This window comes from Enhydra lutris, unplaced genomic scaffold, assembly GCF_002288905.1.
Source record: "Enhydra lutris kenyoni isolate GAN:26980312 unplaced genomic scaffold, ASM228890v2 scaffoldscaffold2, whole genome shotgun sequence".
Taxonomy (NCBI): domain Eukaryota; kingdom Metazoa; phylum Chordata; class Mammalia; order Carnivora; family Mustelidae; genus Enhydra; species Enhydra lutris.
The window spans coordinates 87,322,556-87,574,469 of record NW_019154086.1 but is presented as its reverse complement, the minus strand read 5'-3'; the positions used below and the strand labels follow the sequence as shown (position 1 = coordinate 87,574,469).

Sequence of the window (251,914 nt, the reverse complement as noted above, 5' to 3'; positions counted from 1 at the left end):
ACTGTGGCCATTGCTGCTATGAACATTGAGGTACAGATGGCTCTTCTTTTCACTACATCTGTATCTTTGGGGTAAATACCCAGTGGTACAATTGCAGAGTCATAGGGTAGCTCTATTTTTAATTTCTTAAGGAATCTCCACACTGTTTTCCAAAGTGGCTGCACCAACTTGCATTCCCACCAACAGTGTAAGAGTGTTCCCTTTTCTACACATCCTCTCCAACACTTGCTTATTGTCTTGTTATTTTGGCCATTCTAACTGGTGTAAGATGGTATCTCAATGTGGTTGCTTTGGTTTGAATCTCCCTGATGGCTAATGATGAAGAATATTTTTTCATGTGTCTGTTAGCCATTTGTATGTCTTCTTTGGAGAAGTGTCTGTTCATGTCTTCTGCCCAGTTTTTGATGTGATTATCTGTTTTGTTTGTGTTGAGTTTGAGGAGTTCTTTATAGATCTTGGATATCAGCCCTTTTTCTGTAGTGTCATTTGCGAATATCTTCTCCCATTCCGCGGGTTGCCTCTTTGTTTTGCTGACAGTTTCCTTTGCTGTGCAGAAACTTTTGATCTTGATGAAGTCCCAAAAGTTCATTTTCCCTTTTGTTTCCTTTGCCTTTGGAGACATATCTTGAAAGAAGTTGCTGTGGCCGATTTCAAAGAGGTTACTGCCTATGTTCTCCTATAGGATTTTGATAGATTCCTGCCTCACATTTCGAGTTTATCTTTGTGTATGGTGTAAGAGAATGGTCGAGTTTCCTTCTTCTACACATAGCTGTCTAATTTTCCCGGCAACATTATTGAAGAGACTGTCTTTTTTCCACTGTATATTTTTTCCTACTTTGTTGAAGATTGTTTGACCATAGAGTTGAGGGTCCATATCTGGGATCTCTACTCTGTTCCACAGGTCTATATGTTTTTGTGCCAGCACGATGCTGTCCTGGTGATAACCATTTTGTAGTAAAGCTTGAAATCAAGCAATGTGATGTCCCCAGTTTTGTTTTTCTTTTTCAACATTTCCTTAGCAATTCGGGGTCTCTTCAGGTTCCATACAAATTTTATGATTGTTTGTTCCAGCTCTTTGAAAAATGCCAATGGAATTTTAATCAGGATGGCATTGAAATTATAGATTGCTCTAGGCAGTATAAACATTTTAACAATGTTTATTCTTCCAATCCATGAGCATGGAATGCTCTTCCATCCTTTCGTGTCTTCTTCAATACTCCTTCTCTTCTAACAGTCACATATGCACACCTGCACACATGTGCTCATATGTAATGGACAAAAAAATGTTAAAAATAATAGACACTACATAAATTAGTCCCAAGTTTACTCAACCTTTTTTTATTTAGGCATAGAGAATTATTCAAAGAAGACAAATATGCTTCCTTGTACCAAGGGGATCATAGTTTTGCGAAGAAGACATGAAGGTGAGAAATAATAGCAGGGATGCCTGGGTGACTCAGTCTGTTAAACATCTGCCTTCTGCTCAGGTCATGATCCCACGGTCCTGGGATAGAGCCCCACATTGGACTTCCTGCTCAGCAGGAAGCCTGCTTTTCCCCTCCACTTGTGTTCTCTCTCTCGCTCTCTGTCAAATAAATAAATAAAATCTTTAAAAAAAAAGAAATAGCAAGGTAATATGGTAAATAGAAACCAAATAAACCAGACTGATTCTAGATTCCTTGCTTATTAGCAATCCTCTCAGAGTGTCGATTTTCTTACTCTTAATATGCGAACAATAAAACACTTTGAAAGAGTATAGGAGAGTTTGAAGATTCATTAATAAAATAATTAAAAATCACAGTGACAGAAACAAAACTAGTTGCTATTCTCATTTCATCAACACCACCGTTCCCAAGAAAATAGGTGGAAACTATTAACAGACATGAAAGAATGGTTGCAATTTTGAAAAGAAGGTGATATATGGTATGAACTGACAAGACTGGATGAGTAGCAATAACTTGAGTGGAAAGGAAGCCTGAGGGGAGAGTGGGAGGGAGTAATGAAAGCATCCCAGGCAGTAGCAACAGGACACATAAGTCCCCAGAAGTACAAATAAGTATCAGTAGTATTTACAGGATACATGCTCTCCAGTAGACACCATGTTCTCATTGATGTAGTACCTCATCCTCAGCCTCCAACAATCCTGAGTTAGGTACTTCAGTACTGCCATCGTATAGATGAGAAAACAGGAGCACAGAAAGATACGGTACATTACCCCAAATCACAAAGCTATCTTGTAGCAGGCCTAGGAATTAAATCTGAGTAGAATGCTTACACTCTAATCCATCATAGGATAACACGATAAAGAATGTACTTTAAGGTATATGACTACTTTACATACATTTCAGAACTATCTATGTCAGTTAAGTTTCTCAGAGGCCAATGAGAGCATTTAGAAAGCTAGCATATTCAAAACTTTAACAAATCCTTAATTTTTGCAGTATGATTAAATATTTAATTGTGTGTGGTAGGTACAAAACACAGTACAGAAATTCAAGTGTGCAGAAAATAAAATTTTGTTTTTCTATTACCTAGTTTATTTTCTATAGCAAACTTCCAAGTAGCCAGATCATGAAAATTTAATATTCATTAAGTATCCATATCACTGGGGTACAGGTGGGTGGGTGTTTCTGGGCATCTGGCCCTTGTGTTACTTTGTATACATGCTGCTATCCCCTGGGATTGGCAGAAAAATCCATAATTCATTTTCCATCGATTTCTGTCCAGATAGGTCACTTCTAAGCCATTGGTCCCTCCCATTCGAGGGGTCTGTTCATTCATCCTCTCTGGAGGAGACCTCCAATGTCTTTCCAGGTATATAGGACCATTCTGCTGCTCCTCATCTCACAAGTCTGAGAGACTTAGAGGATGAGAGGCTATCTATGATTTCTCATAATTTCCTTGCTCCTCTTAGTTTCTAGGGATGTTTCTATTTCTGAGGTACTAACCTAGGGTGTGAACAAAGTGTGTATTGTCATCAGTTGAACAGAGATGTTTATCCAATTAAATTCATTTTATCTTTTTCCTGGACCAATATTCCATCCTCCCTTGCTGAGAGATATGACCATGTAACTTGAGTTTTAACCAATGGGATACAAGAGCAGAGATAATATGGGGCCACTTCCAGCCTACCCCCCAAACCTTCCACACAGGATTTTCTATGTTCTTCCTGCTTTCATTGTCATGACACAGACAGACAAGGCCATAGAAGCTGCAGAGATACAAGCTGTATAACCTGGAAAAGGCCTTGCTTCCTAAATGAGAGTCGGAATCTGGAACACCCATTAGGACAGCTTTTGATCAAGAAACAAACTTCTGTTGGAGATGCCTCGGTAGCTCAGTCTGTTAAAGGCAGACTCTTGATCTCAGCTCAAGTCATGATCTCAAGGACATGAGATCCCGCATTGTGTCAGCCTCTATGCTCAGCAGAGAGTCTGCTTGTCTCCCTCTCCCTCTGCCCAAGCTCTCTCTCAAATATATAAATAAATCTTAAAAAAAAGAAATATTATGTTTTTGTCTACCCATTATTATATTAATTCTAGATTACTAGATTAAGTCTGTCCTTTACCACAGGCTAGTGTATCCTAACTGATACACAGACCCATCTGATTAACAGTGGTTTTTATTCCGTAATGCTGATGTCTCCATGAGGTGTTGAGAAACAGAATAAACGTATCAGTTGTACTCCAATCCCTCAAACTCATCTGGAATGTCTAAATGAACCCCTGAGTTTATCCAGGAATCCTTTTTATTTCAATGGGCAGTAGAAAGTTTTGTGTTACTCGTCAAATACCCTTTAAAAAGATCATGTTGAAGAGATTAAAAGATCATTAATTGATTAAATACTTTGGAAACCAGTAAGGAAATAAGTAATGCTCTAGCTGATGGAGAGAAGAATATAAAAACAGCAAAGGTGAGAGAAACCCTATTCATACGTAGAAATATTAATCCATGACATTTTCAGTCTTCTGTCAAATAAATCACAAACCTAAGAACTGCATTATCTCTTAGAGTCTTGATGATAAGCTTGAGTTCTACCCAGAATTTGGGAAGCTGTGTTACTTGAAAATTATTATTTTTTGATAGTGAGAAATTTGGTCAATGAACACATGTTTACTGAATACCTAGTATATACACTTCTAGGTACTGAAATCCTCAGAGGTACAAATACTTGTAGTGAACAACCAACAATATTTTATTTCAAAATACAAGTAGCCCATGAAGATACCCTCCCTCCTTTAAGCACAACCCACTCTGAAATGGTGGAGCAAGACAGAGACCATGGCAAGTTTTTGGAATTCTGCACTGATGTTTTCCTAAATTCACTTAATGTGTACCTAGAAATGTCTAGGTATGCTGATATGTGACAATATGAGTATATTATTTTTACTTGCATTGCTTCTAGAAAACAGAACCCCTCAAGTCCAGTTCTTGACTTGTGACACATTTTCTTTTTTCCCCATCCTCTTCAAAAGTACTCACAAGGTTTTGTGGTATGGGACTCAGATATCTAAGAAAATTGCCAACTGCCTCACTTTCTCTTAAGGCCTGCCTCACTCCTTAAACTGGAATAAAGGAGCACACATTCAAACTGTATACTTGACACATGCTTGGACAAACCCTAGTTTGCTGGTTAAATATGCAGAGCAAATTTCAACACTGGTCCCAGGTGATATGTTGGGTGTTAAGTTTCCTAAAATAACTGTTTTACTGGTTTATCAGTCATGAATCTATCTTGGTATTCAACATCAATCCATACTGTGAAAATTCTCATCCCAGCTGGCTCAGCTAAAAGAGTGAGATATGATTCTCATGTAATAAATATGAAAATTTTGACTTCAATGACGGAACACTGGAGAACTGAAGGACAGGGGATTTTTAGGTTTCTGGGGAACGTCCTTCTTCCAAAAACAACTTGATTTGCATAGTTTGGGATATTTTGAGGTTATGAGCTGTAGGTTAAAATAAAAGCTCAGGGCTCACAAGTCTGGTAAAACCATGAGGTCTTCTTTTAAATGGAATTTCTGGCAACACCAAGATTTGTATTGCTTTTACCTAGAATGGTAATGAAAGAAGTCAAGATTGCAAATGGGTAGGAAAAAAACAAACAAACAAATAACACTTGTTTATCATATAACTAAGCAGGCAGGCAATGACCGTGGTTCCAGGTCTGCCCAGCACTTAAGCAAGAATCCTGGAGAAAGTTTCGGTGAGCCATTACTATTGCGTTAGCCAGTTTCTACCCAAAGATTTGGGCATTTCCATCTCATTGTCCCCAGGGAGGCCTAAGGGTAACTGCATATTTGTGGACAATATGGTCACAGTTGAGAAATACTGTATGAGAACACACTGGTTACAAAGTCCAATGAGCAGTTTCACCATATTCAGCCAATTAATCCTTGCCTCCAGTCTCACTTTTTTTTTGGGGGGGGGGGGCTTTTTAAATGATTTCCTTTCCATCCTACTCCCATGTGGCTCAAATTTCCTTTCTTTTTCTTTAATACTGTTACAACTAATCACTGAAAAATTCATTCTCAATTTGGAAAGATGGGTTAGAGGCATTTTCCCCAATTTCTCCCACTGGGTACAGCTAGATATCCTAGACACTATATATAACAAACAAAAGAAGCCTCTGAAAGGTGGGGGGTGGGGAAGACAAACTGGCTAAGGACTGTAGACCAAAGGATACCCAAGGATATAGATGGTGACCCATACTATCACGGTGAGATCCTTGGGTTTTCTTTCTGCTTCATATGTCCCAGATTTGTAACTGAAAAAGCCAACAAGCAGGAAATGCTAATGGGCACAGACAACTAAGCATCAGAAAGTCTACTTTCCTCTGCCCAAAGGACCAGGAAAGGGGCATCTTGGATAATCACAGCTCAACACCAAACAAATGCCACAGAAAAAAACTGTCACCCCCATGCTAACCCTGCCCCTCTGGGTCAACACAGGCTGAGTGAAAGATTTAGATTTCCACCCTGACCCTGACCTGTTCGTGTGGTATTAGGGAAGACTGAGTGAGGAGGTATGAAATCCATCCCCTTCAAGCATTAATGAGTTCCATCCTGCTCTGCAAGTGTCGGTAAACTCTGTCTACCCACACTGTGGTAATAAAGTACCCCTCCCCCTCCATGCTTCAGTGGTGTCAGATGAGGACTAGTGGAGAGTCAGAACCCTAAGCCCTGCTCAGGGGTAATGAAGCCACCTCTATTCTTGCTCAGCATGTCCGTGGAGTCCACATAGGAAACAATAAGCAGGCATTCCGTATCAGCAAAGGTTTAGTGGAAAATCTGAATTTTCACCCTAACCCAGAAGTACTGAAGTAACCTTCAACAACCTACCGCCTGCATACAACTAGGGTGTCAATAGAGGCCCTGTGGGAGACCTGTATTTCTACCTTCTCCCAGCATTAATAAAGAAAGGCTCATATCCCTCGCCAGTGTTAGAGAAGGCTAAACCCTAAAGATACAAATGTAGTGATCCAAAGGGGCACGTGCACCCGAATAGTAGCAATGTCCACAATAGCCAAACTATGGAAAGAATCCAGATGTCCATCAACAGATGAATGGATTAAGAAGCTGTAGTATATATATATAATGGAATACTATGCAGCCATCAAAAGAAATGAAATCTTGCCATTTGCAATGATCTCCCTAATATGAGGAATTTGAGAGGCAATGTGGGGTGTTTGAAAGGTAGAGAAGAACAAAATGAAACAAGATGGGATTGGGAGGGAGACAAACCATAAGAGACTCTTAATATCACAAAAAAACTAAGTGTTGCTGGGGGGAAGGGCGGTATGGAGAGGGTGGTTGGGTTATGGACATTGGGGAGTATATGTGGTATGGTGAGTGCTGTGAAATGTGTAAGCCTGGCGATTCACAAACCTGTACCCCTGGGGCAAATAATATATTATATGTTAATAAAAATAATTAATTTTAAAAAGAAAAAAAATGAATCAGGGTAATAAAGTAACCGTGCTTTCCTTCATCTATACAAATTATTATCAAATCATGGTCAACTGAGTTATATGTCAGTTATATGTCAACTCAGTTATAACTGAGTTATATTCATTGTCCATAAGCACTTACTTCCATAATCTCCTTCATCATCCCTCCCAATGCTGCTTTTAAATCCCATAATCACTTCCAAGTGACTAATTGCTTTTAAATTAGAATTCTTCAAATATAGTCAAACACAATCATGAATAGTATTTTTTTGAGAATGGAACCTAGTGAAGATGTATTAGTCAGGACTCTTCAGAGAAATAGAATCAATAGGATCTATCTAGTGATCATCTATCTATCAATCATCTATCTATGGATCATTTATCTATCGATTATCTAGCTATCTAATCTATCATATATCCATCTATCTTTATCTTTACAGCTACATATCCATAACTATTTCTATATGTTGAGAGATATGAAAGAAGGAGATTGATTTATTATGAAGAAATAACTCACACAGTTATGAAGACTGAGAAGTCCCACTATCTACTGTCTGCAGGCTGGAGACCCCGGAAAGCTGATGATGTAGTCCAGTCAGAACACAAAGGCTTGAGAACCAGGGCAATCTGTGGTGTAAATCTTAAGTCAGAGGGCAGGAGAAAACTGATGTCTCAGTCAGCAGTCAGGTGAAAGGGCAAATTCTCCCTTCTTCCACCTATTTTGTCCTATTAATGGATCTGATGATGCACATCCATGTGGGGGAAGACAATCCATTCTACTGAGTCTATCAACTCAAATGCTAATGTTATCTGGAACCACTTTCACAGACACATCCAGAAATAACCTTTAGCCAAATACCCAGGCACGTTCCTATCAAAATGATACACAACACAAAAGACAAGTAGGCCATCAAACTTTAAGTTAAATGGCTAACTTTGTATTGCACCGAAGTACTTTCCTTCCTTAAAGAGTTTTCTGTACCTAGTTCTTTGAAAAAAAAAATCCCAAATTATTTAACTGAATTTGATAGTCTTTAAGATACCATTTCACTATAAATAGTATTCCTTCTCTCTCTCCTTTTATAGTCAAATTTTATTGAGTCTTTATTTATGAGATAATGTCATGATTCAGAAGCAATACAAGGCTTTTTATAGATTGTTTTTCCCTCCAAGATAAGACTATAAAAGTTCTCATAAACCTCTCCACTCTTAAAAGCAAGAGTTGGCAGACGCTGCTAGGGTTTCAAAACCATTGGATAGCTTCAATTGCATGGTCATTTGTCTTAACATGATATCTTTCACCTGGTTTTTAATCGCAAGAGAAAAAAATTGTGGATGACTTTTCACTTAAACAAATATAAAAAGATAAAATTATCATTCTCTGTTTTTATCAGTTTTATTTGGAGTTTTATAAATCTCAGGGAGGGTCCTGTAAGTGAAAAAGAAGGAGAATATTCAACCTGAATAGAAAACAAAAGGAAGGAAGGAAGGAAGGAAGGGAGGGAGGGAGGGAGGAAGGGAAGGAGAAACAGAGGGAGGGAGGAAATTAGTTCTTTTCTTATGTAGCGGCTCTAACATATTACCATATGTGTAAGGAATTGTCTCTTGTCTTATAAAACAAATAAGACCATCTAACTGAACCAACTAACTGTGAATAAAGTTCTTGAAAGCTGCCCAAAACACAGAAAATGGAACTTTTCTACCCTGGACTCTGTCGTTATTACAGAGTTTTTTCTGGTAGAATACACTGATTATAATTCTTTCCAAATTAGCAAACCACAAAAATGTAGGAAGCAGAAAATTACTTGCAAGCAAAATGAAACCAGTTCTTACAGTCATTAAAAGATGAGGAGTTTGGGGGGGATTCATTTAAAGAGGGAGAAGCTATAGTACTTAATTAGATAACAACACTGTTATAGAAACTTTACAGAAACCAGCATGTGCTAAGCAGCCCATGCTCAACTTTCTGGTATCTAAAACATCCCCCCTTCTAGCGATACAGTTTAGATGGAAATATGAGATACAAACACTTTAGCTTTCCCCATGCTGTATTTCCCTTCTGCTTAAATTATAAACGATCATGCAAAATTGGGAAACATGGTAGTGATGGTTAAATCTTTATGAATTAACTTTGAGATAAGGGTAGTCCTTATGTTGTTGGGTAAACCCTGGAAAACTTAGCACAAAAGTGAAGAACTTATAAAACATTCTTTCTGATTTTTAGGATGCAGTCATATTTCTGTGTAAATCTTGGGAAGTAGCAAACCACTGCCCATCAAGTTCTCTGATTCTGCAGTCCCCTCAAAAAAATCCCGGATAATGAGGATTCGGAACATTACAAGGGTAGGATGAAATGCCAGGATTTCCAGAGAAAGGATATGGCAGTCGTCTGACATTGTAGCAATGTTCAGAACCCTCGGGCAGGAGCTAGTTTTCCTACAGATGATACCTAGAATCCAATACTTTGTAGTAAATTCCAAGAGTCTCAGAGAGTCATGAAGAGTAAATTGTTAATTGACCCACCTGTTGAGCACTGCTCTGTCACTTCAACAGCTTATAAGAATCATTTCTGAAAGGAGAACTGGAACAATTTTATGGGAGTTAAGTGACATAGAGAAAGCAAAGTCGAAACAGAAATTCTTATGGAACAGCTTTTACATATCGCTTTTACAGTTTACAACGTTTTGTACAAGCAACTTCAGCCGATGGCCCATTTCTTCCCATCCAGTCATGTTGGATGGGATACAATTCCATGTCCGGATGGATCAGCAGTACATAAAAAATCAGCTTGGCCTTTACCACACAAATACAATCTGAACTCAATTTTTAAGAAACCACAGATTTTCCCCTTAGGGAATGGACTGTTTGTGGGCAGGCTGTCTCTTTTATAAGAAAATTATTCTCCAACGGAGCATTTTCACAGACTAAAACTAAGAATTCCAGTATTTTCGTTGCATAAATGTACCTAAATATTTCAAGGGAATATTCTAAAACCTAAACAGGAATTATATTTTGCACTTTAAATACCTATATGAAGCTCTATATAAAATTCTACTCAAATACTGATTTCCCTGATCAGATAAACCAATGGATTCCAAGTTTTTAAAAAATCCTTTGCTTTCACTTAGGAAAAAGAAAGCAATCTCGCTTATCCTGTGCCAGTTATCAACGGATCACCTCTCATTTCCAAATCCACCCTCTGTTGCCCTAATTGTGATATGGGAGATGGACCCTGTAAACATTTCCCTTTTCTCAGGTGACACAATGTTAAATGTTATCAGCAGACGGCCAGAAAGAACACTGCAGGAAAAACAAGGCTTCCTTCCAGTGTATTTTTTCTCTGTTTGCTCCTGTGGTACACAATATCCAGCAGAGCACAAGACACCAAGGGGTGTCCCCTCCCCACCAGTGAGTTCTGCTGAATGACACTTCCCCATGGATAACTTACTTGGCCCTTTCAGAGGACCACTCCCCAGCAAATTCCATGAAGTAATACTTCCCTATTGATAGTTTTCCAAGCACCTGGAAGGCAGATTTCTGGCAATTTCTGCTGGCATTATACCTCAGAGAACCTCACCATCAAATGTGTCACAGCCATAGCCATAACCACTCCATTGGAGCGGGGGAGGGGGGGAGTGTCTCTTTCAGATTTGTTCCTTTGTGCTTTGCCTCTCAGGCTTAGAGGTAGTGGTTTTTCTCTGTATCTATTCTTCTGTTATTCTTTAGTTTTTTCTGTAGCAAGTAATCTGGATTGGTTATAGTTATTAATTCTTCATATTAAACTTTCTCTGTTAAATTTATGTGATTCCTCTCTCCTTACTGGACTCTGAATGGTGACCCAGTTTTTAATTCAATAGTACCTGCCAATATAAGCATGAAATTGTTTCCAAAAAAGCCATGGTATAATAACATAGAAAATCTAAAACGCTATCTTAAATAAATATGATCCCACAGTTATTCTTTAAATAGACATTATTTTTAAGGCATCCACTTACTGCCAACATAAATATACCATTTAATAGAATAAATATCATCAAACTAATTTGTTGATCTCTGCTGTTTCAAAGAAAATTTCATTTAGAGGAAATGCTGCTGAAATATCTACACAGGTATTGATCAGTAAAAAGGCCAAAAGAAATAAGATCTACTCTATACTTCTTAAAAAGAAGTAGATTTGCTTCCATGTTAGATTACGTAACTTAAAATACTTCTGAACCTGCCAGAATAGAAGGCTGCCAATGCTATCAGTAATGGACACATTTTAAAGTACCCAGAACAAAGGAATTGGAATAATATTTAGAGATATTAAGGACAACTTTTTGGGGCACCTGGGTGGCTCAGTTGTTTAAGCGTCTGCCTTCAGCTCAGGTCATGATCCCAGGGTCCTGGGATCGACCCGCACATCAGCTCTCTGCTCAGAGGGAAGCCTGCTTCTCCCTTCCCCGCTCCCCGTGCTTGTGTTCCTTTTCTCTCTCTCTCTTTCTATCTCAAATAAGTAAAATCTTTAAAGAAAAGGACAACTTTTGCCAAACAAATATGTAGGTTAACCTTTATTTTCATAATTTTCCCATTAAAACGTACACTCTCTCCCTCTCCTCCAGGTGCAGGATACCGTCAAGAGGTCAGAATTTAGTTTTGTAACTTCTAGTAGATTTCAGGTTATTTAGTTACAAGCAACAGAAACTTACGCTGTCCAACTTAAGCAAGTATGAAATTGACTTTAATGTTATTGGGCATCTTACAGTATTAGCAGGAAGTTGGGCTCTGGAAAGGCTTGGAGCAAGAGCTTCTCTGGATCTCCAGGCAGCGCACATACTTGATCATTCTGTCAAGGATGAGCTCCAAACCGAACCCTCTTCTGTCCTTAACTCTCTATCCATTCCTTGCCTCTTCCAGCATTTGGCCGTTGCTGTTATTCCTTTGCTGAGGTCCCATCACTCCATTCTCTGCATCCATCTTTACGTGGTCTTCTCCTTGTCTGTCTTCTCTTCTCCTGTCTCAATTTCCTTCCCCCTCTCTCATGAGGACACTTGTGATTGTATCTAAGATTTATTCACATAATCCAGAATAATCTCCAATGTTAAGATCCTTAATTTAAGCCCATATGCAAAGATTCTTTTCCTTTATAAGATAACACTGGTATGTTCTAGGGATTACGACCTGGTATCTGTGGGTGGCCATTATTTAGCCTACAACACTGAGCGTCACTTAAAGAGCTTTGACTTTTGTCTAATAATGTATGAGCTGAATGACTTTTGGCTATTTTCCTTGGAGAGAAGATAAATGTGTTCTATACCCAGAAAGAAAAAGATGGATTATGAAGCAGCTGACCTATTAGCATCTAGAGGTCATCTTATGACTAGTGTTTGTTCAATGAAAAATGAGTGGAAATGATTGACATATGTCATTCTGGGCCAAAGATACTAAAAAGCTAGTGTGCCTCCACAACTGTCTCTTTTCCTTTCTGCTGGATGGATTAAGATGATGAAGAGTGAATCCTTGAGACACAAAAAGAAAGAACTGAGTGTCTCAATGATTATGTGAAAGAAAAATATCTGCTGGTATCTCCAAAACAGGGAAAATACAAAGAAATATACACCTGGAAATATTGTAGTGAAAATGCAAACACCAAACAAATAAAGAAGATCTTTTTTTTTTTTTTTTTATTTGTCACAGAGAGAGAGAGAGAGAGAGAGAGCGCCAGCGGGAGAACACAAGCAGGCAGAGCTGCAGGCCGAGGCAGAGGCAGAGAGAGAAGCAGGCTCCCTACTGAGCAAGGAGCCCGATGCGGGACTCGATCCCAGGATCCTGGGATCATGACCTGAGCTGAAGGCAGCGGCTTAACCAACTGAGCCACCCAGGTGTCCCATAAAGAAGATCTTAAAAACATCAGAGAGAAAAGGCAGACCACCTACCAAGGCATGATAGATTGGTTGATGATAGACAGATTAATGATGGAATTTTCAACATTAACAAGGGAAGCCGGAAGACAGTAGAAAGAACAAATGTGAGGGGAAAATGTGTATCAACCAAGAATTGTGTATCTAGCCAAACTCTATCACTAGAACAAAGGTGAAGTAAAGACATTTTAGAAATCAGAATCTTTGAATGTTTATCACCTTAATGAGAGGAACTTCAGATGTACTTCAATAAGAAGAAAATTGATTAAAGGATGACATTGGAACATAAGAAACATTGAACAAATACAATGATTAATGTGTCTATAAATATAAAACAACTTGCTTATATAAATTATTAATGATAATATCTAATTTTGAAAGTTAAAAGAAAGGAATACAGCTAAACTATGAGGTAGCTACAGCACAGGAGTGGCAAGGCTGTTGTATTTAAGCCACCTGCTAATTTAATTTGTACACTCAAATTTAGGTTGTACCACAGGTTACAGAGATCTGGCTGAGGATGCCAGTTAAAAGAAATAACCAAGGAAACTACCTACTGTTATAAAATGCATTTATTTTCATTCAACAAACTAATTAAGCAGTCAATCTATTAAACAACAAGCCATGACAGCTGATAGGCTGGGAAGATATGTACTACTTTATGTTTACTATTTGACCAGGCATTTTATTTCCTTTGGCTATTGTTTATTTCCAGTTGATCCTTTGTTCACAAGTATTCTCTACCCAAACAGAAGTAGGTGGTCATAATAACCTCCCATAACTGTCTTCAGCAAGATCAGTGCATTCTGGAGACAGGCAGGGAGTCCAACATTGTTCTTGTCTATTGGGTGTCAGGCTAAGCACTTTATGCTAACTAGGGACTTAGGCATATTTGATATGCCCTTACATGTACTTGTTCAAATTAACATTATTCTTATCAGTGCTTTTATATTCAGAGTAAATTAGATGTACACACAGATGTTACTTTTTTTTTTAGGTTTCCATTTTTAAAATAATTTATTTTATTTTATTTTCAGGGTTCCAAAATTCATTGTTTATACAACACACCCAGTGCTCCATGCAACTTTTTACAAATTTTCTATCAGGTATTTGTCAGTATCAATTTTTTCAGAATTCCAGAGATTAATCAATCAGAAGGTTTCCATTAATGGTGGAGTAATGTTCTATCAGAGGACATCCTCACAAGAAGCACCTATAAAACTTGACTAATACAGAAAGGCAACGGAGAGTGAACTGAAGCAGACAGAACTGGATGTGTAGTATACCCTCAAGGGAAGGAATAGAGCAATTAGAAGGAGGTACCTTTAGCCTAAAGTTAATTGCAGTCTTTGAGGCTATCCAGTGCTAGCAGGAGGCACTTGTAAAAAAATCACACTGAATTTCTGGCTGAGAAGAGCCAGAAAACTGATACCAGGAATATATCACTGAAGTAAGAAAAGACTATGGGAAGGAAAGAGACAGCAAAAGAACATAAAATCCGTGTCTCTAACTTCTGAACAAACTCAAAATGGCCCTCTTCTTTTAATGTATTCTGCTGCACAAATTCTAGCCATCTCAGCCTCTGTGCTTCTAATTTCTGCCTTCTCAATATACCAAAACCATCATACTCTGCTTGATTTTCTTTTGTGAGAGATTAAAGTCTTCTTAGATCTTTCCTGGCCTGGACACACCATAGTCTTGCCGAAGTGCCTGACCTTCTACATCCCCAGGACTATGTCAGAGCTTTTTAAAACCCCATATAAACATCTTATTCTCCAAATTTTCCTTTTATGTTTCTGGGCCAGCCTCTTGTTTGTCCCAGCTGGTATCACCACCACAATCAGCTACCTGGGTGGTAAATAATTGCCGCTGATTGTTTTTCACAAATGCTCTAGGCATAGGACCTTTCCCACTGAGCAAATTCTGAGTCAGTCCAACTAAAGGTAAGTCCTTTGAAGTGGACTTTGCGGGTAGCTGCCAGAGAGATGAAGTAGTAACAATTATTGGGAGATGAAGGTTTTAGAGAATACCAAACCCATTCTGTCCCCTTCAGTGCTCCTTAGCCCCTGGCTTTCAAGGCTAGTATGGAGCGAGAGGAGGGGAATGAGAATAGGGCAGGTTAAAACGCCACAGAACTCATTCTTCTTAGCTAAACTGTCATTTTTTAAGAATATACATTCCTCAGATTGTTACAATCCTCTGATTAGCTTCCCAAGTGCTAAAAAAGTTGGTTTTGATTATTTTCTGTAATGTTCTCATAGTTTTTTCTGGAGGAATATATTTTCAGAGGTTTTTATTCTGCCATTCCAGAAGTGTTTTTTATCCCACATATTTACTTTTTATTTTGCTCTTCATTCTTTCTTACATTTCAAATTGGCATCTGAAATTTTCTATTTTGCCAATGAATTCCTTTCTTGAACTTATTTATAACACTTATTTTAAAAAACCTTGCATGATCTTTGCATGATCTGGTTCTCCCACAGGTCTTTTTCTAATGACTTTTTGTCATCATTTAAACCGAAGATCATGTCTTCTTTCCTGCTACTTTTTGTTGTACTTATTTGCTATGTCTGATTCAGCTTGCTTGATATTATATGCAAAGTTTGAAGAGATCGTATCAGGCTCTGAATGATGTATTATTTTAAAAGAATTTATTTTTATTTTTATTTTTTTTTGACGGAGAGAGAGAGAGACAGCCAGAGGGGGAACATAAGCAGGGGGAGTGGGAGAGGGAGAAGCAGGCTTCCCACCTAGCAGGGCACCAGATATGGGGCTCCATCTCAGGGCCCCAAGATCATGACCTGACATGAAGGCAGATGCTTAATGACCGAGCTACCTAGGCACTCCTGAATGATGTATCTTTTATTTGTAGCAGGCAACCCAGCTAGAGGTGCTAACAATTCACAGTAATCTCATCAGTCATTGAAAAGACTCAAACATGAGCTTTAGTCCCTCCGAGAGCCTATTTCTATTTACTCTTGTTCTTGGAGTATAGCCTTTCAAAGTGCCAGCACAGGGTGTTTTCCAAGGTCTCTCCCTCTATATGGGTCCTGAACTTCAATCCTTCCCATCCTCTCAAGCTCCCTAAGTCAGCCAAAAGCACTGCTCAGCTACACCTCGAAGGACCTGCCTCTTAGGAATTGGTAAATGCACTGAAGAGAAAAGCAGTGCCTGAGGCTGGACTTACCCAACTTGATTCTTTCCTGGATTCAAGCCTGTACAAATCCTCAGTCTTCATTACTTAGGTGGTTCTCCAATGCTTTCACATGGCTATATATACTTTATTTTGTGCAGTTTTTTTTTTTTTTTCTCTTCCAAGCTGGAATGACTGCTTTGAATCAACGGATTATATCATTCCCAGATATAAAAACTCCACTCAAAATTTTAGTTCTTGCCCTTGGGTTTCTGAATTTGGGAGAGTTATTTTTGTTTGTTTTGGTGTTATTTTGTTTTACCTCAAGGAAGAGTCACTTTTCCCAAGGTTTATAGAATCCAATGACAAGAATATTGGCCTACTCATGCCACTAGAGACCACCTTGTTTAGAATTAAATCTGCTGCCCCAAACTTGGTGTGTGGTGCCCAGATTTGCATTATACAAAGTTCCTCTTTCATTTTTGATTTGCATTCTACAAAGTTCCTCTTTCATTTTTAAGCAAAGCAAAGATTTGGGAACATTTGCACTAAAGGAAGAAACCAAAAAGATCATCCAAACATTGGCCGGTGTATTCGTTTGCTAGGTTGCTATAACAGAGTATGACAATTTGAGTGGGTTAAAAATGGAAATTTATTCTCTCCCATTTCTGGAGACTACAAGTCCAAGAACAAGGTGTTGGTAAGATTGGTTTCCTCTGAGGCTTCTCTCCTGGGGCCTATAAATGGCCATCTTCTCCCTGCGTCTTCCCATGATCTTCCAGCTCTACATGTCTGTGTATATATTTCTTCTTCTTCTAAGTCCACAGCCATACTGAGTTAGGGCCCACTTTAATCACTGCATTTTCTCATAATTACTCTTAATAACCCTATCTACAAATACAGCCCTATTCTGAGGTAATGGGAAGTTGCAACTTCAACATATGGATTTTAAGGAAACACCATTCAACTATAACACCTGGGGTAATGGATCTTGGCTTTCAAGGAGAAATACCATTATTTCTGTACACTGGTAGCCATTATAATGTACATTCAAATCCTTCAGGAAATAGTTCTTTAAGCCACTAAACTCAGTGATAATGTCTAGAGACAACTTCACTGGGGAATGTTAATGGTCCTTATGGTTAAGTCCCTGAGACTGCCTTACTTTCTGCCCTTTCGAGGGCCTAAGTGTTTAACATTTTCTTCAAAGTAGTGAGATATCTCAGTATTTTTTGAGAACTATTTTTTTAACTTAAAATTATCTCATCTTAGTTTTTCTAATTTCAGGAAAGTTAAAAATGCTCTAACTTCTTTAGCAGACTTTTAAAAAAATAAGTGAAATACTTAGAACTTTTTCAAAATAATTCACATTTCATTAAAGACCAAACCCTATGGGGACCATACATCTTCAGATTCCTGACTACTGAAGTATCACAAGCATTAAATTACCAAAATAATAGATCTCATGCTGTAGATACCTAATCTCTGGGGTGTAGGAATATTTCAAGGAGAAGTTAATCATTTAAATTTAAATAGTAGCACATTTATTTAACAAACATTTTCCAAACAACTGTGTATTTTTGCATAGTTTAAAATAGGGTTTGTGGGAGTACCAAACAAACGAACAAATCCCACTAATCCATGGGCTCTGTCTTCAAAGGGTATATAATCTAGCTGGGGAGACACTGAGAACATGAAATGTTACAGAGCATGTTGAGAGTCATTCTCACACAAGTCAGACTATCCTCTGTGTTATAACTATGATACATTAGCATGTGCTATACTGCTAAAGCAAATGTAAGCATTACAAAAATGTAAGGAAAATTAAGACTACATTCAATTCAGCTAGAAATAGCTGGATTTCCAGCAAGGTCAATCACTTATGATATAGATAGTTCAAAAGAGTAGCTAAAAGTAGAAAACATTTTGAGTGCAAAAATAAAGGTTATAATGGTTATAATGACAGGTCCTGCATTCCTGTTTGAATTCCAGAACAAGAACAGTTTCTTTTTCCATAGTCCAAGATATGAGAGCAAAAAGAGAGATTCTGGGGGAAAGTTTCTGGAAACATTTTGGCCATCCTACTCTTCTGATTGATTGTGTAGTCTTGTATAACTCCAGAGAATAAAAGAATAAAATGCTGTCACTCAGCACATGCTTTTTATAAAAATATCAATTGAAACATTTCAGAAGAATTATGGTGTTTTTAATAGTGCCACTTAAGAAGAAAAAGTAAAGAAGCTTTTAAAATGAGAGTACATATATTTGAGCAAGTATATTAGCATTTTTTCCCACTTTATTAAAAAAAAAAATTCCCTAAATACAGTATTATGACACCACCTACTGGGAATTTAGAAGACAACAATCAAGTCATTGCAGTGTAACTATCCCTTCCTTCAACTAGAAGCACTTCTAAATTATCAATAAAGTGATCAAAAGAATGTCCAATACACATGCACTAGTGAAGGCATAGAAAAATTTAACAAAATTGTTGGTAAATTTTCATGTAGGAGACCCTCTAGTTCAATCATTCTTCCTTGCTTTTTTGAGTACTATTAACCGGGAGGATCATACCTAGATGAACTAGTTTGGGTGAATGAAGCTGATTATAGACATTTATTAACCAGAACACACATTTATTAGCCTGTAATGAGAGGTAATTGCTTATAAAATGAAGTTGGTTCTATTTTTGCATCAATATACTTGAGAAACGTAATCACATCTAATTGGGTAGACATGTACCATTGACTGCATTTTTCTAGAAGCTCACACTGAGGCAGAGTTTGTGCGCTGAAAATAGAAGACAATCTGTGGAAGTGATGGGGGAAGCCAGGACTGGATAACGAGAGAAGGACAAGACTTAGGATCAGAGACTTTGCCAATCCAGCGGGGAACTCTGAAGCATAAATGGTCCTGGTCTGGGCCAAAATGGCATGACCTTATTTACTCCACGCTTCTGTGGGACCCCAGGATGGGCATGCCTTTGGATGAAACAACCCTTTTCCCTGAGGCAGACCCTGAGGCAGGAATGCCCCCTACCAAGGGGATCTAGGCAGTGCCCATCTGTACCCACCTCAATGTGGGATAAGGGAGAGTTTCTAAAGATATTTCAAGGCCACGTTATTGGAAGCTTTAACAATCTGATAAATGTGATCCTATCTGTCATGCTATTTCAAACCTTCTACTTTCTAAGATTCTTCCTTTCCTAAGGCTTAACTGCCGTCAAAACGGGGGCAAATTCTTTTCCAGCATCGACATCTGAAAGGGCTCTTTATGCCAATTTCTGCAAATGTTTATATTTACCTCTCGGTCATGGCTGATATAAAATCAATTTAAAAACCATGCTGCTGAGAGCCAACACTTTTCATTTTCTATTTTCAGTCCTTCTGGGGATAAGTTGCTTGCCGCACAAAGGATTTGAGTTTGCTCCTGCTGCCGGAGTCCTGCTGCCGCTATCAGTCTGGCACCACTTCAAAGGAAAAAGTTCCCATCTTGAGATTTTTCAGACCACGAATGCAATGTCACTTCTAGCCTCCAACCGTATCCCCAGATAAGCAGCTCGTGGCTGTGAATGTCTCCCTCCATCCAGAGCAAAGGATGAAAAAGACAGGTTTCTTTACTGCCTTCCTTGGGAAAAAGGTTTTTCCCCTTCTTCCTAAGGCTTTTTCTATTTCCTGGGCTTTGTGATCTTTCCCCAGCTTACTGGCCTGAATGAAATTTTAGGGGTCCAGAGATCCAATTTTTGTGGGAAGAGGAGCTTTGAAATGAAAAATGTAAAATTATGTAGGAAAGTTAATACTTACTGGTATAAGAAAAGAAATAGCTAAAATTATAAAAATATGACAAATACTAACAAAGATAATTAAATCCAGTCATCTCAATAACTTTTTTTCTGACATTTTTGGCCACATCTCTTCACATGTTAATGATTTTGTAATATTTTCTACGGGGAGACTAGAAAAGTAATTTAGTCTTCCTTTTGGCATAGTTGATCAGAATGGATCCAGGCTTACGTGATTCTTGGCCATTGAAAGTATTCCTCACTTTCTTCCCAGCCTGAGGGATGCATTAAAACCGCTCTAGTATTTTATCCACTATTGTAAGTATCTTGTAAATGACAGTGCTTTCTAGCTGCTCAGTCCCTGATGAATTCTTGAAGACATTCTATCATGCCTTCTGTCTCTGCCACTCCACTGAGATAACCCTTGTCGAGATAATGTGCTCTTCTACCCCCATTTTACTCAGAAACACTTCTATAAGTGACGAGTTCCTGCTTGTAAAAAAAACCTCTTCTGTCTTAGACTAACAGACACAAGACTTTCCTACTTCATTTGATATTCTGTTTCTTGCCCTGGTTTTCCCTTGAGTGCAGAGCCTATTATGCTCCTCAAAACTCAGCCCTGGGCCCTCCTCTCTTTTCTCTACATCATCTTATTACATATCATGAAAGTTCCCTTCACTTTAACTGCGTTTCAGAGCTGATTCTCAAATTTATATCTCTAGGGAACAATTCTGCTCCAAGCCCCAACTGCAAACTGACATACATACAGAAAATGAAAACATCAGATCATAATAGGAATCAAGTCCTTTTCTAATCACACATCTTTCCTCCCTCCTCAAAGTAGGCATTATCCTGACTTGTAATCCTTTTCTTGATTTTTTATTTTAATTTTATCATTCATGAATAAATTCCTATATATTTTGAATTTATCCAGGGTTTTTTGGTACATTAAATAAATAGAATGATTGCGTATATGATTTTGTCCTGCTTCTTTCAGTGTTCTCATATAAGATTCACCTATGTTGACATATCGTTTACTCCTTTTTATTGCTGTATAGTATTCCATTATGAGAATATACTACAATTCATCCATTTACTGTTGATGGCTATTTGAGTTGTTTCGTTTTTGTTACTATGAACAATACTTATAAGAACACTTTTGTATGTGTAAGCTGATACACATATACCCAAATATCTTTAGGAAAAAATACTTAGGAATTGCTGTATAATGTACTTGTAACTTCAGATGTTCTAAAATAATGTTAAATGTTAAAATAATGTTTTCCGAAGTGGTTACACTAATTTGCATACCCACTCATAATTTGACTACTATTGCTACATATAGGGTGCTACATATACATCTCACTATTTGGTAGTGCCAAAAGTTCCTTTTTTTTTTTTTTTTTTTTGCTGATCTTGTGGGTGTTTTGTGGTATCTCATGGCTTTAATTTGCATTTTCCTGATTATTAATGAATTTGAGCACTTTTCCATATTTGCCAGTCATTTGGATTTTTTTGTAAAGCCTCTATTCAAGATCACTTTTTTATTGGATTCTCAGGCATTTTTGTATAAGATATATGTATGTACACACACACACACATACACACTACATATTGTTTTGTGGCTGTTTTTCTTCCTTGCCTTCATCATGGCCTGAAGTGTGTCACCTGTTAGAGCTGTGAGTCCATTTCCTAGAATGTCCTTTTCTATATGGTTGCTAGTTAGGATTGGTCAAAAGAATCACAAGACTGGAAAAGTAGAATTAGTCTTTTTTCTCTGAAGTCCATTGGTTAGATGTGGTGACTAACCCATGCAAAGATACCAGTATGTTCTAGTTTGTATTTGCTCTCCTATACTCCACACCCAGCTGTTTGCTAACTCTGTTGACTGTCAGCTGCCCCAGGACCATCATCACAGTGGAGGCAGTAGTTAAACAGGCACACCTCCTCATACATCTCCCTGGGAGCTTTCTCTCCAGAATGCCACTTAGCAACTGGGCATACTTGGCTTCCCAGGTTGCCTGGTCAGCGACACTTTCTCTAATTTCCCAACTTCCCTCCCAGAATTTCACTTGCAGATCCTCCCAAAATTGTGTAGTTTTAGTTATCGTAAGTATTTTTATCTCACAACTCATGGTTCTGTTTCCCTCATTCAGCCCCATAAACATAGTTACTGGTATCAGAAGTGGTTCAGGGTAACAGAATCTTCAGTATGATAATCTATCATTTTTATCTCCAATTGGATTAAATTGAATTAATGTTGCTTCTCATAAAGGCACTGGTATGAAGGGGACACTGGTAATCCATTGATTGCAATGGCAAAATTGTGACTTAAATTATTACTTGAAATCACCTATGATTAAATGCCTCTAGAAGTCAAGACTCTGACTTGTAATAAGTAGCTGCTGACATACTCTAGGGAAATTAGAGTATAAAGGAATTGATTGGTTACTCGGTTTTTTTTTTTTTTTTCATTTAAATATAGTCAGCCAACATATGTCATTAACTTTTCACATAATGTTCAATGATTCATTAGTTGCGTTATAACAACCAGTGCTCTGAAGAATTTGAAGAAGGAAAATGATGAGATCAGACCCTTCAATTGCCATCTCTGAACTTTAGGTAAAGGACAAGAAAGTTGCAACCATCTTAAATGAAACCCTTGTCTCCTGTATCTCAGGCCATTTCTAAAGCCATATCCCAAGTTTAATTCTGTGGGTGGCTGAATTAAAAAGCAAATTGAATTCACAGAACTACAGGATCTCTTATGTTAAATTTAGGTCATTGATTGTCAAAGAGTGGGACGACCCTGAAAATTGGAATGGGGACACATGGGCAGGTTCCAAAGAGGGTGAGGACCTTGAAGCCCTAAGTTCTACTAGACAAGAGCAACCTCCCTCTCTTGAGGCTAGATATCCCTTGCTTGGAGAACCTGTATTGGCCTCACCTGAAGGCAACTGTCTTGTAGGCAATTGCTGATCTTTTTCAACATTTTCACACTTACCACCTCTTACTGCTTGTAGGTGTACGTTCAGACTCAAGTCCCAGTAGGCCCCAGGGCTTAACTATGAAATGTGACCTAAGAGGAGACATCACACACATAAAAGTAATGTAAAATTTTGTCAATGTATATTGAGAGAAACCTAAGGATTATGTGTGAAAATGTTTGATCAAGTGTTTGATCAAGGTGAGGGAATATACTGTTGGATTTGGCTGAATCTACTGATATGAAGCACTAAGCAGAGACTTTGGATTCAGTTGCTGGCTATGAAGGCTAGGAGCAGCTATTAGAGTTCCCTCGGTTGTCTGAAACTTGGACTCACATGTGGCCAACACTGAACAAAATTGAGAGGCCAGAACTTGCTTGGTATACCATATGTGGAGTTGCCAAAAGTTTAGGGAGATTGCAATGCTGGATAGATTTACCATGTAAGACCTGCTCATTCACCTACTACATCTACTGGAGAGTCCAGAAAATATTCAAATACTCCCTTTATCAAATCCTTAGGAAACATATTAGTGAAGTCATCACTGACATTCTTGACGGATTCCTGTGGCTATTCTCTGTGCATCAGAAATGACGATGGTAAATGTTGCCCCTGAAATAGGTTCCCAGAATTCAATGGGAATAATAGGATCACAGAGAGGTAAGGGTCATGTAGCATCACTGAAGTAGCAGAGACAAGGTGGGCATGATTACTTCAATGGCACCACAGCCAAAGTTAAAGTAACTGGAAGATGTGATCTTTGACAATATCTAATTGTTATGGTGTCCCAGGACTGAAATCATTAAGCAGTCAATTAAAGAAGAAAAGACTGAAAATCTGTTGAATGAAGTTCAACTTGAATGACTAAAATGAAGAGTCCTGGGCACTCAGCCAATTTCAAAATGTGAGTTTGTAGCCCCAGAGTGACCTGAAAAGAAGGGGAGACTTAGTCCCCTGAAGAAAGTTCCCAATAGCATGGCAGAAGTATAGATACTCTAAGTCATAACCTTCCCCTAAAGGGACCAGTGTCCATTTACCAAGGTGACTGTGCATTGGGGTAAAGGATATAATTGAACATCTCAGGTATAATAGACACTATATCTTCACTAATTCCTAGGGGTGCAGGAATGCCATTATGGTACATGAGGAAGAGTAGGGATTTAAGTAAGTTAGATGATTAATAGTTTTGGGTTAGTTTCATCTTAACTGGATTCTATTCCCAGCAGATTTTCCCTTAGGATGATTTCTGTCCTTCGGAAATAGTTTTTTTGTTTTTTTTTTTTTGTTTTTTTTTGTCCATTTTTGTTTGTTTTGTTTTAATTTCCTTGAGGGTTAGACTTCCTCAGCCCCCTCTGATTTCTTGCAACACCTTAGTGCTCATGTCTTTTTGTACTCACCCACATATTGAAACCAATGGAGGCTTCTGTTTTGCCAGTGGTTCTCTGATCTATTTGGAGAGGACTGCAGATTGGAGATCTTCTCACTTTATGGATATTTATTGGTAATTTGTTTTCTTGAGGTCTTAGGACACATATAACTTCCCCTTTTCCTTACTCTGCTAACTCCTCACATCTGCAAAACCTGCCAAGTCTTGCCAAAATATTGTGATTCCCCATAGTTTGACTCCATCTATTTGCATTTTGTGCTTTATACCTTGTCAATTAGTTTTGTTGAAAAATGATGTCTATTGGTTTTTCTTAGTGATCTTAGTTGATTTTTTAATGATAAACATCTGGGAACATTTCAGAAAGTATGTCATATTTATCTTACCCAAGCCGTAAGTCCATTCTTTACATCATCTTATTACTGCATTGTCATCTTCTACATTGCAAATATCTTCCCCCACTACATTTCCTTGTCTTTTTATTCTCTTTAGGGAATCTTCTGATGGACAGAATCCCTTAATTTAATATGATGAACTTTATCAAAAATTTCCTTCGTGTTTAATTCTTTAACATGTTAAAGAATTAAATGTTAAGAAACCCATTGTTATTCCAAGATCTTAAATATATTCCTCTCTATGCTATATTCTCAAAGATTTATATAATTCTGTGATTTAGACATCATGGAACAGCTGATAACAGAATAACTTTCCTATCATCAATAACCATAACTGGGTAGAAATAGATGAAGCAACTCTTTTCAGTGATTGGACAACGGATAGTACAGGGTTGCAGTAATTGAGGGCAGTGGGCAATTTTTTTTAATCTACATTTTCAAAATATGAGGTAAAGGGAATGCAACCGAAGCAAAGAGCAGTTGTCTTATTGTGAGATTTCCAGGACTACTGGAGGCATACTAAAGTTCCAAACTGTTAAGCTTGGACAATTTTTATTTTTCAAAGAAATGAAATGACATTTTGGAAAAATGATTCCTACTTATTTTAAAAATCAATTTCAGTGTTCTCTAGTCCAAGTCTTTTTAAATCTGACACAATAAATTTTTAAATTTCAATTCAATTAACATACAGTGTATTATTAGTTCCAGAGGTAGAGTTCAGTGATTCATCATTTGCATATAACACCCAGTGCTCATTAGATCACATGCTCTCCTTAATACCCATCACCCTGTTACCCTCCCACTCCCTCTCCTCCACCAACCCTCACTTTGTTTCCTATGGTTAAGAGTCTCCTAGGTTTGTCTCCCACTCAGATTATATCTTATTTTCCCCTACCTTCCTCCAAATTTTAATTCTATGTGTTGTATGGAAGTGTGAGCATATCATGATTTCTGTAATTATAAGGGGCAGGGGCTGTTATAATTAGTATTTTATTTCAAGATTCATCTTACGATTTAAGCACACCAGCCTCCAAAAGGAGGATGAGGCAAAAACCTAGCTATTTTTCACTTAAAATGTATTTTTTAAAATTATGTTTAAAATCAAATAACATATGGTATTAGTTTCAGAGGTAGAGTTTAGTGATTCGTCAGTTGCATGTAATACCCAGGGCTCATTACATCACATGCCCTCCTTAATGCCCATCACCCAATTACCCAATACCCCCACCCACCTCCCCTCCAACAACCCTCAGTTTGTTTCTTACAGTTAAGAGTCTCTTATGGTTTATCTCCCTGATTTCATCTTATTTTTTTCATTCCCTTCTCCTCTGTTCACCTGTTTTGTTTCTTAAATTCCACATGAGAGAAATAATATAATTGTCTTTCCCTGAATTATTTCACTTAGCATAATACCCTCTACTTCCATCCATGTCGTTGCAGTTAAGATTTCATTTTTTTTTTTTATGGCTGAGTAATATTTTATGTATATATACATACACACCACATCTTCTTTATTCATTCATCTGTTGATGGGACATGTGGGCTTTTCTGGATTTTGCTATTGTGGACATTGCTGCTATGAACATTAGGGTGCAGGTACCCCTTCAAATCACTATGTTTGTATCCTTTGGATAAATACCCAGCAGTGCAATTGCTGGTTCTTAGGGTAGTTCTAGAAAATAAATTATTTTTGTTAACTCTAATTTTAAGTTATCATTTTATTATTGTAAAATTGATATTATCAATTTTTACCATTTAAATTTCTAATATGGTAAATATCAATAGATATAACTTGCCCAAACAACAGCTCTTTTAGGTCTTCACTTTCAAGTGTGAAGGGGTCCTGATACCAAAAAGATTGAGAGCTGCAATTCTATTCCAATAGTATTTAATTAGAAAACTTTTTTTTAAGTTAGAAAAAGCAGCTCATTCATAGGCACCATAAAAACATTAAAACACTTTTAGATACCTAGAATTAAAGCCAAATGAAATTTAATTTTAGAACTCCAATTCAAGAACCTATGAACCTAATAAAAGGACAGATGATATTTTTTTTGGATAGTGAGATTCAATATTGTGAAGGAACTATATTTTCTCTATGTGCCAATCTAGGTAGGCCAAAGTAATTATAATCAAAATGCCAATAAGATTTCTATTTGAAGAAAGATTAAGTAATTCTAAAGTTTATCTGTAAGAGTATAGAAAACTCTGGAAAAAACTTAGTATTGAGTATATATGCCGGGCAGTAACAATTGATCTATTAGATAGGAAAATGCTTACTAGTTATAAAACAAATGTTTTAAATCAATGTTAAAACAGTGATTACATTAGTGATTACAGCTGAATAGACAAAACATAAATGGAACTGAGTAGAGTGTTTGTAAATATCAATATAAAAATTTATTATCTAGTGGAGATTACATTTTAGATCAGTAAGATAAAAGAGGAATTATTTTATAAATGGTATCAGACAACTAGGTAATCTTGGCAGAAATTTATGAATCTTTACCTCACTCCTTAAATTAATGTGATTTCCAACTGCATTAGGAACTGACATAAAAAATGAAATCATAAAAGTATCAGAAGAAAACATGGATGAGTATTTCTCGGACAGGGAGAATTCTTTGCAGACAGAATACCAAAGGCAGAAACTGTAAAGCCGGTCAACAGACTTGGTTACACAAAAATAAAAAGTCATAAAACAATGATATGATAAACTTAAAATAAATGCCAGAAGGAAAATTTCTGCAATGCGCATAATAAAGATTCCTAAGATAAGCAACTGTGAATTAAGACAGGAACGACCCCCATAAAAGTGCGAAGTATAAGCAGTTAACTACACACAATAAATACAAACATCTATTAACATATTATGTTCACTCCCACTAAAATGAAAAAAAAAATAGTACAATAAACTTTTGTTTGTTATTGAAAACTATTAAAAACTGGTAACATACTATGTCGAACAGGTGGAAACAGATTCTTGTGCTCTAGTGGGGGCAGTATAATCAGATAGGTCCGTTTGACAATTTGCTCTAAATTTTAAGCAGGGATAACTCAGAAATTATACCAAAAATTTATGGAAAGACCAGAGGCGTGAAAACAATATTAGCCTACACACAGACAAAAGTAGCAGCCTACATTGCATGTCACTGGATAAGTTGGAGTTCATTTCCCTTATAATCAAATTCTGTAGAGCAGTACTTTCCAGCACTTCCTTGAAAATATGTCCATATTTATTGTATTTTTCAAGTTTTTAAATGAAAACCATCGAATTATAGTGTGTGTATGTGTGTACATGTGCACATACATAGATGTACAGAAGGGTTAACATAAAAATGTGAACAGCATGTAATTTCAGGTAGGTGGATTATTTCTTTTGTCTTACTAAGTTTGTCTTATGTACACCTGGTAGATTGTTTGGTATGTGGCACACATGCAAAAAAAAGCAGCAGCAGAAGTAGAAGTAGAAGAAGGAGGAGGAGGAGGAGGAGGAGGAGGAGAAGTGTATCCAACTGTGTATAGAGTCCCTTCAAGTCATAACTCATTTACTTTTATTACTAGTGTCATTGTTTTTATTATTTGATTACTGTCCCTTCTATCAAAGCTCATTAGAAAAAGAAGGAACTGAAGGCCAGAAAATATAGAAGAAAGGATGCATAAAATGGATGACCCCTTCCTTTTCTGCCCCCCCCAAAACCCAACACTTTTGTGTATACACTGCATAACGTTATACAAACATGGAAAAATATGTGGCCACAATGGTTAACAACAGTTACCTCTGGGCTCAGGGTAAAAGGGAGATGGAAAGGAGAAGTGGAGTAGGCAAAAATAAAAACACTAGCAAAATAGAAACAGATCCATGGTACAAAGTGGAACCGATGGAAGGAAAAAAAGAGAGAACCCACATAAACAAGGGCAGATCAACACAGACTATTTCATTTACTTAGTGAAGAACCGTTCAGTGAAAACACACTGCACTGATACTGGTGAGATGAATGCATTGTAAGCAATTCCTATTTTGGTTTTCTGTAACTTTAAAATAGTTTTTAGGATACAGTAAAAGTAAAAGAAGACAACAGAGCAGACCCAAGAGCAGAACTATAGATACTTGCATTGTAATCATGAGTCTGAAGGGAAGAAGCTACCACACTGTTCTGTCTGGAAAGGAGGTACATAAACTAGGCTGTCACACACTATGGACTGAACTGTGTCACCCACCCCTAAAATCTTATGTTGAAGCCGCTCCCCGCAATGTAACCGTATTTGGAGAAAGGACTTTTTAAAAAGACTGAATGAATAAATAAAATCTTAAAAAAAAAAAAAAAAAGAAAAAAGAAAGGGGCGCCTGGGTGGCTCAGTGGGTTAAAAAGACTGATTGAGGTTTTAAGTGTTGGGGTCCTCACCCAGTATGACTGGGTTCATGTGAGGCCACAGCAGAAGGCTACTATAAGCCAAGGGAGAGAGGCCTTGGAAGAAACAACACTTGCCCACACATTACACTTCTAGCCTCCAGAACTGTGAGAAAATAAATTTGTCCTATAAGCCACCCACCTGGTTTGTAGTACTGTTATGGAAGCTCTAGAGTAATATACGTACTTTGGATGAAGTTATCATGGATATAAGTGATATTTAATCAGCTTAATGATGTACGATAAATTAAAAAAAAATGATTACACAAGGCTAACCCTACTCACTACTGGCAAGCATCTGAGTGACTGTACCTTTTGGGGATGGGAGTAGGATGCAGAGGTACAAGTCAACAACTCTGAATCATAAACAAAGACACTGAACTCTGGAGAATTAGGTATAGGAGGGGAAAATCCACCTTAGACTCGATAAATATAAAACTAAGAAAACAAATTTTTAGTTACTTCCTTCAAATTGCAACTGAGAGAAATACTGAGAAGCTTCCAACAAACAAGGGATCAAAAGTAAATGGAAGTTAAACAGCATCAATTTAAGGTGCATATAATGCTACTGACCGTTTTATTTAGTGTCATGGTTCTAATTTAGAACACATTGAAAATTACTGATATAAAAACAATTTGTTTCCCCAGGTCTTCAAAAAAGGTCATTTTTTTTTAAATAAGTACTTCAGGTTCATTAGTAGGAATGAATAAACTGGCTTTTAAGTAGAAAGTCAATACAATAATAATACTTACCTTCAGCATGGGCCACATACGATTTCCTGGATGTGCCTTGTGAAGGGAGTAATTTCCATATGGTGCCTGAGCACTTTGTGTCTCAGTGGTCAATTATACACAGAACCACAACCAACCTTACTATTCTCAGAGATCGTAAAATACTGACGATACTTTACAAATGCTTTGATGATACATTTGGAGTTTTAAAAACTTTGGACAGGACCTGAAAACCAATGTAGAATACTACTACTGCTCAGGAGAAAATTTAAAATCTAAACCAAAACACATTTTGATAGCAACAATGTGCAAAATCTAACCTTACAACACAAACAGTACTAATTCCTTGTCATTAATACCTCAGTAGTACATTGGTACCTTGATAAGGAATATTATATAATGGCTTAATATTTTCTTCTTCCTCCTCTGTCTAGGATCTCTATGAGAGGCATTTACAGAGAGTTCTAGTTTTGACGACGCTATAACAAACATACACATAGTATAATGATATATTTTACTATGCTAACAAAGTATCATTTATAAAGAAATTTTTATAAATTCAAAAATAGGTTATTGGTAACATGATTACCTTTAAAGCATTGATTTTCATTCACAATATGACTTCATTAATCTTAAACAGTTCCATCTACAAAATGTTCTACAGCTTTTTCTTTTTGAAAAGGAGGAAAATAAAAGCAGATAAAGATATTCATAATTTCTAGTTCAACAATATCAACTTCATTTCACAGCATTGATTAGTAGAGAACATTTTCAATTAAAGTGGTATATAATTTACAAAAATAGAATGATTATATAATGCAAAACATTATCCTCCATTATGAAGAATGTGTGTGTGTGTGTGTTTGTGTGTATACACATAAACAGATTTTTTATAAGTTTCACTATTAAATAGCCCTTATTCAAGTACTTTTTTCTGGTATCTCTTGAAATCATCACCTTGCTATATTATTTGTAAATACATAAAAAAATAAAAGGTTAATCTAAGAAAAAGTTAAAAGTTTCAGTGTGGTTGACTTAAATATCAGCCATTCACTTCAGTGAAAACCTGATTTGAATTCAAAACAGGTTTAGGTGCCATACTAAGTTTAACAACTTAGTCAAAAATATAGATATATTTGTGTCAAATACTTAGTAAATTTCCAACGTGTTAACAGAGAAAAATTAAAAGTTCGTATTAACCTATTCATCTATTCATCCAATCTTACACAATCCCCAGACAAAATTCACTTATATATAACTAAAATGATCCACTAATATACAATATACCTGCTTACAAACACATAGGTAGCCATAAATAAAACTTTATTCTTTAATTTCATTTACAAGCTACCAAGTATTATGTATTGTACACAGTGCTGAACACTTAAATGGCTGTAGTCGTGGAAGGATCCAGACTGAATGGAAAGCTGTAAATAAAGAAAAGATAAAAGCAAAGTAATACTGTAACAGAAAGGTGGCAAAAGCATGGTTTTGCCATAATGAAATCAATCAGATTTGTAATTATACATCAGTTCTGGTTTAAAACAAAGTCTGAGCGCCATGCGATTCTCAGCTTTATTGTTTGCAGTCTGGCTAAAGACTGTATAGTCATTTTGTCTTTTGCAGTTATTAAAATAAAAAAGTTAAAAACTATAGCAGCAACAAGCAAACCCTGTGACAGGAAGGCAAGGGTTAAGAACTAAAAAAAGTTTATACAGTGTGTTTAGGGAAAGTGTGTGCAGTTTATCTTCCATCAGCAGGAGTTCGACTGAGGGACAACATGATTCGGGCAAACCGTTCACAGAGTTCATGTGTGGAATATGAAGGTAACTTCGGTGGCTCATGGAAACCTTTAATCTCAGTAGAACAATCAAGCAGTTTTGGTAGAAAATCTGTCAGCTTCTCTTGGAGGTTTGCTGTAAATACAAACAATTAGATGTAGATAAAGATAGAGAGGGAAAGAAGTTATCATCTTTAACGTGATTTATTAATTTAGAGTGGTCAACTGATGTTTCATTTCAAAATATGCAAAATAATTACCATTTGGTGGAGAGAGGTAAAATATAAATGGCAAGGCAATGTATACAACTTGGTTTGTAAATAAGAAAAAAAAAGTAACGATGTCAATGTAAAAATATTACAGAATATAAAAAGTGATAAAAATAAATAACATCTAATTCTAACTGTGCTTAATCCAACAACTGAAGTGTCCACCAATAGTGGTGGTTAAACTTACACTCCATTTCTTGTCCAAGATAGGAACACCAACGATTTCTCATGTCTTCCACAGCAAGTATATCTTTCTCTTCCATTTCATCCACCAATAACAAGGGCAAAAATGGGACAATAAACTCATTCATGATAATCAGACCATTGTTTACTTCTCGATCCTCTCCAGATTCAAATAGTTCTGCTGCTTGCTCATTTAATTTCTTAATGCAGTAAGGAAAAGAAAAAGAGTTTTGTTTCTTTTCTTTAATTAAATAAAAATACTTGTGTTAACACCAAAAATAACATAGTAAGTATGTTTACAAACAGTATTAGAACAAACAGCAATAGGGAAAAACAATCTCAATCTACTCTAGAAAGAAGTCTCCTAGAAAAAGCTGTGCACACAATAATAACAAAAACAAAAACCTTTTGAAACTGGCCAATTAAAGAACTATCCTCCACAGATACAAACCACTAACATTTCAAGTTTTAAAAAACTCAAATGCAGTAAAAGCAGCTGAGAGAAAAATAGTTAAGATCACAACCTCCTAATATTCTCATTCAAAAATTTTAAAGACATACTGCAGACTACAATTAGTAGTTTACAATAAATAAAACAATTCAGCACACCTACTTAAAGATGTTTAAAGTACACTTAAAATATGTAACTTATAGGGGCGCCTGGGTGGCTCAGTGGGTTAAAGCCTCTGCCTTCGGCTCAGGTCATGATCCCAAGTTCCTGGGATCGAGCCCCGAGTCGGGCTCTCTGCTCTGCGGGGAGCCTGCTTCCCCCTCTCTCTCTGCCTGCCTCTCTGCCTACTTGTGATCTGTCAAATAAATAAAATCTAAAAAAAAAAAAAATATGTAACTTATATAGGTTCAAAAATCATACATTCTTGAATACTTTTGTGCATGTCTGTGTATTCTGTATAGGAAAAAATCATAACTTAGGTGCTCAAAATATATAACAGAGTGACATTAATAGTTAAGAATGAAATTCAATCAGAAAAAATGTATAAAGATGGAATTTTTGATTTTATACATATTAGCTAATTAGAGAAATAATAACAAAGTACTCCAGACATCTAGAAAGTAATCTAGTAAAAAAAACAACGAAACAAAACAAAAAACACACCCGTTAAAAACTTTTTTTTAAAGTTTATAAAACAATAGCAGTATTTCTACATATGGATAATAAAAATATTTGAGAAAAAAAAACTACCAATGACTAGGTGAAAAAAAAGGATACTGTATTACAATGATCTTTTGACATACATACCAAACATACGATTTAGAAAAACTCAAAAAAATCTATTATTTTTCTGGAATAATAATGATTCCTCATGCTCTGTGAAGCACCTCTTCTCTCCCCAAAAAAAGGAATGAAGAAATTTAAATATAAAAATGCAATTATTTTGATCCCATTTTAAGAACATTTCTGGTTGATCACCTGCAATATTTAGGATCAAGAAAGTAGAAGGGACAATAAGGAATTGGGTGCATTCTCATAATCTCATAATCTTAAAGGATTATACCCAGATTATAGGTATGATGCTCATCATGATGCTTTCCCCATCAGAATTTATAGTCAATCACTTAGACATGAGTCCGGAAAATGTGTTCAATGTAAGATAAAATGAGCAAGCAAACACGACCTACATATATTCAACTTACTAGTAAACATTCTCTTCTATAATGTGATATCAATTCTTCATCATGTCCTCTGTTTGGGCCTTTGGACAAGAGTTCCTTGTTATTCTGATAAGCACAGATAAGGAACAGCAGGGAATCTATATAACTTAAAAATTAAAAGAAACACATAGCATTAATATTTCATCTTTATTAAAAAAAGTCAGCTACAGTTGTAAAATATTTTAAGTATACATTTGTTTTGATTATACAGAACATTAAAATAAAAATATCATCTGATGTCCTGTAAGCCTGAGAGCACCCTTTTAGCAACAGCCACATATGAAACCAGTTATACAGTTATGTCATAAACTAAAAAAAAAAAAACAAAAACAAAAACAAAAAATGGAACTAGGAATTAAGAAAAGACTGGGAAGGGAAAGCCCATAATTGTTGAATTTAGACAGTTCCAGTCTTCTATGGAAACTGTTTACCTCAAATCTTCCATTTACAGTCAAAATTAAGACCGAATGAAAGCCTAGAATCTAATTTTTTAACAACATAATGTCATTTTTGTTTGAAGGACGGATCAGGTTACTTGAGGTTTTTTGTTGTTCTGTTGTTTTTTTGTTTCTTATCACAAACATCATATATTTCATTCAGTGACCAGTCAGGTTTTTTCTATGTCTGGGCACAGTTCTCATCATAAAAAAATGTAATTGGTAGAGGGGAGAATATCCAAAAGAGACCTGGTGGAAGTAGAAAGGGGAAAGAATACTTCTAAATCTGAAAACTCTAGTGGAACACAAACAATAAAAAAGCTACTAACATAAAAGCTGACAGGTCTTTTACATTCAATATAAGTAATATTAGTATGTTACATTAATGTAAGCCTAGAAGTTATGAAGTTCAAACTAAGTTTTAAAAAAGAGGAGGGTAAAAATGTTTGAGTATTGTATTTGCCTCTAAAATAATTATCCTCTCTTAATATGCTGTAAAAAATAAATACAGCTATATATTTGTATAACTGAATATGAACAACATAAGCTATCTCCTTTGTGTGAGTTTTTCTAATCATAACATACCTTCTTATGGATTAATTCAGAAAAATATAACATTCTAAAAGGTGAAATAGTATAAAGAAATACTTTTAAAACTCTAGGTTACAGGGGCGCTTGGGTGGCTCAGTGGGTTAAGCCTCTGCCTTCAGCTCAGGTCATGATCTCAGTGTCCTGGGATCGAGCCCCACATCGGGCTCTCTGCACAGCAGGGAGCCTGCTTCCCCCTCTCTCTCTGCCTGCTTCTCTGCCTACTTGTGATCTCTCTCTCTCTCTCTGTTGAATAAATCAATAAAATCTTAAAAAAAAAACAACAAAAAAACTCTAGGTTACACTAAGTTTTACTCATGTGCTCAAATATAAATCAATTCTATACTTCAAATGTTAAATGCAGAAATGAAATTAATGACAACTCAAGTTACATACCTGAAACTATTTCATAAAAAATAAGTTATTTCACATAGTTTTTTGAAAAGGCTTCTCTCAGGAATTCGTTTTTGAGAAAACTTACAAATATGGCATTTTATTTTGAAATACTATAAACATAACCTCAGCGAAAGACTTTTTGTTTTACTTATGAAAGGAAAAAAAAGAAGGGAGTGATATAATATTGGATGTTTTGCACCACTAAATTAAGGTGGTCTGCAGGCACATCTACCTTTCTTTTATAGCCATTAAGTTCCTATTCCAAATGTCATGAATGTCATTCAGGGAGACATTTGTATTTGGCCTTCAAGACCGGAGTCACCTAAGAACAGCTCTAAAACAATGACCTTGTTCCAATTTTTCACTGAGATACACAATTCCCATATTTTATCAACAACCTCTAAAGTGCCTACAAATATATTTTCAAACAAGTCAGAGTAAGACTCAGCAGTCCAGGTACAACATCCTCATTTTTTAAAGGAAAAACAAGACCATGTAGCCCATAGATTCTCTTTATCCTCATTTATACTATTATAAAATAATGGTTCCTAAAAACATGATTTCATTTCACTACTCTCAGACTTGACAATGGACTGTCAATCAGTATTCCATTCAAGGCTTTCAAGTGCTATGTTTTTGTATTTAAAACAAAGACAGAAACTTTCTAACCTGCTAGCAGTGTATTTAAAATGTAAAATTAACATTTCTTTTTATGATATTCCATAAATACTATTTGTCACCATTACTAATTTTCTAGTTGAACTTTCCAATTCAGTAACATTTGCCATCCCAGAATATTTACTTTCTGAATAAGTATATATTTGAGAATAAGCAAATTATGAAATTAAAACACACTTTCAAGTTATATCTCAAAATCCTTTAACAAATGTTAACTAAGAAAAGCTAATACAGAAGTTAATGCAGAGAGCAAGAAAGTGACAGTTTCACCTTTTTAATTCTTATTGAGTGAGAAAAATAAATACTTCTTGTACTTACCTGACTTCATTAAATTTTACAAGAATAGAGATCTCTATTTCAATTTTTCTCTCCCTAGTTAATTGTGTGACCTTGAAAAAGTTATTGCATCTCTATGGAGACATATGTAAATAAACACAGTTTCTTTATCTATAAAATGGAAATGCCTTATTGATCTTAGATACTCTGTTCAATTATAAGATCACACTACTATTTTTCTCAGAAATATTAATCTTAGATATTCTAAAGTAAATCTGAATACTTCTTTTAAAGAAATAAAACTCTGACCAAAATAAAATAACTCATAAAATGGAGCTACTGATTAATCAAAATACTTTTCTATTTCAGTAACCAAAGTGAATTATCTTATAAATTACACAGTATTTGTGATGAGCACTGGGTGTCGTATATAAGCGATGAATCGCTGAATTCTATTCCAGAAGCCAATATTGCACTGTGTGTTAATGCAATTTAAATTAAAATAAATAAATTACACAAGGACTAGGACTTTAATAATTTGTGTTCAAGTATTAACACTATTTTTAAATTCTGGGTAACTTCTAAAATTTGGTAGGTGTACAAGGGATGGCACTGTGCACTGTCCCACAAACACAGCAGCACGGTCTGACAGAATTTTCTACAGAAGTGTCCACACTGGCCAATACCGGAGCCAAACATTCAAAATGTGGATGCTGTGACTGAGAAACTGAACTTTTAGTTTTAAAGTTCTTCATTAAATTTAACTGTCACATGTGGCTGGTGGCGATGAGGATGGCCAGCACAGCTCTAGAATAGCCTGCGCTGTTATTTAAAAGCAAAATTGCATTAACCTCTCAGCGGAGGTTTCCTATACTTCCTACAAAACAAGAAAAGGAATTCAACAACCCTTTTACTTGAATGCACTATTAGAGAATATTTAAAATATAGCACTTCTAAAAAATAAATCACTAGTCAAGTACATTCATATTAAAGAATGAATTAAGAAATATGTGAACAACATGTAAACGCAAACTAGTGAATAATGTGTAGGTAAATAAGTCAATATGCATCTTTTCTTAATAACATTTAAAAGTAAATAATAATATAGTTTAATAGGTAGAAATTCTTTTTTTTTTTTTAAGATTTTTTATTTGTTTATTTGACAGAGATAGATCACAAGTAGGCAGAGAGGCAGGCAGAGAGAGAGAGAGAGGGAAGCAGGCTCCCTGCTGAGCTGAGAGCCTGATGCGGGACTCCATCCCAGGACCCTGAGAGCATGACCTGAGCCGAAGGCAGAGGCTTAACCCACTGAGCCACCCAGGCACCCGGTAGAAATTCTTTTAAAACCATTTGTAATTTAAATGAAAAATTATCTAAAATGTGTTTACAGTCACAATACTCAGAAGACCAGTGATCAATTCTCTACAGCGATATTTTTACAGTAACTACAAGTTTGGACAAAGAGATTAGAAACACTATTTCTGCTCTGAAGTCAAGATTAGACTCAGAAAGAATATGAAAAAGCTGGAGACTGAAGGTAAATGTCAGGGAATACAAAGAATTCCTAGTGTTGGGCTACAAGCTTCTTTGGTCCCCAGAAAAGTTCTAGGCTTCAATCTAATCCTATTGCATCCTAAATTTCAACTATAGTATTTAAGGGCTGATAGAAAGACTAATGCCAACCTTATAGATTTAATTGAAAATGGAAAATATATAGGGTATAGAGGAACTCTCTGTACTAACTACACAACTTCTCTGTAAATTTAAAACATAATATTAAAAGTTTATCAAAAATATGTATTGTAAATAAAATATTATCTATAGATGAGGTTATATCCAAATAGAATTAAGTACAAAAATAGTATCTGACCACTATGCCTTACCTTTCTTTTTGAAAATTCTCTAGCCCAGTTATGAGATACATGGTTGTTTCCCTGAATTTCCTATAATCTTGATGCCACTCCTGTAGGTGAAAAAAAATTTTTAAAGAATGCAGACTAGGATATTAAAACCACAATGAAAACTGTTCTTAAAGTAATGCATTGTTCCCACAACTATACAAATTAACAGTATCAAAGAATTCAAAATTAAGGTAAACTAGACCTAAATCAAGACTTTCTTTTTTTCTTTTTTTTTTAAAGATTTTATTTATTTATTTGACAGACAGAGATCACAAGTAGGTAGAGAGGTAGGCAGAGAGAGAGGAGGAAGCAGGCTCCCTGCCAAGCAGAGAGCCCGATGTGGGGCTCAATCCCAGGACCCTGAGATCATGACCTGAGCTGAAGGCAGAGGCTTAACCCACTGAGCCACTCAGGCGCCCCTAAATCAAGACTTTCAATTTTGATAAGTAAGATTATTTCATTAGTATAACAATAAATATAAAAATTATTAGAAATTAATGAGGAATTAAATAATGATTCACTACAGCAGAAATACAAACACAAGATAATCTATCATGTTTTCTATCTCTCAAAAATTCTTTTGTATAATGGTATATTATTATTATTATAGATGTACATCACACTAGATGTGGGAGGTAAATGAAGTTACTAGTCTAACAGAATGAATACTGAAGACTATTATATGATGAAAAATGTTAGGGAACTAAAAGAAAAATGTTATAATAAATTTATTTAACCTTTTTAATTTTAACAAGTTTATGTTAAATTTTATTTTAAATATGGTAGCTGAATAGTTTATTCATCTGAGATATGGCGAAAAGAATAGAAGCATGTCACATTTCAACTGCCCTCCCTCCAAAAACCCAATCATCACGCATGTAATAAGACTCAACAATTCAGAACTGACCAAAATCAGGACTTCTCTTTAACTTACTAAGAGAAAAACAAACACTATTTCAAGGAAAACCATAACTAAATTCAATACAGGATTTAAATGAATAATTAAAGTTAGCTTTTCTGGAAAAGTTTCAAACTGCCACTCTATTGTCATTAGACTTGCCTGAGAAGTTGGAGTAAGCTTTTTCTGTGAAGACGTAGCCAAGAAGTGTTTTAGGCTTTGCAGGCCATGCAGTCTCTGTTGTCACTATTCAACTCTGAGATGTAGTGACAAAACACTCATACCCAGTATGTAAACAAATAGCTGTGTTCCAATAAAACTGTTTTATAAAAACTGGTGGTGGGCTAAATTTGGTCTATGGGCCAAGGTTTGGTGAGTCATGACTCAGCGCAAGACAAAGATATGTAGGACACACAGAATTCAAAAACGTGTCATGTAAATACGTGTAAGATTTAATGGTTCTACAGTTAGAATATGAGGAGTGCTCAGAACAAAAATACGTTGAATCCAATTGGATGAAGCGACCCTGGGGAGAGACTGCAGAGTCAAATCGTAATTAAAAATCAAGACCATATTTGATTTGAATCTTGGGGACAAACAGAGTGAGGAACCCACTTGCTTGTCATCTCTGGCATATATCATGTGTACATTTATTTGTGCATATATATTCTCAGATTTTTCATTCTGCTATATTGTTCTAAATTACCTACCCTTAAAGCATAATGGTAAAGAATGGTACCTCCTCCTGATTTCTAAAATAAGCTTTCCTACCTTGTTCTTCAAGAATGTCTGAGTTAGACTCAGATGTTTACATTTCATAATTTTTTTTAAGTTTTACTTAAGTAATTTTTATACCCAGTGTGGGGTTCAAACTCATGACCCCGAGATTAAGAGCTGCACATCCACTGACTGAGCCAACCAGGAACCCCCCCATAAAGTTTTTAAAATCAGCTTATCAACCTCCATCAGACAACTTGCTAGAAGTTTGATAGCAACTACACAGAACCAATAAACTACTCTGGGGTAAAATGGCATCCTTACAATACCAACTTATCCAAACATAGTATGTATATCCATTTATTCAGGTCTTCTGTTAACAGCTCCTAAAGTCATGCCATCTTTTGCTAGATTTATTTCTAGTTACTGCATACTTCTTGATGCTATTATAAATGATGTCATTTTTTAAAATTTCACTTTCTGATTATCTGCTGCTGGGTTAATGGAACAAAACTGGTGTTTGGCAGGTTTTACATGTTGCAAAACTCTCTTATTAATTCCAATTAATTTATCTGTAGATTTTGTTTGTATTTTCCAGGTGTAAAATCTCCAAACAATAACTTTATTTCTTTTTCTCCAATGTTTACTTTTTGCTTATTTTTGTTGACTTGCTGCCCGCTTGGAATTTCCAGGACAATTCTGAATAAAGTGGTTGCAGACATCCCCATCTTTCCTGATTACAATGCTCACAATTCTATATATTTGCTAGTTTTGCTGTTTTTTGAGACACTCTTTAGGATATTAAAGTTGTTGCACCTTGTATTCCAGGTTAGCTAAGGATTTTCATCAAAAATGAGTATTTTTTGTATATGTTAATGTGGTGAATTCAATAACTGTTTAAGGGAATCTAGAATAATTAAGTTTGTAAATAGGACCAAACATTAATCAAAAACACTATGAAATAAACTTAAAATTTACTAGATTTATAAATTTAAAAAGACAATGTGTTGGGACACCTGTGCTTAGATGGCTAAGCGTCTGCCTTCAGCTTGGGTCATGATCCCAGGGTGTTGGGATCCAGTCCCTTACTTCTCCCCCTACTTGAGCTCTTGCTTGCTCTAACAAATAAACAAATAAAAAAGTTTTTTAAAAAGCAAAAAAAAGACAATGTATAAAGTTAAATTTAAAAGTCTGAAAGAAACCTAGGTATTTGAATTGATAAATTAAAAAAAAATACTAATTTTAAAGCCAAAGTTCACAAAAAGAATTTTGTGTACAAAATTACCATAAGCATGATATGAGCATTCATGCGTGCTCTCTCTCTCACATGTACAACAGTGTCCAATAATGACAGATGTATTGGCATATAACGATTAAGGCAAGTTTGCAACCTCCTCCCCAAAATATCTGATGAGGCCAAGAAAGGAAAAAGTACAGTACAGCTTCATTTGAGAATGCAGGTTCTGTTAAATTTTTTTTAAAAAGGATGCAGGCTGTGTTAACCATGCTATAATTTGCTAGCTGTGAAAATTCTGGGCCGGTTACTTTACCCTCTCTATACCTTATTGTCTCCTATGCTCAGCTGTGCTGAAATGAAAGGGAGATCAGTGAACTACAGAATTCCTCAATCTACAGTTAAATCTCTCAAAGAGCACATTACCTCATATTCTTCCAAATTTACTTCTTCAGGTTTTATCATTTCAAGTTTGGCTTGAGCAACTTTCATTATGTTGTGACACCTTCAAATAAAAGAAATGCATTCCTAAATCAAAAGCAAAATTCATAAAAACTGAAAAATATGTGACATAAAACAGCTACCCAACACATATGAAAATAAAATCCATTGTCACTAAGCAACACTTTTTTGAGGAAGCAACTCCCAAATAACCTTAATTGAAAATAGTTTTTAGATCAATGTTGGATAGTTACAAAGCACATAAAGAAGACAGCATCAATAATTCTAACTCAAATTTACGATGTTATATTTACATATGGCGTTTAAATTACATTCTATCAATATATATTGCATAAGTTAAAAATGAAATGTATTTTTTATGATGTATATCTAAGCAAGCCTAAGAAACATTAAATCTCATTTTCCCCTTTCAAATGGCATTATTCATAAATAGCAAAAAAAGAATCCAAAATGTGGCTATCATTTCAGGTAACAGAGACATTCTTATGCATAGAATCATTGTTAAAGAAATCTCTGCAGAATATATTTAGTTATCACATGGATCTCACTTTGTCTTTCAAGTATAAGAGAAATTAAACTATCAAACAATTTGACCAATTTCCAGTCCCCAGGACAAAAACTGCAAAAGAGTGAAAAGTCAGTGTGATTACCCCACCAATATTTTCTCCATATTCATTGGAACATGGTGTACTAACAACCCAAATAGTAAAAATCATAATCAGTCATATTTCTGAGCAATTTGTGGTGGGGTTATATGTAAAATAAGTGATGCTCCCACTACTACTAGTAAAATAGTAATAGCTAACAGTCACTGAGCACTGTGTTGTCTATCAAATACTGTTGAAGCCATTTACTTGTATTATTTCACTTAATCTGAAATTTCACAGCGGACACATGGTAAAGCAGGAATTTAATCCTGAATGCTTTGTTTTCCATATATTCTCCTCTGCTATACATATTTTTAATTTTGAGATATTCATGAAGAGATAATCATTTATTTCAGGATTAAAATGGACTACAATGAACTCCAAGATAACATAAATGCTTCTGTATTCTAAAAATAACATCTAATACTTGGATCTTTACCCAAGGCCTAAATTGCTTTAATGGAATTCATTCTAACTAGATTATATTTTAATTTTCTAATATTACTAAAAAAAAAATTCTAGGGATTTTATACAAATTTCTATGGGAAAACATTTTTGGGTAAACCAAAATACAGTAGATCCTTTAACAACATGGGTTTTGAGGGTACACTTACACACAGATTACAAATAACCTATATGATTTTTACAGTATTATGTTTTTCCTTATGATTTTAGTAACATTTTCCTTTCTTCAGTTTACTTTATTGTAAGAATACAGTATATAATATATATAACATACAAAATATGTATTTATTGACTTTACGTTATCAGAGGCTTCCAGTCAACAGGAGTTTATTAGCGGTTAGGTTCTGGGGGAGTCAAAAATTATACACTTTATGTGCAGATTTTTGATTGCACGGAGAGTCAATGCCCCTAATCTCCACACTGTTCAAGGATGAACTGTAATTCAATGATTTTAAGACTTCTCTTGATATCAGAGGGTATTAAACTATTTTATTTGTGTCTACAATTAAATACTTTTCTCTAGAGATTTCCAAACAAGGTAATTTTGCTCCTCAAGGGATTATTTGGCAATACCTGGAGACACTTTCGGTTGTCACCGCTTGTGGGAGGTGCTACCATCATTTAGAAGGTAGAGGTCAGGAACACTGCCAAATACCCTATACGTTATAGGATACCCCCACAATAAAGAACTATCTGACTCAAATATACAGTAGTGCAGAGATTGAGAAATTTTTTATTTCTCTAAAATACTGAGTTCCCAAAGGGCAGTGATTATATTATATTCTCCTGTGCATCTTTATATGGCTTAGCTCAGTACCTTGGTCAATAATTACACACACTAAAGCAATAAATAATTGCTCAAACTTTTAAAGGTCATGACTATAAACTCCAAGAAAATCACAGAGCAACTGTACAAATTAAGTGAAGTCAAGTTTTGTGCTCTATTTACTGTCTTCGTCTAGGTTAAAATAAACATTAAAAAAAACTGCAAAGAAAGATATTTTAAAAAAGACAATTTGAGCATATGAGTTCATTATCTCACATTTTTAAATTACCTTTCATCAAAACTCAAATTCCTATCTCCAAATTGTTCTAGCAATGTTTTCTCAATGATTTTCTTTGGTGCTTGGTTCTGGATAAAATAGACCACTACATGATGTAAACGATAATCTGTTTCTGGTGGGCTATCTTCTTGGGCCAACTTAACCAATCTTGAATACTCCAACTTAATTGCCTAGAAAATGTAACAAAATGTCAATTTTGATTAATTATAATAATTAAAATCCTTCGATATTACAGCTTTAATTATTCTTGTGTTCATATACATTTTTTTTCTTTTAAAGTATTACAAACAAGGTAGTACATCTAAAAATACTGCCCCATATTCCACAGTTTAAAAGGATTTTCTAAAACTGACCATATGTGTACTTCCTCATCCCTTTACTGTAGTGTTGTTTTCATGTAGAGAAGTAGTAAACTAAACAACAGACCTAAGCGTACTATGTGAATAATTTTGTAAAACTTATCAGTCTGGTCAGTCTACTCAGAAGTATTCTAAGACTGAGAAACCTCTTATCCTATGCTTTCCAGTATCAGTTTCATGTATATTTTGAATATTCCAAATTTTAGAGTTGAAATTCAGCTTCCTAAAATACCCATATCTGAAAGAAAAGCTGGCTCTTATATGCATAATAATACCACTGTAATTACCTTTTAAAAGAGTCTAAATAAGTCCTGAGACTGTAGGGATCACAGAATGAATCCCTTGTTGCTTTAAAAATATTTGAATTTTGTATGTGTAAGAATTAATTAATATTATCATTATTATCACCTTATGCTTGAACTTCCTTTTTCTTTATGAACAGGACACCTCAGAATTTATAACTAATTATAACAGGAAACAATACTGATACATGTTTCTATATATGAGCAAACCATTTGGAAAATATTGGCTCATAAAGAGATAAATGTAGGGTTATCTATCAAATACTGCTGTATACAAATAACCTATATGATTAAAAATACTTTTCATAATAATCATTTATACTGGACTTATATCTAAATCCTAGCTCTATTAACCATAAAAATTTTGGGGCCACAAGCAAAATAAGTTACAAAAAATCAATTCTATTAGAAAGTTTGTTTTTGTTTTTATTTTTTTAAGAAGTATCCCTTTCTTTCTTAAGCAATTCCTGGCCAAACAGATACTATGATATATTTTATAGAAGGGAGAAAATGTAACTGACAAACACTAAATGAAACATTCCAGTTATATATTCTTAAATTTCATTAAAGGGAAGACTAATAAGTCCTTTCTATATAACTTAGCACTATAAACAGAATTATTACCTTATAGCTAAAATAAATTGAGTTCTCCTTTTTTGGTCATACATGCTGAGGTTAAAAATAGCCATGAAAACTATATTTTGACATGTAGGATCATATTAAGGCTCACTTCAATGTATACCTAATTAGCATACATAAGCTTTGCTTAGAACTCTAAAATCCTCCCATTTTCCCAATTTGAAAAAAAAAAAAGGCGCACATATTCATTTAATAACTAAATTGTACTAAATTTGAGAATATAAAACAAAAAAAATCAGTAACTGTTCTCCCTTATTATGGTCTTCAGGCAATGACTGTCATAAACTCTTCCAAGTTCTTTTGAATATTTAAATATTTCAAGGTATCATGCCCTTGGCCAAAATTAGTATGACCAAAATAAAATAAATTCGTATTGAGCCTCTTAAAAGTAATACTGTAGGTTTAGAGATAAGAAATTATAACACTAAATGGTTACATATTTTTTTTGCCTACATTCAAAAGAGAGATTGTATATTTTTCTTAAAGAGCAAAGAGGTTTCTATTAGCAAGCTGGAATACATATCCCTCTTTTATTCTAAAATTATGTTTATCCCTTAATTTTGTTCTATTTAAGATTCTCCCAATTTGCACAAGTAAATGCCAAAGTTAAAATCTATATTTAAACAAGTAGAGGTAAAAATGCACATTTAAATTTCTACAAGCGATTTTTCAAACACATAAAAAGTACGTTTTCACCAGCACAAATTGTTTTTTTATAATTGATTATTTTTATTTATGAACGTCCTTCTAAAAAAGTTCTCTGATGTTTAAAATATACTGCAATCATATCTATTCCTTCAAAATTTCAACAGATGTTCCATGCCACTATATCTAGCCGAGTTCTTCACTATCATTACAAGCAAAGTTAACACTGCTGATCTGTCAGTTAATTCATACAACTTCCTCAGAATCTTGCCCCAGAATTGTGTTTGTCCTTTCCATACTCTGGCTGCCTATGAAGGTAATTATTTAAGTTAACTACCACAGATAGTGCAACAAAACCACCAAACATTTACAGAATGAAATATAATACTAGCCATCAGGTAGGTGATGGAACTGCTTTGCAATTCATTTTTAAAAGTCTCTTTCACCAGACCTTTAACATGGTCCTACTATTCAGGTCCAAAATTACCTATTCTGTCTTCCTTCCTATGACTCTTCAACAAAGACTTCCTTCCACTTAGGTCAGGCTTGTCTCCCCACAGATGCACTCGTGCCCTTGCTCCTTAAGTTCACCTAATACATGATGTCCTTTCTTGTCTGTTCCCCATCTATCTGTAATGACCCATTCAATAAGACTAGTTTCTTTCTCTTTTGAAATCTTCAGTTGCAAAGATCCAAATGATTGTACCTAGACTTTACCTTTCCAAATCATAATACAAAATCATATTCTAAATGTATAATTTTAAGACTTTATTTTGCTATAACTATATACATACGACAGAAGATACCAAATATATAAACATACAATATATTCTGGAGACAGAAAGGTCTAAGGGAAAATCAGACTAAGAATCAGAGAGCGAGGTATACTATTTGTTAATTGTGATATAAATTAAGTCGCAAACTTCTCCAAGTCTTAATGCTTTTATTTCTGAAATAAGATTTGTTGACTTCACAGAGAGTGTGTATGTATGTGTGAGTGTGCATATAAATTAAATGTTTATAAGCTATTAAAAAAAAAAAAATCTGGCAGTGTACCAAGACAGAAGAAAACCTACTTCAAATCCCAGGGGATTGTCATCATATAAGCAATATGATTTGAAAACAGTGCAATACATACAGGAATTAAAAATAAAGACAACTCCCAAACTAAACTCTTAGGAATTAAAATAATACTGTCTTAAATTATTCTTGGGCCAAAAGAATCAAAATCATATTAAAATTGGGATCATAGGCTATCAAAACCTAAAGACATAGGAAACTTCCAATTTAACCAGTAGAGAAAAAGTGCATTTCAAGAAGCTAGGGGGAAGAAGAGGAGAGGAAAGAAAATAAACTGAAGGTAGAAAAATAAAATAATGTGGCAATTAGATAAAAAAGGCCCAAAGTTTTTCTTTCCAAAAAAGCTGATGGAAAACCAACATATGGGAGAAAACTCACCACCACATATCAGAAAGGTGACAAAAATTTAAAAAAAAAACAAAAAACAAAACTTTATAATTTGTTTAAAAAATAATACATATAACTTTATGCCAATAAACTACAAGTTTTTAATTAAACAGATGATCATCAAGGAAAATACAAATTACCAGAATTGCTTTAAAAGGTACAAAAATTACCAAGTCTTTGAAGAGATCCAGTAAAGTTACAGAAGAACTGAAAAGGTTGCTCAAGATCTGTACCCAATAATGGAATCAGGCCCACTTTGTTTTAGAGCTGTATGGTTATGTTAAGTCTTCAAGGACCAAATAATTTCTCTACCTACACTACTCCGAAGTCTGAGAAAAGGGAAAAGCCTCCTTAATGATTATACATGGCCAGCATAATCTGAATATAAAATATTGACAAATATAAAAAAGGAAATTGGAAATCAAATTATCTATGAACACAGATGCCAACACTCATCCATTTTTGATAAACTACATTGTGTACAAAAAGAATACATAGAAACAGACAGTGTTTACAATGTTTAGAAAAGGGGGGGTCAATGTTAAACTCTTTACATTCTAAGGGTTAAAGACTACAATCTTTCAGAAGAAACTCTTTTTAAACTATGAATTTGAGAAAGCGTTTTTAAAATTGTAAAGGGAAATCTATAAAAAAATACTATACATCATACTTGAAAATAGAACACTAGAGACACAGCCATTAAAATTATTTTCATATTTAACTATATTCTGAAGTCTGGTTAACATAATGAAAGCAGAAATGAAATAACAAGTATGATGGAAATTATTCCAATTATGAGATAATTATTCAGAGCCAGTGTACTGAAATAATGACATGAATCAACTAAAAAAATAGGAGCCCAATAAGGTAACTGGATTCAATATAAATAAATAAAAATTTAAAAAATAAAAAAATAAAAAATAAATTAATTAGCTCTCCCACTATCTACCCTACCTGTAACTTGGTAGAATAAGTAGGAGTAAGTGCCTCAATTCATAAAGACAAACTTTTTTTTATACGTATAGGAATAAATTAAACAAGAAAGGTATAAGACCATTAATAAAGTAAAATTGTAAAACATACATTCGATTGAGGATAGTGCCCAGATATCAGCAGTAATAAACATGTCTTGATATGCCCATCAAGGGAATGGGAAGAAAATTACAGGATCGTCACAATGGAATACCTTGAGAATGAACTACGACTATATCCAATAACACAGCTAAAGCTCCAAACATGTTGAGTAAAAGCAGCCAGACAAAACAAGGACCTGCAGTGAAAGATTCCAAGTGTATAAAATATAAGAACACTTCCTCATGTTGTTAGAGGTCCAGTGAACGTCTTCTTTTGGGTGGTGGAAGAGTGAAGTAAGTGACAGGAAGGAGAAACAAGCTTAGCTTCTGAAGTACCGTATGTTCCAGGCCCAACTGGGAGTTACATGGACATGTTCACTGGTCATTGATGGAGCTGCTCACTCATGGGCTGTACTGTTTGGCATGTTTTATGCTGTCATAAATATGCTTTTACAACTTTTGAATAAACAAAAGCATAATAAAAATAGGCATTTTAGGGGCACCTGGGTGGCTCAGTGGGTTAAGCCTCTGCCTTCGGCTCAGGTCATGATCCCAGGGTCCTGGGATGGAGCACCACATTTGGCTCTCTGCTCAGCGGGGAGCCTGCTTCCCCCTCTCTCTGCCTGCCGCTCTGCCTACTTGTGATCTCTCTCTCTCTCTGTCTTTTTTTTTTTTTAAGGCATTTTAAAAGTCCAAAAAAAGTGATAAAGTTATGTCAACTAGGAACAACTGCTGGACCACCAAGAAGTAGTCTCATGAATACAGAAGTGTTCATACTTCATTAAAATCCTAAGGACAGGGACGCTTGGGTGGCTCAGTTGGTTAAGCAGCTGCCTTCGGCTCAGGTCATGATCCCAGCGTCCTGGGATGGAGTCCCACATCGGGCTCCTTGCTCATCAGGGAGCCTGCTTCTCCCTCTGCCTCTGCCTGCCATTCTGTCTGCCTGTGCTCGCTCTCTCTCCCTCTCTCTCTCTGACAAATAAATAAATAAAATCTTTAAAAAAAAAAAAATCCTAAGGACACTTTAATAGGTATAGGCCCCTCCCCCCCAAACAAAAACAAAAGCAAACAAACAAACAAAAAACACACAAAAACATTTTAATGTCTTTCAAAGTAAATAAAGTATACAAATCCCATGATTATAATTATGGTATGACCCTCCCACTGCCACCACTGTATATAAACATACAAGTAACAAGTGCTTTGTGAATACTTTCCTTCTAGCTTTTATATTTGCTCATCATAGCAGTCTTACGCTGCCTTTCTCCAAACTGCATCTTTACATGACAAAAGCTTCTCTCTTTAAACCACTAGAATTTGGGAATTTTCTGTTAACAGTGGAAACTGACCGTAACATCATCAACTGGGAAAAGAACGCAGGTAAGCATCTTTCCTCGCTTATTCTTCCAGCTCTGCCTGCCTATTAACACTCATACTGCGTGTTTGCGGGGAGCAGACCCCCATGTGCGAGGGCCTGTGGTTAATACTGTATCTGAGAGTGAGCTGATGATTCTCCCTATTAAACAGGTTAAACCTTAGCAAGTCCACTTAGCCAGATATAAGTTTCATTCTCCAATTTATCTTTTTATAGTAAAAACCAACATTCATCACATGGTTTACCACCAGCAAACATATATAACATTTTAAAAACTGATCTAACCATAATACATATGGAAGTCCATATTTAGAAACAGGCAGAGAGTTGAAAAACTTCTCATAACCAAAAAGCTAATACAAAATAAACCACTAAAGATATTTTTTGGTAATGGGACAGAAGAGATATAGATGTATCTATATTATATTATACTATAATTACATTTAATTATGTATAATAACAAATATTAAAAATAAAAATTATAAATATACTATATCTAATTTAAGGAAACAGTAAGAGAAACGGCTATCATATGTTAGTTACTGTGTTTTATATATATTTTGTATATAATAAAATAAATACTAAAAATAAAAATTATCAGTATACTATGTCTAATTTAGGGAAACAGTAAGACAGAAGGAGCTATCATGTTAGTTACTGTTTTGTATATACATTCTGAATGTTGACAATGATTAAAATCAATTGCCAAAAAAAACCCCAAAAAATGTTTAAATAGGCCAATCACTGTAGAAAGAACAACAACCAAAAAAACAAACTACCAAAAAAAATCTATAACCAAAAAAGGGGCGTAGGCTCAGATGGTTTTTACAAGTTCTAACTTACTTTTATGGAATAGACAATTCCTATGTAAACTACAACACTGTATTTAAAAAAAAAAAAAAAAAGCTTTCAAATTCACTTACTAAAGCTAACAAAAGCATAAGATCAAACCTGATGAAGATAGCAGAAAAAAGAAAAATACAATAATTTTTTATTAATAGAGAATGTAGAAAACCCAAATAAAATGCTACTGAATAAAGAGTGTGTACATTTGGGACGCCTGGGTGGCTCAGTTGGTTGGACGACTGCCTTCGGCTCAGGTCATGATCCTGGAGTCCTGGGATCGAGTCCCGCATCGGGCTCCCAGCTCCATGGGGAGTCTGCTTCTCCCTCTGACCTTCTCCTTGCTCATGATCTCTCTCACTGTCTCTCTCTCAAATAAATAAATAAAATCTTAAAAAAAAAAAAAAAAAGAGTGTGTACATTTGAATTCATAAAAATAAAAATTTACTAAGAAAAGTGCTTTAAGAAACTACTACAGAAAACTTATAATACCTTGGGTCAAAGAAGACTTTTTGTATAGCAATGAAACTCCAGAATCCAGAAAGGAGAGAAAGATTTGAAAGCAGTGTTTTTAAAACTTCTTTATGAAATAAAGGTACAATAAACTAACTCAAACAGAAATGACAGACGGAAAAAACAGTGCATATGTCCATAAAAAGTATAATATAGGGGCATCTGGGTGGCTCAGTCGTTAAGCCTCTCTCTGCCTTTGGCTCTGGTTGTGGTCCTGGATCAAGGCCCACATCAGGCTCTTGCTCAGTGGGAAGCCTGCTTCTCCTCTCCCACTCCCCTTGCTTCTGTTCCCTCTCTCACTGCCTCTCTCTCTCTGTGTCAAATAAATAAATAAAATCTTTTTTAAAAAAGAGGGTAATATATAATAAATAAAAATACACATCTATACTATGGAATACTAAATGCAGGTAGAAAAGATAATGTAGATATACTGCCTTTATTTTAAGAAAGCCCTCAATATATTCTGAGTGATATGTTACAAAATAATATAAATAGTAAAATGTAAAAATGAAAAAAAATTCCCTATATATGCATGATTGCACAAACAAAAGGAAGAAATCAGAAAGGTTACACAGTGATCACAGTGGTTACACAGCAGTGGCAGAGACTGCCATTATTAGTTTGAATTTAGACACCTATATATTACTGAATGATTGCATTGTGTACCTATTACTACCGTTTTTAAATTTTTAAAAATTTTTTAAATGACAAATTTTTTAAAATTATGTATTATCAGCTAGAATCTTCCAAATGGTAATCATTTACCTATACCAGAAAACACATTAATGATAAAGAACTGATATTTACATAAGATTTTATATGTGTGTGTGTATGTGTGCATATATATACATATATACACATATATATATATACACATATATATACATATACATATACAAATACACACACACACACACACACACACACACACCTCTCAATTACAGATAGGTAAAAATAAATATACATGGATATAAGCTTCAGAGATCTGCTGCTGCCTCAAAATCAGAGGGTAAACTGAAAAAGAAAAAAGATATGAAATATGGAAAATATATAAAAGACAAGTCACAAAGGACATCCTAGGTAATGATGAATAAAGATCCCAAGGTATTAGTTATACACTGGGGGTAAAAGAAAATCAGTGCAGAATGAAACAGGTTACAAAGCTCTGGAATAAAAGACTTACAGAAGATGTGTATTCCAGAAGAGATCTATTCCAAAATAAATTTCCCCAAGAAGGTAAAACTGACACCAGAATGTGGGAGATTTAAAACTGACACCAGAATGTGGGAGATTTAAACAAAGATTTTGTTTTTAGATTTAAAAAGATTTTGTTTAAAAATCTTTTAAACAAAGATTTTGTTTAAATCTCCCATTCTGTTGTTTAAATCTTTTAAACTCTCTAAACTGAGTTTAGAAGCACATCAGTAATACATATAGAAAACGAAGAAAACCAAAAAATAAAACAACTCCAAGGAAAACGAAAGCTGAGGGGGGGAAAAGGTCAAAGTAATGTTTATGACTCAGCTCAATCCTGAGTAGCATACATAGAAATAATAATACAAACTGAGAATTCTGTTTTAATCCAAATGACAAATTTTACACGTGTGTGTGTGTGTGTGCAGACAGATGGAAAGATGGAAGGGTGGGAACTACGGGGTAGGGGGAGCAGGCACAGGAGAAGGAGAGCTCATTGTTCATATCCCTGAGTTGGGAATTCAACAGGAAATGTGTAAACCAAGAATCACAAAAACTTAAGCATTCTGTGTTTACTTAAAGATATGGAATTCATGCCAAGAGGATTAGATAAAATAACCGGAAACTGTTACTCCAGCGGAGGTGGGGGTAGGGTGTACTGTTGTTTGTAATGTATCTAATTAGCTGGCTCTTTACAATATAGGCAGGCATCAATCTAAAAAATGTGAAATTCCCAATTCAACATAAAGATATCCAACTTGGAAAAAAGACATGACAGTGTTACTCTAAATGACAGATACTTTTCCCACAAGAAATGCATGAAAACTTCAGAAGATACATTCAGTATATTTTAAGAAAAGAAAATGTAGGCCACCTGGAAATAAACTGAATTTTTAAACAAAGTTTTGTGGGGTTTTTTTTCAATAACAGCAGTTTTTAAACCTTTCTTACTTAATAGGGTGATAACTCATCCTGGGATCTGTTTAACACTTAAAATCCTATATTCCAGAAAACTCCTCAGTCTTGGGCACACCAAGATGGCCAGTCACTCTAACAAGTTCAAAAGTGTTTACTATTATAAGGCTACTATGCACAAGCCCTTTTTTGGTACTAAAGAATGAAAGAAATAGTGAAAATAAGCAGCTTTTTGAAGACTGAGTTGGATGAAGGCAGGGTATAGAAAATTAAGGGAAAGTTTGAGATTTTTAAGGTCAAGAAAGGAAGCATACAGTTTACTGTAGTGAACTGTATCTCAGTAAAGCCTGTTTTTTTTTAGGGAAAAAAACACTAAAAGGGGTGAGAAGCCAAAACAACTTGAAGTTTTTGGTAAGTCAAAATAAAAAGACAAACCATACAGTGCTTTCATCTTTCAAAAATGTAAGATCAATATATTGTAATTAAAATATTGTAAAGATCTCGTATAAGATGATGTGGAGAATAAAAGCAAAAGAAAAAAAAATTAAATTTCCCTACAACTTAAAGCCCACTCATTGACAAGCCCTTGAGATAAGGAGCTTGTGACCTTCCTCTAGAACTCAACCGCCTTGATGTTAACACCGTGCTAAGGATGAAGGCAACCTTATCTTCACATTAGCCTGATCTCCAGGATCCTGTAAGTCTCCTTTAATATATAAAAATCCCTTTGGAAATTTCATCTCTAACCCCTGCCCCCTACCAAGATATATGTTAGCAATCATCCACTAAGCCTATAGCCCACTGATACTCATCTGAAGGGTCTCATGACTAAGGTCTTACTAGATGGAGATAAATCACCTTTTCCTAACAACAGCTAGCCCCTCAAGGTCCTGGAAACCTTGCTTCTAAATTCCTTAGAGATTTATGTTATCCCTAACTCCTTCCCAATTTGAAAGTATATAATCAGCCACCCCTCATAACCCCAGTGCAGCTCTTCCTGTCCCCAGGTCCTGTCCCTGTGCTTTAATAAAACCACCTTTCTGCACGAAGACGTCTCAAGAATTCTTTCTTGACAGTTTGCTTCCAAACCCCAATATTTTCACATCATTAGAGGGGAAGAGATTTGGTCATGGAACAATGCAATTGCTTGATGGTCTCACATTTCTTGAAATGACTAGGATATTAAAAATTCAGGAGAAAACATTAAATGAATAAGAAACATAAAAATAAATGAACAAATCATTTTTGAAACAACCAAGTGAAGAAAGCAGTTTAAAATCAAATGATGATGAAATTTAAAAAAAAAAAAAAAAATATATATATATATATATATGGTAATACTGGGTGCCTGGTGGCTCAGTAGGTTAAGTGGCTGCCTTCAGCTCAGGTCATGATCCCAGGGTCCTGGGATCAAGCTCCTCATCGGGCTCCCTGCTCAGCAGAAAGCCTGCTTCTCCCTCTCCCTTCGCCTGCCACTCTGCCTACTTGTGCTATCTGTCAAACAAATAAATAAATTCCAAAAAAAAATAAAAAAAAATATTGTAATACTGACAAATAGTATTACCAATGAGAAGAAAACAAACTATACCAGAAGCAATTACTCAGTTTCTATTTTCACTCATCAATACCTTTTATTCCCTTCAAATAAAAACACAATTCAAATTTTTGCTAACAACCCAAAGGTGAACTATTAGGGTAACTCAGGTAAAATGCTTTGTTTTTTGTTGAATTATCTGGGTTACCAAAACAAAATAAAATAAAACAGCAAAAAAATCACTCTTAGATTCATGCATAAAAGAAACCCTTAGAACATCAGGTGGCCATGGTTAAGATAGGAAAAGAGAAATTATATAGGAAACAAAATTTAATTCAAGGAAATAAAATATTTTAAGAAGTTCATTTAAAAACATTAAAAAAATTAAATGAAAATGTTAATTGTACCTTAAAGAACCCTGCTTCAGGGCCACACCTGTCATATACATTCCTGGATTTACCTATCGCCATGATAATACCTTGCATGTTCGGTGTCATCATGATCTGCCACAAGGAATTCAAAGTAAGAGTTTTGCATGGTTAACATACAAAAGTATCAAAAACCAAAACAATATCTTGACATGCAAGTTAAAAGTCCTTTGTTTTTCACTACTTGTAAATTAACCATTGCCTATTTTATGGCAGATACGGTTCAATATGCATACAAGTATCTTTCAAAATCATCCATACAGGGCCACAGCTAGCTCTAGATGGTACCTTTGTGCAAACTGCAAAAAGGCAACCACCCTCTTCTGAACTGAAGACTTCCAAAAAGGCACCTCCTTCTTGACAAACAATCAAAAAGTGTTGCTCTCTGAGAACCACCTAGAACAAGCAACACTCTTTTTATTTAAAAAAAGTGCCTCTTGAAGGTTTGAGGAGCTCAGCAGGAGCTCAATTTCACCTCCACTTTGCCCTGCTGGCTGGGCACCCTTACACAACAGTACGACCTGAACATCTGGGAGCTGCAGCCCTGAATCCACACGACTTAAAGTTCCCAGGTACATGCACGGTTAAACTGTCACTCCAATCAGTTACAAAAACAAAACAAAATGCATCTCTGCCAACAGCATAAGCACTTACACAAAAGACAGCATTAAATGATTAATCATAATTCTAAATTTTAAAATGCCACAAGGCTTACCCCAAAACAAGCACTCAGGTACTTGGTCAATAAATTAACATTTTTACTAAAAACATGGCAGTTTCCGTAATTTTCAAGCAGCAACATGGTAATGAAATAGTTAACTGGAACAATGTACTGCTATTAAGTATTACATACTTAAGCATTTCTTTGTTTCTCAAGTAGCTTATCACTCTTAGCTGTTTACATTCTAAAATACCTATAAAATGAAACAACTCAGAGTACTATGAAGCTTGGTATTAGAGCAATCAAGAGATTGCATCCAACACATCTGATTCACTGAACCTATCACCCAAATTTAATTACACACTAAGAGTCACAATATACCTAATACCTGCTTCAGAAAATTCATCTGACCAGTTTCTATCTACTAAACCAGCTTCTTATTCTTCTTATGGCCAATGCTTTCTTACACTGGCACAGTAATCTTCATGTCTTTGTGACACTGCTGGTTTCAGTGATTAACTCTTACATAATCGCTTAATTGTAACTTCAAAGTAAGTCTGAAACAAAGTTGCTTGGAAAAACTATTTGATATATATTAAATTCTCATCCATGCCAGTAAAAACTAACAAATGATAGAATTCAAGGTCTTCCATACTATTCAGAAACAGCTTTACTGGCCCTGGCCTCAAATACAAGAAAGATCAAATGTAAGAGTCTTAAGAAAAAAGTGAGAAAAAGGGGGGGATCTGATGGGACAAGGACAATAGGACATTTTCATCTGGATTCTCAAGAACAGTGTATAAAGCACTGGAAGGCATTTGATAATAATGAATCACTCAATTCACATTCACATGGAGGTTGCAGAAGCAAAAATATCCACCATCTAACTGCAATCAGGCTGTAGGATTTTGGGCAGGAAATAGTAGGCAAATTATGATAATACAGAATTCAAGTAAAACAGGAAAAAATTATTTTTGAAAGTTCAAAGTCTTTGCTATTTAACTAAACAAACCTTATTGTAATCTATCAACCTAGAAAAAACTGATCATATGTCTACATAAAAGAATTAACTCTAGAAACATTAAATTATTCTTTTGACAAATTCCATAAGCTTTCTACTTAAATTTTCATTTGAAATTCAAAGTTCTGTAAAAGCAGTTGGTAAGGTAATTTCAGACCATGGGTGGCCAAGCTATATGTTAATGCAGCAATACACATAAATGTGAAGGTGCATGCAGACCCAAAGTGTGTGTATTAAACAGGCACAGGTAAGCAGGAACAGTGCAGAGGTCTACAATAAAGGTACCTCGTCATCATAACCCCCCTCCTTTGACTCAATCATGAATTTCCCTACATGAGGAATCGCCACCTCTACAACTTGCTGGTTAGAAGGTGGTTGGCTTGTGGTATTTTCAGGTTTCTGCAGAAAAAAAATTATTAGTAGGAACATTAGAAAAGAGAACAATGGAATATCAAGTAAAAAGGGCTGAGATTCCTGAGTTTTTAAAAAATATCTATACTTGCTTAGTATGAGATGAAACCACCCAAAACCAACATTAGATGTGAATGCCTTAATTAAGTAGTAACGTAAGATATGTAACTTTCCTTTTACAACTCAACCACTAAAATTTTTTTTTTCTACAAAGCATTTTGGATACCAAATCCTTAAAAATAATAAATACTGGTAGTTATATTTCCTACTGCTGTCTGTAAATTACAGCTAAGGTTTTTATTTTTTTTTAATTCTAGTAATTCTATAAATCCTTTCTTGACAACTCCATCAAAATAAGACATGACCGGGGCGCCTGGGTGGCTCAGTGGTTTAATCCGCTGCCTTCGGCTCAGGTCATGATCTCAGGGTCCTGGGATCGAGTCCCACATCGGGCTCTCTGCTCAGCAGGGAGCCTGCTTCCCTCCCTCTCTCTGCCTGCCTCTCTGTCTACTTGTGATCTCTCTCTGTCAAATAGATAAATAAAATCTTTAAAAAAAAAAAAAAAAAGACATGACCTCCTCTGAACCCATGAGTTTGTAGGTTTTCTTTTTATGGTTTTACTTTTCTATCCTTCCTAAGAATTAATACTATATCCCACTTATATCCACAGTCTATTGTGTTTAGCTCACTCTGTATAGCCTATAAGAGTCTTGTATGATGCACTGTACGATGTATTTATATGTGTGTCTGATGAATTCTTGCTTCTGAAAAAGATGCTGGGAAGTGACATCTCTTTTTAACAATTCAATCAGATTTTTTTCTTTTCATCCTTTTCTTTGGTAACAAATTCCACACTAATAGAGTAGAAGATAGTATAAAATCCAGAAAAGTCCACTCAAAGATACTAATATGGTTCATCCAAAAATACTGTCCAGATTTCAAAAAGATCTTATGTTACTAAATAAATTTATAATTAGAATATTCACTATATATCTATAAACAAATTTCCCAAGTACTTAAGGTGCTTGAAAGCAACTTGCTTAAGTAATTTCAGTTTGCACATTTCGTTTTCTGAAGCAAAAGATGAACTTTAGTTTTGACATAAACAAAATTTTAATAAAAGCAATTAAAGGGGCTTTATTTCATTTGAAATGTAAGTAAATTCTAGAGATGAAAACATTTTATGACCTTTCCAGAAGTTTATATGCAAAAAGAGTTTAAACAATAAAGCAAAACTAATGGCCAAGACTGACACTGCCCCTTCTAAAAGAAATGCTATTCTAAGCATAACATATTTAGAAAAGGTTTCCTTATTTTGAGCCCTCAACTTTTCAAGAGGAAATAACAACCTGCAAGGTTGTTGTGGTCATGAGAGATAAGCTAATCCTATTCTTCATATATAATAGTTGTTCTATAATGACAAGTATTACCAGTATTATAGTAATATTATACCACTTTAAAGTGTTTTTATTTGAATAGAATAACTCAATATGACTAGCATACATACCTAGAGAGATATGCTTACGAAAGAAGAATAATTATGCTGGCTCTCTAATCACAACAGTGAAATTTGATCAGGTAAATTAGGAGATCTGTCTAGACTTTGTGGTCAATCACTTCTCATAATCAAATCAATCTAAAGCAATATTATCTTAAGAGAGAATATAAATTTAAGTCAAGTAGCAACTGTGAAACTGATCAGTATTAGTATATTGATCCTTATAAAACAATACATGGGTTTTGGAAAAAAAAGTTGCACTTAGGAAAAAATAATGTTTAATAAACATTTTCAGTTACCACAGAAGAGTTTCTACAGCATAATACTGGTAAGTTATATACATGCAAACTGAGAAACCAAAGAAACTTTGGTGAATACAATAATCCTGTTGTATTATTCAAGTCTAATTAGATATCCTAAGGTACCACAAAAATTTTCCATATAGGAGGGACGCCTGGGTGGCTCAGTTGGTTAAGCAGCTGCCTTCAGCTCGGGTCATGATCCCGGTATCCTGGGATCGAGTCCCGCATTGGGCTCCTTGCTTGGCAGGGAGCCTGCTTCTCCCTCTGCCTCTGCCTGCCACTCTGTCTGCCTGTGCTCACTCTTGCTCCTCTCTCTCTGACAAATAAATAAATTAAAAAAAAAAATTTTTTTTTTCCATATAGGGAATTTGAGGGCTCAATAAAGGAAAGTACAGGTGTATTTATCTTTTTCTAATATTGTCAGGCCCTTTTACATAAACACCTCAACAAAAGCTAAACTTGAAAGGAGTTAGTAAGTGTTTCAGTTAATAAACATTCCCAAAAGAATTAAAATACAAATATTCTTATTAATGGCCTGAAATCCATTAAGTGGATTGCTTTAAAAAGTAGTTTTTCATGAAAGGGTGACTAGAAAGCTATATAACTACAACCATGTTGTAGTAACGGCCCCCTACCTTTCAACCCAGTAATTCAACTATGGGGAATCTATTCTAAAGAAATGAACTGGAATATGGAGAATATTTCATTTCTAATGGCCTATTTATAATAATGTAAAGGTAGAAACAAATACACAGTGAGGGAGGTAAATAACAATTTAATCACTCAATGGAATTAACACTCAACCATTAAAGTTTTTCAGAGAATTTTCAACATGAGGAAATGGTTATGTCACATGTTAAATGATTAGAGAAGGCAATATATAAACAAAACCGTATATGCAGTAGTATTTCAGCTACATAAAGAAATCCCAAACCTGTACATAAAAATAAAATGAAAAAAAAAAATACTAATATATTATATGATTAGAGCTTTGAGTAGTGGGAGTACATGTGATTCTTTCTTCAAGTATGCTTTTTGTATTTTTCAAATTTTAAAATATTTCATTTAAAATTAAACAGATCCTTCTAAACAGTAAGCTGTGTATATGTTTAGAGACTATTTCTCTATGGTTTCTGTGACTGCACTTTCTGGGAAATTCTTAAGCTAAGGTTGGAACTTAATATATTGTATATTTGTAAAATGATTTGTATTTAAGTAACAAAAAGAAACTAACAACTGCTTAGTACCTATACTGCATGCTAGGTACCTTCAAAAAAAATAATTTAATCCCACAATGATCTCTATTTTATGTAAAAGCAAACTGGTGTTCAGAAAAATTAAGCACCTTATTCAAGTTTGCATAGCTAGTGAGAAGTAAAACCCATATTCAAAAACCCAGGACTATCTAATCCCAAAGTCTGAACACTCCTTTCATATACACAATTTAGTTTCTAAGGTATATTTTTAAGTGAGGAAAACCAGCATGTCATTATTATGATCCGAAGCAACTAATCATGAGACCAAGAACAGGCTGCTTCAGACAGCCACAATTAACATATTCTTAGACATGTTACAGCATTTATACAAACAACTCGGGCCTATTGTTGGTGCTACTCCAGAAGATGCACCAAATGGAAAAACATTTATGCTAGCTGTCTATCATATTCTCTCAATGTTATCCTTCTTTCTCAAGTAAAGGTGAAGTAGATTATAGGCTTATGATATTTGTATTATATATTATATATATATTAGTTATGTATATTATATGTATATTATACATATAAATATTATATATAAAATATATTTAAGTGCTGGTTTCTGTAAATTTATGTTATACATGATTAGACAAACTAAACAAATCATGTTTCTATATTAAGCTAAATAATACCTTTGGCTTTCTGGTTACAGTTAAAAGGATGATGCTTATTAACCATAACATAGGCTTTAAAAATAAAATTCCTAATTAGCAAAGAGCCAAGCAAATTACATTTTTAGACCAGTAGTTGCATCTACTTCTCTACCCTTTCTACCTCCCTAAGTTTTCTTCTTCTACCACACCCCAAGAAGTTAGACATCTCAGATATATTACAAGAAGCATTTTCCAGGAATGCTTTAGAATAGAGTTAGCAAGGGTTCATCTCAAGCTCATTTATAATCTCCAGGACATTTGCAAAATTTGGAATAATAAAAAAAAAACTATATTAAAATATTTTTATAGTAAAATGATATAATCAAAATTTTTCATATAGGAAGTGAAATAAAAAAGTAATTCTGGGGCACCTGGGTGGGTCAGTGGGTTAAAGTCTCTGCCTTCGGCTCGGGTCATGATCCCAGGGTCCTGGGATCAAGCCCCGCATTGGACTCTCTGCTCAGTAGGGAGCCTGCTTCCCCCTCTCTCTGCCTGCCCCTCTGCCTACTTGTGATCTCTGCCTGTCAAATAAATAAAATCTTAAGAAAAAAAAGTAATTCTGATTATTTCACTCATCAAAACATAACAGAATACCTCATTAATTGAACATTTTGGTTAATCAAGGTCCTATCACATTAAAGGCCTCATTGCAATTAACAGGTTATTGTTGAGATTAAGTTCACGAAGTAGAAAACTGTGCTGGAAAACTGCATGTATGTCCTGGGCACCCAGGTGGTTCAGTAGTTAAGCACCTTTAGCGCAGGTCATGATCCCAGGGTCCTGGCATCAAGTCCTATATCAGGCTCCCAGACCGCAAGGAGTCTGCTTCTCCTTCTGCCCCTCCTCCCACTTGTTCTCTCAATCTTTCTCTCAAATAAATAAATAAAATCTTAAGAAAAGAAGAAACAGAAAAACTGTATGTCCTGTTCCCTTTAGTTCTCTAGGTAGGTAATCTTCAAGTACTAAAATTAGCTATCAAGTAACCTGCATTATAGCTGCTTGTGCTTACTAATAAAAAAATGACTACAGCAAGTGAATGTTTTTGTAATATGAAATTCTTGAAATAGCATCTCTCAGAAGGTCATATGCACTGAAAACACAGTACAATACCAATGTACTCAATTTATTGCTATAAAAACATACAATTCAAGAGCTACAACACAGGAAGGTTATAAGGACAATTCTGTTTGTACACTACTGAAATACACATAAACCACTTTGCAAGATCACGTTAATCCTGCTAATAATACTCGAACCCAGAACTTCTAGTATTTACTATTAAACATATTCCATGGGACAATGAAAATTATTACCTTATATTCCCAACTACTCCAATGTAGTAAGACTAAAGATAGAGGGAAGGGGTGAGGAAAAAAGAGAAATAATGCTAAATTTTATACTTCTCTTAAGTTCCAAATCAAATGATCAATTTAGACTATGATTATGATTTTTCATCATTCCCTAAGAGGAATAGAGAAATTTTTTTGAAAAAAGAAGCATTTTCGGGCACCTCAGTCAGTTAAGCGGCCAGCTCTTGATTTTGGCTCAGGTCATGATCCCAGGACTCTGGGATTGAGCCCTAAATGGGGCTCTGTGCCCAGCAGGGAGTCTGCTTGAGGATTCTCTCTCTTTCCCTCTGCCCCCCGTGCTGCTTGGGCACTGCAGCACTCTCTCTCAAAATAAATAAATATATCCTTCAGTGGGGGAAAAAAGGCAGCATTAAAAACTTAAGCTGAGGAAGCTACAGCCTGAGGGTTAGGTAATAGCACGGTCCTTGATCATGTTAACGTTAGTTTCTGCCCTTAGCCCTGTTTCCCCTGACTCCCATGCAGGCTGCTCTCCGAGACACTGCTGGAAATGTCATGAAGATGGCTATGCTCCCAAAGCTCAAAGAAAAGTTCTTACCGACTGCAAAACTGTTTCAGGACTTTTATCTTCATGCTCATGTGATGCCTTGGTAATTATTCGAATAGTTTCTTCTTTCAAGTGCTTTGAGAAATCACTTCTTGACGGCTGCTCTAGATATTCTGGTTCTCCTGCTTGTGCTTTATAAGAAAAGAATCAGTTGTACGTCTAATACAAATCACAGAGAGCTAAGATGAGTCTGTTATTTAATGCTAATTCAAAGTTAGAGAGTAACTAATTTTACTTTTATTTAATTTATCACTTAACATATAGCACCAACCCCAGAATTTAACCCCCCCCCTCAAAATCAGGTTCAAGAGTAGTCAATTACTGAAGAAAATACTCATTTTCTCATAGTCTCTGGTTAGAAATTCATAGCAAATTTTTCTGTCATGATAAATACCAAAAATCTCATTTTGGAGTATCATCAGCATTTTAACAAAAAACAAAACAAAACAAAACAAAACAAAAAAAACAAAAAAACATTTAGTTTGTATAACAATCCTGGTCTGAGTTTCCACAGAGTACACAGCAGCTATTTCTCTGGCCACGAAATCCTTTTTCACACCTCCCTGACGAAACCTAACCCTGAATGAACCTGACCGACCTATCTTTTCCAAACCTGCCCTGGTAATTGAGTGTTGTAAGAGGAAAAACAATTACAACCTGGCAAACCAATACTAATATAAATTCAAAACTTCAAATACCATCCTTGCAAAGAACTCTCAAAGTTTCATCTATCATCTAGGCTCTGAGCTCAGACACACCAAGGCAACAATGTACTCTGAATGTCCCACTAGATGTTTTATCCACAACCCCAAATGCTTTATATAAGTGGGCCTCTGCCTCTCTCTCCAACATAACTTTGTATCCTTCGCTCTCTGCTCTCCTTTTTCAGGTTATCTAATACACAAAAAAAGAGGTTTTTCCCTTTCAACCTTTAGATCTTTCCACGTTTTCTTCCCTCTGCCTATATATTCAACCCACTCTCAGTCTCCCATCTAAGAACTTCTATATGTCTTTTTGTTTAAATACCAATTCCTTACGAGAGTATTCCTAATTACACCAATTTTAGAACGGAGTTTCTCAGGTTCTTGGCACTACTGACATTTTAGATCATTCTGATTCCTTGGTGTGTAGTGGTCCCGTGCACCCGGCATCTTCCCTCTGGATGCAAGTGGTACTGCCCCTCCAGATGTGACAACTGGAAATGTCTTCCAGTTTGTCAAATGTCCCCTGGGGGCAAAATCGCTCTGAAATGAGAACCACCGCTCTAAAGTAACTTAGTTTTTCTTTTTAATAGCACTTTACCACAATTATGACTTAACTAGTACTGTATTTGTTTCAAGCCCATGTCCCCTGCTAGACTAAGAATCTCAAGAGTAGGGATGCTATCTCCTTCTTGTGTTGCTATTTCTTCACCAACTAGCATACAAGAAGCACATGATAACTTAATGGGACAAATGAATAAATAAGTAATGGATAGAAAGAATAATAAAGTACACTAAAATGTTCTACAGTGTTCCTGGGATTGGTTAGGTGAGCCCTTCCAAACCAACTGGCTTGACAAAACAGGGCTAATGCTACCCTTTCCAATATCTGATTAAAAACAAAACAAAACAAAACTTTCAAAGTAAAATATTATTCGAAAAGAAATACTGTAATTTCAACACAGATGCATGATAGTACATCCAACCAATAAGTTTTATTTAAGTATTTAACTATGTGCCAGGCACTAGGCTAGACAATGGGACTCCCCAGTGTGAACAAAGCCAATCTCTCACCCCATGAAGTTTAGAGTCAAGTATGGAGAATGTAATTAACCAAAGAATCACACATATCAACTGTGACAATATTATAATAATACATGCTAGGAATAAAATGGGGGAGGGGCAACTCAGATTATGGAATATGAGATAAATTGACCTTTTAGCAGAAGGATGATAGGTCGATCATCCCATTCCTTGATGGAACGACGATCTGAAAAAAGGCCAGTGTGGCTGGAATATCGTGTAAGAGGAGAGATACAGCAAGAGATATAGGGGCAAAAATCAAAGGACCTTTGAATCTAATAAAAAGTTTTAAGGGTAAAAGGAAGTAAATAAATGTTTTAAATACAATAGCAATGTGGCAAGGTTTTTTCTGGGGGGGGGGGTGAAGATTGTGTTCATTTATGTGAGACAGAAAGAGAGAGAGCACTAGGAGGGAGGAGGGTGAAAATGAGAGGGAGAAGCCGACTCTCTGCTGGGCATGGAGCCTAATGCGGGGCTCGATCTCAGAACTCTGAGATCGTGACCTGAGCAGAAGGCAGATGGTCAGCTGACTAGAGCCATCCAGGTGCCCCGCAATGTGGCAAGTTTAAAACAACAACAACAACAACAACAACAACAATGTGAAGAATGGATTAGAGAGGAAAGTAAAACTAGAGGTCAGTGAAAGTACTAGGTGGTACCAGAGCAAGAGATGGTGGTGCTTTTGGACAACAGAGGCAGCAAGAGAGGTAAGGGAGATTTAGTAATACTGAAGATGTATTTTGGACACAAAGGTTTGGAGGCTGATGTGAAGATGACTAAGTTTTTGGCATGCATAACTAGGATAATGGAGGTAAAATACACTATGACAAGGAAAATGCTTACAATGTATATGATAAGAGGGAAGTTTAAAGAAGTCACATGCCCTTATTTCTGTATTTCTTGACTTTACACTGCAATGTTCTTTCAGTGCCCTGTATGATGGATAAGGTGAAGAAAATTTTAGACTATTCCTCTAGCTGACTGTAGGATGTGAACTTAATGCAACGAGGGCCAAGATATCCATCTAGTCTGGCAGTGGTCTAACACACTGAAACATCAACAGTCCATGCAAAATAAGTCCTTAGGAACAAAAGTAATTTTATCTGATCAACACAGTCAAATATACCTTAGGTCCCCAGGGTTAAGATTCCCTTCCACATACGGATTTGAGCCTAAAAACCTTATGGGTAATGTTGAATGATCTTGCTAAATGTCATACAACAGAACTATTTCTTCTAGAGTTTTCTTTGTGTATGTAACATTCCAGGGAACTTAAATTTGAGTGGTGCTATATAGTGCCTAGGTGAACCTACAAGGATTTAACATCTGGGAGTTCAGAAACAAAAACCCAAACCTTATCCAGCATGTTTATTGAGCCTGGGCTGTTTATATTAGCAATGAAGAAAACTGACATAAAATTCACTCACTTCAAGAACTCCCAATGAAATCAGATAAATATATACTCCATTACAATACAAAGTATTGAATGCAGCAACAGAGTCACACACGAGGTTCTACAGAAGCACTGTGGGCCCAATACACACACTTGGGATGCTGTTGTGTGTTAGGACAGGTTTCCTAGAATAAATGCCAACTGAGCTAAATCTTGAAGAATGTGTAGAGAGGACTATCTTGGGGATGAGAAAGGAAATTCCAGGCAGAAGGACTAGCACATGCAAAAGGCCACCAAAAACAGAAGATTATAAAATTCTTCTTATTAATGAGCCTTTATACTGGTAAATAAACCAAAATGTAAGTACAACATAAATGTGGTAGTGAGAATAGTTGGGATTAAAAGGAAATAAGATAACAGCTGCCACAGGGGTAATATTAGGGGGACTCATAAAGACTCTGGGATATGAGGAAGGTCTTAAAGAACAGGCAAAATTTCAAGAATACTCATCAGAGGATATTTTTTAAATGACGGATGCTTTATGAGATGCTATAAAGATAGGAAAGTTCCTCACAAGCAAGAGTCATGGGGGATAATATGGTTTATATAAAACAAAGTATTCACAGGAAAGTAGATGTGGAAGAAATACAAGGGAGTCAAATTATAATACATGATCCTTATGAAAAAGAAAAGAGGTTTTGCCTTCATTTTGTCTAACCAGAAGGGTAAAAAATACGTTTACTGGAACAAATAACCAAAATGAGGAAAATAAAAAGTTCTTTCACTATCCAGAGAAAAGCACTACTAATATTTTTAGTATTATATATTTCCAGACTTTACCCACATTTTATAAAGAAAAAAAATTATTCTGAATATACTGTTTTTAACATAACAAACTTTTTTGTGTCAATATAATTTTTACTGGTTAGAGTTTGTTCTTCTGTACAGAGGGCTCATGTAACTCATACTCTACATATTGTACATGTAGGGAATTTCCATTTCTTTGTTAAAAACAAGAGCACAAAGAGTTTGGCTTTGTGTGTCTGTAAATACATACAAGGTTTTTTGTTCATCCTGTAACCCTACAGAAGCCTCATCACTGCTGGCCTGCTATAAAGAGTAGGAATTCAATTAATAGAGACCACACTATTTTCTTTATCTGTGTTCTAACTGACCCTTTTGTACACTAATTGGTCCCTCAGCTTAATATATTCTTCAGGTTTCCATGTGGAATACAGCTGGTGATTACCAATTCTCTATGGAGGTATGTAATATCCCTGTATCTAAAGTATCTTTCACATCATCTATTTGTCCTATGGGTACGTCACTGAGATTTTTAAATGGTTATCCTCCACATAAGAGATTTTCTAGCCGTGCTCTATGTTCATGACATTAAGTATTTCATTCACCTATTTGGCCATTAAAGAAGACCCAACATGCTACAGGTACTCTGAACCTGCTTCTTTAGTCCACCTTCACATTGAGTAAGGGGTTGGGAGGGCTTGGGAGTGTTCTACCTATGTGTATTTCCTGGTTATGCTCTTCAACATTTTAAGAGGAGATTACCTCGATAACCAATTTGCTTTCTGTTACAGCATAAGGATCTGTTTTTTTCCTTTAAAAAAAAAAAAAAACTTAAATTCAATTAGCCGAGATAGAGTACATCATTAGTTTCAGATGTTCAATAATTCATCAGTTGCTCATCACATCAATGCCCTTTATATATATACATATATATATATATGTATATATATAATGTATTTATTTATTTGACAGAGAAAGAGAGCACAAGCAGGGGGAGCAGCTGAGGGAGAGGGAGAAGCAGGCTCTCCACTGAACAGGGAGCCCAATGCAGGGCTCAATCCCAAGACCCTGGGACCATGACCTGAGCTGAAGGCAGACACTTAACCACCCAGGCACCCCTCACATGCCTTCCTTAATGCCCTCACCGAGTTAACCCAGCCCCACACTCGGGATCTTAAATCTATGATCTTAAATCTACTATTAAAAAAAAGAAAAAAAAAAAAAGGAGCGACATCTCCTCTTTCAAAATATTTAATACCTTGCCTTACTGATGAGTCTTATTACATTCACACTTAGAAGAATATTTAAAGAAAATTATTTCAAAGATATGCAGAACATTCATTTCTAGAAATGTATTTAAAATCAACAAGTCCCCAGAAGCAGCCTATAAAGAGCCATGGTAGGCTGGCTACATAGAATCACGAGAGAAACACCACAAACAGAATTGTGGGAATGTGGGGGGCAGAAGCTTAAGAACCAGAGTTAAGCCTAAAATTTACCTAGGACAGAGTTACATCTGTACCACACATTTTTAGCCTGCTTCTCTAACGTATCATTATTTTGGCTAGACTTTTAAAAATGTTTGTATTCCCATACAATGAGGATTATTTCTAGGAAACTCATTATTGGAATCTCCATAGGAAATGAATTCAATTCAGAAAACATTCAAGGGTCATCTACTATATGTCATTTATTATGTAGATTCTGAAAATACAAATAAGAACATCACTCAGTCCCTGCTTTAAAGGAACTTGAGAATACTGAGAATATTATTCATTCTACCAGGTCTTATTCTCGGGAACCAGCTGTATTTTCCTGGAAAATCGGCTTGTTTATAACTTGTAGACAGCATCTCTAGAGAAGTCTTAGAGCCAATTCTACAAACACCCTCTAGATAAATTTATGAAATCTTACGGAATGCACTCCATACCCATATTAACCTATTTACCTTGTTTTTTTTTTACCTTTAAAAAAAAAATCGGGGGGGGGGGACCTGGGTGGCTCAGTGGGTTAAAGCCTCTGCCTTCGGCTCAGGTCATGATCCCAGGGTGCTGGGATCGAGCCCCGTATCGGGCTCTCCGCTCGGCAAGGAACCTGCTTCCTCCTCTCTCTGTCTCTGCCTACCGCTCTGCCTACTTGTGATCTCTGTCTGTCCAATAAATAAAATCTTTAAAAAAAAAAAAAAAATCGGGTATGCTACACGGGTTATGAGGACTTCAACAATTTTCCCAGAAACAATACTGTACTGCATGTTAACTACTAAAATTTAAACCTAAAAAAATAGTTTTTAGGGGAGCCTGGGTGATGCAGTTAGTAAGCAAGTCAGCTTGCGGTTCTCTCTCCTTCGCCCTCCCCCTCCCACTTGCGCTCTCAAACAAACAAACAAATCTTTTTAAGAAGTGTTTGAATAAGATAGGTGAAACACAAGTAAAAGTGCAAAGCTCTTCTCTCCTTCTGAATAATCTGTTTTATAAATATAGCCTGGAGCCATACTGTTTACCCAGAGGTACATCTCAGAATTATCTGAAGATCTTTTTAAAGATATATATTCTGGACTCTTCCTTCAGAGGTTCTGATCCCAGCTAAGTTTTAGGTGATCTGACTTAGGTGGGGTGTGCTGCTTATACTCACAAAAAAACTCCTAGGCATAGACCATATACACCGTAGTAAAGAACTGCTGAACAGATTTCTAAACATAAGTGTTCAGGTAAGTTTTTCTTTGCCGTAAGCAGGTTTAAGGAGATAGCATGAAAAGGATCAAATAACTTTTGGTCCCATCATTTATTACTTAGTTTCGGTTAGACAAGGAATGGTACTAGAGAAGAGAGGTCTATGGATTTCTTGGTCACATGTAAGCAGAAGTGGTGCAAAGACTCATTTAACTACTACTATGTAAATCAAAATTCTTATTTGGATTATCACTCAGAAGAAACTGATTTTAATAGTTCTCATATTAAAGCTTTATTGAGAAGATCTGCAAAGAAAGAAAAATCACTCTGATGAATTTTATGAGCAAGACTTCCTTGTATTACTTCCACTAGTCACTCATAATGCTAGAGCACACCTGTGAGATTTAAATATAGGTTCTCTTTAATATGGTGAAAATATTATACCAAATTCAGCAAATTACTATGGAAACTGTGAAGAGAAATAAGAAAATGACATGGGCATTAAAGTAAAATTTCTCCAGTAATCCATGGGGAGATAAATGGTTCCAATAAACATTAATGAATTCCCTTATATAACTGTGTTAAATTGCCCTGCAACAGAGGATGGACTTCTTAATAGGATATATAAAATAATACAGTAATAGAAACCAATCTTGCAAACAATAATCTCACTCCCCAAACATATAGACTTAGCACATTCTATTCCTACAAACTCAAAGTGTGTGCTTCTAGCAGTTCCACAGGGGACACAGCATTTCCAATTGAGGCAAGTTACTGCCACTGCTTTCTAAAAACCCAGGCTGGAAGATAATTATCATAATAGTTATATGTGAGTTGACCATTTCTGTCTCCTTATTTTTTAGTTATTTTGATTCCTCTCAGAAATACATCTCCATCCTCAAGTATTTTTTTTTTAAACTAAAAAGAAAGACATGAAAATAAATGCCTAATACCTACTTCTGTTTTTTTAAAATCACAAAACAGCATTTAAAGTATATGGTAGGAAGTATTAATCAGGATAAAGGGTATGGGGCATATAGATGTGGCCTTTTATACATATGTAAATGGCAGGGCAAAGTTGGCTAGTCCTGTCAGACAGGAATATTAATGGGGACTATGTATTAGTTTGAACAAAAAAAATGTATTAAGTCTGCAAATTTAGTCTTGTGAGAGACAAGATGAAGAGAAGGACACCATATAGCACTTAATATTTTGGTGCCACAAAATCTAAGTGAGCCAAGAATACAGTTGCAGCTTATCCAAAAATGTAGGATTCACCTTCATCTGAGTGCTTAGGTACCACTATCACTTACGACAATCAGGCAGCCACATCCTGCCACTAGTAAGATAAGAACAGCCACATGCAAATGGTGTACATAAAAGTCAGTGGAAGTATAACAAAGTAGCTCCACTGGGGTTAAGTTTTGGAATTGGTTTGAGAAGGATATGTACAGAAGACAAAGGATGAAATCACAAAGGGATGGAACTGGCTCGAAAATGAAAAGAACTATAATGTATATACTGTGATGTGAGCACAAAAATCTCTTGTCTCTTGATATCTATCGAGTCATTTCCTATGGAAGTAGACAAAGTCACTCTAAAGAAATTACATTACTGTAAAATCACAGACCTTCATGTGGTCTACACGGTGGTTCTTAATGTAGGGAAAAAAATATAGTCCTGCCTCATAGTAGAGCTTACCACACTACGATGGTGGTATTCAGATACATTATATTGCATTTAAGTATCATAATATTGGTATCTTTGTTGGTATAATACCATTATTTTGGTCTTTTAAAAATTCTGAATGAATGCTTCTTAACATCAAGATCAAGGACTCACCTAATCAATTTCCATGAAAACAAGTTACCAAGTCTGGACAGATCTGTGTGTCCTATTTTATTCCAATACCATATTGTGGTATTGTACATCTTCCAATGAGAGAATAATTTCTTATAAAGTTAAAGTGATAACACTAAAATTCACCTAAGTAATGCTGTTTGAGAAATGGTCTGTAAAAGATGAAATAAGGCAAACATCTACAAGGCTTTCTTAAAAAATAAAAACAAAACAAGCAAATGTTGCATAAAAAGGCGATTCAAAAAGATCCACTGAGAGTTTTAAAGCGGAAGGATGAATTTGACAAAAATATCTGTTTATCTCTTCTCATTCCTCCAACTACAATAGAGAAACAGCACTTTTTTACAGTAGAAAATATGTTGCCCTAAAATATTAACTACTCTGTGATTATGGAAGTAATCTTTTAAAAAAATCAAAAGACATTTATTTTCACTTTCACTAGGACATATTTATTTTTGTATTGTGTTTAAACATTTCACTGATTTCATCAGCTAATAACTTTAGAATATTTTAAAATATTAAATATGTAATTTCAGCTAATTTTTTTAAACTTAAAGATTCTGAAAAAATCAAATAACTGCTCTATAATACTAGCATAATTACACAAAATATTACATAAAGTATTATACAATATATATACAGATAGACCAATAGTGCTATTTTGTTCAAATGGGAAGTTACTGAAGTTCACTCTCTTGATAACTTCAGAGAAAAGGTTTGGATTACTTGCTGGTTTTCATGGCTTTTCTAAGTTTTTGGCCAAGAAGAGTCAGGCCCAATCAAAATGTGCAGGACAGGTAGAGAAAGAGTTAGGAGAATTATCTCATTTAACTTGAAAAGGCATTTACATAAGCAGCAGTGCCTGGCAAAGTGGTCAACTAAACTGTTAACTGTGGCAACTCAAGAGTGATGGAATTTCAGATGATTTTTACTGTCTTCTTCATACTTTAAAATAATTAAAGTTCTTTTTAAAATAAGCATACTTATTTTTATAATAAATATCAATAATAAATATATTGGTAATAAAATACAGTTTAATCAAAATGTACTAACCTGTTGTTACAGAAGACTCTGACTCCCTCAGTTTCTGAGATGCTAAAAGTTTTTCCTGCAAAGCTTTCTGGGCAAGTTGTGCATCCCATTCTTCTAGCTCTTTCTCAAATCGCTGGTTGTCTTCTTCAACAAAATCTCTTAAATCCGGTGGTAATGTTTCTATTCCAACAAGAGCCTGCCCAGTTTCTTTATTTAACTCCTCTGCAAATCATATTTCAAAAACTAATATAAAATTAAGAATTAAAGGAAAAATGCAAAGCTCAAAATAGGATGCATTTCAAATGGGATTTAAAGTATGAATTATTACCATTTAACAAATCAATATTAAAAATTAAAAGAAAACTCAAACTGCATGGATAAGCAATGATGCAAATATTTCACTATATATTATAGGAAATGTTCTCGGGTTTTTTCTTAATCTCTAGATTAAGAGAGTAAAAAAACAGAACAGGATATAAAGCCAAAATCATCTGCTACTCAAATATTGACATACCACTACATTTTCTACTTTAAGAAAATACTAGATGTTTGATTACTCATGAAATAAAAATTACAAAATGAGAGTAACTCATAACCTTATTAAACTCAAAACAAAACTAAAATTCTTTTTCATCCAAAGCAGTTAAGCATAGCAATATACTTATAGGTAATTTGAAAACTAATCAATATAGCAAGATTTTCAAGAACATTACAGTAGTATTTAAGAGAGTTACTAAAACCCTACTGTACACATATAAAATAGACTGCAGCTTTCAGTCATAAGTGGACCATCTAGCTAGTGTTGCTGAATGGTTTAACACAAAAGGAAAGTTGATTTTTACCCAGTTTCAACACAGCTTTATTAAGTATTTTTTATATGCAAAGCCTATATTAGAATATAAGACATAAAATGATTAAGACATAGTATGACATGGTCCCTGGTTTTGAGGAGATATGAATGAAGTAGAAAAGACAAGTTGACACACAATTCAAACACATATAAGTGCCCCATAGAGGTATGCTATGAGAACACAAGGAGAGAGATTTTCTTATAGAGGTAAAAAAAAAAACTTGGCAGAGCAGATGACTGAACTGAATCTTGACAGAAGGGCAGAAATAAGACAAAAGAAAGAAATAAGAACATTTCCTCCAAGAAATAAAAAACATAAAAACTAAAGATATAAATGTATGAAAACATTTGATGTGAAGATAATACAACAAGCAGTTCAAGTACCAGTAAAGTATATATTGTTTGAAATGGACAGTAGTTATAAATGAAGCTTGAGAGAAAGAGGCCAGAAAACGAAGGCCTTATACAGTAGGTTAAGGAGCTTAAATATGAGTCAGTGCAACATACAGTCCTTAAAAGGGATTTTAGTGAGGACAAATAGGTCAGACTTGCATTTTATAACAGTTACTAAATAGTTAACTTTGAATACAAAATATAATCCAATTGTCAGTTCTGATTACATTACTCCTAATTCCAGTTTCTTAGAATAAGCCAGCACACTTCCTAATCCATAACCATCACCCTCTGAGTCAATTACACTTAACTAATCACACCAGAGACCGGAGTCACATAAAAGAGTTACTTATTTAAAAATAGTTTAAAAACTACCCTATATATTTCATGTTCTTACCTTTTATTAAGAATTGTGCCTTATCATTTATGTACATTAAACAGTATGCACTGGCATTTCTATAACCACCAAAAGAGTCCCTCACTAGCTCTTCCCATGATGATTTTGTCACAGCAATATCATTGTACTTCATCCACCGGTTTTCACGATGATCAAAAATATATGCCCAGTAGTGCCCGGCATTAGCTTGGCCTTCATGAACTAAAACAGCATGTAAGCGATAAGGAACCTAAATATGAAAACAGAAGAGTTAAGCCACAGTTAAGTAGTCTATTAATACCACATTCCATGAAACCCATAAATTCTCTGATTGAAGAATAACATAGAAAACTGGCTGTGACTAAAATTTTGAATAAATTATACTATGAAATAAAAAAGGGGGAGATAAATAAGCTGATGACATGTAAAGCAGGTGTATAAGTAGGATGATTTTTGAGACTTTAAAAATGTGTTTCTTTCAAATGAAGACTTATGATGAATATTTTAAATATAGCACATGATTTGTCTAAACCTTCCCAATTATAACTTGATGACTGAATTAGCAATATGGCCTACATAATGTACACCAAAAGTTAAAATGTAACTGAGCCCTATACTTCCCCCCATCTTAATATCCTCAAACAACCATAAAATTTCTCCCATAGGACTTTCTGAAAACTTTTGTGAAGTTTTACTGTAAAATAATTTTAAAAAGTAAAAAATAATTATGAGAATACAACTCAATGTGGGAAATATTAATATGGAATCTTTAAAATCAGCAATTTTATAACAAAACATTAAGAAAAATTAGCTTAAGAATTAGGTTAATCATACAAACAAAAATACATAAATAATTTTGACAGTACTTGCCAACCTAAAACTTAACTTACCTGGATCATAGATTTGTCAGAGTACATTAGTTCAATTGTTCTATGGATTCTGGATATGCTTTCCTGCAAATCTAAGGATAGAAGATGTCATTTAAAATGATTATCATTGGGGCGCCTGGGTGGCTCAGTGGGTTAAGCCGCTGCCTTCAGCTCAGGTCATGATCCCAGGGTCCTGGGATCGAGGCCCGCATCGGGCTCTCTGCTCAGCAGGGAGCCTGCTTCCCTTCCTCTCTCTCTGCCTGCCTCTCTGCCTACTTGTGATCTCTGTCTGTCAGATAAATAAATAAAATCTTTAAAAAAAAAAAAAAAAGAGCTAAATTTAAAAAATAAATAAATAAAATAAAATGATTATCATCAAGTATGTTTCTACTAGACATAAGATAGGAGCTAATGGTTTTCCTATCAATAAGTTAGAGGAATAAGGAAAAATTCCTAAAACTGTTCTTGGAAACATTACTATATGGAGTCCGTATAAGACAAAATATAGTTCTCCTTAATAAAAGATATGCACCAGTGCATAACTAAAAACCAAAACAAATATGATTCACTTAGAAAATGCACTGTCTGTAAAAGTGAACTTTGTTCAAATCTATAAAGGAAAGTTTCAACAAAAATGTAACATAAAGCCCCTTACATATTTATATAAAATAGGAAAACTATGAAATAACTTTGCCACAACCTTTCTATAAACATATATGTCACTGAATAAAAATATACCACAATCACCAACAGAAATAATGTTGAAACTCCCATTACTTATTACTTCTACTTTCAGCAGAAATCCATTCTACAAAATTATTCAGTTATATTGCCTGTAATAATTTAAAAATTAGAGACAACCTAAATACCTATTAAATGGTTAAATGGTTATGGTTATGGAAATGGTTAAATTACAGTATAACCTATACTGTGAAGCTACTGAAAAGAATCAGGAAGAAACCATGGAAGACTATGAAAAAATATTAGTAACTTCAGAGTGGGAAGACCTTTTTCTAAGCCTGACAGAAGAGCCAGTAACCATAAAAGACTCTCTCCCCAAACTTAAGAAAATCTGTATTATAAAAACAAAACAAAACCAACACCAAAAAAAGTCAAAAAACAAAGACGAGTAAGAAACTATCTACAGCCGACACTACAGGCAACAGGTTAATACCCATAATGTTGAAGTTTCTATTGAGCAGTAAGAGAATAATAAATGGTTCGATATAAAAAAAAAATGGGTGAATGTCACAAGAAATTTATAGAAAAATAGAATATTTCACTCATAATTAAGGAAATGCCACTTAAGACATTGACACTAACATACCATTCTTTTCAATGTTCAGGCTACCACAATTTAAAAAGTACCCAAGGCTAATAAGGAGGATATTGGGAGACAGGCTTGTCTATACTGTTAGTGGGAATAAAAACTGGTTCAATGTTTTGGAGGGAAAATTTTAAAACAGTTAAAATTTAAAATATATACACTTTGGACCAGAAATGACACTTCTAAGACTATATCCTACTCAAACAAGTGTGTCAATATGTATATAGGCCAGCACTATTTGGAGTGACTATCTGCGGTGTAAAAAATTACATGCTACTCAGATGCAGGGATATTATACAATAGTTTAAAAAATAATGCTAACAGCTGTTAACAGGGATAAAAGAGAGGAAATAAATATTCCAAGGAAAATCTTACCCAGTTCATTGCATTACTATGGTCCAAAGTATGAGGTATTAAGGTTCAAACCCTTATCGGATGAATGTCTCTCAAATCCCTCAAACTTAAAATGGCCAAAAGTGGATTCATCTTATTCCTACTTCCTCCCCTGAGGTGGGGACCTGCTCACCCACCAGTCTGCCCTTTTCCAAAGTACACTCTGTCTATTCATACCAGCATGAGGAACTGCTGGGGAATCGTCCCTAATTCCTCTCTTGCTCTCTCACCTCCTGTCAGCTTTCTCTAAAGAGTAGATCATATCCGTTCATTTCTTTCCTCCCTCAATGCCACTACCTTGGTGTCAAAAGCTTCCTAGTTTCCACCCTTCAGAATGTCATCTTAAAGCAACAAACACAACCTGCTGAGTCCAGTAGAAAATTATTTAATACCTAGTACAGTGTTCAGGAAACACAGTGTATTCAATAAATGTTCACTAATGAATTCAAATGTAAAAATGTTCCCTTACATATGAAAAATAACTAAGGGAAACATTTACAGCTACTGGTGCTAATTGTTAGTTGCCATCATGCCCTATTTATGTTATTATATTACATTATATTACATTAGGACTGCTCTTTATTTACATATTGCCTATAATGAGTCAAGTTGAGCATCTAAAATCCAACCATTCATATCGCTTAAAATAATTCCAGTCTTTTGGTATAAAAGAACAGCTCCTAGATTTTTCTTTTTTCATAGAAAAAAATTAGGATGAAATTGGGTGACAATAATAGGATATTATATTTTGCCATGTAAAGAAAAATTATAATAAAATCTACCATAAAATATTAACATCACTTCATTTAAAAAAAGAAAAAGGACATTTTCACAATAGTAAGGTAGCAAAGATATAATTTCAGAATAAAGGAGAGTTCCTTCCAACAAAAGCCAGATGGCAACTTAACACCAACACATATACACACACGTGTACTCTCACTCCCAGCAGGACATTGTCCTTATTTTTCTTATTTTGCTACATGCCAGTTAATACACATTACAGACTGACACTGAGCTCTCAGATTATATTTGGAAATCTCTGTTAGAGCAGATTTAAAATTAAAATTCACATTTCTGGGGTGCCTAGCTGGCTCAGTTGGTTAAGCTTTGGCTCAGGTCATGATCTCAGGGTCCTGGGATCCAGCCCAGCATTGGGCTCTCTGCTTGGCAGGGAGTCTGCTTCTCCCTTTCCCTCTGCCCCTCCTGCTACTCAAGCTCTCTCTCTCTCAAATAAGTAAATAAAGTATTTAAAATAAATAAATAAAATTTACATTTCTAATTCTTAAATCTGAAAAAAATTTTATCACTTTAACTCATGACACAAACATTAGAAGGAGGACATAATTGATAAATACACAATTTAATTGTATGAGCTTTCACCAATAGGGTAGCTGTGAATACCAGTTTGATATAAATTTAGAGCACTAAATGAGAAAATCAGACCATCTGCTATGTCATTAATCAACTAAGGAGTCCAGAGGAAATCTGTTGGTCTCTCTGAATCTGATAATAAGATCATAAAAACAGGTAGTCAGGCTAGTTTCTCTTGTAAAAAATAAAAAATACGTTATAATATTTACATCTGAAGTCCAAAGGTAATTTCCCATCTCGATTTTCATATTATACCTATCTATCTGAGGGGATGGTAGCTATGCTGTGAGAACCTTCTTACCTCTGGTGTCATTTTCTATTTCTGTCCTCCAGCGATGTAAACAGCTTTCTAGCACAGAAAGTTCTTCTTCTGTTATGTGCCTTGGTGCTGGATGCATGGGCAAGTCTGGGGGTATCCGAGACTGCGTGAATGGTTTATGTATCACTGATCTCACTGAAATGGCTGCTATTGATGCAGGTGACGTGCTTGGCAGTTCTGAAGAAGGGGCTCCCTGTTGTTCTGTTGTGCTGTATTTTTAAAGCATAAGGTATTTATTATTAAACTTTCTAAGTGGACGCTCTAGACAAAAATTGTGCCAAACACATAGCATTAAATTGGCTTATAATTTCAAAAAAGGCCTTTAAAAAAAGAGAGAGAAATATGTGGATTAATTTAATATATAATGAGATTTCTATTTTATTAACGTATAATGTATTATTTGTTTCAGGGGTACAGGTTTGTGAATCATCAGTCTTACACAATTCACAGCACTCACCGCAGCACATACTCTCCCCAATGTCTATCACCCAGCTACCCCATCCTTCCCATCCCCCTCCTTAGATTCTTAACATATGAGGAATACATTATTATCAGGATGAAATTGTGGCTTTATAGAAGAAATGGCTTAATCATTTCAATAAATCTTATGTATACCAGAATTACATAATACTTATCAGCTTACATTATAGGAAAAACCAACTTCATAATATTTTCATGGATAAAAAGTGGAAATCTAAACCAAAATAACAGTAATTTGGAACAGAAAAAAATATGATGAAAATTCCAATCCACAACCATAAAATCTACTGAAACAGTGAAATAAGAAAGCACCCAGAAGATATATAATCTTGTAAGTGAATTTAGTATTTTCAGAGTTCACTAAAATAAATCACAATGTACATTTTATAAAACCCTCTTTAAATGTATCAATTACATCACTGTGTAATACAAGTAACATAGCGGGCTCTCGAATCAGGAAAACTTTTTACCTTGGTAATGTCTGTGCTGTGGAACCACTAGGTGGGGAACTAGCATCAATATCATCAATGGGAGACGTACAAACAGGTTTACTTGAAGCAAATTCCAGTGCATACTGTAGAACATCTACCAAGGGGAATCGTTTGGGCCCCGAACCATAGCTTAAATATCTGTTAACCATAAAATGTATAAATGCTTCTTTCAGTTGTATATAAAGTACATTTGTTTGTTTTTAGTAACTGTTATAAAACATGATAGAAACACTTTAATAAATCTTCCTGAACAATGCAATTAATTTTGTTTTCAAATGAAGGTGTTTAAACTGAAGATACATTCAAGAAATAACTTAAATGTTCTCCAAATTACGGAAAACAAAGTTGATTACAACTGAATGTGTCAGTACACTGTTATAAATTTTAAATGCTGCTCTAAGGTGTAATCCAATAGGAAAATGAAAACTGACAGCTCCATTTCCTGAGACTGTTTTTATTTTTAGATCTGTCATCTGGTCTCATGATTAGGATGGTAACTAATATTGTCCTCCCCACCTTTTACTGATCAGTTTTTTTTTGTTTTTGTTTTTTTTAAGATTTTACTTATTTGACGGATCACAAGTAGGCAGAGAGGCAGGCAGAGAGAGAGGGGGAAGCAGGCTCTCTGCTCAGCAGAGAGCCCGATGCAGGGCTTGATCCCAGGACCCTGAGATCATGCCCCAAGCCAAAGGCAGAGGCTGAACCCACTGAGCCACCCAGGCGCCCCTGGTGACTAGTTTTTAATATGATTACTGATATCTTTTAGAAATGAAAATTATTGGGAAGCCTGGGTGGCTCAGTCAGTTGAGCAGCTGCCTTCGGCTCAGGTCATGATCCCAGAATCCTGGGATCAAGTCCCGCTTCGGGCTCCTTGCTCAGTTGGGAGCCTGCTTCTCTCTCTGCCTCTGCCTGCCACTGCCTGCTTGTGCTCTCTCTCTGACAGGTAAATAAATAAAATCTTTTAAAAAATGTTTAGAAATAAAAATTATTGAAATGCAATACATTATTTTTGTTTAAAAAGTTTGGGGCTTTTTCAATTTTCAAATTTACACTAAAACAAATACTAAAATACAAATTAATCAGAGGTTGCAAATTGGGATCTCTCAGGCCACATTTCAGCCTGTGGACCTGTCTGAATTACAGAACATTTGACTGTCTAGATTCCAGCGTCTTTTGGGAAGCTCTCAAAATCAGTGAGAGAGATTCACATGTGGTGTCACACATGGTATCACCGGCTTGTGCAGATGGCAGGCACTCCCTCTCCACAGGGATATGCTCTCTAGGCTCCCCTTGCCCACCAGCTTACACCTGACTTGCTTCCCTTCTTAGAAAGTCTCTATGAGGTCCTAGTAGGCATGTGAGTTTGTATTTTCTGTATCAAGGAGAAAAACTCAGTCACCATTCATTTTAACGGAAACCTCAAGAGTGATGTTTAATTTCATACAAGAAGAAACCTTAAAATTTAGGTTAGTTTAACTTTATTTTGTTTTGTTTTTTAAAGTAATTTCTTCACCCAACGTGGAGCTTCAACTCACAACACGACCCAGAGATCAAGAGTTGGATGTTCTACTGACTGAGCCAGCCAGATGGCCCTTTTTGGGATTTTTTTTTTTTTTTTTTAAGATTAGTTTAACTTTCTATCTCTTTTCAGCACCATGAGCATTACCAGTGGACAATGAAAATATATAATTTTAAACACTAAAATAATCACTAATGCCAACTATGAATTATTTTAGTTTTTAACAAAACTCAGAACTAAAATTTTCAAGCAAAATATGAATCCAGAGTGATTACTACTAGAATTATAAATCACCCAAAGCAAATTTAAAATATAAGATTCCAGATGGTCACAAAAATATGACTTCCTAGAGTTAGTTCATAATTTCATAAAAGTTATAATACCTTTCTAGTCTTTGTTGTAATACTGTAAGGTAATCTTTAAGTCTCTTGATTTCTTCCCTCTTTATTCTTGTTATTTCTCTGTTTCTGTGCATGTATCTATCAGGAAAAAAAAATAACAACATTACACTTTAAGTATCATGGAAATAGATACAATATTAAGTCTAGCCAATACAACAAAAGATCAATTACACAACAAAAGATCGATTAATCTAAAATTTTACAGTGAGATATCAGACAACACAGGAGAGTATTCCTTAAAATTCTTACAGTTGCAATACTGATACAAAAATAAACTTTTTAACATCCTTGATACATTATTCCCAGTAACTATACTTTTCTAAGTAGAAAAAGAACTCCATTTTCCTTGACAAATAGTATTAGACATATTAAAAAACTAAAAATTTATTCTAAAGAATTAAAGATTAATTCTAAAGAAATTAAGCAAATTTTTTCTCTAACAATAATAATTCTTTACTAAGTTACTTAGTCTCAAAACTAAGTCATGCTGTATACCAAACCATACCTGTCCAGATACAACACCTGAGGAAATTCTAATTTGTTGTGAATTTTTTCTGGTCTTCCCAATGCCTGATTGAATTCAAATCTTGACAATTCAAATGTTAACACAGGTGGCAGTTTGGTGAACCAATGCTGAAAGAAAACAACAACAAAAAAACCTTAATGTCACCTGTTGTCTTCTCCATTGCAGTGTTAGGCGCAGGGTGTGGCACTGGCATTTTTACATATATCATCACAGCGCTGACACCACGAACACATGACCAGGTATGCAATTCAACTAAAGCCCGACTTCCTCCCCCAAAGTTTTCCACACCTCTTGGAAATTCCAGGGATGGGACTAATACCCAACCAGGAAAGAAAAAAATTTTCTAACAACTCTCCTTCTTCCACAATAATGATTTCCATTAAAATTTCTAATGTAAAGTGACAGACATTAATTAAAATTATGGCTTAGTAGCTCAAATTTTCTGGCTTCTTCAATATGATGTCACTATTACTACCAGGAATGGTACGTATACTTATTAACCAACCACACTTCAAAAGCCTTGACAAAGAAACTTGTAGATATAGTACACACACACACACACACACACACACACACACACACATATTTTTATAGCATAAATGATCACAATCCTTACTAAAAACTAGAAACAGATATTCCCTTGTTTTAATTTTAATTTTCCTACTGGAATTCTGACTAATTTAAGAAAAAGATCTCTTACTAATACAGAGTTTATACTAATGATAATTATATTTAAAATCTTTTTAAGTGACCAGTCTTTAAAGAATTGAATGCCTCATCACTGTGAGCCAATTCCTCCACAAACTTTGGCAATTGTTCAGTTAAGCATGAAGTGTAACAAAACTACAAAAGAGAATTATTTTCTCATAAAAAAAATTCTGGTTTTACATAGACATATTTTAAAGAGAAATGAACAAAAACTCATGAATCATCAAATGCAGAAGTAAAAATAATGTAATAAATTTTTTAAATGCTTATTAAAAACCACTGTAAAAAGTAATTGCCATACATTAAACTATGTGTGATATTTGCAAGTGCCACAAAAGGCCACCACACAAATATCAACTAATTTAAATTCAAACATCCCAAAAAAGCAGTAATAGAACACACTTGGCAAACTGGATTTGACTAAGATCTTGAAAGTTGTTACTTTTCTCTAAATAAATAAAAATGGTTATTCAAAACTATTTCTCCCTCCCAAAATGCTAAAGCTTACATGAATTGAAATATCCTGAGTTAGACTTGGTTTATGTTTAACCAAACACTGAAGTTTAAGAAATGTGTTTTATACGACAATAAAACTGAAGTTGACTAGAGACAGTTACAAAAGATTTAGTACCAGAAGAATCTCTTAAGTTTTGAAATTTCTTGAGCTAAGTCTGCTTATTTATTTTATTCTCACCTGGCACTGTCAAGAATTTGCTTAATTCTAATACACATATATAATTACTACTAAGAATTAGAACATACCCCATACATATCACAAAGAAAATTTTTCTTAGGATAATATTCTCTACTCCACTTTATGATACTAAAGTAAGTAGGTTTCAAGAACTATCACTTTCATATTTCATTGTGGTATTTTGAATATCACCATTAAAATAAAATAGTTACATATTTTTAATTCATGGAAACCTACCATGGTCAATAGAAATAAAATCACCCAAATTGGGGGTATGCTTCTCAGTAGACCATGAAAAGTCCAGGAAATAACTTCCATACCTTAAGAAAGAATGTTCATAAAAGTTATATAATATGTCTTTGTTGGGAATGTATTTCCTTTAACAGCAGTGACAGTTTTTTCCTACAGGAGTGGAAGGATTTCACTTTCTTATTCTAAATCTGATGGGGATAGGAAGAGATAGCTGGATATTCCTTTAATTCATCTTAGAAAATATTATGGGTTTGTCTACCCCTGTGATTTTAGGATTATAAGTACAGCAGTATATAACTAGAATTTTCAATATAAAACAATGAGATTTTTCTTTCAAAATATTATTTTCCATTCAATAAAAAACTGTATTTGCTTAATTGCCATACATTAAACCATACTCACAGCATGGTATGTCATGCTATGAGCCACAGGACATTAAAAGTAAAAATAATGCTTATACTTTCCATGTCTCTAAACATTTTATTATTACTTATTATCCTATTATATTATATAATGAATCTACAGGAGTAATAGATTAGGGCAGTTAGTGAATAAAAACATAACATGGGCAACAAAAGTGCTGTTGAACTTATTATGACTACAAATCTAATTTAGCAAAAATATTTTCGAGAGAGAATGCAGTCATCTTTATGAACTGCAATAGCTGATTTTTTATTAATATGTTTTAAATACCTTGCTTTTGTGAGATTACATGAATTTAGGAAGCAGGGGACAGAAAGATCAGACCTACCATTTCAAATTACCACAGAACACCAAACAAAACCAGGATATCAATCAAGCACGAGAAGCAAACAGTTCCTATCCCAACTTGAAAATTAGTTTCAGTCATTTAATTGGGTTTACTCATTTGCCCTTTCACTCTAAAAGATATTATTTCCCACATAACATCTACATATATCTAATATGGTACATGTAGGTACTATTTCTCTAATTTAGTTTTTAAAGTCCTACAAAGTTTCTTTTAGCACTTTGACTATAACTCAGTTCAACTCTGTGAAGAGAAAATCGGCAGTACTTATATTTTTAAGTAAGTATTCCTGGTGACCAAAAAATTCCACTTCAGTAGTCTTCATTCCTTCCCTTCATTCCTAAGTTGTCAAGAGTACTTATAGAAAGACATTCCTTGAAATAATTCTTTGTCCAACTACAGTCTCACAGAAGAATTAAATATATTTTATTTTAGAAATACAGGTTATGTGATCCTACACAGGTTTTAAAAAAAAATGGTGTAAAGTCATATATATTGATGTGGAAGGATACTCATGACGTACAGGTGAGTGAAAACTGCAAGTCACAGGACAGTGTGAACAAATACAAATACTTACATGTGCAGAGCAGTAGTCTAAAGATCACATTATTATAGTGAATATCCACACCGGAAGTGAAGTGTTTACAACCTGAATTTTTTTTTGCTCCAATAGGCAACCAAAAAACAAACAAACAAACAAACAAACAACTCTAGGTTTCCTAGATAGTTTGATCCATCTATAAATTGCATACCATTTAGTTAAAATTTGTGATTTAGAAAAATATTTTATAAGTAGTTATCTTACATATAATTATTTTTTATTTATTCACTTTTCTCTTGGTATGGCATTCCAGACATTTAAACTCTTATAAGCCATTGGATATCTTTTTTTTTTTTAAGGTTTTATTTATTTATTTGATGGGGGGGGGAGGCTCCCTGCTGAGCAGAAAGCCCAATGTGGGGCTCGATCCCAGGACCCTGGGATCATGACCTGAGCCGAAGGCAGAGGCTTTAACCCACTGAGCCACTGAAGCGCCCCAACCACTGGATATCTTAACATGAGTGATTCAGGAGACTAAAGGTCTTCCTAAATTACTTAACCAGAGCTATTTCAACAAAAGAGATGTTTCCTGTATCAAAGTAAATTCAATAATGTTTACTAAATAATAGTGTAAGAGATAAAAGGTGTTATCATCAGGGACAATGTTCATTTACAAACAAGGCTTAAATGTTACTTATTGGTGTTCATAGATACTTAAGAAGAAACAGGAAAGTTATTCTGAAGGACATAATGAGAGATGATAATTTAAGGACACTATTAAAAACTATCAAGATAGTCTACTTTAGCCAGCGATACTCTCTTAAACCAGGATGAATTATGATTGAAACTACTGTGTCCTACAGATCTAGGCAACTGGTAATAACATGTAACTGAGTCTGCTCTTATTAAGACTGCTTACAAACTGTTGAATTCAGAGGAGGAAACAAATCACTATATCTGTTAGGTTGGTTGTAAAAAGCTAGGCAGAAAATATATACACAGTATGGGGCATTTAGAGGATGAAGCCAGAGATGGAGGACAAACCAGGTTTTGTTTTTTTTTCTTTAAAATAAATAATGAAATTCAGATTCAATGTAAGAAAAACATTTTTAAAAGCTGGGAATACGTAAGAAAGATTATTTAGCAATTAATTACTAAATTATTTACCAATAAAGCAATGTATATTTCATTTACAAGCTACTTTGATAGTATAAGGGGAATGCCATCCATCCTTTTCCTGTCCAAACCCATCATCCTATATGTTTACTAGAAAACAGAACACACTTTAGGCAGGGAGTCTGCTTTCCTGTTCCATTATGGAATCCTGAGAGAGTCCCAATCTTTAGAGACCAATCAATAAAATAAATAATCTTAATTTAAATATTCTTAATTGGAGGTCTAGCTGGAAATCACTGGTGGAGCTCCTGGGCGCACCACATTCCTACCCTGGATTCACATTTGACAACTCTGAAGTAGAGCCTAGGCATCTGCTGAGAATCACTGATATAGATGATCTATCAAGGAGAGAGAAAAACTATCTCAAATATCTTCTCTCTCTTTCCTCCCTCTCCTAATCTTAAAAAAAAGAGAGAGAGAGAGAAAAAAAAAAGCCAGAAAATAGTAAATGTTGTTTCTTTTTTTTGTTTGGGTGTATAAGAGAAGGAAATGAGGATGAAGTTAAAGAGGAAATAATTAATTACACCTTTTTTAAAAAGCCCATATTCAGATAAAGGCAATTTATTTTCAAAGACACAAGAACTCAATCCCTGTTCAGAAAAACACAGAGATATGATAACTTAATATTTATTAAGCACCCATTTGGGGATGAAGTCCTCAGAAACTTTTCTGATAACACTGAGACATTTCCTTCATTCAGTCAATAAGTACATATTATAAAATTTTATTTGCAGTCACTGTACTATCCACTAGAGATATAACAGAAGGACAAAGATGAAGATCCCTGCCCCCACGCATGGAGTTTACAAGTAGACAACTAGCAGCAATTGCTTAGTGAGAACTGATTTTGGAGCAAATGATCTATCCTTTGCCTTCCATTATAATAAAACATAAGGATGAGTATTGGTATGGGAGCATGGATATACGGACGGAGCTGATGACATGAATAAAGAGAGAGATGGGTGGCAAGACAGAGACTAGTGGAAACAATTAAACAGGTTTATGTTCTTTAAATTTTATCTTTCTTAAGAAAGCAAGTTCTTCCATCTGCCCTTCATACACTTACACAGCAATTTTCCCCAAAAAAGGAATCTAGACAAATTTCAACACTATTTGATATAACATGTATCTGTATAAAATTCTACCCTAATCTCAGTGTTCTCCTTCTTTACTCTCAGGATTGGCAGGCTACAGTGACTGGTACCTTCCCTAAAAAGTCTAAACAGACACAACAATGTCCTAAAAGATGATTTTAACAGAACATTTTAATCTAATTGTTAAGTGAGAATTTAACATAGATTACAGACTTTTTTGTGCCCTTTCCCAAATGTCCAAACTACCATAATTAAATCCAAACACATAATCTGAGTATTCTCTCAGGTGTGAGGCAGCTATATAATTAGGGCCCTAAATTGTGCTTTATCTCACTGTAAGAAAGACCTGGGGAGAGAGGAATCATGAAGATGCTAAACTCACCTCTTGGCCTGATTTTCCTGAATTCTCTGAATGTAAGGACTCAATTTCTCCTTCAATCATAGCAGCTTCTAGGCACTCATGTAGATCTTTGAATCCATTGACCTGAAGCGGGTACTGACCAAACATTTCAGTATTTTCAAATTTTTTACCTATAGGAGAAGGGAAAGTTAGTCATTACTTAACATGGCCTTTTAACCACTAAAAGGAAACGTGTACATGAATTACTCCTGAACCTGAAAACCATCACTCTACGTTCCATAGGGTAGTCACTGTCATTTCCTTCTTGGTTTATACAAGCACATCCAGCCGGAGATATTGATTATACACCATATGTATGTAAGTAATCACATGTATATGTCTGCGTGTATGTATATGTGTGTATACACACACACACACACACACACATTCTTTCAAAAAATACCTCCTAAGGACAAGACACTATGCTAAACACTGAAAATATATACAGCAGTGAACAAAAGAGATACATATGGCCCCTGAGCAGAGGAAACTCTCAGCCTCTTTTGGAAGAAAGGCATTACATTATTTGTACATTAACTGTATATATAATTATGAACAGAAAATCATTTATCCTTGTAAGTGTCATAAAATGTGTGGTGAGACAGTGTTGTGAGAGGGTACGAAAAGAACTAACCTAGTCTTTAGGGCCAGAGAGTAGAGCAGGGAAGACTTTCACGGCAAACGGACATTAACACTGAGACTTGAACAAGTGGGTGGGAGTTAGCCAGGCCAGACTGTCAGGGTGCTGTGGAGAATTCGTGGCCAAGGAACAATGCACACAAAGACTTTAAGGATGCAAAGAACTTGGTCTGTCTGAAGAATTAAGGGGACGTTAAAACTTAGGGAAGCAATGGGGAGATGACAATGAAGAATTAGGTATGGGGTCAAAATCTACAAAGTCTTATAAGCTTTTGTTAAGAATTTTTTTTTCTCAGTATATTCTGAGTATAACAGAAAGTTAGTGAATAGTTAAACCTGGGAATAAGAGGATCAGATTTACGTCTTTGAAACATCCTTATGGCTTCTGTTATAAGTTGGTGATAGGATACTATTATAGAATCCATCCAGAAATAAAGGCAGTGTGGAATACAGAGTTAAGAGTAGAAGTGCACAAAAGCAGATGAAATGACACAGACATTTATACAAAGATTCAGGAAGGAGTAAATATGATTGGCTGGTGGCTGGCTCACTGGCAGGGTGGGAGGCAGAAGAGTAAGGAAGGTACCAAGAAGGACACTGGGTTTCTGTCATAAACAACTGACTTGAAAGGGACGCGACTAAAAAAAGAGCAGAGAATTTTTTTTTCCCTTTCGTGTTAAGGCAGTAGTGGCAATCATTATTGTAGAATAGCCCAAGGGATTTCAAGTTAAGAAGAGAGTTGGATACGAGTCTATAACTAAAATTAATCTTCTGGTCTGAAGCTACAAATGAGAGACTCTCTGGCTATTGACAGCAGTTCATCAAGGGAGTGAAGGAGACCGCCAAGGGGACTTGCAGGCAGGAAAAGGCAGGGGGCGTGAGCGGAGTCCCAAGGATCTCCTACCTTCAGGTAAAAGAAGAGGCTTTAACTACAACTTCTAAGAAGTACCCACAGAAGCAGGAAAAAACCAAGAGAATACAGTGCCACAGAAGCCAGAGAAATGTTTTCAAGGACAGAATACAGGAAAGAGGAAAAGGAAGAGAGAGTAAATAGCATGAACAGTTGATAGAAGTTCAGAATGAGACTGAGTGGGAGCTGGCAGATCTGAACACATGGTGGGAACTGATAACCTTAGGAAGATCCCTTTTGGAAGAAGTCTGGAGCCACGAGCAAAAGTGAATGGGTTGAATAAATCGAGATTTAGCAGATAAAAACAAATGCCTCTCTTGAAAGGGGCTTAACTGAGTAAGATTAACTGAAAAATAATATGTGAAGGGAGTTCTTTCTTGTTTAAGATGTGAATTTCCAGACCATGCCTAAATACCGATGAGGAAGACAGTACAGGGGAAGCTGAAGATACAAGAAAAAAGCAAGCTAATGGAAGGGAGTCAGGTCTGAGTGAAAGCATACGGGGATGAGATTCTGAGCACATATAAACAACAACCTGATAGAAGACTGAATAATTCTTTGTTATCTGGAGGGACAAAATAAAAAGAATGTGATAGAGATAGGAATGGATTGAGGCTGTGGAGGCTGAAGCTCACATATCTGAGAAAGCTATGTTTAAGTACTATGATACAAAATTACAAACAGAAAGTTAGACTCAGGACCTCAGACAGGACCTATGACTAGATTTCATTAGCTTTGCTGTAAACCCATAAAATCTGAGGCAAGGTCTTTCTCAGAGAATGAGGAGCCAGAGAAGTTAGATTAGAAGTAGAAGAGATAAAAATCATTATTGCAGAAAATGAGATAGAAGACAGTGATTTAACAAAACAAGTATGAGTGCCAGTAGTGTTACAGGATTCAGACCAGTGAAGCTTAGTTGTCTACTACAAATTCATCATCCATTTACACGCAGCCCATTTAAGTGATTTTTCCCAGTAATATTCAGGTACTCAGTGCACACAGAGAGATGATGAGTAGCTCAGTGATGGCCAGAGAATAGCCACAGAGGGAATGGGGGAAGGACAGTGTTAGATGTTTATAAGAAAGACCATAATGGGCAAAGAAGGAAGAAATAAAAAAAGGCCAAGAGGAACAAAATGAATGGGTCAATGGACTAAGTGCTCTGGAGAAGTTAAGGAACTTTTGCAAGGAGAGCACTTTAGTAAACAAACTCCAACTTAGAGCTGCTGGTCTAAAAGAAAGCATTAGGAAGCTATATGTAAGGGTGATTAAGAAAGGGCTCGAAAGCAAATCATTTTTACTGAAGCAAATAGGTAGTTCACCTGGAAATGTATTAAAACCACTTATGTAGCACAGTAGTTTGAAACAACTAATAACCAGTACAAGGACTTCAACACTGATTGACAATTATTTCAATAAATTACTTTTAAGAATCAAGGTAACACAAGTAGAAAGGATATAAATAGTTCACAGTCAGCACCTGATCATAGCTACTCTATTGCTTCAAACATATTCAAGTAAAAATCAGTATGACAGTATGCACATCCCAAATTGGAAAGTAATGTCCTATGTAAAATATTCCACTATTTATATAATGAGTATCATCTGAGGCAAAACAAAAACAGAAACAGAAACAAAAACGTACAAACACTTCAGTGTAATGTTCTTCAATGCCTGACTAAATCCAAAGTTATTATCTGCCTTTTTCTGAATCCCAAACTGTAAAGTTGTATTCAAACAAAACTTCGTAAAAACCCGTTACTTAAAATTCTGAAGGAAAACCAATTTTGCAAATTTTATACTTCAGGTGATCTGGGTTAACTTTCTAACAGTTGATGCATTGGGCCATTTGGAAAATTTAGAAACTTTTTCAAATGTTTCAAATTTTTTCAAAACTTCATGCTTTGGGATTTAGTAATCATTATTATTTGAAGTATACTTAATGAGTCAGTTCCCTTCCCTTATCAGGAAAACAAAAGAATAACTAACTGGTCAGACCCAGATTTTAAGTAATAGGCATTTAGGAAAGGTAGAGGAATATCACCATTAAATGATTTTTTAAAAGATAAGAGTATGGGATGCCTGGGTGGCTCAGTTGGTTAAGCGGCTGCCTTCGGCTCAGGTCATGATCCCAGGGTCCTGGGATCGAGTCCTACATCAGGCTCCTTGTTCAGTGGGGAGCCTGCTTCTCTCTCTGCCTCTGCCTGCCTCTCTGCCTGCTTGTGTTCTCCCTCCCTCTCTCTCTCTCTCTGACAAATAAATAAATAAAATCTTTAAAAAATAAATAAATAAATAAATAAAAGATACGAGTATGATTCTTTCTTGAAAACTAGAGCCTAAAGAATTTCATAATCACTTAAAAAGTGTAATACCTTGACTGTACTAAATTGCTAAATTGTTAAATGCAACTTTCAACATTCACAGAGTAGAAACCCTCAAAAACAGTAACCATCATACCAAAACCAGTATTCAACTCCAATATTACTTTCAAAAGCCCCCTTAATCCCTATACCCCAACAATACACAGAATCACAGAAGCTTTCCCAGGGAAAGAATATCAGGATAAAATTATCAATTAGCATGTGATAATGCACCCTGTACCTTCCTTTTCATTCACTCAATTCAATCTTTTCTTATAAATGATTAGTAGCAGCAATGCAACAGAAACTACTAGACACAGCAAATCAAATTAAAATTAAAAACCATTCAACAAGTCACTATCAAGACAAGTTAATACATAGTATCCCTTCAAATGTAATAAAGAGTAAACATGTGTGACCGTACCTTCAAGTACTCCCACAGCAAGGAATCTTCCATAGAACAACTCTACCATGGGATTCTTTGGCTTTTCCTCATCCCTAAAGCATGGTTTAAAAAAAAAAAAAAAAAAAAGTGGTTATAATTTTTGGACCTGTAAGTAATAGAGAAAAGACTCAAGGAACAATAATACATGCCAAGATGGTAACATTTGTGTGGCTGTCACTCACTGAGCGCTGCTACCTGCTGACATTACCTTGGTCAAGGCACTTATTACATGGATTCCTCCATTTCTTCACCTATCAACTGAGGATAACAATAGCAACTGAATTCAAAGAGCTGTTGTAAGGGTTAAAATGAGTTGCTGTATGGGACATTACAAGAGGACCTGACACAGTCTGTGTTCATGGAGTGCCTAACCTATCTATTATCATTGTTCATTTCAACCTCATACTTTTAGTCTTGTACAATACATGCTTACTTGGACTTGTTGGGAAGAAAGAAAAGCCACTCTTAGAGTTAATTTCTGTAAATCTTTAACGTATCATTTCCCACATTTAAATAGAAGAGTGGAAGCACCTGGGTGGCTCAGTGGTTTAAGCCTCTGCCTTCAGCTCAAGTCATGATCTCAGGGTCCTGGGATTAAGCCCCACATCGGGCTCTCTGCTCAGCGGGGAGCCTGCTTCCCCCTCTCTCTCTGCCTGCCTCTCTGCCTGTTTGTGATCTCTGTCAAATAAATAAATAAAGTATCTATAAATAAATTAATTAATTAGTTAATTAATTAAATAAAAGAATGAAGACCATTCAAAAATAACAGCTTTCACCAATGAAGGAGCAAAACACCAGCTTTGACCCAAAGCAGCTCAGGAGCTACTCCATCCTTCATGCTACAGGAACAATTAGCCATTAGTGAATTTTCCAAATTCTTTAACATACACATTTTTTTTTTCTTTCTCACTTGAAGCAAGCAGAAGTTAATTTTTTAACCTTTCTTTTATGTTTTGCTCTCTGTGGTCTGAAAACAGTTTATGTTGGTACTACTACATAGAAGTGTGTGGTATCCACAACTGTGTACTCGTGAATTTTGTGTTTGAGCCAATAAAACTGATTTGCTAACAAAAAAAAGGGGAAGGACATGGTCTCTTTTTAAATGTATTACATGCATATCATTTACTCCTTTAAACAACTGGTGGGAAGTATTTCACTCAAACAATGCTCTGAGGTAGGATGGTAGTTGTTAGTGATTCTCAAAAAGATTTCTGGCCCTCTACTTCTAGATATGCGTTCAAGACATACTTTCCCACTCAAGTTTTACTTAAATTTTAAAAATCTGAATTGTGCTAAGATACATATGACACAAAATTTACCATCTACCCATTTTTAAGTGTTTGGTGGGTAGTGTTAAGTATATTCATACTGCTGTGCAACCAATCTCCAGAAGTCTTCTCATCTTGCAAAAGTGAAGCCCTACACTCACTGAACAACTCCATATTTTTCCCTCCCGCGGGGGCCCTGGCGAGCACCATTCTTACTCACTGTTTCTTTGAGTTTTACAACTCCTGACACATCATGTAAGTGCCATACAGTGTTTGTGTTTTTGTGACTGACTTATTTCACTTGGCATCCATGTTGTAGCATGTGTCAGAATCTCCCTTTTTAAGGATGCTGTACTGTACATATGCCACATTTTGTTTATCTGTTCATCCATGGACGTTGGGTGGTTTCCACGTTTTGGCTATTGTGAGTAATGCTGCTAGGAAGACGGGTGTACGAATACCTCTTCAAGACCCTGCTATCAATTCTTAATATATACCCAGGAGTAGAATTGCTGGGTCATATGGTTAATCTTTTTCTCAGCTTTAGTTTAAAATAACAATGTGATGATTTGATACACATTGTGAACGGATTCCCTCCCTTAAAGAGCAATTCTATTTTTAATCCTTTGAGAAGCCACCATGATGTTTCCCATAACAGCTGCACCATTTCACATTCCCATCGACAGTGCACAAGGGTTCCAATTTCTTCACATTCCTGCCAACACCTGCAATTTCCTGAGGCTTTTTGGATAGCAGCCATCTTAATGGGTGTACGGTATTCTCACTCACTTTGAAGTTAGGCAGACCACACGACTTGCTGTGCCCAACAAAATAGGAGCAGAAGTACTATGTGGTAGGAACTGAGAGCCAGTGTACTTTTGTTGCCATGGAAACCCCAGAAGGGGTGACAAGGGGTAGCATCTGCGAGCTGAGGGCCCTGACTGAAAGAATGAGGAGAGCCCCTTGTTCACATGCACTGGACACAACCTCTAACAGTAGGATATAAGCCTGCAAAACATTGGGGTCGTTGCCACTTAACTATCTAGACCACTCTGACAGCTAACAGTCCCATTACTTCTATTTTACTGATAGTAAAGTTGTCGAGCAGGTTAAGTCACTTGCCCAAATCCACAAAATTGGTAAGAAATCAAGGGATAAAATGAACTCAAGTCTGACTCCAAAATCAATGCATCCTCTCCCACTATATATACTTCGTCTTTGGGCATTTTAACTCTCTGGGAAAAATTTATTTCATACCTCATGTATCTTATACTGTGAGAATAAAAAGGACTTGAGACTGATATGTGTGAGAGTAATGATCCAAAGATTGTCTCCCTGGATATAAAAATCTATGAATCTTTAGATATAAATATTAGTGGGAATCTCCTTTCCATAGCCTCCTATTTTTATGTAGAAAAAGAAAAAGAGGGGTGCCTTGGTGGCTCAGTAATTAAGCATTTGCCTTCAGCTCAGGTCATCATTCCAGGGTCCCAGGATTGAGCCCGGCATCAGAACCTGCTTCTCCCTCTCCCCCTCCCACTGCTTGTATTCCCTCTCTTGCTGTCTCTCTCTTTCTGTCAAATAAATAAATAAAATATTTCAAAAAATTAAAAAAAAAAAAATCCTGCATCAGGTTCCTTGCTCAGTGGGGAGCCTGCTTCTATCTCTGCCTCTGCTTGCCACTCTGCCTGCTTGTGCTCTCTCGCACGCGCTCTCTCTCTCTCTGACAAATAAGTAAATAAAATCTTTAAAAAAAAAAAAAAGGAAAGAAATGAGAGACCCACCACTTACATGAAAGCAGTAGTAAAGATAAATTGACACAAATATCAAAGGCCGAAAGAAATCACTACAGAAAATTTTTATCAGGGACATCTTTAGCCCTTGGGAATTAGGTTGGCACCGAAGGAGTACAAAGGTCTAAGGCAGTTGATAGAGCAAACTAGAGTGCTCTGGGACAGAGCTTCCCAGTATTTTTAATACCATTGGTATATATATAATATGCAGAGAACTTTGAGATAAAAAGATATACTTTCTCATGATCACAGAAACAGGATCAATATTGCCACGATCCATAATCTGGCTATCCATGGCATACAAATTGGAAAGCTCTGTTCTAAATGGGGAGAGCACAGAGATTCAAAGACAGTTTAGCTCCAGAAACAGTAAAGATCAGACAGAAAATGATGGGGAAATGAACAAGGAGAGCATATTTCAAATAACTTAAGATTTCAGATGAACTGGAATGGAAAAGTTCTAGCTTCTTTTAAAACAGTGTGAGAAAAAAAGGGAGATAATCTGTTATTTACTATATCAGAAGAGGTGACCAGAACCCAAAGAAAATTAACAAGTATATAAATAATAATATATTGTGTATAATATATTATTATTATTATTATATTATTTATATAAATAATAAGTAAGATCTCCAAAATCAGAATAAAATGGCCCCCTCAGAAAGAAGGATTTAGGCACTCTACTGAGGCTACAGATAAAAAGCAATTGGGGGTCATGTATTGAAGACAGGATAAACTAAATGAAGTACTTCTAGAAAATCCGGATAGATCTGAGAGGATGAATTAGGGATTTCAGTAAAACATTCACAGAATTACTGAGAGAACCTCAAAGACTCCATTACCACAGATGAGGACACAGATATTATTCGTACTCTGAGGAAACTCAGGCAATGGATTTTTGGTATGAGAACTCTAAGGAAAGACACGAGGGACATGAGCTGTACTAGAGAGGAACCAGTGTGGACAACTCTCATTAGTGAATCACTAGTTCTCATCATAAGCAACCTATCAAGACAGTATCAGAGGAGGCGGCAGTTAGAGAAAAACAAGTGGAAAGGCCAGAAAACAAACCCCAAGGACAGGAAGAAAAGACATGCATCCATCAAACTGGGCTGGCTCTGCATGAGATAGAGGCTAAGAAGCAGGTTAAACTTAAAAATTCAGCCAAACCTTCCAAAAAGAATAAAAAAATACAGATGTGTGTGAACTTTAGAGGCATATCCCACCCAGGAAAAAGTGCAGCAGGAGGAAATACACTCTAGGCCTAGAACACGCAAAAGCTGGATGCTGGGGACTCAGCTTTCATAAGCAGCAACAGCAGATTCATGCCAGAATCTGATGGGGAAGATTTTCCAGATGAAAGTAACATGAAGAAAGAAGCTCACGTGGAGAGAAGCAAGAAACTAACCTAAGAGGTGAGTCTTCAGGCCTAAGCAATTCCACAGCAAAAAGCAACGGGCACAACCACTGGGGCACAAAAGTAAGTCACTCAGTGCAGCACTCAGAGCCACAAACTGAAGAAGCTATTAAGGAAAATGCAACTGAAACTTTCGGTGGACAAGATAGAAGCTGAGGACCAGAGCCGTCAGCATCACAAACTTCTAAACATGCCAAGAAGGAAACAGCTTTCAAATGGCCTCCTCTTAAGGCAAAATTTACCAAAATAGAACTTTTTCCCTCAAACACTGTAGATTTAGCACCATAATTAACCTCTTCAGAGATTTCTCCCAACTTCGTTTAAGTTCACGTATAATGGTTGGCAAGCAACTGGCCCTCAGTGACAGGCATCCAGGCAGAATGAAAACCAGTGATTTGCTGTGTACAACATATCCTAAAATTTCTGCTACAGACTTTGGCAACAACTTGAGTCTGGACTGCACAATGTTCCAGGAGCATTATATAGCTGGACTGAGAGCTAAAGGATTGAAGTTTTGCTTTAGTTCTAAAGTTTCAAAGGTAAGAAACCATTCAATGTTGCCCACATGGGTCCTAATAACCCTCTGAAATCTAGAATTCAAGCACATGAAACCGAGCATCCAAAGGACTGAAGGCGCTATACACAGCCATGTGAGGGAACCGGCTGCAGGACCCCAGCTCTATGCAGGCACAGAAATCACATGCCTGTAACTGAGACTGAACAAACTCAGAAACTCAGAAGTGACTTTTATTTTTTATTAGCCTGCACCCACAGAGGTAAAAAAAAAAAAAAAAAACCTGATTTTCAAATATAAAATTTCTTTGGGCTTTACCTTAAAAGATCAAGGGAAGGGGCCCTGAGAAGCTCAGTCGGTTAAGTGTCTGATTTTTTTTTTTTTTTTTAATTTATTTGAGAGATAGAGTGTGCACTGGCAAGTGCAAAGGAAAGAGCCTGACAAGGGGCTGGATCTCAGAAACCTGAGATCATGACCTGAGCTGAAATCCAGAGTCAGACACTTAACCGACTAAGCCACCCAGTGCCCCAAAGAATGAGACCCTTGGCATTGAGCGTGGAACCTGCTTAAGATTCTCTCCCTCCCTCTGTCCCTCTCTCTCCGGAAAACAAACAAACAAAAACAAACAAACAAACAAAAAAACAACAACAAGGGAATATAATATGGGAACTTACTTCCCCCCTGAGAATGGAAAATGAAAGGAAGAAATCTATATCTATATTAGTATTTGAGGGTATCTTTTACTGATTAACACTGTATAAGTAGATTATTTTTTACTTTAGTCTCATTGCAGGCCTTTTATAATGTTTTTCCTGAACAGTAAAGCTAGCCATAATTTAAAAATAAAAAAGGGGGGCGCCTGGGTGGCTCAGTGGGTTAAAGCCTCTGCCTTCGGCTCAGGTCATGATCTCAGGGTCCTGGGATCGAGCCCCGCATCGGGATCTCTGCTCAGCAGGGAGCCTGCTTCCTCCTCTCTCTCTGCCTGCCTCTCTGCCTCCTTGTGATCTCTCTCTCTCTGTCAAATAAATAAAAATAAAATCTTAAAAAAAAAAATAAATAAATAAAAATAAAAATAAAAAAGGGAAGGGAGAGAATTTTTAGCCTTGGATTTCCACCTGTCTTCTAGGTAGAAGGAAGACCTTCTAGGCAGGTCTTTTACCTGCATCTTGTTGGACCAAAGCGTCTATAGTGGCAAATCCTAAATGATCTACCAACGTTTCATAAAGATACACAAAGGAACCAGTGGTTGGTCTTAGGAGAGTGGCCTCATAGGAATGGGAGTAGGACCATCCTGAAAGTGTACAATTTCTTTTGAATAACCAAAGTCTTGTTGGTTCAACCTGATGGACAGAAAATAAAAAGCTAGGAAATGTTAAGGAGAAACTTCATTATCCTTGTCATTGTGATTTCACCTGAAAGGACTTCATCAGAAGGAACATTCCTGGTATCCTGCCCTACTGCTAACCCATTTTTCTTCATGAAAAAGAGACTACTGAGTCCAAGGAAAAGAACTGGGCATATGGAATTAGCCCTTTTAGGGGTTGCTCTTTAGATCTTTCTGGCAAGATTTTAATCTTACAATAGAACTCTAAAGCTACGCAGCATTTAGTCCACAAACTTCAAACAACTTGTCAATACAGGTAACATCTGGGTTCCCAAACATCTCTCGGTTTTCTGTTTATCCGTAGACACTGATAGACATAAACACAGATAAAAGGGGAAAAAAAAAATGAGTGTTATTTATCAATCTCCTAAAACCCCATCACTAAATTTCATGGTAACTTACGTCTCTTCTTCAGCTTTCATTTGGAAGGCATCTTCTAACCAATCTAATAATTTGTGTGTAAACTCACTCACATCTTGCTGTGGAAAGAAAAATAAGTCTTATTGATATTTCAGCCTACTAATAAAAATTCTAAATACTGCAACATAAAACTTACAGCCAGTCACCTCAAACATAAATTAGTGACTCCTCACAAAAATATCATGCGAAATGTTTCACATCAAATACAAGAAATATTCTTAACCTAACCAGAGAATAAAATCAGTATCTGACAAAAATAAGCATCATATCGATAATCACAGTGATTAAGTTTCACTATGGGAAAATAAACATAAATTTATTATGTTATATACAATATACACAATATTTTATATACATAAATATATAAATTCTAATTTACAAATGAGATTTTTAAAAATAATTATTACTCCCAAAAGAGTTCTCTAACAAATCTTATAAAATAAAGGACCCACATTACCAAAGAGTTCTTCATTATTTAAAGATTATTACTGGTTTCTTAGAAGGAAGACATGTTTTTCAGCAATTCATTTTCTTTTTTTTTTTTTTAAGATTTTATTTATTTATTTGACAGACAGAGATCACAAGTAGGCAGAGAGGCAGTCAGAGAGAGAGGAGGAAGCAGGCTCCCTGCTGAGCAGAGAGCCCAATGTGGAGCTCGATCCCAGGACCCCGGGATCATGACCTGAGCCGAAGGCAGAGGCTTTAACCCACTGAGCCACCCAGGCGCCCCAGCAATTCATTTTCTTAATTCAACTTTTACACACAACTTTTTCAGCCACATCCACTTTTACTAAGGTATGTTAAACTGGAAGGTTTCGTTTAATTAATCACTGACTCCCTGACTATTGAGTCTACCATATCATGACCTTCAAATGAATTCTCCATTCAGAACTAGCACTTACATCACCCTTTGCCATCCCTTCCTTCAGTGCTAGTTCCCCTAACATGGAAAAACAGGAATAGGCAGTGGCAGCTGTATTCATCAACTACTATAATTCTTTCAGTAATGTGAGGTAGAACACAGAAAACAGTTTCACCCGAAACCTAAGGAGAAAAAAATAAACCAATCCTACTAAGACTGGTTCATCAAAGACAGATGAATCAGTGTAAACAATCGCCTTTATTTATCAAAAACCCCCAAGTATTAAACAAATCTACTATCATATATTTTTCTAGCTAGAAGTTTTCTAAAGAGCAGCTGGGTCAATCCATTGACCTTTAAAATGCAAAATGTTGAAACTTGGGGCGCCTGGGTGGCTCAGATGGTTAATCATCTGCCTTCCACTCAGGTCATCATCCCAGGGTCCTGGGATCAAGCCCAGAATCAGGCTCCCTGCTCAGCAGGGAGACTGCTTCTTCCTATCCCTCTAATGCTCCCCATTTGTGCTCTCTCACTCTGTCAAATAAATAAATAAAAGCTTAAAAAAATTTTTTTTTAAATGCTGATACTTGGATCTAAGAAACTTAAGGAAATTATTCCAAAGCCATATAGTTAAAGACAACTAAGCTCAGCACAAAAATCCAGTTATAAATATCCATACCAACTGTACTGGGTTAAATAGCGGCCCGCCAAAATATATGTCCACCTGGGACCTCACAATGTAATCTTATTTAGAATATGAGTCTTTGAAGATGTAATAAGGTAAGGATCTCAACATGAGATCTATACAAAGATTGGAAAATAAAAGCAACAATAACAAAGTTAATGCAGTTCAGAGTTCTCTGTAATTAAGGAAACTACTTGATGCCAACAAAAATAGGCATACCAAAAGCATGTATACTACACTGGCCTTGGGTTTATCACACATTCGTGAAGATTTACAACTAACATTGGTGAACATTCCTAATTTTATCCAATGTTTTCACTAATTAATTTCTATCACAATATAAATTACAGTTTCATTTATCTTAACACATTTCAAGAACACTGTTACTTTTTTCTTAACTTTAAAGTAAATCTTCCAAATAAACAATGTTTTAAAGGGCTACAACTTATTTTTAATAAAGAGGAATAACAACATCTTCAATTCTCATGTGTCTCTGAAAAAACTGCTTAAGGAATGATCAGATTAAATAAAACACAAATGTTAATAAGTAAGTACAAAAGAGCTACCTGCTGGGAGTCATTTGATTTGAAAGCGTCCTTAAGAATTTCAACTGCTCTTGATGGATCAACATATTTCCTTTTAGTACCAACAAGAAGTGCAAATAGATACCGCAGCTCACGCATAAAAGGCAAATTCCGATGCTCCTATTGGGGGGGAAAAAAACTTAAGTGAAGATTAATAAAATCTTTACTGGTTAACAGATATTCATTCTAACAGACCAAAAATGTAACTAATATCAATTAGGGAGGAGTCCAGTACCCCTACATCAAAATTAAAGAAGAATGCTGTGACCCAGGACACTCAAAGGGCTCCAGGGTGAAAACAGCAGAGGATTAGGCTTAGCTCACAATTTCAGCACAAACGCCACTTTTTCATAGATAATCACGTTATTACCCAGCCAAGAATATCCTTTCCTCATTCAAGTCTATTTATTATAATCCTTTCCATTCAGCAAAGCCCAGCTGCTGTGGACAGTAATAACAAGAGCCAACATTCAATGAGTGCTAATTTGGTGCCAGGCACTGTTTTAAGGACTTCTCCTCAATAAGGCCATTTAAACAAAGAGCCCTCCTCCTCCATGAAGCTTTCCCAGACCCTGCCAAGTCAATGATTCCTTCACACTCCACATCTACTAAAACGAATGTCTTCCACTCAGCAATGAATCACCACCTAGTACTTTTGTGGGATGACCTGAATTATCAGACAATATTAGTCTAATAAGTAATTAGAGTAGATACTAATATTAAACTAATGTATCATCCTTCAAGCTTTCCTTTGAAATCTCAACTTTTGTTTCTCAATAAGACTGTAAACTTCTCAAACACAAGAACTTCTGTATTTCTTCCGCAACTTTCTGCTACACAAAGCAGGCATTCAATTCTTACGAACATCTGATCTCACCAAACCCTCTAGAAAAACCAACAACCCAATATTATCAATCATGAACAATTTATTTTAAAACAAGAGGGAAATTTTTTTAAAGAATATAATTCACATACCTCAGTGAAATAATTTATGGTAAAAAAACAAGCAGTTCTTACTATAGTTAGCTCTTGCAATAACAATTTTAACAGATAAAGCTTATATGTCTATTTAAATATTAGAAAAACATTTCCAGAGTATATATGGTTGGTGTTCTCAACATCATAAAACTGTACGGGTATATATGTATATGTGTATATTTGCTGTCCAAAATAATATAATCAATGTAGAAACAGTTGTCCCTAGAATATGCGTTAGAAAAAGGAGTCCTAAAAAACAGGTGTAAAGGAATAAAACAATTGACTCCAAATACTTGTCACTTGATCCAAAAACGATATACCATTACAGCAACCACAAAGTGCATTGTCTGAATGAAAATACTAATTTATGGAAAAGATGGGTATTATTTAAGTATAACAAATTCTATCATCAGGGTGCCTGGGTGGCTCAGTCAGTTAAATGACTGACTCTTGGTTTTGGCTCAAGTCATGATTCCAGGGTCCTGAGATCAAGCCCTGAGAAGGGTTCCATGTTCAGTGGGCTTGAGATTCTCTCTCTCACTCTGCCCCCATGCCCTCCCATCCCCTCACTCACCTTCTCTCTGAAATAAATAAATCTTTTTTAAAAAATGCCATCATCAATGATGAAGTTTAAAAGTTCTAAATGAAAGAAAACTAACCTATGATTTTTCTGTTGTACTTTCTACTCCCCCACAATTGCCTTATACAAATATTGGGTTTTAAAGGTGTAAACACAAAGAATTTTTTTTTTAAAGATTTTATTTATTTATTTGACAGAGAGGGAGATCACAAGCAGGCAGAGAGGCAGGCAGAGAGGGGGAGACAGGCTCCCTGTTGAGCAGAGAGCCCCATGCGGGGCTCGATCCCAAGACCCTGGGTCCATGACCTGAGCCTAAGGCAGAGGCTTTAACCCACTGAGCCACCCAGGTGCCCCAAACACAAAGAACTTTAATCCAAAAAACAATTCTCAGAAATATCCCAAATTTCCTGAGAAAAATTTCTCTTTTATCACCACAGCTACATCAGTGCAGTTTCTTGAGGCATTCCTTTTTAAGGAACAAGGATGAAATATATGGCTTTTGAAAAATAAATGAATTTCTGCTGAGAAGCATATTGGAAAAGTGATATTAATATAATATATAAGACAATAAGACATTTTGGCTCTCAGCCAATTTCCATGGCTAGAAAATATTTTTGAATTTCAAAAGGCAAAACTGTAATTGATGTTAAATGCAGCTCCTGAATTTGGCCAAATTACAAAAATAGAACCACATGATCAGTCTTTTTTTAAAAAGACTTATCAAGGTATAACTGATGTGCAATATACTATACATTATAAAGTACACAATTTTATGAGCTTCAGACATGTAGACATTTGTAAAAGCATCAACACAGTCAAAATAATGTAACTGCCCATCACCCCACAAGTTTCTTCAACCCTTATTCCCCTCCTTGATCATCCCAAAGCAACCATGGTCACTTTATATTTTCTAGAAAGTTATATAAATCAAACCATATCCTACACACTCATTTTAATCTGGTTTCTTAAAATAGAAGTAATTATTCTGAGGTTCCTCCACATGACTGTGTACATGAACGATTCATTCTGTTTTTTTGCTCAGTGGTGTTCCCCTGTATGGATATCCTACACTTATTTATCAAGTGACCTATTCCAGATGCTGTGGATATTACTTTAAGTATCTTTGTGTGGATATGTTTTCATTTCTCTTAAATAAAAACTTGGAGAGGGCCTAGGTTGTATGCAGATGTCTTTAAGACACAACCAAACTATTTTTACAGAAGCGTTATACAATTTATGTTCCCACTGACAGCATAATGGGAATTCTAGGTCCACATTGTATAATATTTGGATATGAATTTTATATATATATATACGTATATACGTATATATATATGATTTTATTTATTTATTTGACAGACAGAGACAAAGCCAGAGAGGGAACACAAGCAGGAGGAGTGGTAGAGGGAGAAGCAAGCTTCCCATCAAGCAGGGCGCCTGATGTGGGACTCGATACCAGGACCCTGGGATCAGGACCTGAGCTGAAGGCAGATGCTTAACGACTGAGCCACCCAGGTGCCCTGAATTTTATTTATTTATATATATTTATTTATTTATTTATTTAAGACTTTATTTATTTATTTGAGAGAGAGAGCATGAGAGAGAAGGTCAGAGAAAGAAGCAGACTCCCCATGGACCAGGAGCCTGATGCGGGCCTCGATCCCAGGACTCCGAGATCAAGACCTGAGTCAACGGCAGTGGCTTAACCAACTGAGCCGCCCAGGTGCCCCCTGAATTATATTTTTAACCAGTTCTCCCAGTGGGTCCAATGTGGCACCTCTAGTTTTAATTTGCATATTCCTGTGACTAATAATGTCTAGCACCTTTTCCTATAGTGATTTACAGTCTTCACACTTTCTTTGGTGAAATATCTGTTCAAATATTTTTTCTAATAGAGTAGTAAATTATCTAATTATTGAGTTATGCAAGTTCTATATATAGTCTAGACACAATTCCTTTATCTCACATATGTTTTGCTAATATTTTCACCTAGTTGTGGTTTCACTTTTCATTTTGTGTAAGTTTTTCCAAAATTACAATTTTTTAATTTTGATGAAATCCAATTATTCAGTATTTTCTTCTATGATTTGTGCCCTTGTTTAGTCTTACTTAAGAAACCTTTTCTCAGGCACCTGGGTGGCTCAGTTGGTAAAGTGACTGACTGTCTTCAGCTCAGGTCATGATGCTGGAGTCCTGGGATCGAGGCCCGCATCAGGGTCCCTGCTGCTCGGTAGCAAGACTGCTTCTCCCACTGACCTCTCTCCTCTCATGCTTTCTCTCTCTCATTCTCTCTCCCAAATAAATAAATAAAATCTTAAAAAAAGAAAAAAAAAGAAAAAAGAAATCTTTTCTTAACCCAAGACACTAAAATTTTCTGTTTTCTTCAAAACATTTTATAGTTTTAGTTTTCATTGAGATCTATCATCCATTATTCATTTTTCCATATATTTGAAAAATAAATGTGTTCTGTAAGGGTTGAAGATTATCTTTCTATGATACCATTAGTTTAAAGGATTTTCCTTTCAAATTGTTTTGTCAATTTTAATTGAAATTAACTCACCCTATATATATAGGTCTATTTCTGGACTCTATTCTGTTCCATTTATCTACAGAACTATCTTTTCACCAATCAGAATGCCTGAGAGTTGATTCCTTCAATATTGTCTTTCTTTTTAAAATTACTATGGCTATTCTACATTCTTTGCTTTTCCACATAAATTTTATATCAATTTGTAAATTCCTATGAAAAAGCCTGCTGGGATTATGGTTGAGATTGCACTGAAAGCTATAGATTAAATTGGGGATAATTGATATCATAACAATACTGAATCCTCTGATCCTTGAACATCTCTCCTTTAATTTCTCTCAGCAATACTTTGTCATTTGCCATAAAACTTTACCCCTAACAGTCTATACTTTATGCTATTGTACATAAAGTATTTTTTAATTTGAATTTCCCATTGTGTGTTGTTAGTATTTAGAAATACAATCTATTTTTGCATGTTCCCCTCCTATCATGCAACCTTGCTGAAGTCATTTTTTGGTTCTAGCATATTTTATTTGTTTGTTTATTAGAATTTTCCACACAGACAATCAAGTCATATACACAAAGGGAAAGCTTTTTCCTTCCCTTTCCAATCTTCACGTCTATTTATTTTTCTCACTTTACAGCACTGATTAAGGACTCCAGGTTACTGTAATTCCAAACAGTGGTTTGGAATTATATCCTTGCTTGTTCCTGATCTTTGGATCAAAGCATTCAATTTTTCACCATTAGGTATTATACTAGTTGTAGACTTTTCATAAACAATATTTATCAGGATAAGAAAACTCTTCAATTTCTAGTTTCTTTGAGATTTTAAGATACATTAGTTTTTGTCAAATTTTTGTTCTTTACCTACTTGGATAATCATCTGGTTTTTCTTCTCTGTTAACACAGTGAATGACACTGATTTTTGAACAGTAAATCAATCTTGCAGTTCTAAATAAACCCCAGTTGCCAATGAAGTAGCATCCTTTATTGGTATTTCAGGATTCAATTTGCTAAAAATCTGCTACAACTTTTTGCTTCTGTATTATGAGAAATATTGGTCTTAGTTTTCTTTCCTTGAAACATCTTCTATTTTGGTTTCAGGGTAATGCTGGGCTCCCAAAAAGAACTGGGAAGTTTTATCTTTTCTTCAAGTTTTTTGAAAAACATATAGAGAATTGGTAGTATTTCTTCCTTAGATATCTGGTATAATTCACCAGTAAACTACTTCACTGTTGAATTTTTTGCTGAGTAGGTTCTTAACTAAAAATTCAGTTTTTTTAATGTAATATAAGGATATTATGTTTATAATATTCCACTATTCTCTTTAATTTTCTAGAGAATATGTAGTAATGTCCTTCTCTTTCTTTTTTTTTATTTTGCTAATTCGTTTCTTCCCTCTTTTTTCTTGCTCAGTCTACCTAGAAATTCATTAATTTTACTGACCTTTAGAAGCAGCTTTTGGTTCCATTAATTTTCTCTACTTTCTCATTTCTATTTCAATGACTTAGCTCTTTATTATTTTCTTTCTCCTACTTTCAAATATTAGTGTGTTTTTTTCTAATTTCTTGATGTGCAAAAATGTCACAAATTTGAAACCATTCTTATTATCTAGTGTGTTTAGTTTGCGTATTTTCCACTAACCACTGCCTTAGCTGCATCCCTCTAATTTTGGTATATCATATTTTAATTTTTATTGTTTAAAACATTCTAAAATTTCCCTTCTGACTTGTTCTTTGCCTACTGGGTTATTTAAAGGTGTATTACTTAATTTCCCTACTATCAGGGGGATTTTCTAAATACCTTTCTGTTGTCAAATTCCATCTTAATTACACCGTGGTCAGAAAACATACTTCGTATGCTTTGAATCCTTTAAGATTTACTGAAACTTATAAATCCAATCTTGTTACTTTATTCATAGCTAAAAAAAAAAAAAAATTCCAAAATGCCCTTGTTATGTGTGAAATTCAAAACTCCTTCAACTATTTGCTCACTGGTATTCAACATTCTCCCTGTTCATATGCTTCTCATCTCTGAGTAGTGGAAAGTGTGGAAATATTGTTTATTTGAAAATATCTGCCCTTAAATCGAGACTTTAATTAATATAAATTTATGAGTAATAAGGCTTTAGCTATTTATAAGGACATTACCTCTATTATGAACTTAGGCATCTTTGTTTACTCAACATTTAACATATTTTGTCATCAGTTTGTGACTTTTTAAGAGAAAAGACACTATGTGTGGGAGTTTAGGGAGGGATGAGGTATTTACAGTGAGAACCCATCTTTAAATTTCTAGTAACCTCACAATTCTCCTAGATATTAAAATTACAAACAGCACGATAAGTATTTATGTATAAAATTAGTTTCAACCTCTAGAATAACCAAGCCTACCTAAAATACCAACTGACTTCAAAAACTACATCTCTTTTCTCACTCAGTATGTATATAACATTCATGACTGATTCACCTACTGATAAAAAATATCTTTAAGGGACGCCTGGGTGGCTCAGTTAGTTAAGCGGTTGCCTTCGGCTCAGGTCATGATCCTAGCATCCTGGGATCAAGTCCCACATCGGGCTCCTTGCTCAGCGGGGAGCCTGCTTGTCCTTCTGCCTCTGCTGCCTCTGTCTGCCTGTGCTTGTGCTCTCTCTAATAAATAAATAAATAAAATCTTAAAAAAAAAAAAATCTTTAAAAAAAATCCTAATTAGCAATGCATGCAAATGACATCCCTGTGATCTGACCAAAGTGATCCCCACAGTATTCTATATCTTAGCACATTATTTTTCAAACTCAGTGTAGCAGTAAACACTACATTAGTTGCACATAAATTTATTATTAAATGATAAGTGGCAAGAAGTCACATTAATACCTTTTCAAAAACCTGTGTCTTTTATCACCTCAGTTGAATGTAGCACCAATCAGTGGCTGATAGCTACTCTAGGTCACACCTGTTTGTTTAGAAATGTCAAGTTATAGCATGTATTGATGTCACCATGCCAGATTAAAGAATAACCTCATCTACGGAACCATCTTTTATAAAACTGCACAGAATTCTTCTAAATAAGTATCCTTTTCAGAATGGAAGTAGAGATCCTTTTGACTCCTTAACTTGAAGGGACCCCTGGACATGCTGCCCCTTCCACTGCAAGAAAACAAATTTCTCCAGAAAGGTGTTGAAGATTGGATTTATATATTTTCCTAGTAATCAGCTGAACAATCTTAAAACTAGCTCTGTTATGTAAGAATGGACATCACAATTATTTTTTAAATAGAAATAAAAAATTGACTTGGTCTTACTCAACATTTTAAAGAATAAAATAAATTAACTCTGTAAAGCACTAAAATCCAGAAACAAAAAAGAAAAGGTCAAGATACATATGAATATATAATTAGAAGCACTATTTCCAAATAATGTCATGTAAATTATAAATCTACTTCAACTGAGATATCAAAAGAGAGAACAGTGATTATTAACAAGCTGCAATAAAGAGAAGCAATAGTCCAAAAAGTTTCATGGAAAAATGTAATGAGTGAAGGGGCTTTGCTTAATTTCTCTGAAGGTCTGTCATGGGGCTGTCAAGTGATGTTGACTCCCTTTTCGAAAATGGCTTGTTTACCAGCCTGATGCTTTCTAGCTCAGAGATTATAGCAAAAGCAAGCTATAAATTGTTACATTCCCACTAGCTTGTATTACTAATGTTCCATGTTTGTAGAACAAGTGGTTTTCAAATTACACATTAAAAGAAAAACATGAGGGGCGCCTGGGTGGCTCAGTGGGTTGGGTCTCTGCCTTTGGCTCAGGTCATGATCTCAGGGTCCTGGGATCGAGCCCCGCATGGGGCTCTCTGCTCAGCAGGGAGCCTGCTTCCCCCACCTCTCTCTCTGCCTGCCTCTCTGCCTACTTGTGATCTCTCTCTCTCTGTCAAATAAATAAATAAAATATTTAAAAAAAAAACACATGATTTAATTATGTATCATTCATACAGTTTAGTCACACAAAGTTCACCAATTTACTGAAACCTAAAATTTTAACATCTTTGTGAAACCAGTCCCCTTTAGGGCTACAATTTCTTTATGACAAGGTACCTAAAGCCCTAAACATTTATATACATCATCTCCATAATTAACTTTTTTCACTAAGTATAAATTTCTGCATCAGCCCTATCTTTGAAAAGCTAATATGAACACAGTAAGTAACATCATCTGAGGCACTTACGGCGTACTAGGCACTTCTAAACCCTTTGTATGTTTTACGTCATTTAATCCTCATGACTCTATAAAATAAAAACTATTATTATTTACAGCTTTCAGATAAGGAAACTAAATAGACAGGTCAAACCCTAGGTCCACAGCCAGAACACCCAGGCAATCTAGCCCAGATTATCTGTGCACTCTGTCACATTATATTGCCTAACAGCATTAACTTACAAAATAGAAGTTATAGATTTGCACTACAAAGACAACCAGCACAAAACTAATCTTTTAAAAGGCTCATCTATACAAATAGTTGAAAAAAATTTTTATTCCCATTAAATTTTTCAGGAGGCAACTGAAGAAAGACCTTGATTTATAAATTGAAACCTATAAAGTTTACTGAAATTTGACAGCCCAAAAAAAAGAAAAAAGCAATTACTAAAGTGACACAAAAAACTGACATATTACTGACACACATGTGAAGAAAAAAATTCATGTTTATAATATACTGATGAAGAATAGAAAGTTACTGTAGTAACTGAGATTAATGGGTTGATATCCAAATTTAACAGTTCCAGATTTGAAGAGACAAAGTGCCCCCAAGTCAAGCACAAACAAAAGAACAGGATGAGATATATATATATATGTATATGTGTGTATATATATATATATATATGTATATATATATATATATAAAAATGTGTATATATATATATTTTTTTTTTCATATTCTGCTTAAAAATCTTTCATAATTTTACCTTTTGGTTTCGGGGTAAATCTTGAGCATTTGACGGAGGCTTATAATTCAGAACTAATCTTCTAAATTCCAAAAGATTGAATAATGACTGAAAAAGAACAACAATTTTTAAAAAACTAAGAGAAAATTCTACTAACAAAACCATAAAAATATGACTGGTCTCAGAGATTTATTTTTGACTATACTACTTAGACGATTGTTGCCACTAGCACAAGACCTATTAGCTCCCAAAGAAAACGTCAAATTTCTTATATACTAACACACTATTCTTGATCACTAACAATACTTATTGTATTGGAAAGCAGGAAATGTTATGTGGACAATTCAAAATATCTACTGTATATCATATTATTAAAGGCTGTCTTTTTTTAGGTGCTTAATAACCAGTTTCCTCAAAAAAAAAAAAAAAGGTGGACAAATGCAAAGTCTAGAACTTTTTAGACATGTTTATTGAGTTATCTTGAGGTATCAATTCTACAAAAATATAGTACAAATATATTTATGGGCTAGTTGCTAAGTGACAAAGACATGAAGAAATTACGTATTATCTCTATACTCATGGAGACACAACAGTCTAGAAAGGACACACATATTATAATAATAGAAATTTGACTCCAACATACAATAATATTGATCTCACAGAGTATGACAGCATACGAAAGATGCCCATGGAAAGGCTTTCTAGAACTGTTTTTTAATCTATAGCTTGTAATTCATTGTCATCATGGTGAATATCTGTTTAAAAAAAAATGAAATAAAATACAATTGAAAATATTAAAACATGTCATGCATAGTAAATGCACCACAGAATACTGCTTGCAAAATTTTCACTGTATATATTTTACACATACATATATGTGTCAAGTGCTTTACAATGTAATACGTATTCCTTTCTGGGAGTCACAATTTATAAACCTTGAAAATCACTGTATAGGAGGCAATAATGTACAAGGTCTTAGCAAAGCTGTGTGAGCCAATATGATAGAAGATAAAGGTAATGCCACAAATCAATGTAAAACAAGGTTTTGTTTAGGAGCTGGGTGTTGGGAAAACTGGCCCACTATATATAAAGAAACAGAATCAGATACAGATCTATATAGATATGGATGTGCTTTAAAGACCTAAATATGAAAGGAATATCATAAAGCTGGTAACAGAAACTATAGAAAAATATTTTGGTTATCTTGTAACCTGTAAGTATTTAATTAAACAATATGAATACATGAGATAATCCATTTATTCACTTAATAAAAATTTATGAAGCATCCACTACGTGCAGACACAAGGAAGACAGGCCACAGAAAAATAAAACATATTGAATCTCTGACAAAATAAGAATAGTATGGAAAGTGGAGAATATGCAGTCAAAATGAAAAAAGAGCCGAGAAGCATGTGCTTTCAAACATAGCTGTGTATCGGAGTAATGGCGGAATTTTAAAAAGTACCTAAGAAGTCTCTCAACAAAGATAAAAGGTACCACAGACAACTCTGAAGTACATCAAAGAATCAATGGCAAATTTCAAGAAGAACAAGACTAGCAATTCAGATCTTGATTTACAATGGGGTTACATCTAGATAAACCCACCCCAAGTTTAAAATATCATTAAGCTGAAAATGCATTTTATACACCTAACCTACCAAACATCATAGCTTAGCTTAGCTTAGCCTAGCTCAAAAGTGCTCTGAACACTTGTACTAGAGTACAGGTGGGCCAGATCATCTAATAGAAGCCTATTTTAACAAAAGTGTTGATCTTCTTGTGTAATTTATTAACTTACTGCTTTTAGGAGAAATTTAAATAGGAAAGAGAAAAATGACAAAATAGGATAATCCCAATCCTACTTCTTTGCTCTAAACTCCCATTGGGAAACATTTTCTTCCTTCCTGAATACCTTCCTGAAAAATCAGAATTTCTTCAGGTGTAGGTCTGCTGGTGATGAAGTATTTAGCTTCTGTTACAGTAAAAATTGTTTTTCTTCATTTTTGTACAATGTTTGCTGGTTGGAGAATTCTAGACAGCCAGTTATTTTTTTCTAGCACTTTAATGACAGAATTTCTATTGATTGACAAGTCAGCTAGCTGTTAGTCGAGTTCTGTTTCTTTCTAGAGGTAATACAGGCATATCTTGTTTTACTGTGCTTCACTTTGACATGTCTTACAGATATGGTGTTTTCTACAAATTTTTATGGCAACCCTGTATCAAGAAAGTCAACCAGCACCATTTTTCCAATAGCACTTATTCATTTTGTGTCTCTATGTCACATTTTGGTAATTTTTCACTATTACTATATTTGTTATGGTGATCAATGATCAGGGATTTTTGATGTTACTAATGTAATTGTTGTGGGGCTCCACAAATCATGCCCAAAAAGACAGCAAACTTAAGCAGTAATGTTGTCAAGTGTTTGATTGTTCCACCAACTGTCCATTCCTTTATCTCTCTCCTCCTCAGGCCTCGCTATTTCTTGGGACACAGTAATACTGAAATTAGACCAGTTAATAACCCTACAATGGCCCCTAAGTGTTCAAGTGAAAGGAAGATTCAACTGATGTGGCAAACTTCACTACCATTTTATTTTAAGAAATTGCCACAACTACCCTAACCTTCTGCACACATCATCCTAGTCAGTTAGAAGCCATCAACATTGAAACAAGACCCAATAAATTATCTTTTAATTAAGGCATATACATTGTTTTTTTTAATGTAATGCTACTGTACACCCAATAGTATAAACATAACTTTTATATGCACTGAGAAACCAAAAAATGCATTTGCCACATTTTGCTAAGAGATTCACTTTATTGTGATGGTATGGAACAAAACCCAGGTAATCTTCAAGGTATGCCTGTACATCTTTTCCACCTTACTACTTTTAGGATTTTCTCTTTGTCTATAGTTTTCTCCATTTTATTATGATGTGCCTTGGCATAGTATTCCTTTTATTTATGCTACTTGATTCCTACTGCTTCCAGAATCTGTGGCTTGATCTCATTTATTAGATTTGGAATATTCTCAGGCATCTCTTCAGTCATCCTTTTTTTTTTTATTTCTTTTGTCCTGTTTCCTTTTTACTCTCCCTCTGGAACCATAAATACACCATGTTAGAACTATTCACCAAGCCCAAAGTATCTCTTATATGCTCTTATCTGTATTTCATGCCTTTGGTCTGAAAATGTTCTTCAGACCAATTGTTCAGTTGACTAATTCTCTCTTCAATTGTGTCAAATGTACTGCTAAAGTCACCCATTGATTTCTCACCTTTATTTTTCAGTTCTAAAATTTCTATTTTGCTTTTTCTTAGTAGTTTACTTTTCTACTGAAATTCTCAATCTTGCTTTTAATTCCTTGAGCATATTAATAGTTGTTACAACAATCTAAATTTCAGGTTTCATATTACTGGTTATTTTATCTTAATCTCTGGATACGCCTGGATACAGCTTATTTCCTGGTATGACTGACTATAACTGATTTGAGTACTAAGCATTTATTTTTATGTGAAAAGTGGAGAAAATTCTAAGTTCTAGGTAATAGTACCTTCTAACAGAATTTGCATTTCTTTCTGGCAGGCAGCAAGACTGAGGCCATCTGCAATCCCAGATCAACTTAATCCCAACAATTCTGAGATAACGCTGGGATTCAAAAACTATGAAGCCTGGCCTATTTTCAGTTCTCATTAATCCAATGTTCTAGCCCTCTAGAATTGAATGAAAGTATTAACTACTACTCCAAGTCTGTACAAAACTTTGCTTACCTTTGCAGCCACTCAGCGGCCACTTCTGAAATTGCTTCAAGGATAAAATCAACCCAACATATGAAGTTTATTCTAAAAATCCTGTTCTCTCAGACCTTAGCCTCAAAATCCCAAACTGCTTTAGTGTTATGTGACATAGTCTTCAAAAGTTGATTTGTTCCTGTTGTTTTGGTTTGACAGGTTCAGGTTCCAGGAAAATATGACCAGGTATACAGTCTAAAACTACTTAATAAGCTATTACACAAAGTAGAACTTGTAACCATTAAAATAAATCATGGAAATTAATGTTTTTAAGTCACTAACACTCTATATCCTCAATCACAGTTGTAATAGTATTGTTCAACATATTTCTTAAAGAAAGATGGGAAAGGGTAATTGTCACTACTGCCTAAATTGTGTTTGTGACTGATGCACCCTGAAAACAAGTACCCTTTCATTCAGTTCAAAGCTAAAAGGTATTTGTAAAAATTCTGAAGAGCATTTGGTAAAATGGAATTTGGCTGAACTCTTGCTAATAACAGAAAGCTATAAGAGATGAGATTTCAAATAACTTGTGGAAAACAAAGAGTGATAACAAGAGAGCAAAGGGATATAAACTGTTTATAATGAAGATACTGTGGAGAAGCAAGATCAATTCTCCTTAGTGGATTAAAAAAAAAAAAAGGAATAGTATCACAAAAGTTCAAGGTAAGGTAGGAACTGAAAACACATGGCATGATTAAAAGATAAAAGTCTGTATATAGAGCAGTTAAATCTCCATGTCCTTCCCAATACAGAAAGGTCAGACAAATACCACCTCCTTCTGTGGGATATAGGATATTTAGTCTTTGGATATAATTGAACTGAACTGACTTAGGGTCAGAAAAATCAGTCATAGTGTGTGTGAGAGGGAATAAAGATTCAGGGCTACAAATAGAAGGATTAAGTAAAACTCTGCAAAGTGATCCTCAATCAACCTTCCCACAATCTCCTTTCTCTCAGGCCTGCTTTGGCAAGCCAGCAATCAGTGCTTAAAACACAAAGAACAGGAATCCAGCTTGGACTTGAGACGGAGAAAACTTCCGTGGTAAGAAGACAGAGAGAGAGAGAGAAATACAGCTAATATGTTTACACATATAGAACATATTAATAAGACCATAACAGAGATGTATTTAGAAAATTTTAAGTATATAGAAAATATAAAGAAAACAAAGGTATTTTCCTGACAACACCAGGAAAACAAAGGATTACCAAGGGGTACTCCCAGTAAATCACTGTAATATTTACAAAGTCATAGAAAATGTAAACACTGACTTCCAACTATCTTAAACGTATGATATAACTATGTTGGGAATGAAAGGAAAGGCAATTCTGGGTAAGTGAAATGACAAAACTAAATCCACATTTATCTCATTAGGAATGCATGTCATTTAGGAAAATGAAGATAAAAGGAAAAACAGCTACAACTGGTTGTAGTTGCAATTAAGAAGCAGAACTATGAAGCAGGGAGGTTTGGGGCAGATTACTACTGTTTTTCATTATAAGCCTTTTATTGCTGTGGAATTTTTTATTTTATTTTTGAACTAGGTACTTACATTCTTTTACGAAAATATAAGATTTAAGAGCAAATAATGTGAATAAATATGTTAAATGGTATCTTAACATCTTTTGAAAACCTGCAGCATCTTCTCAATTCCATTCATCATTAGGGTGATAAAAGCATCTATAGTCCAACACTGTATTATATATTGGTATAAAACAAGAACCTAGAAGATGTGTTCTCTGCCTTCAGGATGCTCGTATTTTAGTGAACCTGGAGTTATATGACTTTTGAGTAAGGGACCCATATCCTTTATCTTGCAACTCACAACCCTTCTGAGTATGAAAGAGAGCTTGAAGACTTAATAATAGGCACAGTAGGTCTATAATAGAAGTAAACTGGAGCTATACAAGGCAAACCGAGAAGGATGAACACCTTACTTCTGAGCATCTCAGAGGCATCCAAATGAGAAAGGTACCAAAGGTCACCATGAGAATCTATGAATTATACCCCAAACTAGCAAGAGAGGAGTATACTTCTAAGTAGCTACTTCATTCACTGATATCCTAGTGGAGAAAAATCAACCCCCAATAATCCTTTCTAGGCGTAAATTCCTGGATAAAAATACTCCTGACTAGATAAGGGGTTAACGCCCAATCTAGGATAGTCAGGCTAATATTGCTAGCATCCAAAAAATTATTTAAGCCAACCTCTGTCCCATCTTCTCTTTGCTTATACTCCCTTTCTGATATTTTTCTCCCAAAATATTGGTCTCAGTTCCTAAATAAAACAAGTATAAAGCTATACCCTCTGTAGCCTGTGCCTACTACCTATTTTGCTGTTAGAAGTTTATTATCCACATAAATTTCTATAATTGGCTGATGTACATACAAGGAAAAGAAGTCCCAATTGTTTCACACTAGTCCTGCCAACTAAGTAAATTCCATGCCTGAGAAAATTTTGTAATTGAAACTTTACAGTACATTTACATCATAGTTTGAACAAGTTCCAATTCACTTGGAAAATACAATAAGAAACTTCCAACACTAACAGAGATTTCCTGCCCAACTTTTCTTTCATAGGTGAAAAATTCCATTTATGATGATAAACTTTTATATCTCAGATGATATCTGTGGAATTAAACAATAATTTCACAAAATGAGAAAAATAAAAAATTTTAATTGCTAGAGATGAAAATGAAATGCTACTTAAATAGCATACAATAAAATTACATTAAGAAAAAAAAAAAACCTGAAGTGATCTTTTGACAAATTTTTCTGCCCACCCACAATTTTCCAAAACTTGAAGTATAACGTATTTCCACACACCAAAGCCAATGATCTTCATTATAACCCAAACTTTTCAAGGCTAGAGGTCACTTCTAGGTTTCCAGATTTCTCAAAGAAGTGATTTAAAAATATATATTAGTAACAATAATCCCAAGAACCCTATACTAGCCTACGTTAGAACACTACCAGTTAAACAGCCACTACATTAAGGTAAAATTTAGAAATCAGTAAAATTACCTCAATTTCAAATAGAACAAGCAATTTTTTCCAGTCCATTCTCCTCCCCACCCAAAAAAACACCAAAACTTTGAAAAGTAGAACAAAAGCTAGGATCAGCAAAACACCACTTAAAATATTTTCCTAACGGTTAATAATAAAGAGTATGTTATTATTCATAGATTGTTTTAAGGAGATCATTTAATTCAATATTTTATAATCTGATGGATAACATTATCAATGTCTAACTGAAAATGGTAAAGAATTCATGACAATACTCCTATCTCATAAAAGAACTAAAAAAACAAGAAAACTAGTGCATATTAAGATACATAACTATACATATAAAAAATTTTCATTTTAGAATAAGGATCTCAAGAAACATTTCATAAAGGCCTTCTAAGTTTAAAAGTGTTACTTTTAATTATCAGTATTTATTCTTACATCATTCTCACATATGCATTGAGAATTATGTCAGTCTATACCTTCCTCAAACAAAATGCCTCCTTATATTAAGAAGAGTATTTAAATGACTATAATTCTATTAATAACATTTTCCATTATATAAAAAAACATGATTTGATTAACAACAACAATAAATTCAGATCCTATTTCATATCTTGGTTATCTCCTCAAAATCTGCAGACAATTACATACAAAAACATTTTTCACTCTTTCCACTCTGACAACAATTCCTACTAGCAGGGAGGGAGGAGAGATTAATTCCAAATAAGTGAAAGGCATAGGCAGTGCTCTCCTGTCAAAACTCCAAACTGGGGATAAGGACAAGGGAGAAGTGAGGAGTCCTATAATCTACAAATTAGTTCCTTAGACAGAAGGGCATATTCAAACCTTGCCTGCATTTATGTTTAAAGTACACAATCTGAAAGAAACACAACCCAACCCACTTTCCATTGCTAACCCCCAAGTAAGATCTTCATAAAAATCCTTACCTGAATAACAGCACTAAACCAGCAAGTATTGCCAACATTCTTTAGTCCAACAGGAGCTTTGTCTTGCCTTTTTCTATCATAAGGGTTTCGAGAATCCCTCCAAACTTCTGTAGGTGTTCTCTTTAAACATGCTTTATTTTCCGCTATGCTGGCTTCAAGAACTCTTTAAGCAATGGGGAGAAAATTATGAAAAAAAGAAAAATACAGTATTAATTTCATGCCACACAGTAGGAAATAACATACCACAAATAGGATTTTAATTAGTTAAGCTCTGGACAGTGAATGTGGGAAAGCACTATCAAACACTAACTTTATTCAAGTAGACATTAGTTTTCTTTAAGAATATAGCAATGGCAAACACACCAAGTGAAATGCACTCTTTTTTCCCAGGAAAAAAGGAAATCTCAAATGCACAAAGACAGTGCTATAAAACAGAAAATGTGTTATGTTTCAACAAATTCAAGGTTTAGTACAGGAATACAGCACCAAGGTTAAGTTTTCTAAGAAATCACTACAGTAAATATTTACAAAATAGCATAATGACTAGTCTTCTGTAACAATTACTTTGAATCATCAGGAAAAATTAAAAACTAAACAAATTGCACTTTTACTCCTGACCATTAAATCCCTTTGCTATTAAAAAAAAAAAAGGAAAAAAAAAGGTAAGGTAAATTCTAGGATTCCTCTCAGTTATAGAGATCTATCACTCTATGACAGCTAACTAAAGAGACTACGTGTTTACTTCTTCACCCAAAAGTTGACCTATATTCATATCAGAATAATAAAAGGTTTAACTCTCCAAAATAAGCTTACCTACAGAATACTTTAAATACATCTAAACATGGCAAGAATAATGCTACTTTGCTTACAGTAGCATTCACATGCTGTTCTTGCTCTTACTCATGTTGCAACATGCTGTAAAATCCTGATTCCCACATCTGAACTAGCAAAGCATTTTGCCTGCTCAAGACATATGTTATTAACTACTCTAAATAAGCATAAGTAATACTCAGGTGTCTTAATCAATTTTATGTTAATTTAAAAAAACCTCAACAACAATGAGTTTTTCCAACATTTGGCTTAAGAAGATCTCATTCATGCTATATCATCTTTATTTTAAAGGTTTTGCCCTATCAGATTAATATCAAATTAATATAGCTATATCCCTTAATTATGGGGACAAAGCAAATTATACTCTTTTCGCTAACAGCATTATTCTCAACATGATATTAGATATAAGGCAGTAGGATTCAAACTTATAATTATTTAAAGTAACTTATGTGAATACAGGATACAGCCTTTCTTTGGGAATCAATGAAACCACATCCCAAAAAATAGCTGGTTAACAACAAAATGTTATGTTACAATGCAAAGATTGAAGTACAGTCACACATTTAAAAATGAACAGTTTACACCTCCATAAACTATTACAACTGATCTAATATTAGCGGCAGTACTCTGCCCAAAAATCAGCTTTCACATGCAATCACAGCCCCTAGGAGACTTTTTCTTATAAACTATTTGCCACTAAAAGGTACCACAACTCCTTGGAAGATATTTAGTTAGATGAATCGGGACAGAAGAAAATCAGAATTTATCTAGAACATTCCACTGACACTGAGTTTCCAAGAACATTAAGGGGAAGATAAAAAGTAAAAAAGCCAACCTGAAAGACTTTTTATGGTCAAGCTGTACTGATCAGCATAATATAATAAGAATAAACAGGAACAAACTGATTTTGTACAAGGCAACTAGTTTATGCTCAAAAGAGAAAAGTTAATACATAGTACACAAAAGGCTAATGTAATACATATTACATATACATATACTGCTGTATATAAGAAGGTATATTTAATTTTTTATTGACTTTTATAATGAGTGTTTTCACAACAATTTTGTTCTTTTTGTAATGTATGTGTGTATTTAGAAGTATAAATAAAGGAAACCTATTTCCAACTTGGTAATTAGAGATGAATGAACTGAAACAAGCCGTAAGTTCCAGAAAAAGTAGCAACAATACCACAAACAGGACAGAAGAATTAGCACCACTGGTCATATATAAAAGGTATCTTCAATTCAGTCAAATGGTAGATCTCATCATTCATTATAACAAAAAGATGGGGTTTAAAGAGATAGGTTAATTTTAATATTCCTTAACCATACCATATGGCAGAACTATCATCTAAAAGATGTGGATGAATGAATGCCATGACTTTGTGATCTTCTTGATTTAGAGCTTATAACAGAGTTTTGTATCACCAGGGACTTACAACATACTTAAGTTTCCCAACACCTCTTCCTGGCTCCTAAAATCCTATAAGTACATTTATCACATTGCATCAAAATTATTTATTACTCAGCATCTGGAGGTCGAAACACAGAGCTGTTTCATTTCTAAAGCGTACATGATAAATACTAGAGGCTAAACAAAGTCTGAAGTAAATGGATAATGAAGATATTAGATGTTGCTGCCTTTTCGCTCTTACTTTTTCTTTCTTAGCAAAAGCCCAACTTCTAGCACAAATACTACTCTATTCCCAAGCCCCCATTCCCATTCTGTAGTCCAATACTGCCAAGATGAATATAAACTTTCTATAAAGCCAAGTGCTACATAAAGATTTCTTCCCTCGTCTCACCAAAGTAAAGCCACTAATACTACCAAGGCTATGAAATAGAAAGTATGCAATAGCTACAAATCCAGGTATTAAGTCTGTCAGTAGAGAAAAAAACTAGCACTGCAAATCTCAGAGCTCAAAAATAGCTTATAACAAAATATAGCATGCCAAAAGAGGCAACCCCAAAAGCCACAAATCAAAAACTAATTCCCACTACCCATCACCTGCTTTTCTTATCTTTCCAACACTGGTCATGACCATGCAGCAAAATAAAAGGATGACAAAACGTTTTGCTCTTTTGATCCCACACACTATATGGAATATTTAAAGCACTTACTTATGACAGATGTTCACCTTCCTATTAAGTTTTTATTGTACTGATTTTGATTTTTGGGTTATTATGCTAGTTTTATTATGCTGGTGGTGTTGTTTAAAATTTAAATTACTTAAATTGCATTATCGCAGTAATGTTGAAAACATCCCACTTTAAATCATCTAAGTATGTTTAGGGAAACATCATATACACTGAAAAACATACATATCATTTAAGCTGTATAGACCAACAAAAAAGAAAGGAGGAAGGGAAGGAAGACAAAAAGGGAGGGTGTGAAGGAAACATTTTGTTGATTTCCTTTTTTAAGAAAATATAGTATTATTAGAATCACACTAAACCCATGAGTTAGTTTAAGGAGAACTGACCATTTTTACAATGTTCAGCCCTCCAAGGCACCTAGGTGGCTCAGTCACTTAAGAGTCTGACTCTTGATCTGGACTCAGGTCATGATATCAGGGTCATGAGATTGAGCCCCATTTGGGGCTCTGCACTGGAATGTAGAGCCTGCTTAAGATTCTCTTCCTCCCCTTCTGTTCCTCCCCCCTCTACCCACCCTCGCCCCCAAAAATTACAAAGGTCAGTGCTCCAATTTGTAAAATATAATACATTTCCAATTATTTATATACTCATTAATGTGTCTCAATAATATCCTCTAATTTTTTCCTCAGAAGTTCTTGCCCATTCATTAAATTTATTCTTAGTCTGTCACAGTTTTATGTTTAAATGGTAGCTTTTTAATATTTCTCACTATCATTCTTTTTTATACATAGAAATATACTTTTTGCATATTGATTATCAAACTGTTCAAAACATGCTTTTTTGGGAAAGAGTATTTTGGGGGGATAATCTGCATATGATAACACACATCTTAAATGTACAGCTCAGTGAAACTTTTTACATATGTATAAACCCATATGATCGCCACTCAGATCAAGATACAGAAAATTTCCATTATTCTAGAAAATTCTCTCATACCCTTTTCTCAGCCAACAGTGTCCTCTCCACCTGCCAGAAAATTAACATTCTTTTATTGCCATAAATTTGTTTTGCGTATTTTTAAACATCACATAAATGGAATCACTCAGCAGTCACTCTTTTGTTTTAATTGTTCATAGTTTTTAGTTATTATGAATAAAGCTACCATGTACGCTTTTCTCAAGGGTCGCTACCAAGGGGTGGAAACACTAAGTACTAGCATAGTATATGTTGAAATTCATTAGAAATTCCCAGTTTTCCAAAGTGGCAATTCCATTATACATTTTTACCAACAAAATGTGACCATTCCAGTTATTCCACATGCTCACAAACACTTGGTATTTTCTATTTTTTCATTTTAGCCATTGTGATAGATATATAGTAGTGCCTGATCTCTCATGGGATGGCTCAGGAAGTACACACTACGGAGATGACCATCACTGATGCAATCTATAATCATACCCAGCAAGGCAACATAAACACAATCATGTGCTGAGGGAAAATTAAAGAGATTCTATGTTCCCAACAGAGGCTACCACTGCCTGTCAGACCCGTGACTCCTGCCAAAAGTTGACTTGTCTCATTTGAGGAAGGATACACTGTATGGGGTATGACTCGCGCCCAATTCTGGAAGACTGACTACAAAGAACCTTTGACCACCCACCTCTCTCCTTAGTCACCCCAACCCTTCTTGGGACTATCAGTGGTGCCTCATTATTGACACTTTTTCATTTCAAGTTACAGCATTGCTATTCCAGTCTTATCAGTCAGTCAACTCTGGCCACAGTCAGCCCTTGAAATGAATCTGGTTTTATATTTTCGATTCTTCAGACCAATTGTAATCTGACAGTGGTATATCTTTTTATAATAAGAGCTACTCAAAAAAATGGAATAATAAGCATTCTATGGATCTTTAATGATACATAGGCATGTGATATTGTTGAGTCCTAGAATTATTTTCACAAAACAACTAAAAAGATTTATAACTGCCTCCCGCACTACTCCTATTCAACACATCTTCTTACAGCCATTTCCTCTCACAACAGCTTCCTCAATAATGATCAGGATGAAAAGGGTGGGAGTTATAGAAACCTATTTTAAAAATTCAGAATCCCACTCTAACCATTCCTGGACATGATGCTTTTTTCTTTCCCCTAATGAAAATTTTAGGACATCCTGGTTGGGAAACCCCAGGTTGCTCCCAATCCTCTACCCAATGAATTCAAAGTCATTTTATGAGACCAGTCATTTTCACAACAAACACATCACAGACACAAATCAATTACAATGTCATTTATTAGCAAATTTCAACTATCCATATTCCACTTGTTCCCTATCTAAGCATTAGTAACCAAGAGATAATTAATACATCCAATGCTGACATTAATTAAGGAGTAATTACATTAAGAACCACACTTTAAAAATGTTCAATTTCTTAAGAAATTTCACCATGGAATTTATGAGTACTTAAACAAAGGATTTTAAGATATAAAAAGATAGGCTGTAACTCATTTACTCATAATGCAGTATTCCAAATGTATGAATTGATATTATTATCTGCTAAAATATAACCATCATCATATGATACTAGGAATTTGGAATACTAGGAATACTAGGAATTTTGTTATGCAAACTTTAGTAATGAATAAATTTACTTTTAAGCATGACATATAAACTTTTTCTTAAAAATACATAATTTCCCCTTTTGAATTTAGAATCCTAAGCCTATTAATAAACCCATAGGAACAAATATCTCTTTGCCAAATGTTTATAGCTAGAATTCTTACATTTCCTTTTTTCTGACACAATGATTTGCATATGTGCTTATTAACTGCACATTTTACATTTAACACTTTGTTAACTGTAAATTATAAAATCTACAAATACCACAAAAAACTTGTATTTTGCAACAGTAAATTAATATGACTTACTTCTACAGAACATAATTTTTTATGTAACATTTTATGGCATATTACACTACATCAAATCTCTGTAATGTTATGTACAATAAAAATATTTATGAAGTATTCATTATTTTAAGAGTATATTAAAGCTTAGAAGACCAAGAATAAAAAAGAACACTATCTTAAGAGATATTTGTTTCCACCTGGACAAAAACAATTATCTAGAACAATATATAACATATACATTAAATTTTATAACAGATAAGGAATGATTTTAATCCTTTAAAGTTATTTTTACTTATTAACTAATTAACACATGCTATTTTAATCTGAAAACACATAACACTAAACTACTGACACTATTCGCATGTAAGCTTCCAGACTTTATTCTATTTGTACACTAATATAAACTCATTTAAACAAAAATATACATACACTTTAAAAAACAAGATTTGGTATATATTATGGTATATATTTATGTACAAATATATATAATATAGTATGTGTTCTATTTTATAATCTTTTATACATAATAGGTCATTTCCTTTAGATATGATATGCAAGTCATGTATTTCACATTTAAAATATTTCTCACCAAAGTTGTCAAGTTTTATTATTATTCAAGACAATTATTTCATTCCAATCCATTTTTGAAACAAACATAATTTTACAATTTTTCTAAATCCTTCACAAAATAAGCCTAATTACAATGTCTAAAGATAATGTATGAATTTTGGTTTTTCACTTAAAATTACTGGCATTAATTGGTATCACCCCCAATTGTAAAGGACAATGAATTTTAATTTAAGTCTTTCTATCTTTCTATAACATCTTATGAAGTAATATTTCCAAAGTAACATTTAAGACATTAAAAAGTATTACTAAAAAAAATTATGTGCCTGCTAAACATATCATTTGGAGACATCTCTTACCACACAGTAATCTCAGATTACTTAGAAAGAAATATACTAATGATACCATGCCAAGGGAAATTATCTGAGAAAGCTGGTACATTCCAAACAACTTGTGTTATAGGGAAAAGAACACTGGAGTCCTAAGATTTACTTTAGCTGTGTACTTTTGCAAAATCATTTAACCTCTTAAAAGATCAATTTCTTCTTCAATGAAATAGTTACCACTGCCTCCACAGAGTTGTTTAGAAGATATTATATTTTAAGGATTTTTTTTGAATCAACATTGTTTCATGATAAAGTCAAATTTATTTTTATTTGATCCATAAATGTCAAAATGTTCCAAACTGAAAAGTTTTCATTATTAAATCAAAAGGTACATTCTATCACACATCTTGGAATCTTGCCTATTTCTTAAAAACAAAACAAAACAAAAAAAAACTTATAAATATACTATTACATTATAGGTCAGAAGATGGAGAGAACTAAGCCCTGGGCTAAATCCAGCTGGCAGCCTATTTCTTAAAACAAGATTTACTGGACCATAGCCACACTCATTAAATTATGTATTATCTATGGCTGTTTTGGCACTACTATACTAGAGCTGAGTAACTGACAGAAACCAAATGATCAACAAAGCCTAAAATATTTACTATTGGCCCTTTACATAAAAAGTTTGTTGACCCCTGCTATAAATGACTACAAACTGAATTGGACAATGTATCTAAAAGAGATGAGGGAAGAAAAAACAAATCAAAAAATTATTAAAATATACACCTAAATTAAATGCCTCATAATGACACTCCAAAATCCTAAAAATCTAAGCTCCAAATGCAATCAGAGCTAGAATATGGAAATTTTGGTTACAGAAAATATAAAAACAATACTAAAGTTTATTAATGGATTTATTTAGAATAACAAAGTATACCTTTGTGCCTCTTGAAATTAAAGCCAATTATTATTTCTATTATAAAAAGTACTTATATCTACTTTATACAAATTATGTTTTTACCTGCTAATGGCTTGCTCCTCATCAGTTATTCCAGTCTCCCTGAATGCCCTGTTTGATTCCGCCAAACTCAAGGCAATTGCTCTCTGAAGATCATCTTTATCATCTCCAGTGAGATCAATCACATCTGAAAAGCAAAACTATCTTTCTCAAAATTAAAAGTCAAACAAAATGAAGGTAATTCATATCATGGGGATTTTATACCCAATATATTCTTTCAAACCAAAGTCAGCACCAATTTAATTCTCCGTAAGAGCTCTCTGAAGAGACTGCAAACACATTTTAAATTGTTTATATTTTAAAACTTAGTGTTTTTCCCTAGAAAACATGCCTAAAGCATTAAAAGTATAAATATTTCTCACTGTACAGGAATCTCAAAATTTCTATGAAGCTTTTGATTAAAAGCTAATAAGCAGAAAGACCGCTAAAAACAGGTTTTTACCAACAAAAATTGAAATCAACATAATTAAACATTTACATTTGCTTTCTGAAGTTTATCCAAATATACATACGCTACAGGTCATGCATACTACCACCTAGACATTATCTAACAAAATATAATAATAACTGAGATCTCAAAAATTATGCTTCAAAATTAAATGACCATAAATACACAAACATAAATGTTTATGTATACATTTTTTAAAGACTGGAAGAACATATTAAACTGTTAACAGTGGTTAATTCTGGGGAGAAGGGTTATGGGAAGAGGAACAAAGTATCAGGACCTTTCACTTTCTATTTTAAACACTACTCTACCATCCAAATTACTGAATGAACATGCAGTCCTCTCCATTTAAAAAAACTTTTCATTTCACAGAAAGAAATATACAAATAAATGATACCATTTTCTTTTGTTCTTTTTCTTTCTGTTAGAAAGAAAATAGTCTTGATGCTGTAGTTTTTCCAAAGAATAGAGGCTACAGCTATTACTACCTTCAGAAAGAGCTTTTTAATCTAATTTCCCAATATATACTAGTCAATTTCCTTCACTTAAAAGATGGCAATAATACTCCCATTGTCATAAGAACCATAATATATTGCTAAGGATTACAAAACAGTATGATAAGACAGAAAGCTACAGCTTTGTGTGGTTAGGCTTATGCTTACATGTATTTTGGATATGTTTTACATTGATTTTGTTTATTTGTATTTGAGACATGTTAAAAATCAAATTTTTCTTTGTAATCTCAAAAAAAATTTTTTTGCAAGAGAAACATGAAAAGGGGTAGGTGATGGGAAATAAAATGCCTGCATTTTACCATCTGACTCTAGGATTATGTGTAGTTACTAAAAAAGAATGTGCCACACTTACTGAGAAAGAAAAAATGCATATGGACAGTTTTAAAAGTCTACTTCTATTGTTATCCACACTTTTTCTCTGAACAGTCGCTTACAAAAGGATATTTAAAAATATTAGAAATAATAGTTGGCTATGGAAGGTGTTTTTTAAATGTCTTTAGGAAGTATAATAAAACCTCATGAAAATATAGTAAGTAGGGTCCAAAAAAATTCGGTCAAGTAAAATGTAGAACGGAACACAGCAAGGTAACTGAAATGATGGAGCATGCCTACATACACCAGCAGGCCAAAGGTTTCCTAAGTCTTGTTTACAAGACCCAAGTCCGCCTAGATCACATCTGTAGACGGATGTCTCCCAGGTGGAGCCATCCAGGCCAGCTTCCAAACTGATGAAGCGGCTAGGACTAGAGAGGCATGAATGCGCCTCAAAAAATGAGAACTATCTTGGTTATTAAATAATGACCAGAACTCAAGTGAGTAAAGAGAGAACAATATAAGTAAAATAATAATAATAATAATAATAATAATAATAATTTGAAAATCAGAAAGAAGCAGAAAAACCAGTTTGGGGGATATGATTAATTAGCCCTCAGACTCCATTCCCTCATCCTCTTAGTGTGATTTCTTCAACCACAGAATGTAGAAAGATGAAAACAAAACAAAACAAAAAACACATCTAGTTTCCCAATTCACTTACAGTTACAGTTCTGAATAAAATTTAGGTTCCACCAGCTAGATGCACTAACAGGGGACACAGAAGGTGGAAGCGAGGGGGAAGCCTTTATCCTGCTGCTTTGGGCTATTTTCTCCAGCATGACTGAACGGATACAGGTTGTTCCACACAGCATTCCAGTGTCCAATTTCCAGATTCGGGGATATCAAGAGATAGAGAGAAGTGGCAACTAGACTCTGCATACCAATGTTCAGGCACAGCTCAATGGCAGTTACCTAATCCTGCATGCTTGTTCTCTGGGCTGCAGCTCCAGAAGTATGTTCTTGAGCTCAGCGGTCCCAGAGGCAGCCTCCTGATTCACTACCTTCCTGACAGTGGCAGAGCGAGCAGCTTCCCTGGCTGACCAGTCCTGCAAGAATCTGGGAATCAATTCCCAAGGCTGAGCCAGAGATCCCTCTTCCAGTCTATCCAGTGATTTTTTTCTTTTTTTAAGAACCTAATCCCCTGTATTAAATTTCTTCTTTGAAACTATCCGGAGTGTTTACTGTTTCATGTCTGACAAGTAAAGGAACTGCTAGAGTAGAAATGCATTTAGAAGTAGCAATTTATAATTAGAGCTTTTCATAATTTAATTCTAACTTAAGCAACATAAAAGCAAAAAACAAGGCAAGGTGTTTTTAACCCTATTTCATAAATAACTGAAGTTGTGAGAAATGAAGTACACCATCATTAAGAACAAAGAATGGTATGGTAGACGGACTTTAAATTTAAGTTTTCTATTACATCTTTCCTCTACACTAGCGATCTCCAAGAGTGGTCAGTGGAGCCTTGGGTATTCCCACATGACCCTAAGACAGAAGGGGGTTCCATAAGTAAAAGATATTCTCATAAAAACACAAGATGTTATTCGCCTTTTCTCCCACAACATATCTGCACTGATGATGCAAAACAACAGCATCTTTGCCCAAATCAAGGCAGTAGCACCAACTTCTCTGGGCAATTCACTGTACTACAACCACACATACTCACTACTAAAAAAGGGGGGGGGATTTTATCTTATTAAATCTCAAACACTGAATTACGTATTCTTCATTCTATATGACAAAACAGGAAGTATGCATAGTACATCTGCTGCATCCAAAGTAAGCTTTCACTCAAGAGAAAACACTAGTGCAATGCTTGAGTTGCAAGTCAGTTAAACTGGCTGATTTTTTTTTTCTCGGAACTAACGAATCACAAGCTAGGATTTCTCAAACTTCAGAATTTGGCAGATATTTTTCGAGAATAAACAAAGTAAGCCTGTCATCTAAAGGAGAACAAATGAAAGTATGTGTTGCCAATGAATAATGTGGACTTTTCAAGCAAAAATGGTAACTTTGGAAAACTTTTTTCTATTACTATGCACACATCTTCCCAACACCTAAAAGCTTTTCTGGGGAAAGCAAGTGATAATAACAATTTTGAATTGTTTTATAGTGCAGACATTCTTCCAACATTTAGAATGAAATCTTTTCCCATAGTATGATAAAATCATGCATAAGTAAATCCATTCAAAGAGTAAGGCAAGTTTCTAATATTTGGTTTTTGACCCATTTCCTGACACAGAGTTCCAAAATCATTTAGAATTTCCTGGGTGATAGGAGCACCTTTTGCTCTAATGAGAGGACTCCTGGTAGACTCCCGTATAGCTTCAGGATGAATGCTGGTCACCAGAGAAACCACACCCAGATGAGAAGCTTGGAACTTTAAGAGGAACTTTTTTCTCCCGGGAGGAAAGAAGGGCTAGAGATTAAGTTAATAATGCATCATGCCTACCTGATGAACCTTCCATAAGTCCCTAAAGTACGGGGTTCGGAGAGTTTCCGAGCTGGTGAACATAGCCACATGCTGGGAGGATGGCACACCCCAACTCCATGAGACAGAAGTTCCAGTGCTTGGGACCCTTCCCGACCTTGCCCTATGTACCTCTTCATGTGGCTGTTCATCTGCATCCTTTATCATATTCTTTTGATACAATAAACCAGTTCATGTATTAAGTGTTCCCCTGAATTCTATCAGCTATTATCACAAATTATCAAACTCGAGGAGGAGGTAGTGGGAACCCCCAATTTGTAGCCAAGTCAGACAGAAGTGTGGGTAACCTGGGGACCCACTACTTGTGACAGGCATCTAAAGTGGGGGGCAGTCTTGTGGGACGGAGAGCCCTTAACTTACAGAATCTGAAGCTAATGTCTGGTAGAGAATGTCACAACTGAATTGACTTGCAGGATACCCAGCCAGTGTTGGAGAATCAGTCAGGTGTAGAAAAAAATTCACGCATCTGGTGTCAGAAGTATTTTGAGTGTAAGCAAAGGAAGAAGCAAGCAATAGTATTCTTTAATGCTAGAATGATAGGCTGATCAGAGACTATTTGGTCCTTAACTGAAAAGGTGGACTTTTTACTTAAAGCCATGGAGAAGGTTTATTTATTATTTGTAATTTCATTTTAATTACAATAATTTTCTCCACGATGTTCCCATTACTCCATAAAACTTCTTTCCATAGGATATTTAAAACAATACAGCAATCCTCAAAGATTATTATAACCTACTCATATACCAAAAATGTATGAATTTAAGACCAAATATTAACAAATGAAATGTTATTTCAATAGAATGGTTAAACATGAGTTTCTTCTTTTTCTAGAGTTAGAACGATTTCTCCTATAATATGAAGCATGTAATGAACTATTTGTTTCACAGTGAGAACTAGCCCTTTATGACTTTCTTATATACTTATACTCAAAAAGGAACAGAGAACACACTTGGCTATAAATAATTTCTAACAACTGAAACAACTTCTAATTTCAATTATAAAAATTTATACTTTTTAAAATTCCATCCAAATACTTGAGTATTATGAATATTTTTATATTCATATAATATATGAATTTCATAATATATGAATTTCACTGAGAGAAGACCTCAGTGAAACACCAAACTTTGTTTCAATCAACCCTCCCCCTAGTACTAACATGAACGCAACTCAAGGGCACAAATGTATTAGTGTTAGCTGAATAACACTATAGAAAATCTCAAGTTACAAAAGCCTCCATCATTTTTAAGTCTGCCCAAATTAAGACATTTTTTTTCTGTAACATACACCAAAACGTAACACTCGCCCTAATAAATCTTCCACTCTCCAAAGGACTACCATTTGAGTAAAACTTAAATACCAACTATGAAACATTTCTCTGCTTACTCTAAAATATAGGCAGCCATGAACTTAACCAGGAATTAGACTTTATATGTATGCATTATTTATAACTCCTAATTCATTTTCCCATAAAAACCGTATATTAAAATGACAGGAGACTTCAAAGTTAGTTTACAAAAGTCAATTTAGCCCACAATACAGTTGAAACAACAGATGTAAAGATTCTGATTTTAGGAGACAAAGAAAAAGTTCTTCCATTGTTTTCCTTACCTACATAGGGTTAAACCTAAGGGAAATCTCTCCCCCCCGGCCCCAATAAGTCAAGTTTATATTTACCACAGCAAAGACTTCTAGGCAGGGGAATAATATGAGTAGAAAGAACTGCTTGGGGTTTTAGGAGTTAAGAGTGCTGATAAGAGTTTGACAAGAGCTGTAATAAAAAATACCAAGCAAGAGCAACTGAAGGGAAAAGTATGCAAAAACTGACAGAACTGCAAACTAAATGATTATTTTGGGAGATCAGGAAGAGCTTGTTTAAAAAAAAAAAAAAACAAGAAGAAGAAGAAGAAAAACCACTAGGCCACCAGAAGAATGAGGATGCCCTTGAGACAGGCAAATATGAACAAAGGGATGGTCAACAGATGAGGAATAAGAAACCGACCACTCGGGACGCCTGGGTGGCTCAGTTGGTTGAGCAGCTGCCTTCGGCTCAGGTCATGATCCCAGTGTCCTGGGATCGAGTCCCGCATCGGGCTCCTTGCTCGTCAGGGAGCCTGCTTCTCCCTCTGCCTCTGCCTGCCATTCTGTCTGCCTGTGCTCGCTCTCTCTCTGACAAATAAATAAATAAAATCTTTAAAAAAAAAAAAAAAAAAAAAAAAAAAAGAAACCGACCACTCTCACCCTCACTAACTTTCTTCACCACGGCTGTATCCACACCATTCATCTCTTGAGCCAAATATCCTCCTGCATAGCCTGGGATGCACCTGCCTCGGACACCTACAAGGATTACTCCCTAATGTCACTCAGATGTCTGTATAAATATGAACTCATCCAAGAGGTCATTCCCCAACAGACTCTTCTGTCTTGGCGTATCTCCTGCCTGACATACAACCACATCCCTGTCACCCTCTGCCCCTTTACCCTCCTCTGTTTTTCATGAACCTACTACTACGTGACATTATTTATTTATTGTTAACTGTCTTTCCCCTAAATAAACTGAGACTCTGTTTCCTAATGGCCTAGAAAACTACCTGATACAGATGAGGCAATCAGTAAATATTTGTTAAACAAATAAAGGCTAAATCTAGACTATGGAATAGAGATAAAAATGAGTGGGTCATCTTCAGAGTGGCATTAATTAAAAGACTTAAGGATATATGCTTTATCCACCTATAATTTTTTCTAGTAGTGAAAGGACAAATAGCATCATAAAGTATCATGTTAGAAGAACAGTACTTAAAAGCAAGAAGATATACAAAATGTAAATTTTTTTCCCACCCCACTCCCCCATTCTCCTCTGCTCCCAGTCAGCTCTTAAGATGTTCCAACTTTTCCAATCTTCTCACTGCTGAACTCAGATTCTCTCCAACAGTGAGGTCCGAAAAAACCTTCTGTGATGATGGAAATATACTATTAATCTACACTATCCAACACTGGTGGCCACTAGTCACATGAGACTCCTACTGAACACTGAGAATGTGTCTAGTGCAACAGAGGAACTAAGTTTTAGCATTAGTTTTAAGTTATATTTAAATCTAAGTTGCCGCATGTGACTATAGGCAACTATACAGAACAGCTCAGCTCTAAAAGATCTTGTTCTGTTTTTAATAATAGCTGCTGAAATTATAATGGCAGCATTGGAAAGGGAAGTGAATAGTAAAGGAGCTGTTCCAGAGTTTTGTCATAGACTTGACGGTTTTCCAACTTGGACTGTGAAAAAAAATTAAACATTCAGTATTAGTCAACAAAAGTTATAGCCCATGGCTATCATTCCTGCAATAAAATTTAAGAAAATTCATAAAGTTACACAAATCATTTTGCAGTACATGTCTAACAGAATTCTAAGTACACACTTAGAATAGAGTGGAAGCCTAACATATCTGCATACTACTGGTTACAATAACTTCCACGCCACTGTAGTATCTCATTTTTAAGGTTAACCTTGACTTTTGGGGAATCATCAAAATAGTTTTATGCATTAGAAATCTCTATGGAAAAATAAATTTAACTTCCTTTGCATTAATTGCTTTTCTATCCACATTTGAACAACGGGAAAAATACTGGCTTTCAATTAATAAAATCCTAAACTGCTCAGCATAAGCAATTTACCCTTAGCAGAGATGAATGTAACAGATTTGGCTCTATTTATCACGTGAGCTTTAAATCACTGTGAGGCTGGCCAAGCAATCTAAGAGCAGAGTTCTAAGACAGAACCTCTCACTTTCTATGCAATCCTTACCTACTAATTCAATTCCTTTTGGGGGGGAAAAAATACTCTGATTCTAAATTTGTAAAGGGTCAAACACCTAACAGTCATTCTGATGTGTTATACCAATTTCTCTAAAACTTATGCCAGTAATATGTGGCATTACTTTCTGTGTTAAAATTACCTACCCAAATCCCTCTCATCTTTTGATCCATACTTTGATTGCTCAATTGTAGTACATCTTGTTCTGGTGGGCATATACTGTTTTTTTCCTGTTTTAAAAAAGTTCAAAAGAATTTAATGGTCATGAAAGAAAGAATGTAACTATTTGATTTCAAGTTGAGCAAAAGCCTCGCATGGTCATGTCTATGACAGATTTTGCCATGACACAAAAACTTAGCAGAATCTATTAAGTATATACCTATGATATCGCAACATCTTGGATTGTTTCCTAGTCCGTTCTGTATTAGTATTTTTACAGCATAACTCCAACACAATTTTACTCCCAACTTAAGCTGGAGGTGTGAAGCATTCATTTGACAATTCACAATATCCAAACTAGACAAGAGATCCAAGTAGTGAAAAAGGATGCCTAAAATTTTAGCCAATATTACAACAAATCATTTAGGCAAACAAATGATTTCCTCAGAATTCAGCAGAGTATGGAAAATTACAAATGCAATAAAAAGACACCAAGTACATTACTACTTAATTTGTTATTATGCAGAGTATAAGCTTTCCTTGAAATGTTTTCTTTTTCTCTCAAGAATGAAAGGTAAAAAGGACAATCATAGTCCCACTAAGTACTAAAAATGTAATTACTTCTTCAATATTAAGTGAAGGTTCACAAATATGTGTAAAATCTTTAAACAAAGTGATATAGTTATATCTTCTGACCTATCCAGCTATGCATAACAGAAAATTTCCCCAGAACCCCCAAATGTGACTTCTATATTTCTTCAAAAGCTAACCTCTTCTAGTCATTAAAAAAAGATGTATTTTATCCCTTCTAAAGGAGCTTATATCAACAAGGAATCTTATGTATTTAGCATTAGAGACTCTTATTTCAAAATATAGATTTTTTTTTTTTCTCAGCACCATAACCAATAGATGGCACACTTAAAGTCAGCAAGGTTTTATGTTTTAGCCCTGGTTGTCAGAGACTCGATACTTAGAAGGAATAAAAAAAATATTTTCTTAATTAAAATACATGCCACATTTGAAAAATTAAGTTAACTACGGTCAACTTTCAAATAACAATGTATTTCATATAAAATGGAGAAAATGCTCAAAAACAATCTTTATATCTAGAAAAATCCCTTGAGAACATGCTCATACTCTGATCATTCCAATACACCAGACTCCAGTAGCACTTACATACTTTTATCAATAGAGGCCTGTGTTTGAATATATATTTGTAATTATTTCCTATCTTTCTTCCTCACATGTTTTACCACTCCTTCCAATTAAAAATACACAAAAGACTCCATTTCTTCCTAAGACCAATAACATAGTAACTTAAAAAAAATCTGTTGCCTGTAAGACATCTCCTTACTTTCTCACTTTTACACCATGTAACACTACTGTGACACTGCCAAATTTCAATGCTGAATCTATTTCCTAACGGCAACTGTACTTCTTAGAACATTATGAAATATGGTACAAATTTGTTAAATGGAAAAGAATGTTACCTCATCAGGTATTTTTGTCACAGTTTGGTACTATTATAATACAATCACCACATTACATTTTTACAAGGGTTTTTCTCAATAATCTGCAAACAACTTTATGGACACACCATCCAACTTATTGAATTACTAAGTATAAATTAGCACTTTGGTGAGAAGGATAGCACATTTTATTGACAAAGAAACCACAATAGCACACAATTAGCTCAATATGATAATCAGGTTGTAATGAAATCAGAAACTCCGTATCTCTACCATTTTTTTAAAGTGAAATATAAAATTACTTAATAAAGGGCAAGTGGGTGGCTCAGCTAGTTGAGCGACCAACTCTTGGTTTCAGCTCAGGTCATGATCTTGTGATCTCATGAGATCAAGCTCCATATCAGGCTTGGCGCTCAATGCAGAGTCCATTTGGGACTGTCTCTCCCTCTCCCTCTACCCCCTCCCCCTGCCCCGCATAGGCATGGGCATGCGATCTCTCTCTCAAATAAATAAACCTTATAAAAATTACTTGATGAGTATTTTTCAAGAGCTACACACATAAACACACACACAATTTTTAATTATCATTCATATGGGACACACACCTTCTGAAATCAGGTTTGCCTTCTCCCTAAGAGCTTCTAGTCATACCTCTTTTGTCCATAACATTTTCAGTATTCCTTGTCAAAAGTCTTGAACAGGTGTCAACATCTGGCTTAAACAATACTTGCTGACTTTACAGAGCAAATAAGACATGTTCTTTTATTTAGAAAAGTCTTACAAATCCTAATTCCCCTACCTACCTATATATATACTTCATGTCACAAAGTCAACCATCTATGTTAAAAATTCACAGCTATCAGTCTAAAATCTTGTCATCCTTTCCACTAGAACAGTGAACCATGTTTAGTCAACTTCCTGTTTCCTTCACTTTAACCAGCTGACTTCAGTTGAAAACTTTTTTCCTTTTTCTATCTAATTTCATTTTCCCCCAAGTCTCAGAAACTTAAAAGATAGATGTTATTTTCACACTCTATTTCCTCCACTATTTATACCACTTCTCTTTTTTTCTTACTTCTTACAAGCTTCTCAACCTCATTCCTTTTCATTGGTTCTGAAACAGCTTTTTTTGTGTATTATTTAAAGTAATTCAATGAACACTTTTTGAGAAACTATGCAAACTATTCTAGTGTGATGATAGGTACATCAATGGTCTTTTGTCCTGTTAAGCTTCCCATTTAGTAAGCAAGAAAGGCATAAGCAAATAATTTCAAAATAACACAGTACTCATTAAGACCCAAGTAAGCCCTGGTGCTAGAGAAGCACTTACTCCAACCTAGAAGCAAGGAGAATTATTCTAAAGCCAGAAGCTCCTGACCTAAGTCTTACAACACCAGAGGTAATTAAGCTGGGGGTAAAGGCTAGAGAGGATTCCACACAGAAGGAACAGCAAGTGTAAAGAACAAAGAAATTAAATAGCACTGGGTCAATAAGAACCCCAAGCCACCCTGAATTATCACAATTTTATGAAGTAAGAAGAGAAAAACAGTAGAAAATGAAGTCAGAGATACAGCTAGGGTCCAAACCAGTTTGTCTTGGATGTAGACATAAACAATTACGTCTGTCTCACATATATAAAACTTTTCATCACCAATATATTACCTATGTGAGGTAGGAATATTTCAGCTTTTGGCACATAAGATCAAATTTGTAAACAAAAATATTTAAATTATCCTGAAAATTTGAAGTATTTTATCAACAAACATTAAAATAATATTTACTGATAACAGTTACAAACAACCATATGAATGTGTTCTTCCTAGTTGTTTCTTAACTCTGAGAAAGTCTATAAACAAAATCAGAAGAGTGCCTGACTGAATCAGTCAGTAGAGCAGGCAACTCCTGATCTGGAGGCTGTTGAGTTCAAACCCCAGCCCGGGTGCAGAGATTACTTAAAAAATAAAATCTTTAAAAAAAAAAAAAAATTCAGATACTCTTCAAATACAAGTTAGTAACCAAACTTTTCAAACACAGAACGCATAAAAATAAATATCATTTTATAAAATAAATATATTTTATATAGTGCAGTTATTACATCATAATGATATATAGAGGTAACTAAACATATTTTGAAAAATTCAGTGCTACATACAAGCATGAACTATTCACATTATAAAGAAAAAGTAGAATCCCACATAAAACTTTCCTTATGTATGTATATATGTGTATATGTCTGTGTGATTGTGTTTACTTTATTACATGGTAATAAAACTTTATTCTAAAATCTTCATTTTGGGGAGGGGTGAGGGTTTAGGGAAGGGAAATTCTGTTAAGTGGTAAACCTATCAGTAATTAGAAACAATAGCTTACCTTCAAAAATAATACTAAGGCCTCTACCAACATTTAAAATCATAAAACAAATGTCTGTGCCCATTTAAAATCCTGGAAATGTTTGTTTCTTTCATGAGAAATCCCTATAGCTGTTCTGTATCTCAAAACAATGAATAATAAATGAAATGCTCTATGAAAGGATATATAACTCAAGTACAATCTTTCACATTTGAAATGGAGAAAACAATAATGCAGCTAATAAAAACATACACTCTTTTCAACTACACTAAAAAGAACCAAGGTTAAAGTGGTTCTTTATCCTTCACCTCTGCTTAAACAAAATATATTCCCAAGGAAAGTTTTTAATTACATTATTAAAATATTAAGAAAGAGAAGTAAACTTACTTGTGTCTGCTTGGCTTCCCACACTGATGTATCTATCATTGCCAGGAAGTGCTGTTTGGTAGTAAGTTGTTTCCTCCTGCTGAGAGGTCTTGGCATTCTTTGCAGTAAGGAAAGCCACTGCTAATTCCAAGTTTCCATTACTATCCTTCAAATATCAAGAATGGAACATCAAACATTTTGGAATAACTCCATGCATTCTTACACGATTTATTTAAATTTCTCCATAACAACTAATACTTAAATAGCAAAAATCACTTTTAGATTTGAAATCATTCTATGTGATCCTAATTTTACAAACTGATCATAAACAAAGTACATTCTATCAATAGTAATTCCTTTTTCTAATAGGACTACTAATGTAAGAATCTATTCTATAATTTCTTAGTTTCTCATTACTTTCGCTTCTCCTTAACCAAAGTCAATCACAAAACTTATATTTCTAAACAAATAAATAAACCAAAAAATGTTTTTTGGAACTTGCTATACAAAAGGATGAGAATGAATATTTGAAACAGTACTTCTGCAAAGAACAACTATAAACTTTAATATGGATGCTGAACACATACCTAGAGGCAAACATATGCAAATATCAGACTTGCAGGGAGGAAACAGCCAAAACATTCTGAAGCTTGGTAGTCCGGACAGACGCACAGAACTAGACAGAAATACTGTCAAGATGACAATCCTACCCAAACTAAGCATAAAAATTTAACATAATTCTCATCAAAAGCATATCTGGACAAAATTATTCTGAAGTTAATTTAAAAGAAAACAGATGCTAGAAAACCAAGGATTTTTATATCAGCAAAATAAGAAGAGACATGACGAGTTCTATGTCTTTATTCTCTGGAGAGTTAATAATAAATAAAACAGTAGCTCTGGGATAGCTAATTGAAATAACATTAGGAAACCCAGATATTAATAGTGAAGTGATCTTTGTAACAGAAGGCCAGAACACCTAGACTATGCAGGCCTCATGAACTTTAGCAAACACAGAGACTATAATAGGAAGCCAGTGGAGGGTTTTGGACAGAAATGACATGGTATGACTTACATTTTAAAAGGCTCATTCTGGCTGTGTGTTGAGAATAGACTATAGGAGAGAAAGGGCTAAAGCAGAGAGTCCAACATGATTTGCTATCACATTTAACGTGAGAGGTGACAGAAGGAGAAAGATTAGGATGATTCTAAGATTTGAAACCTGAGCAACTAGAAGAATGAGGTCCCCAACCCACCCCAACTCCAATTCTCGTTAGTCAGGGAAGAGAGAAAAAAAGTAAAAGTGCAGTTAGAAAAGCACCACTGCTTTAAACTTTATACTGTAAACATTATAAGACTCAGCAGCAACATAATATAATCTATAGCTAGATAAGTAAAAGAGCTGTAATGTGCAATAACAATGGCTACATTTATCGAACACTTAATATGTGCCAAGAAATGTGCTAAGAGCTTTTATATACTACCTCATATAATAATAATAAACTGAATATAACAGGGATTTCCACAACTTGAAGATCACTTACTTTGGAGGGCTAAAAATAGATTCTTAAAATAGAAGTACTGAAATCAATCAATGATGTGTTTCCCAAAAGTAGATTCCTTGTCAGTATATTACTGAGAAAGTCAACTCATTACTAAACATCTTACAGAGTTATACTGGGTAATAGTTAAGATTTAAGTGTACTGATCTCCCACTACCAGTAGTTGGTGGTAATGGAAACCAAAGTTAAAAAAACAAACAAAACAAAAAAACTATAGCACACAACCTACCTCAAAGAAAACGTGGACAACAGGTCATTTGATTAACTCTTTATGTTCATTTAATTAAACATATTCTACATGTTTCCCAAGTTAAAAAAAAGAAAAGTGTGAATTCCGCAAACTTGCCCTGACAAGGTAATGGGTATAGCCTCACACTCAGAGATACAGAATGGTAAAGGCACTTTCTGAAAACAGACTTGGAGTGACTGGGTCATAAATTGAGGTCTGACATTTTTGTTTCCTCTCCAAATACTTAACAGTTGCTTCATAAACCCTGCATTAATGCTCTGAACAGTACTGTTTCATCATTTTCCTGATAGAAAAAAAAGATGAAGCTTGGAGTAAAATCGGAAAAGTAGTGTGGCCCCCCAGGATCAGGTTGCTTGGTTCGTACTCCAGCTCTTCACACACCAGCTCCTCTGTCAACAGGGTTCCCCGGAGGACATGAGCCACATAAAATACTTTGAATAGCACCTAGTATTATAGGAGTTTAATAACCACTAGTTATTATTATCATGAGTATAATCATCTGAAAGATAAGATTATTTCTAGAAACAAATGAAGAACTTTTGGCTCAGAACCAAAAGTTACAAAATTAAACTCATCTCACGGAGCAAGTTCCAAAGGACTCAAGTTTTATGTATGCCTTGCAAGAGCAAGAATACTAGATTGCTGTTAGCCTTTAGCAGCAATACAGAAATAACCTTAAAATGCAGTTCTAGTTTTTTTTTTAAGATTTATTTATCTGAGGGGGGGGCAGGGCTGCGCCCTTGAGGGAGAGGAAAAGAGAGAAAAGCTCAAGCAGACTCCCTGCTGAGCAATGAGCCCAAGGCAGGGCTGGATCTCACTGCGCTAAGATCATGACCTGAACTGAAATCAAGAATTGGAGGTTTAACTGACTGAGCCACCCAGGTGCCCCTGCAGTTCTAGTTCTTAAACATCTCTTATTCCCTTGATCTTTTCCAGTGGACATATCCCTGTGATTTGACTCATCTGGGTTTCTCCGCGTGGAAATGTGGGAACATCAGAAAATGCAACCAAAATGATGCATTTTACTTACTGCATATACTAACCAGCTTGCTATTGAATGTTCTTAAGGTGCAATTAGTTAAATGTTAGCCAAGTTTTATTTCTCCTTGGAAAGAAAAAATGTAAGTTTCTTACCCTCTATCAATTTTCTCTCTCCTCTTCTTCCTCCCTGTATTTCTCTACTGCACCCCTCTCTACCCCCATTTAAACTCTAACATCATAGCTCTTGAGGACAATCAGCCATCGCATTTGGATTCATATCCTTTCATTTTGCGTGAGAAGTGTTCCATACAGAGAAAGATTATCTGTCACTTCAAGGTATCTTGGAACATTAGGCTGCTGAAAACTAACATGCTTAGAATCACAGCCTAAGTAAGGCTTTTACATTATGAAAGTTCTTTCCTATATCTCTATTACTATACCACAAAATGTAACTAAAAACCTTTCATATATGGTAGGCAGTAGAGGTGAGGGTGTAACTTAAACTGTATGCCGTAGAACAGAGGCCATACCTTCAAGGCTTGCTGCAGTATCTGGGCATCATTAATCCCAGTGATTTCTCTCAGCTGATTCAAAAACGTCTGCTGGTGCTAGAGAAGAAAAACCGAAATACACTTTAAAATCTGAAAATATACAAGAATAAGAAAATAAATGATCTATGGGTTTAAAAAAACAGAAAACACAAAATAAACTAGAATAGAAAACAAAAAAATATAGAACTTGACAAAGACTCAACAAATTTCACTATTTTAGGGAGATTAACCATTCTCCTGTTTCCAAAAGGGAACTTCTATTATTACTTCCCAAGAAATCTTACTGAATTAAGAGTTTCTGGCCCATTCTTCACCGCCTAATCTATTCCTCCCAACAAGAAAAGGAGTGATATGCACAATGATTAAGCCTAAGAAGAATTAAGGAAAACAGTTGTATCCACTGGGCTACTTTTACTAGGGGCTGAGGCCACTGAATGAGAAATTCTGGCAGTTCTAGCATCTCCCCCTGCTCCTAGGGTCAGCCAGCATCCATTTCCCTAGGATGTCTAAAAAAGACATGCCAAAGGACAAACCACATACTAGGTGTGTATATTACAAGATGGTGATCCTAAGATCTATTTGAGGAAAAAGAAGATCATCTCATTCTCTAATCTGTCCTAAAAGATCCCAAACAGAATTAATCATTTGCCCCCATTTGCTTCAGATCTGCTGGTCTTCATGATCTATTATACTCTGCTGGAGAGAAAAGAGAAAAAGGGATGGGATTCCACTATCAAATGCTGCTCTGAACCTCCCTAATTAAGAACCATGTTCCTTCCGACATCTCCCTATTTCTTTAAACAAGTTCCCTAAAACTGTAAGACAGCACCACGAAATAAAGAAAGCTCAATGGAAATGAAGTGTAAAAGAAGTCATCACTAGAATAAAAGAACCTGCTAAAATCTTTCTTGAAAACGTTTTACATTCATCTCAGTAATAAACCAGTCAAGAATCCTCAACAGATGATAAAACTAGGGGGTAAAAATCTGATGGAAAATAAAATAGTTACATAGTTTCAAACTCTATTCCTACAAATTATAAAGGGAGAAAGAGTATAACTTTATAATGAAGAAACATGACAAATACCACCTCGATCAAATAATCAGATTTAATATTACCAATACTGGGATAAAATGACAGCATATGCTGCCTGATATTGTAGGATACACCAAGATGACAATACCACCTATGGTGCCCCTGCCCGAAATGCATAACTGGAATCTAATCTTGTGGAAGCATCAGACAAATCCAAACTGAGGGACATTTTACCAAGTAATTACTCTGTTATCTTTAAAATGCTTATGTCATAAAAGACAAAGAGTGAGTTTCTAGATTAAAGGAGACCAAAAAAAGGCCTGGTAATCAAATGTGGGAAAACAAACTGCATCTAACACTATGCTATACAGGACATTCCTGGGATAACTGGAGAAATATGAATATGAACTATTTAGTAATAATATTGAATTAATATTAAATTCCTGAATTTGATAACTGCCCTATAGTTATGTAAGAAAATATCTATTTTTCTTAGGAAATACAACCTGAAATATTTTAAATTTCAAAGGGGCACTATATCTGCAATTTACTCCCATATAGTTAAAAAAAAAAAGTTGTAGAAGTTCTTTGTACTATCTTGCAACTTTAAATTTAAAATTACTTTATTATAAGGTTTTAAGATATTCTGTATACAGATGTTAATGTTCTAACCGTAAAATGTGCATTTTAAAACATACTCGACAATTTTTTTTTTAAGATTTTATTTATTTATTTGACAGAGATCACAAGTAGGCAAAGAGGCAGGCAGAAAAAAGGCGGGGAGGCGGGAGCAGGCTTCCCGCCCAGCAGAGAGCCTGATGCGGGGCTCAATCTCAGGACCCTGAGACCATGACCTGAGCCGAAGGCAGAGAGGCTTAATCCACTGAGCCACCCAGGCGCCCCACATACTTGGACAATTTAAATATGCATAACAAATACACCTTCAGAGTTGAAGGGTCCTAAACAAATTACAAAATGTAATAAAAAAAATAAAAAGCAAACTGAAAATCAGGTTTGAGGTAACCGTCATCCAAATATCTTTTATAGAAACCACATGTATAAGCTAGAAATTACATTCAACTACATGTAACAGAGTCCCATCTAAATAGTAGCTTCAACATACTGCAGTGTCTGTTTTTCCTAACATAATTAGACTGGAGGTGGGCAATCCAGATTTGATAAGACCTCCTACATGTTAAAAAAGACCTAAGCTCCTTCTGTCTTCCCACTGAACACTCTTATATGTGACATTCATCAAACGTCTGTCTCTCGATGTCTCCTCCTCAAGCACCCGGTACAAGTTCCAGGGAGGATAAAGGGAAGGGCACAAGACAAAGGGCATAAGCCAAAACAGTCTGACTGCTTTAAGAAGACCCATTCAGTGACTTCCACTTAAAGCTTCCTTGAGCGGAACAAAATGGCATGGCCACTCATAGTTGCAAAGAAGGTTGGGAAACATATTTTTCAGCTAGGCAAAAAGGCACTTTGAAAATGAAATCAAGGTTCTGTTTGTGAAGAAAAGCAAATAATGTATATTAGATAAACATGGGCAGTATCCATCATGCCATCAATGAATTTTCATTTCCAACAACCTTATTAAAGAGCTGAAATAACCAAGACTATCTAAAAATAAAATAAAAATAATAGCATATAAACAAGGTCATATAAAATGCCAGAAATAAAATAGTTGATTAAAAAAAATCAAACGATCAAGCTTAGGGATGAAAAAGAACTCTCCTCAAACTTGTCAACTTCCCTATGTTCATTTAAAATAGTACCAATAACTAGCAAATGGAACCATGACTAAGTTACTCAATACCAAACATCACAATGTTAAAGATGTAGAAAAATTTTACAGAAATTCTTATCTAAGGTTTCATTTTATTGAACATAAAAAACTTGGAAGATTTTATATGCTTCTCTGTAATCTCACCACTCCATTCTTTACAAGGAACATTATTTCCCTCAACTGCAAATTACCTGGTCATGGATCAGGGAAAGACTACTGAACACTTCCCCCAAATCAGTCACTTATACAAACATTACCAGCTATTATTTACAATGCTGGAAAAGTGGAAACAATACAAACATCCTCACACTAAGGAAGTGGTTCTAAACTTTAATGTGCAGAAGAATGACCCGATGAGTTTGATAACAAACAAGATTCTCGGTCCCAGCCCCAGAGACAGTGATTCCAGAGGGGTTAGGGCTGATGGCTAAGGGATCTGCATTTTTAATAAGTATCTCAGATGATTTTTTATATAGATGGACTTAGAGGCATAGTTTGAGTCAAGCAAACAAGTGCATATTTTTAAATAGCAAATATATAACCTATATAGATTATCTTCACAAAATCATATTAAGCTAAAATGATGGAACACAAAATAGTATACCCACTAACAACTACAAGTAAAATGTAAACAGGAAAATAAAGCTCAGAAAAGATTACAAGGGCCCATGTTAGACTCCCAATTCTCTTATCTCTGTATCTACACCCTTTGCCACTTTTAATTTCCTCCCACTAGACAGATAATTTCCTTGCTGCATTGATGATGGGCTTAGCCATGTGACATGCTTTGACCAATGACATATTAAAGACAGTCATGCAGACATTAAATGTATTTGCATGACTGGGCTTCCCTCCTGAACTTCTGTAGCTTCCTTAAGAAGAACATGACCCTGGGTAGCCCACTTGCCCCAGAAGAATGAGGCACCTGTGGAGAAGAGCCACCCTAACCGAGCTGAAAATTGGTGAACATGATGAACGTATTTTGGTATACCACTAACTTTTGGAGTAGCCTATTATGGTAAGAGTTGACTGACAGTGTGTTTTTTAAATTTAAAATTATTTAAATTTTAATAAAATAGCATTTTATTAAAGAGAAGCAACATCTTTGAAATTTTATAGCTTGTAGCTGTAATTTGATGTTTTGTTTATCTTTCACAGTACAGTCAACTGAATATCTTAGAAAAAAAAATAATCCAGGTGTATCTCTAGCATAGTTCATGATCTCATGAATTTTGATGGAAAATGAAATAAGGAAGAGAAAATGACTGGGATGGAGTAGAAGGCTGAGTGTGAAGGAGAAAAGGTGGAAAAAACTTTCTTAGTTGGGTTAGCAAAAAATGGGAGAGAGATCAGAAGAGGTAAGCTATGAGAAAAATTCTAAGTTTATGGCACAGAAGGCATCGCATTTGTGGTTTTCTCCTTTGTCACAGGCATCTTCCAGCTGTGCTTTTCCTGTCTTTGAAAACCTGCACCTTCATTTCCTACAATTATATGTTTTTCTTGTTGCTATTTCTGTTGTAATTAAGACCCTGGTCTTTCGTTCAAGGTTTGCACCTTTCTAATTATCACACTTCTGGTCTGCAGACACCCTGCTCCTCAACTAAAAATGTCCTGCACATGGGTTCTCTCCTCCTGGACTAGCAACTTTCGATCCAAGATGGATCCAACCCACTCCCTCTCCAGAGCTCATTTTCTGAGCTCTGAGGTCTTTTTTGTATGAATTTATATACTAAAGTATAAGGAGGAGGATGCAATCTGTTCACACTGCTGGACCAAGAAAGGCAAGACACAATGTTCAAAGAAATTCAGCAACTGCAAACACCACAGAAATCAATAAGCTAACAAGCCAAGACTTCATGCAGACCTTCCAATTCCTTCCTCAATGTTATTTTTATCACATGATTACATCTTTAAGTGCCCACTATGCGCAAAATACAGTACTATACACACTTCTGGGTAAAGGAAGCATCAGTAATTCCAATATAAATTAAGACTCAGAGAGTTCTACAGAAATTCTCTCCCTCCCCAATTGAACCTAGCTAATGCTGGGTCTGTTTTAAATCTGTTTCAGTAAATATACAGCATATGTAACACTGAGAATGCAAAAAAAAAAAAAAAAAAGGAATCACTTACTGGCTTAGACCAAAAAAAGAAGATAAGCATTTATTATGTTCTTGCTGTATGCCAAGTGTTTTGAGTGCTTCCAGTTTATAACCTCACTTAATATGAGCACACATGCACACATGTGTGCGCACACACACCCTCCAAAAAGTTACTCTCGTTTCATAGCTAACAAAGGCTTCAAGAGATTATTAAGTACAGAGACAGGAATGAAAACAGGTTTTTCAAATTCCACAGTCTGTGCCCTTTCCATATTTTCTCTATATTTCATTTTGGAGATTAAAGATTCAGTGAAAAATGAAAACTCAGTGCAAAAATGCAATACCATCGTCTATGTAAAATACTTAAATAATGGCACAAAAAAAGTGGAGCACCACTAACTACACGGCAGTAAAACTTTCTACATTAAGGGGCAAATGATTCACAAGTCAGTCAATGGCTCCTGAATTTCCAAATACATATAAAACCTAGTTTAGTGAAAAAGAAAGAAAGCCAAAGGTTTCCATCTTCAGGGGGAAAAAAATGGCAAACTCCTAGAATAACCTCTAAAAACACTTTCGAGTTTTTTTTAAGAAAAAGAGGGGAAAATCGTAATCTGATAGAAAATCCCAAGGCATTCTTAAATTTCAGGATCACATTCTCTAAAGCACTGCTAGGCACCATGTGGTATTTTAGTCACCTATCAATGAAAGGATTAATCATACTACTGCCTTTAAGGCACACGACCATACACACAGCTACTTTTGCAAATATCTTCTGGATCTACCTGGTAAGACTAAACTGTCCTAGTTCATGTTATCTCTTCCCATAACAAGAAATCCCCATACTTCCTAGACAGATAATTCCAAACACATAAATCTGTCCTTCATGTGGCTTCTTTGTGAGCCGCAAACCTGCCTCTGCCTCTACCAACGATATAACCCAAAACAAAACAAAACACAAACATATTTCACCAGATTGAGGACACTGGGAACAACCTTCAAAGCACACTAGGCTCTTCCAATAATGTATGGGAGCAATTCTATGCTAGAATCACATGGATTTTAAAAGATACCATCTATTTCACATTCTATCCTTATCTATCAACCCAAATTTACGTACCAGTTTCCTTCTGTTAAAGTTGGAGGGTCTCCTGGCACTTACCACAGATTACAATAATACACCATGGTTAACCACTAGACTCTAAGTCTCAAGAGAGCACAGACTATTTTGCTCATCAATGTGCTCCTGGTAACTAATGCAGCATCTGGCATGTGGTAGGCACTTGATAAATATTGACTGAATAAATAACTATAGCAAAGTTTGCAGAAATGAATTGGAGTAAGTCAGGTCATAGGCCTTGAACTCATCCACAGGAAAAAACATACTAACTGATTACTGAAGACAGAACAAGAAGTATACATAAATCAGGTCCACTTACTAAACAAATATTCCACACCCTCTTACAGTCTATCTAGAATCCCACAGAAAGCTTCATTTTCTAGTTCTGGTCTTATCAACCCTACTTGAATGTGAGTGTACAGTAAAATTTGTTGAAATTTTCAATTGCAAATAATCTAGACAGTAACTCTATAATGGCTGGGGTAATCCTGTATCTTCTAGCATCATAGAGTCAAGGCTTATCTCAATCTTTTTGGAAATAGCAGTACAAAAAATTAATTATATACCTCTATGGGTGTATAATTCTGAAGGCATGCATTTTTATTTTTCACTATTTACTATTTCGCTATTTACTATTTTTCACTATTCATTATTTACTATTTCACACTTAGGCTTAAATATTCCAGAACTTCTGATTTTAGAAAAATTTTCCCTATCATTTTATAGAATCCCAGAGCCACAAATGATCTTAAGCATTCGTGTAATAAAATTTAAAAAAAAAAAAAAAAAGAGGAAGAAGAAAAGTAAAGAGACAGGTAGCTAAGAGCAATCGATATAGTTGGTTTTTCCCACCTTTCCTCACCTCAGTCCATTTTCTTACCTGCCACCCCAACTCTTCAATCAATCTAATAGCTGCATGATATCCAGGTCCCTAATAGCAGCCCCCATCCTTATTAGCTAGCAGATAACAGAAATACATCATAAACAGATATTCTAAATGCACTTTCCCCAAAAAAACTGTTACACAGCACTGTAAGTTCATATAGAGTTAAATACATTTCCAGGCCAAATAAGAACCCAACACCATGAAACATAGTTTCTGTGAGGATATGCATTCCAAAACCCCAACTATCCCATTCTTTTGGGATAGACAATGTTTTTAAATTAGAGTGCCTTATTCTGTAAAACATCTGGGTAAACAAAAGTTTTGTGAATCAAATCGTATCTTTGAACTATATGATCTGAAGTTTAAATAAAATATATCGTCATATTATCTCTAGTTTCTACACTTAAATTTTCCTAATGAACTTGGGAGTCCAAAAATAAAATCCCTTATACTAATAAAATAAATACACTCTACATAGAACTCTCAAACTAGAATACTATATAATTCCTCACAACTATACGTGTCACAGTTAACTCCTTTGTTTTTTTTTTTTTTAAAGATTTTATTTATTTATTTGTCAGAGACGGAGAGAGAGTGAGCGAGCACAGGCAGACAGAGAGGCAGGCAGAGGCAGAGGGAGAAGCAGGCTCCCTGCCGAGCAAGGAGCCCGATGTGGGACTCGATCCCAGGACGCTGGGATCATGACCTGAGCCGAAGGCAGCTGCTTAACCAACTGAGCCACCCAGGTGTCCTGAGTTAACTCCTTTGTTAAAGCAAATACAATTTGTGGTCATACTCATTACAGACATAATGCACCCTACTGACTATTAGGAAGTCCAATCATCGAGACATAGTGCTAAGTTTAATAAAGCATATACTCTAAACAACTTTCTTTTTCAGTCCTATAAAGCTATTTGCATCAATGTCCCAGTCTTCAGCACCTCAGCAAACATGTCCATCACCCAATGGACTTCTATCACATCTACAGCAAGAACTGAAACTCAGTCTGAGGGCAAACCTCTCCCAAATTTACTCCTTCCATTATTCTTTAGTTTTCTTTACATTTTTGTAGCCAATCATATGTTACTGGTGAATACTTCCCTATACTAAACTTTACCTATTCCAATTACTGTGTGGTTTCTATATCCAAATTGGACCCTTATTAATAGAGCTTCCTTAAAAGCAATTTTTATATTCTAACAATACATTAGTGATGTAATTCTGTATTTTTAAGGAAATAAGGCTCAAAAATAATTAGGAAGGGAAAAACTAACCATATATGCTAAGTTCTTGCCTAGAACTGCCATTAACAGAGCACTTGTTTTTTTAACTGAGCACTTATTAAAAGTATGGAAGGCACTAGAGATTTCAATACATAGGTATGATTGACTAAATCTTTGGCCATCGGTGACTGAACTCAATCTACAGCCCCTCTCCTGGCCACTGGCCTAGGGAGTGGGCTGAAAATTCCAACCCTCTAATCACAGTGGTTGGTTTTCTGAGGTTGGTTTTAGAAGGAGTTAACTCATCAGCATACAAAAGACAGTAAATTCCAAGGATTCTACAGGCTCTGTGACAGGAACCTGGGAAAAAGACTAAATATTTATTTTTTATTATATCATATCTAGCCACATGAAGCTACTGGTAGATAACAGATGGCACCAAATTCTTCTGTTTGTTTTCCCGTGTTCATGGACTTCCCTACCTAGAACGATACTGTCAATCTACCTAGTAGTCTTTCCTTTCATTTCAACCACGCCCTCCTCGACAAAGCCTTTCCTATTCTTAGATCCTCTTCTTCAACCTACCGGTACATCTTATAAATACTTCATTTAACTTGGAATATCATATATGCATTTCTGACGTGTCCCACCACCACCAAACTATAAGCTTTCTGGGTACTACTTACTTCTCAATCTGCTTCAAAGAAATAATAATTAAATGCACAGACATGATAACGAGATGAATGAGTAGTAAGCATAAATGTACGACAGGCAACTGAAAACCTGAAACAAGAGTTTATCTAATGGTATAACATTTAATTAATTTTGAATATACAAACTTAGTACTAATGAACATATAGAGTGAGAAAATACATGATCTCTCAAAGACAGCTTACAAAGGAAGGCAGAAAATCAAAGACTAAACCTTAGAAAATCCCCCCAGTTAGGAAGTACAAACACACAGTATCGTATTAGCAGCCAAATTTTACTGTACAACACAGCCCAAATGTGAAGAATTTAAATACATGTACTGACAGTTCACAGAGCAAAAACGGACAAACTCACAGAAATCTTGCCCAATAGCTGGGCCTATATGCTATCTTTCTACCCAATAATTCTCAACATTTTTGTGTTTGTAATATGCATTCAAATACTAAATATTTTTGGCAACACACTTGAGAAGGTTTAAAACCTTCACCATAAGAAACTACAACTCCTAAGGCAGCTAGCAATAATTACAACACATTATTACTCCAATACATAATACTATCTCAAAGTGTCTGCAAAAGCAGTTATCACAACACATAGTAGTATCTCACCCTCTTGATTGTCCAGGCCCCAAGATATGTTCACAAGGCAAAGTACTCACGGGTTTTAATAAATAATATTTATCGGGCACTAACTTAAAAGTAAGCTGTAATTGTTACCTCTTATTTGCAGGAAGTATATTCCACTTTGCACTAAACCATACAACCTGTTTTTAAGTTCAACATTCTGCTTCAAAGACTCTGTAATAATTACATTTACAGAGCTTTAGCAAAAAATAAAAAGACAAAAATAAAGTGTGACCAAACATGGAGGTACATCTGTGAAGATTTTACAACAAAAAGACTGAGAACACCACTCTAAGACAATGGCTATCAACTGACTACCAGGGTCACAAAAGTAATGTAGATGACAGCAGCAGTAAAATCTACTTCCAAAGCTTAATAATAATATCTTACAAGAATGTCCTGATACACATATATTAATGTCCTTGGTTGAAGCTGCAAGTGCTTAAGTTAGCTTCTGTAAAAAACTCCCATCTGTCAAGTTAACTTTGTTAATCTAAATTTAACTAATTTTCTAGCTTTGCTTACATCTAAGTTATTAGTTGATTTTTGGTTTTAGTGCATAAGAGCCATACAATAGAACATAATAAATTTATGCCTAGTTATATTTATGCAAACTTCAGTAAAGTGATATAAAAAAAAAAAAATACTTCGAGAGTCCCAGAGACCTGTTTTCCTTTAAAAAGGCCCAAAATCAAGAAAAAAAATTTTGTCATCAGGTGAAGTATTAATGGGGAGAAAGAAGAACTTTTCAATAAAGTCGGTTTTCCGGAAGGAAAAAGTTAATTTGGCCACCTACTCAAGGTGTAAAATCAAATCCTAGTGGAATAAGACTTAAATACTAGGGTAAAACAAGAAAAACAGTAGAGGGCAATAAAAGAGATTATCTTTATAAAGTAGTAAATTGGGGGTCCGGGGGCACGCCTGGGTGGCTTAGTCCCTTAAGGGTCTTCCTTTGGCTCAGGTCATCTCAGGGTCTGGTTATCAAGTCCTGCACTGGACTCCTGCTCCTTGCTCAGCAACAAGTCTGCTTCTCCCTCTTCCTCTTCCTCTGTGATCTCTCACTCTCTCTCACTCTCAATGAATAAAATCGTAAAAAAAAAAAAAAAAAAAAAAACCAGGGTATGGAAGTTCAAGGCAACTAATTACAAATGAGACTAAATTAAAATAAACTTCTGTTCATGAAAGGGATCCATAAAGAGAGTAAAAAGACCTCCTGAAATGGGAAAAGATACAAAACACATTAAAAAAAGTATTTAGACTATAACAGACTCCTTCAAATTAAAAAAAAAAAAAGTAAAACCAACCCAAAGAAACAAATGTGAATTTCACAGAAAAAAAAAAAATCTCAATGGTCCATTAAGATGTAAATGAATAACTTACCAGCAATAGAACACTTCTGGTGTATCCAGAAGTATAAGCGAACTACAAGACAAAGGTTCATTTATTTCATATGAATCTTGACTCTTACATCTCAGAACACACAAAAAAGTAAACTCTACATAGATCAGACACCTCAATGTAAATGCTAATAAAACATTTTAAAAGAAAACACAGGAAAAAATTTTATAAAGTTTAAGAAAATTAGGTCAAAGCACTACCTATGGAAGAAAAAAAATAGGACAATGAACATCAATGTTAAAATATTTAGACTTCAAAAAACTGGTAAGAAAATAAAAAGACAAGCTACATACACATTAAGAAAAAATATATACATATAATGAAAGAAACTTTCAGAATATATAAATTCCTACAATTCAACAGCAACATACAAATTATTTGTACATGATATAAACATGATCAGTAAGGAAAACATGGAGGCAGTGGGTTCCCAGTACTTCCCCACCACACCCCCAGGCCTGACTCCCTACCCTCCCACAGCCCCACTCCCTCTTCTCTATGGAGAGCCCCTTGAAATCCTAATGCAGCAGTAAGAGGAAGAGCAAAGGTTCTGTAGGTCAGCCCCCTCCCTTTGTACATTAAACCCAGAGAGCTTTGAGCTCTACAGCAATTCTGGCAGTTCCCAGGGTACAAGGTCCCTGATCACCGCAAGCACAGTCTAGAATGCACAGAAGGCATTCACTTCCATCAGAAAACTATAAACCCTGAGGCTAGAGTTTGCCTGAGCCAACCTCCAACTTCAAGATGGCCAAGAGTAAGCCAATGGCAACACCAAATAAAATCAATATTCACAGAGACCTAGGACCATACCTCCTCACACAGGACCCATGCCCTGAGGGGGTTACCCTGGTTCCCACAGCCCCAGAAATCTAGGCTTCCTACCAAGAGTTGAACCCAGCCATCTCCTACGCTGCCTTCATCTATCCAGCCAGAGCTGCAACAGGCTCCAGTGCAAGGGTGCCCTTCTCCTAAAAAGTCACCAGCAAGAATAGAAACACATACCATCCATCTTCTGTTAGTTCTGCAGTCTTATCACTGAACTGAGGACCTGGTCCCACTGGGGAAGAAACCCAGAAGTTAGTTCTGAGAATCCATATGGTGTGACCAAAATAGGCAAAAAGAGTATCCACTGACCCCAGGAGGCCTGTGCAGAGAGCTGCTGCTTCTAAAAATTGAGCATTTTAAACCTGAGACACTGGACTGCTGCTAGTTTCCTTTAAATCTTTCTTAGCCCTGCTCTGCCCCACAGTCTAAGGCCTCATGCGAAGACTTTAAGGGCATTCTTGATGAGAAACCCAGACCAGCTCAGAGGCCTCAGTGGAGGATACAGCAAACCCCGCACCCCAGCTCAAAGTTGTTTCTGTAGCTCTACCCCACAGAAAGCAGATATTTGATTTTGCATGTATTTTGGCATGAACCGTAACATACACACCTGTGTATATGGGAGTGTACCACTGGTTCTCACATTAGTGTTACCACAGTAATGGACTTTTGCAGCTAATGCTTCTTCATTCCGGTCCCTCTCTCCACACTGCTCCCCCACACCCAGCTTCACTGAGAACCTAGCTCTCAGCCAATCCTGCCCTCAGGCCAAGTACCGTCACCTCTACCTCACCCACTTCCAGGCTGAACAGCACCAACAAAAACCCAGCAAGCAGGAGCTGTTTCCTTTTCCAGCTCAAAACAGGCTCTTCTTTCTTGTTCTCTCATGGACCAAAAACAGTAAGAAAAGTCTTTCTGACCCAAGTGTTTACCTCTCCACAGTTCAGCCCACCCATCACTGGTCCTCCAAGTTCTTTCTAAATTCCCAAACCAACTACAATGTTAAAATATTTTATACCCTGTAGAACAAAAAATACATCATAAAGATTTCTCTTGTGTTATCAATTATCAAAGACATTAATTCAATGTTAGCTTGAGGCATGAAGAAAAGGATTTTCTATTTTTCTTAAAAAGAGTTATTTGAAAGAGAGCGAGAGAGCACAGAGTGGGTAGAGGAGGGAGAGAGAGAGAGGGGAAGAAGACTCCCCACTGAATGGTAGCCTGACAGGGTGGTTGATCCTGAGATCATGACCTGAAGCAAAACCAAAAGTCACACACTTAGCCAACTGAGCCACCCAGGCACCCCTGAAAAGGGTTATCATTCTTCAGCAGTGAGCCTTTTTAACAGCTGTTTTTAAAAATAATAAAATGAAGGACAGATTGTGGAGTTTCATTTTGTTTTATGAGCCTATCAGTACTTGCTCCTAAAATGTTGTACCTCTAGCAACATCTTTAGCTTTTTTAGCTATTTTCAGGTGTGGAATAATTAACTAGCTACTATTATTGCTGATCCTGTAAGAATGTAAAACTGGATAAAACAGTTGACCTTCTAACAGTACAGGTTTGAACTGTGCAAGTCCATTTACAGGTGACTTTTTTTTATTAAATATACTACAGCACTGCAAATGTATTTCCTCTTCCTTTTGATTTTAATAACATTTTTTCTTTTTTTTTTTTTTCAATATTTTACTTATTAATTTGAGGGAGAGAGACACAGACATAGCTACAGAGAGCATGAGTTGGGAGGAAAGGGAGAAGCAGACTTACCACTGAGCAGGAAGCCCAAGGCAAGGCTTGATCCCACGACCCTGGAGCATAACCTGAGCCAAAGGCAGACACTTAACTGACTGAGCCACCCAGACATCCTGACATTTCCTTTTCTCTAGCTTACTTTATTGTAAGAACCCAGTATATAGTGGTGCCTGGGTGTGTCAGAGGTTAAGCATCTGCCTTTGGCTCAGGTCATGATTTTAGGGTCTTGGGACTGAGTCCTGCATCAGTCTCCCTCTCACTCCCCCTCTGTTCTCTCTTAATAAAATCTTCAAAAAAAAAAAAAAAAAGAATACAGTATGTAATACATATAAAATACAAAACACATATTAATTGACTATATCAGTAAGGCTTCCAGTCACTGTAGACCATTAGTAGCTAAAGAGTGGGAGAGTCAAAAGATATACACAGATTTCTGACTACATGGCGGAGGGTGGGGGGAGTTAGTGCCCCACCCCTCATATTGTTCAAGGATCAATTGTATATGAGAAGCAATATTTAAAAATCCTCCAAAAATGGCCAATCAGCACATGAAAAAATGTTTAAAACCACAAGTCATTAAAGAAATATAAATTAATACCACAATGAGGTACCACTACATACATACTAAAATGGCTAAAACATAAAAGTTAATTATACCAAGTGCTGACAAAGAAGTAGACCAACTTTAACTCTCATACATTGCTGATGATAATGTACAACAGTACAACCACTTAGAATAACCATGTAGCAATCTTTTATAACAATTTTACTCCTCTGTATTTGAACAAGAGAAATGCAAATATGTCTCCTCAAAGAGGTACTTAAAAATGTACACGTAACAAATCACTTATAAGGGCCAAGAACTGGAAACAATTTAAAAGCCCACCAATAGAAACATGTTTACATGGTTTGTAATATTCATATAATGAATTATCATTCAGCACTAAAAAGGAACTACTAACATATGAATAATGTGGCTCAATCTCAAAAGCATTTTGCTGAGAAAAAAAATGCCAAATGCAAAAAAAAAAAAAAAAAAGGAATTTTAAGATTCCATTTATGGGAAGACCTAAGAAAACCAACACTGGCCTGTAGTAATAGAAATCAGATCAATGCTCATCTGGAATAGGAGTGTGGAGATACTAAATAGAAAGGGTGACACAAGTATATCTTTTGGAGTTGCCAAAATTTGTCTAATTATATACTTTAAATGGGTGTCTGGGGCACCTGGGTGGCTCAGTCATTAAACTTCTGCCCTTGGCTTAGGTCAAGATCTCAAGAGTTCTGGATTCAAGCCCCATGCCAGTCTCCCTGCTAAGCGAGGAGCCTGTCTCTTCCTCTCCTCCCCAAACATGCTCTCTGTCACCACTTTTGTCTCTCTCTCTCTCAAATAAATAAATAAAATCTTGAAAAAAAAGGGGGGATGGTTTTATTTTGGTTTTTGTAAACCATATTAACTTGGAAAGGTCTAGATAGCAACTAGCGGGATGTGGAAGGAAGGGACAGGTTGAGTGAGGCACAAAGGAAATGGATAGAATAAAAAGATGTTCTGTTTTATGTCTAGGGTGATACAAAGGGTAATAAGTTATTATATTTATTTTAGGTATACATAACCTTGCATATGCTTTGGTGCGCGCACACACACACAAACACACACACACACAAACCTTTCAGAAACAATACACACATACACACACACACACTCCAAAAAGAAGGGAAAGAGGAAGACTACAACCCTAGTATGTACAATTGTTTCCCAACTCCTTAATGTATCAGTCAATTAACAGAAAGACTAAATCTGCCCTACTGAGTTTGGGGGTGGGGGGCAAGTGTCCCACCTATGCACCTGAAGCTTTGGATTTCCATCCAGATGTTGCCCTGAAAGCCAAGGCAGAAGGCATTTTCCCTTACAAAAGGAAAGCATCAGTGAACCGACAGGGAGAAACACCTGAAATAGAAGAAAGTCTGTATGTTCGGAGTCTGCTCCACCGTTAAATTGGGCATACTGTAATAATTCAACCCCTGGAGGTGCCCCACAGCCAATTTACACAAGTGCTGAAGCATTCTCATCACTAAGAATATTAATTAATTTCAACTAGTGGTCCTCAAACTTTAGGTACAGAAGAACCATTTGGGATTCCCATTAAGAATGCCCTAGTCCAACCTTGGGCTTGAAATAGTAAGTCCGGGGTGAGGCACAGAATTCTATAGTTTTAGCAAGCTCCACAGGAAATGAATAGTCTACAAACCACACTGTAAGAAACTCTGATCTAAACCTATACCAAAAGGCTAAAAAGACAAGGAAAATATTGCTGGACACTTTTAAATATTAAGACCAGGTAATTTTTAAAAAGCACAGATTGTGTTAAACAGTTAACTGAAGGAAGAAAAGGAGAAAACTTTCAAAAATTACCCGTCATGTGTATAAAATAAGATATCCCGACAAGGAGAATATTCTTGAAAATTAGGACAAGTTTGCCAAAATAAACCCAAGTGGTCATTTTATAAGTTCAACTTTCACTTCATCTACTTAGCCACATTGCATAGTGACATTCCAAAATGGCTTTTACAAGCCAAATTTGGTCTTTCATATATTATATACATTAATGATTATTGTAAGCTGTGATACCATACTCACCATGTCTGATTTTATAAGAGGTAGGATGACAGAAAAGTAACTGACAAACCATCTCCCCACCCACTCCGGGTGCCTGGAGTGTAACTTTCATGAGTCATGAGGAAAACGTACATGCACGTCAAAACTTAAAATTTTACAATATTCTTCAGTTCTTTAGAAACAGAACCCTTTTTATAACATGTAAGCTCATACAACTAACACATGTAAATACTTTAAAAATCCATTAGGTACCAAAGTAGGGAACTGTCCTTTAAAATCAGTAATAAGATAATATCCATTACCATCACTTCTAATCAACTTTTATTAGGGATCTTACCTAGTACAATAAGAAAAAAATAAAGTTACATACATAAAAATTAGAAATAAATAAAACTGTCATAATTTATTCATGATATAATCTTTTACAAAGAAAATCCAAAATCACCTCTGGAAAAGTATTAAAATAGAAAAGTTCAGCAAGATGGCTAGATACAGGATCAATATGCAAAAGCCAGTTGCATGTGTACACACCAGTAACAAATAACAAATATTTTAAAGCACCATATAATTATTATCAAAAATTACCATCTAGAATAAATGATGCACAAAAATCCTACAGTTAACATTATAAAATGAAGAAATATTAAAGAAGACATAAATAAAAGAAGTACACTCTGTTCATGGATAGAAAGACCCAACACCATAAATATGTTAATGATCCCAAACTGGTCTATGCAATCACTTGAATTAATAAAAACTCAAACAAGCATTTTTCAGAGGACTTGGTAAGATTATTCTAAGATTGGTAAGATTATTCTATTCATTTCTAAGGAAAATAAAGTGTAATGACACTTTAAAGAAAAGCAAACCTACTTTTCCAGTACTACAGATTATGATATGAAGCTATAGCAATAAAGACAGGATGGTATTCACAAATGAAGGATGAAACAAAAGACAACTCAAGGAAAAAAAAAAAAAGCACCATGTAGAGCTTTTGTATATGATAAAAATGGCCTGTCAGTTCAGTAGGGGAGAGCATTAACTTTTCAATGAGGTAAAATTAATAACAACAAAACAAAAAATCATATATAATGAAAATTAAATTGGATCCTCACCTCATACCTGTTATAAAAAGCAAATGAAGATGGAATAAGGTTTAAATGTTCTAAACATAACTTTAAAACTCTCAGTAGAAGAGACACATAAATATCTTTTAGCTATCAAGGTAGAAAAAAGTTTCGAAAGTCAAAACAATGAAAATTAAAAATATGTATCTTCAAGAATTCATAGAGCTGCAATAAAAAGGAAATTAAAGGGAAGATAAACATAGGATTCAAGATGATTAAAATCGCAAATCAAAATAGAGGGATGGAAATGAAAATGAGACTATTTGGTTAGATATAGGTTACTTTCAAAGTTACAGCTTTTGTTTTAAGTAGGATTCATGTGTTTGTTATTAAAAAGTAAAATTCATGAGTATTACTAAAAGTTAGTAAGTGGGTGCCTGGGTGGCTCAGTGGGTTAAGTCTCTGCCTTCGGCTCAGGTCATGATCTCAGGGTCCTGGGATCGAGCCCCACGTAGGGCTCTCTGCTTAGTGGAGAGCCTGCTTCCCCCTCTCTCTCTGCCTGCCTCTCTGCCTACTTGTGACCTCTCTCTCTCTCGCTCTCTGTCAAATAAATAAATAAAATCTTTTTTTAAAAAAAGTTAACAAGTAATTTCATAAATAAATGAAACATTTGCATAGACAACTAATCATAAGTCAATATTTATAATTAATTCAACTCTGCTTATTTCACAACTAAAATGCAGATTATTAAAACAAGCCCTCAAAAAAGTATATGACCGGGCACCTGGGAGGCTCAGTGGGTTAAGCCTCTGCCTTAGGCTCAGGTCATGGTCTCAGGGTCCTGGGATCTAGCCCCGCATCAGGCTCTCTGCTCAGCAGGAAGCCTGCTTCTCTCCCTCTCTCTGCCTGCCTCTTTGCCTACTTGTGATCTCTCTCTGTCAAATAAATAAGTAAAATCTTAAAAAAAAAAAAAAAAAAAAAAAAAAAGCAAATGACCACCTATGGAAGTAGTACATTCACAACTGGCAGTACAAAAATAATAATTTGTACAATCAAACTAAAAATTTACCTCAACATACAGGACAAAAAAAGGAGAAAAAGAAATGACAAAATAAAATTTGTAGGAAGTAAGAGAGATGAATGGTATCTAATATTCAAATAATGTCATTACGGAAGGAGGGCATGGGATAAGGAATAGAGTAGAAACAATAATTTTAAAATATACAGCTTTTTCCTGAGAAGAACATGAAAGTTTTCAGACCGAAAATCCTAGGAAGAACTGTTAAGAACACACACACACACACACACACACACACACACACACACAGTTTCTGGATTCTAAAACCAAAGAGGAAATCTTACAAGCTTACACAAAGAGTTAACTTATCTACAAAAAAGAAGTAGAATAACATCAAACAGCATTAAGTCTGCCAGAAAAACATAGTTAAAATTAAATACCTAATTAAAAAAAATAATTGGCTACTAATGTGTTTATAACACAAGTAATATTTTTGACGTAAGGTGCATCTTAAGAAATTTAAAATGCCATCATTTAGAATATAATTCCATATTAACCCAATAAAATCAGGAATGTTGTAAATTAAAAATATGCTAAAAAAGTCTTTCTTATTGGGGACAGATAGAAAGAGAGAAAACTGTTCGTTCTGACACAATCAGAAAAATGTTTAGATATATATTTGTTTATAAGTAAGAGTAGAAAGGAGGAAGATTTGTTAATCATAGAAGATACAAAGACGCAAGGGTGGGGGAGGTGATACATGAAACTTCATCAATCCATCAAAACTGAGTGGGCAAAAACAAAACTAATAAATGGAAACTCAGATGACAAAAGAGTATTTTTATCAGTCACCACCATATACAAAAATGATGAAATTCTACTAAAAGACTAACAAAAGCACGCAAGTTTAGATTAGATCCATTAGAAATAAGAATTTGATGAGACTACGTTAAAATTTCATCAACATCTCTCAGAATTTGACACAAGAAAAAAAACATGAAATATTCAAATCACAGTTTATTTAATATATAAATCAGAACTCTAACTTTCAAATACACATCCTTTTCATATGCTCATTAAAACTTCACATAGTCATAAGAAAATCCTAATTTCTAAAACTGTCAGAAATCATGTTTTCTAAACAGTACACTGAAACTATAAGTCAAGAATTTAAAAAAAGGAACATCTTAGGAAGTATACCAGAAAAGAAAAAATCTTTTAAATGTTTAAAGAAAAATGAAGTCAAATCCCAAACAAAATCAGATGAAAACCCACAGCCCAAAATACTTATTATTAATGTACGACTAGAAACTCAATGTTGAATTCACATATAAAAAGAGCAACAATAACTACCCCCCAAAAAAGCAGAAAGGTAGAAATACTAAATACAAAAGTAAAAATCAATAAATTCAAAGATACACAGAAATTATAAAGGAAACAAAGAATTGGATTAGGGAAATACCAGTAAAATAGATCAACAACCTGGCAAACATTACTGAGAACAAAACAAAACAATCAGGAATAATAACAGAATCTATCTACATAGATTTAAGAGAAAACATCAGATAGGAAGATAGATATAGATATATAGATATATACACACATACATATACATCTAAATGAAATCAAATCTAAATCTATAAGCATTTTTAAAATTGACTCTGGAAGAGGTAGACAACCTAAAAGGTTAATTGTCAAAATGTGGAAAGCTTGTCTAAAACTTTATCTAGATACATGGTCAGCCTACTATAGTCATATTCACCAAATCTTCACAGTAGTTAAGTACTGAGGTTAGATGAAAAACATGTCTAAATACCACCAATTTTGAATGATTTAACCTAATCCTAAACTAAACAATTCCAAAAACAAAGGAAAACCTAAAAAGTTTTCTATTGATTTTATGAGCTAACATTACCCTGATAGCCCATATGTACAAAAGCAAACTCCATAACCAATCTCATTTAAGAATACAGATACTAGGGGCGCCTGGGTGGCTCAGTGGGTTAGGCCGCTGCCTTCGGCTTGGGTCATGATCTCAGGGTCCTGGGATCGAGTCCCGCATCGGGCTCTCTGCTCAGCAGGGAGCCTGCTTCCCTCTCTCTCGCTCTCTCTCTGCCTGCCTCTCTGTCTACTAAAAAAAAAAAAAAGAATACAGATACTAAATTCCAGATTAAAATTTAGTATACTGATTTTGGAGGCATCATGACTACATGAGATTTTACCAAAAAGCAATATAGCATAGCGTAATGGTTAAGAGCCTGTGAGTCTCATAACCCTGAGTTTAAATTCCACCCCCAACACATACCATCAATGAAATGTTCCTTTAGTTCTTCTCTAATACCGTTTCCTCAACCACAACGTGTAGGGGGAAGGGGGAAAAAAAACAGTGTTCACCTAATAATAATGTGTTTGGGAAGATTAAATGAATAAAAAGTTTCAAAGAATCTAAGCACAATTCCTTAACATAGGTATATATAACATATTCCATATATGTTATCTATAACAATTTTTGTGTCTATTTTTGACACACAAATTATCACACTGGTCACTAAAAAAAGGAAAAAGAAAAAGGCATTTGATCATGATAATGAATTAACATCTAAATCTGACTTCAAAACATTAACATTATAAGGAAATCTCCAAATCAAAATGAAAGAATACATAACAGAAACTAACACTAATCCTAGCAGTATTCTGTAATCTTAGCGAAAGCAATAAAAAAATGAAAAAAGAAGTATGACTATTAACAAGGAATAAGTCAGAGTGATAAGTACTCGTAAATGACATGAACTATAGATATAGAATATTAAAGAAAGTTAACAGAATATTTATTAAAACTGATGAGACTTCATTAAGGCAGCTGGATACAATGTTAGTATACAAACCAAAATTAGGTGAGCAAGAGAAGGAACCAGGGAATGAGCAGCTGGATCCCTGTCTCTTGCCCATACCAAGTCTTATGCTAATAACAACATAATCACTATTTAGTACCAAAGAATATCCCTTTTAAGTAATGTTTACAGTGATTTACATAACTTTCACTGTCCTTTGAAATGCTATGCTGTATTTTTACAACTTTAAATGATACCTAAATTAGAAAATACTATATAATTTAACTAAAAAATTTACCTTGTATCCAGCTTGCATTGTTTTCCAAGTTTTGCTTTAACTCTTAAATTGGCTGATCTGTGACATCCTTGCCACTATACCCCGCCCCACCATAATTAAGTGAAAGTTGACCACTGATTGATAAAATTCCTTCTGCCTCATCCTCTAGTATTTCTTTTTTGTCCTCCCTGTCCAGAAATGAATGCATGGTTAGCTCCACTAAACACTCAGATCTAAAAGAATTGCTCATGCCTAATCATACTAACTTTAAGGCTTTAGGGAAGATTCAGAGGCAATTAATGATTTGTCCAAGGTCATAGAAAGGTGATTTAGACCCAACCCACACCCTACAGTCTTTTCACTACACAGCCTATATTCCAACAGTAGTCCAAAGTTTCTCAATAATTTAATCTTGAGATTCAGTTTGGAAACTAAAACAATTACTGCACTTACATTCCTTTTAGAAAACATTCACTCATTATTTCACTCACCAAGTATTTACCAAAACCTACTATGTGCAAGAAACCATTCTTGAAAAAGAAAGAAAGAAACCATTCCAAGCTCGAGGGTGAAACAAAATAGGCAAAATAGGTGGCTTTATGAATCTTATATTTTATTCAAATCAAAAGGATGCATTTAATGCACACAGCACCCAACTCACTTCCCTCTATAAATCAGTTTGGTCCCTGGGAGGAAGCCTCCACCACAGCCCTAAGGAATCCTCATTTGGGACCTGAAGCTATGTATGTATCAAAGTTTTGAGATCTAAGGATGGTACACTTAGGTAAAATATCAAGCACTTAGGTAAAATATCAAGTTGAAGATACCTGTTCAAGACCAAAATTATGAATAGGATTTAACCAACTCTACCTAATCTATAACACTTAAACCTCAGAAGAGCAGCTTTCTGCAGTTTTACTACATCTTTTCACTTCCTACCATGGCCAAACTCCAGCAATCAAGCGAAGAACACATCAGAGGAAAAGACAGCCAGCCTCTTGCCTTGTACTGTGACAAGCTCCTTTGCAGGTGAACAAAAGACTTATGAAAGCTTTGTGTTGTGCTACTTTAAAAAAAAAAAAATATATATATATATATATATACATATATATGTATATATGTATATATATGAATGAAACTAATCATCCTTCTGAAAGAAAAAAAATCTTGAAAATATTAAAAACTGTTCCAACCACCGGAATAGAACTACATACATAAAACGAATATGCATGTGCATTCACATACGTAATTTAAGGAGAGCAGAAAATAGGCTAAAATTTTGGTTATGCAATATGCACCAGACACTTTTTGTTTCCTGATAATTCGGAAAGTTTCTAAGGGAAAACAAAGAGTTTCACTTTTGTTTCTTCTAAAGTATGAAGGTCACTTCCTAGTTACTAGCTTGTAGTCCCCTACTTAGTTACTAATTTGGTGAATTTAAATCTATCAATTTATTTGTAGTGGCTGGTTTAAAGTACATATACCCATTAAGTATTTTTAAATAGTTCAAGTATGAGTAACAAAGTAATAGTATATTAATGCAAAAAGCAAACACACACATTGTTTCTTTTCAAAAAAACCCATAAATACCATTATGGAAGTATAAAAATAAATGCATAATATTGCTCTAAAAAAATTTCCCAATATCTCTAAAATGATCTGACACACACACTAACAACAGAATCATAATGGTATTACTCTGGATTAACAACTATTCCCTTTGTGTAAGGAGGGGGCTCATAAAACGAGGAAACTGGATTTGATGGCCAAGATCATTTTCAGTAATTTGATTCTAGACCCTACAATTTTATGCACAAACCTCTGAACCAGGCAGATCCTCATTATCTGATTCAATGCTAAAGAAGTTACTTGGGTCAAAATCAACTTAAAAAAAAAAAAAATAACAACGTACAAACTTCTTGCCATTGTTCAAACTTAAAAGATGTGAAAAACAGGAGCAGCATTTCTCACTTTCAATCAGGCTTTAATATTCAACACTCAAAAGAACTATAAACAAAAACGATACCAAACCTATTAAGTACTGCTTAGCATACATATGAACACAAGATCCTGCTCCAGGTATTATTAACATTTTATCACATACTTAACATCAAAAACTAAAGTTTAAGGTATTCAAAACAGAATAGGAGGATTAGGAGATAAACTGTTCTAAACGCCCACTATTAAATCGAGAATTATTGCACCGTAAATAAATTGCAGTCTGCACCAATCTAATGAATTTACCAGTAACAGTTAACTTACACAAGAGTTCCAAAGACAACTTTCCCAAAGTGCCTAAAATAACAATACACTATCCTTGCGTTCCAAAATTCTTGAGCATCTTCAATTACCTCAAGCACTATCAGAATTCTAAAAATAATCTCAAAGCAAAAACTTAGCGGACAGTGAGTGTATATAGATAGTCCACTTTAGGACAGGAGGCCTTATACTGAAATCAAGCACAGGTAGGAGGATACAAACTACGCCAAAACTACAACAGGGTGGGGCATTCATTACTCAGCCAGATAAGCCAAACACAGCTTTGATAGCCGCTTACAGTGAACCCTAGTTACCCCCCAAATTCCGACGCGACTAAAACAATGTTTTCCTTTTGCCCAAAATGCTTTTCACAAAATGACCAAAAAAAAAAAAAAAAAAAAAAGTCAGAGCCAACAACTCTTCAGGATCTGGTGCAAGCCATGATAGTGCACTTGAGATTCTGAAAACAAAATCTCAAATAAAAAAAACATCTCTCACGATTCAATATAAAAGACCTGAAGCTTCACATAGATTTTACTTATTATTATGATTATTATTTTTTTCTTTTACTTAACTGAGTGACCATTTGAATACGTGACTGAGGCAAGAGTAAAGGGTGAAGAATGTGAATAAGGTCAAACTTAGGGGACAAAAGATTCCTGGAATAAACATGGCCAGAAAGGTTTTCTTTCTTAGGATCAGTTTCTATACTCAGAGAGAAGGAAAAGGAAACCGAAAAAGGGAAAAGAACAAACCAAATTCTCTACTTCTACACAGAGTCCACCTGGTAAATGAACCTGCCCCACCAGGCAGGATTCTCATGGAGACCCCCTCTTGCAAAATAGCAGGCCTGCCATGCTCCCATCTTCGAAACACAAATTGTGAGCAGAAAGGATGACAACTGGCTACTCTTTAAAAAAGGGGGGTTTGGGGTGGGGGAGGAAGTGAATAAAGTTTAATTCCGAAGCCCCATAGAGGAGTGTAGGAATGCGAGGGTCGCTCCCAATACAGAGCCCGCACCTTCTGCTACAGGTAAACAATCGGAAGTGGACAAGAAGGAAGTGGACTGAAACCCACTAACTAGACCCCACTCCCCACACGCAGCCTCGCAGTGGGCGCGACGCCCCCAAAGGCGGCGCGCAGGGGCGGCGGACGGCGGGGGAGCAAGCCCGGGGCAGCCGAGGCCCGAGTGTCGGTGGGGGAAAGGCCCGGGAGCACCCGGCCGAGGAGGGTCAGAACAGCACGTCGGAAGGAGGAGCGGGGCCCGGCCGCGCCGGTTCCCGGGCTCGCCTCACCTTCTGCGCCGCGCTCTGCTGCAGCACGTTCTGCTCCACGGTCATGGCCCCCGCGGCGCCGGCGGCGACACAGGCGGCGGTGTGCGGCTCCTCGCGCCTCCGCCGGCCCTGGCAGCCGCGCTCCGCCAAGCTCCAGGGAGCGGCGCGGACCGCCTGGGAGTACAGCGCCCCCGCCAGCCAGGCGCGAAGGCGATGGCGGCCGGCGTGCGCGGGCACCGCTGGCTGGCGGCGAGGCGCGGACAGCGAGGGCCACGGCGGCGGCCCCACGACTTCACGCGGCCCGCCTCAGAGCGGCTTGTCAGCCGCGGCCGGGGCCATGAGCGGGCGGCGGACGCTGGGGCGCGGGAGGGCGCGAGCAAGCCGGGCCGCGTCACGCGCGCGCGCTCCTTCGCTGGCTGCTCGAGGGCCACTGCGGGGAAGGGAAAGGGAACGGAGGGAGCGGCGGGCCGGAATGGCGCTCTTCTCCTCCCTCCCGGACTCCTCCTCCCCTCCCCTCCCCCAACCGCCGTCACCTCCCCCGCCCCGCAGCTCCTCCCCCGCTGAGCCCCGCCCGCCGGCTGCCCTAACCCTACATTGTGACCCGCGGGGCGGCGGGGCGGGGCGGGGCCGGGCCGCTTTGGAGCCCCTCCCCCAATCCCCGGCCCCGCCCCGCCCTGCGCGGGCCCGGCGTTCCCGGGGTGGGGCGAGGGCGCGCCCCGCGAGCCTTGCCTAGGAGCCGCCCCTGCGGCAGGTTGCGCGTAGCCTGCCCTTGGTTCTACGAAGCTCCAAGCTGAGGCCGAAGGGCAGCGTTCTCTCTGTGCCCAGGACTTGCCGATCGCCAGCTTTCCGAACTCCTCCAAGACATAACCTTTCCCCTTGAGTCTGGTGACGTCCCAAAACCGTCCTGGGTCCCGAACCCCGGCTCCTTTCTATGTCTCCGGTCCTCTCCCCTCGCCTTTCTAGGAATTTCACAAGGAGTTAACTTGTTCGAAGGGAAAAGTCAAGTAGGATTTAAGCAAAGGGCTGTCAGAAGTCCTTATGCTGGAATGTACTTTTCTCCTTAACTAATCATTACATAAATGAATATTGACATTCTCCGTCTACTTCATTCATGCAAACATGTGCCTGTCGCTGCGAGGCTCTGGAGAAATAAGGTTTATTTCCCGAAGATTTGATAAAAATGAAATATGGTGAATACAACAGACAACAAAAGTATCACTGCCCAGATGGTACGTAATTCTAATGTACCAGTTGCCAAATAATTAGCCATTAACCTTCCGGCATGGAATACTTGACCGTATATGGAATTATAAGAAAAACTTAACATCGAGAAAGCGATCCCTACCCTCAAAAAAATCTTGAGCTTCACCAGCTAATCTGGGCATAGGAGGTGAAGGTGTGGCAGTGGGAGGCAGAATAATTAATGCATATTGTCACAAATGCAGTACACACGTTTGCAAATCAGGTATAATTTTGAATCTGATGGCAAGAAAAGCAACCTTAGTAAGTGATCATTGAAATATTATCTGGTTTTATATAATAATCATGGATCATGGTGATTCTTAAGGCTTTGTAACAAATCTGTGCACTTTACAAGTCTTTGCACCTCAGATATATTCAACCACCTTTTGAGATCTTTTCCCTTGAGTCTTAGTATGTATTTGCTCATTTGATTTTGACTTATTACAAATTTTATTTTATTGATATCCTACATTCTACCAGAGGAATTTGAAAAGTTGTGAAGTGACTGGCACTACAGAATTTTAGGAATAATGCTACAGTCCTGATAAAAGGCACAGTTTTGTTATGAGAACACTGACACCCAAAGAAGGCTACTTGCCAAAGAAAGCAAACTAGAGCCGGTTTTACCTCATTTATAGACCAAATTTCTTTCCATCATAACATCTTCTGTTTCTCTGTATTGTGGATTAAAAAAAAAAAAAAAAAGAACTCTATCCAGTTCATGACATTTGAATATAAGAAAGTTAAATGTAACCTAAGAATCCAATACTATGATTTAAAAAAAGATATTTCCGTACAGTAAGGTTTAGTTTCAAGAATTTGGCAATCAGTGTTCCTCTGATTTAAATTGTTAGTTCCTCAAAAATATTATTTTACCGATGGTTACTAGATAATCATTAAATAAATCTCTTTATAGGGTAGTCACACTTGCCAGCTTTGATCATTTATTTCCAGTTTACTTCTGATGGTTTCCCAGAAAATTTTAAAGTCTTAATTATTTTCCATGTGAAGAAAATGTCAAGTGTCCTAATAGGTATTCTTTTTTAGAAAATGTACAATTAGAATGAATAGAGGATGGAAATTTGAAAATTTGAGATAAATTTGCACATATGACACATAGTCAGATATCCTAATTCATTTTAACAGTATGTCCCAATGTCAGTTTTTCTGTTCATGACTCAGCCTTAATATGTATGGCTGTTAGAAGTATATAACCATAGGATATTATTTAATAATTCCTAAGTTGTATTACTCTGGATTTTTGACATGCAGGTAAGCACTTAAAGTGACAGATTTCATTAAAATAAAAAATTTAGGGGCCCCTGCGTGACTCAGTTGGTTAAGCATCTGCCTTCGGGTTTGGTCATGATCCCAGGGTACTTAAATCGAGGCCCAAATTGGGCTCCCTGAACATAGGGGAGTCTGCTTCTCACTCTGCCCCTCCTGCTGCTTGTGTTCTCTCTCTCTCTCTCTCTCTCTCTCTCTCTCTGAAATAAATAAATAAAATTGTTATAAAAATAAAATTATATTAAAAATTTAGTTTTTAACACCAAATCCGTTTTTCTATGTGGCATCAAAATGATGTTTCTAACAATATTCCGTATGATACCTTGTGTAAACCAAGGAAACTCTTATTCTATCTTGACTATTTCTCTCCATTTAGAAGGAGTTTGAATATCTATTTCTGAACACCAAAAGTCTAATATGTTGCCAAAACACATTTGTAAGCCATGAGCAAGAAAGAAACATTCAATCATAGTGTAGATTTGAGCAATTTCCATAACAAAAGAATAGCTTCCAACTCTCCTCTTGAGGAGCTTCGGAATTATTTTCCTTCTTTGGGTGTATTGGCATTCTAGGATAATTTTATTTCCACCAATAAGGGAACCATAAACAATCGTAGAAAGAGGAGGTTTCGATGATGTCACAATGGTACCATTCACTGGTAAGAACTCTTACAGGTTCTTATTAGAACCTGTAAGAGTACCATCTGCCTAATACATGTACAATAAAATACTATTGAATTAAATGGACAATCATGAAGGAGAGAAAACTAGTTTGTTTATGCTTTTGTAATGGTTAACTCTAACTTCTCATTCCAACTGGACAGTTCTGTGCTTCTGGCAGCCATATTGTTTATCTGACAAAGCATATCAATATTGGCACCTCCAGCTGCCCAGTGGTACCTCATACACTGAGAGTCTCCAGATGTTGCTTCTTTGGTCAGTGTATTCATTTTCTAGGGCAGCCATAACAAAATACCACAGACCAGGTGGCTTAAATAAGAGAAACGTATTCTCTCACAGTTGAGGAGGCTGGAAGCCAGAGATGGAGGTGCCAGAAGGGCTCATTTCCCCTGCACCCTGTCTCCTGGGCTTGCAGATGCCACCCTCTTGCTGCCTCTATATAGTATTGATCCTCTGTGCACACTTACCTGGTGTATGTTCTTCTTCTTTTAAGATCATATTGAATTAGGGCCCCCTTCTAACAGCCTCACCTTAACCACCTCTTAAAGAACTTATCTCCAAATACAGTTATATTCTAAGGTACTAGGGATTGGGACTTCAACATATGAATTTTGAAGAACACAATTAGGCCCATAACAGTCATACTCAATCTACTTCACTTAATCCTACACTTCATACCTATGTACTATCAAATACCCTTTTCCTGCCCCTCTTCTGACCCCTTAGGTTAGTAAGAGATGCATTAAAACATTAAAGAATAGTACCTCCACATTTTCAGTCAATATTCACTCTCCTAGTTGGAGTAGTTCTGTGGCGAAAGTTCTGTGAATTGAAAAAGGAATCCAATCTAATGTGAACTATTTCTTTGCAAGATGTAATTTGAAAGTAAGGTCTGTATGGAGAAAAAAAAATACTTTATCAACTGAGAGTCAGCCCTCTGTCCATGTATATGGACAGAGAAAAGTATGTAGTCAGAGTGATTAACATCACTTCCTAAGACCTCTCTATCCCACAGGGAATAGAGTACATGACTCAGAGCACATGACTGCTACATATATACAAATCCCAAAGAACAACCCAGAGACAGATAGCTCTGTAATCCTGGGCAAATTGTTTAAACCTTCTGCGCAATCCTTGCCTATTTGTTTTCAGTACATTTCTTATACTTCATTGCTTTGCTCTGAATCACTGAAAGGACTATCCTTGCATGGCCCAGGCTCTCAGGTCAACTGGCTTCAGAATGGAGTTAGCATAGGTAGGTGCTGGAAGGTGAGAGAAAAAGAGAAGCCAGGCTATTTCACCTTCTCCTTCTCCCCTTGGGTGGCTTCTCCTTGATCTTGGGTGGCTTCTCCTTGATCTTGGGTGGATCCGGCTCTCACCAAACTGGCCTACCCTGGTTCAAGGTCCTCCTGGTGAGGCAGGTCTCTGAGCTCTGGAACTCTTGTCTTCTTTCATCCCTCTTCTAAATTAAGAGTCATAATGATTTCTTGCTCTTGCCAAACTGGTTTAACTCCCTGTCTATTTGGCTTCTTAGTTCTTTCATTCCCTATATAACCAATTCTTTAGATTAAATAGACCTTGATTTAAATATTGAAGGAGTTTTCTGTTTTTCTGACATGACCTTTACTGACATATGTTCTCTGGGTCAGTTCTGCCAACTACAAAATGAGAAAAAATATAGGGCTATTTTGATGATTAAATGATTAAGTACATATAACCATAAGACACAAAGTGAGTACATAGTAAAAGTAAGCAAGATCTTGCTTTTATTATTATTAAATTACTATTATTATTATTATTGTTATTGTTATTGTTATTAGGTTTTCCTTGTGATCTGTACATTGAGAAGTTAAACCATTTGGTGAGCACCAAAAAGAATTAGTTAACCAGGGTTGAATATTCTTAGTCTAGAAAAACAAGACATGAAGCAGAGTTAAGTGAGGTCGATTTACAAAATCTTACAGTGTAAGAGACTGTGTCACTGACATTCCTGTAATAACTTCATATCAAATCATGTACAAAAGAACTTGCTTAATTATTCCTAGGCAGCTACTTTACCGTGAGTTTCAGACCATTGGTGATTATTTGTGTACTTTCTTGGATAGTAGAAAAGACACAAAAGTCAGATGTAAATGCCTTTAGTTTTTAAAAAATACATACTAGAGATATGGCAAATCAAAATTTATTTTTGGATGAGCAATGTTATTGGCAAGTAGAAACAGAACAAAGGGAAAACCTTAAATATTAAGCAGAAATGGGTCCTGCATAATGACATCCTGAATGGGTTCTCAATGAGTATAATTGAAAAGAATTTATAAACAAAAATGAAAACAAAATTTTAAAATCTCCTTTTACCCTTTTAAGGCTTTCAGGAAATGTTTTTAGTATATTTAGTATATCTGATATCATTTTATAAAATGAGATTTGTAAACAATAATCTGTTGTCTCAACATACTAGTTTGGTGTGTGTTTCATCAAGAACAACATGTGGTTTTTTTTTAATGTTACAGTTAGTTAAATGGTACTGTTCAAATATACCATAGCTTTCAATTTGGATTATCATATTATAAATATCCATAATTATATAAGAATACTGACTGGGAATAAATGCTGTATAGATAAAAACAAGGTAGCATATTTTAAAATTAGATTCTATTGGTTTCAAATTCAGAATCTTTGTTCCAAGACTGACCATATTGTTGGGGGAGGTGAAATGGCTGTTCTAGGTCTTCTCTTCTGAGGGGAATACAGGAAACAGTCTGTGATACACTAGAGTCAACTACTACTCTTTGCATACTTACTATGTGCCAAGACCCATGCTAAGCACTTGACACTTCAAACAACCTATTCTTTATAACAACCCCCATGAAACTGGAATTATTACACTCTTTTCACAGAGGAAGAAGCTGTGGCTTATTAAGTAAATTGCCCAAGGACACACAACCAAAAATATTAAACTGGTGTGAACCCAGGTAGGAGGTCTGCCTGACTTCAAAGCTTCTTCTGCATTTAAACCCCTTACACCGTGGACCAGCACTTTCTAAGTGTAGTTGATAGATTCCTGGAGGTACTCAAAACTCTTCCAGGGTCCGGCAAGATTCTCCCTTTTCCAACTATATATTTGTGTGTGTGTGTGTGTGTGTATACAGATTTTCCTTTTATACTTCAAACCAAACAATATATGGTGACAGAATAAAGCAGATTAGAGAATTACATTGTCCTCTGTTAAACCAGACATTAGAGATTTGAAGAAAAGGAAAGCAGTCTCATTCTTCTCACAATCTTTTTTATTTTGAAAAATTTGGTATTGTCATAAAAGTAATATTTACATTAGAATGTAATGGGCTTCTTGGTTTTACATGAAATAATAAATAATATATTTGAAAATTATCAGTTTTAGCTTCTCATACCATAAAGAGTGATAGATATAACTTACAGACATAAAATGTCATTGAGGTCCTCAATAATTTTTAAGTGTGTTAAACAGTCCTAGGTTCAAAAATGTTGAGACTCGGTGCTTTAGATTTCCATCATCATCGGTCATTTTGCAAGAACTAGCAATAAAACTCATCTGACAGCTCTTTATGCCTCTCAGGTATCATGCATCACTTTTGTGGCCCTTCAAGAAATTGAGATAGAAGTAAATTGGATCCAAATTTCTTCCTTACCAAGTACCATTCAAAAACTAGTTTATTTCTTGGTTTAGAAATTACCATGGAGGAAAGTAGAGCCTTAGAAATGTGTGGATGAAAAAATGAAGGATCTGTTGTTGAAAGGATCAGAAATGAATTATTTGAAAGTGGCCTGAAGATGGTAAAAGACAATTCAAATGCATATTGTTATAAGTTATTATAATATTTTGGTAGTAAAGAAATGATGGTACTTGGGAATTGGTTTTAGGAGATAACCATAGTGCTATTTATTTATTTATTTAAGATTTTATTTGTTTATTTGACAGACAGAGATCACAAGTAGGCAGAGAAGCAGGCAGAGAGAGAGGAGGAAGCAGACTCCCTGCTGAGCAGAGTCCAATGTGGGGCTCAATCCCAGACCCTGGGATCATGACCTGAGCCGAAGGCAGAGGCTTTAACCCACTGAGCCACCCAGGAGCCCCACCATAGTACTATTTAATAAATATGATTTCATTGCATTAATATAATATGTTACTATACTATTTATGTGTTATAACAAATACAACAAATATAAGTTTGCATTTAAATATTCTATCACATATAAGGCACTTGAATATACAGTATGTCTCTCACTAATTATGCAATGAGACACTGCAGGACCCACACTATATTCATTTTATGAACGTGAAAACTTAGTCTCAGCGTGGTTAGGTGACTTACCAACAGTACACAGCAAGTATACGGTTGTGTTAAAACTCCTACCTAGCATAATATGTCAGCAAATATTTATTGAATTAAAAAATTAAGTCATCAGGCCTTTTAATTCCTGTCCCAGGGTCTTAGCTCAGGGTAATATATTTTGCAACATTGCCTCATTTGCCAACACTATTCAAAATGAATTTAAAAAGGCACATTGTGGGTACTCATTTAGCACTCACTTATGCAGATCTTTGTCAGGAGAGCAATAACAGGTGAAGATGATATGCTCTCTTTTACTAAGGGCTTGTTCTCAATCCTCAAATTTATTTTTTTTTCCATCTTCAAAGAGTAGGTGATGTAATGCTGTCTTTCACATGACATGTTAGGATTAACTTTTAAAAAACAGAAACACACATACATACACACAAAAGTTTCACTGGACTTTCAAAAGTATGATAATTTTGCCAAATAAATAGGAGTTTAGTATACACATATTGTTTATGACAAGTACCCTTAAGACAAATGAATGATCCCACCCTATTGGCTCTTTAGAATTTCAGTACCATGGACAAAGACAAAAAGAAAACAATCTCTACCCCCAAAAAGCGTGTAGCCTGATGGGGAGTCAGCTAAGCTACAAACACAGAGTCACAGTATATAAAGTAATGTGGAAACTAGGAATAGGATTAAACTAACTCTTGCTAAATTGTCTTTACTCTAACACAGTTCACAATCTGATGAGAAAATCAGGAATATAGATAACAATACTAGATGTTAATAAGCAAATTTATTTACAAATTACTGGAAGTCAGACGAAGGAGAAATGGTTTTACCTGGGTGACATTTGATATAGATGTTGTGAAAAAGAATGAAGTAGAAGTAATTGACAGCAGGATCCTAAGGGCCTAGCTACTAAAAATCTAACCTTTCCCTCACAGAAACTTGAAGTAAAAGATCATTGAAAATCTGTTGTATTTTGTTTTTTGATCCAATTACTTGCATGTGATGAGCAGAAAATCTTGTTGACAGAGACTCTACAACAGGCTGCTGAGTAAGGGACATGGACAGAGGGTGGGGATACCCTCAAGAATGGCAATCATACTTATCGAACATTACAGAACCATTGTTTCAATTAAATGGAATCATCCACAACTGTGTATATGAATTACAACTTCTGGGAAGACAGGAAGTCTCCCAAACCATTTTGGTTATCCCTTTCTTTATGTAACTACTGCAAAAAGTGGCCATAGAGTTGAGTATATATTGAGTAAATAATCTTACTGTTATGTTTTAAAATTCTCTGAGTTTAGGGGCACGGGGTTGGGGGGGCACTCAGTTGGTTAAGCATGCAACTCTTGATCTCGGGTCACATCTTGATCTCAGAGTCGTGAGTTCAAGTCCCACGTTGGTCTCCATGTTGGGTGTGAAGCCTACTTAAGTAAATAAAGTAAAGTAAAATAAAATTCTCTGGCTTTATTTCAAGCCTTTCTTGCAACTCATATCTGCTTCACATTTTTATCAACAATACAATCAAACTAAGCCTACTTCTTGAAAATGCCAACACTTTGTATTGCATATATCAGGTTATGTTTTGGGATAAAGGCAGCCCACTCTCTGAACCCCATGTTTGGCAAATGACTATTGTGTCTTGATGAGAGGTAGGGTTCTCCATACTGCCACAGAAACCAAAAATGCCAGACACTTGCTCTCTCAAAGCCACAGAATGAACTCTGCCAATCAGATGGTCCCCCAAGCTCACTGAATCTCTAGGTAGTGAGACAAAAAAAGAGATAATTTAGAACCCTTTCTAGGGCGCCTGGGTGGCTCAGTTGGTTAAGCGACTGCCTTCAGCTCAGGTCATGATCCTGGAGTCCCGGGATCGAGTCCCGTATCAGGCTCCCAGCTCCACAGGGAGTCTGCTTCTCCCTCTGACCTTCTCCTCGCTCATGCTCTCTCTCACTGTCTCTCTCTTCTCTCAAATAAATAAATAAAATGTTTAGAACCCTTTCTAATGGGAGTGGGGTAAAGCCCCATTCATGAGGTGTTCATGAGTGGTGTCTCATATCAATCTAAGGACATAGCAACACACTGCACTTGCTTGAATGTCATCTCTTTAACCGGAGTTCTAACCTTCCTCACACCTTTGTTCTCATGTATTTTCCAAGCTGAATTCTCTCTGCTACATTTTATTCCGTCAGCTGCCAAGTAGGTTTCCAACACACTTTTTTCTTAACGGCAGAATTGATTTCTGTCACTTATAACAAGGAGCCCTGACTGGCCCAGTTTTTCCTAAGTAACAATGTATAATGTAATTGCATTTTATAGTACTTCTAATTGGAAAATTTCTATGAGAAACACATTTTAAGAATTTCCTAACAATTGATAAATGACAGGTGATGGCATCCCAAAGGAAGGATGTCTTTATGGTTGAATATGCAGAAAGATACATTAATTTGAGTAGCTCAAATGGAGCCCTAAACCCAAGGGGGTACACTTTCACTAGACTTTGCAATTCCGATGCTTGCTAATTATAACCAAAACATAGCTGGTTAATGGATACAACTCATTCCGCTGTTGGAACAGTCAGAGGAAGGAATAAAAGTAGAAGTAAAGAGCAGTTTCCTAGCAGGGTTGGACATAAAAAGAACCAGGATACTACATGAAGGAATTCATCCACTAATTATTTCATTCAAAGAATATTCAAGGAATGCTTGTGTCTAAGTGAACTAAAACACAAAGAGAACCAAAAAGGAGTGCAGCTCTCAAGAAGTGTATGAAAATATAGACATATAAAAATATAATGATACAAAGCTTTCATAGTTCCTATGCTATTCCAGAGGCTTGCACATTAATTTCCTACCCTGCATCATAAATTACCACAAACTCAGAGGCTTAAAATAACTCATTGTATTATCTCACATTTCCTGTGAGTGAGGAGTCTAGGCCAGCTTCCTTGGACCCTCTGCTCAGGGTCTCACACAGCTGCAAGCAAGGAATGACCAGGGCTGGGGTCTCCACTGGGTTTGACGTCCTCAACCAAGCTCCCACGGCTGTTAGCAGAATCTGTTTCCATGAAACTTTAGCTGTGCTGAGGGTTTTCTTCTTCAAGACCGGAAGGAAAGAGAGAGGCTCTAACCCTCTAGAACAGGGCCCATGTGATTAGGTCTGGTGGTTGCCAGAGGGGATGTGGGTGGGGGATGGGTGAAATAGATAATGAGAAAAAAAAAAAAAAACCAACACACATACTTTCAAAGCATTTCAATAGACCAAAGATGCTGGCAAAAATCTTCAGTGGGCACTAGGCTCTTCCAACATTCAATGGGGGCATTTCTATACTAGAATCACACTGATTTCATTAAAACCCATCTAATCCACATTCTTTTTATTGTTACCTACCAATCTAAGTTTGTAATTTGTTTTATGAGTCGTTTAAAATAAGGAATTCTTACAGGACTGGCTGGTACACTGGGACTTTGGTCCTAAAGACCTAGATAATAACTATCCTTCATAAAATTTTAGCCTTCTTATTACTTTTGATATTTATCTGAGCAGTTTACAGAATTGCAAAGGATTTTGTTTGCAAATTTTTATTCTCTAAAGACTCTAAGTTATATGCTTGATGGTGAAATATTAATTTATTAAAAATAAGCAAAAGAAAAATACAAGCAGACTAAATAAGAATGACTACAAATTTGGACATGAAAAGGATTTTACTTTCCTTTTGAAATTTGTGTTCTGTTCAAGAACATAGAGCTAAACAAAAGTTTTAAGAAAAGTCACTTTAATTTTCCAGCTAGTTATATTGTTTGCTCAACTTGGACCAAAGTTAATATGGAAAATATTTTACATTGAATAGAACTGCAAAAATCACACAAACACACACACACACACACACACACACACACACACACACATACTCAAAAGTTGAGAATCCCCAATTTATGGTTAGTAACATTGGAACAGTAAAATAGCTTCCATCTTACTTTAGTTAGAATTTACCCAGCACAAGTACTTTGCTGTTTAAATATTTATTGATGTGTTTAAATATTAAAAAGAAAACCTCTCTGATACTAGACGTGCACTAAAACAAATTGAAATTGGTTTCTGAGTTTCAATATTGATATTCTCTTTGGGGACAACTGATAAAAAGAAAACAATGACAAGAAGTTGCACTTGGGGATGTTCTCAAAGCCAAAAATAAAATATATAAACTAAATGTAGAGTGATAACTAAAAATTCAGGGAATTTTACATATTCTTAGTCCTGAACTCAGCTAAATAAAAACTTAGTATACTTTCTCCTTCTTAAGCTAGGTGGTTGGGGAATGCAAGTAAAATGTACATGGTTGGGAATTGTTGTCTTCTCCCTGGAGGTATAAAGATTTTTCAGATATCTTATTTTTATTTTTTGATATTTTGGTTCTTCCTGAACATAAAGTTGACATTTGAGCAAGTATATTCTGCCTATATTGTGTGACACAAGCAACATTTTTGGATTTATAAAGTTAAATCGCTTCCTTTCATGTTCTGGAAAAAAATAGCATATTGGTAGTTGCTCATTTTCCACATCATAATCTAATTTTGTTTTTTTTTTTACTAATTTTATTCTTAAGGTGATCAACAGATTTTTTTTTCCTTCTTTTTGTACCTTGATGATTAACCAGCCAGTTCCTCAAATTTAATCATAAATGTGAGTCATACAACGAATATGAATAAATCACAGGCCTAGAAATAGATTTTTCCCATTTCACCACAATTGAAAAAGAATTCTAACAATCTCAAAGTTTTAATTCAGGTCTATGCTAATTCCAGGGTATAAGTCACTGTTCTGCATTAATTTATCACCTTAATTTAGGCTATTCTCACTTTTAAAAGTGAGATAAAAGATAGTGATAATTTTTCACAATATTCTTGTGCTAGGAGGCATTTCTTTTTAGTGATATGTGTTCAAACACAAATGTATGTCCAATTCTTTAGGATGGGAATTACTTTAGAAGTTTTTCTTGTTGCTTATCAGTTTTTCCTGGCATCTTAACCATATTTTTAAAGTTCTAATTGATTTTTGTAATACAGGGGAAATATTGCCCTTTTTGATACTATATTAGAATATGAATGACACTTCTAGAAGACAGCTACCAGCTAATTATGGTTATACATATATAGGCCAATTTTATAAGCACTCTGATAGTGGGGAAGTTAAGTTTTTTTTTTTAATAAGTCGATACTATAGCTGGAGATAGATGGAATTATTCCTAATTAAGAACGAGTCTATCTGTCAACAGAGTGGAGACTTTCAGGAAAATTTTTTCAGATTGGGATTCATTTGTTTGTTTGTTTTCCAAGACTTTAGAGAGCTATCTCAATCTTTATGAAGTAGTTGAAAATCATACATTTATCCTGTAATACACTATTGGTGCTAGTTCTGACTAAACTATTAAGGTTCTATACTTACCGAGGACACTTTAAAGATAGAATACAGGAGTGGGGAAAAAAGAGCCCATGACATACCAACTTTTCTCAAGCAGAATTATGCCTTCCTTAATGCAGACTATACACCTAGGCTACTTTTCTTTCATCAAAGCCTGCTGTTATTTAAGTTTGGAAATAAACATTCAAATGAATATTCATCCAAAGAGTCAAAGGATATTTACATCAGCCAGGCAGTGGTTGAAATTCAAGAACAAATAATGACAACAGTCCTTGCCCTCAAAAAGCTTATTTTCTACTAGAGACAAAACACAGGTAAACACAAAGTGAGGATAGGTGCAATGAAATGAGTACGTTCTGGGCAATAAAGCAGGTGTGATCCCTTCAAATGGGGAAAACCAATGTAGTGGACTGGTGTCCCTCAACAAAATTCTTATGTTAATATCCTAATCCTCCTCCTCTTAGGAAGTAGGGACCTTTGGGAAGTGATTAGGTTGTGAGGGCAGAACCCTCATGAAGGAATTACACCTCATGCATGGATTAGTGCTTTTTTTTTTTTTTTTTTAGATTTTACTTATTTGACAGAGAGAATGATCGCAAGTAGGCAGAGAGGCAGGCAAAGAGAGAGAGGGAAGAAGGCTCCCCACTGAGCAAAGAGCCCTATGCAGGGCTCGATTCCAGGACCCTGAGATCATGACCTGAGCCAGAGGCAGAGGCTTAATCCACTGAGCCACCCAGGCGCCCAGGATTAGTGCTCTTATACACTCTTGTATAAGAGAGCTCAGAGAGCTCTGTCACCCTCTTTCAATCATAGGATACACTGAGAAGTCAGCAGTTTGAACCCAGAAGAAGGCTCTCCTCAGAACTTGATCGAGCTGTCACTCTGATCTTGAGCTTCCAGCCTTGAGAAGAATATTAAATAAACCTCTGTTGTTTAGGCCACCCAGTCCATGACTTTGTTACAGAAGCCAAAACAGAAGAAGATAATAAGGTCTTCATAACAGCACTGACACAAATTGTACTCCAAATGGAGGTAAGCACTCCTGGGTGAATGGACAGAACAGCAAAAGCAAAGGCATAGAAACTTGATGCATCTGGTACTTCTTGGAACCCCAAGAGTGCTGATTGACAGCATGAAGCATGGTGGGAGAAGGCTGGGAAGGCTGGTAGAGGCCAGGTAATGCAGAGTCCTTCACCATGCAAAGAAGGTTGAGCTTCTAAGACACTACGTTGTCTATTACTTGTTTTCAATACTTTAAGAATTACTTCTAGAATTGGAGCTCCTTTTCCTAGGAAATATCATGTGGAAAGCCAATGTATAAAGTTATACGTAAGTGAGGCCTCTCTGATTGAGTGTGAGATGCCCAGAGTCGCTGTAGGGAAACAAAGGTCTGTTTCAAATGCTTGCCACATAAATACATACATTCAAAGAGCAGACACCTTGTCTTTTGAACATTGAAGATGGCATGTCCACCCAGCCCTTTGCCAACAGGATAAAGGCTTTTATTCTTAGTTCTATAAAAAACATGAAGAAGTGCTGTGAGAGAAGAGAGTGTAGCCATATGGAGAAGGTGTCTATTGTTATTTTAGACACCTCTACCCCCACCTGGGAGGAAACTTGCTTTTGTTTGAAAGGGTCCCGAGAACAAGGGTGGATGCAGTGGCTAGTGAGGTCAGGTAGGAAATGCATTACTTTATTGAATGCTCCAGTTTATGTTTTGCTTGAGTTATTTAAACTTGGGATTGCAGTTGATGTGAGCAAAAAAACAGAAGCTTACTAGATACTGTGTGAAAGAAGAAGGAGGAATGAAAGAAAAGGGGGGAAAACCTAATTAGATTGGGAAGGAAGCCTTTGAGAAAGAAAAACATAAAGAGCCTTATGTCTAATGAAGATTTTGCTTAAGTTTCTGCACGGTGGGGGCACCAGTGTGGCTCTTGTGTTAAGCATGGGCCTTCAGCTGGGCTCATGATCCCAGGGTCCTGGGATGGAGTGCTGCATTGGGCCTTCTGCTCCGCGCGGAGCCTGCTTCTCCCTCTCTCACTCCCCCTGCTTGTGTTCCCTCTCTCACTGTGTCTCTCTCTGTCAGATAAATAAAATCTTTAAAAAAAAAAGTTTCTGCAGGATGTTGTGTAACATGACACATTCTCCCTCTCTCTGCACAACCTTAGCAAACCATCCATTTATTATTACGGCTCGATGGGGTTTTGAGTGTTTTGTGAGAGATCCAACAACATGCTGAAAACAGTTTCCAGGTAGATAAGGAGCCAAGGGTGAGACTGGCCAAGAAGCCTCCATTAGTGAGTTTTGGAAGACTGAGTGATACACAGTTTATTCTGAAGCTTACCCTTCCTGCCACATTAACTTAGAAGATCTGTGTCACTTTGATGAACTGTTAAGGTTGTGTTGTCAATTAAGGTTATAAGACCATCTAATCCTAAGCTTTCCTTGCTACTTGGATTCCAAGTTGTAGCTGCTTTTACCTCTTCATCCTGCTTGGTTAAGCACATGGTACTGAATTCATACCAACTGCGGACAACCATGAAGTGACCAGAGGTTATTTTGAACATCAGTTATTCAGATCCTCTTCAGGAGCTACAAAATTCACCTACACCAAGAACTGATTGGAATAATAACTAATAATAGTATGGGCTCATATTTCCCCTGGCCAGAAAAGTTCCAGCTTCTTAATTTCCCATCTTAACTTTGTTGAGAGTATCTGATGTCAGATTGAGGACACATGAAGAAGAGGACATTAAAGGAGGAGGCTTGGCTCAGCTCCAGGGGGCTCATCTTCGGAGCCTACATACATAACATTCATCTTGCTCTCAACCCTTCAGTGAAAAAGGCAAGGTTTTGGGATTGTTATTTTTGTTTTTGTGAGGCCCCTGAAAAGAACTAACTGATGTATTTGAAGAAGAAGGCAGGAGTGAACTTTTGATACATAGGGGCAATGTAAGGGTTAAAAACCCAGCCTCAAAAACAGTGCTTTTCAATCACAAATGAACCTGCACATCACCTGGGAACCTTATAAGAAGTCAAATTCCTATGAGTAAGACTAGAATGGGGGTACAGGATCTGCATTTCTAAGAATAATACCAGTGATACGATTCTGGTGGTCCAAGAATCTCACTTTGGATGACAAAATTCTAGAGTCAAGTTTCCTATGTTCAAGTCCTCATTCTGGGTTGCACCAAACTATATCTTGGGTAATTTGATACTCACTGTTTTCTTATCTGCAAAATGGGGATAATACTATTACCTGCATCCATCAGTTGTTGCAAAAGTTAAAAGAGTTAATACAAATAGCACAGAAAAGAATATCTGGCACATGGTAGGTGTCAATAAATATTTGGTGAATGGTAACCAAGCTATGGAAACAACTCAGATGGCCATTAACAGAAGAATGGATAAAAGAAGATGTGATATACATACACAGTAGAAGAATAAAATATTGGTTACCAGGAAGAGAGTTGTGTGTGGGGGGGTAAAATTGATGGTATTTAAGGGTACAGTGTTGTAGTGAGTAGTAAATAAGCCATAGAAATCTAATAGACAGTATAGTGAATTAGTCAATAATTCTGTACATAATGATATAATGGATAAATACTGCTTAAATGACAATCAAATTACAATATATAAGTATGTCAAAGTAGTACAGTGTACACCTTAAACTTGCAAAATTTTACAAGTGAAATTGATCAAATATAAATATTTGGTGAATGAATTACTTAGCAGCAGAATAGGGGGATAGGAGGAGTAAAAGGACATTTGCTTTTGAACCCCACTCTTCTATGTCTCCCCCAAAAGATTCATCTGCCCTAACTTGGTACTACTGGTTGTCTTTGAGTCAACTTTGTAGAACCTTAATTAGGGCTCAAAAGAACAAAATGGGAAGCCTCTGTAGAAGCTAGAGGAGTTGTTCTTTTGTTTTGTTTTGGTTTTGTTTTTCTCACCTGGAGTGGAATGTAAGCAGATTTGTGTTTAAGAAAATCACGCTGAGAGCAAATGAGAGATAGATAGTAGGACTTGGACAAAATGAGGGCTGGGGAGATAAGTTTACAGACCCATACATAACAGAGTAGAAAAGTGACAAAAGACCCTGAGATTAGGGCAGTGGAGAGAATTGGGGAGGGAGACAATACAAGCATGATTAAGAAGTTTCACCTAGCAAGATGTGGCATTAATTAGTAGGCACAACTGATGTTTAGGGAGTAGTGTGGGAAAGGCTCCCAGTTTTCTAGCTTGAGTAAGAAGACAAATCTTGTGGATCATTTGCAGGGATGAAAGTAAAGGGAAAGGAAATGCATTAAAAAGGGGATGAATAAAGCAAGAGGAGAGTAAGATGTCACTAAGATTGATTTTGGACATGATGGAAACGGCTGTGGAGCTCGATAACCACAGGCAATTAGCAATCCAGGCCTGGAGCTGAGGAGGCATACATGTTGACCAAACAAACTTGGAAGTCATCAGAATTTTGGTACTATGGACCTGAAAGTCTACCCAACAAAGTAAGAGCTAAAGGAAGTAGACAAAAAATGGAGGCCATGGAAGAGACCGAAAAAGAAGGGAGAGGTAGAAAAAAAGTCAAAAAGGAGGTATAGGAGAAGGCTAGGGAGGAGAGTGCTCTCGCAATGAGGGAATGGTCCACAGGGACCGAATCACTAATTCCATGAAACAATAGCTACACTCCCAGAAACCAGTCCTCCCTTCATGATTCCTCTATATTGCTACTGGGCCCAATATCCTGAAACACCTTTTTCATTATGCCATATTTATTGTCTTCCATACTTTATAATGTATTTTTTAACTGGAAAATATATTTTGTTTAGGAACATAAGCATTTGTGTTCTAAAGTGTTAAGAAAGGCATGACAATCATAAACACCAAATTCAGGATGATAATTACCTCTGTGAAGGGTTATTATCAGGGAAGGAAGCACCCAGATTTTAAATGCATTGATAATGTTTAATTCTTGAGCTAGGTAACAGGATCATGGATTTATGTTTCTGCACAGTTAAATAATACCAAAAAAAAAATCCATTTAAGAAATAACTTATAATGATAGCAATCTGAAATTCACCCTGAAATTTTTAATGCCTCCTCAGTTTGAGATCTCTGTCTCAACAATTCATTGTAGTATTCTCTTCTGAAACCACCTTTTTTCTACATCATCCAAAAAGGTCATTGTCAAGTACATTTCTTTGCCTTCTTTCAGTCATAGTGCCCTCCTGCCAGACATGAATCTCTACTTAAGTAGTACTCTCCAAAATCTTTACAGTCCTTTATGCTCAGAAACACTTATTGCTGATTTCTCCATTAGAAATGAACTCCTTGTCCTCTGAAATCTCACAAGTGTGTGAATGTGTGTGCATGCAACTTTCTTATCTATCACTTTCAAATCTATCTGCATGATATTTCTCTTACTATATTGTTCAATAATTTTAAACTTGATTACACACTAAAATATTTGGGGGAACTCTTGAAAATATTGGTACTTAAACCCCAATGCAAAGAGGCCCCACATCAAACAGGCCTAAATGACAGAATTTTTTAAAAGCTTCCAAAGTAATTCTAATATACAGTTATAGCCTAATCATGCCTTGAAGACAGGCAGTCTCTTCTTAGCCACCTCAACACCAGCACAGAATTTTACACATATGAGAAATGAAATACGAGCATGTGAAATATGTAAATATGAGCTCAAATTCCAATTTCAGTCAATGAAAGTAGGTAAAGCTAATAATCTCAAACTGTTACACTATTCTTCTTGTGACATTACAATATATATTAAAAAATCCATTTAGCAGCAACTTGACCTTCAATGTTTCAACATAATGAATCTCTGGAAACAAGTTATGAAAATGTGCAAACAGCAACAGCCGAACTGAAATTGAACACTGACCAAAGGGATGTTAAATACTAAAATCCAAAGAGACAAGGCCATTAATAAGAGCTTTTAATTTCAGTGTTTGACAACCGATACTTAATCCTAGAAAAGATCAAAGTAGCAGTAGACAAGTGTAAAAGCTATAGCATAAAGAATGTAGGGCATTTAGTCAAAGAATGACAACGCAAATATGTTAAAGAAATGTGGTCAGGATGCTGTACAATAGTGGAAAAAATGTAGGATCCTGTTTTAATTCTCTTAATTAAACCATAACTGCCTATAATTTGTATATTGCACTGCGTTTTAGAGGCAAGTGGTATTTAAATGCCTAAAGTTGTTTCACCTAAGCTAGTTCTGTTAAATTATATGCTTCTATTTGCAAAAGTCTTGGTGGCAAGAGTTAAATGATTGTTGACATCATTGACATCCCATCAGAAAAGAGAATGTATTTTTAATCCAATTTTTCAGAAAGAAAAGTGAGTAAATACACTAGACAGTTTTTTTTTTAATTTTATTTTTTATAAACATATAATATATTTTTATCCCCAGGGGTACAGGTCTGTGAATCGCCAGGTTTACACACTTCACAGCACTCATCATAGCACATACCCTCCCCAATGTCCATAGTCCCACCCTCCCAACCCCCCTCCCCCCATTAACCCTCAGTTTGTTTTGTGAGATTAAGAGTCACTTATGGTTTGTCTCCCTCCCAATCCCATCTTGTTTCATTTACTCTTCTCCTACCCCCTTAACCCACCATGTTGCATCTCCTCTCCCTCATATCAGGGAGATCATATGATAGTTGTCTTTCTCCGATTGACTTATTTCGCTAAGCATGATACCCTCTAGTTCCATCCACGACACTAGACAGTTTTTAATGTCTCTTTTAACCCTTAGATTCTTTCAGTTATTTCTATTGATCTATCTTCAAGCTCACTCATTCTTTCCTTGGTCATGTCACGTCTACCGATGAGCCCATAGCAGACATTCTTCAATTATTTTATGGTGTTTTTGATATCTTGCATTTCTTTTTTTTATTCATTCTTAGATTTGCCCTCTCTCTGCTTATATGACCTCTACCTTCTTGCATATGGTCCACTTTTTCCATTAGGCCTGCTACAATATTAATTAGTTATTTTATTTTATTAAAGAATTTTTTAAAGAAACTTTATTTTCTGTCAACCTTATTTCCATTTTCCACTTGAGAGTCTGTGGATGAACAACTTAAGACCCCTCAGTGGTTGTTCTTACCCATTGAGTGGCCAGAGCAGTGGGATCTGCAGACTAGTTCAGTGGCAGTCTGAGAGCTTCAGTCTTCAGTGGATAACTGCTGTGTAGGCACAGAGGACACCTGCAGGCTGTCGGACGAGCCTGTGACCTTGGGTTGAGGAGCAGTGAACTTAAGAGCTGGAGCAGTCCATTCACCCTGAAATTCCTTCTTAGTCACATAGCCTTCTCAGCAGTGATCTGCTCTTCCTTTTTTTTTTTTTTTTTAAATAAGATTTATTGATTTATTTATTTATTTGAGAGAGAGAGAGAAAGTGAGCACATGAGTGGGGGGAGGGGCAGAGGGAGAAATCTTCAAGTTGACTCCCTGCTGAGCAGAGGCCCTCACAGGGGCTCAATCTCACGACCCATGAGATCATGACCTGAGCCAAAACCAAGAGTCTGACATTTGACCCACAGCCACCCAGGTGCCCTTTTGCTTTTCCTTTACAATCTCTTTTCAGGATTGTAAAAGGAGAAATTAGACCTGACCCTCTATGGAGGGTCACAGATGGTGCTGCGCATGTGCAGAACTTCTTTGGCCAGTTGCCACCGCGTCAGACCCACTGAGTGAGCTCCCTTGTTGCACAGGAAGGCAGTGTCACTGCGCAGAGGAGAGTCTGTGATACACTGAGCGGTGGTCGGCAGGTTAACATAAGACCTTTCTGTGAGAGGCTGGTCATCAGCCCTGGGGTCAGTTATTACCAGAAGTTTTAGTTCCCAGAAGACTGCCTGATCTGGTTCCAGGTTCCAGAAGGAAGTGACCAGTGATAGGATTGGCTCCAATGGCAGTACAGCCTTCTGGCCCATACTCTCAGGCAATAGGACACTGCCGTCAGCTGGGTTTTCAATGGCAACAGTGGCATGAACCGTCAGCAGAAGTTTCTCTCAGGTTCTCTTCAGATGATACAGATGCCATCAGCTTTCCTTTTGTGGATGTACTGTTTCATTTGGAACTCAAAATCAGTGCCACCTGAATGGGTTCCTGCTGTAAGGAATTTGAGGACATCCTCCCCCCTTCATTTGCAGGACATCAAGGCTCCAGACACTATGAAAGTTTCCCTTTAAGTTACAATGGGAACCAGACAATGCTCTGTGGACCTCTCTGGACAGCAGAAAAGCTAATTCTCTGAATGATAATCCCTATGGCTGTGTCATATCTGAAGCTGGTTCTAACATTTGCTTTGTCATTTTGAAGATGAATTGATTGATTGGAGGGTGTGACTGGGGAGGAAGGGCAGAGGATGAAGGAGAAGGAGAGAATCAGACTCCTCGCTGAGTGCAAAGCCCAACTCAGGATTCAAGGTCCAACTCAGGACCCTGAGATCACGACCTGAGCCAAAATCAAGAGTCAGATGCTTACCTGATGGAGCCACCCAGGTACCCCTGTCATTTTAGACTGTGTTTTTTCTTGCCTATGGTAGGCCTTGTAATTTTTTGTTGAAAGGTGAAAATGATATGCATGAATAATTAAAACTGAGGTAAATAAGACATTAGTGTGAGGCTTTATGTTAATTTTTGCTGTCGCTATAGATGCCAAAAGCTTCAAATTCCTCTAGGGTCTGTGTTTTATTTTCCCACTTGGCACTGGGCTTCCCTAAGTATGCCACCTCAGAAAAAGCCTGTTCCTTGCAGAACTTACAGCTGTCTTGCACTGTTAGAATGGAACCCTGCTGGTGTGGTGGGTGTGATGGGGATGAGGGGAATTCAGATTTAAATTTCAGCATTTTAGTTGGCCTTTGTCCTTGGACTGTGACCTCCACAAGTTTTTCTCTAGTGGTAGATCTTCTCCTACCTACCACCCTGGACTCCCTTCCATGGCTAAAGATATATGTATCTATTTCCTTGAAGTCCTGACTCCTGTTAACTATGTTTGGCGGGGGAGTTCTGGTTTTGTTTTTGCCTTTTGAGGTGAAACAGGAAGGCTGGAGGTGGGTGGAGGGGAGGGAATTCCCTTCTGCCAGCTGGGATAAGGCTCTGAAGAAGTCTTTTCCCTCTCTCTCTCTCCATTTCCCTCTCCTTCTCCTTTTCCTTCTTCTTCCTTTTCTTCTCCCTCTTCTTCTTCTTTAAGGTTTATTTATTTATTTTGAGAGAGAGAGAAAGAGAGAGACAGAGAATGCAGAGTGGGGAGGGTCAGAAGGAGAGGGAGAGAGAGAATCTCAAGCAGGCTCCCTGCTGAGCGCAGAGCCTGACATGGGATTCAATCCCACCACCCTGAGATCATGACCTGACTTGAAATCAAGAGTCTGACACTTAACCAAATGAACCACCCAAGTGCCCCAGATCTTCACATTCTTTTGAAGGCTCCTGTGTCATATAAAACTTATAGTAAACAAATTTATATGATTTTCTCTTGTTAACCTGACTTTTGTTATGAGATTCAGCCAAGAACCTAGAAAGATAGAAGGAAAAAGGTATTTTTTCTTCCTGACATTACAAACAAAGTTTTATTTTTGTCTTTTTTTTTTCATGTTAGGTGGTCACTGAGAGATATTTTAGCAAATCAGCAATATTCTCCAAGTTTAAATAATCATTATTTTGGCATATTATAGGATACATTTCCTCATTGGAATGGTCCTCTGATAAGATGATATCTTGTGTCATATGCCAGGACAGTTGTAGATCAGAGATGGGATACTTTGATTAAGACTGTGGTTTTAATCAGTTAGTCCTAGGAAACTGTGTCCTTCTATGACTCACCTTCAAGGTTTCTGGTTTTTTGAGTTGCTCTATAAGGACAGATTTAAAGAGAAATAAATTTAAATGGTGTTGTATTCTTAGTTGAAGTAAACAACAACCCCGAAATTCTGTAGGACAATGAAGAAAGAAAATTTTGGAGCTTAGAACTTTTGGATAGAGCTCATGAAGAATGAAAATGAATTGGGACTTCTCACTTTTTTCCAATGAAAGTAAATTCTACAAAAAGTCCCCAAATTATTTTCTCTGTCTGAGAATCCTCTAGACAGGTATGTGACTTGCCTAAGAGGAGAGTTTGTGGGATATCTGTGAGTCAGTTCAGTCTCTCTCTCTCCCAGAGCTATTATGCATAGTCTCTTCTCTATAAAAGCCTTCAACACCTCATCCCTCTTTCTCCTTCTTAACTGATGGTCTTGTTTCTTATCCATCTGCTAGCCTGCATCTGTAATCATATATCTTTTATTCCTCCTGTGGTTGAATATGATGGGTAGTACTTTGCCCTGAAGTCAACTCCTCTGGTGTACTGACTCTCATCACCGCTCCCCTGCTCAAAGACTTCATGCCTGCAATTGTCCCCTCCTTCTTGCATCAACAATAACAAAAGGACAGTAAACTCCCCTTGATTTCACATCTCCTTCAGGTCCATTTTCCATTTCCCTGCTTCCCTTTGCTGTGTAACCTCTTAAATACAATTGCCTGTACACGTTCTCTATGCTTCCTGTTTTCCCACACTTCCTTGAATCTACTCCAAATCTGCTTCTGTCTCTTTCCCTCCACAAGAACTGTTTGTTCAAAGTCACCAGTGACTTCCATGTAGCCAAATCCAAGTCAATTCTCAGTCCTGTTGTTGCCTTACCTAAAAGCACCTTTTGGCTTACACAAATGATTTTGTAGCTTTTGACACAAATGATTATCCTTTCTTACTTGAAACACTTCCTTTACTCCTTGCCAAGGACTCTTCTTGGAGATAGATTGACATCTCTCTCATTGGCCACTCCTTACCAGGCAACTTCGTAAGATCTGGTTCTGTCTTGAAAATCTCTAAGTTGGTCTTTCCCAAATAATTTTTTTTTTTCTGTCTCTATACATTCACTTTCTAGGTAATGCCATTTAGTTCCATGACTTTCATGCCATCTGGGAAACCATTTTAAAATTAATGTCTACCTACTCAACAACTCCATGTGGATATCTACAAGTAACTTACACATAGATTGGCTAAAACTAAACTGATTGGATCTGTTCTTCCCTAAGCCTCCATTGTGTATGCATTTGGGTATTATTATTTCCCAGCTGCTAAATGCCAAAAAACAGAAAGGTGATTTTAAAACCACTTTTAATAGTTAAAATTTGTTTTTAAAATATGGTATGATTGGGGTGCCTGGGTGGCTCATTAGGTTAAGCCTCTGCCTTTGGCTCAGGTCATGATCTCAGGGTCCTGGGATCGAGCCCCACATCAGACTCTCTGCTCAGTAGGGAGCCTGCTTCCTCCTCTCTCTCTCTCTTTCTGCCTACCTCTCTGCCTACTTGTGATCTCTGCCTGTCAAATAAATAAATAAAATCTTAAAAAAATAATAAAATATGGTATGATATAATTTCTCCAGTGTGAATTATGCCTCTCTAATTGAAAATCTCTCTTATTTTAAGGGGATGAAAACTAACATACTAATAGGGAATTTTTTTCTTCCTTTTTTTCTTTTCAAACCAAGAAATACTGATTCTATTGCCATTTAAGAGACAGTTTGGGCTGTGTGCAGCAGGGGGTCTGAGAGGAGAGCTTTCTAGAGATCTGAATAATGTACTGTGACGTGGAGAGTTGGGAGGGTTGCCTCCAGGAATGTGTTATGGACTGGGGGCTCCAGCCTCAGTCAGGACTTTGGTTCTAGAATTCAGTGTAGTGCAAGCAACTGGATCCAGTGGAGTTGACTGCAGCTTTGTAGTAACAACACTGAAGGTGAATGTTGCATTTAGAGCAGTGGGAAAAAACCAATTTCTGTAGACAAAGCCCTTAATGATGATGATACTCTTAATGATGTTAACTCTCCTCAAAGAATATAATCAAAATGAGGGAAAGTTCATGATGGTTCTGAGGACAAATCCCAAAACACTGATATAATACCTGCTTCAGCTATAACCCAGCGACCAAATCCTATGACCACTGTTCCAGTTGGTTCATCCACACCAGTGACTCTGGCTCAAGTCCAACTGCTGTCTCTGCTCGGATTCCCACTTCTGATCTGTACCCACTGCTCTAGCATCATGGACAGGATATTCTGAACCTGCACCTCCTTGTGCAACTGAACAAGAGAAACCTGCATGGAAGCCAGTGGAGATGCCAGTGACCACCACTAGCCCAACAAAACCAAATGGTACATTAGGAAACTCTCAGTAAAAACCTTTTGAAGATGCAATAAGAGCATTTGCAACAGGTTAGCCTTATGAATATAGGCCAATGAAATCATGTCAATGAGCCGATTTACACAACCCAGAGAGAGAGCCGTAAAGTACTTTTTTACTTTGTCAAATATTTAAAAAAGTTACTAATAGGCTTTAGTTTCAGGTGTACAGAGAAATTAAGCAGACATTGAGAGAGTTCCTATATTTCTCCTCCCCCCATTCATGGTTTCCATCAACTTCTTGCATTGGTATGGTACATTTGTTACAATTTATGAATCGATATTGATACAGTCTTTATTATTAACTAAACTCTTTTGTTTACATTAGGGTTCTTCTCCATGTTATACTGTTCTATAAGTTTTGACAAATGTATGAGGTCACATATTCAGTGTCACACAGATTAGTTTCCCTGCCTGAAAAATTCTCTGTTTTCTACCTATTCATCTCTCCTCCCTCTCCTTCCCTCTGGCAACCACTGATCTTTTCACTGTCTCTATAGATTTGCCTTTTCTAGAATGTCATACTGTTGGAATCATACAGCATGAAACATTTTCAAACTGACATCTTTCACTTAATAATACGTTTTCATAGTTTTCTATGTCTTTTTGTGGGTTGAAAGCTCATTTCTTCTTAGCACTGAATAATATTCTATTTTCTGAGCGTAACACCATTTATTTATCCACTCACCTACTAAAGGACCTCTTTGTTATTTTCAGTTTTTGGCAATTATGAATAAAGCTGCCATAAACATTCATTGTGCAAGTTTTTATGGGAACATAAATTTTCAACTCCATTGGGTAAATACCAAGAAGTAGAATTGCTGGATCATACAATAAGAGCATGTTTAGTTTTATAAGAAACCACCAAATTGTCTTCCAAAGGGGCTGTACCATTTTGTATTCCTACCAACAATGAATGAGAGTCTCTTTTTCTCCACATCTTAACCAACATTGGTCTTATCTGTGTTTTGGACTTTTGCTGTTCTGATAGATGTGTGGGAGTATCTCATCATTATTTTAATTTGTAATTCCCCAATGACATATGATGTAGAACATCATTTCAAATGCTTATTTGCCATCTGTATATCTTTTTGGTGAGGTGTCTGTTCAGATCTTTAGCCCACTATTTTTTCCCAAAGATTTTATTTATTTATTTGACACAGAAAGAGAGAGAGAAAGAGTGAGCGCAAGAAGGGAGAGTGGCAGAGGGAGAGGGAGAGACAGGCTTCCCACTGAGCAGTGACCCTGATGCGGAGTTTGATCCCAAGACCCTGGGATCATGACCTGAACCAAAGGTAAACTCTTAACTGGCTGAGCTACCAGGTGTCTCTTTAGCCCACATTTTAATTATTTGCTTTCCTATTGTTGAGTTTTAAGGGTCCTATAAGGGGTGCCAGGGTGGCTCAATCAGTTAAGTGTCTAACTCTTGATTTTGGGTCAGGTCAAGATCTCAGGGTCATGAGATCGAGCCCTGTGTCAGGCTCCATGTTCAGTGTTCAGTCCGCTTGAGATTCTGTCTCTCCCTCTGCCTCTGCCCCTCCCACCGCTCATGTGCACACACTCTCTCAAAATAAATAAAATCTTCTTTAAAAAAGAGTTCTTTGTGTATTTTGCATGCATTAGATGTATTTTATCATATATATGTTTTGTAAATGTCTTCTCCCAGTTTGTGGCTTGTTTGCAACTATACAAGTATTTTTTGTTGGGAAGTGCTAGAAAGAGAAAGTCAGGTTATGGTTGACTTCCTCAGGCAGTGAGAACTGGTTTCCTCAGTTCTGAGCAGTGGTTACAGCTGCAACGACTGTAGGACTTGCCCTTGAACTTTTATGAAATCAACATTAGCTGACATGAGATATATCAGTCAGCAGAATCTTTCACTGCTTCCAGGATTGCTACCAACAGGTCAAGAAAATCTTCAAAGACTTCAGAAAATTAGCCAAATTAGGAATATTGATTCAGGTGTTAAGTGGACGAGTTCCAGAAGCTGGTACTCAAGGAGAAGTGGTGGAAGTGGTGGGGGAAGAGTCCTGGAGAAGCTGGAACCACTACTAGGGACTGCATGTTTGTGTCCCCCCAGGATTCATAGGTTGAAATCCTAACCTCCAGAGGGATGGTATTAGGAGGTGAAGACTTTGGGAGGTGATTAGATCATGAGAGTACAGCCCTCATGAATTAGATTAGTGCCTCTATAAAAGGACCCCCAGAGAACTTTCTTACCTTCTCTCTACTACATAGAGAGAAATGTCACATTTTTGTAAACAGAAATGTCACATTTTTGCTAACTATTGTTATTGCTTCAAATATGTATTACATTTGTTCAAGAAAACACATTCTTTCATGAGAAATACTTGTGGAAAAAGGGATACCATCTTTTTAAGTGAAAATAACTACTAATTAAAAATGATTTCTTGATTATTGAATGTAAGACCCTTCTTAGATGATTTAAGAAGCCGTACAATTATAGTTACTGTATGCAAATACAGTCAGTTTCTTGTTCGCGTTGTCTCTTGAGGTAAAAATTGATAGTTGTCTAAGTTTCAAAATAGTCATTTTGGGTTTCATTTTGATGTATCCTTTTGGGCAGTGTACACTTTTGAGGCCAATGAGAAAATGGAACAGTTACTTTTCTTCAATCTTACCCTTCCTTCAGCAGAAATGTATTAAGTAGTAATGTATAAATTCAAACTGCTGTCTTTTTTTTTTTTAACCTGCAAAATGCTGATTGGGTTAAAAACTAATAGAAACGTTTCAAAACCAGGTTTCTAATATTTGCAAAGGGTTTTTTCTAATCAGATAGAGAAATATGGTAACTAAGGTTATATTTAATATTATAATATAAAAAGAGGAGGACAGAACTATATCCAGCATCTTTTATTGGATCAAGAAAATGGGAGCAATCCCATTTCCCAAAGAAAATGGGAGCAAAATGGTAAAACTTGGAGCATTGAGAGATGCACCTGGGAACATATCTTAAAAATATAAAATCAAGATTTTCATGGCATATTAAAAGTAAAATCTTAATAGCAAAAAATAATAATCTGAATGTCTTTTGTTTTACATAAATATGATATACAATTATTTACGTAGAATCTCTCGTATGTTGTACAAGCACTCAAATCTAGTACTCCCTGAATAAAATTCTTGGTCTCTCTCCCAAACCTAATTGTCTCCAAGATTTTCCATATCATTAAGTTGTAGCACTAGGCAGCTTTACTCTAACCTATAAATGTACTTAATTAACCCTTTTTCACAAGTTTGTAATAAACAAAATCTCTAGACTTGTTATTGTTTGAATTTTATTTGTGGTATTTCTGACATGCCAAAGATGCTGGATTTTATGTCATTAAATCTGTCAGTACATTCCCTTATAATTAATGATATTAGTGTCATATTAGAAAAGCTGTCACTAACCAGGAGATATTATCTGTATTATTTTAGAATTCAATTTGAAGCTCTGATGTATCTGATCTACTCCATGGAAACTTTTTGACTTGGCCGGCAGTTCAAACCCATATCCGAGGTCTTCTAGAATTTAAGGCTGAATTATCCAGAGTAGTTATTATAGGGTGGGGATGAGGTGATGGCAGTGGTAATGGTGATTGTAGTAGAATGGTGGCCATGTTGTTTTGATGAAGGAGATGATGGTGGTGATGGTGGTGTTTGTCGTAGAGGGGATGGAGGTAGAGATAGATAATAGTAGCATTGGTGGCCTTTTTCCGCAGGTCACAGAAATAACCTGTTTGATTGCTAGGCTTCCTGATCTTCTAGTACATCAGAAATGTGCCCAATATAATCAGACACAATATAATTACATTCTATTGTATTATTGGGTGAATTGTATCCTCCCCAGACTCATAGATTAAAGTCCTAACTCCCCGTAACTCAGAATGCAACTATATTTGGAGAGATGGTCTTTACAAAGGTAATTAAGGTTAAATGAGATCATTAGGGTGGGCTCTGATCCAGTAAGAAGAGGAAATTAAGACACATATATACAGAGAGAAGACGTGTAAAGACACACAAAAAAGAGGGTCATCTATAAGAAAAGAGAAAAGTCTCAGAAGAAACCAACCCCATGATACCCTGATCACAAACTTCTAGCCTCTAGAATTAGGAGAATATAAATTTCTGTTGTGCATGCCACCCAGCCTATGTGATTATTATGGCAGTCCTAGCAAACTAAGAGGTACTATATAAGATAAACAAACAAACAAAAAAATAGTTTGGTTGATTTTATCTATTGTTTCCTCTATTATTTTGTTCTCAGGAGCTCCTAGTGTTGTGAACATCTCCCTCATTGCGATGTAATTCTAATATTTAAATATATACATTTTTATAACAATGTGGTCTTAAACTTAAGCAAACTATGTTATTTGAAGAACAAAATCTGGTCCAAAGTTAAAGGAAAACTGACTGCACTGGCCCCTACGTATGGGAGATTATATGCTAATATGGTTTACCATGGAGACTATTTTATTAGCAATTTAAGGAATTTTCAAAGACAGTGTTGACTACATGTGATTTTTCACATCTTAAGTTGACTCCAGAACCAAGCTCACACCAAAAACTCCACTATAAATTACAAAAAAGAAATCTTAGTTTTAGCCAGACATAAAAAGAATTCATACTTACAAGATATGTTAGGATATAACAAATTCAAATCTCAAAAGAATCAATGTTTTCATAAAATATTGAGTTTATCTGAAATATTTAAAAAATGATTATCTTTACAAGATAATTTCAACTTACCTGGAGCTTGGGTGGGTCAGTAGGTTATGCATCTGCCTTCGGCTTAGTTCACGATCCTAGGTTCCTGGGATCGAGTTCTGAGTCAGGCTCCCTGCTTAGCAGGGAGTCTGCTTCTCCTTCATCCTCTCCCTCTACTCCTCCTCCCTGCTCATGCTCTTTTTCACTCTCACTCTCTTTCTCTCTCAAATAAATATATAAAATCTTAAAAAAAATAATTACAACTTACCAACACAACTTGGGGAATAAAGCAATTAGCCAATGCCATTTATCTTTAGTATAATTTCTACGTTTCTATAGCATTAAGTCAAAAAGGAAACACCATTTGACTATAGTATCTCCACCTACAAGGATGTAGCTACAAAATCAGTTTCTATAGCACATGTGGAATAACTCCATAACTGTAAGAGTAATGCTGCATTACCTAAGCCCAGGGTCTCCATTCCTTTCTACTGGATTCCCCTGCAAGGCACTCTGGAGTTACAATACTCCCAGCCACTTAATCTAGCCAATCTGTAGAGACTTGTTTTTGCTAGCTCTGTATAACCACTTTATTTTTCTCAAGAAAATAAACTCTTGGGGAGCCTGGGTGGCTCAGTCGGCTAAGCATCTGACTTTGGCTCAGGTCACAATCTCAGGGTTCTGGGATGGAGCTGCATATCAAGCTCCCAGCGAGAGCTTTCTTCTCCCTCTCCTTGTGCCTCTCCCCTACTCATGTGTGCACATATATGGGTGCGTGCTCTCTCTCTCTTTCTCTCTCTCATAAATAAAATCTTTAAAAAAATGAACTCTTATTTCAAAACCATGTTTTGTGTGAGCAGAGAATTGTGGTGAGTCTTATAAGCAGTAAAATGTTTCTCAATGCCAGAAAATATACTCTGGACTTTTTAAAAGGATGTATTCTATTTTTAAAAAATCAACCTCAATCATTTGAGTGGAAGTAGAGATGGCAGGATTTTGTGTGTATTGTTTTTATGTCAGTGACTTAATATTTTCTCTGAAAAGCTTCCCCTCACTAAAACTAAATAAATAAATAAATAAAATGGGAATTATATTTAAATATTGCTAGCTAGTTATTTTTGATTATTCTTAGGCCACTCATTAAGTACTTCAAATTAAAGTTCATAACCATGATTACTTTCTACCCTCTTCTCTCCATTGCTTTGTCCTGTGCCCACACTCTTGAATAGAATTTTCCAAATCAAGTTGGCCTATGTGCTTTCATAAAATCGGGTTAACAGAAATGTCTGAGAGACAATACGGCTGGGGACAAGCATAAACCATCATATTTTTCATATTTTATTTATTTTTTTAAGATTTTATTTATTTATTTGACAGAGAGAGAGAGAGAGAGAGAGATCCCAAGTAGGCAGAGAGGCAGGCACAGAGAGAGGGGGAAGCAGGATCCCTGCTCAGCAGAGAGCCCGATGTGGGGCTTGATCCCAGGACCCTGGGATCATGACCTGAGCAGAAGGCAGAGACTTAACCCTCTGAGGCACCTAGGTGCCCCTCATACCTAATTTCTTATAACAAAACTATTTGTAATCTCTGTAGACTTTGCTTGTTTTTCTAATTGCAGTATCAGCCCTATGAATCAGTATTTGTATATTTGAAGCAAACTCGTATTGGTTGAATCCTATTAGAATAAATGCTAAGACACCCTTCAAATATTTTTTCCAACAAGAAACCCATTTCATTAAATATCCTTAAAAAAAAAAGTTTATGTATGTACCTTAGAGCATTGGTTCTTAAAGAGATACAGGCTTGGCCACTGAAGTGGGAAATCAGAATCTTGTCATCCCTGAAGAGGCAGAGAACATTCCCAGAAGGTAGTTATGCAAGCATCAGATGTGTCAGAGAGTTCAGAAAATTTAGGAGTGAAAAATGCCATTTGATTTCAACAAAAAAGTTGGTAACTTCAGTGAAAGTAGTTTTAGGCAGGTTTGCAGGGAGCCTTTGAAACTCAGACAGCTGGGGGTTGGAGGTAAACAGGATATTAGAAAGCAGAAAAATCTAGTGGTGGGAGCCCTTTCAAGAAGTTTGGTGGGGGAAAGAGAGGAGGCAGTAGCTGAACAGAGATATGGTGGGAGAACAAAGACTACAAAGTTACCAATGTGGGAGACATTAGAGAGCTTGCTAGAGTACAGAAAAGGATAAAGAAGAGAGCAAAAGAGTAAAGACGCAAATGGGAAAAAGGATGACCAATATACCAGAAAAACCCCTGGGTAGAAGGAGCAGATGGGGTCAGATGGGATTCTTTTTTTTTTTTTTTTAAGATTTTATTTATTTATCTGTCAGGGAGAGAGAGAGAGAGAGAGAGAGAGAGAGAGAGAGAGAGCATGAGTGGGAGGAAGGACAGAGAGAGAAGCAGACTCAGAGCTGAGCAAAGAGCCCAATGTGGGACTCAATCTCAGGATCCTGGGATCACGACCTGAGCTGAAGGCAAACGCTTAACTGACTGAGCCACCCAGGCAGCCTGTGATTCACGTTTATAAGAAAAGAAACTGCATCATTGTGACAGAATGAGGAAGGATTAATGGGCAACAAAGTTAAAATTGGAGTAGATCTCTAGGATCTATATTAAGACTGTATATTTCCAGGGGTGCCTGGGTGGCTCAGTTGGTTAAGCGTCTGCCTTGGGCTCAGGTCATTATTCCAGGGTCCTGGGATGGAGCCCCACATCAGGCTCCCAGCTCACTGGGAAGCCTGCTTCTCCCTCTCCCACTCCGCTTGCTTGTGTTCCCTCTCTTGCTGTCTATCTCTCTCTCTCTGTCAAATAAATAAATAAATAAAAATCTTTTTATTTTTCTATATATGTAAATATATAAAAATACACATTTATAAATATATATATTTTTGTATTTCTGTATTTCTGTACACGGCTATTTGCTGTTTCTGAAATACCCAGCTTCCACCTTCCATGTACACCTATCTCCCAGCCATACTTCCATACATAACTCAAATACCATTTCTGGACAGCCTTCCTTGGCATGTGTTGTCTGCTTTAGAAATTTCCCCCGTGCTCCCAGATGCTCCCTGTGCAGTGCTCTGTGCCTATTTTGTCTAATAACAGGCATTTACTTGTCTCTTCCTTTAGATTGTAAGCACTTTGAAGGTAGAAGCTTATCTTAGTTCCCCTTTGTATCTCACAGCCTCATCCACACCTTTGTATTTGTCAAACCAATAGTCACTTCTGCTTATTTGAAATCAATTGTCAGATGCATACATCCTGTGGGCACTGTTGTGTGGCAGGACATAAGAGATAGCAGGTGATCTCCCTGTGCTCTCTTGCTGTGAATTTCTGCCCTTGGTTTGCTTGGGTCAATAACCCTTCTAATCATCTCTGCCCTGTAGCTATTGTTTTCCCTGAACTTGGCTTTACTCCATCCAGGTTTTGTGAACGTGGCTTCACCTATCCCTTTTCTTCATTCCAAAAGTCGCCTTAAGCAACAGATTTTTTTTTTTTTCTCATTAGGACTTAATGGAGAAATGCAGAAATGTGTAGAACAGGAAAAAAAAACAAAGTGGGATAATAAAACCCAGGATAAAAACCTGTTTAAAGTCTCATTGCCAATCAATCCCTATAATAGGAAATTCTCACTGGATATCTTTCTCATAACGACACAATGTGCCACACTTTGCAGGGACTGCTCTCTTCTTCTCTGTCTCTTCTCTCCAGGCCATGAAGCTTACTCCTCCCTCCAAGGACAGTGGTAGGTAGAATAATGGTTCTCCAATATGTCTATGTTCTAATCCTCAGAATCTGTGAATACGTTACGTTATGTGGCAAAGGGAAACTGAGGCTGCAAATCAGGTGACCTTAAAATAGCGGGAGTATCTCAGATTATCTGAACATCCAATGGGATCACAGGATCCCATTGAAAGTGAAGAAATGGTAACAATGTCTGTGTCAGAGTGATGCAATGTTAGGAAAGACTTCTCTGGTTACTGCTGGCTTTGAAGATGGAAGGGGCCACAAGGAATCCTGGTGGCCTCTAGAAACTAGAAAAGGCAAGAAATTGTATTTTTCTCCTGTAGTCTCCAGAAAGGGGCTCAGTGCTCCTAACATCTTGACTTTAATCCCCTGAGACCTATGCTTCCAATTTACAGAACTGTAAGATAATAACTTTGTGTTGTTTAAACCATTGAGTTTGTCATAATTCATTACGGTAGCAAATAGAACCCTAATACAAAAACCAAGACAACAAATCCAAATTCACTTTGATGTGAAAGATCTTAAATCTTTGCACTCAAAATATGCTCCAGCCTGAGCTCTGGGACCTTCTTTTGCCAAATTAAAAAGAACATTACCCAACTTTCCTTTACAAAATAACTACCTATTCTTATGAGGAATGGAAGAGTCCTTTTGTGCCCAAGTTCTCTTACCATATTTACCATAACATTTTTCATTTCTGTCACAAATACCCTGTCCAACGGATGAGTCTAGAAATAATAACTTTTTTTCCAGGAAGATGTTAAAATATGTTTGTGTATACTACACTGTGCGTTTTAATTAGGAATATATAAATGATATACCTATCATCCAGGAAGGGAGTAAAGTTTCATGAATAAGAATTTTTTTAAAGTGTGGATCCCCCAGACTCTTCCAGTTTGACTCTTACAACTCAGCGTTAAATGTCTACATGTTCAAAGGGCAGAGCATTTCATTTAATGAAATTAAACATCACATGACTAAATCCTTTCTAGTATTCAAATAGAGATTTCTACACTGGATGTGAGTAAAGTTCTAAGGCAATCCTTCTCAGATTTTAATGTGCAAACAAATCATATAGGGATCTTATTAAAATGCAGACTCTAACTCAGGAGGTTTGGGTAGGACTGATTCTAAGATTATAACTTGCTAACACACTTCTATGTGATGATGATGATGAACTTGATCCTGGGATTACATTTCAAGCAGCAAAGTCATAGGGGACCTTAAGAGTCATGATAGACTAATGATTGAATTCTATCCTCTTATAAATTAAACATAACAAAAGTATATATTCAATCTCGGTTTATGTAGCAAAGAAAAAATTCTTTAAAATTATTATTTGGAATTGAAAATCATTTTATGACAAGACCTTAAGATTATGAATTTTATTTGCCATTGCCAATGGCATTGTTAAACAATTCTGTCTCAATGACTCCATAGTCATGACTAAGTTTGTGTACTTTCCAAGTATGTACATCAAGCATATGTTTCCAGTTCAGCTTCCACTATCTTATTGTAAGGACTTGTTGATCCATGTATCAGGAATAGATAGGATCAAGAGGTCGGATGCCATTAACTTGCTCCCTTTCCTACTGCTGTCATTGCCTGTGAGGTTCTGAGTCTTCAGTAGAAGCCTTGCATTTGGCAGGGTTCTGCTTCCAACATGTTGCTGGAAAAACAGTGCAACAAATCTGTTCCTATTATCTAGGTGTAAAGCACGTCAAAGTCCCCTTGACAATGCCTACAAGGACCCCTTCCCTCCATGGTCTGGCTCTTGCCTTACCCTCCTGTCTTACCTTGTGGCAGTCTCTCTCCTTTGTTTCATCTCCAGCCATGCTGCTATGCTTTTCAGTTCTTCCAACAGTCCATTCTCCTTCCCACCACAGGTCTGTGTTTGTGTTCTTCTCTTTCTGTTAATACAACCCTCCCAAACTCCTCACTTTAATTCTTAATCATTTTCCCAATCTCAACTCCAAAGTCCCTTTCTCATAAGAGCCTTCTTCAACTCCTCAGACCAAATCATACATACATCCTTGCCATGCAAGTTCAGAGCTTCTTTCTTTTTTTAAAGATCTTATTTATTTTTTTTCTTTTTTTTTAAAAGATTTTTTTATTATTATTTATTTATTTGACAGACACATCACAAGTAGGCAGAGAGGCAGGCAGAGAGAGAGAGAGAGGAGGAGGAGGAAGCAGGCTCCCTGATGAGCAGAGAGCCCCGTCGCGGGGCTGGATCCCAAGACCCTGGGATCATGACCTGAGCCGGAGGCAGAGGTTTTAACCCACTGAGCCACCCAGGTGTCCCGAGATCTTGTTTGTTTTTTTGATAGAGGGAGTAAAAGAGACCAGGAGAGGTGGGGTGAGGGGCAAAGGGAGAAGCAGACTCCCCACTGAGCAAGGAGTCTGTTGCAGGGCTCGATCCTAGGACCCTGGGATCATGACCGGAGCTGAATGCAGACACTTAACTGACTGAGCCACCCAGGCGCCCCTCAGAGCTGCTTTAAATGCACTTATCACAGGGCATAACTGTATACTTGGTTGATTGTCTGGTCACACTTTTTCTCCCTAGATGACCATATGTTTCATGAGGACAGGTTTATGTCTATTCCCCCCCTCCACTGGACCCATATTGCCTAGCATAGGAAAAAGCATTTGATCAATATTGATGAAGGAACAAAGGCAAAAGTGCTTTCTTAATGGGCCCAGAGAGCTAGCATTAAAACCAGGGACATTTTCCCCAAAACAAAAATGGCTGGCTTGGACATTAAATTCTAGAACAATGCTTTTTTCAATTAATTGGTAACTGATCATATGTGAGGCTGATCCATTCCTACCCTTTTGATATGTTTATTCATTTTTCATTTGTCACTATGTACTATGCCAGGTGTTGGAAATATGGATACAGATCTAGCTGGGCTCCTTTCCTTGGGCAGCTGAGCCCAGTACACACCCCTGTTGACCATTCCAGTGACTTTAGAGGGGTTTAGGCACAGTTTTCATTTGTGTCTGAACTATGATTACAATGGAGACTATGCAGCCAGGGCAGGGTTAGAATATGACTCATGTCATTTCCAGGACAAACATCTGTGCAGACTGCCTTCTCCGTATTTTAAACAATAGGATGGATAAATAGTATTCCATTTTGGTGAAACATGACGTAGACTTCACCACCTCTTCCTCTCAACTCAGTGTTGTTTGCAAATTCAACCATGATCGGAATCTGTGTTATGTAAATGCTTAAAAACTAATACCTACACACTTCATAACATCAGAGCTCTAACATTTCCATTGTAGTTGGATCTGAACACAAAGCAGACATTTTGATGTTTCCCCTAAACTCACAAAACAGATTTTACTTATATAATTTTTTTAAATTTTAAAAGGAATGGAAATATAAACATTAAACAAAACTGAAGACTTCTATTTTAGTTTTAAAGAAACTCTTTTTCGGTGTATGGTCAAGAGGCACTTCATGAGAACTTCAGAATTTCACCAAAATGAACGGCTTCTCATCAGAAGAAAAATGATACCTACTTTGAAGATTCATTCATAAAACAAATATTTATTGAGTTCCTCTTTTATACTACGCATCCTTGCCCATTCTCCCAGGAACAAACGTTCTTATACTCATGAAGTTGCTTTTTGGGAAGGGGAACTAACAAGGTAATGAATGCTAGTGATAAATATTATTATGACAGCGTCAGGGTGTATTGAAATAGTTACAGGCAAGGCTGTTCTAGAAAGGAGACACTTGGGCTGGGATCCAATCGTTGAGAGGAATGCCTCGCAAAGAGCTGGAGGAAGAGCAGAGGGCACAAGGAATGCTGAAGACTGAAGGCAGAAACCATGTGGGCATATCAGAGAAACAGAAAGACAGCCAGATGGCCCAAAGCTACAGAAGGAGGTTGTGGCCAGATCAAAGAGGTTGGAATTTTAAGTGCAATTGAAAAATCATAGGTGAGTTTTGATCAGCAGTGATGTAATGTTTAAAAAATTATTCTGGGGTGCCTGGGTGGCTCAGTGGGTTAAGCCGCTGCCTTCGGCTCAGGTCATGATCTCAGGGTCCTGGGATCGAGTCCCACATCAGGCTCTCTGCCTGCTTCCCTCTCTCTCTCTCTCTGCCTGCCTCTCTGCTACTTGTGATCTCTCTCTGTCAAATAAATAAATAAATAAATAAATAAATAAATATTTAAAAAAAAATAATAAAAGTAAAAAATTATTCTGGTGCTACATTGAAAATAGGTTAAAACTGAATGAGAGAAGATGGAGAGAAATCAGCGAGAATATTGCATTAGGAAGAGGGGCTAGTAACTTGAATCCCAGCATGAGCCTGGGATTGGGCTGGAGTTCTTGGAACAAAACGCAACTCTACACATGAATATTGCAAATGAGTCAGAATTCTGACACATGAAGTTATTCTGTTGGGTAACTGCCATTCTCCACAGGCCATTTTATGAAATCATGTTATGGTTTTGGCTAGAGATTTTTAAGTATGGAATGTATTTTCTAAATCCAAGTACTTACCAAACAGTATTTAGAAAACAGAATGGTTTTCTAGTTCTTATTTCACCCTATTATCCAAATAATTGTTCGAAGTACAAGTGGACAAGTGTGTCTATTTTTCTCACATTAGAGCAGCTAATGCTTCAGTTTTACAAGAATCACCTGTATAATATGGTTAACCCGTTCACGCTAGGCTTTGCTTAGAGACGATTGTGCTTTAATGGCCAAAGATACTAAGGTTGTTAATCACCAGAGTATAACACATCCATACTCTGTCAACGTCTTCTTAAATTAGAATTTATAATAGATGAAATTTTACACAGCCATTATAGATGAGATAGAATTTATAAGACTATTAAAGAAAATCACAGGTTAACTTCGGTTATCGTAAATGATGTTTAAGGAACAGTAATTTCCAAATCATATTTTCCACTGAAGTGTAATTCTTCACGAAATAACTATTTTCACAGGTAATGAGTTGCATCCATATTCAGAACCATAACCATGCAGTTTCAAACGGTATGATCTATCCATTTTCAAAAATGTCTATGTCAAAATTTCTCCTCTTTTTAAATGACAAGCTCTACATTCTTGAAAAGATACTCTGTTTATCCATTGTTATTTTGGATCTCTGAAATTGTAACACACAGAAAACTGTAGCTCATAGACACAGAATGTTTTAATTAATATTATTGAACAAATAATATTTCTGGTTTGCATTTTTCACATTTGAACCTGAATGAAAACGGAAGCTAATATTTTACAGAATAAGCTATTTCTCCCAATTATTTTCTGAATTTTATTATGCATAAGAAAACAGAGTTTTCAAGGAAGGCTGGTCAGTGGGTGGAATAATAACTGCTGTTCTTTTTCTGTTGCTCTTATGACTAAAAATATGCTTACATGTGTATCTCCATCACCATTATTTTTTGGAGGAGTTATTGTCTTTTCTACATTAAAAGGCAACATATGCAATTATAATTTTAATTAAAAATAGTTAATAGTAGTATAAAAGAGTTCAAGAACAGTAAGAGTTACAGTATTCATATGAATAAAGTAGGGTTAATTTATGTTGCCTGGTGTTTCAATATAAGAACAGAATTCAGGGCTTTAGAATATTACCCTAGTCTCCTCATCTTGAACACTCTCAATTAATTTTGTTTGTGATTTGTAGCAAATAGAAACCTAAAATCACAGATTTCATAGCAATCATAGTATGAAATGAAAATTTTACTCTGGGAAAGAGCTCCCAAGTTTTTTAGAGAATTAAATGGTGAGATTTGTGCTGAATTAGGTATCTAAGCAACAGAACTATAGCCAAAATGCTTGGAGAAAAAAAAAATTTCCATTTTCAAAGAACACTAACTACTAATATTATGAAAAACAAATTCTAAGCCTTGGTTTTGGGGTAAACTATATTTTGATATAATTTCAAACTTAGTGAGAAGTTGCAAGAATCATATGAATAATTCCTATATATTATTGACCCAGATTGATGAACTATTTATATTTTATCCCATTTATTTTATCATTCTCTCTATCATCTAGCTAGCTAGCTGTGTAGCTATCATCAGTCAATTTTTCTGAACCATTTGAGTACAAGTTTCAGAAATTTTGCTCCTTGACTTCTAAGTACCAGAGTGTATTTCCTAAGAAGAAGGATATACAATTATTAAAATCAGAAAAATCAAGCCAGCTCCTGTGTTGCTTGGCATGTCTCCATCCTTCTCTGAGTGCCTCCATACTTTCTGTCCCATGATCTTCCATGTCCATCTCATACTTCCCCTGTACCAGCTGTGGATTCCATCATATCTCTAAGGAATGTCATATTTTTTTACAACCAAGATTTTGGCTCTAGGTGGTCACTATATATTTCAATGGTAGTTGACATGAGATGTTATGGGCAAATTAATCAATTAAATTAAGTCATCATGTATTGATTACCAACTATGTAGAAGAACTGTAGGATATTCAAATAAGAAGGAAGTGAGGAATTCAACAGGGTTTATGCTCTATGGTTGAATTTAAAGTCAGTTGGAAACATTACCTGTTTTCATATTTGGAAGAGTTGTCTTCTTGTTGTTATTGTCTTCTCCAAATTTGATCTGTAAGTTAATCAAATATTATTAGAAAGCTAACAGGTGGCTTAAAGATCCAAACCTTTTACAAACAAAACTATAGCAATGAGAAGAAATATAAAACATGTGATTAATTAGTAAGGTGGAAGAAGAGGGTAGAATGTGTTCAAAAGATGGAAAATATCTGGGGAAAACCAGAATTCTAATACACTGTCTGACAGTGTAAATGGTTATTGTGTTAAAGAGAAGTTGGGAAATCTATCAAGAAAAAATGCCCATCTCCTTTGCAAACAAGTCTAAAATAGGGATATATCAGTTCATGAGCACAAAGAGATAAGTACAAGCCTATTAATTAATTGCAACAGTGTTGGTCAGGGTGAAATATTAGAAACTCAAATGTGCATCATCAGCGGGTAGATTAAATAAAATTGTGTTATGGTTCTGTTATAGATTACCATAGAAGGTAAGAGAGTAAGTTAGATGTCAATGTGCAGCTGTGGGAAGATGTTTAGGACAAGTTAAACTAAACAAGAAAAAAGCATGTTGCAGAATGTTCTTTTTTATTTCTATGAAGTAAACCTCCATATGTGAAAATGTTAATGCCGAGAAAAAGGTCTGGAAAAATAACTTAATGATTAATTCAGAAGAAGGATGTGAATTTAGGGAAATTGGAGATTGAATTTGATTGTTTCTATCTCTTTAATATCCAAAAATTTTTTGACAAGAAAATATGATGTATTACTTAAACAAAATGTTCCTAAGTTATTGGACAAATTGACTTCTAAACCCATAATCTTAACACTAAATTACATCAGAATCTTCGGCCTTTCCCCTTTTAGTTATCGACAGTTGCATAACGAATTCCTCCACAACTAAGTGGCTTAAAGGCCTGAATCAAACATTTATTGTCTCACAGTTTCTGTGGATCAGAGCGTTGGGCATAGCTCAACAGGGTACCTTAGGATCAAGGCTTCTCACAACGTTGTAGGCAAACTGTTGACTGGGTTTGCAGTCTCCTGGGAAGTTCCAACTAAGGGGAAATCTTATAAGCCCCCTCTTGTCATGACTCTTTCCCCAGGGCTACCCTGAGAGCAAGTGATCCAAGAGATACTATGTTAGAACAAACAGAATGGAAGCCACTGTCTTTTTTTTTTTTTTTTTAATTTCTTTTCAGTGTTCTAGAATTCATTGTTTAGGCACCACACCCAGTGCTCCACGTAATACGTGCCGTCCGTAATACCCACCACCAGGCTCACCCAAGCTCCCACCCCACTCTGCTCCAAAACCCTCAGTTTATTTCTCAGAGTCCACAGTCTCTCATGGTTTGTCTCTGCCTCCAATTTCCCCCAACTCCCTTCTCTCCATCTCCCCATGTCCTCCGTGTTAGAAGCCACTGTCTTAAAACGTAGCTCTCCTTGGAATTCTCTTTGTTCAAATCATGGTCCCACCTGACATCATTTGGGGCATCTGAGGATGGGTGTTTTCAGTAGTAAGAGGACTGAACAGAATTCAGCATGGGGTGCTAGATTGCAAGTTAAGGCATCTTAGTATAGAGGCTCTGTTTTCTGATCGTAAATCTTTCACTGTTGTTTCTGAAAATGGATATTGTAAAAATGTTGACTCTGGATAGAACTATGGGCATTTCATAGGTTTTTATTTTGAGGTGAGTTTTGTTACAGTTTATCAAAGATATTTTCCTGAAGTCTACATAGACTTCAGGGCTACTTTGGGACCTACAAACACATGGGACGCCCAGCAGTTTCAAATTCTTGCTATCCAAAAGGTTAATAAGAGTTTTTAAGTTAAATATGATACCTAATTCAGCAGAAAGAATGTGTCTCTCCCTTGTAAACTCTGACAAATTCTGTATCTCGTATTTAAAAAGTAGAGAAAAAATAATGTAAAAATATAGGGGGATTGTGGCTACTCGATTAAAAATCACCTTGAAATAAACATTCTCATGGTACAATGATGTGGTATTGGAATAAACCAAAGTGTGTATAAATTAGGAAAAAAAAAACCCTTAATTTTGGGAGCGATACCCATCAGATTGACTACATGCTAGTCATTAGAAGCAAGTCATTAAGTCCAGCCTTTAATCCAGGGGAGAGGATTACATACAGGTGGGTAAAGGGCAGGAAGCAGGGTTCACGTGTGGTCATCTTATAGGCTTCCTACTGCATCCACCCCTTAATAGAAATTTCCCTACTCAGAAACAAAAGCCTTCTAAAAGTTTGTATAATTTTTGGAGTTTTGGGGAGGAAAGCCCCCTTCTTTTTATTTTTAGCACTTCTAACATATTAAAAATAAAGGTATCTAAAAAAAAGTTAATAAAATTGTAACTTACCTTTCTTGTTTACACTATACAACCTGACCCCTTCAGGATGCAAATACATATTTTTTTCTATTTAACAAGCTAATTTCAGAATTTACAAGAAACTATTAGTAGGCTACTATACATGGCACAGTCTAGTACTAGGATACAAACTGAAAGTTATGAGATGCACGCTTTCTCTGAGTCCTGTAAGATTTTATGTTCCTCCTCTTGGAAAATACATAAAAGTCAATGCTTGAGGCGTTTAATGAATGTGCAGTTTCAGCCAAATGATCCTTCTGGTAAACTTTCTTGTGACAAGCTCAGTGTTATTCAATTTAGAATGGGTTAAGTGATGTGGAATTCTAAACCTTTTTCTATTATACGAAATACTTTAGACAGCCTTATTTTAAACTTAGGCTAAAATTCTGCAAAACAGGACATAAAATTCTGCAGAACAGATAGAACAGAATATATATACATTTATAATACAAATATTTTAAAAAAATCTTTAAAATCAAGCCCCAGGAAAAATGCTCTGAGCCTTACTGATGGCTATTCACAACAATGAAACTGTCTTAATATGCATATACATTTACTATCATAAGGAAGCTTACTCCGTATTCCTGATGTTTCTTTTCTGTGGAGGGAGCAGTATCAATGTGATGCTTGAGTTTTTTCTTTTCTCTTTCTCTCGCTTTAATCTTAGTTGGGTTCTGGAACCACCAGCCTGAGTTCCTCCATGCTATTCGTTCTTCTAGGCGCAAGCCATCACCGGAAGAGATCCGGGACAGTCCTGTGTTATCTGCTACTGGATAGGTTAAGTAAATGTGAGGTCAGTGTGATTTCAGCGTTTCAGGTGACCAAGCTCATCTGCCTTCAGATAAATCAGAGGCTCCAAAATAAGCTTTTTAACGTCAGTAAAAGTGATATTTTCTTACCATTTATCGTCTCTTTAGATTTCTTCTTCCATTGGTTCAGAACTCATGTGGAAAACAAATGCATTATGTTGCTAGCTCCCTGTTATGGGTTGAATCGCGTCCCCCGAAAAGATATGTTGAAGTCCTAACTCCCAATCCCTCAGAATGTGACCATATTCAGCTGGTGGGTCATTGCAGATTTACTTAGGTTTAAATTAAAATGAAATCATACCTTAATCCAATGTAAGATGAAGAGAAGAGCTACTCAGGGAAGATGGCCACGGGAAAATGGGGGCCAATTCAGGTGTGCTGCCACACACCAAAGAATAACCAGGGCTACCAGATTCTGGAAAAGGCAAAGAAGAATCTTCCTTTAGAGGCTTCAGAGGGAGCAAGGTTCTGCAAACACTTTGATTTCAGAGCCTCAAGGCTGTGAGAGAACAAATTTCTATTGTTTTTAAAGTACCCAATCTGTTGTACTTTGCTATGGCAGCCTTAGGAAAGTAAGACACCCTCCTTAAAATAGTTACAAACATAAAACCAGAATGAATAATCTTGAATTTTACTTTCTCCTCCTCATATCAAGATGGAAAAAAAATCATTGAAAGTTTTCATTCACGGGGTGCCTACGTGGCTCAGGTCATGATCATGGGGGTCCCTGGATCGAGCCCCATGTCGAGATCTCTGCTCGATGGTGAGTCTGCTTCTCCCTCTCCCTGTGACCCTCCCCACCACTTGTGCTCTCTCTTGCTCTTCTCTCTTTCGCAAATGAATAAATAAAAATCTTTTAAAAAAAGAAAGTTTTCAATTCACTATTGGTGTGAATTGGTGTGAACCAGTTTAACATTAAATTAACTTTTTGTTCTAATATAGACACAGCCCAAAAGAGATCCATGAAGACCTCGTTTAATTCATTAAGGACAAACATTAACTATAACTAACTCTAAAGAAAAGATTTGAGCTCAGTAGTGAATATTTTCGTGATCAAATGCTTTTTCCTTTGTGCGAATGTGTATTGTACATCATGTATTACGGATCTCTGCACGTAAGTCGCATTTCTCAGAAAGTTTTCTTTTCATTACAATGTGCTATTTCTGCACATTAAGATACTCAGTCCATAGTTTGTATCTTAATGCGCAACTTGGTGTTGTTAAATGCATCTTGGTGAAAATTTTTTTTAAAGATTTTATTTATTTATTTGACAGACAGAGATCACAGGTAGGCAGAGAGGCAGGCAGAGAGAGAGAGGAAGGGAAGCAGGCTCCCTGCTGAGCAGAGAGCCTGATGCCCGGCTGGATCCCAGGACCCTGGGATCATGACCTGAGCTGAAGGCACTGAGCCACCCAGACACTGAGCCACCCAGGCGCCTCATCTCTCTTCTTATTAGAGTGAAAAACAAATAAGCCCTAAAGGACTTGATTTTTGAAAGGACTCCATTCAATACATTCAAGACAGCCTCTTATCGGTGGCTAAATCTAATAGAGATGTAAAAGGAAGAAAAAATGCTTCCCATAGAAGATAAAGCATATCCATGTATGTATTAGACGGAAGAACCTTCAGTTGACTGGGTTATCATTTTGGAACAGAGAACCGAAAGGATCACAAGGGAAACATGACTCAGTTTAATTTACTAAAAACAGACGTGGACTCCGTCTTTACTTCCTTGTGTGGGTACCTCCAGGGGGATCTGTAACATGGTTGATACAGGATCTCTCCTCTGTAAATGTGTCAATGCTTTTGAGATAAGGGAACAAGCTAGATGACAGGGGAAGGCATCAGTGGATATTCCAGAGGGGAAAGATACCTTTTTCTTCAGAAACAAATAAAACACATTATATTTGCCAAAATATTTTGTCATGCCTTTGATTTAATTTAATCTGGAAGAAACAAAGTAGTACTAGTGGGAGAGAGTTCAGCAGCTAAAAATATCTGTAATGAGGAAACAAGGCCTGACTTTAATTTGATTTAGAGTGCTCAATGTTGCTAAGCACTATAATACCATAATAAACATAGCCCTTTTACAACTGTGTATTGATATAGGTGGGTTAGCATATCAACTAGCTCTGTTTTAAAAGTAAACTTTTAAGTTGATTATTTGGAACAAAGGACCTGTTACTTTACTATAAACATTTTAGTCCCCAGGATAACCTACAGAGCCTATTTAATACATGGCATAGTCAGGATATTATATTTGTAATAGAAAGGAAAAAAAAAGCATAACTGCTCTATGACTATTATGATAAAGCAAGAATGGCTACATCATAGCCACCTCCAAGCATGACAGTGAACATTGAGACCCATATTTTTTCTTTTTCTTTTAAGATTTTCTTTCTTTCTTCCTTTCTCTTTATGTCTGTCTTCTGAGAGTTTAAGTAGGGGAGGAGCAAAAGGAGAGGGAGAGAATCTTAAGCAGACTCTATGTTGAGCCCCAGGATCCATAATTTAACTTGAGGATGTCATGATCCCAGGGTCCCTGGATCGAGTGCCATATCAGGCTTTCCCTGCTCAATGGAGAGCCTGCTTCTCCCTCTGCCTCTGCCTGCCACTTCCCCTGCTTATGCGCTCTCTCTGTCAAATAAACATATAAAATCTTAAAAAAAAAGATTAAAAAGAAGTCTATTCAGCACTCCTCACTGCTTGCACAAGTAGACAGACATACAAATCAACCTTCTGTAAATTTCCTCATGAGGTAGGTCATGCAGTTTCAGAGATGTGGAAAGTTAGATATAGCTACCAGCTACTATAAGTAAAAGTTTTCCATGGTTCTCTTATAAAGGCCTCAGTCTGTATCTCCTCATCCGGTGGCAAGCTGGAAATGGTGCTGGGTGAGGTAAGGAGGCAAGATAGAAAATCTGACAGACATAACTGCGGCTGCCCGTACTTCCGCCTCCCTACCACTCCCTCATTACCACTGATAGAAAGGGAAGGATTGAAAGATCCAGTGCTCATTGAAATGGAGTGTTGGATTCAGGGTAATGAGTTCTCCCAAGGATTTGGGCGGAGATGGGGAGAGGTGGCCGTTGCTAAGCTAAGTTTGAACTGCACAAGACCTCGTAAGCACCTATGAAGGACACTTGCTTCTCAGCGCATACACTTTGGTACTATTTGAATTTTTATTTTTATTTTATGTATTTTTAAAATTTTTAAAAAAGATTTTATTTATTTGACAGACAGAGATCACAAGTAGGCAGAGAGGCAGGCAGAGAGAGAGGAGGAAGCAGGCTCCCCGCCGAGCAGAGAGCCCGATGCGGGGCTTGATCCCAGGACCCTGGGATCATGACCTGAGCTGAAGGCAGAGGCTTTAACCCACTGAGCCACCCAGGCACCCCCTATTTGAATTTTTAAAAACGAACACGTATTATTTACTTACTTTTATTTTTAAAAGATTAATTTATTTATTTTAGGGAGATAGAGAGAGAGAGAGAGAGCATGAGCCGGAGGGGCACAGGGAGAGAGAATCTCAAGGACGCTCTGAGCTGAGCTTGGAGGCTGACTCCGGGCCCACTTTTGCCACCCTGAGATCATGATCCGAGCCAAAACCAAGAGTCAGAGGCTTAACAGACTGTGCCACCCAGGTGCCCTGAACATGTATATTTAAAAGCCATTTAATACTATATATATTTCAATGATCTTTCAAACATCTTTCTAATCATGATTAATAAAGCACAATGATAAAAAAAGATGATACATTTTCAATGACAGAAGTGCCTATAGTTTTAAAAATAATTTTATTTGTTTTTTCATCACGATAAGTATACTCTTTAATCCTCATCTCCCCACCAACCTCCCCTCTGGTAACCATCAGTTTGTTCTCTATAGTTAAGAGTCTATTTCTTGGTTTCTCTCTCTTCCTTTTTTTACCTTTTGCTCGTTGGGGTTTGGGTTTGGTTTGCTCTTTTTCTAGCACCTTCGGGTGGAGGCGAGGTTGTTCACTCGAGATTCTTCTTGCTTCTTGGGGTACGCCTGTACTGCAATAAACTTCCCTGTTAGAACCACTTTGGCTGCATCCCAGAGATTTTTGGACTGTCAGATTTTCATTTTTATTTCTTCTTTTATTTCTTTGTTGACACATTCATTGTTGAATAGCATCTTATTTAGCCAGAAGGGTCTGTATTTTTTAACTTAATTTCACTTAAAAATGTTTTGGAAAATTATTGGTCTTTATGCAAATGCTTGTATATAACCCAATAAAGAACTGATATCATTGAAAGCATTTAATAGTTTTTACTCATGAGCCATCATTACTGCTGAATCTCAAAGCTATTATATGTTTCTATGGAACATTGGTGTATTCCTCAAATGTAGTGGCAAACTTCCCATTTTCCCTTACGGTTAAATGGCCCATTATAAAGAAGGTCATGATTTAAATTTGCTTCAGGTAAGTTTACTATTAATCTTATAAAATTTGGTCTCAGTCATTTTGTCAACATAGCTAAAACCCAAGAGACTTCCAATTCTTTTTTTTTTTTTTAAGATTTTATTTATTTATTTGACAGAGAGACACAGCGAGAGAGGGAAAACACATGCAGGGGGAGTGGGAGAGGGAGAAGCAGGATTCCCACTGAGCAGGGAGCCCAATGCAGGGCTTGATCCCAGATCCCTGGGATCATGATTCCAGCTAAAGGCAGATGCTTAATGACAGCCACACAGGTGCCCCAAGACTTTCTTCACTGAAGATAATTTTGAGGTTTTCTACTCGGAGCTTACCTAATTCACAGCTATTCTTTTGTCCTACAAGTTGTTTACTTACCTGTTAAATAAACTGAGGGTGGGGCACCTGGGTGGCTCTGTCGGTTGCTTTTGGCTCAGGTCATGACCTCAGGTTCCTGGGATCAAGCCCTACATAGGGCCCCATGCTCAGTGGGAAGTCAGCTTGAGGATTCGCTCTCTCTCTCTCTCTCCATCTGCCCCTTCCCCTGCTCGTGCTCTTCACTCTTTAAAATAAATAAATCTTTGACAAAAGATTAAAAAGATTTAAAAAAAAAACCTGAGAAGATATGGTTCTGATTTGCAAGATTGGTTTTCATTGTTCCTATTATTTTAAGTGTATACGAAAGAAGGGTGAAAATATTTTGTCCTCATCTTTTACTCTAAATTCTACCTGTAAAAATTTTGTTTTTGTCCTCAGATTAATCTCCTCAACTATCCTTTCAAGTAAGAACTATTTTCTGCCAACTGTCATTTTTACATATAGATTTCAGATGTGCTCTGTGTTCTTCAATCTGTTTAAAACATCCTAACAATTTTTTATTGATAGTTTTACCACAAATTTGTATTTCTTCCAAAATTCTAATTTCAAATGCATTCCACTTAGAAGCCTTTAGGTTTTCCTAGAACTTTTATCCAAATAGAAATCCTTAACTGCCATTTTTCCTCATAATTGAATTTTTGTTGGCAGAACACTGAGTACAGGGAAGTGCTATTTATTTATATCAGTAGCTATAACCGGTGAAAAACATGCTGTTCTGGCAGAGTATTTATTAATTAAATATTATTTTGCTTTTTCTATCAACCTCATATTTCAATATAGGCATAATTAACATCCTCATCATATTCAGATTTAATATTTAATATCCAATGATCAAAATCTTGTAACATGTCTATGACTGGCAAACATTTTACATGACACCAATTATTGTGTTTATTTAATGTGTTTATTTTGGTGGGCATTTATAGGATGCCTTCCCAGCACCCATTCCCCATGGTCTCATGGTTTTTTGTTTTTATTTTGTGTTTTTTGTTTTGTTTTGTTTTGTTTTTGGTGGAATTGAAGGGTGGAGAGGTGGATCCATGTGGTTGCATCATGGTGTTATAAGAAGAGTCATATTTAAAATGAAACCAGCTTGGCAGAGGCAGGCTGGTAAGACAAAGACATTGGATCCTTAGTGAAGCACTTGCACCTGTATCTCAAGTCTGTCCCGAACAGGCCTATCCTTGGGTTTAGGGTTTCACGAGCCAATACGTCCTCTTCAATCGTTAAGTCATGTTATGTTGGGTTTTCTATTATTTACAAGCAGGGTGTTTTAACTGATAGTAGCACCCATGGTAGGGACACCCTATGTTATATTCTTTCATATCAGCTTGTCCTGTGGCCTCCGGGGCTTTTGTTCCAGTTGGTTCTCTGCTTCCTTTTTTTTTTTTTTTTTAAGATTTTATTTATTTATTTGACAGAGAGAGACATCACAAGTAGGCAGAGAGAAAGAGGGGGAAGCAGGCTCCCTGCTAAGCAGAGAGCCTGATGCGGGGCTCGATCCCAGGACCCTGGGACCATGGCCCGAGCCAAAGGCAGAGGCTTAACCCACTGCACCAGGTGCCCCCTTTGCTTCCTTTAGAGTACTATTTCATCTTATATGGGAAAGAATTTTTCCCTGAAGTTTAGTCTATTTGGTTTCTCTTTTACTATTTCACATATATTTCTTCTTAAAGTTCTCAAAAAGGATTTGGTGTTATTTATACATTGACTTTTTAAAATCTTAAATCATGTAAAAATGCTCTGGAAGGCAGAAAACTCTGGTGAACAATTTTTATGTACTTTCTTAAATTTAAAATAGTTGGATGTGTTTAATACAGCAATGTGTGAAATTCTGAACTTAATTTCAAAACAATTCAGTGTCAAAAAAATACACATAATTCTTATAGTTACTACTTGTTACTTGACACTATTAATTTCATAAGTTAGTAGGTATGTCTATCACAATCACTATGTTTCACAGTAAGCTGGGTGAAAACATGAAAACCACACCTAACTGAACTTGAGCAAGCATCTCTAAACAGTTTATGTGTGTAGAATACGATAATAAAAAGTAATCTAAGAAATGGAAGTTTTCAAGAAATAATAAGTGTTGGCAAGGATGTGGGAAAAAGGAACACTTGTGCGCTGTTGTTGGGAATGTAAACTGGTACAGTCACTATGGAAACAGTATAAAGTTTCCTCAAAAAACTAAAAATAGAACAGAACTACCATATGATCCACCAATCCTACCAAAGAAAACAAAAACACTATCTTGAAAAGATCTATGCACCCCCATGTTCATTGCAGCATTATTTATAATAGCCAAGATGTGGAAATAACACCTGTCCACTAATAGATGATTGGATAATAAAAATGTTTATATATATATATATATATATATATATATATCTCACAGTGGAATATTATTCAGCCATAGAAATAAAAATGAAGGAAATCTTGCCATTTGCAACAGCATAGATGCACCTTGAAGGCATTATGCAAAGTTTAAAAAGTCAGAGAAAAACAGACACCATATGATCTCATGTATATGTAAATTTTTTTAAAAAAGGTCAAAAAAAAAAAAAAAACCCAAACAACCCGACAACAACACCAAAAAAACCCCAAGTTCATAGATATAGGTGATTGGTGGTTGCCCAGAGGCTGGGGTTGAAAGGTAGACAAAATGGGTGAGGAGAGTCCAAGGGTACAAAAATCTTCAGTTTCAATTTCAAAACTTCAATTTCATAGATATATATCATGGTGACTATAGTTAACAAAACTGTATCGCATATTTGAAAGTTGCTGAGAGAGTAGATCTTAAACTCCTCATCACAAGAAAAATCTTTTATAACGATCTACGGTGATGTTAACTAGACTTACTGAGCTGATCATTTTGCAGTAGAAACAAGTATCAAATCATTATATTGTATACCTGAAACTAATGTCATATTGTATGTCAATTATATCTCAATAAAAAAATTGAAGCTTTAATACAAATATTCTTTAAAAGTTCAAGCTTATTTTGATCTTTTGTCTTTCCTGGTAGATTTTGATGCAGACTCCTGATTGGAAATCTTATTTAGATTGGTATTAGTTGTACACTGACTGACTAAACATTTGATGAAATATTCCATTATTTCACACATTAGTACCCTTGATTAAGACGGTAGCCAAACTCTTAGAATGTCTGTGAAAAACAACAGAATTTGTTTTGACATTATTTTCATATAAATCAAAATATCTGGTAAAGAAACCATAACTAGGGGCGCCTGGGTGGCTCAGTGGGTTGAGGCCTCTGCCTTCGGCTCAGGTCGTGATCCCAGGGTCCTGGGATCGAGCCCCGCATCGGGCTCTCTGCTCAGCAGGGAGCCTGCTTCCTCCTCTCTCTCTCTGCCTGCCTCTCTGCCTACTTGTGATCTCTGTCTGTCAAATGAATAAATAAAATCTTAAAAAAAATTAAAAAAAAATTTAAAAGAAACCATAACTAGTCATTGTGAAAATGCGGAATGACTGAAGTACAGTAAAAGAGGCGTATTGTAAATTGTGCAAAGTTATGCGCCCTATGAATAAACAAGTTCCTACTGGTTGTTAGGCAGAACATCAGGCTGCTAGAGACCATGAACGGTGTGCCATCAACACTTGGATTACATCAGGGTGATATCAGGGCAGAGCTGAAATTTCAGGGTAACACATTGTTTCGTCTGTACAGATCATTATAGTAATAAAATACATATTAATGCCTGGGTCACCCCAGTCCTTCCACTAGACCCCGGGACCCTCTAGGGCCCTTTTCCAACACACCACCTTGTATCTGTTTGTCCTGGTCATTGCCCATTTGTATCAATTGTTCAGTATTTTGATAACCTGGATCAAAAGTGCCAACAGCATTTTTAGGTTAATATCCTACTGATTTTTTCAGCGACATGTTCACATTTCACTTAGCTGATTTTTCTTGCACTTTTGGCAGTTCCTCCACATTACTGATATAAAAATTGTTTTGTCCCTCTCTGAAAGGTGCGGGGAGGTATGTGCCGAGCCCTTCTCCCCAAACACTCCCTCAACAATGCTAACCTGTTTCCAGTAACTGGGAATAGTGAGAGGTGTCCCAAAACATTCTGACACTCATCGCACAAACAGGTAAAGTCACAGGCTTGGGATTGCAGTTGAGCAATTCTGCCCTTTTTATAAACAGTTACTGATTCCTTCTTTGGAACGAGCTCTGTTACAGCTGCCTTGGGGATGAAATCACCAGCTATGCTGCTCACAGCGGGGGCTCCTGCTGTTCCTTCCATCTGACTGTCCAGTGACAGTAGAAGTTTCCGTTCTTTACTTCTCCTCAAACTTCCCCAAATTCTGTCCCATTCCACTCTCTTCTCCCTTATCTGCCCCCCACCTCCCCATTCTCTTCCCAGACCCTCCTAGGCACTAACGGCTTCTATGGTTAAATGAATGGGGAGAAAAATGGGAAAAGTAAGGAAGAGGAGCCCAGTGAGATCTATAGAAGTGTATTCCTCAGGCTTCACATTTTACTGATATTGAATTCTTCAGGGTCCATCTGCCAGCTCTCCTCATCTGATTCAGATGCAGTGACTTACTGGTTGAGATCTCCTATTTACCGCATAAAGGAGCCACATATCCCCTATTTGAAAATGTCATGATTTTGAGCAAACCTACCTTTTCCTAAAAAAATAATGAATAAACAAATCTTATGGGTACTCTCTGGGAGGGTCATGCATGAATTTATAGATTATGTCGCAATATTCTGCTTGGGCAAATATTCAAATTTTGTTTGCATTCTTCAAATACACAAGGACAACTAAAAAAATACAGGCAGTTCATAACTTGAGTGTGGGGGGGGTGGTCAGCAAGAAGTGAGGTCTGAGAGTTAAGCAAAGCGAATGAGCGACGATAGTGACGCCCTGTCATCAACAGTGTGATCACCCGTAGGAGAGCCTTCTGCGCCCATCTAGGTTTTCAGCGATGTCAGTAATAGCAATAGTGGAGACGATAAATCATCCACCAAGAATGTCTTGGCTAACGTCCATTTCTGAACAGAAAAGTCAGAGAGGAGACTGCCGAGCTTGGGAGAACACCAGAGTTATTCCTGAAAGGGATCACAATATATTTCGGGGAGAGAAAGGGAGCAATTAGGGAACAGACGTGGAGATGCTCTGGAGACCACCCGACTACTGGGGGGAGGGGAACAAATAACGATGAAATCTGTTGAGCTAGAATTTTGAGCAGAGCCATGTAGCATTCCATAGGCCTGAGATTCCAAAACAGTAGCAGCTAATCCCTACTGGATCCCCCTTGAAATTTCATCTCGGCTTAATCCGCACTCCATTCTCAATTGCTTTCCATCAGCGTTTGACGTAGGAAGCTATAAATTACCCATGGATATTAGGTCTGTACTTATGCACAATATTTGCTTATTTCTTCAACATGTTTTACCTCCTTAAACTGGAGTTCAATTCAGTACCAGGTATTATTATTTGATGCAGAGTGCAGGGTACTATGGTCTGGAGGGGAGATCTGAAAAGTCATTTGAAGAATAGCATTATTAGCTTTCAGTATATCCATGGAGGAAATAAATGATTGGCTAATTATATCTTTTTTTAAAGTATTTTGTTTATTTATTTATTTATTTGTCAGAGAGAGAAAGAGTGAGAGAGCACACAAGCAGGCAGAGTGGCAGGCAGAGGCAGAGAGAGAAGCAGGCTCCCTGCCGAGCAAGAAGCCCCATGCGGGACTTGATCCCAGGACTCTGCGGTCATGACCCGAGCCTAAGGCAGCCGCTTAAATGACTGAGCCACCCAGGTGTCCCTGGCTAATTATATCTTGTTGGGATAATAATTCACAACCAAGTTTTTAAACATCACATGCTTTTAAACATACTTTTAAACATCACATATCTGTACTAGAGCTGTTTATATGAGTGAGTGGGTGTGTATGAGTGTGAGTGGTGTGTGGTTTTTTTAAGGTCTCAGAAAGAAAAATGTATTATTCTAGCTCCAGTTTATTGGCACAAAAAATAAAGTTATCCATGTCTAAGTTTATAAGATAAATTTCAGAGTTTCAAATGTATAGAATTTTGCTTTCATTTCATAATGAAAAGGCAGAAGAATCTCAAAGAAATAAAGACGCTCAAATTACCATTATCTGGAAATAGCCATTTAATTTTGATATAGTTTTCATATACTTTGTTTTTCTAAATATTTTACAGTGTTTTGTAACCACATCTGTCATTTAAAACTACTATAAAGTGTCTATTTCCCTTATACCAGGACCTATACAACTACTTTTTTGGGCAATTTGGGGCAATCCATTTCTTTGATTCAATAAAGGTACTCTCTTATTCAATTTCAGAATGTTATTTCTTCATATTTATTATAGAGGAGTATATTATTTTTCACCCAATGGCCTTTGTCCTTTAAATTTTAACCAAATACATCTTTATTTTTGTAGATGTTTGATAATCAAGATACAGATACTGGTTTAACTCAGCAAAGCCCAGTAGAGGCAGTGTAGCATCAATGTGGAGGAGCTCAAAAGCAAATCTGGGGTACAAAGTTACTTCTCCTGGCACCTTATTCCACCTGTAATCTAGACTTGGAACAATTTCACATGGTACATTTTCTCCTGTGTTAAATGTTAGAGCACTTTCTATTTTGATGGGTTTTTATGAGGAGTGCATGTCATTCTGACAACACTTTGAAAATATATTGAAAACACTTTGTAAATATATTGAATATGGCTAATTGGTGTAGAATTGATATACATTTTCACTTTTTTCTAATGGGTCTTTTTGCATTGCAGAGACTGGAAGACCACCCAGGCTCTCTGGCATCTACAGTTCCACGTTTAAAATAAGCTTCCCCAACATAGTTGCCAGACCCCAGGAAGATGGAAGTGAGTTGGAGACATCTCCTGCTTGATTTATACTATGTTCTACTGAAAGGTACTCTTGAGAAGCAGAATTAATTGTGTCAGGAAGAAATTGCCCTGAAGGAGACAGCTGGTCCCCAAGGGCCAATGTTCCAAGCAGCAGTTTTGAGAGAACCGTGGGCATTGCTCCAGCAATGACATTTTTGTCCTTGGAACATAGTAGTGGTACACTTTTTTGTTTTTTTTTAATTCAGTAGTTTCATCAGTGATTCCTAATTCCCTGACTTTCTGATTCTGACAGAGGTCAGATCTAGAGGCCTGGATCAATCCACATGCCCAGTTCTCTGAAGGATTTTATAGAATTCTTTGATTTGATTCTGTTTTGCATAGTACTTAGAGTGATTCTAGTTCTTGAATGGAACCCTGTCTCATACCTTCAGTTATGAAGGGATACCAAAATGCTGGGCATCCAATGATTGACTGAATGTTTCTATTTTCCTTTGAGGCTTTCAGCCTACGTATCCATAAATTAAGTTGTATAATTGAGATTCTGCCATACTCCATGATTTTTCCTATGATTCCATATTCCATAATTGATGCTATGATTCATAAAAACCTCCTTGCTCAATTTTTAAAATTATTTATTAATTATATCAACAACTTCTCTCTCCTCATTAACCATATTTGGACTCCCAACTTTTTCTGCTTAAGAAGTTGTATTGATCTGGGGCACCTGGGTGGCTCAGTGGGTTAGGGCCTCTGCTTTCAGTTCAGGTCATAATCCCAGGGTTCTGGGATCAAGCCCCGCGTCGGGCTCTCTGCTCAGCAGGGAGCCTGCTTCCCTTCCTCTCTCTGCCTGCCTCTCTGCCTACTTGTGATCTCTCTCCCTGTGTCAAATAAATAAATGAAATCTTAAAAAAAAAAAAAAAGAAGAAGTTGTATTGATCCACAATAGCCAAACTATGGAAAGAGCATTGATATCCATTGACAGATGAATGGATAAAGATGTGGTATATATACATAATGGAATACTATGCAGCCATCGAAGAACCCTGAAATCTTGCCATTTGTAACAACATGGATAGAACTAGAGGGTATTATGCTAAGCAAAATAAGTGAACCAGAGAAAGACAATTATCATATGATCTCACTGATATGAGAAATTTGAGAAACAAGACAGAGAATCATAGGGGAAGAGAGGAAAAAATGAAACAAGACAAAACCAGAGAGGGAAACAAACCATAAGAGACTCTTAATCTCAGGAAACAAACTGAGGGTTACTGGAGTAGAAAAGGGTGGGAGGGATAGGGAGGGAGGGTGACGGACATTGGGGAGGGTATGTGCTATTATGAGTGCTGCAAATTGTGTAAGATAGATGAATCACCGACCTGTACCCCTGGGACAAATAATACATTATATGTTAATTCAAAAAAAAAAAAAGAGGGAGGAAGCAAGATGGTGGAGGAATAGGAGATTGAAATATCATTAGGTCCCAGGAGGTCAGCTAGGTAGTTATCAAACCATCCCAAACACCCACAAACTCAACAGGAGATAGAAGAGAAGAAGAGCAGTATTCTAGGAACAGAAAGTTGACCACTTTCTGGGAGGTAGGACCTGCGGAGAAGAGAATCCGAAGCAACAGGAAGATAGACAGCAGGGGGAGGGACTGGCTCCAGGCAAGCGGTGGAGTAGCAGAGCACAAAAACAGAACATTTAAAAGCCTGATCCACTGAGAGACATTGCTCCAGAGGCTAAGCCAGGGTGGAGCCCTCATGGGGACAGTGTGGTCTCAGGTCCTGTGGGGTCACAGAAAGACTGGGGGTGTCTGAGTGTGGCAGAGCTCCTAGGTATCAGAGAGGGGAAGCTGGCTGCAGAGATGGAGCTGAGGAGTGAGCTCTCAGCTTGGGGTTACCTTAAACTGTGATCCAAGACACAGTTGGACTACTGCTCTTCCAGCAGGGACCCCACAAGTGGCAGATCCAGAGAGACCCCCTCCTTCCTACTCTGGGAGGAATGGTGCAGGAGCACGTGGCAGGAATCTGCTGGGTTTGGAGATTCCAAATGGGGCTGTGTGTCAGAGATAGAAATGCCCTGTCACAGCCTGGTTGAGCACAGAGTGTGGCTGGAGACCAGGGAGACAGGAGGGACTGACTGCTTTTCTCTGAGGGCGCACTGAGGAGTGGAGCCCTGAGCTCTCAGTTCCTATGGCACTGGAGATTGGGAGGCCGCCATTTTCACTCCCATCCTCCAAAGCTCTATGGAAAACATTCAGGGAACAAAAGCTCCTGAGAGTGAACCCGAGCAGATTACTTAGCCGGGCTCCTGGCAAGGGCGGTCCAGCCAAGACCAAGTTCACTGATCAAGGAGAACTCTGGAACTCCAGAGCTTGGGGAAAGCAACACATAGAATTCATGGCTTTCGCCCCCATGATCCTTTAGTCTTGCAAAGTTAATTTTTTTTTATTTAATTTTTTATCCTATTTTTTTAACTTTTCCTCTTTACTCTTATAACATTTTTGAACTATTTTATCTTAGCAATAACTTAAAAAAATCTTTTTAAATTTTCATTGTTATAGTCATATTTTATCTCTTCATTGTATTTAACCTTATTTTTTGTATACATATAGGTTTTTTTCCTTTAAAATTTTAGGATACAATTTCTTCTAACAGATCAAATTATTCCCTAAATCTAGTGCATGGCTTTGTTCTAGTCTCCAGACTGATCACATTCTCTCCTCTTTTTTTTTTCTTTTTCTAACCAACTTATCTTATCAATTCCTTTTTAAGAATCTTTTTAAATTTTCATCTTTACAGTCATATGCCATCCCTTCATCGTGTTTATCCTTATTGTTGTATATAAATAAGTTTTTCTTTCTTTAACATTTTGGGAGGTAATTTCTTCTAAGAGACCAGAATACACTCAAGTGGGTGGCTCTGTTCTATTCAGCAGCTCGGGACAAGAAGTCTGTAGCATACAATGATAGAAATATTAGGTTGGCAGCAGAGTTATCCACAGAGACCTTGCAGGCCAAAAGGACTGGCATGATATATTCAGAGCACTAAATGAGAAAAACATGCAGCTAAGAATACTATATCCAGCTAGGCTTTCATTGAAAATAGAAGGAGAGATAAAAAGCTTCCAGGACAAACAAAAATTAAAAGAATTTGCAAACATATTTCCTACAGGAAATATTGAAAGGGGTCCTCTAAACAAAGAGAGAGCCTAAAAGTAACAGACCAGAAAGAAACAGAGACAATATACAGTAACAGTCACCTTACAGGCAATACAATGGCACTAAATTCATATTTTTCAATAGTTACCCTGAATGTAAATGGGCTAAATGCTCCAATCAAAAGACACAGGGTATCAGAATGGGTAAAAAAATAAAACCCATCAATATGCTGTCTACAAGAAACTCATTTTAGACCCAAAGACACCTACAGATTTAAAGTGAGAGGGTGGAAAGCAATTTACCATGCTAATGGACATCAGAAGAAAGCTGGGGTGGCAATCTTAGATCAATTAAATTTTAAGCCAAAGACTGTAATAAGAGATGAGGAAGGACACTATATCATACTTAAAGGGTCTGTCCAACAAGAAGATCTAATAATTTCAAATATCTATGCCCCTAACATGGGAGCAGTCAACTACATAAACCAATTAATAACAAAATCAAAGAAACACATTGAAAATAATAAAATAATAGTAGGAGACTTTAACATCCCCCTCACTGAAATGGATAGATCATCTAAGCAAAAGATCAACAAGGAAATAAAGGCCTTAAATGACACACTGGACCAGATGGACATCACAGATATATTCAGAACATTCCATCCCAAGGCAACAGAATACACATTCTTCTCTAATGCACATGGAACATTCTCCAGAATAGATCACATCCTGGGTCACGAATCAGGTCTCAACTAGTACCAAAGGATTGAGATCATTCCCTGCATATTTTCAGACCACAATGCTCTGAAGCTAGAACTCAATCACAAGAGGAAAGTTGGAAAGCACTCAACTACATGGAGGCTAAAGAGCATCCTACTAAAGAATGAATGAGTCAACCAGGAAATTAAAGAAGAATTGAAAAAACTGATGGAAACAAATGAAAATTAAAACACAACTGTTCAAAATCTTTGGGACACAGCAAAAGCGGTCCTGAGAGGAAAGTATATAGTGATACAAGCCTTTCTCAAGAAACAAGAAAGGTCTCAAGTACACAACCTAATCCTACACCTAAAGGAGCTGGAGAAAGAACAGCAAAGAAAGCCTAAACCCAGCAAGAGAAGAGAAATAATAATACAAATCAAAACCACAATGAGTTACCACCTCACACCAATCAGAATGGCTAAAATTAACAAGTCTGGAAATGATAGATGTTGGCGAAGATGTGGAGAAAGGGGCACCCTCCTACACTGCTGGTGGGAATGCAAGCTGGTTCAGCCACTCTGGAAAACAGCATGGAGGTTCCTCAAAAAGTTGAAAATAGAGCTACCCTATGACCCAGCAATTGAACTACTGGGTATTTACCCTAAAGATACAAATGTAGTGATCCAAAAGGGCAAATGTTTATAGCAGCAATGTCCACAAGAGCCAAAATATGGAAGGAACCTAGATGTCCATCAACAGATGAATGGATATAGAAGAAGTGGTATATATATACAATGGAATACTATGCAGCCATCAAAAGAAATGAAATCTTGCCATTTGCAATGATGTGGATGGAACTGGAGGGTATTATGCTGAGCGAAATAAGTCGATCAGAGAAAGACAATTATCATATGATTTCTCTGATATGAGGAATTTGAGAGGGGGGTTGTGGGGGCTGGGGAAGAAAAAAATGAAATAAAAGGGGATCGGGAGGGAGGCAAACCACAAAGGACTCTTAATCTCACAAAACAAACTGGGGGCTCCTGGGGTGTAAAGGGGTAGGGAGAGGGTGGTTGGGTTATGGGCACCAGGGAGGTTATGTGCTATGGTGAGTGCTGTGAAATGTGCAAGGCTGATGATTCACAGACCTGTACCGCTGGGACAAATAATACATTATATATTAATAACAATAATTTTTTAAAAAGTTGAATTGAATTTCCTCCTTGTTTGGGAGTCAAGACTTCACTCTTAATGACGTATAGAATAATTCTCATTCCTAAGCTATCATTGTAATTTCCTTCCTACACCCATGTTAGTAAATCCAAGGAATAAAATAGAACAGTTTCTAAATTATTTTTGACATTCAACGAGACTGACCTTTTTCAGCCTGTACCTCCTTAACAGGGTAAGAATTCTCAGATGACAACCCACAAGGACAAGAAAGACAGGGGAGCATTTCATTTCTGAATTGGTTTGAAAGACACATTTACCAGCATGGATAAATGAAGCACAGCACTAACCAAAATAGATTATTTAGAGTATTAGTCACTCCACAAATACAAAAGACCTATGGATAATTTAAGCTGGATGTATTTCAAAGCACCTTGGTATGCTACTGGTCATTAGGCTATGCCTGGTGGTTATGTCAATATGTATCATTTCCTAAGGAAGAATTCATCAACATTGCCATTCTGTATGCTCAATAAACCAGCAGATGGTGTGTATGAAAATTTCTTCAAGGTGACATAGAAAACATCCCATGGAATCCCTCCTTGTTTCCTTCAACACTAATATATTAGAACAAGGTTTCATTTACAAATTTAAAGGAAAACCAGGTATTTGATCAGCTTTCATGTGCAGAAACAAGTGAATGTTCAGGATGCATCTAAATTTGCCTGCATGATTTTGTGTGAAATGTACTGAAAAATCATAGACCAGATTTCTCAAACCGGAAAAAAAGATTAATGTAGAAGAAAAACTTGCTGAGTGTCATGCTGCCACCTGGCATGTTTCTCACATGTTCTTTAACCCAGAAATCATAAAGATCAGCTGAGTTGAAGATAAGCTGAAGAAAGATTGTGAGTACTCTCTTTTCTCTAGAGCAAGCTAACACAGCAGAATGACCACAGCACTTGTATTCTGAGGTTGAATTTGAGAAATGCTGAAATACTGGTATTCCTACTAGTTTCTAATTCCGAACTGTGATGTTAAGGTATTAAATTAATAAAATAAAATTACCATGCTACAACTGTAATACATTTTATGTACAAGCTTATAAGGTCTTTGCAGAGAGGTATTTGCTTTTGATAAAACATTTTTAGAGGTACTATGTAACGTAGGTTAAATTGAAGAGCAAACAATCAAAAGAAGCTTATAATTTTAATATAAATGATTAGCGGGTAGAATTAATAAGACTTAATTTGATTTAAAATAAAGTCAACACCACATAAAATGAGGAAAATGATATATTAAAAATGGAATGTCATTGACTTTTCAAATCAACATGAATCAGTTGGGCCATAGTCAAATAATAAGTGTGTTTTTGTGAAAAAATTCCAGGTGCTAATAAAAAACTTTTTCTGATTTTAACTAGTTGGGAGTGGGGTGGTAGATTGAGTTTGTTTTTAGCTAATCAAAATGTTTTCTTCCGTTACTATCTTCAACAATTCCAGTATTTCATTTGGTAACTTTATGAATTGCTTTTTGAATGAATTTTTGTTTTTGAAAATGGTGTAACATTCTATTAGTGTCAAGCTGAGCTGTTTTTGTTTGTTTGTTTGTTTCTCCAGCAAAGCATTTGGTCTTGCTATTTCCTTTAGTTTCATTATTCATTGATGGATTTTTTTTTTTTTTTCACTTGCGTGTTAACATATATATTCCACTTGTTCTGAAAGTCTTGGCCTAGGAAAGGATTTTTGTTGTACCTGACTCTGGATAACATCAGGATATTGTTGCTAATTGAGATTTACTCTGGTATTGATCTGCCCAGGTATGCAGATTACACCCTCCTCCTCCTCCCCCACTTCTCCCTCTCCCCGACCCCTTCTTCTTCTCCTTCTTCTCCTTTATCCCCTTCTCCATCTTCCCCTTTCTCTCTTTCTTCTCCTTCTTCCCCTTTTACTCCTTCTCCTCCTCCTCCTTCTTCTTCCTTTTCTCCCCCTCTTCCATCTCCTCCTTCCTCTTCTTCTTAATACATTAAGTCCTTGACTTAAAATGATTCTCCAAAATATAAATTTTTAAAATCTAGAAGTGACAATATTCCACTGACAAAATGGTTGGTGTTTTAATATTTAAAGTAGTGCTAACTATCAAGGAACTACAATCCAGAATTGCAAACACTGTGTACAAGCAACACCAGCGATAAAGAATTGTCAGAGAGATTAAATTAAAAGGATTTTAAAAACTAGAGAGAGCAAAGAAAAAGAAGAATAACAACAATGATAAACCTTGATGACCCTCTTTTTGGTGGCAGCAGTATAGGGTTTAGAGAGACACAGAAGGAGGAGGGGTAGAAACAAGGGACTCTTTTGGTTTGATTTATCTAATTATTATGAAATTAATAGTAGTAGCTAATAATTTTGAATGCTTTGTCACTAGCTATTCCAGAGATGGTACAACATACTCTATGCAGATTAGTTAACTTAATCCTTAAGACAATCTCATGAAAGCAAGTACTGTTGCTAGTAACCATTTTATGGAGGCTGTAAGATGTTAAGAAATTTGCCCAAGGTCACACTGCTCAAAACTCATGAAATTGGGGAAAAGAAACAACGGCTTTGATTGAGGAGCTCAGTTATGAACCTATTCGGGAACCACACTGCTATTTCATTGTATTGATATCATAAGTGAAAAGTGAGAAGGGAGGTCTTATTTTTTTTAATTTTTTAACTCTTTTATAAACATATAATGTATTATTAGCCCCAGGGGTACAGGTCTGTGAATCGCCAGGTTTATACACTTCACAGCACTCACCATATCATATACCCTCCCCAATGCCCATAACCCCACCACCCTCTCCCTACCCCCCTCCCCACCGCCACCCTCAGTTTGTTTTGTGACGTTAAAAGTCTCTTATGGTTTGTCTCCCACCCGATCCCATCTTGTTTCATTTATTCTTTTCCTACCCCCCAAACTCCCCATGTTGCATCTCCACTTCCTCATATCAGGGAGATCATATGATAGTTATCTTTCTCTGATTGACTTATTTTGCTCCACAATAGGCAAACTATGGAAAGAACCTAGATGTCCATCAACAGATGAGTGAATAAAGAAGATGTGGTATATATATACAATGGAATACTATGCAGCCATCAAAAGAAATGAAATCTTGCCATTTGTGACAACGGGGATGGAACTAGAGGATATTATGCTTATTTTTTAATGTAATTAATTTTGAGAGCTAAAAACTTTTATGCATGTGATCTTAAAAGAAAAAAAAATCCATAGTAACATTGGGAGAATGGTCAAGATTTATTTGCACTAATATTTCAAACAAAAGTCTTATTCTGACATGCTAAACTTGAATGTGGTTTAAAAAGAAGCTTCTACATATTTTGCAAAGGTTGGAGTCTGCCAATGACGAAAACTCCCTCCAGCAATTACCCCCCATCAAGTAACCTGTGGGGGCCTGGTGCTGGGTATTTTCACATTCATCATCTCAGTTAAGGAAAGCAGCTTTCAGGCAGTGGAATCACAAGCTCAGGACTGAAGTCCAGGATTGTACTGTATGGAGAAATTTAAAAAAAAAAAAGAAAGAAAGAAAAGAATGCTGACTAAAGTTCAGTCTGCTTCTTATTATCACCAGGAATCAGCATCTCAAAACAATGTCAATAATAAAATCTTCCTGCCAAAAAGAGATCTCTTGTTGGTCTATATTCTAAACAATTGCTGGGGCAGCTACTCAAGTGCCAAGTTTCAAATTGGCACATTTTTAAAAATTACTTACCCCTTGATGAATTCTATATGGAAGTACCTTTGGGAAATTCTTTGTCTCCCCTATACAGGTCCACACAGGTATGGACTCAGGGACAAAGCATCGTTCTAGTTGTCTGTCTTCAACAGTTCAGTCTCACTGGAATTTTCTCTGGGTGCAGTGCCTCTCTTTAACTTCTGTAACAGCACAATTCCTGTATTTAAACAGTGGATCAAAAGAAATGATACAGTGCATTGTAAATATGAAGAAATAGAATCTGACTTATCGCAGTTCTAACTTTCCATGTGACCATTTATGCATTTTTCTTTAAACGGTGAAGAAGTTATGATAATCAAAGTATAATAGATTTATCTGGAAAGTATTTATTTCAGTTTACATGAAATATTTTACTAAATGTAAATAATATTAACACTTATTCTTGCTAATTATTTTTTTTTAAAGATTTTATTTGACAGACAGAGATCACAAGTAGGCAGAGAGGCAGGAAGACAGTGGAGGAAGCAGGCTCCCCGCTGGGCAGAGAGCCCAATGTGGGGCTCGATCCCAGGATGTTGGGATTATGACCTGAGCTAAAGGCAGAGGCTTTAATCCACTGAGACACCCAGGCGCCCCTTTGCTAATTATTTAAACATTTTAAAGCTCAAGGACAGATCAAGAAAATAGAAACTTCAGTGTTCTTATTTTTTGTTGTTCCTTTCCTCACCACAAAATACAAAAATGCAACTTAAAGCTTTGTCTTTTCTCCTTTTTTATACTATAATTTTTTTTTGCTATTCTTAAAAATTGGCATGTTCGTATGATGTCCCAGAAAAACAGAACAACTTTGTTGTTTGCATTTCTCTCCTGGCTATCATTATGGGCTTGGGAACCCATTAAAAAAAATCAAAAATTGTATTGAGTACTTATTATCCAGAAGATGCCTTGTGACAAGGCTACTCATTCCTTGACAGTCAGAAACTTACATTAACTCTACTTACTGTTCATCTCCTTAGTAAAATACAATTAAGGAATACAACATTGCCCTTGTCTTTTTGGAGTCTACAGTGTCACTGGAGATGGTAACTATGTACAAATAAGTAGGACTAAACAAAGTATCTGAATATTGGAGACAGATGCTAGAAAGTTTCAGGAGAGATAGAGAGAGCTCTCATTATCAGGATAATCACAACCCATGTCATGGATGATTACTAAAGCTGCACCTTGAAGAACTCATTAAAAACTTAAGATGAAGGAAAGGCTATCATGGGGAAAGATAATGACCTTGGGTGTGGATATGTTAAATGACAGATTCTTTAGTCTTGGTTATGAACGGGGATTTGGGGGGGGCGTCCTATGGATTTCTTCTGCAAGGTATTTTAAGTGCTAGAGAATTGAATTTTTAGCTAGACGCTGAAAAAAGTTTTTGGGGGCGCCTGGGTGGCTCAGTGGGTTAAGCCGCTGCCTTCGGCTCAGGTCATGATCTCAGGGTCCTGGGATCGAGTCCCGTATCGGGCTCTCTGCTCGGCAGGGAGCCTGCTTCCCTTCCTCTCTCTCTGCCTGCCTCTCTGCCTACTTGTGATCTCTGTCTGTCAAATAAATAAATAAAATCTTTAAAAAAAAAAGTTTTTGGACTCATCTAACATAATGAAAAATGTAGTCAGCATTCCTTCACTAAGAAAGTATAGAATATTAAAGAACTTAAGATCAAATGCACGACAATACAGCATAGGGTTTTGGGAAGTTTTTTGTTTTCAAAGTGGGCTTAGTTTATTCTATCATCCCCTATATAAAATATGCAGAACTTCATTTTCCCTTTGGGAAGGTACTATAAAAAAGAGATCAGAGATTTGGAGGAGAGAAGCCTCCTGCAGAGCCATGGTCACTGCAAACTCTACAGCCCTGTGAAGTCTCCCAGGGAGAAGAGGTGGTAACACACTGAAGAATGTGGGCAACAGCACATTCTTCTCTTATTTTTAGCTTACATCTCTTTTGAGATCTAGAACTGGGCTTGTGTTGTTAGATCTGAGTAACAGTGTATTTAAATTTAAAAATTTGTGTAGGGAAGGCTTTTAGCCTATTCTGCCTAAATATGCATATAGTTGTTTTTATTTTTTTTAATTAGTTTTTTCTTTCCAAGCAAGGCTGAAAAGAAATATATGTTTAAAATATACTTTATTCTGCTAGGTGTTGTGATGAACAACTGGTTTATTTTTTTGGAATCGAATTTAAATTATTTTCCTATTGTTGTTGTTGTTATAGTTCTGGATATGACTATTCAGCTTCAATTCTAAAAAAATAGCCAAGGTGCTGACACCAAAACCATAAGCCCAGCCTGTGTTTCTGAAGTTGGGCAGTTCTAGCAAAGCATGTTCCTTCCGTATGCCTCTGGCCCTCCTACTCCCCGTAGTCCTATTCCAGCCTACTCCTCAAATTGTGAGACTCTTGGGGGCACTTGAACTTGTGACTTCTGAAAGTTACAATATTAGTTTTTAATAGTAAGTTGTTCCTCTTTCTAACATGAATAATGAAAGTATATTAAAGGAGTCATGGTAAAGCTACTGATTATGCCCCAATATCTAGGTTTACCTGGAGGTCTTGACAGTGCAAAGGGTTAAATTATTGACTCCTAAAAACTAATGTGCTCCCTCCAGTTCATTTTGAACAAGTAAAACTAAAATAGCAGGAATTTAAAACAACCAAAATTCCAAAATCTGGGGTCAAAGTATCACTGATAGATCAACTGACATTCAATAATCAGACAATATCTTCTGGTTAATCATGACTAGATCTGCTGTCCGGAACCTGTGGAATTTGAGATATATCACAGCTATCTCTGCCTAGGCATGTCTGTAGGTCACTTCACCTTCTTGAATTCTAGCTTTATCTGTAACAGGGAGATGAAAATTCCTACCTCACCTGGCTGTTGTGGGACTTAATTGAGCCAACAGGAGCAGATGATGGGTTATTATTAGTCACTCAATTTGAGAGCATGCTAAACATGTCATTATCATGCAAACTAAATTATTTTAAAATTCAGCTGACTCATTTTGAAAGCCAAAGTTGATTTAAAACTTGCATTTGTATGATTTGATTTAAATGAGATAATATCTCTTTAAACATTATTATAACTTTACATAATTGGTTTTTGTTCCCATGTCAGCACTAAGGTCAAGTACATTTTCATTTACTATTTGGAAAAAATCATGGTATGAAAATTTTTTTTTACTTAGATTTGAATTTGTGATATGTAAATTTTGCCTTACAAAATCTTCAAAGTCCTTAATTGTTAATTTTTTCTTTACTGGGACAAATTTTCCATTTTAATTTTCCCCTGTGCTTAAGGTTTATTTTCATAAATCATTTTGTGGCTAGTTGGCTTTGAATATATTTCAGGTGTTCCACAATTTATATGTTATGTGGAAAAAGTGAGGTTGTCTCACGTCTAGTTAATATCTGATTTCCAGAAAACCTAATGATAAAGTTGTCACCTATTTGACATCTATAAATTTAGACGTATCAGTTGAAATGGGGAGACAGGATCCTATTACCCAGATAACTTTATATAACTCCTTCCCTATCCTTCAGAATTATCAAAAACATACTTTTGCCTAGGTTTTGAATATTTTGAACAAAACGCTTTGTGGTCCAAGTCCTTGGATAATTGCATCAATTTAGTGTAGGAGGAAACCTGAGGGAGAAGAAAAGCAAAGAACATGCAGATACACTCCAAAAATAACTTAAAACTTGTAAAATACATTGCTTTACTCTAATCCATGGGTCTAGGGAATATCAATTCTTACTACTGCTTATGGGGAACATTTTAGCAATATGTTCCAAAATGTAAAATGAAAATACTCTTTTATTTAAAAGATTCTACTTCAAGACATTTATTCTAGGGGTGTCTGGGTGGCTCAGTCAGTGGAGCTTCTGACTCTTGATTTTGGTTTAGGTCATGATCTCAGGGTCATAAGATCATGAGATGGAGCCCTGCATTGGACTCCCTGATGAGCGTGGAGCCTGCTCAGGGGTTCTCTCTCTCCCTCTCCCTCTGCCCTACCTCCCCTACCCCATGCTCGTGCGTCCTTTCTCTCTCTGGAAAAAAAAAAAAAAAGAAGAAGAAGACATTTATTGTATAGATAAACTCTCTCATGTAAAATGCTGTTATGTACCAAGGTATTCATTACCACATTTTTCATAAAAACAAAAGATCAGAATCAACCTAATCATCCATTAATTTGGCTTTGGTTAAGAAATCAGTGGCTTGTGTGTGTTTTGCAGTGAGAAACAGCTAGTAGTCTTGGAGAGTGGAAAGCCTGGAGCTGCACTGTTTGGGTTTTCATCTGGGCTCCACCACTTACTACTACATGGACAAATTATGGAGCCTCAGTGTCCTTCCATTTCCACCTCTCTAAAGTGGGACCATCATAGTGCATACTTCTATTAATGAGCACAGTGAGAGCTAAGTACGTGCAATATTGAGCACAGTGTCAGCAGCGAGGGGAAGTACTTAACAAACCTCAGTCGATCTGCTACCTTGCTGAAAACATTGGTTGCCAACAGACCCAAAGAAATCACGACCCACCATCCGTTGATGCTGTCATAGAGGACACAGCAAGGAGAGCAAGGAATGTATCCTGAGCAAGGAATGATCCTATAATGTAGGTCACTTATTTGCATGTAGATTATGGGAAGGTTCACTTTACCCAATGACACTTGCTAGAAGGAAAAACAAAGAACTCAGGTATTTATTTTCATAACAGATGCGTGATAATGTAGGGATATTCTATTAGACTTGTGAGCTATTCCCCTTTGGACGGTTGCCCAGGTCCTTTGGAGATGAAAGCTGAGATAAAGAGTAAACCAAAAGTTGGATCGCCTCTCTTTTTACAGGACTCTATGGGGGTGAGTCAATGTTGCCATTATCTCAGGTTATAACGCTGATGGGGAAAGAATATTTTACCCTACTGGGGTCTATAGGAAAGGTCATAATATCACATGGATAAGAGAAAAATATTTTCCAGAGATAATGAAAATCTGCAGATGGTGGTGACAGCTGTGTTTTGGGCATCCCAGGGCAGCATCAGGTCTTGGAAGCATAAGAAGTCATCACTTGGAGGTGACCGACAAAGTGACCTTTGGTGAGAAAGCCCAGAGGAACTTGGAAGAGGAGAGTAAGTGATATATTCAGGAATTTTTCTATAATCCACACGGACCAGATATTTGAGAAATCTAACTTGGTGGAACAAAGCAGTTGTTAAATACATTATGTGAAAAACATGTCAAAATCCTTTGCTTCGATTTCTGAAACACCGGGAAAAGGTAAGATGGCACAAATCCCCATAGGTCCTTCCCAATGTGTCCTGAGATTCTCACTCCAGAAGCAGAGCATATTTTATTTCTCTAACATTTTTGAAGTTTTATATTTGGATTTCTGGAACTGACTTTGGCAATAATTATGTTGCCTAGTGGAATATGGAAAAGATGTATTGATGACACGAGAAGAAGGAAGAACTATTTTAATTTTATAACTCACGGAACCAATGATTTCTTTCCTTTCTTTTACCGGCATAATTGGACTGTCCTGTATCTTAAAGGATAATAAAGATTTGCAAACATAGTACCCGAAAGACAGGAAAACCAAAACATTAAGCACAGTAGCTGTGAGTAAATACAAACATCTCTGGTAGAGAGCTTTGCATTTTTTTGTGTGAAGAAATTCCTGAAGGAGAAATAGGCACTTGAAGTTTTAAAATATCAGACATTGTTTCTTCTTGTTCTTCCTTTCTTAAACCGGTCTTAACTGAATGAAAATAAAAACACAGAAAGGGAAATGTCAACGTCAGTGAAATGAAGAAAGCAGTTTGTCCTAAAACTTAGTATAAGTGTGTGAAGTTGGTCAACTAGGAGAAGGGAAGTTTTCATCAGTGTAAAAGAGGGCAGCAAGAAATAAAGATGACATTCTGTAAAATTATTAGCTGGTTTTAGAAGAAAGAAAAAGGAACCAAGGCAGAGTCTGCTTTTTTAAAATTGAGAGTCTCCATTTGTCTTGAGCTCCTATCCATGAGAAGTTCAGTGGTCTCTGCTGTTAATATTTACATTTATTCCTGTGATAGGTAATTGCTTTTCTTCTGTGAACACAGATGAACACAGACCTTCTTTTGTTTGTATCAACTGATTTGGTGTATACAGGAGGCTGTTGTTGGTAGACCTCTGTGAAGCCCATTTGAGAAGATACCATCTTTGGGTCACCGGATGGCTCAGTTGGTTAAAGCGTCAGACTCTTGGTTTTTGGTTAAAGCGTCAGACTCTTGGTTTGGTCTCAGGTCGTGATCTCAGGGTCATGACATGGAGCCCCACGTTGGGCTCTGCGCTCAGCACAGAGTCTGCTTCAGATTCTTTCTCCCCTCCCTCCTGCTCACACACTCTCTCTCTCAAATAAATAAATTTTAAAAATCTTTTAAAAATTAAAAAAAAAGATACTACTTTTGTGGTTGCTTTAGTGTTTATAGTATAACTCTAACATATCAATCTAGTTTAAAGTGGTATTCTACCATTTTATGTGTAGTAGGAAAACTTTATAATGGGATATTTTCATCTCTCCTCTCCTACCCTTTGCACTACCCTGATCATACATTTTGCTTTTTCCACTTAATGGAATGCCATACACACTACATTTAATGGACTAACTTGCAACAGTTTTTTTTTTTGTTGTTGTTGTTGTTGTTTTTTGATGAGGAATCCCTTTATAAATTATATGGAATATTTTCCAAAATATACTGTTAGATAAAAAAAGAAAGGTGAAGAACAACATGTTGTCCTCGTGTGTGTGTATGTGTATGTGATTCCACAAATAGATAAGTGTACATTTATGTTTATAGAGGAAAAGTCTGTCTTGGACAGAGATCTAACAGTTAAGTGCAAGGAGAAGGATTAGGGAACTTGCATTTTTTTGCATTTTATACCTCATTTATGCATTATCTAGTAAAACAAGCAAATCTACAAATAAATACACGGAGATAGAAAGAGAGGGTCTACACTGGGAGGATTTGTACTGGATAAGGAAACATTATTAGAAGTCTCTACCATGAGATGCTCGACCACATCAGTATCTGAATCGTAAGAATCTTAAGTAAGGAACAGAGGAAAAGGAACAGATAGGGACTACTGAAGAATGAGTTTGGTTTTATGAATATTACATTTGAAAACATAGCTTTAGAAATGAGAATTGAGAGCATAAAACAGAAAGGTATGGGTTTGAGATGAATATGCAAAACCACTGATGTATAGGCATTGGCTGAAACGTGACAGTGAATGAGTTCACCTCAACAAAGTCTGCAGTAGGGAGGGAAGGGGCAAAAAGATGGAATTATGTGGCAAGTAAAAGGAGAAGTGCTATATGAAAGAGAAATGAAAAAGAAATCAAATTCTACAAAGAATTAAGAGAGGCAGTGAGGTTAGATGAAACAAAGGGAAGGTGACATAGTGCAGGGACTAAAAATGGAAACCAATTTAAGGATAAGGGACAGTACACGGTAGAGGTATTTGATCTGCAGCTATCCTCTGTAGGTTCACACATCTTACATTTTACATATATTTATTTAAATTTATTTTTATTTTTCAAGAGATTTTATTTATTTATTTGAGAGAGAGAGCACGAGTGGGAGGAAGGGGCAGAGGGAGAGGGAGAAACGACTCTCCGATGCAGGACTCAATCTCAGGACTCTGGGATCATGACCTGAGCTGAAGGCAGATGCTTAACTGACTAAGCTACCCAGCCGCCCCCCCTACTTAAATTTATTCTTTATGTTTTGCTTTCAAACTTTCATAGATGCAAGTTTTACATATTCCTTGCATACCTTTTCCTTAAGGCTAAGGTCCTATAAAAAGTCCACTGTGTGTTTGTTTCTTATCATGAACAGATCGTGAGGCTTATGGCCAGGGTCATGACCAGTGTGTCATTCAGCTTAAAAATACTGACAATTGAAAACACGTCATGGGTTCTGAGGTCAGCCTCTACAGCAGAAATAATTTGGACCTTTTAAAGATATCCATAGTACTGTTATCTGGGTCAACCGGGAGAGATCTATTTGCCAAAGATTCATCATCATCTAAGAATTCAGCGTGGCATCCCCACCCACTATCACTACCACTGTACCTCAGAATAAAGACGTTTGTTCCTGGGGTGGAACCTTCCTTTCTCTGTGAAAAGGAGAAGAAATGGAAGAGCACATGATCTAGCTCCTTGTGGAAATAGAAATCAGTGTCTTTTCACTGAAATGGGTCTGGCTTGCACTCTACCGATTGCCAGAATAAAGGGTGGGAGGCATTTGGTTAATGCTTGCAAATAATTTTGCTGATCTCAACATTAAAACTTAAGATTAAAGTCTTTACAAACCACAACTTAATTCAGCAATCCAGAAAGTAACTAAAATAAATGATTGTACTGAGATTGTGTATAATCTCTAGAGACTAATTTTGCCAGAAATAAGAAAGCTGCCTAGACTATTTTTAAAGAGCTAAATCACATTTCTGTACTTTTAAGTTTATGTATCTTAGCAACCCACAGAGCAGAATATGCCTGCCTGAGAAAAGAGAAGATTCACACTCTTATCTGCTACACTTTATGAAAATGTTAAAATTCATGACTCTCTATTATATTTCTGGACGAGATAGTCCTTCTCCAAAGTATAAGAAAGCCATTTAATTGTATTATATTTCATGAAGAAAAGGTACTTAGAGGTTTTCTTTGGTTTATAGAATTTACATGATATTTTGGAGGGGTGAATCAAAGTTTTCATGCTAGAATTTGTACAAAGTTTTCACTGCAGAACTAATATATGATCATAGATCTGAAGCAAGAATTGTAGAGAATGTCTGTGTTACTTACAAACTTTATACTTAGACCTAACAATTTTTATGAAAATTAAGATATCCTGGGAAAAGACAGTATACATGTGTGTAAATCAATTCATTATGTATTTAATGAGAAACTACTGAGAGCCAGGCACTGTGCAAAAAGTCATCCAGATAACAATGGCAATTTCCATTATTCAATGCATTCATATTCTAAAGGATAAAACAGACTAAAAAAAAAATCATGCCATGTAATGAGGGCAATAATAAAAGATGCATATTGGGATGTGGTATCAATTACAATGAGAACACAAAAGATAAATAGGCTTCAAAGAAATAACTTTTGCTGTGGAAATACACATTTTGGGTTAATTTACCCTGAAAAGATGCAACGCATACACATTTACGTGTATGAAGGGGAAAAAAAACTCCACACTTACCTCCAATTTTACTTAATAGATATTTGGGGACTTTTTTTCCCCACTTTTTAGCTTTCTTGTAGGGTTAACATTGACATAATAGTATACTCTTGCATGTTTTACCTTTGCCATAAAATGTGCCAAATCATGTTACAAAATATGCTTATCACACGGGAAAAGAAAATATATATCTGAAATCGAGGGGCTATTTTTTACCATAAACTCAGAGTCAAAAAGTAAACTTAACTGATTTCTTTCTTCTCTGGTTTAAATACTTCCTTGGTCTCTTTGATGAGAACAATGCGGCTGAACTCTTCTTTTTATTGACAGAGAATTCCTGGTTAGTTTTAAAAGCTCCGTCTAAGATATGAGTTGTTGATTCTGCTCATTTTCTCCACATTTCTTTCCTTTCTCCAGAATTTTTATCATCATTTATATAACAACACTTATAATATTTTCTCAAGTTTTCTTTTACCCTTTCAGAAAATCCCTATAAAGATTAAAAGAATAAATTAATGAGCCAAAAGACTATGATGAACCATGTCCACATTTTCCTATATAGGTTACTTTTCTTTACCATGGAATAAGAAGGAGACCTGTGAATAGTTGAGGTTTGTCAAAAAGATAGGTTAAATCCATATACAATACCAAAATTCATTCAATCCATGTACAATCCTAATAGTTATAGCAAGCCATGAACATGATAGTCATTGATTCCTTAAGGTTGTACTAGGTTACAAGCAATGTTCTCTCCATTGCTTCCTGCGGGCAATAGCAGAGCCTGGTGCTCCAGAAATAATTTTGCTTCAGTAATCTGTAGCTTTCGCACATACTTGAGTTTCTGCTTACCTCGTTGTAGCATCAGGCTTGGAGTTTAAAGTTCTAAATCTGTTCATTCATTGTTTCATGGAGATGATGACTCACATTCACTTCATTCCTTCTAGACTGCTTTATATTGACTAATGCACAAGGGTCCAGGCAAATCTCTCTCAAATTTGTCCCCTCCTTTCTAGTTCCACTTCTGCCACCTCCACTGGCTGAGTTCAGACGTCCCCTCTATCCGGACTAGTCCATGAGTCTCCCTACCTTGGCACTTGTTTAACATTTTTCTTCTGGCATCCCAAGTGAAGAAGACACTCTCAAATCTAATATGGAATATTTCTTTTTTTTTTTTTTTAAAGATTTTATTTATTTATTTGACAGAGAGAGAGAGAGAGAGAGAGATCACAAGTAGGCAGGGAGGTAGGCAGAGAGAGGAGGAAGCAGGCTCTCCGCAGAGCAGGGAGCCCAATGCGGGGCTCGATCCCAAGAGCCTGGGATCATGACTTGAGCCGAAGGCAGAGGCTTTAACCCACTGAGCCACCCAGGCGCCTCTGGAATCTTTCTTTAAAAAAAAACTGCATGTCTCTCAGGCCATTTTCTGAAGACTTGTGACAGCTGCCTTGAGCAGGAAGAGATAAGAGGTGTTTGTGGTCATGATTGGCCAGATTTGCCTTAGAAATCTTCCATTACCACTGAGTCCATGGACTTGGACAAAGTGAGGAGGAAGGAAGTCCTAGGGAGGGAGGAAAAAGCAGCCCGGGCTCTGGGGAATGAGTCCTCAGGAAGGATGGCTTATTACAGCATTGGCAAGCCCAGGCATGTGAGCCATGAGAGCAATAATAAAAGATGTGCACTGGGATAGAGTACAACTAGAGACAACTGGAAACAGAGATATTTTGAATCTCTTGTGGCAATGAGTGGAGGAGGACGGGAGACTGACACTCAGCCAGAGCTGTCTTGGGGCCAGGCCTGGAACCCAGTGTGTCACAAGAGGCTGAACCTGAGGGAGTTTTCATGGTGTTTTCACTTCTGTACCTTGGACCCAGCTAATTTAAATGGAGATTTGATATGGGATAACAATAGAAAGAGGTAGTGAAATCTACCAAACTGACAAACTTAATTCTAAACTTGGGAATTCCTTTCTATGTTGGGGTAGCCATGCTTCTTGGGCGTGGTTGTCAGTGGGGGTGACAACCCACATTCTCCTTCCTTCTCTTCTTTCTCTTCCTTTTTCTATCTCTATGTTTTTCTGCTTATTTTTATTAAGTATATATAAAATAATATTTATACCATCTATAACATATAGATTACAACAACATAAACACCCAGGAGCCCACCATCCCATTAAAAATGAAGAATATTACATTATTTTAAAAGTTCTTTATGGGCTTAGCTCCATAAAGACATTAGTTGTGAGAATTATGTGTCCTATTCTCATGATTTTCTTTGTAGCTTTCTCACATGTTTGTAATCCTAAACACAAAATTGTTTAGTTCTACATTTTAAAGTTTCAGGTAATGAGGTCATGTTGTATACATTGTTCTGGGTTTTCCTATCTTCCCTCCCACTTATGTTCTTGAATTGCTTCCTTATTGATCCCTGTTATTATCATCTTATTTTCACTGTTGGATGGATTGTATTGTGTTAGATATTCAGGTTGTTTCTAGTTTTTTTTTTTTTTTTTTTTTCCTTTTCCCCTCTTTTTTCGTTTTTTGCTATGACAGAGCTGTTGAAAGTATTTTGGTACATGTTTCTTTGTCCATAAATGGAATAGTTTCTCTAGGGTGTAAACGTAGGAGTGCAATTGCTTTGCTGTAGGTAAGACAGACACATCCTCAACTCTAGATAAAGCCCAACTGTTTCCAGAGTGACAACAGAGCTTTACACTCCCCCTGCAGTGTATCAGGGTTTTGGTGTCCCATGTCCTTGATAACACTTGATATTCTCAGTCTTGAAAATTTCTAATCATGCAAACATGGAATGATATCCCACTGTGGACTTCTCCTGAATAATAATGAGATTGAACATCCTTTATATATTCATTGATCTTTGGGATTTCTCTTTCTCTGAAGTGCCTGGTTAAGTCTCTTCATCATTTTCTACAAAATTGCTGGTCTTTTTCAATTTGCATTGCAAGGAATTTCTGCCACTGAAATGTATTTGTTGTAAATATCTTCTCCCACTTTGTGACTTTTTACTCTCTTTACAGCATCGCTGGATGAACAAACATTCTAGAATTTAAGGTAGTCAAATTAATCAATATTTTCCTGCACTTTTTTTCTCAATTAAGAAATCCTCTATATCTTAAGAATATAAAAATATTTTTGATACTGTTTTCTAAGTCTTGTAGTCTTTCTTTAATATACTTTTTATGTTTTTATTTTTATTTATCTAAAATATTTAATTTATTTATTTGATAGAGACACAAAAAGAGAAGAAAGGGAACACAAGCAAGGGGAGTGGGAGAGGAAGATGCAGGCTTCTCGCTGAGCAGGGAGCCCGATGTGGGCCTTGATCCCAGGATCCCGTGATCATGACCTGAGCTGAAGGCAGACTTTTTTTTTTTTTTTTTTAAGATTTTTATTTATTTATTTGACAGAGAGATCACAAGCAGGCAGAGAGGCAGACAGAGAGAGAGGAGGAAGCAGGCTCCCTGCTGAGCAGAGAGCCCGATGCGGGGCTCGATCCCAGGACTCTGAGATCATGACCTGAGCCGAAGGCAGCGGCTTAACCCACTGAGCCACCCAGGCGCCCTGAAGGCAGACTTTTAATGACTGAGCCACCCAGGTGCCCCTAATATACTTTTTATTTTGGAATAACTTAATGTTTATAGAAAATTTTCAACAATAGTGCAGAGAGTCCTTCTTCAATTCCATCCTTTGTTAATATCTTACATTGCAATTGTACATTTGCTGAAGGTAAGAAACCAACATAATCCATTACTTTTAATTGAACTCCAGATTTTGTTTGCATTTCACTGGTTTTTTTCTCTTTCTGTTTCAAGATCCAATCTGGATGAGATTGAATTTCCTTGTCATTTCTACCCAATCTGGGCTAATCTGATACTTTAAAATTTTAGTCTTTCCTTGATTTTCTTGACCTTGACAGTTTGAGGAATACTGGTGAGTTATGCCGTAGAATTTCTTTGAATCTATTTTTTTCAGATGATTTCCCTATAATTAGAGTGGGGTTAGGGTTTTTTTTGGGGGAAAAAAAAAGCACATAGAAAAAGTGCCCTTCTTAGCCCAAAATATCAAAGGTTATGTGATATCCATAAGACATTATTTGGGAGGTTAGCCTTGGTTCAGTACCCCTGCCAGATTTCACCACTATGAAGTTACTATTTTTCTCTTTACATACTCTAATCCTTGGAAACAAGTCTAATCCAGCCTGCACACAAAGTGGGGTAGTGATGGTGATTAATCTCTATCTCCTGAGGGGAGAAGTATCTACATATATTAAATGCAATTCTTCTGTAAGGCATTTCTTCCCAATTTATTTATTTATGCAATCATTTATCTTTACTCATGTATATATTCATGAATATTTATTTTGTACTTTGGGCTGCCTTATAGTTTTCCATTCACATGCAAGTCTTTTGTCTATCTGGAATTGGTAGTTTAATATGGTGTGAGGTTGGGGACCAGTTCTGTTCTTTTATATTGTTAGTTGTTTTAGCACCTTCATAGCACACACACCCCAACATACTCACACTTATCTGCTATGACAGTCTATTCATAAAAAGATTCTGTTTAAATAATTCTTGCCAATCCAATAATTTAAAAATCATACTGATTTAATTTTATATATAGAATTTTAAATTTAATATTTTCTGTGATATTGAGCTATTTCGTATGCTGTATATTCCTTGTGGATGTTGGGAACTGTTCCTAGCACGTATTAAGTAAAAATATTTTAAGAATTCTTGGAATTTCAGGGGCGCCTGGGTGGCTCAGTGGGTTGAGCCGCTGCCTTTGGCTCAGGTCATGATCTCAGGGTCCTGGGATCGAGTCCCACATCGGGCTCTCTGCTCAGCGGGAAGCCTGCTTCCTCCTCTCTCTCTCTCTCTGCCTGCCTCTCCATCTACTTGTGATCTCTCTCTGTCAAATAAATAAATAAAATCTTTAAAAAAAAAAAAAATTTATAAAAAAAAAAAAAAAAAGAATTCTTGGAATTTCTTTTAGAGCCAAAGTAAAACATTCAAGGTAATAATAGTATGCTGTTGATTAGATGCTTACTGTGGGCCTTATGCTAAACATTACCAACATCTTGTATAGTTCTCACATCATTTTTGCAAGACGGGTACTTTTGGTCTACATAGATGAGAAAACTGAGGTTCATAGAGAACAAATAACTTACCCCAAACCACAGCTCAATAGTAATAAAGTCAGATTCAAACCTGGGTTTTATTTCCATGTTCATTGTTGATTTCTTCCAGATGCTGGTAGAAGGGCTCTGCTTGCTTTACAACCTAATCCTTTTGACTCAAACAAATTTTCAATGAACCATTAGTACAAACATTCCAAGAAACATTTACTGTTAAGGTATGTTCTGCCCCATCCGCCTCATCTCATATTAAATATGAACAAGAGTACTTTCAAACTGAAACAGATGCACAATTTAAAAACCAAACCTGGCTGGTTTGCTATAGAAACACTAAGTCGTGCTTGAGAGGGAAAATGGGACCACTTACAAATGAAACTATTAGAGAGAATCAAATTTACAAGCCTACTTAAGCTATTAAAATTATTTTTAGGGAAAGCAATAAACGGAGAGAAACAAGCAAAGGCACCCTGCTATTGAAAGCATGGAGAATTAAGATGAGACTGGAAAAGACGATGGGAAACTAATTTATAAGAGCAATTTAACATCTTTGAGGTAATAGGAAACACCTACTCATGTGATAGATGCTTGATTTTGAATTTTACTCTACAGAACCCATTTTATTTTAAGAGAATCCATAAGCATTTTAAGTCAAGGAACATAACTCCTGGCCAAGGATCTGTGTTACTGATAAATCCTATGACTGGCAAACATCTGTTTGGCGAGACAAAATTCTTATAGAAAATAGGGAGCTGGAGGAAAAAAAAAAAATGTTGGTCAACAAAAATGAGTGTTAGGCTTTGGCTTCCAAAAACAAACCAAAGCAGACAGGGTTAGAATGTTCTGCCAACAGAGAGCAGCTCTTATGACTCACTTTCTTCAATTGTTTAGGAAACGCTGCAATGACACTGTTGTTTATAAAGATGGATATCCCCAAATATTACGCTGATAAGTATCTTTATAAACTATCAAACCATCCTTCACGTGCTTAGAATTTGGGGCATTATACTCCAATTTCTCTAATGCTAACTTTTAAGGTGATCCACTAATCAATACAGTTGTTAAAAGTTAGCCATTTCAAAGTTTTCAACATCAAAATTAGAATTATTACATAAACTTCAACAAATTTTCAAAACCAAAGATAATAAAAATCACAGATGTAAGGTGTTTTCAATTAGCCCTTGTTCCCAAAGTCCTGTGAAATCAGAAAACAGATTTATAATACCCTGGATCATGATGTCAATTATCATTCTGTGAGCCAGTCCTTTTTTTTTTTTTAAAGATTTTATTTATTTATTTGACAGACAGAGATCACAAGCAGGCAGAGAGGCAGGTAGAGAGAGAGGGCTCAGAAGCAGTCTCCCTGCCGAGCAGAGAGCCCGATGCAGGACTCGATCCCAGGACCCTGAGATCATGACCTGAGCTGAAGGCAGAGGCTTTCACCCACTGAGCCACCCAGGCACCCTGTGGGCCAGTTCTTAAATGATGGAACTGATAGGTATGGCAATCAGAATAATGTCCTCTCCCCCTCCACCGAATGCCCATTTTATTCTTGGAACCTGTAAATATTAAATGGTAATAGGGAATTTTCAGAAATGACTAACTAAGGACCTTCAGATGGGGAGATTATCGTGGATTATCTGTGTGGGCCCATGTAATAACAAGGGTTGTTATAAATGAAAGAGAAATGAGGAGAGTCAAAATCAGAGAAGCAGACGTGACCATCAAAACTGGGGTCAGAAAGCTTCACTGTTGGCTTTGAAGATGGAGAAAAGAGCTATGAGCTAAGAAATGCCTGTAGAAGCTGGAAAAGGTAAAGAAACAGATTCTCCTCGAGAGCCTCAATTAAAGCAGCCCCGTGGACACCTTGCTTTTAGCCCAGTGTGACTCATGCCAGATGTCTATTCTATAGAACTGTTACAGAATAAATTTCCTTTGTTTTAAGACATTACATTTGTGGTTGATTTGTTGTAGCAAAGATAGGAAACTAATATGAGGGGCACAAGAATACATTTCATAAAAATAAGTAATTAAAAAAAAAAGCAGAACCTTGTGATACAGGAGAAATTGAGCTATAAAGATTTCCAGGGACATAATTATAGTTCTTTTCAAACCAGAGCAGAAGAGAACACTTCTACTCATTGGCTCTACAAATATCAGGTACGGAGGCTTACCTATTCCGTTTCAGATTTTACAAAAGGTTTAAATCTCTTTGGTTCCATTTTACAGCGAAAATCATCTTGGTAGAAAAAAAAAAAAAAAGAATTCATTCAACCAGACCCTAAGCATCTAAAACATATGCTTCATAGTGGGGATAGCAGCAGAAATGGGATGTGTCCCTTACTCCTGCATTTTGAGGCATATGATATAGTAAAGCTCTTGTTTCTTTTTTTATTTTTGACCATGAACCATAGTAGAAAATACTATTTTCTTTAAAAAAAATTTTTTTTGGAAAATATAATTTTCATTGCAACTCAGTATTCATACCTTTCTAAGACAGAACCAAAGTTTGATGTGCTCTAATATTTTTTATTCTCTTCTGGTCTGTTTTAACAAATGCTAGGTAGCAACTGTTAAATCGATTCTCTAAGCCACTAACTAGTGAAAACACTAGTGTTGCGACTAAGTAAGATATATAGAGAAATAGCTGAATGTGTCATATTCTACACCACGTGAAAAGGATGTCTGTGTTAATTACAAGAAAAAATAGCAATAGCTAACACTGGATGCTTACCAGGGTCACCGTTCTAAAAGCATGTGTAGCATTTGAAGTACCCTAACCAGGTAATCAGAGGGAGCAGCGTAAAAATTTCAAAGATCGTTATCAAAATCTACACCAGAGGGTTTTTAATTAGCTTCCTCAATTTTAAAGAGTTGTGCCTGAGTTTTGGGAATAGATCAGATGAGGGAATGGACAACACTGGCCCATGAACATGGGGTAAGAACGTGGCCATGACTAGCAGCAGCTACCATCTCTGAAGCCAAGTGTGAGATGCAAAGCTCCATGTGGCCATTGACCTTCATTTCAGAGCGGACAGTGTTCCTTGAGTCAAGCCAGAAGGTTGGCTGGTCGGCTTTCCCCAGTGCCTTCACAGCCTCGGTAGTCTAAGCTTAGGGGCAAAACTCCAGGACGATCTATGCTTGCTTGTTAGTAAATATTAGGTAGGACTTAGTCCAAAACCTGTTCTCATTGTTAGCCTACTGTGAGGTAGCAAGTTTACATGAGAGAGGATTGCCAGCCAACACCGACCTGCAAAGAACATGATGATTATTAAAATGGTCAACTTGGCTCCTTTTTGGCAGCGGGGGTGGGGGCGGGTGGAGAAAAGGTAAACTTGGCTTCTTTTAGTTTCCTCAGCAGACTTTATAGTCTGTTCTTAGGAATCTGTATTTCACCTCTTAGCCGGGGTTTCTCCGAGGGATGCAGTCAGAAACCCTCAGGTGGAATGGAGTGTTTACATTTTCAAAGGCACCCTTCCCATTCCGTAAACAGTGATGTTCGAGAACACTGGCTGGAATTGTGAACTTCTGTTTAAGCGCAGGAGCTAAGACAGTCAGACCTGCTGCTGTCTTAGTTGCTTTCTTCCTCCCCAGCCACAACCTGGGAAGCAAGGTTGCTTTGAAAACCGGGGACTTTTCCCTTCCTACCACATCTGGAATTCTGCTCCTCGATTATTCTTTTTTCCTCCTAGCCTGCGGCATAAATTGTCTTCTGACTCCGATAGTACTGTAAGGACAGAGTAGTAGAGAAGGGGTGTAAAACTGTTTAGAGATATTACTAGCAATAATTCGTCGTTTATGGTCTGAAACCCTGTGTCTTATAAGAAGGGACAGAAGGCAGCATGCACAGTGCTAAAAGCAGAGGCTGTTTAATGTCTCTGGTTTCCACTCTTGGCTCTCCTTCCTCAGATTGCCTTCTGTGCTCGCTACAACTACCTTCCTGCATGGTGCCTCCCATCTCCACCCGTCCCCAGCCAAGCCATGAGTGACTGTGTCCTTTGCAAGCCTTGGAACTTAACAGAGTGGATTCCAAATAGTAATGGCTAGTGATCGTGTCAAGTTTCTTCCTTTAGAGGTCTGAAGTTTACTCAGAAAGAAAAGAAGCAGAAAGAGAGAAAGGAAGGAAGGAAGGAAGAATGGAAGGAAGGAAGGAAATTTTAAAAGGGGTCTTGGGTCTGTAGAGAATAAAAATGACTCCTTCTTCCCATTATAACGACTACATTTTAAAACACACAAGTAAGCAAAGTTTTATAATGCAAGATTGCTTGTCCCACCTACCCCCTCCCATTCTTCACCTTTAATTTCAGTTGTCGGTGAAGATCGATAGTTATTTTTAATGGAGATTGGGTTAGCGGAAATATTTAACGTATTTAAAGCCCTCTCACACACTGCACTGAGTGTTTTCTCTTCTGTGAGTCCACGCTTTGGAGACACAGAGATTTCAACAATAATACTAGTGAAACTTACGTAGAAGAGGACTCTAGGACACTGCTTTAAGATGTTCTACATTTCAACTTCTAAAGTCTCCGTATTATCTATTTACAAGTATTCATCTCTCCTGAGAAGCCTTCCTCACCTCCTGTGTTTATTTGGAGGTGTCCCCTAGTTGAAGATTTTCAGAGTACCCTGAAATTCTGTCTTCTCAAGCCCTTATGATAACTATCTCCTCTTTCTTTGCCTGGACCAACACCAGGCACACAATAGGTGTTTAATAACTGCCGGCTAGAGGGATAAATGAGTTACTGTCACTCCATGGGTTTTATTTTTTCCCACTTGGGTGACTAAGTGATTTTCCTTCCTTTTTGACATTAAAGCCTTTTTACAGAACTGGGAAAACATTATTTAATGTAAAAAGCCACTATTATGATCTATTATAATCTTCACCCCAAAATAGAAAGGAACAATTCGTCTTTTCCATCTAGTGTCTAAGTGGTGGTAACGAGTTTCGGTTTCTAAGTGTAATTGCTGTGTAGGTCCTATTCATTTTGTTCTTCTTGGATACCCCTGAAGCATTCCTCCAGCTTTCCACCTCTGAGTTTTGTCTTAAGAACACTCTTGTCAGTTGAGATTAAGATAACATTTCTATGTGAACACAAACGCAGAGAAAGAATTCCAACCATGCTGTCTGAGGGACCGGCTGTGCCATTTCTCCTGTTTTCTCTCTGTTCTTCGGGCAGCGTGGAGGCCGTGCCCCTGAACAATAAAGAGAGCCAGTGAGTACAACTGCTGGGTGAGTGAGGTGTTGCGCAATATTCCCTCATTGACAACTAAAGCAAGCGCTAGGCTTGGGGCTAGCCCCCTGTCATTCTCTTCAACATTCTGGAAGGACCGATGTTTCCAAATAAGTATTTCAGGGTACAGAAGAGTCTTCTGCCGTACTCTTCATTCTCTTTGTCCCTTTTCTTTTGATCTCATGGGCATCCAGAAAGGTGAACCTAATCATGGTACTTTTCACCAAAATGTCTAGAATATTCTTGACTTTGAAATAACCAAAGGGCTTGGTTAAAATAGTCATATGAAATATTCATTTCATTCTTCATTCCTGTGTCTACGTGCCTGCTTTTTTTCTGAAGTAGCTTCAAGTTCAACCTGAGATAAAATTCTTCCGTTTAACAAATATTTGCAGGCATGTGATGTTGTAGAAAGTATTAGGAGCAAGGCAGAGACGGTGGCTGCTTTTATGGTAGTTTCATCTTAATGATTTCCTGTCCTGAACTATCTCAACTCCAAATTCTGCTACCCGGATCCGGTTGCACTACATTTTTCTAGTGTTTTCCAAATTCTCTCTCTCGGAAAGGGGTAAGATAGCTTCATAAGAAACTGTCTGGGATGCTTATTAAATGTTCAGATTCTCAGCTTATTAAACCCAGATTCTGTTTCAGTAGGCAGGACTGACACAGGAATTTCTATTTTTTAAAAAAATTTCAACTATTGGGGTGCCTGGGTATCTCAGTTGGTTAATCCTGGGATTCTTGATTTTGGCTCAGGTTGTGATCTCAGGGCCATTGGATCGAGCCTACCTCTAGCCCAGGTGGAACCTCATATGGAGCTCCACCTCAAGCCCCACATAGGGATTCTCTCTCTCTCTATCTCTTTCTGTCCCAGTGGGGCACTCTATCTTTCATTCTCTCTGGAAAAAAAAATCAACTATTTAAAAATGTTTTTAAAAGTGGTGTGTTTTTTTTGGAGGGGGAAGACAATACTCAAAAGTTAGAAAAATTTTGTAATATCTGAAAATTTGAGTGACTCAATAGCTAAAAAGCATTTTTATTTTTGATTTGGTAAGCATATTAAGTACGGCTGGAGAGAAAATTATCAAAGACAACTTAATCCAGCACAGCAACTACCGTGATAATGAATAATGACTAATCCTCTCAAGTAAATTGACCATTGAGCTTTCTTCCAACTCATGCATTGCAAATTTAAAAGAAATCACACAAATTAATAAGGATTATATAAAATGTATGAATATAAAATAAATGCACACCTTTTTTTTTCTGGTTATATGCTGAAATATAGCATCTGTCCTGTTTCTAACAGTTTGTATAGGGTTACAAAGAATATTTTCTGTACAAACAGACACTGTAAAGCACTCTATTACTTTGTAATCACATGAATGTATCTTAGGCATTGAGAGAGCCAGTGGCTAGGATTAAATCTAAGTAACTTTGTTTTTTCTCTTTAGAATAGTACAAATCCTTCAAAGGTGATCAAATGTCTTTGTAAACTTACCTAGAAATTTACCTAACAGAGCGTATTATTGCTTTAAAAAATTTTGAATGGCAACATTTGAAGTGAGGCATATTTTATTTTCTAGAATTTCCATTACTGGAAATTAAGATTTCAAGGTTCTATGCAGAAGAACCTTACTTTTCTAAAGTCTTCAACTAAAATAATTACTTTTTATTATCTCTTTCTTGCCAACTGTCTAAATTTTCACCTATTTTTCTTCATTATAGATTTGACACAGCCATTGCCAAATTAATTAAATGCCTTTTATTATTTTACCAGAAGTATGAAATTCCTAAGGAACAAAAAGAACTAAAATGTTATTCATGTTAGGGCAATGAAAATGTTCTAAAACTAGATTGTGGTTGCACCATTTTGTAAACATAAACTAAAAGCAGTGAACTGTCTACTTTAAAAGGGTAGATTTTATGGTATGTAAATTATATCTCAATAAAGCTGTTAGAAAAATTTTATTAGGTTTATTTTAAATGCTAAAAGCACTTGCTAAATCTTTGATGGCACTTCTATGGAAATAGAAAGGAGGCAACCAAAGAAATTAATTTCCCTGCATATATCCCTTCTATTTCCTTTTTTAACTTATTTAGACATCGTGCAGTCATTCTGTGACCCTCTACAAGTGAGGAGAACTCGCAAGCTTGGAAATTTTAGTTAAGATGGATATCATTGGCAAGTATAACAATAAAATATGGCTGATACCAATGGTTCTTACACATTTTACTTATTTGTAATGTGTTTCCTTGGAAGGCTACATGCTCTATCTTTGTAGGTATCCAAACAGAGTTTCTGGAACATGTAGCAGATGCTTTAGAAGACATTTGCACATGGAATGTGAAATTGGTTTAAGGACTTTTAAAAGCTCCATTTAATTCTGAATTAAGTAAGATCTCCAATACATGGGGAATCAACCTTATTGCAATAATTTTCTCTGTGATATCTTTGGGTGTGTACTTAAAAAAAAAAAAAGGTTAGGGGTGCCTGGGTAGCTCAGTCAGTTAAGTGTCCAACTCTTGATTTTGGCTCAGGTCATGATCTCAGGGTGGTGAGATTAGAGCCCTATTGGGCTCACACTGAGTATGGAGCCTGCCTAAGATTCTCACTCTCCCTCTCCATCTGCCTATCACCCTCCCTCCCCCCCATTATGTGCTCCCTCTCTCTCTCTCTCAAAAAAAAAAAAAAAAAGCTAGGGGCACTTGGGTGGTTCAGTAAGTTGAGGATCTGTCTCTTGATTTCAACTCAGGTCATGATCTCAGGGTCATTGGATCGAGCCCCATGTGGAGCTCCTTGCTTAGTGTGGAGTTTGCTGGTCTCTCTCCCTCTGGTCTTCCCTCTTCTCACATGCATTCTCTCTCTTTCTCTTAAATAAATGAATAAATAAAATCATTTAAAAAGACTTTGTTGAAAAAAAAAAGCCTAATAATGCTAGAATATTTTGCAAGAGATTGGCCATTTAAAATATATTAAAGTAAATATACTTTAAGGAAATTTTTCTTATTCATACATAATTTAATAAATGTTATTACCAGTATTATTGTCTTCTTCCTACCATGGTCATGACTTCTTGTGAAATCAAAGACCAGTCTGTACTTAAGAGACTTATTGATCCCATAAGGCATGCCAGTGTCTTGGCAACATGAGATACTATACATTAAGCCCATCCCAAATAAGTGAGTTTTTATAAACCTTAACGAGGCCAAGGTCTTTCCCACACGGCAGCTTCTTTAATGATTCTCTTCTAGGTTGTTCCTGGTCTCATCACTTCTGTAATTCATGTCCTATAAATAGAGGGCTCTCAAGGGAGCTCTTAAAGTTGTTTTGGAATTTGTTTTTGAGAATCCCATTTGGTGATTTCCTGAGTTGTTGCTATGCCAAGTACACATCATCAAAAATCGGTATTTGAAAACTTCCCTGTGCGTCAAGACTCTTTAAGAGTCTGAGACCCTGAACATTGCACAGAGCCATTCATGTCTTCCTAAAAACATGACATTGATGCTAAGCTAGGATTGCATGGATTCTACAAAACCAAAAAGAAAACCACATATTCCCAATACTAACCTAGACCTGACACACTGGATGCAACTCTAAAAGGATGGATTT

General features: G+C 36.2%; 1 protein-coding gene and 1 pseudogene across 2 annotated transcripts; both read right to left on the bottom strand.

Moving 5' to 3' along the window:
• Nucleotides 1-30,978: 30,978 nt before the first annotated feature.
• Nucleotides 30,979-165,049, bottom strand: LOC111148491 (ubiquitin specific peptidase 25). 2 transcript variants are annotated; one of them, XM_022505076.1, is made up of 26 exons: nucleotides 164,787-165,049; nucleotides 139,941-140,018; nucleotides 136,639-136,783; nucleotides 124,641-124,764; nucleotides 116,890-117,052; nucleotides 109,162-109,248; nucleotides 100,100-100,237; nucleotides 97,969-98,045; nucleotides 91,170-91,243; nucleotides 86,819-86,967; nucleotides 81,182-81,309; nucleotides 80,659-80,754; nucleotides 78,736-78,894; nucleotides 77,768-77,994; nucleotides 74,397-74,467; nucleotides 73,528-73,756; nucleotides 71,909-72,109; nucleotides 62,337-62,476; nucleotides 56,597-56,710; nucleotides 54,609-54,704; nucleotides 43,334-43,512; nucleotides 41,131-41,209; nucleotides 37,838-37,917; nucleotides 33,562-33,685; nucleotides 31,913-32,108; nucleotides 30,979-31,592 (listed from the first exon to the last, which is right to left on the bottom strand). In XM_022505076.1, the coding sequence occupies exons 1-26, from the start codon at nucleotides 164,829-164,831 to the stop codon at nucleotides 31,420-31,422; spliced, it is 3,372 nt and encodes a 1,123-aa protein (XP_022360784.1). In that variant the 5' UTR covers nucleotides 164,832-165,049; the 3' UTR covers nucleotides 30,979-31,419. The 2 variants fall into 2 exon arrangements, with proteins under 2 accessions (XP_022360784.1, XP_022360794.1); XM_022505086.1 differs by lacking the exons at nucleotides 54,609-54,704; nucleotides 56,597-56,710 and having other exon boundaries at nucleotides 164,787-165,039.
• A 19,794-nt stretch (nucleotides 165,050-184,843) lies between these two features.
• LOC111151542 lies at nucleotides 184,844-191,824 on the bottom strand (annotated as a pseudogene).
• Nucleotides 191,825-251,914: the final 60,090 nt, after the last annotated feature.

Coding starts and splice junctions, on each gene's coding strand:
- LOC111148491 (XM_022505076.1), bottom strand. CDS start 164,831: ATGACCGTGGAGCAGAACGTGCTGCAGCAGAGCGCGGCGCAGAAG. Junction 117,053..124,640: donor GAGGAGCAAGCCATTAGCAG/GTAAAAACATAA, acceptor CATTGCTTAAAG/AGTTCTTGAAGCCAGCATAG. Junction 100,238..109,161: donor ATTTACCCCGAAACCAAAAG/GTAAAATTATGA, acceptor CCCCCCCAATAG/GAGCATCGGAATTTGCCTTT.